The following is a 240383-nucleotide window of genomic DNA, read 5'->3' as shown; positions in this document are numbered from 1 at the left end:
ACAGCGTGTGGGAGGCTGCTCAACGCGTTGATTGGGGCAGCAGAACTGTAAGCCTCGCCGCGGCCAGGATGCCGATTTTAGGGCCTCAGCCAGTTACGAAGTAGATTGGGAGGTGGCGGCGCAGAAGGAAGGAGCGAGGCAACGATGCAGCGCGGTGCGGGAGGAAGAGAAGAAGGTGCAGAAGGAACAGAGAAAGATCGAAGAAGCATGGGTGCACGTGCAGGGTGGGTGTGGGCCAGGGCCTCCTTCTCTGTTTGGACGTGGGAAGTGGGTCGACCCACAGGGGAACAAAATACCGAGAGCCAGAAAAAAATGGCAAGAGCCGCAGAGAAAGGCGTCACAAAAGAAACGAAGAGCAAGTGCAAGAAAAATGGTAACACAACAAAAGACGGGGGGTTGGAGGCATTGGTCGTTTTCCAAGCTCCCAGCTTCAGACCCCTTTTCGAAACACAGGAAATCTTTCGACCAGTTACTTTCTTGTCATTCTGTCTGTGGACCCGCCCTTTCCGTCCATCGCCCCGTCGATTTTGAATGTCTGTTCCTTACCGCTTTTGTCGATAGTCTTGGTACGCGATTGGAGCGTTTTTCGACTTTTACGTCGGATATCAAGTTGGCGTCGAGCCGGGCCAAATACAGGACAGGTGAGCCATTATCCTATTTGCTTGTGATACAGGCGTCGAGCACAATACCTTCACATGAGACGGGTTGGTTTTCTGTCCCTAGTAACTTCAACGAGGCAGGGCAGGACGCCGACAACGACAACAGCAGAAGAGCGGCCGTTGAGAAAGATACTCGGAACGTTGTATTACAAGGACACATTGGACACATTGGCCCGGTTTGTGTTTACAGAAACCCTTGGGTTGGGGACCCAGCGATCGACACCCAGACGGAGACACAGTCGTAGTCGCGAGTTTGTCAAAACGCCGCCGTCGCGAGTTAGACGTCTGGGTCTCTTGACAGTTGGCGGAGCTCTCTGGCGCAAGTTTTTACCCGTTCTGGCGCACAGTTTGCTGCTCTGGCGCTGCTCGGGCGCAAGGGGGCAACCGCTGGAGAGACATCAAAAACGATGTACCGGTGAAGTTTGAAGACTCGAACGGGCGTCATCCCTGTCCTGTCTTTTTTTGGGACTCTCTGTCGCCTTTGCCCAAGACCCTTCCCGTCCGCTACGGTCCACTGTAGACCAATGCCGTTTTGTGGCGCCTTACACAAAATGAGGTGGATGATAAAGTTATCAAGGTCTCAGCCTCCCTGGATCAGCCTCGAAAGTTCAAGTCTCCTGAGACCTCTTTTGAGTCTCCCTGAACATCACCCAAGTCCGCCTAAACGTTTGTTAAGATCCTCCCAAGAGAATGTACTTTCAGGCTCGCAACCTCACCGTTCTCCTCAGCCCTCCCTGGATTGGCCCAGCCACGGCAAGTGGCACCAACCGTCTCCTTGCCACCTTGTCTCACCTACGCAGTAGTTCCAGCGGTCCCAATGGCCACTCTTTGGATTTCAGTACACTAAGTTGCTTTTTATTCTCAGACATTCCGGCAAGAGGCGGCACACAAATTGACATATGAACATAAAAAAGCCACTCTCAAAAATCTGGAGAAGTCCCCTGAGACACGATCCGATGCGCCATAAACGATGGTCGATAAACGAGAAAACAAGGAGAGCCAGAACGGGCAATTGACAGGCAGAATGTTGACGTTGCTAGCTGAGACAGAGACAACGAAAGGGTGAGGAGAGACAAGAGCGAGCAAAAACTCAAAAATGAGAGATATTCATTGGCACATCTTCTACGCGGGATCGACCCGGCAGTTTGCAGTGCATTGTCCACCTCCCGTCCACCTACCCGGTCCTCACACTTATGGGGTTGTCGTCTGAGTCTGTTTGTGTCTCTTGCGAAATGTTTCCAGTTTTCCAACACAAAATGTGCAAGCACAACGACAGAAGGAGGCAACACACCACCCACCCAACCACCCACCCACACACACACACACACACACATACACACAAATATGCAATGTACTACTTCTGTACATATATGTTAATGCACATACGTACGAATGTATTGCTCCGTACGTCCGTGCTCACTCATGCTCGTGCACCTATGCCTGTGGCCGTGCCCCTTTCTCGAGAATCCTCCGAGTTGGTGTGCATCGCTGACTAGACAAACATGACGAAGACAAGCACAAAAACAAGAGTCGGAATCGTTGTGATTGTCAAAAGAGCCTTTGGAGTACATCCTACGAGAGACCGAGGTGCGTCTCGAAAATAACCATTCCAAAACTAGAAATCGCCATCGTCGTCGACACTGTCTTCTTCCCCGCCTTTCACCTGCCATGCAATGCAAACAAAAGGTCAAGGGGGGGAAATAGACGGCGGCAACGGGATGGCCCTCTTCTTCGTCACTTCCCCATGATTTCTTCAAAGGCATGGGCCCAAAGTGTTGGGATTTCGGTCAAGGAGCGGGGGTTGACATGTTGAGTTTGAGTCGTCGGTTCATGGAGTCTTGCATGTGCTTTTCCAATAAAACGTGCTCCGCAGCTTGTGAGCCATCTGTCCCGAATCTACGGTCTCGGTCGCTGCCGCCGGTCTCTTTTTGAGCTTCGTCGGCAACTCTTTTGCTCTGTGTACACACGTTTTGCTTGTGACAGTGCATTTCGCTGGCACCAGTCCCCTCTTCTCCGCATCAAGGTCTCCTCTTTTCCCCAGACTTTTCATACTCTTGTCAACGAAAAGCTGGATTCGTTAATTTGGTTTTGAGATTCAGCTCCTGCGGCTAAGCCAAAGTCCTTGTTTTTTTTATCTTTCCTAGGCAAGTGTGCGTGCGTGGGTGGGTGTTTTTTGATAAAAAAACATTCTTGACGTCGTTTTGTCTTCCCTAGAATTAAGACTGATCGCTAAAGGGGGGTGTATGCTGTACACTGGGGAAGAACAATATGACAAGCCTGGACGATACATTGCCTGTTCATCAGTTCATATTTTTCACCTCTGGTCTTCAAAATGCAGGTGTTCTTCGTTCATGCTGGATAAAAACCGCATACCACCTTTACTTTTGTACCATCAAGCCTTGGGTATCCACAAATGGCGACAAAGTGAAAGGGCTGCATGGTGTTGCACCGCGGTTCCCAAAGTCCAGGCTCGCAGAATAGTCGTTGCCCTGCAAAAGCACGGGCAATAAGATTGATGGTGAATGAGCAAAGTTGAAGGGGAGCCCAAGACGGAATAGGGAGAGAAAAAAACGCGCCGATTCGCGCCCACCCACAAGACATGCGCCTAGTGAACAAGTGCTCTTGGGCTCGATATCGCATAAAAGTGGCTGACGATCTTGCGATACGTCGTACATATAGACACACACGGTGTATTATTGCTAGCACCCCTCGCCCTGGCAAACTTTGACGACCGTTGACAAAAAACGAACCGCGCTTTGTCTTTTTTCTTCTATTTGCCCCCTCGTGGTTGAACATCCCATCGCGTCCTGCGTCGCTCTATTTCATACAAGGTTGACCCCTGGTTGCCGGTTCATGGCAGTGGCCTGGGTCCTTCTTGGCAACGTCGTCTTTCTCCAGCGATGGTACAAAGTACAAGTTGGTGGCTTACCTTTTAAATTGGCTGATACAGTGTGACGCAACACTTTTTGTTAACAATGAGGTCTTAGGAACACCCCTGGAGAGAGAGGGGTTCTGCTGTGCAATGGACTAATGACAAGCAATGGCGTCCAGGCCTACTTTCCATTGGCTTCTCTTTTGGCTCCTCGGACCCCTGATTAAACAACGTGACTGGTAGTTCTGACAGCCGCTTCCCTGGGCGTCGGGGGGTGGACGGGGCTGTGGACGACGAGCCGTTACAAGGAGGGCGGCAGCACCCTCGCATGCCAGCCACTGAGATGACGTTACCAGGGTATCGTCTGGTGAAGATATGACGGGAGGCTGATGGGATAAAGAAAAATGGAAAGAAGAAAAGAAAAAAGGCTTGATGGTCATGGCTCCTATGCGACGGAATCTGTGCTGTCTTCGTTTTATTGATGAACGGTGCATGGGTGAGAACCAATTCTAGCGCATTATTGGCTGGTCACAGCCGCTGTCCAAGGGCACGGCACTGTGATGGAACCGACTCGACCTCTCGTGTCCTCGTCGTGCTGACCCCCTGTTCCCAATGATGCCGGATGGTGTGTACGACTTACCTGTGAGAATTTAGCGCAAGGTACGACGTTTGATTCTTGCGTGTCCCGTATACTGAGTATTTGCTGTTTCTTACCGCTATCTTGGTTGGTTTTGTGCACGCAACATCTTGCTGCGGCGCTCCGCATTTGCTCACTGGTTTTATGGAGATTGATGGCGACCAGTTATCAGTCAGCCAACCTCCGAATGCTTCATCAGCAGAGTGCAGGCCAGGGATGAGCGATAAGAGACGAACACAGCAAGAGAGACGGCCTCTTCCGCGGAATATACAAAGAAGGGGGCGGGGAGACATCGCTTTACGCAGGCTGACAAGCATCGCCCGGTGATCGAGTGCGACATGGGAGAAAAGATGACTTGGCAACCTGCCTAACGACATATTGCCATGATTGTTTTGCCCAAGCAAGCAAAATCATTTCCCGAATCGTGCCAATCTGATGCCAATTTGGTGTCAATTACAAAATGCTGGCGACGTCTAGTTCCAGGGCAACAAAAAACACGGACGTTCGCAATTTGTTCGGTAGCAATGCAACGTCAGGTTATGAGGTATTTCGTACGCCAACGAGTCTAGTACGACATATCTCGTACATGAGTAGCATTTCACGTTGTGACGACGTCAACCAAATACGGCCTGGTTTCACCTTGCTGGGGCCCCCCATCCACTCCTGCCCAAGAGATGGAAGCGGACGGCAAGCAGACGCAGCAGACGGCAGACAGCGAGATGAAGAAACCGCGGTGAAAAGGATCAAAGGACCAATGGTGATCGGCAATGCACTGTCAAGGAGGCAAGAGGGGAAACAGGCAGAGGGAATGGCAACGATACAACAGCCAAGTTGACCTCGCCAAAACAACATAGTCTGTACTTCGTATTACCTGACAAGGGACCACCGGCACTGGACAAATGGCATCGACTGCACGCGGGCGGCAGTTGGAAATGGGAGATTGGAGCTGCATGCTCGTGCCCAGAAATGGTGCAGCTGTTCATTTCGCTTGCGATTGGGCTCGACGCAAGCGGCCGTTCTAGAAAGACTAATGGAAGGCGTCGACAGGCGGGGCCCTTGGCGAATGTTCCGTCTACGACATACATTGTACGAAATAGTTGTCACGATATTGTGATGGTGGCGCAGGGCTCTTTTTGTTCGTTATTTCAATCTATTTTCAGGGGCCGCGCCCTTTTTCCCGGGAAGTAAGTTGCATCTACTTCTGTATGTAGGATACGGTACGGAATACGCCAGCAACTACTCCGTCTACGAAACAACGTTCACAAAGAAAAAGAGAAAAGGGTGACCGGCCAGGACACGTCCAGCATCCAAACCTCTTGAGGAGGGATTTTATTGCCGCACTGACAGTTTGGGCAGTGCTGGAACGATCGTCATGACCACCATACTTCCTCCCCGCCTCTCTGCCTCTGTTTCTTTTTTGGTTCTCATCGACGTTGCACTCTGCCGTCGTTTTGGCCTCTCGCTACGACGGTGTACATTGTTTATTTGCCCCTCAACCTCTGTGTCTCTGGTTTTGGGCCGGTTACGCTTCCGCGGAGAGTTGGTAATTGAAATAATACAGGAAAACTCTGCAATCTGCAATCTGCAATCTGCCCAAAAAAGAGCACGGACAATTGGCAGGCTCTGTGCGCGCGCCGAGAGACTGAACGGTGTCGTGAAAGAAATATAAAAATAAATCATGTCCCCTTATGGCGAGAAAACACCAGGAAAAAGGAGGCAGCAAACATGAGAAGCAGAAACAGCAGCGTGAAACAGTGGATAGGGCGATACACTAATCGAAACGCACCAAATGGTTCACTAAATGCTCTCGACCGGTGCAGAACGACGTGAGGAAGGTGCGATTGCGAGGACAAGATATAGCGAGCGCCACAGAAGTTTCAGGAAGGTCGTCAGAAAGATAACACCCCAAACGGGCAGGTCCCACGTTTGGCCGGGGAAGACGGGCGAGACAAGGCAAGAACGAGAGGCTCCGGCAAAAAAAAGAAAAGAGCAGCGTGAGCCCACTGTGCCCACTAATATGACGGCGCTCGCAACGTATCTTACTTTTTATTCATAGTGTGCGTTGATAGCGTGTTTCAGACTCCGGCCCGCTCTGTGAACTTGCCCTAACATGGGCAAGAACCGTTTTCCACGTTTTCTCGATGACAGTGTCAAAACAAGCAACCACTTGTCACGAGGTTTGTCGGTGAACAGCGAGCTTTCCTTATGTCGACTGCACGGCCCTCTTTGCCAATCCTCGCTAACAATGAGTTTTGCTCGGCGGTCATGAGAAACGTGGGTTCGATCAGGAAAGCAACGACTCGAAATTCCAAAGGGAAGGGATTCTTGTGGACTGCGGAAAGAATGATACTTCCCACAAACACCCCTCGAGAGTGTCCAGAGTTTTGGAGCCTCCCTCCGTGCACAAGATGTTTTGAAACGCACATAGATGCTGGAGGACAAAACGGGACAAAGAAGACGAAAAACGAAAACGGTAGCAGCAGACCAACATCGAGAATCACTCATCTGGGGCGCCAACGTTGAAAAAAAAAAAAAAAAAAAAAAAGCAAACAAGGGATGTTCAGAAAACGACGACGAAACCAGTCACTTGCAGAAATGCGCTTGAAAAAGAGACAAGCAGAAGACGTGCGCGGCAGGGCCAACCGAACAGGATGCGTTGAACCCAAGATACGGGAAAAGGGAACTAGTCGGGCCAAAGAGCAAAGAACCAAACTTGCAATGGGGCGATGCGACGACGTGAGGCTGGAAGCTTGCATCGGTCGTATCGGTCGCTTTGCAAAATGTCCTCGATTTCTTCCGAGAGGGGGGACAAAACCCTGTCACTGCCATGCGCACAATGGATGAACCCCCATTGCCAATTTTTTGGCTTGCCAAGACGGTCTCGCTCTGGCCGATACAGAGTACGAATTACGACGTACACAGATTCTTCTTGTTTGCTGCCTCTCGACTGTGACTGTTCAGAATGAGGACAAAACTCCCGTCCAGCCACCAGTCCACAGCGGAACCGTGACAGGGAAGCGGGCGAAATGACAAGGCCAAGACAATGTAAGAACGCAAAATCGCAAAAGATTGCAAGACAGGGGACAAGATTCCCAAGACTCCAAGACTCCAAAATCTGCAGGGGGCTTGTCGTAGGGCTCCATTGTCTTGCAGAGCAAGCTAACGCTGTTGAGCTTCCATCTCCGAACCATAAAGTGAACCCCAGCGGGCCCAGTATGCAAAAAGCCTCTCGGCTGGGAGAAACCCTGGCTCCGCTTGACCTCCCCTGCCTCCACGACTCTGTCAGTCTGTTTCCTCCAGACTGCAAGAATAAATTATCGGTGGGAACAAGTCCATGGTGTGCACTCTAAAATGGTGTCCCATTTACCATTTATGCCTTCCAGATTGCTGCTCACTGTTCATCAGCGCTGCCCAGGCCCTGTGGTCTCCCCAAATCAAGCTATGCTACACCATCCTACGCCATCGCGAACGAGATGGAGCCTCTCCTCGTTGCCTTTTTGTTTTTGGGAGTTGCATGCGACCGGGGAATTGCCCTCTCTCTCCCTCTCCCCCCCTCTATCCCTCACTCCTTGAGAGACACCCCCGAACCACCGAGCCACCCTAGAATATGAGGAATCGGACCGTCGAGTACTAGAGGCAGGGGCAAAACGGGGAAGGCAGCAGGGAGCAGGGGGTGCGAAGGCAACATCGGCGGGCGGGCTGGCGGGCTGGCGGGCTGGGCTTTAGTACCATGTAATGCCAATGGCCCCTGATACGGCAAGTGCAGCGAGAGATCCCCGTCTCACCCGCAAGCGATACCTTGACAACATAACAGTAGTGCGCTCGCAATGGAGGCCGACGGCTGGCGTGTCCAGGACATGGAGCGATGGGGAAGTCATCTACTCGCAGAGCAAGTATCGTAGCGTAATCGGGTCGGTACCTTCTGGGGCTGGGTTCCTTGTCTCGTCACAAGGAGGACCCCAACACGAAAGATGTGATCTTCTCTGTATGTCGTTGAAATGACAATCTTATGCAAAATCGCGGTGTCGTGCTGCTTGCGTCATCAAGAAAATCCATGGACAAGCGGGAGGTTATCTCGCAGTTTATAGTTCGTACTATTGATTGCCCTGTTGGCTGTCAACTGTCCTCGCGGACCCACGATGTCCAAGATCTTGCAAGACGAGATAGCGCACATCACGCGTGCTTAACAGAGGTTACCACCTCCGCACCGTATGTCGCACATCGTGCATTAAAAATCGTGTATCGTACATTCAACGGGCATTGTATTCCGTGCACACCACTGGAGCCTTCGGCGTGTCCCCGGTCGACTGTGCCACGCTTCTGCAGCGGGGATGCACGGAATATGTTCAAGAAAGAGGGAGGCGTACGACAGTGTACGATAACCATTGGTCTGGTGTGCTATCAATATGCAACGTCCGCCGCACACAAAGTGGATGGAAGTACCCATCTACACAAAACACATCGAGTATGAAAAAGCCAATGTTTCTCGAAACCAGACTTCCTGGCATCGAGTTTCGACGATATGGCATCGCCATACGAGATGCACGTATCATACCTGTTCCCAGGTTTGTGGAATAGTCGGACGAAACGGCCGGCGTCTCTTTGTTTCGCCGTCGCTCGCTTCAAACGTGTGTCAGGATCGCGTGTTTCCGGGTTTGCCCTACACGTTCGGATCTTACTGGATACGTGCGGAGCACAAGAGTAGTCGTCAGTCAGTAAAGGTGATACAAAGGAGAATCAAAAGGAGACAAAACATGTCGACTCAAGGCCGATTTCACTCGGTACCGATTATTCGGGACAGCAAAGGCATAAGTGGGAAAGAGAAAAAATAGCTAGAGAAAGACCGAAACGACAATGGGAAGGCAGGAAGACTCCGAGAAATGCGCCGGTGACCACACCGCTGCTGTGCCTGGTGTTCGCTGTCGATCAAACTTGGCGGCGCGGCAGCAAACAGCATGAAAGCCTGGCAAAGGACCTTTCCCAGCCACGTTCATTGCATATAGGTACGCAGAAATGCTCCCGTCGTCCCGGTACGACGTGTCGGCGTGGCAGAAGAAATCGAGACGATGTATCGTGTGCACCCGACTCTACTACCAATAGTAGCCCCGTTAAGACGTGTCAATACCTCGCAACCGAACAGCGGGACGACCAATGTTACCACTGGCAGCCATTGCGTGTCGTGCCGCTGTCAAACTTTACTTCGGTTCAAAGTCGACAAACCCAACGCCAGTCGGGGTCCAGCATCCGACGTCCATGTCCATCGTCCAACGTCCAGCGTCCAAAGAATCGACCAAGCACAAATTTTGGAGTTCAAGCATATCTCGTCGGCCGTGACGATCGGCATCCATCGCGGCGCACAATATGTCTGGATACTGAATAGGGGCCTTGCGACGGGCGAGGACAGTCACCAACGAGTGTGGATAAACTCAACATGGACCTCACTCGAAACTGTCACTGACTGACTGATGACCCTATACTCCGTACAAATTCAGCAAATTGAATTGCCGACTTGTAGCTTGTCTCTTCGGCCCCAAATATCTCCTCTTTCAGTCGCTCTTCGCTCTCAACATCCCCACAGAATCATCTCGCTAGTCCAGTTTTCTGCCTTCTTTCCTTGCTGCCTCCCTAGCATGGACCCAGCAGGGCGAGAACGGCCTCTGGGTCCTCTGGACCGTCTGGGCACTCCGGGGGTTCCTCCATCTGTTGTCACTGACAGAAAGAGTCTCCGTAGCGAAACGACGATCGTCTGTCTTCCGTAAACAGGAACAAGTAAATCCGGGGACAGGTTCATACAAAATACTCCGTAAATGCCTTGTGCAAGCCAGACGCCAACAAAACGGCGACATTCTCGTGCATCGTGGCCTTGGCATAAACGGCATCCAAGACCCGAACATTCTTGTGATGGAGTCCCTTCTGTGGCCAGAACAAAAGAAGAAAAACACGCCCACATGATTGTACATGTCTGACTCTGTCTTTTCTGTTTGTGCCATGTGTCCCTTGTTTTTCTTTCCTTCATCCTTTTCCACTGCCTTACCCCATATCAACCATCAACGGACACCTGCACTCCAGCGTTCCGCCTGCACTAGCAGGAAGCACAACATATTTGTACTGCATACACTACCACCGCCGACTCTCGTGCGGCCTTGCTTTCATGGCAAACGGCGCTGGAGACCTTCAGGGCACATGTTAAATCCATCAGCCACTTTTCTGCGAACAGTCTCGTACTTCCCTCTTTGAGAAAAGCGTCGAAAAAGGCATCATAAAAAGCCCAATACGGATAGGAGCGTAGCGACAAAGTGCGGAGACAGGACATACGGGACATCCGCCTCCGTCTGGGGAAAAGGATTGTGATGCGCGGCCTCAAAATTCTCACTTGGTCTTTGACATGTGGAAAGTCCTCCAGAAGAGGGAGCGATTGCCAGAAGGCAGGCTTGACAAGACAGGCTTATTTTTCCGCGAGCCCCATTGCGACAATTGTCTTGAGCAGTGTCATCTTGTCCGCTCATCTGGCTGATATTCTCCGTTGGTTTGCCCGAGTCCCTTCCAGTCATGTCGAGAGTCCTTGCTTGAATTCTTGTCTCTTCCGTCATTGTTTCCATGGAAAGACACGTTCTGCCGGGCCCAATTTAGGGCCGGCAGAAGGGAAACCCGGTGAAGAGCGGGAGACGAGAGACGGCGCGCCGTTTTGTACATCGTAGGAATCGACGCAGGCACGGTGGGCTTCCTGGGCAGGAGGGCGACTAGACAACATGTCGAAAGAGACTGGCGGACCTGTCTGCCGTGAGATACTCCGCAACTTGGGGCCGGCAAGTGAGATACATCGAACTATCCTGTCAGTAGTAGCATGTCGTACTGTCGCATTCTGCCGCACGTCGCAATTCCCAGTTTGATTGACAGCGGGCGACGACATTGATTCCAAAATGCATGCTAAAAAAGCTAGACAGGCATCAGGGGAGGTCGGAGGCTGGGAAAGACAAGAGAAGGCCGTGAGAAGACGAAAAAGAGGTCCATCGGAAAGAGGAAATAGTCAGATAGTGCCAACGGCACAGGAGAAAAGGGGAGCAGGGAATATCTGCAATGCCACGCCGCGCCAACGCCATGCGACATGGAGAACGTCCGCAAGAAGCAAGAGAGGCGAGGAGGGAAACGGGAAAGTGATGGGCAATGTCCCAAAAAGGGGGAAAGCAGGCAGAGAGGCTCTTTCCCCTTGAAGATCGACATCAGGCCCCGCTCTCGGTTCTTGACGTTGAACGACAGACTCCGTAGCGTGTTTTTATCTTACATCGTACGTCGTAGCTTCCCTACACAGTAACTTGGCCCACAGAGTTCTTTCCTGCCTCTTTGCCTTTCTTGCCAGTCAGCCTTTTTTACACAATATTACAAACTCCGTTGCTGTCCACTTTCTGTTCGCCGCTTCTCTTTGCCCCTGTGCATCGAGTGGAGCCCGACCTTCGGTTCCCTGAACAAGACAAGAGGCACAGCGGCTGGCGAATATTTCTCCAGCAGGTGTAGTGGACGGTTGTGGGCGGAGATAGACAGGGAGACGACGCAGCTTCCTTCTGTGGCCGAGTCTTGTTGCTTTTGCTGCCATTTGGTGGCCGTTGGGTTTGCAGAGGAAGGAACGACCAGAGCATCGTACGATCGACAATCTGGCAAGACAAGAAGGGAGGAACGAACGACAGCAGACAGAGACAACGATTGCCAAGTGGTGACCACCGGTTTGGGCAGCGATAAAGACATCGTTCGATCGAAAACAAAGGCAGGAGTGAAGGTAAGAGCGACTTGGCCACATTGGCAGAGAAGGCAATTGCCAAGTGGTGGTAGCCAGTCGACAATGCACTTAGCAGTGCCTGGCAAGTGCTATTGTCCCAAGATCACGACTATCGTGCTGTCTCGTTGCCGTCATTCTTGGTCCCATCAGCCGTCTGGCAAAAGGGAGGACCGATGCACTCGAGTTGGACTGGCAGGCTGCTCTGGCCGTCCAAGCGGACGAGACGAACAGGGAATGAGCTGCCATTGCAAGTGCGCCCCGAGACTTCGTCCAAGTCCACATGAGGAACATGATGGACGACCCGAGTTGTCTATCCATGGGACGGGCTCGGACGCCTTATGTTGTTCGTGGCCGGCCACAGTCGCGTGGCAACTGCTACGGAGGAGGAAGTCGGCCATCGGTGAGTATATCAGACCAGTGCCTGGCAACTGTGTATGAGTGAGTGATCAGCGGCTGCTCGATCGTGATTGAACCCTTGAGGTAAGAACACGAACATGAAGATACCAGCGGGGGATGATGCGGCGACCACCGCTCAAAGGGACGTCCTCTCGCCTCCTTGGTATGCAGTCGTCGTTCTTCCTGTTGCAGTCTCTGCAAGTCGGAAAACAACGCAATGAACAACGATCGGTGACTGTTGTCCAAGGAGGGCGTCGAGAGCCCAAAACACGGCGGCAGTCCGCCACTCCTCGGGGAGGCACGCGGTCAATTACGCCGTTGGCCTGGCAGATGTAGAAACCTTGGACATCTACACGAGCCTGAGAACCAGTTCTGCTTGATGGTATTGCAATTCTGAGCGCTCAAGTGAATCGTCTCAAAACCCGGGTCTCGTTTGGCCCACGCAGTGTACCCCGTTCTTCTGAATCGAGCTCGTCTTTCTTTGCTTCTTCCGTCCCCTTGTATTTGTGTATCTTCTCACTTCTGGATCATGAAAAATTATTACCCGTCGTTTATATTTGCGTTGCCGCAAAGTCCACCCTCTCTTTTCCTTCTGCGATACAAGGTATATCCTGCGAAACAAGCATGAAACGGTCGAGACGGTAAAGTAGGAGAGGAATACCAAGGAAAGCCAACATGAAAAAGAGGAGAATGCCGGTGGCGAGAGAGGTAACGCATGCGTGACGAGAAAGACAAGCGAGACACAAAACGAGAACGTGACGAGAAAGGAACGATAACAACGCCGTGAAGAGGAGACTCAGGTAATGTTTTCGCATGCGGCCATACGAAAACAAATAATGCAAATGCAAATGCATATGCATGCAGCCATGCAATGCAGAGGCAGGGAGTCGACAAACAAGGAGGGCACGAAGTGCAGGAGACACGGTGCATCCAACCAACCACGGCCCTTGCCGACAATGCCCGGGCAGCTTTGAGCAGTCGCGGGAAGTGGGTTCGTGAAGGCAAGGAACCAACAACGAAACGGAAGGAAACAACAGAACGAGGAGTCGGTGGATGGCATTTCTATCAAGCCACCGAGTTTCCATGGTTGTTGCTGCCCGGTGCTTGTGTCTACTCACAAGAAGCAGGCGCCGTATTTCGCTGTTCTGTTGGGTCGCTTACGGCTCTGTGCATCGGATTCGCTCTCTATCTCTCGTCATGAGTAGCGGTGTAGGCTCGTTCGTTTGCATACAATGGCATCGTGACGATGCCGGCAGTCCAGAATACAAGGAGTGGGGGATACAGAGGCAAGGGGGATAAAAGAAGAGGAAAGGAAATGGAGAGAGTTGCTGCCAAAGGAACACAGTCGAGTGTAAGAGGCAAAAGATGTGCAATGCATGCATGTGCACGGTTTGTGGCACTGAATCACATCATCAAATCATCGGGGAAGCGGTCCGTGCACTGCATTTTTAAAAAGACAAAAACGTATTTCGTGGCATTTGTACGGATTTTTTATTTACGAAAAAATCGGAGGAAGGAAAAAAAAAAAAAAAAAAAAAAAGGAAGTAGCCACAGATATTTGTAAACCACTTATTTTCGCTGACTGAAATAAGTGTTGTGCTGTAAGACGTGCCATGAATGGCCGTGATGTTGATACCTCTGTTTCATCCTCGCCTGCCAAGAGGAGAACAACGCACATAGTCCCGGTGCAACATCGACACCGCCACTATCCTCCAAGCCCACAATCGACATGCCCCTCTGCAAATGGGGAACAGACGCCGTGTGCCGGCCCAGCGCCACGGATGTGACCAAGCCGGGTTGCCGATGCCACTTGTGCCGTCCAATCAACTGCTGCCAGCTCCAGTCTCGAGTAGCAAAGCACAATGTAGCTTTTATTACGCTTTTTGGCTTCGATCCCAGTAGCTTGCAAATCGAAGCACAGCCCAGACTCAGAAGAACACTAACAGGCGCAAATAGAATCAGAGTAAAAGGATAATGTTCTTATAGTGTTTATTAAAGGTGATTTCAAGCAAATCCGCAGTCGGGACTGCATCATGCTGCGCAAGAGTACTATACTGTGTGGTATTGTGGCCATCTCGTCAGTTTTTGCTAGGAATAGTCATTACACCCGCCAGGATCAATTTTTACGGCCTCGTCATTGCGGTCACTCCTTTTGTTTCGTTGTCCTCCCGTGTAAGCATGTTCATGTGTGGCCATCAGCTGACCACTGGCTTGCCCCGTTTTGGTAGCCCTGCATTCATTGTGACACGAGAAAAATTAGTTGGGGTACTTTCGCAGCGGGAAGAACGACTCCGGCATTGGCTCAATGTGCCAGACACGCGGATGGTCCTCGTCAAAGCTAGCATCCCATTCACTCTGAAGCTCCGCGGGGAGCGCCCAGCCATGCTTTGAGCTGCGGAGGCGCATGCGGACGAGATGCCGCTTCTCCAGTACCCCAGCTCCATTCGTAAAGCTTTCGCGGCGGTGCAAGACTGCAAGGTTGTTGATGAAGTGCATATCACCAGGCTGGGTACGGATCTCCAGCTGAGCAGCCTTTGCGATGGCTTCAATAGCTTCAAGGGCCTCGATTTGCCGAGCCGTGACACTTGGGAAGCGTGACGGGCGGGGATGGATGCTGTTTCCAAGGAGTGGCGTCCGCCCGAAATTCATAATGACCCTTGGGCCTTGTTTGAAAATAATGGGCCTGCATTGGAAGTGGGGGCTGAGAACATAGCACGTATGTGTTAGTCGCCAAAGGCAAGGAAACGGGAATATAGGAAAGGGAAGAAAGGGAAGAAAGAAAAGAATAGAAGGGAGGGGTGTGCTCACAATACGAAAGGCCAGTCGGCCCGTGCGAGAAGGCGAAGCAAATCAGGACGCCCAGCAGCGAGGGCATTGTAGACTGTATGCGCCGACGAAATGATACAGCGTCCGCCAGATGAGGCCGTATTGCGTGTCAACCAGCTAACAACGTCGCCGGTCTCTTCCGTATGGAAGGTCTATGGGAGAATAAATTACAGGTTAACACATTGACTTACAGACGATCAGTGTGTTCTCGCTCGCCCATCATTTGCCAAGATACGTACAATTGACTTGTTGGAATGTCGATGGTGTTCCGTGCTCGTCTTCGACGACTTGTCCGCAATGATGTGGACTGATGGTGTTAGTCAATGGGCAGAAGAACTGGTGCATGAGAAGAGAGATACTTACCTAGCATGTTGCCTCTGTTGTCCTGATGGGCACGCTGATCGGCGATGTAGGTTTGAACACCGAGGTAGGCAAGAGTCAAATCCTCGACCGAAAAGTCGGCCGGGTTGACACCACGTACAAGACAGAAGCCGCGGCCTTCGTACACCTCCAAGCTGAGTTCGTCCAGCTTGGCACCCAGCTGAGGAAGCGGGAAAGTGTTGCGAGAAACATTCTCGCCGTCAAGTCCGAGATCTATATCGTAGTAAGGGTTAGGCGATGCATCATGCAGCAGAGCGCTTTCGAATGACTGGGTACGAATGAGTTGATGATTTACCCTTAAAGTAGGAGATGGCCTGGCATATCTCAGCCAGATCGGCCTTGCTGAGCTGGTAGATGTAGGTCTCCGGGACCTTGAAATCGCTGCCGAACCAGGCGAGTTTGGTATCGAGCTTCGCAGGGAAGCCTTTGGGCATAGAGGGGCTGTCGGTCTTCTGAGTGGCAGGGCTAGCTCCCGCAAGATTAGGCACGGCAAGTACATGTGTGGCTCCAACGACAGGACCGGTGCTCAGGGCAGACATGGTAGCGTGTGGATGCGAGTCTGTCGACGGGGTATGGTTAGGATACCAATTTGCCACAGACAAGAACAAAGGAAGAGTTCGTGGGATTTGGGGGGAAAAAGAGATTCAAGAAACGAACTGGACTGAATAAAAGACGACTTGTTGGCTTGAACGACATAAAAAACAAAGGAGGTACAAAAGACGGCAACGATAAGCTATCTTGGTATCGACGGATTAGTTGCCGGTGTGTGGGAAGCAGGCAAGACCAGAAGAGGTATGGAAGGAAGTTTTACGAGCAGAAGAAGGCGTGAGGAGGGATCACTTGGAGGATGTGACTGTGTGGTTCGAGACAAAGTGAATTCGTGTCATGAAGAGAAGGGCGTGCGAGCCTGAATGGAAGCAAGACAAGTTGATCGTTTGTGCTTTGAGATGGGGTGCGGATTGCTACGTCAAGTCAGAAAATTGGACAATGACGTGAATCTTAGGCAAAGAGTGATGGGAACGAAAAACTGAAGGGAGAAAAGGGAGAAACGGGCCTCATATACTCCTTTTGAATTCTCTCGCTCTTTCCCTTCGAGCTGAGGATCCTTCCTCGATTGTTTTGTGCTTTGTTCTTGCCATTTATCACTCCTGCCCTATTTCCCAACTCTCGTCACCCCCTATTTTAAAGGCAGCTCGTGTAACAGAGGCAGTCGCGGATAGCAGGGAAGGAGCAAGCGACAAAATATCAAAATACAAACCACCCAATTTTCCTTTCTCGCCAAAGTGGTGGGAACAGCGCCGGGAAAGAGCAACCAACACATAAAAAGCAAGGATTGAAAATGGTACCACCACAATCAAAGTACGGATCGGATGATGAATGAGTGATGGGCGTTGTGTAAACGAGACACAGCAGCCGGGACAACAGGATAAAACACTGCATTGTTGGCGGGTAGCAGTGACAGTGTAAATGAGAGAATAGGAGGGCGTGAGACAGCAGAAGAAGACAGCAATGGAAGCAAGTGAGAAGGAGAAAAGAAAATGAGAAAAAGGGGAATAAAAAAAAACGAAGATTAAAAAAGGAGAGTCAAACGGACGAAACAAGCGACATCAATGGAAGCAAGGTATAATAAGAGAAAAGAAGATACATACGAATCAGTGCCAGCATATGTACATATTTGTCAAGCACATGCGCACGTTACGGTATGTGTGTACACAAAATATGCATCTATGGCAAGTACACGAAATTGCAGTCAAGTACCGGTACGAGCGCTTCAAAATTACACTCATGCAACGGTATGCACACAAGAGACGTCAGTAGGACACCGTCGGCCGTACGCCTCACGTTGGAGAAGGCAGATCCGAGGGCGTCTGCCCGAGAGAGTTGCAGGCCACTCAATAAGACGGCCGTGGGGCGAATATGTACGTGTGTCTGGAAGCGTATTTTTGGGAACGAAAACGTCGGCTAGTGGTTCGCCGAGAGACAACGGATGTGAAGGGCATCGATATGTGGATGTGGGTGGGTGTCGACTTGATAGTGTTGGAACTCGTGCACGGAACGAGGTGTCTGTAAGGAGGTGCAGGCAAGAACAGACATGCTTCTTCGTCTGTGGAACTTGGTGCTGTGACCGGGAACGTGATGGTCGAGTGCGTACTGTCGTGGCTGAAGCACGGTCAGAGCGGACGAACCTTTGCTTCTCCGCTTCGTTTTTCTTTTCTTTTGTGGAACCGCGAGTCCGAGTAGAGCTGGGTCGAAATGGTGTGGTGAGTGCTATCACAGCAGATGAGAACTCGGGAAGGGGAGGGCTTGGCGGCAATAGCCAGCGTTTCTGCGCTAGATGGGAAGGACCTCCAAGACGACGGCCTTTGGGGCACGCAATAGACGGTGGCCTGAAACGGGAGCTTGATGAATGTCGATGACTGGGGCCGCCGATGCCGGTAGGAGATATGATTACCCGTTGTTTATTGTTGTAAAGACGAAGGAAATCACCGGGCTTCGAACAAAAGCCACTTCCTTTGTTGCTGGGCTTTGACAAAGAGCGTAGATGCTGCGCGACGATGTACAACGTGTACCTTAGATGCAACGAAACATCGCTTGTTCAAAACAATACTGGCTTGCTGACCCGCAACCATTAAACAACTGTTCGTAGGAAGAAAAAACAGAATCGTGACGATGAGTGGCAAATAGCAGGAACAAGGAGGAGTAGGGTCGGATAGCAGCAGATGGCTGCACCTAAGAGCCCGACAAAATTATAGGAAAAGAGTCGTAGGGTGGGGACAAAAAGGAAAGAAAAGGATGGGAACGAAGGCTCGGTGTCATCCGTCCTTGTCTGTGCGATAGACTGCAGCTCTATGTGTTGGGACACGGACGTGTTGATTGACATATGGTGCAGGGTAGGAAACAAGAAGGCGGAGCTTTCGGTGGCGGCTGCATGAGCAACAAAATAATAAAGATAAAAATAAAGCGTCTGTCACCATGGTACGCCACCCAGCTGTTTGCCAGTCTTTGGACGGTAGCCGTTTTTCTTCACCGTGTAGGCGCCACAACAGAAGCAAGTGAGGGTAATCGGTGAGCGGGTGTGCAGCTGCGAATCCGCGGTGGAGGGGGAAGGGCGAATTGGCCAGTTGAGAAGGACAAAACGAATGTAAGAGAGTGACAGACGGCCAAACACGGGAAGGGAAATTGAGTTTTGGCTGCAGAAGCTGCAAGGCGCTGCAGGAACTTGACGCACTGCTGTCACCACAGGCACAAGAGGCCGTTGTTGTGCGTTGGTGAGGCGCCGTAGAGTAAAAGTATATAGACTTCCCGCTTTTGTGCTGAGCACCCTGCATGTATGTTTGGGGTTGTGTGGTAAGCGAGCTGTGCTTCGCTTTGTGAATATCTGCAAGAGACGTCGTCTTTGTTCTTGGTGCCGTGTTTGGTGCCGCTGACGCTCCTATCGCGTCGGGGCGGAAAGCGGAAAGACTTTGTGGGAAGAGGTACCAAGAGGGGGGAAACACGGGACAGAAAGATGGTCAAATATGACCGATCTCTCCCCCGAAGGTAGTGGAAGCTGTCGGGTCTGCCTGCATGCAGTGTTCTTGGATACTCTGTATTGTCTCTGACGAAACCTGGAGATGAGAAAAGAAGAAGCAGGCCCGATTTTGCAGACAAGAAAATTAACCGCTGAAAATAAAACAAGACCAGGAATGCCACAATACTTAATATTCTGGCCAAAATGACTTCGTTGGTGATGTTCGCTGGTGGTGATGTTTGTTCAGACGAGCTAGTCCCAGACAGGATGCTAACCTGTCTGACAATAGGAGTTTGGCGAGTCTGCTTTGAGTGAAGAGGGTATCATTCGAGGACTAATAGTCTAGAAAAGAGGAGGGGGGGGAATCTCCATGTGTCAGGGAATTCAAACCTGGACTCAAGTAAACGGAGACGGTGCCGGAAGACGTCTTGGCGGCATGGCAGGTAAGACAAGGAATGGTGTACGACAAAAGGATGGTCAAGCAGGGTCGCGCGAGAAACAATAGGCAACATGCTCTGTGCTGGGTGGAGGCTGAGGTCTGGAGCAGAAGAAAAGAAACTTAAAAGAGGAAAAAGATGTGCAGCTGAAAAACAGTTGGGGATAAGAGTTCAAGTTCAAAGTCAAAGGGCAAGGTACAAAGACCGGGCCAGTGAGAAAAGAAAGCTTGGGCATATCAAAAAGAAATAATAGCAAATCTTAGAAACGGCCGGGCAAGCCCCGTCCAGCCGTGTAACGCACCTGGGATCCTTTGACATTTTGGAAGCGTAGAGCGATGCCAAGGCACGAGACGAGTACTGCGGGTAACAGGGGCTTGCTCGACCCGAAGAGCGGGCTCGTCGAGGCGCCACTTGAGACGGCGACATCTTGTCCTGTCGTCCTGTCGTCCTGTCCTTTTCAAGCATTGTTAGCCCGGGACCTGAAATAGTGCCGGTGCATCGTCTTCCCCTCTCCTGTTTCCCCTCTCGTGTTGTCTGTCTTTCCGAATGCCAAGCACCTCCTCTCCTGCTCTCACCCACAAAAAATGGTAGTGGACCGAGCCGCATCACGTCCGTGCCACCTCAGGTTTGACTTTCTTGGGCATGCCAGCATGGAGATGATTTGCGTTGCGTACAATGAAGTCTAAAAGAAAGCTGATGGATTGCCGGGTGATGATGAACAGGGGGTTCGAGATGGGTGAGGGGAATTGGCGCGGAGCAAGCCGGCAGTGGAGTACTGGTTTGACCGACATCTGTCCCGGGCCAGACCATTCTGTAGCCAAGAGCCCATGCACCGGACGTTGTTCGACTCCAAATACGTCGTATATCGTCCTGTCTTTGTCTTTGTTTCAAGTGTGTTGAGAACAGAGCCCACAGCGATGGAACCGACCTTTGCAGCCGCCTTGTGTGCGCCACGAGGACTTGGCCGGGGCTGGAGTGCAAGTTGACCCCGAGTGGGCGGGGGGAGGGGGGGGGGGGCAGCTCACATGCATGCCCGCCTTTGGTATGGAGCAAGAGTACGACGTACGATGTATTTCGTACGACGTACTCGACGGCTGGCAGAAGATTTCCCCCATTGCCGAGCAGCGCCGACAATCCTTTCTTTCTCTAGGCACAGGTTGTCTAGCTCTTGTCTAGCCCGCTGTGACGAAGCAAACAAACAAGACACAAGGGTGACTCTCCAGCGGAAGAAAAACGTAAACTATTGAGCGATCCTGGGCATTTGGTGCTGCTCATGCATGCAGCGACAGGGCAGGTCTCCCCCACTTTTTCTTTTCCAGGCCCTCGCATTGTTTTCGGAGGATTGAGGGTTGTCGTGTGTGGCTGCGTGAACAGTTTTCTATCCACAGCGCCGCGCCGTGGAGGTGAGTGTTCTCTTTGAGCAGCGTGCATATCGTACGTGCATATGCAGGCGAACGCTCATGACCGTGAACGACGTCTTATTCGCCGTACCTCGTAAGTACCTGGACATTCCCTTGTCTGTCTCGTCGGCCTGGCCATGTGAGTGTGAGACCATGTACAGGGAGCGGTGGCTGGCGTGGGCTTAGTGCCTGCTCCGTACCGAGAAAACTCGCGTGCCAGGCTAAAGCCTAGCTGACAAGCTTGTCGACCAGCCTGAATAGGTTAAGCAAGGCGTGGCTAGCGAAACCGAAGCGTGGGAGTGGCCGTGCTGAGAGACGGCCGATGTCGAAAAAGGGATGGGGCGTGAGGCGCCGCGACTCGGGGGATATTTTAGGTGGAAACATGACAACAAGAAATGAATGATGTAAAAAGAGGCGACAAGTCGAACGTGCCGATGATCGATGTGCGACCCGAACGTTATTGTCTGGACTTTGGAGTTCCGAGAAAACAAAAATCACCGGAGCGGGAGGTGGGAGGTTGTGGTGGTGTGGTGTTGCAAGGAGTGACATAAAGGCGGGTCGCACCTTCTTTCCTTGCAAATAAACTCCGCGTTCTAAAATGGGAATCAGCGAAGACACGAGACTCCACACAACGTCCGCATTGTAGTAAACACCTGGTAAGGAATACGCCTTACGCATGTTTCCTATGTTGCCTGGAGCGTTTCGTTCTGGACAGAGCAATTGCAGCAAAAGAAAGGTAAAAGAGAAGAAGGAGCGATGTACCTGTGGAAGGGACAGTCATGGAATGTGGACCGGGAGAGCAAGGTAAGCAAGACACTCACCTGAGTGTCTAATTCAAGGTCTAGAGAGAAGACGATGGAAGACTGGCACAATAGGATTCCATGAAAAAAGAAAGAACGGTGTGCAAAAATAAAGGAAGGAGCGAATGAACAAGGGTTGCGAGAAGGAACACACAGAAACACACAGAAACACACAATGTCCTTGGCTCTGGGAAGGCGCTATCCCACGCTGCGACAGCTGAATTTGGGGGGGAGTGGCCAAGAGTGGCCATGTCGGTGAGCGTGTCCCTTTGAGCATACCGACAGTGTCCATGAAGTCTCATAAAGGAAATTGTAACGCGGTGTACAGAGCCGCCGTGTCGCATGCCGTGTGTGTCACACCACTCAAACGCCTGGCATATCATCTGCAAGTACAACAGTCTGGGGCGAAGTATTTAAGTACCTTGCAACGTGCACTTACTCCGTACTCAGTTTTGTATCTTGGCTATTTGTTCTCAAAGCGAAGCATTGGTCTCGTTCTTGCGTCGAACGGAAGACGCCCTTTTCGGGATGTACGCGTACTCCATATCTGTACACAGCTTGGGTTATCATCAGTAGCAGGCAATATTTGTGTACATCCATATTTCCTCCTGTACGTCGTACTCGGTAAACACAACGACACCCTTGTCATGAACCCCTGGTCAAACGGTGTTTTCAATAACAGCGATAATGCGACGTATCTTACGAATGATACATTCGATGCCTTGGGGTTATACCGCCATGCTACAGTGTGCACCCTCGCCGGAGACTGTCCACGAACGACCTAGCCTGAATCATCGTTCTGATTATTGACAAGGACTTGGACAAGAATCACAAATATCTGACATAAATATCAGCGTCCTCGTGCATGCGACGTACAATGGGCGTTAATATGGTGATCGTCGACGTAGCTTTGCTCTTATACGTTGTACGACTTAATAAACTGCGAAGCTGTATTGCACACATATGGGCTTTCCAGTCTCGTATTCGTAAACGTTAACTCATTTCATGAACTCCCGGGTCCCTAGACTAATGGTAGTCCACCACAATGTCATTAATCTCGAACTGAGCTTTGGTAAGGATCTGAAAGTAGACATTTGTGGGGGCAACTCGAGAAGAGAAACGGGGATACATCAGGTCTCTTCTTCAAGGAGACGGATTTGTGTAAATCAACGGATTCGATATACGTACAAGAAGATGTTCATCGTCTTCCCTTCAACATGCTGCAGCCAGTAAGGCGCATGTTGCCAAGTGAGCAGAGCAAGTTGCTTGCTACAGAGAGACCTGAACGGCCTGTCCTTAGTTCCACTTGTCAGTGTAACGCTGCTAACCCGCGGAGCCGGTTTGACGTGGCCTGGCCCTCTTCAGTAGGATCCACACAATAGAGACTCCCTGAATAATCTCTCCCATAGGGCAGCGATGTTATTCGGCTGTTAGCCTGGATATGCCTGAACCCTCTTCCTCCACGCAGTGATACTAGCCCCTCCTGCTGCCAGCCCTGACCTTTAAAATTGTATGTTGTAATACGCCCGTAGGGAGAGAGGCAAAATAGACCTGGGCATGCACCATACATCTCTTTCTGGAAGCATGCATACATGTGTTGTACCAGTCTGTTACAACGAGCTAAATAGTCTCATTTGAACCTGTGACTCTTCTTTCTTCTCATAGAGCGTGCCTCGTAATTTGGTGGGGAAGAGGGGATAAGATGCTGACGAATTCCCCGAGAAAGAAATCGAGACCGAACGAAGTGTAGTAGGCGGGAAAGCGGACTCAGCGTGTTTTCGGGCCGGCCGTCTCCCTCCCTATATGACCATTGTCCTGGGCTGCCAGTTGACTTCGTAGAGTTGGCTGATAAAGTAGAATTCGTTTTCGTAGTCGTTTGTATCCAGGACCGCCTGCCACTTCGCTTCTGTCATACCTGTTAGCATTGCTTCTCCAAGAAGTACCGTGACATAGTTGCAGCATAGATTAGTAATATCACCCACTCTGCTCGATGGCATACATCCGGGTATGCCGTACTATCCCCATGGCACTTTGGTCGAGGTTGGCAAGATTGCGTATGTCTTGTTCACGAGCAGTCTCGGTGAACGGAAAGGCACCTTTGTTGCAATAGTGGAAGTATGCAAGAAGCGTGATGGCTCCTATATCGATTAGTTCTCTTTCGTTATGAAGAAAGTAATTGAGATGGTGATGCTGATAGTCCTTACCCGTGTAGTACTGCTTAACCTTGTCCTCGCGTGCGAAGCGCCTCTGTTTCGATTCGGTCCGTAGTTAGTTCCCTGTACTATGCCCCTTGTCTGCTCCTATCAGTTGCGTGGTGGGAACAAACCTTCAGCCCGTGCTTCCTCGCATAGCTCGCATCGTGCTTAATAACAAGGGAAGCGTTGTGCAACAGCATGAACGTAACCAGGTATGTTGTAAACCAAGTATTGATCTTGTTGTTGTGGAACATATCTTGAAGAGCACCGAGGACGTCGTGTCTCAAGCTGTGTTGAATTTCGTGGATAAGAACGGAGTCGAGCTGCGCTCCCATGACGGGCGGAATCGGGATCTTTCCATGAGACGGACTCGTCTCGTCGAGTATGTTCATTGGCATACCAAGAGTTTCTTCGCCGACAATCTCGAAGGAACGTGTTGTTAAGCGCACTGTCATCCACAACTCCAGCGTCTTGGCGAGAAGCTTGTTCTCGTCTTCCGACAAGTGATTCTTTGCATGAGTCAGCTTGACCGCGATCCAGTAGGTCGGCCAAAGCACCGAGTCCTTATGGTCCGCTAGGACTTTGCTGCAACATGCAACCAAGCCTCTCTTGATGTAGGAGCTGTACTGCGGTGCAATAGCCTCGGGTTCGATGACAGCATATGGTGGAATCTGTACCGACCGCGTCTCCCCTGTGGGTGTCACCCAGGAACGCTCGAGACTGTCGCCGTCTTGCGGAACAAATTTGCGAACCCGAAGTTCGACAAACTCATTCGTGTAGCCTTCTGAGATGCGAAGAATCCTCACCTCGGACGAGGCCCAGTGGCCAACATCATCAAGAACCGTATTCTCTTTCCAGCGAAGTGTCCACTCGTGGCCTTTTACCTGTGTCGTTTTGGCAAGGATCACATCAGTGACCTTCAATCGTAGACAAGGCAACCGCCACGTACGGCCCAGCGAGTTCTTGCAGCCAAGACACACTCCCTTTGGATTACCCTCTTCAGCATTGCACTTCACGAAATTGTTAGTTTGCAAACTCTGATGGGGAAAACAAAAATTAGAAAAAGGCTAATACTTACCCTAATACGCTGCATACGGCACCGTATGCAACATCCATCCTTCCTCGTCTGTGCAGTTTTCTGGCGGTCAGTCTGGTCCTTGAATGGCCCGCGTCTAGCAGCTGGTGGTCTTGGATGTCGTTGGATCGGGATATCAAAGGTAGATTCAGTCACACAGGGTGTCGTTGCAACATGGCTGCTGTCACGGCGGTGACTGTGGTGCTTAATGACAGTATTCAGCATGGGAGCTGTGTAGTGCGGAGCCGCATTAATCGGATACGGCACAACTGCAACTGATTGCGGCATACCAATTGTTGTCGAGGTCGAAGGAAGGGGTACTGCCAGAGGTGCTTGTTGTGCAGGGGCGATGTTGGACACATCAAACGGTACTGCTGCAGGTACCAAAATAGGCGATGGCATCGTATACTGTGTCTCCGCTGTGACTGTGAGTGGTCTCGGAGAGAAGCGATTGCCAGCAGGCACTTCCCCAAGAAAGTCTTGAATCTGAGCCGCTGGAGCTGGGGCCATTGAAACAGAGAGTGTAGTCGGCGGGATGGAACTCAATTGTGCCACGTCGCTGGCTTCCGGTTTTGAGTAGCTATTTGGCGGTATTTGTTCGTTCGGGTAATACATGGTCTCAAAATGAGTATTCGGCTGTGTCTTCGCAAGCCGTGGGTCTTCCACAGGACCTGCTGAGGTCGTGAGTGTTGGCTGCATGGCCGGGTAGCTTTGCATGAATTGTGACGATTGCGTGTTGTCGTCCGACAGCCAATTTGCAGGCTGTGAATGGAAACCCTCGTTGAAAGCTAAGTTGGCTTGGGCCAGTTCGGTTGCCCTGCTGACTCCTGCATACAATCCGTTTTCAACGTATTGTCTGGATTCAGGGAGGACTGATGGTGTAGTTGAGACCGTGGTCATAACGGCGTCGTATTCTAGGCAATTATTTTAGAAACACACGCATATAATAATAGCAAGTGCTGCAAAGATGACAAAACTGAAAAACGCACCTATAGGAGTTTCCTGACTTGCTGATGGCTGGCACGACGAGAGACTAACTAGGCAATCCGCGACGCCGGACGCTGTTGATCCAAGAAAGGAACCTCCATCTGTCAAGGGGAGAGAAAAGAATGGCCGCCGTTCTGACTCAGCTTGTCCCTGGGCTATCAGGTTCTGACAAAGAGGAGCTTTCTCCAGGCCACGGCCAGGATGAGAAAATCGGTATTTGGGAGACATATTTAGAAAAGATATGTCAGCGCTGTGGCGTGCCCGTTTCTGATGAGATCGTGAAGTGTAGGTGGTCTCTATTAGTGTTTGAGGGGATGTGCCAAGAATGCGCCCTGCCCGCTCGAGAATGTATGAGTTGTACTGTATAGGGCTAAAGCATAGCAGCTCTTGCGGAGGGACCCCAATAATAGAGGCCGCCTGGTTGATGATGAGCCGTTGTTGTTCCGTCAACAGTGTAACTGAGGCAGGATATGTAAGTTCCGAGTGGCTTAAAGAGCTGTAAGAATCGTCGCTAAAAGAGTGAGGCCGTCGCCTCTTGAGGGTCGATATGCCGTCCTGTGATTGTCAATATTGGCTGGCTTTCGTTGAGATCGATCGGTGAGCTCGAGGGTGGAGAGGGTAGTAGAAGTATATGGAGTGAAGGTTGCACCCAGAAAGGAAGAGCTAGTGAAAGGACGGTGTGTGCTTAAAGAAGGATGGGTGGGTAGTATGCAAAATATGTTTTGAAGAGGGGGGAAGGAGGTATAATATATTGGGAGGATGTGCGTAGCAGGTTGGGAATGAGAGGCTACGCCTGAATATGGTGTTGTTGAGCTTTGATGAGGGTGTCTTAAAAGGTAAGATCGGTCGAGTGCCAGTGTGATGGGAACAGTGATGACTTATATCTTATAGGGAGGTGTATCTATAAAGGACTTGAACAGGAGACAGATGCAGAAAGAGTGTGAGCATGATTCACTTACCATAGTGGCATTGGACTCCGGAAGGGTGTGCAGGAATTGGGTGTCGATTGATATACTTCGTGGAATGACAAGCGGTGGAGAACCTCAGCACGAGAGCTAAGTTCAACCTCAACGAGAAGCAGAGAAAATAGAAAGAGCCAAGACGAGGCAGAGAGCAAACAAAAGGGTGTAGGAGAATGCACAACCAGTGTTGCCTGGCGTGTAGCACAGCAGGACGGCAATACAAGGGGAGGGGGTATCAATGAACGCAATGACGTGGAGAATGAGCTGGAAACCAGAGCGGTTTTGGCAAACCCGACCCGGAGTTCTTCAGACTGGACCCAACGGTCATCAAGACCTACGGGGAGATCGTAACGTAAGGAGGAGGGTTGTAAGCCGACGAGAACGGAATATTGATAGAGACGTTGAAATACAAGGGACAAATGAATATGTTGCAAAACGGATGTGAGATGAACTAAGAGGGAGACAAAGTCAAGAAAACAAGAGGACAGAAACGAAGAAAGCAAAGGCGCAAAGCGATCAACTCAGACCTGTCCGCCGTGGCTGCAACGTCGACTTTGGGCCTCGTGATACCCTTGTCGAGGGCAGACTAGAGCTCGAGCCGTCTCACGTTCCGCCCCGGTCGGAATGCCCAACTGGACGTTGCTGGAAATGAGGGCAGCCCCTTGGATGAGTGCAGAGAAGGAAGAGGTGTGTGTAAGTCAAATGGGGGAGTAAGTGGGGGACAATGGATGGGTGGAATCTGTATGCAATATCAAAAGGGGGCTTGTTCTGAGGCAGGAGAGGGTGGCAATCCCACAAGTCTGAGGTCCCGGGGACTAGAGCCCGGGTCACTGGATAAATTTGGATGACGGTCAAGAAACCTGGTGCAGAGACTGCGGCCGGGAGGCCGGGGAAAAAAGGAAAAGAAAATTGGCACAATGCGGTCTTGATTATGTGAAAAGTCGAACCTAGTCGATACGTATCTCGAGTAGATTCGCACGGCTGTTACAGAGCCGCTTGAACGTAAATGAAGCGGTATCAATGCCTTCCAAGGCGATGGATGGCGTCTCTGGCGCCAAGATCTCTGTAGTTGTTGAATGAGCGTTATTCGTTCCGGTCTCGTGCCGCCGAAGTCGCGAGTAAGGAAGGCAAGGAGCGGCAGCAGGGTCGTTGGCCGGCTTGCTTCCACGACGCAACGTCGTTGTGCTTCGCGACCCACTGCACAGCTCCCGGTGAGAGAGACCTCGACTGCACGGCCAGACCGGTAGGCGTGTCGCTGTACTGGTCACGAGATGCGCGCAACAATTCGTGGAGGCGATAGCGCGCGAGACACCCAGTCATCGGCGGAGGCCGAAGAGCAGCGGCGAAGGCACTGCGCTGTCGACGATACACGCTGGCGGACCCAGAGGCGGACCACTGCGTATATTTTGCTGCGCACCTGGGATCGAAAGGCGAAAAGCGGCAATCAGAATGCGAAAACAACCGACCAACATAAACGGCAAAAAATCATCGAGGCTGCTTGCTGAGCGGTCCGGCGACAAGAGGTTGATGGCTGTTCTTTGCTTCTGACCGATGAGAGAGTCCCAGCAAAAAAGGGGTGTGTGGGAGCAGTGGACGGGGGTGTGGTAGGTGTGGCAGCGGCAGCGGCAGCAAGGCGAGCAGAATGAATGCGAACAATAGCTGCACGGAGTACAGATCTCGGTGAAGAAAGGTGCAGACGGCGAAGATCGTGTATGTACAAAAGGGGAGGTGAGAGAGTGAGTGCGAGGATGTCCGTCGCGTTGGATGTGGCGGTGGTCCCTCTTTTGCCGTCAACAAAGCTCACCGGTTCGGGCGGGGGTGGAGGAGAGAAAGGCCGCTCGCTGAGGAAGGCGCAATGGTGGTGACTATTAAGATGGGGATGCAAGAGCAAATGTACCAAGAGGCAGGGCGAGAAGGAGCGACGGGGGGAAGGGGGTGTATGATTATTTGATCAGGTGGGACGAGTGCGAAAAGATTGGCGAAAATTGAAAGAGAAGAAAATGGAAGGGGGAAGGCACTGACGAGAAGAGAAAATATCCAAGAGTTCACGAGTGCGAAATACATCAGCGGAGAAGGGAAGGAACGAGGGGCAATTGTAGGAATGAAAATGAATCGACAAGAGGGCCACAGAAAGTGCGAACAGACACAACCATGAGGACCGCGCAAATAGGAAACTGCGACTCACAAGATTTCTGATAAGGGGGGGGGGGGGGGGGGGGATAGAACCGGCAAGAGAGGTCGAGAAGCCCAAACTATAAGAGCTAGAAGCAAGATTCGTTCAATCGCGACACGACTGCAACCCTGCGCTCACCGCACAACAAGCAAAGAGAAGAGAAGAACAACCAGCGACAAGTCTGTCGTCTGTCACATTTTCCGCACATGCATCGACTGGCGGTGCGTCCGGCAAGTCATCGACACGCCAAGCAAAGAAACAGTTGCGCCAGATAAACCCCCTGACACAACTCCTTTGCATCAACAGCAAACACAAGTTAGCTGCGTTGCAGAATGGCACGAAGCAACGCAGGGCTTCCCGCCATATGCCCAATTGGCGATAGCGCGCGATAGGGTACCAAGTCGTGAGGAACAACGGGCGGGCTGTATGCACCACAAATTGCGCATGCTCAGTAGAGCCGCCAATAGGAGCAATCATAGGGACTGTCGAACAACCCCCTTCTATCCAGACAATAACAGTACGTATCTTATGTTGTTTCTTACAAGGGCATTATGTCACTATCTGAGCAGGGGACTCTGGGAATGGGGAGGAGCCGAGACGAGGGGAGCCGACAAAGCACAGCGGTGAGGCACATGAAAGGGAGGACAAGGAGCACGCCAAAAACCGAGACTCAATCAAGGACGACAGCATCGACCGGGAAGTGGAGGACCAATGCCAAGGTTGCACGCACTGCAGACGTCGGAAACCAGGGAACACAGACGAGACAGAGTAGGAAGTGCAAGCAAAGCGACCACGAGCGGTCAGTTCTCGGGTTTTGTTCTTGGTTAGGAACGACAACAGGTGGCAGGCTAACAAGAAGAGGGCAGGTCAAATTGGCTGTGCCGACCACAGGAAGCGACCATGCTCAGGTCCCTTGGTTGCTTGGCCTTGTCCTCGCTTGCCGCCCTTTGTGTCTGACAAGATATTGCCTCCACCAAGAAGCGAGCTGAGTATATTCGGCGGTCCAGCAAACTCGAGCCAGGCCTCGCCCGCTTCCACATCTCCTGCAAGAGATCGTGAGCAATACAAATGCAGATATTCCCGGCCAAAAAAGGCTTCTCATTTCGAGCTGGCACAAAACGGGAATCAAAAAGAAGCTGCATGGAATTCGGCAAAGTTTCCGTGGCACACACTAGCAACACCTACCCCGTACTCGATGTGACACTAGTCAAGACAGCCCGTCCGGTTTCGTTGCTAGTTGATGTTCCATGTACTAGCTAACGGCTGCTAGGACAGGCTCATTGGTTTTAGCTAACACCACGCACGTCGGGCTGAGACAGAAGCTGTGCTCGTGCCTGTGTTCGTGCGAGCAAAATGTCGGACATATTTTCCAGTATTCGCGACGGTCTCGACGAGAAATGTTGTGCATCAACCTCGAAAGTCCTGATCTTCCCACGGCACTCGACAAACCCGCCGACCAGCCCCAGCGCTGTGACAGGGGTCGGCTGGGACAAACCAGGAACTCGGTCGTCAAGTCAATGGGCTTCGTGAGGACACCAGTTCGGCACACCAAAAAAAAAAAAAAAAAAAAAGAAAAGAAAAAGAAAAGAAAAGCTTGCGTGTCCAATATTGCGAACTGGGCCTTGCATCGGCACTTCTTGGCAACTGAAAATGGCCATCCATGATGTGAATCGTGTATACCAAGGAGGAAATGACTGCTGCGAAAGGATGGTGTGCGGATCGACCTCGACGCCCATGTGCAAAACGAAGCAGCCAACACTGCGTCGCGAGGGATCCATTTGGAAGTAGTCTCCACTGCCTCTGTTCCATCCCGCGCGGAATGTGGAGATATCTCCGTGTGGACAATACAGAGAAGACGAGACTAGGAACGGAGAGATACACGAAATGGGATTAAAGGGTGGAGCACTCCACGAGGGAACCCGAGTTTGTTAGCAGGAAGGGCCCAAAAGAGGTGGTCACAGAAACCAGAAAATGCGGCCGTCCGACGAAACGAGTTGCCTAAAGAGATGAAAGACAGAAATGGATTGGTGATGATAAGAAAGGGCGGGCTCGGTTCCAAGGGCGAGGTGCCGACCGCGCCATTTGCTTCGAAAAAGCTTCCATCTGGCGTCGATGCATTGCTCATCTTTCGCCAACGCTCACCACATACCTATTGTGGTGTCCCCGCGTCTCCCTGCCTGAGTCTTTTGGAGTCTGTCAAAAAAGCAAAAGCGATCAAAGCGCCATCCTCTCCGCAAGGGTGGTGGGGACAGCCAGGGGAGGCTGACATCAAAGCACAAACACCCCACGCGTAATGAATTGGATTCTTTTTGTCCCACAACACTTGGACACACTTTCCAGCTCAACCCACCCGCCACAACGTACGAGACAATACGCACTCCCACATCGAGCCGTCCAGCCCAGAGCCCAGGGGTAGAAGCAGGCAGGCTAGCAAGACTCTGCTCTGCAATTCGACATGTCTTCGATATTGTAATTGGCTTCGACCCAACTGTCAAAGTCAGGTGGTACCGACTGGTGCGTTTACATTAGTCGTCTCTTTAGCTTTTACGCAACCTCGACGTACAACGCGTCGCAAGAGCAGGTTTGCTTTGAATTAGCCCACAACCATCAGAAGGGACTGCCAACATTCTGGACGCCTTGACTTGGTTTGACAGGCTTGGCCCAATTTACAAGGATCTTCGCCGGCCTAGTGATCCTTTGGAGACCTTTTGATCTTTGTTGTCCCGTGTCTCTAACCAAAATCGGCCTAATGCGACCGTTGTGGGTGATCAACATCTGCTTTGCTATGGGCGACCAAATGCAACAGATGTACATAACTTCACCAGACATGCTTTGCGCTCGGACACCAAGTCAAACACGAACCAAGGTTCACGTTGCGTGACCAGGTCTCTTTTCAGGGCCTACATTGGCAGGTGAGCAAAATTCGAGTTGCAGTGAGAAATTACTCTGAACGCCAAGCACGGTACGATTGGCCCTCCTGTACAATACGAACAGGTCTACGTAGCTCTTGATCTCGGGGTGCGGAGAAGAGAAAGATAGTCGGTGATCACAACACACTGCACAAACACGAGCCACTGGAGGAGCCCTCTGGTACCTCGTAAGCATTTCTGGCCGTACCTGTTAGCTAAATCCGGTACTATGGTCTCGCCACAAGAAGCGATATCCCAGCAAATATCAACATCAAGGGGCAGGAGCACGGCACAAATGCGGCCGACCCTCAAGTCCTACTTTTGCTAGCCCGGACACGTGTGTCGGAGTACATCAAGGGACTCTTGACGGGCTATCTAAAGACCGGTCCAGGGTCTGAAGGCTTAAGCTGGCAAGACTACGGTGCATTTCCCAGCAAGATAGCAGGAACCAAGAAGTACCTTGTCACGGTCGGATTAACTGGTGAGACTTTAATGGCAAACCGAAGCGCTCGCATGCAAAGCTTTCACCACAAAAGGGGTGGAGACCATTCATGCAACGGATGGCGAATATCGAATGAGTGGCCAATGTGACATTCTCCATCGACAAAAGCCTAGCACGTGGGCTTCTCAGGCCACGGATAAAATCGACAAAAGATCGGCAAGATAAGAATGACAAAAGAAAGCACAAATATGACCAATTTGGCCGATCGCGAGATCAGCCTTCACCAAATGAGGGCTTAGCTGTCCTCGGCCCCTCATTACGAAGATGGTCAACGGGACGAGGCGTGGTCATATTTGATCAAAACAAAGCTGTAACATAATGCAAGCAGTATTCGAGCATGGGGCCAACCCTGCGGCTCGTTGGCGATAATGCCAAGATCTAGGCTCTCACGAGCACACCCAGACACAGAAGAAAGGAACCAAAACAAAAACGATATGTGTTGGGAGGCTGAGTAAAGGGAAGGCGAACATCAAAGACAAGACCGTTATCGAAAGCGGCCACCAAGCTCCTCTTCATCTCGCCTTTGCCCGCATCATCATGCAGCATCCCATTTCTCTCCCCACACGATACATATTGGGTCCAGAACAAAAGTTACCCGGCTCACCCGCACGCATCAACAACAGCCACTTCGAGTTGTGTGCCAGCAGGCTCAAGCCTTTGTTGGTACCTAACTGATCAGTCTTCCCGGTTGTTTGATTTTCTGGTTCATGAATTACACTGCATACGCAACGTATGTCAGACACATGTGCAGCACACACGGCTACCCGGGCATTCATCAGGCACTGGATATGCACAAAAACACACCATTCACAATCCAACGCCGTTTTTGGGCCCCTCTCGACTCTTATGCCTACGAATGTACTCTTAAACCACCCAATGGAGTACGACTCCTCACCGCGATAATGCAGCTAAGGCACTCCGACTTCGTTTTCTCCCGTTCCTGACGGCCAAGGCAGTGTGAGAAACAGCCAAATCCATACACGACGAGAAAAATGAACAACCAGGTTGTGCTGTCCCTCCGAACTCGTCCTCGTCCACCCCTCAGTGCCACCAGACGCATTTCCACGCGGAGGAGAGTATCTGTGCTGTGCCTAGGATGGCCAAACACTTGTCCGGCTTATCCACGGACCAAAACGCCTCTCACACTGCCCGTCATGATCATTTGGCTGGATACCGTGGGGCCTGACCGTTTCTACCTCCACCTCGGGCCCTGTCATCGGCACAGCAAGTAATATGAGATGCAGAGTGATCTACCAAAACCCAAAAATCGCGTGCCATCATATTGACGTATTGCGCTCGGAAAGTTGCAATGGGATGAATCTGTCTGGTCCTGTCGTCCATTTTCTTGGAGGACATTTCCAGTTTCTGGACAAATTGAATACAGAGTGCGAAATAAAGGCCTAAAAGGAACGTCGTAGAGACCGCCCACGTCGGTAAGTGTTAGGAGTCCCAGGAACAACCCCTTCGCTGCTTGGTGAGGCTGAATGCAATGTGACTGTCAACCGCTACATAGACTTTCTTAACAACTATGTGCCCCCCATTTGTCATTGGTCAACTTTCGTCCTCGGCAAAGATCTCGTACTTTTGCCCAAGGAGAGGGGGTCCTCTGGTTTTACGCCCGGTTGACTTTGCGTTGTTTTTTTATTTTCACACGAGGTTGACAATAAGACAGGGTCGTAACAAAACCAACCCAACATCAAAGGTTGCAAACTCGTATTGCTAATACGAATTCAACCTTAACAACTCCAAATATTGTTTTCTCTAGGTTTTCGAATATGCTGCTCACTGTATCTTCCATATTCCATGATCCGTGCGATTGCTTTCATTAACGAGTTTCAAGGCATGTTTGACTACGACACGTATGAGCCTCTTATCCCCATGTCAAAGGTTTTATATTGCAACAGTTTATGTAAAGAAAAAGGAGGGCTCTCCTTTTTGCGATTTTTGTTGATTTATTAATTTTCCCCGATTTATTGCTGTTCATGCAGTTTATGTTTCTTTACTTTCCTATTTTGGCACAGATTGGGGGTTTATTTCCCCAAGGTGTTATCAAAAGAACACAACTTTGTGGGAGGTCCTGACTTGAGATATTATAACAATGCATCTCGTACTAAGCAAAGGGGAAAAGGGGGGAGGGGGCCAAGCAACGTCGGTGAGGTCTCACATGTGCAGTAGATTTCTGCATATTCCAGATGCAATGCTCCATCGATGCTACTCCTAGTATTAATACTCTTGATATTTGATTTAATTGTATTATGTTGGGCTCTTTTCTCTTTTTTCTTTTCTCTCTCCCTGTCTCCCACACAGTTTTGACGATATTGCGTCCCTCGTCCAAATTCCCACAAGATTTCTTTTTCCAAGCCTTTGTGTGACAATCATATCTACAATGACTTGCATTTCGCCCGGCTCCGCAACCGTCTTCTCTCCCACCGCGCGTCGCCACATGTCAGAAATAATAAAACTCGGGGAGTGAGAATCAAAGAGGAGAACACAGAAACTGTGAAATGATGAAAGCCCGACGTTTTTGTTGTGTTTGCTCGTCGCGTGGGCCGTTCTGTTGTACGACAACACCTCGTTGTCCTGGGCCGCAGCCTTTGGTGAATTATCCCTCCGTCTCTCTGTTCGTTTGGCTCCCAAGGCTTCCCATTCCATTTATTTAATTGAAAGTAGGTCTGAGTTGGTAAGGGGAGGATCCGAATGTAAGGAAGAAAAGCAAAACGACACAATAAGGAGGGTGGCCACCATTACGTTTTTGCACCCTTGAGCTCGCCAAAACCCTACCCTCCTGTCCGGGGACGACAAAACGTGCATCCGACCGGTCAAGGAATTGAAAATAGGACAGGCAAGACGAACGAAACGGGCACACACGCGCACACACACATACATACACATACATACACACACACACACACCTAATAGGATCCATGTACCGAAAGAGAGTGGACTGGGAAGTAAAAAGGAGAGAAAAAAGAAAGAAAAAGAAAAAAGCTCCATGCTAATGATAAAGACCAAAGTGAGTCTGGACCGACCTCACAGCTAAGTTGGCTCCCCCCTCTGCATCTACGCTCACCATGCACCTTTTTTTTCACGACGCATATTCTGACTTTGTACAAACAGTGCACAGTTTACATGATGCGTGTGGCACACAAGCTGAACATTTGTTCTTCGTACATGCTGCTTTCGAAACAGCAGACACCACGTCTCCCGCCAGGCACGTCTAACCAGGTTGACCGGCTCCTGGTCATGAATGACTACCTGCCGTGGGCAGCACCTACAGAATATGCCCGGAGGCCGACGAACAAGACAGCGAGTGCTCAAAGAATGGAACAATGGACACTGCACAGTGCATGCGCGTCGACGTATTGGAAGGGATTGAGGCTCAGTGTCTTTTCGATATGGAAGAATGGCCGGTCTCGCTCCCCTCTCAGCCGTCCTCTGCAGATGTGTATGTCTATTCCATCAGCATAGACGCTTTGTGGCTGCTCGTTGTCTAATTCCCAGCATCAAGTCTCACCGGTCAAGTGGCGTGAGGACGGTCGTTTTTATTCTTTTGGGGACAGCGAGTTGCATGTATTCCAGGGTCCGAGAGAAAAGATGGTGTTCTGTTCCTTGTAGAAACGGGTCCATGACATTATCTTTCAAGACGCGAGGTCACTACTATGGATCGTCAAAGTGCAGTCTTGTTTCTTGCGTCTCCGTTTGCATTTATTCTTTTTTTTTTTTTTTTTTTTTTTTTTTTCTTTTTCATCTTTGTTTTTGTGTTTTGATTTGGTGCTCACAATACGTGTATTTCTCCTCCCATGGCCTGCAGCAGTGCATCTCACTGCAGGAAATTGCACATTGTCATGGATGGGCCTGCATACCGGTGGCCGTTTCTGCTTTCCTGCAGCCGACGTCAAACGATGCCGGGCATATTTGGGCGCTGGGTATTGGATATTGTATGTGGCAAACAAAGCAGCAACGCCCTCCCCCCCCCCCTCCCTCCCCGCCCCCCCATGTCGTGTTCCCACTGCTCCTCCCCCACCGTATGCATCACCTCCATACCGCTGTGCCAATTTGCATATGCCTGCATCGGTGTTGGTGTGCGATGCATATGTAATGCCTGTACTATCACTACGCCTCTTTGTTTCTCGGCACCGAAAATCCAAAACCCAACGATAGCATGTGCCGAGACACGGAGCGAGGACGGGCCCGGCAATGGACGATGACACAATGGGAGGACTGCGGCCAGGATGCAGCCCGTATGGTCCACCGACCCGTTTTTGGGTGTCACTCGGCGTGGTTGTCAATTGGCAAGTACCAAGTACAAAAGGGAAAAGTTTCTTTCTCTCTTGTGTTTGCTTTTGCTTCCTGTTTTGCTTCTTTGGCATCCTTGCTCCCTTTGCAGTGTTGCGCCTCTGCCCTTCCACTCTCACCCGCCCTCGTATTCTGTCCATTCATTCGCCTTGTCTACCCCGTTGTCTTCTTCCTCGATGCCGGCGTGACGGGCCTGCCCCCTAAATACGCGTCAAAGTGGAACAATGTACTGCCATATTTATATACACGTCTGCTGTTCCGCATTCCTATATATTTTTGCATCGCTCAGTTTGCTTTTTTGCCTCATTAAATTGTACCCCGAGTCGTTAGATACGCCCGAATCAAGGCAGCGTCTAGCAATTCAACGTCAACATCGAGCTTCCGTGAAAACACTCGGTGTATCTTGTCACATGTGATGAGAGCTCGGTTAGCTGTGCGGATGTCCAGGCCATACGTCCTGCTGTGACCCATTCGGTCTAGAACGCTTCATCTCGTCCCAAAATATGGTTACACAGAAAGTCCACCTGCCTTCCGTGTGCAGAAAAACAATATAGATTTTTATTGTCTGCTCATGGCCGTGGGGAGAAAATGATGTCCCGTGACGTGTTGCCGGAGCTTGTCTCGAAACGTTATCCCGATGCCAGCCAGAGCAGTGCCACCATTCCTCCTTGCGGTACGGTACTTTTCCTGTTAATCTTCGACTTTCGATTGGTAGCCGCTGGTCTTGCTTGCTGCCGGTCGCCGTGATGTTTTCCCAGGTGGAAGAAGAAAGCCGGAGACGGGAAGCGTACGTGGAAAAGTGAGGAGGATCTCACGATCGTCGTCGACCAATCAGATGTCGACATTGGCCCGTAAAAAGAGGAACACCCTCCGGCCAGCTGCTGCGGACGTAAAACAAGGCAACATACAATCACGAACAACCGAAGACTCGGATGCGGTGGTCCCAATGTGATCACGACATTGGCGTCCTTTTTGTTCGGTGGGCTTTACTACCTTTGTCAGAGATGAAATGCGATCCGGGCAGCCCCTGACTTCTGCCTTCCTTCCGACTCCCCGTCTTGTGCCCGCTCTTTCCTGTTTCGGCGGCAATCGCGAAACCGCACACGACTCGTTTGCTCGTTATCTATTGACCAAAACGCACACTGGTTGTTCCTTCCTTCGGCTGTTCTTTGTCCTCTTTCCCTCCGTCCCGGGAAACAATGGGCCCACTTGAACGAGATTGAGCAACAGTTAGCGACCCCAGAGGGAAAACACAACGGAAGCTGCGAAGGTGAATTTGAGTTCCGACTTCCCCAGTGCTCTTTCCAAGTGAGCCCAGTCCACTCTGCCTTCACTCTTGGCCAGGCAGGGCCGTCGAGGAGGGAAGGAGTCACAAGCGCAGGTAGGAAGGGCAGGCTGCCAGCTGACGGTGGCTATCGCAGTATCCACTGCGCTCCTTCCACGGCGTCTGTCAAGCACATTTGGATCGATTCTTGAAACTGACGGAAATCTCAAAGCTCCCAACATCGGAGAACACCAAGTTATCTCTCTTGACTAGGCATCGGCCCCAGAGGCGCCGCACGAGGCGCTGTTCTTTCCTGACCCAGCATGGAATTCAGTTTCGGTGCCATCCATGATGTCGTCCATGCGACCGCCGCCTTCTGCGAAGAGACTGCCGGCGACAGCGACCTCAGCAGTCACTATGGCGACTATGGCCAGGGCTCCGAAACACCCTCATCTGGCGAAGAAGACGCCATCGAGCTCGTTGTAGACGCCGCCGACTGGCGCTATTCACAGCTCAACCCCCGGAACCGCATCGACAGCCTCGCGCCGCTCGCCAGGCCCCTGTGGCGCATCGACGGCAGCGCCGGTTTTGGTACGCAGTTCTACGCCTACCCGCTCTTCCTCGAGCCCGGCGGACCGCCGCCCATGCACCTCGATGTGTTTATTAAGGAGCAGGCGGCTTACCCGCCCCTGTTGCGCGAGCTGCTGGACATGGGCCCGTCCTACCATACAAAGGACGCGCCTCGCGTGCGCCGCCTCGGCATTGCCCAGTACATCTTGCGCGTCCTTCAGTGGCACACAGTGCACCCCAAGGGCGCCCTGCAGCCCCAGACGGTGGAGAGTCTGTACAAGAACGGGCCCTTTGGCTCAATGTTTCTCATTGAGAACCTGTGCTGCCACATCCACAAGGTCCGCATCAACATGTCGCTCAACTACGCCCTAGAAGGCGACCTGATGTCCTACAGGGCGCTCAAAAACATGTGGGGCTTGTCAGATGGCGGCGACGATGGTGGTGGTGTCGTTGGTACTGGCAAAAACAAGGACAGGAGGAAGACGTGGGAGACCGAGACCGAAATTAAGACAGAGACAAAACGGCCGTTGCCACCGGAGATCAGCATCCTCAATGTGCGCCTGGTGCGTCAGCTGCACGACAGCATCAGCCTCGTCGAGGTCTCCTCCTGGCCTGTAGCATCGGATAATACAGACGAGGGCGACGGCGAGTGCGGTCGTGTCACGCCAGGGGGCAAAACCAAGCACCACGGCAAGGGCGGCGAGGGCAACAAGGGCATCAACGCCAAGCGAGCCAGCCGGGACAAGGACGCGTTTGAAGATGTGGTTGAGGGTAGGTCTTTCGAGCTCGAGCTTGTCATTCTCAAGTCGCTCACCAGTGGTGTCAAATACATGTACCAGGAGCTGCGTGCGCTGCTCCGGGACATTCCGCCGCACGACGGTGTCCTCACGCGCCCGCTGCACGTCATCTCCAAAGAATGCCTCTTTGGCAAAAAAAGGGGCGTTATTGGCTTCACCATGCCCTACTACGAAGCTGGCTCGCTGCGCGACGCCCTGCCTCTACTGCGCATCCACGGCCAGCTCACCTACGCCGACCAACTGCGCTGGGCCTGCCAGATTACCGAGGCCATGTGCCACGTCTGGTACCAGGGCCACGGCTTCTACTACCCAGACCTGCGCCTTGATAATGTCGTCCTCACGGCCCAAGCACCCGCCGGTAACGCCGGCCTCGTTGACTTTGAACAGCGCGGCGTGTGGTGCAGCTTCTCGGCGCCCGAGGTCGATTACATTGAGAGCATACGAGTAATCGCCTTTGACAACGACGACGGTACTGTCTACGGCATCCCAGAGGAGGTTGGCTTCCAGTTTCAGCAGAGGCTGATTTCCTGCTACGAAGCGGCGGCGGCGGCGAAGGTCGCAGACGCGGCCGGGAGTTGGAAGATACCCGTCCATCCACCACCGCTCAGCAAAATCGGCCGGCATCCGCTGATCCGCCTCGGGCAGGACACCAGATACAGTAATCCAGAATATGGTTACAATGTAGTCTACAACTGCCTGACGAAGTCCGAGCAAGAAGCCTCCATGGTCTACATGCTCGGCCGCCTGCTGTGGTGCATCTTTGAAGGCATGAGCGCGCCCCATCGTGGTGCCGTGTGGATGTCGTACCCGCGGGAGCCGGAGCTCGAGTTCCCAGCATTCCGGTTGACGCCGCCTGATGTCAAGTCCATGATCCTCAAGTGCTTCGGTGACGTCGGAGCCAAGGAACAGAGCAAATTTATGCGCCAGAATAGCAAGATTTACTTAAAACGTACTCGCGGAACAACCACCGCCACTAAAAGCAACGGTGAGCCTTCCTATGAGCTCGTCGGCGACGGCCTCAAGTTGAAGGCGCGTGACTATTGGCAAATCAAGCTGGCCGAAGGCGAAGAGTGGGTCAAGGAACGGAATGCAAGACTTGCCGGTGTGAAGGGAGATGGTAACAAGGACGACGACGACAACAACAACAACAACAACAACAACAGAGCGCATGTCATCGGCGAGGACGAACATGCTGAGCGAAACTCAGACGGATCAACAGTCGAAAAATCGGCTCATGGCCGGCCCACCCTTCGGCAGGTCCTGCAGTGGCTGCAGAAGCTGCAGAGGGAGATGGATGGCCTCTAAATGACTGTGAATGTGCTAAATGATTTATGATCGCCTGGCAGAAGAGGAGGTCAACGGGCCGTTAGCCTGAAATGATCATTAGATACGATGTCGATGAAAACTAACAACAATGTGACCATGATAGGAATATGGTTGGCCGTGTGAAAAGTTGTAACCTCTACGGAGCACATGATATTCAAACTTTGAAGGTACCATGCGGGATATACGGCCGGAGAATGTCAAGCCACGAAGCATGTGACCTCATATTAAAGAGCGAATATCGGAGGTTGTTTGCATTTCGTTTTATTTGCTGAAGCGTGAAAACTCAGACGCCTCACAGGATCGTAGAAAAAAAAAGAAAAAAAAAAACGGGTAGATCATCCGACCCGGGAAACAGGTCTGTCACATAAGTACCGGAGTAGGCGAGATGAAAGAAAAGACAGGGGTCGATGTGGTCGATATGGTAAAGACAGCAGGATTCCCCCTCACTTGATACACGGCGGAGCCGAGAAAGCAAAACTGGAGAGTAGTTTAAAGGAATCACGGGAAAAGACAAAAAAAAAAAAAAGAAATGGCGCAAAGCATCTTTGAAGAGGAGGGGTGTGTGCATTGGAAAGGACCCAAGAGCGAGATCGCACGACGATAACTGGGGACGATGCAGCTATTAGTGACTGAAAACGCGGAGTACGGAGTATTCGATCGAGGAGCGAGAGAAAAAAGAAAGGGGTGAAAGTGCTGATTGTCCGTATCTTTACGAGTCGTGCTTGGATGAGGTGTTGTTGAGAGGAAGAGATAAGGCTGGATGGCCTGCAAGTGCCTAGAAGGAAAAGGTCGGTGGGCCGTGGGCCGTGGGACTCGGGAGAGCGCCCAGCGACTGGCTCGGCCGGTGCCCCGACGTGGGCCGCCCGCATCCTAGCAATTTGCTGCAGAGATAAGATGCCGCCCTTGCTGTCAGTTCCTCCCGCAGGTAGCCTAAAGCCGAAGTTCGAAAGGAGACGACATGTCCATGCCGTCTACGTCGTACTCGGCACTATGTAGCGTAAATCGCATAGACAAGAGGCTACGACTTTCAGTAGTGGGTGAACCGATCAGAAAACTGCGCTTGGGAACCGGGGCCGAAGGCTGTATCCAATTCGGAGCTATGCTGACAGTAAAGCTTGGGCCCTCTGATTTGTCGAGATAAGGCAAGTGTTGCGTGTTTGTTGACTGGACAAATTGTAACTGGGGCTGACAGTGGAGGATTTGGGCGTTGCATCTCGTATATACGTTGGTGATTGCCACTGTCGTATCACTTTGTGTGGCCCTGTTGTATGCTGCATGCTGCATGCTGCGTGCTGCAATGGAGCGTTTCTTTCTTATTTTGTAGTGGTATTTTCGGTTGTCCGTGGCGCTGCCAAGGCTGATGGTCGTGAGGGCGGATCTGGACCACAACAAGAATCAAATACAGCGCATCAGTCACGGAGGGCACTAGATGAGCTGTGTCAGATTGATAGCCGGGCTCCGTGGTCCAGACTATCATGAGAGGTTCCTACCTGCACAGTGGGCAATCTTATGATTATCCTGACTACTCGTAGGCAGGGACAGAGGTACCTTGGGTTGCTCGAACTGAAATGGGATGCATGCGTAAAGTTATGTGCAGAACGGTCCGAAAGGCCACTGATAATGGGGTGGTGACAAGATTGACGCAGCTGGCTTGGCTATGACTCTGAGCAACTAGATACGGATAGTAATAAGGAGTTAGGGAGAAGACGATCCGAGGCGGGATCTTAGTAAAGAAATGTATATTCTGAAAGACAAAAAGGAAAATCCAAGTATATATGCTAGCGAGTGGGTATTTGACCATTCGACAAAATGCCATCCAATAAAAAAAAATAAAAAAATTCGTAGGTCCCAAAAGCAGATATGTTCCCCAAAAAGATTTAAGAAGAAAAGACAATGAAAAAAGTCGACAAGGCTGCGCGATGGTTGATAAGACAAGACAAGAAGAAACGCTGCAGTATGCAACAAAAATAGACAATCGACAGGACCGGCTTTTATCTGATGATGGTACGGTACCATCCTGTTCATATTGGATTTAACCTGAAAGCCAAATGAGGACGGGTGGCGAATAAGAGAAAAAGCAGATGAATGTGAGATAGGAAAATAACAAGGCAGGACAATCTACTGCGTCGGCGAGGGTGGCGAGGGTGGTAGAACCACCTTCTCGGACTGCACAGCATCCTCTTGGTCGGCGATGGCATGCAGTTGTTGATGGATGCCTTGGCCGTTGCTGCCGCTAAGGCTCTTTTCCTTGCCGTTGCTGCTCTGGCTGTTGAGGTAGTTACGCTCCTCCTGGTCAGCAGTCGAGGCACCAGCCAACGATGGCGGGCGGGTGCCGTTCATGAGCATCTGATGACCCTCGATGCCGTGCTGCGGGATGATGCGGATGCCGTCCTCCTTGGGATCCTTCTCAGCGGGGGTCCAAGCAAGGTAGTCGCGACGGACTTCGACATAGTCGTACGCAAACTCGCCGTGCTGGTCGTCGTCCATACCGAGCAGCTCGGCCTCTTCGCTGGCGCGCAGGTGCAAGCCAGGCACGAGGTCGATCGCCTTGGCGAGCAGGGCGGAAACGGTGAAAGCGTACAAGGTGGCAGCGAGGAGATAGGCGATCTGGACGTAGAGCTGGCGCCAGTTGTGGTTAATGAAGCCGCCGGTCACACCGTTGTTGACACCGTCGAGGCCGATGATGTAGTCGGCAGCGAAGAACGCGTTGAACGTAAGGCCGACCATGCCGCCGACAGCGTGCTCCGCGAACACATCCAGGGAATCATCGATACGGAGAACAAACTTCACTGTTGGGTGTTAGAGGAAAGTGTCCTGAAAGATTGGAAAGGGCCCAATATATATATGAACATACCCTTGGTGGCAAAGTTACAAGCGATGCCCGTGACAATACCCAGGATGATGCTGGCCCAGGGCGTGATGAAACCCGAGGCAGGCGTGGCGGAAACGAGGCCCGAAATGGTGCCGGAACACCAGCCGACCAGCGACCATTTACGGGCCAGACGGAAATCAAGCAGACACCAGGTCATGGCTGCAAACATGGCCGTGAGGCACGAGTTCCAGCAGGCCATGGTGGCACGCAAGTTGGCGCCAAAGGCAGAGCCGCCGTTGAAACCCAGCCAGCCGAACCAGAGCAGGATGGTGCCGAGCGTGATCAGAGAAATGTTGTGCGGGCGGAAGTTGAGCATCATCTTCTCGTTGCGGCGGCCGAGCACCCACGAATAGGCTAGAGCAGACACACCAGAGCAGATCTCGACGGGGCCGCCGCCAGCATAGTCGAGGACGCCGTACTTGAAAGCCCAGCCGTTGACATTCCAGACCCAGCAGGCGATGGGGCAGTAGACGATGGTGGCCCAGAAGAACGTGAACACCATGGCGGGGATGACACGGCCGCGCTCGGCCGTGGCGCCAACGACGAGGGCCGCAGTGACTGCACAAAATTGCATCTGATAGAAGGAGTACAGCAGCTCGGGGATGAGAGGCGAGCCGGGCGAAGGGACAGCGAGGGTGTTGAGAAGACCGAAATGGTGCAAGTCGCCGATGAAACCGTTTGTTGCTGTACTGCTGAAGGCGAGCGAATAGCCCCAGAAGTACCACTGGAAGACGATAACACTAAACGACATCATACAGACCCAGATCAGAGAGAGAGCCGACTTTCGTCGTGCGAGGCCGGAGTAGAGGAAGGCGATACCGGGTACCATGATGAGGACCATACAAGAGGCGACGATAATGAATGCCTGGTCACCAGATTGATACCACTGGTTGAGGTTTTCGTTGACTTTGAGGCTGTTAGTTACCTCGAGGACAAGGAAAAAATGCTATCGTCACCCGATGCAGACGGTTTACACGTACCGGAATCACCGCCGGTGCCGGAATCTGTGCCATTGAAGACGGCCGGCGCGCCGGTCCAGGAATATGACATAGCGGATGAGGTTTGTAGGGGAGGATGAGAGTGTGAGAGGCTGCGGTTCTAGTATCGGTTGAGTGTTCGTATGTGAGGGCAAAAGAGGCGTAAAAACGCCCTTTTTGGTTGCCTGTGTGTAACAATCGTCACTGCTGGTTGGTACGACGGGTTATGGTTGGCGGATCTATTAACGGTCGAGATACAAGAAAGAACCAGTCTAGATGGCGATGATGACTGGGCGAGTAGTGAAGAATGAGGCGAGAGAAGGGAAAAAACGAGAAAGGAGCGTAGGTTGTCGAAGTGTGTCCACGTCGTAAGGAATGCAAAAGATGAAATGGACGCGAGCAGGCGGATGAAGACGCGGAGATCAGAAGTTGAGGGATGGAGATGGAGGTGGAGGTCGAGAAGAGAAGTCTGGAGAACAAGAAACAAAGAACAAGAAAAGGTTCCGGAACACAGCATCTATATGTACAAAGTACGAAATATGGGAAGCAATACAGGATGGGGCTGGACCCATTTGAGGATCGTCTCTAGAAAGGAAGCCAGCCAAAGACTATGGGTGATAAGAGGGAAGGCACGACTAGGGATGGGAAGGAACGAAGGGGGGGGGTGAAGGACGTATTACACATGTTTCTTAGAAAACAAAATAGCAAATAGCCACCGGCCACAAGCTTGGATCTTGCCAGTCCTCGACCGGGGTGGGAGGAAGGGGGGGAACATTGAACCTTGCACACTACGGAATTGCCCTTTCCTCCAAAACGGCTGAGAGAAAATACTAGGAAACAAAAAGAGCAAGAGCGAAGCGACCGACAACGGGAAGGCGCGTGGGCGACAGACATCTTGCGACAACCTACGGAATTCTCCACACGAGTTTTGTAGGCGTAAGGAGCGCGGTGCGCCCGAAGAGGGAACAAGGGAAGGGGATTCAACGGGGGACAGGCTGTGGACTGTCCGGGGGCTATCTGAGGACGAACCCGAAATAGTGTGTGTAATTGTTTGCCGTCAGAGGCAGGAATGGGTCTGAAACCGAAAAAGGTAAAAACGAAATCCAGTGGTTGTTTAAACTAATGAGAGAGGCACGAAAAAGAAACGTATGAAAGAGGTACAGTACTTTTGTCGGCCGCGTAAAGGCCATACAATACACCGTACCGGTCTTACTCCTACCTCGCTCGGCCGTGCCTTACTTATATGGAGCTGGCAGCATAGAAAGAGACTTGTAAAAGAGAGATAAAGTGCAGCAAAGCGAAAGACTTTTCGCCCCCGTTCCACTCCGACGGCCAGGCCTAGCGTGGAAATCACGAGCGCACCCAAACAAGCCTACTGAGTACGCAACGACCGGCGCTCCTTCTCTAAAAGACGGGTCTTGTGCGCAGTGGTTAAAGTGACATGGAGGTGTGCTCTTTCCCTCTTAGTCTTTCTCTAAGTTGATCCTTTTACATGTCCTGCTATGAAACTACGAGTGCACGTATGAAAACAAGGGTGGGCACATCGCCATGCGACGCCATGATATGTGAAATTCAAATGTGAGCATCATATGAGAAATAGATGCGCAGCGTGGGAGGGAGTGCATGCAAGACCCAGGCCACCCGTATACCACGCAAGCCAGACGGCTGGACAGGACACACGCATACAAAGAAGGGGCTGTGTCTAGGTCACGGCAGCAATATGGAACAGAAGACGGGGAGGAAGGCGCGACAGGCCAGACCAAAAGAAAAGAAAGAGCTACTGTCCGCGCCTGCTCCGTAGCTCGGCTGCGACGAAATCGAGGGCATGTCTTTTGGTTTCTGTCAGGATGCGAGGGCAGGTACGAAACGGATGAAGCCGTATTCGGAAAGAACGTAGTGACAAGCAGAGCAAGTCCGAATGCGGCCTCAACCTTTGAAATGTGTCCATTTCTTCCCATAATACACATTTGAAATCGACTCTGTTTTCTAAGTGCTTTTGACGGTGCAATGCTCGTCGCAAGCTGGTAGGACTTGAAAGGTGCACGTCAGAGTCATCTTTTTTCTCTGCTCGTTTTCTTCCGTCGACTTTCCTTTCACTCTGCTGATACATCTTTGTATCCACGCCCCTAGTTTCCACTGTAAATTTTAGTGCCACGCCCTTTTTTGATACTTACGCATTTAATGATGAAAAGAGTCTAGAATCCCTGTCTCTGGAAACCGGCCAAAAAAGGTAAGGGCGAACAAGAAAAGCGTAAGGAAAATAGCATAAATAACGAGAAGTAACGATGTTATTTCGACACAACGAGCGTCAACTTGAAACGACGTGAGAGGCTTTCTTCGTGAGAAGCCGCCCACATCGGACATCTCGACAGTTGACAATTAGCAATTGCCAATTGTGAACGTCCACCGGCGCGAACAATCAGCGAGGCACAAACCTACAACCCACGGCCATCTGCAAGGACGGGATGGCGATGGGACCTGAACAGTCGCACTGTCCCCATTACTGTGCACCCCCTACTCCGTACACATCTCTTAGATGCGGGATGCATGTCGTTTGCAGCATGGCTTTCCACATCAGATGTGTTGTTGTTCGGCACCCCCATCTTTCTTTGGCTGGCAAATTCTCCAGGTCCCGGTTCGGCAGCGGGAGACATTATAATTTGTGGTTTCCATGTGCCCATCGAGTGATCATATCAAAGACTCAGTATATACTCTTCGTTTTGTACGAATCAGAAGCGTTGTTTGTGATGCTTTTGTCAGGCCCGCTCGTAACTCTTCATGCTGTCGTTTAGTCGTATGGTGTACTTGACCTTTTCCCCACGCGGCAACCAAAGTCTTTCTTACCCGGGAATCCAAGATGGACAAGAGGCAGGCCGGCGACTTACGGAGTAAACCTGTGAGCATTACTTACAACAGAACGATATTGATGCGGTGGACATGACGGTTTGGCGTGGAAATGCCGCAGTGTGATTCTCCAAAGTTTTACCCTCGTCGCCTCGTCGACTCATCTGCCCCATCCAGCCCTATGATTCTCCTCTTTTTGGCTTTTGGGGTCAAATCTTGAGGTTTTTGGCGCGAGGCATGACCTGTCTCCTCATGTCAAGGGTGGCACACATGATTGTTCTTGCATCTTGTAAGCCTGCCATCCCTTGAGGTGAAAAATCTGCATGGGCATGCTCCAATGCAATACCTGAGCTTTCTCCGCTTTCTCTGCGCCCTGTGCTCCGTTTGAAAAGCCAGTCTTTAATTTGTCGTGTTGTACTGGATGCAACAAACTTTGAAAAGAACAGAGAATACGACGTAACTCACACATACTCCGTAAATCTACCGAGTAATAAATCCACGAGCAAAGCACAAGAGCATTTGCCAACTCTGATAGACACTTCCCACGCCCCAGGTGCCCGACCGCGCCTAGCGACTCCCCCTTGCCTTCTCAGTCTTGCGAGCCAGTTAGGTCAATGGGAAGGCTATGTCGTTTATGTTCAGTAATAGGGAAAAGACCTCACAGGCGGCCGATTGCGGAAAGAGCGGGTAGGGAACAATCCGGCAGTGACAGATGGTGTGGTCCCTAAGCTCATTTGTGCCAGTAAAGGAGGATTTGCCATTTTTTCCTTCAAAGCTGCATAGTAAAGAGAGAAGGCTACGAGAAAGCTTGTAAAAAATTCGTCTGACAACAAATATACTGGGCAATACCTAAACCTCACGCACAATTTCCATTATTGACGCGCAATATGTGCGTCTCTTCTTGACACAGATCCTCTCATCTTTCTTTCCTCTTTTGTTGCATTTGTATCCCATGTCCATTGCTTGTGATCGTGCGGAGATTGCACGTGACTGTTTGTAGGCTCCAACTCTCCACTTTCCCCTTCCCCCTGCACGATGTCGCCTGTGCTCTTGCCTTGTCTGTTTGTTCTTCTTTCTTGTCATTGTCTGTCGGCGGTTCCTTTCCTCGCGTGCCTTTTCGTCAGTTTCGTCGCCCAGTGCCGTGGTGCGGTCTTGTCCCGTCTTTTTTCTGGGCCTCTTCGTGTGCAAACACTTGAAAGCGTGCCTGCCTCGCCAATTGCCCTGTCAAAGCGGGCCAGGTGGGACCCGACATCTAGGGCCCCAAGCCTAATTAGGGATTCTGTTACTTAATGGTTATGTACAGCAGCAGCAAACCGTTAGCAACGCACCTGCCTCACAACCAGTCCTGGCCACGCGATAAAACGAGCCCAGGGCCCATCACTGTCCATTTCTTACTGTCCACCACCAAAATGCCCAGCCTTTAGGGAAAAGACAAGAGTGAGCCAGGGACCTGGATACGAAGAGCCATTGGCCAATGAAATCACACTCTTTAGAGGGTCGTCCACTGTGCTGAGAGCCTTTCGCACCTGCCCGGCGCCAGCCTCGAAGACCTTGACCCTCTCTGGTCCTTGCCTTCTGGGCCTTGTCCGCTTTGGGATTTCTCTTTCACGTTCTTTTTTCTAAAACAAGCTTCGATGCGTCCGCCTTAGTTCCAGCCTGGCCTTCTCTCTCACGTCTCTCAGCCAACTAACGACACCCCCCATAGATAGATCAACCAACCAATGGCCACCTACAGATCTGGCCGCGACTCTGGTCTTTATCGCGCCAATGGTAAGGCTGCTTTACACATTGTCATTGCACATCCTCAGGCCCGTTTTTTCTTTGGTAGCTTTGTCGTCTGGTCTGTGTCCAGTCTTTTACTGTTGGCAATTCGCAATACTCTTATCAGTTGCCCCCCGGTTTGACGGGATTGATGGGCATCATTTAAAGTCGCTCCCAGCACAGCCTTGGCCGCCTATGGATTACGAGAACCGAGGGACACGAAAAGTACCGGAACAATCCCCCCAGGGTCATGACAGAGGGGATAGGGTAAAGACGTCACCGCATTTCTCTACCGCCTGCCCTATCATCTCCAGTGGCGACCACCCGACGGCCTCTGGCTTCCCTCTCTTTACACATTTCAGTTCGTGATTTCACTGTGGATGTCAAAGCTGCAGCGTCTCTTTCGTCTCTGTGCGCCCTGTCGCTCCCGGGTCGCCGCCTAATAATCCCTATAACCGATCCCATCTCGGCAGTAGTTGATTTAGGGGCACCTCCGGGCAAAGTGTCTGTTTACATTTGCGCTGTAGCAAATTTCAAGGAAGAGTCCATTTTGACCGAGGAACGAAGCAACATGGAACTGTCACAGGGTTAAGGTGACGAATAGAAGAGATCACGGAGCGACAAAAAAATTAAATTAAAATTAGAAATAAAAGAAAGTAGGAAGACGAAAAGAATTCCGGCAAAATGCAGGGTCCTCGTTCAGGCCCTCGACTCATCTTGCAGCGATGGAACAACTGGAGCTCTTCGTTCAATTTTGTTCCTGCGAATTTCTTTTTCAAGTTGAATTAGCAGCCTTCTCCCATCTTCTGTTACCGCTTTATTTCTTTGGGATAGTGTGCAGTCCGGCGATTCTCTCTCGATACGATTCAATTCTCAAAAACGAGGCAAACGACTTGTAGTGCACTGCACTAATAATAGAAAGAAGTGGGGTCACGTGCTGTTCCCCGTGGCGGCTCTTGTGTAAGAAATTTGATGCCTTTCTCTTCTTATTTTGTTCTCTCTCTGTCTCTCTTCTTATTCTTTTTATATTATTGCCTGTGCATGAGCCTCCACGGGTCTTATCAAGAGGAGGGGGCATGTCAAAAAGAGAAAAGAAAATATTGCACAAAGGCATCTCTAAAATAGGGTATGATTTCTGCAAATTAACGAGACTTCGTCTTGATGTCTTTGATTTTATTGCCATCAGAACAACGAGTGAAGAGCTCGGGTAATATTTCAAGGCATATTTTTATGAACTAAAAATTATCCTCAGTTCCGTCGTGTGTTCTTTTTACCTTTGCAATGACTGCAATGACGTTATCTACTTGGCACTCGGGAGCCAAAAAATCCGATCTGGAAACAGATTCCTACAGAACGTGCCACAGCTAAAGAACAGTCAGGGATACTTCCCACGTCCAGAAGCAAAGGGACGGCATTGCCTGCGAAGACTGTGTGAATACCGACTCAAAATAGGTGAATAGAATACAGTATTGCCTCGTCTCACACAGCATGGCCGGGCGAATGACTAACAGGAATATATTATCTCGACTGTGAGAGCGCTGAAGCGTTAAGCTTTACCGAGTCATGCTGTGGGAGTCCGTTTGTCTGTCGTAAAGGAGACGAAGGACGTCGAATCATGGCCAAAAATATCAAAATGTAACCCCGACGGGTTTCTGTGGACGATGTGAAGGAAGGAAAAGAACAAAATAATGGGGCGCGATGAAGAATCTGTGTGAACTGAACTTCCGGTGATCCTAACTGAGCATTCTATTTCGATTCCACGATATACAGGAGCACCGTCACAACAGTCCTCTTACGAGAAACTCGTACGTACACTTTTGGTTTTGACTATTTATCTTTACAGCTTTATAAGGCCCTGGATGGTCTCCCCTGACTACATGCCACAAGGAAAGTAGGCCACTTTTTGCAACGATCACACGCAGTGGCCTTCCCTCTCTTGTGAGATTCTTTTCTTTTTTGTCTTTTTTGATATACTAGGCCTTTTCGTCAAGTCCGTTCCACAATGGACATGAGATACTTGAACTGCTGCCTGCCTATGGTGGAACATCCATGATAGTGTGACCTTGTACCGAGAGGACCCTCATTGTTTTTGCTTTTTTTTTATCCAAAAAATCTTCACCACTGTCATGCGATCCCTGAATTCCATCGTCTCTTATCTATCGTATCCTTCTGCCCTCTCAGGGATGGGTTTGCTAAGATATCTATCTAAAAAGGGTTACGGAAAGACATGATGGGTCACCGGAGCGTCCGTGTTTTGAGTGAGGTTGATGCTGATCGCTGCCTTCCTTGGGCTATCTTATTGGGTTAATCATTTTCGTCGCCAACTCCGCGTCAAATTGTAATCAGAAGGGTGCTATCATCGTTGAGACTTCGACCCGCCTTTTAAGGGGTGAAGGTGAGAATTTAAGTGGGATACGATTTTATTTCTTTTTTCAGATCATCAACGCAGAGCCGTCACGAAGTGTCAAGCACCGGCGGTGTGTCTTCTACCAATGCCTTATCTCTTGGACTCACAGAATGATCTCATTCGATCATAAAACGTGTAAGCAATATGGCAATCGACAAGAAATATTGCTAAAATAAATCAAACCGAGATAAATACATCAGCTGATGGCTGCTGGCCAATGTGTAAACGGTAAACGAGACAAATAAGTCCATGACACAGGTTGGTCTTAAAATACAGAAACATCGATAGAGAAAGAAATGAAGAAGGAGGAAATAGCCCAATAACAAAGAAACGCAGTGTCATCATCATAGTAGCCAACCGCCGAGGCGGAGCTCCTCTGCAAACTCATATCATACAACTCTCCCTGATTCCATCCCACGACAATCTATCGTCGTATCGCCTGAACCGCTAGCGGTTATTGACAACCTTACAACGACCATCTCGCACGTCTCATTTCTCACTTCTTCCGCTTCCCATTCACGAGCCGGTCCGTCAACAGACCGGCCATTGCCGCTTCAACCACATGCCGCCGCCCATGCTTGCCGCTGGGATTGTTGCTCTCGACGGCAGTGTCAGCGACAGCCGCACCAATGGCTGCCGTGGCCACGCGGCCGCCCTTGGCTCCCGAGGCCCACTTGCCCGGTGTGTTGCGCAGCCGGAAGGCCTCGACGGCGCCGGCGGTGAGGGCGGATGTGACGACGTGTTTGAGTTCGCGGCCGACGGAAGGGCTACGGCGGGAGGAGGAGGAGGAGGAGGAGGGAGGAGGAGAGGGGGATGAAGCGGAGAATGAGCGGTGGGAGCGATGGGAGCTCTTGCTCCGCCGTGCCGGCTGGGAGCGGTAGCGATCAACGGTTGTAAAGTCGCGACGGTCGTGGCCGTAGTCGTTGCCGTAGTCGTCGCAGGCGTCGTAGCCATGGTGGTAGCCGTCGTGGTAGCCGTCGTCAAAACGGTCGTCATAACGGTCATCATAGCGGCCGCCGTAGCGACCATCATAACGATCATCGTAGCGACGTGCAGAGCGGCCACGGCGCTCTGCAGAGTAGTGTGACATGTTGTCGGTGGATGAGGGTTTATGCAGCTTGGTCGCTTTTCGGTGTATTTTGTTCTTGAAATTTGTAAGATGCAGTTCTTCTTTCTTGGTTCCCACCGCGCGGCTCATTCTTATGAGTCGGAAGGGGAGGAGGGAGTTGTAGGGTTCTTATCCCCCCTTCCTGCTCGAGTCGGTGGCGAGCACTTCCCAAAGGTCGGCAGGCTGCCAGCCAGGCAGCCTCACAGCGAGTTAGGAACTGTTTAGGACACTTCGGACACGTCTCCGACACCTCCGATTTGCAAAGCCTTCTCGGATGCGTCCCTTGTGACCCCGATTATATCGCCAAGAAGACATCAGAATGCGAGCAATACTCAACCTTGCAAGGCTCTACCCTGCAGCGACCATGTTGTGCAGAACCTTGATTTGTGTCTGGCTTGTCCAATTATGCCTAACAGAGACGTCGTTTGTGGGGATTTTCTTGTTTGTCACACACATTCAGAGCGCCGATCGCTGCACGGCTGTGACGTCGTGGTTCTCACCGGTGGCCAATTCTGGCCGAAAAACAGGTTCCACCAGCGCCGTTACTGCAACCCTGAAGGCAGCAGGAGGCGGAGGACAGAAACAACAACAACAACAATCGGACAGCCACGCAAGTCTTGTCTGGTAATTAATTTATGTCAACAAAATAGAGGGAGAGTACGTCGCAGAAGGAAATCAAATAGAGGGATTTGCAATGAAGGTAAATTGCTTACAAGGTCAAAGATCACGGGAAGAACAACCGACGCCTGCTTCAGTGCCAAGACCCTAGTCACTTACACGTAAAAAGGATCCACAAAGCTAATCAGTCACCAGACGAACAATATATGAGCAAACAAACGAGCAAACAAATGAACCAGCGAGGCTCGTTACCGACGGGCGAGGTTGGCAACGATTATTTCTCTCCGTGTTGCTGCTTGTGGCATCTTTAGTTCCGATTTTAGAACCATTTTATATTGAATTTTGCGGTCAAAAAATGATAAACAATTTACATATTTCCGTACTATTTAGCGAGTACAATGTCAGAGTATGTCTGTTTCTTTGGCACGGGTCTCGTCATTGCTATGACAGCTACCGTCTGCATTGCAGCAGCTGTGATGTTGTTGACGTATCGTAGATGTGAGATAACGTGAAAAGGCTCATTGCCCACGACTCACTGACATCGAGTTGCTTCAAAAGAAGACGGCGATCCAAAGGAGCATTAGGTTCCAGACCAACCAACGCAAAGCATCCTCAAGGACAGGCGCTAGTCAGGGCTAGTGCTTGGCAACCCACCGTCCACGCCACGAGCAAAGATGCGGAGACGGGAAGAGACGAAAGTTTGCGTGGGTCCCAGTTCCGGCCGAGATGCATCGCACGGCGCAGCAGCCAGTGCGCACAGTCACACTCAACCCCAACGGTGACGGCTTGCATACGATACTACTACTATTACGCAGTATGGCAAAGGGGAAGAAGAAGCAGGGGAGCGAAGGGCATCCTGCTGCTAAGAACGCGCCGACACACACGAACGTGGAAGGGCCTGCCATGGGACCCGCCGACTCAAAGGACAATCCGGGCCCGGAGGCGGAGGCCCAAGCGCCCAAGAGCGAGCTCCAGGACAAGGCGACCGACAAGATGACGACCTCGCCGCCGTCGTCGCCCTCGCGCTTTTCGCTGCGCATGTCGGCCATATGGTGGCGTTCGCTGCAGCATGTTGGCATGGCATTGCATTGTATGGCACCCCCCCGGCCGCCTTCACCCAACTTCACGCGGACCGTCACGTCGACGCTGTCCAGGCAGCACAAAGGCGGCACCTTCGCTCTGCAATTTTACACCCCAAAAGCATACGGTCAACGTGCAGAAAATGGCCAGAGCGCAGGGCCGTTTCCGACCGTTGTCAACTTTCACGGCGGCGGATTCGTGCTGGGCGGCGGAACCGACGACGCGCGTTTTGCGCGCCACGTGACGCAGACCGCCGGTGCCATCTTCGTGTCGGTAGAGTACCGCCTGGCGCCTGAGCACGCGTTCCCCACGGCGGTGGAGGATGGGGCGGATGCGTTGTTGTACCTGATCCTGAACGCGGCGTCCCTGCGAATCGACCTACAGCGGCTGGCCACGTCGGGCTTCTCGGCCGGGGGCAACATTTGCTTGACGTCGCTGCTCCGTCTGGGTGCGTACAAAGAGGAGGCGGTCGACGCAGCATCATCATCCCTGCTGCCGGCACACAATTTCGTGGCAACGGCCACGTGGTATCCGACGGTCGACTACAAGCTGAGCCGCGCCGAGCGCCGTGCCACCTGCACGCGGCCGGACCAGGCGCTGCCGTCGAATCTGACGGATCTCTTTGACGCATCCTACCTCTACCCACCAGACCTCGACCTCTCGGACCCGCACCTCTCGCCGTCCCAAGCGTCCGACGAGCGCCTGGCGCGCGACCTGCCACCCTGCATCCTGTTCTACACGTGCGAGTGGGACATGCTCTTCCGCGAAGGCGAGCATCTGGCCAGGCGCCTCGGCCGCGAGCCGATCGGCAAGGACGTGTACTACAAGATGATTCCAGCCGTGCCGCACGGCTGGGACAAGAGCCCGAATCCCCTGACGCCGGCAGAGGGGTCCGAAGAGTTGTACCTGGATTGTTGCGAGAGGCTCAAGGCCGTCTTTGCGGAGAATGCAACCCTGGCGCAATAGTCATTTGATACTAGTCATTGCATAAACTTGACGTTTTTTTTTGTGTATATGGAAGTGGCATTTCGGTTTGGTATTTAAATTAAAGGCAAGTGCAAATACCACTACCCCGTCCGTCTCGTAGAAGAAGAACATAATTCCCTGGGGCCAATAACACCAGGGCGATCCAAAAGTAGTAAAAAAGATGTCCAGCGCAGGAAGAAAAGAAAAAAAAAAAAAAAAAAAAAAAAAAACAACAACAACAACAAAACAACAAAAGAACGCTGTAGCTAAATGTATATCAATGAACGGAAATCAAGAAAAGCCGATATTGGGCATTCAGTGTGGTAGGTCACCCGAGTCCTCGTCCACCAACGGCACGCGTTTATCATGGCAGCTCCTGCCGTGGATACTCACCTTGCACCTCGTACACCGGCGACGGGTGCATCACCCCGCTCTTCATCGATAGCGGCGTGGATGAGGCATAGTACGAACCGTCATGCATTGGGCCTGGCGACATGCCCGGCGACATGCCCGGCACCATGCCTGGCGCCATGTCCGGCGCCATGCCCGTATTCCCAGACACGTTGGGCGGCGGTGCGTACTGCGCAATGGCTGCCTTCTGCTTCCGCTGCTTCAGGAGCAGGAAGATGAACGCGCCCAGCAACGCCAGGCCGACCACGGAGGCACCGACGGCAATACCGGCGATCGCGCCAGACGACAGACCATTGGAGCTCTTGGCGCTTGATTTGTCTGATGCGCTGGATGCGCCCGAGGACGGGCCGGTGCTGTCGGCGGTGTTGGTAGGGGACGAGGTGCCCTTGGAGCTGGAGCTGGAGCTGGGCAGATCGCTGGCCTTGTGTACGAGCTGGAACATGGGCGCGTACAGCGTAACGGTGTTGAAGTTGAAGAGGTCCACCTCCGTCGCGGTCACGGTGCTGGCAGGCGCAGTGGCAGAGCCGGAGCCGGACACGGTGCTGACTTGTGTCGTGGTCACTGTGGCGACGTTGCCCAGCGTGTAGTAGCTGAATGCATTGCTGGTGCCGCCAGAGCACTGCACAGCCGGAAAGGAGCCGGTTGTCGCGATGCTGTAGCAGGTCTGGGCAGCTCCGTTGCCGCCGTAAGTACAAGCGTAGTCTCTGCAGAGCGTGTGTTAGCTATTTGTCGTAGTCGGAGACAGTGAGAGAGACAGCTGGCCACAAAACGAGGAAGAGCGAAGGAGATTACGTACGGAGGACAACAGCCAATACCCGTCTCGCCGGCCGAGACGGGGAATTGAAACTGGAAGCCGCCAATCGTCGTGCCCGTGGCCGAGCACGCCGTGTTGTAGCCAACGGGACAGCTCAGGCCCGGGGAGTAGATGCCCCAGCCCAAGAGGGCAGCGTCGGTGGTGATGGTGTTGGCTTTTGTTCGTGGTGGCCAGCAGTTTGCATTGTCCTGGACGCCGGCCGCATTATTGGGGTTGTTGCTGCATGTTTGCGCCTGCCAGGCGACGAGGCAGTACGAGCACTGGATGACGTTGTTTGTGCAGCTGGCTGGATAGGTAAACGGCGTGGTCAGAGGACCGAGGTTCGTTCGTGCCGTCGCCATCGCGAGAGACGATCAGCTTGTTTTCGTGTCGGCGGAGGCGGTCGAAAGAGAGGCGAGATGATGGACGACGGGGTTGTAGGTGACAACCCGTTGGAAGGACTCAGGACCTTTGGGAGATTCCGGTGGAGCGATGGAAGACGGCGAGAATTCAACGAAGAGACAAATAAAAAATCGACAAATGTCGACAAAGAAGTGATCAGCAAAACGAAACGACTTGTATTGTCGATAGGGAACACAACACAATGCCACGCGTCGACTCGAAATATGGTCCGGGGTATCGATGAAGAGGAGAGAGAGAAAATGGAATAGAATAAGGAGATGTGACGACGGGAGGGAGAGAAGAGGCACGGGACAGGAGGTCAGACACGAGGAGTACGAAGGACTTCTCACCACAGAACGACCAGTGGTGCGACACTCCGTACTTTGCAGAGGGTACTTGTAAATCGGGAACAATGCGGAGAAAAAGAAACCAAAAAGGAGAGAAAAAAAAAAAACAAGCACAAGAAGAACAACAAGCACAACACTGAGGCCACGGGGAAAGGAAAGGAAGAGCAGAATGACCAGATTAAACCCGTTTGCAAGGGCTTGCACAGGCTGGCTTGGTAACAAAGAATTTCATTTCCACCGGAGTATGTCGCACTCCGCAGTCCGCGGAGGCTCCTATGTCTCGTGTTTGTAACCCTCGAAATCCTTCAACCCACAGACCAAGTCCATCGCGTCGCCATGGCGTGGCTCTGTTGCCGATGTGGCGTCCAACAGAGTCGTAGATGATTGGTCTCGGCCCTGCTGGAGCTTGGCCCCTTTCTTCCCCCCGGGAGACCAAATGCAACCACAATTTGAAAAAACAGGATACGAAGCAGAACGACGCCGAAACACACGCAAGAGCCACACGCAGTGCACCATTAGGAGATGAAAATGCTAGTGGAAGATTACCATCAGAACTCTTTCGAAAATACAGTGGGCCAGCGATTGAGCTGAAATATGCTAGCCATTGGTGCTGCTGCTCAGTACGGAGTTTTGAAAGCTTTCCTTTGCCCCGGTTTGAACGACTTGACAGTCCCAATTTTGGTTGAAGCTGAGGCTGTGTGCCGCTGGAGCCCTTGGGAAAAGGAGGCGCAGGGGTGGTTTTCTTGATGAACCGCTGCTATCAATCTCTCGCGAGCTTTTGTTGACACCCCAACATCCTTGAGGCTGAGCGGCACGGTTTGCAAAGGGACTAACCGTTACAAGCGTCTTCTTTAGCCGCCGAGGAGGCTTGTGCCAAAGTGCCTTGGGCCAATAAGATGGGGCATCGGTCCATCCTTGCGGCCTTGTGGACCCATACCAATCTGCATCGTGTATCCGCTGCCTGCCCCCAAATTGTCGGTGCATGCTCCTGAACATTAATAAAAGAAGAAAATAAGCCTCCTTTGACGATAGCCGAGTAACATGGGTGCGCCTATGGTCACAAACTGAACAGACCACATGCTTGGGACCGGATAGTTTGAATTGTTCTTCCCAGCTGGCCTGGGCTGCGGCCTGCCAAGTCAGGAGTCGTCTTGCTCTCCGGCGGCAAACTGCTTCGGCTGACCATTTGAGCGACAGTTTTCTGAAAAGGACGACGTAGCCGCGTCTGTCGTCTGTCGTCTATCGTCTGCCGCCAGTCATCTCTTCTGGGCCTTCCAAAAACCGTCCCTGTCACCGAGCAAGCGGTTCGCTTGTACGTGGTATCGCCACATCGAACCAACACTCCAGGCACGTCTGGCCGCAGGTATGGTCTGGCCCGATCGGGTCCTGCAAGGTGATCCTTGGGAAGTCGAAAAGAGTGCTCGGTGTCCAATGGCCCAGGTCCGCCATTCTCATAACTCCCAATTCTGTCCACCTCCTTTCTTCCCTTTTTTCTTCTCCTTCCATTTTCGACCTTTTGCCTCGTCCTTTGTTCCTCCGTTTTTCTCGTCTCCTCAGAAGTCGAGCGTCGTGCGTCGTGGCTCGCTTCCTTTTGCTGTTTTTTGTCTAGTAGACTCGTCCGGCTCGTCTCGCAGCCGCCGCTCGCTCTGGCTCTCTCCAGTCATATCAGCAAGCTAAGCGCGACAGAGATGAGTACCACCAGGACCCAGTTTAAGAAAATACCAGGGCGACTGGCTGATGCTATCGTACCTCGCTCTTTTGCAGTGCCTGTTCCGTTGGAGGATGCTGCCAGGCAAGAAACGTGCGTGTTGGCCGAGAAAACGCCACCGCCAGGCGAGAATTGGATCCACGTCAGGAGAACAGGCCAGACGTGGCCCAGAGCCGATTCCAACGCGTCCGTGTCGCCAGTCGACGTCGGCGGGCTGCCCCAGGCGTAGAATCGGCCGTCGGCCAGGGTCTTTTCGTCGAGGACTGCGACACGATTTGGTTAGTAGGGGTTTGCTAGTCGAGGCAAAGCGCTATCGATGTCCGATGTTCGAATGAAACACTGCTCACCGACGACGGTTCCATTGCCACCGTTGCGCATAAAGTACGGTGCACAACGCTCGGGAATGGTCATGTTGAAGCAGTCGCCCGCCGCGTTCATGCCGTGCGCCAATGCGGCCTCGTTCACTGCCGCGGCACATTCGTCCGTCAACCAGGCGCCGCAATTCCCGTTGTTCTGGCCGTCTCCGTCGCCACCCTCGACGACGGCAGACATGTTGACGTACGGGAAGACTGTGGCGCACAGTTTCCATGCCGTCGCGTTGAGGTACTCGACACCGGCTGGCGCCTGGAGCCACAGCGTCGTCGCGTCGATCACCTGTGCCCTGTCGACGCCCGGATCTTCGGCGTCTCTCAGAGGCACATTGTCCGCGACGGCCACGCCCAGCTGCCAGCCATCCACGGCCGATCCGTTACCACTCGGACCAAAGCCCTCGGGTGCCGACAGATTGTATCCGGGCACCCACACGGCCGACTGGCGAACCGTGCGCATGATGGAGGTGTTGAAGAGGCCCGGAGGGATGCCATACGGCGCAGCTAGCGTCAGATCGCCCGCAACCGCCGACTGCGCGTGCGCCCAGTCGACAAAAGACGCTGACAACGTTAGGAGCCCGAGAGGAGCTGTTCGTAGAAACGTCGAGAGAGACATCGTGAATGTACTTGTGTAGGGTGGTTGTCGCGAGAATTGCAAAGGATGCCAGGCACGAGCCGGGTTTGTAAAGCTTGTTTCCTACCGACAGCAACGACAACTTGGTATATGTACGTCGATGTCAAGGCGCGCAAACAGATAGCTCTTGTGCGTGACATCACAACACACTCGTTTTGGCTGGCACGCGTCACACGATGAGGCCTTCGTATCCCATGATGACGTGGACTGACAGGTAAGGAAGGAGCGTTCGAGACAGGCTGCTCGCGCTCTTGTCCAAGACATCGCGGTTGCCACAACGGTCCAACTGCCACTGTTCTCGTACACTGTGTAGCCCCAACTGATGAGGCCAAATCGGGAAAGAACAACTCGCGCAGCTTCCACAAGAACGCCCACGAAAAGCTACAACTCGAACAAGCAAGTACTCCTGCTCCTGCCGGTCTGCAATTGCCGAAGAGCACCTGGCTTATTGGGCCAAACCAGCATTTTTAGCAAACAAAACAGACTCACCGTGATGAGGAAGGTCCGACCAGCTGCTATTGCCAACATCGGCTACCATCACGAGCATAGCTCGCGCTCACACACGTAGTCATATATGACCGCAAATCACTGTTCTGTGACAAGCAGAATGCTCACTGCATACTGCCGCGATAAAATTCCCCAACTATTCACGTTCTATCACTTGGAGGCGAGATGGGAGCCAATGACAGAGTACGGCGTCGTGACTTGCATTTTGCCACGCCGGACCCACATACATAACATGGGAAAGCGCAATCGGCAATCGGACACAAAACGTACCTAAAAGGCCCGTCATTGCACCGGCTCCGATTGTCAACAACGCCTGAATAAGTGCACGGTGGCCCTTTCCCAATTGCCGGACAAATCCAAGTGAAGTTTCATCGCACTTTCCTATTGTAAATTCGACGCTGACGCCAGCATAAGTACGACGCAATTAACTGTGATAGCAACCGGACAGTCAACGGTGGTCGTCAATGGCAGAAAGAGCCAACAACACCTAAATATCACACCACCTATAAGTTGAGAGAGAACAAAGGGAAACGTCCCATGACCCAATCACTGCTATCTCTCTGGTTTTCTCCTGATATAAAAAGGGAGGACGCACCAACAACAATCAAATCGTACCGTCCTCTGGACAGTCGTCTTTCGATATCTCGATCTGTAACGACAGCAACCTCTCCACGATGACTGCCGAAGGCTCGATTCTCGTTACGGGGACCAATGGTACCCTGGGTGCCAAGATCGTTGCTACGATCGTCGGCAACACCGCCAACGCCGCCAAGTATCACGGCCTCTATACTGTGCGCAACGTCGACGGTGCCTCAAACCTCAAGTCTGTGCTCGCCAAGTCGCCCAAGGTGCACAAGCATGACGTCCTGGCTCTCGACCTTGACCGGCTGCAGTCGGTGCGCGATGTGGCCAACGACATCAAGACGCGCGTGGCCACTGGCAAACTGCCTCCCATCCGCGCGCTGATCTGGAACGCGGGCTTCCAGGAGCAGTCCACCCAGACGTTCACAGAGGACGGCTTCGACACTACGTTCCAAGCCAACTATCTGTCACACTGGCTGTTGACCGTGCTGCTTCTCGGCAGTATGGACAAGGACCACGGCCGCGTCGTCGTCGTGGGCAGCTGGTCTCACGAGTATGACGTACCCTACGCCTGGTATCTTTGTCCTGCCATGGTTCCATGTACTGACTTGCTGACTGGCTGGCTGCATTTTAGTACTGCCGACAAAAACAATGAGTTCGGCGGCCAGACCTACTATTCCGACGAAAAGTGGAAGACATTGTTCACGGACACAAAGTCGCTTGCGTATGGCACTTTCAGTCCGCCCGACGGCGACCCAACTGGCGATGCAGGTATACGGCGCTACGGTGCCGCCAAATTGTGCGAGGTGATGATGATGTACGTGCCATGCTCAAGTCCGACAGCCACAGATGCCCTGGTAACAAATGAAAAAAAGAGACACTGACAGAACGCAGTCGTGAAATGCAGGAACGATTCGACAAGGACCCGGTCCTGTCCAACCTGTCCATACTTGGTGTCGACCCAGGTGGAATGCCCACGACTCTCCTCCGTCGTGGCAACTTTTGGTTCGCCCAGCCGCTCGCTGCCAAATTTATCACGACCCCATTGAGTTACGCCTGGTCCATGATAGAGTCGAACTCGGTGATGCGCCCTGCCTCCAAGTCTGCGCGGGATGTCTTGCGGGCTGCCCTTGAGTCGACCCCGCCTCCGATGAGCGAACACCCCAAGGGCCTGTACTTCAACGGCAATGCACCGATTCTGCAGGGCGCCGAGGCCCGTGATCCGGCCAAAACGGGCGCCCTGTGGCGTGACAGTGTCAAATTTACTGGCATTGACGAGCACGACATGGTTCTCAAGGCATGGAACTAAACATCCAGAGATTGCTTTGTTGTTCCCGGTGGCTATGTGCGTGAGCGCAACAGATGGAGAGATGCCATCGTTTGTTCATTGGTTTCATTTTGATACTGCTTTCTCCGTTTTATTTTGGTATCTCGTTTCAAACTGTAATATGGACCGCTGTTCACTTTTGGACAAAGGAAATTCGAAGAATGTCTATTTTCAGACGCGTACAACGCCTCGACCGTCTTATTCTGCGTCCTCGTCTGGTAACTGCACAGGAGCCGGTTCCTTCTTCAGCGGCTTCTCGCCAAGGACAAGCGAGGCAATGAAGGCAAACGACGAGAAAGCAAGGGAGACAACTGGTGGTGCCGGTTAGTTTATTGTCTGGCCTAGGCTTGGAACAAAATTTGTTCGAGAAACACTTACTATGACTCCACCACAGACTATCGACGTACGCGTCAATGACGGCCCCCTTCACTGCGCCGGTCAGAGTTGCAATGTACTCGATGTTCGAAATGGAGCTCTTGTAGATCTCTGCCCGCACTGCGGGATCCAGGTTCAGCTCGAGGAGCTTTCTAGACAGCGCCGGCTTCAAGGTGACACCCATGATGCTGCTGGCACATGCAAGGCCCAGGATCATGGCGCAGGTGCTTGACAGGTACAATATCGAAATGGCCGGTGCCATGTGGCCCGGCTCGACGACGGCCTGGAGGGAGATGAAGACGGCGCTCTGGATAATGCCGGCACCAAAACCGCTGCAGACGTGTCAGTTTGTTATTGCTTGCCTGGAAAAATAAAATCAACTCTGGCGCCCGGTCGAACGTACCTTGGAATGATGTACAGCGACTCGAGCCAGTTTGTGTGACCGTTCCAGCGGAACAGCAGTGACGTATACGACAGGCTGGCCGACAGGGCCGCCAGCCGAATCATGTTGCGGTACCGGCCGGTCTTCTTGATATACAGGCCCGAGACGATACCTCCAATGGCGTTCCCGGCCACGGCCGGGAACAGATGGGCACCGGCCTCGGTGTTGGACACTTGCGCCGACGCCTTGAAGTACAGCGGCACGGTGAACATGAGGCCGAGCTGGGCCGAGAGCTGGGCCATTTGGATGAAGATGGACAGGTTGGCATCGCGGATGTGGAAGATGCCGAGCGGGACAACGGGGTCGACGGCGCGCTGTTCGGTGCGGATAAAGAAGACAAACAGGACGACGGACGCGGCGAACAGCGAGGGGACGATGGGCGAGGTCCAGGCGACCTTGGAGCCGCCAATCTCCATGGGCAAGAGGAAGGCCAGAAGCGTGAGGGCCAGCAGCAAGGAGCCCAAGAAGTCGACACGCTTGAGCCTGTCCCGGTTGGAGACACTGTTGTCGGTGGCGACGTGCTTGCCGCCCTTCAAGTTGCGGGAGTTTGACGGCAGGTAGATTTGGCAGAGGACGGTGGCGATCAGCATGAACGGCACCTGGCCAATAAAGGACCTGGAAAAAAGACAAAGTTAAGTACAGTTGCACACGATACGACGATGGCGAGAGTACCAAAAAGTACAGAGGCTCAGCTTACCATCTCCAGCCGATGACGTCCGCGAGCCAGCCACCGACGGGGCCACCTAGACTGCGGCCGGTCGTCGCAGCGACGTTGATGTATGCTCTCCAAGTGGCAACTTCACGGATGGGAAGAAGGTCTGTTTGCATGTTAGATTTGACGCGACCGAGAGCATCCGGGGAGGGGATGGGGGGAGAACGCTTTGTTTAATTTCTTCTTCGCTAATACGTACCAGAGATCAAAATAGAAACGAGAGCCGTCATGCCGGCACCGCCGATACCCGAGATGACACGGCCCAGGATGACCTGGAACATGGACTGGCCGATACCACTGGTTGCAGAGTTAGAGACACCATACACGGGCTTGACTCTTTCCGGGCCACAACTTACACCAAGCCACTATTCGACCACGTTAGCCTTCTGTCTATGTTCACAGCAATGGACATTTTGATCCAGAAGAGGGGCTGCTTTGCTTACCAGCCAAGGCCGAAGATGATATACGAGGCCAAAATCAGGTTCTTGCGGCCATAAATGTCGCTCAGCTTGCCGTACATGGTCTGTGTCGCGGCCGATGCCAGGATAAATCCGCCAAACAGCCAACTCGAGCTTTCGAGGTCGTTGAACTCGGAGGCGATGACGGGGTGCGTGGCCAGCATCAGCGAGCCGTCGGCGTTGGACACGACGACGCCGATCATGAGGACGAGCACGACGCGCAGAATTGTGGCCGCGCTGGACGCGGTGCCTTTGGGCGGGCCCGTGTTCTGGACAGACGAGGCCTCGGCCTCAATGTCCCGCAGCAGAGACGAGTCGGTCGACATGGACTCGGTGAAGCTGGGCGCGCGGTAGCTGCCGGCGTGGGTGGGACTGTGGCCCTCATCGCTCTCGCCGCCGCTGCCGGACTCGACGACGCGCACGACGGCGCCGCCCTTTTTGGCGACGGAGGATGAGTTGGCGAGCTGTGGAAAATTGAGAAGCGGCGACCGCTCGTCGGGCTCGACCAGCCCTGTCTGGATGGGCCGCGGCATGGTGTGTTGCCGTGCTGCTATGGTTGTCGCCAAATGTGTGGTTCAAACCAAGCGATGCCGTCTTTCGTTGGTGTTTGCTAACAGCACCGGTATAAGGATGATGGACAAAGGGTGAATGAACACGGTCGAAACAGGTAAGTGAAGGTGAGGCGAGCAGCAACAGAGCCACAACAGATACTAACGAACAGAAGAAAGATATAGCAAACACGAGATAAAGACGGAGGGTTCGAGATATGGGAACAGAGCGAATCCGAACCATGAAGCAAATCCAAGAAGCAAATCCCAACAGATAACGCAGTGCGACGAAAAATGAACCGAGCAGGGATTGGCCGGAATGGGAACTTCGGAGACTGCGCTTATCCAAGTTCCGACAACGGCAATAAAAAGGCTCTGGCGATGATCGAACGTCGACAAGGCGAGAAGAATGGGAGAGAATCTATCCCGTCCGCTCCTCGCACGAGTCAACATTCCTTTGCCATACGCGGATTCCCAGGATGCACTCCTACGCGAGCACACAATCGCACATGCACACCATGTTCCAGGAACAACGAAGCTACAGGTCGCGGCCGCATATGCGCTTAGCGGGCGAGTGGAGACCGACTAACATGACATGACCGATGATATTAAACTACGAAGCCAGACAAGGCGCGAGAGCGGGCGGGAATAACACAGCAGCGTAGACGGCAACCAACGCGGACCTGCCGACCACAACCGGGAGCAAACATACAAGGGGAACAAGAAGAAAAAACTGCAGTGATCTCATGCCGAGTCATTGCTCGTCGATGACGGTGAGACATGAAGCTGGCGGATGGGACCAAGCTGCCGGCGAGCTATGCGAGGAACAGTCCCTGGAGTTGCTCGTTTCTTTGATGGACGGCGTCTTCCCTTTCAAGTCAAGCCGTGTCCTGTTTTGTGTTTGGTCGAACCTCTCATGTTCGTCGTCTGTCCTAACATTTCCCTTAGGACCTTTTGGCTTTTCTTCGACGCAGTACGACATACGACGGACGACATACACAGCAGCGTGCCAAACATCATTGTTGGTTCCACAGCACAAGACGAAAACGTTCACAACCCGCAGAATGGCGACATTGACCCCAAATACCAGGGCTGCAGAAAAAGAGGCTTTTTAGCGGGCTGGCGCTCCTCTTGCAAGACTCTTTCGTTGGAGAACGAACACGACTAACACCGCGCGGCTGCCCCCACTCAACTGTGGGTCGCTGCTGGCCGCACATTAGTGAAGCTTCCGTGATGGACGGAGCGCAGCACGCCATCGGAACAGCCAGCGCTCGTTACCATTCTCTGCACTGATGGCAGGGCGTCGGTGGAGGTGTGGCATGTGTCATGCAGGGCCATGACCAGCGACAGCGATGAGACGCGATGACATGACCAAAAAACCAAAACGACGGCATGTCGGCGACCGGGCATTGAAAGTCACCGCAGACTGGCAGGGTCCGGACAAGCTCCAAGACGACAGAGCTTTGGCTTGGCCCTCGCTTCGATTTCACAGTGCTGCGGTCGAAGCTGCCATTGAGTGACGACAGCAGGCTGGCCAGCTACGATGACGGCGGTGTCTCGACTGTGGAGGCCGGTATAAGACGTTTGGACGCACCAGTTGCGAGGCCGCACTTTTTTGTATTTATTTTGTCTCGTCTTTTGTATCTCGTTCTTTTCTTTATGTTTCTTGTCTTGTCTCTTTTGTTGATTTAGGTCATTCACAAGCTACCTCTGCACTGACCATCACCAGCTTTCCCGCTTCACCCACACTCCATCATGCAGCTCACGCTCGCTGCCTTCCTGGCTGCGGCCACATCGGTGGCGGCCTCGGGCGCTGCTGGGGATGGCCGTGCCGGCCGCCTCATCCAGGACGACGCCGCGCATGGCCAGGCCCGGCTTGGCCGCCTGGGCCCGGACGTGCTCGAGGAGGTTGCCGAGCACCACCACAAGCACGGCAGCGGCACGCGGCCCAACTTTGTGTTCATCATCACCGACGACCAGGACCTGCACATGAACTCGCTCGACTACCTGCCGTACGTCAAGAAGCACCTGCGCGACCAGGGCACGACCTTCCGGCGCCACTTCTGCACGACGGCCGTGTGCTGCCCCTCGCGCGTGTCGCTCTGGACGGGCAAGCAGGCCCACAACACCAACGTCACGGACGTCAACCCGCCGCACGGCGGCTACCCCAAGTTCCTGAGCCAGGGCCTCAACGACAACTACCTGCCCGTGTGGCTGCAGGCCGCCGGCTACGACACGTACTACACGGGCAAGCTGTTCAACGCGCACACCGTCGAGAACTACAACTCGCCCAAGGCCAACGGCTGGACGCAGAACGACTTTTTGCTCGACCCCTTCACCTACCAGTACCTCAACGCCAGCTACCAGCGCAACGACGAGCCGCCGCGCAGCTACGAGGGGCAGTACACCGTGGACGTGCTGGCCGACAAGGCCTACGGCTTTCTCGAGGCCGCCGCGGCGAACCGCAAGGCGGACGGCACGCCGTTCTTCCTGGGCATCGCGCCGGTGGCGCCGCACAGCAACGTCGAGATTGGCACGGCCCTGGGCGACATTGACGACATCCTCGACGCCAAGTTCTCGGCGCCCGTGTCGGCCAAGCGCCACGAGCACCTGTTTGCGGATCTCACGGTGCCGCGCACGCCGCACTTCAACCCCGAGGCGGCCTCGGGCGTCAGCTGGGTGAGCCGCCTGGACCGCCAGACGCAGGCAAACGTCGACGCCAACGACCACTTCTACCGACAGCGCCTGCGCGCGCTGCAGTCGGTCGACGAGCTCGTGGACGGCGTGTTTGCGCGCCTCGACCGCCTAGGCCTGGCCGACAACACGTACGTGTTTTACACCACGGACAACGGCTTCCACATTGGCCAGCACCGGCTGCAGCCCGGCAAGGAGTGCGGCTTCGAGGAGGACATCAACATCCCGCTGATTGTGCGCGGGCCCGGCATCCCCGGCGGCCGCGTGTCGCAGGCCGTGACCACGCACGTCGACCTGGCGCCGACGCTGCTCAAGCTGGCCCGCGCGCCCGCGCGCGTCGACTTTGACGGCGAGCCCATCCCGCTGACGGCGCACGAGCTCGACGTGGCCGCCGTCGACAACGGCGCGGGCCGCCACGAGCACGTGACGGTCGAGTTCTGGGGGTTCGCCGCGGCCGAGGGCGACTTTGGCTTCAACGGCGGGTCGCGCATCGTCACCAACAACACCTACAAGGCCGTGCGCATCATCGGCCGCGCCTACAACCTCTACTACTCCGTCTACTGCTCCAACGAGCACGAGCTCTACAACCTCGACACCGACCCCTACCAGCTGCACAACCTGCTCGGCCACGTCGCCGGCCACAGCGGCGGCCATGCGCCGCCCACGCACCTGCTCGACGTGCCCCTCGCCAAGGTCGTCGCCCGCCTCGACAGCCTGCTGCTTGTGCTCAAGTCGTGCAAGGGCCGCGCCTGCGTGCGCCCCTGGGCCGAGCTGCACCCGGACGGCGACGTGCGCAACCTGCGCGAGGCGCTGGCGCCCGAGTTTGACGCCTTTTACGAGGTCGAGCAGAAGCGCGTGTCGTACGCGAGCTGCGAGGCCGGCTACTTTGTCGATGCCGAGGGCCCGCAGTTTGAGACGGACGGCATCGCCTACCGCCACGGCGCCAAGTGGCACGAGTGGGTGTAGGTGCAACTCGGTCGGGAGAATTGGACAATCCCCCTCCCTCTACAGGGGTGGGCAAATTACCGTTGCACCTTGACTGCCGTGCTTGGCGGACGGCAGGGGAAATGAAAGAAGAAAATAAGGAAAAATATGCATTGCAGCCAGGGGAAAAAAGAGCCGGAGACGTTGAAGCGATGCAAAGGGCCTAGATCTCGGTCCACCCTTGCTGCCCACATGCTTTACTTTTAACCTGTACAAAAGAATTCAACTACAAACTGCTAATTGTCTTGCCAAAGACACGTCGTAGCATGCCAGACAGAATAGCCAGAAAGCCCCGTCCTGCTGGCCAAGGTGCTGGGCAAAGGTGGAAGACGATGGAAAGAGGAGACGGCTAATTGGGCGCAAGTGTAAGTGAGAATAGAGCGGCCAAGTCCCCCTGTCTGCTTTGATAAAAGGACGTCAATGTGCTTTATGTGGTCACGATGGATGAGAGCAAAACAGACTTCGTTTGGTCTTCTTTTTTCTTTTTTTTTACTTTCTCCGTCCACTTCGTCGACAAACATGGCACCCACGGTACAGTTGCTTGCCTCTCTTCTGCTGGCACTGCCCTTGGCGGCGGCTGTCCCCGCATCGCCGCCAACGTCACCGCCATCGCCATCGCCATCGTCGTCATCATCTACGCCCAATGGGGTCGTCAGCATTCCCCTCCGCAGAGTCGTCGGTCCTCGACCCGACGCCGTCGTTGGCGCTCGCCGTGCGGCCATGATGGCCCGGCCTTGGACGACGGCGGAAAAGGCTGCACAGAAGCACGAGGCCGCGCCCTCGCCGCCGCGCCAGGCCCTCGTCGACCGCAACGAGTACTACCTGGCCGACCTGGCCATCGGCACGCCGCCCCAGCCCGTCTCTCTGCTCGTCGACACCGGCGGCTGGGTCACGTGGGTCAATCCGGACTGCGCGCGCGCCGTCCGCGAGGCCGAGTGCAGCGCCCTGCCGGCCTACAACCTGTCTCTGTCGAGCCCGCCGCCGACCGCCGTGCACGACCTCGACCAGATTGTCTACTACGGCGACGTGAGCATGGGCGCCGCGCTCGAGGGCTACGCGGACGTCTTTACCTGGGGCAATGCGACGCACGTCCGGCAGCCCTTTGGCGTCGCCAACGAGACGGTCGGCGTGACCACGGGCATCCTGGCGCTGGCGCCCGACGCGTCCGCGGGCTTCAACTCGGCCGTCAGCAACTTTAGCGTCGTGGCGACGCTGGCGCAGGAGGGCGTGATTGCGTCGCGCGTCTTCAGCCTGGCCTTTGGGCGCGGGCTCGTGGCCGTCGCGCAGCACGTCGGGCACTTGGTGTTTGGCGGCGTCGACCGCAACCAGTTTCGGGGTACCCTGGTCCGCACGCCCATTCTGCCGCGGGACGACAGCGTCGACGGGTGGCGGTACTGGCTGGCCGTGACGGAGGTGCGGCACAACAAGCCGGGTGGACGCAACGCGACGGCCAAGTGGACTGCGCCGGCCGCACAGCGCACGACGACAGCGACGACAACAACCACCACCACGACCGTCATACCGTCTGGCAATGCCTCGTACATGGTTGACAGCGGCACGACGGGCATCTACGTGCCGCGCGCCGCCTACGACGCCATCATGCTCGACGCCAACCTGACGCGCAATCCGCTGCGCTTCGAAGGCTTCCCAGACGTCGACTGCAAGATGGCCGACCTGCCCGGATCGTTGTCGTTTACCTTTGCGCCGGTGGCCAGCTCCAACAAGTCCGCCGCCGCCAACGACGCCAACGCCGCCAACGCCGCCAACGCCGCCAACGCCTCCACCCCGGTCGCACCGGTGACCATCGACGTGCCCTACTCGGTGCTCATCCACCCGGAGCGCAACCTCATCACCAACGACACGAGCATGTGCTTCTTTGGCCTCAGCTCCGGCGGCCCCGCTGACGACGACGGCGACATCTTCCCGATCCTCGGCGTCGAGTTCTTCAAGGCCGCCTATGCCGTCTTCGACTGGGACAACCAAGAAGTCTCGCTCGCCCAGGGCGCCAGCTGTGGCAGCGAGCCGGACTTGGTGCCGGTCAGCAAAGGGCCCAACGCCGTGCCGAGCGTCACAGGAAACTGCAAGTAGGGGAGGGGGGACAGGGAGCACAAAATTGTATTCAGAAAATGGCGCGACGGTAGGAGTGTTTTTTCAGGTTGACATAGGAAACTCTGATATCCTAGGAAGAAAAAAAAAAAGAGAAGGAAAAAGAAAGTGAATGCCATGCAAGTGCCTCCTTTCCGATAGTCATCTTGCACATCATTCAAGACTCAAAAACAAGTCTCGTAGCTTGGGGAAGATGGGCGTCCCCAGACCGGAGACAGGGTCCCAGCCGGCTGTCGCGACAAACCCGGTCGTGCCACAGCCCGGGTTGCTGCCCTCCACAACGTCCGTAAACACCTCCGGGTGCTTGTACAGCACTGGCTGCACGTGGCCCACGGCCGTCTTGTTGGCCCGCAGCCGCGCCTCGTTGACCTGCGTCAGCACCGCTGCCCAGACCGGCGCCGCCACCGACGTGCCGCCCCCTTTGGCCAGGCCGCCCCGGTAGACCATGTAAAAGTTGCTGCCCAGGGCCGACACGTCCGGGTACGCCCGCCCGCTCTTGTTGAAGTTGGTGCCGCTGTTCTCCTGGACGGTGTCGCCGCTGTAGCCGCCAAAGCCCAGCTTGGCCCGGCCCAGGTACGTCGCCACGGCCGACTGCTGCCAGTCCGGTGTTGGGTAGACGTTGGAGAACCCGCCGCCTGTATAAAAGTCCGTGGGCCCAACCTCGACAAAGGTGCCTTTCGACGCGGCGGTGGCGGCGGCGGCCTGCAGCTTGGTCGCGCCCACAGACAGTGCATACGGACAGCTGGCCAGTGAGACCGGCGAGAAGATGTCGTGCTGGGAGCCCAGGCAGCCCTTGTGCGCGTCGCCGCCGTTCGCCGCATGGCCGCCCACGCCATTGTCGCCCGCCGCCACGACCACCGTGACGCCCTGCAGGCCCAGCTTCATCAGCTCGAGGCACTGCCGTCGCAGGTAGTTGGCCGGCAGGCTGTTCTCGGCGTTTTCGTACGAAATGCTAATCACATTGGTGGGCTTGAACGTGCCGCACATGAGCTGGCCCTGGTAGGCTTGGCCGCCACCGTTGTTGTTGTTGGGATTCGGGTAGACCGGGTCGACGCAGGCCGCATCCTGGCAGTTGCCTGTCTGGCCATATGCACTGAATGTGCAGTAGCTGCCATCAATGGCATCAAAGAAGGCTGTGACCGGGCGTGAATACATGGTCATATCAGCATGACGCCACTGCTAGAACAATACTGGAACAGACGAGGGGCTTCGAACTCACTGTTGAATATGCCCTTCACCCTGCCCGAGCCGCTGGTCATGGCATTCTCGTAGTATTCGTCGTCCACCTGGAAGAGCACCGTCTTTTGCGGCCACACCAGCGGCATGGCCACCTCAAAGTCCATGTTCGCCTCGGCACCGGCCGTGTCCTGCGTCGTGGCCGGCCCTGTTGCGCCATCAATGGCCCGCAGTTCGGGCTTCGTGCCGTCGGGAATCTCGGGCGCCGTGTACGAGAAGAAAATATCCAAGTCGTCTTGCGAGTAGTGCTGGCCGGCCGTCTCGAAAATGCCGAGCTGGTTGCCCGACACAGGCGTCACCTTCGACAACGAAGAGGGCAACGGAAGGCCGTACTGCGCTCGGATGCACTCAAACGTGGCAAACTCGTCGCAGCCGCCTGTGACCCAAGGCGCTGCCGCTGTCGTTGCTTTCGTGGCTGCCGTGGCTGCCGCCTGCTCTGTCCTGCGCTGCAGCCGGGCTCCGTCTGTATCTTTCTCTCGTCGACGCAGACCCAAGGCCTTGACACCGTCGCTGAACCCGTACGACGCCAGTTTGGTGCCGGGCGTGATGTAGTCAATGTGTTGCTGCAGCGCCGCCGGGACATGATATCTGTAGATCAGCAAAAGCGGACTCCTTGTTCCAACGAGACAAGTGAATTGACCTACTCCGGACACGCCGTCACGTTGACGCCACTTTGTAAGTGCTCGTAGCTGTAAAACTTGGCCCGCAGCAGCTGCTCGGCCTCGTCGACGTGCGCGTCAAACTGCAGCCACTGCCGGTTGGCGGACAGAGACACGCGGTCGGCAGCGACTCCGCCCGACTCCACCACCCATCTCTTGACAGCTTCGACGGCCTCGTCGGCGGGGGCAAACAGATCCGCCACAGCGTTCGCCGTCAGGTGCTGGCCGTAGAGGGGCGAGGCCGGATCGGCGCGGTCCATGAGCATACTGTGTGCGTTTTGGACGGCGGCGTCGGACTGTACGAAGCCGATGCGCATGGGCAGGAGATGTTCCGTGGAGGAGATGGCCAGGCGATCGCGGCGCTTCCATCCTTGGATGTGCCGAGGCTCATGCCACTCATGGCGAACGAGGTCGTGGCGAGGTCGAAGTCGTGTTGCCGCTGCGTCTGCTAATGTAGACAACAAGGCGGAACATAGAGCGACAGATGTGGCTGATAGGATCTGCATCGTGTCGAATTCAGCGGCGTTGCGCGAGACAGTATTGCAAAAAGGTTGCTGTAAGAATCATCAATGCCTCTCGAGGAAACAGTCGACGAGCAGGCTCAAGTACTCCCCCCCTTTTCCGTCATCATTCTACATCGTAGACGCAGAATATCCGGCATACGGCCAACAGAGGGCAAGCGAAAGAAACAGAACAGAAGAATGGAGGAGAGAGGAGCACCGACATCTTCTTCGCGGTTAAATAAATCGTCCATTTGCACGCTTAACTCTGCCGCCGTTGGTGCAGCAAGCAATATGTCCAAATTGCATAGTGTACTTTGCATGGCGAAAGTCAAGGATAAATGGAAAGAAACAATCAAATCAAAAATACATAACCAACAGACATGGAGCAAAGATCCGAACCCAAGGTCGGCTTGTATGTAAGAGTCAAGAAGAACTAAAACATTATATAATAAGAAGGAGGTTTAACTGATGTACCCAAAAAAGACGAAAAAAAGAAAAACTGATAAATGAAAGTGGCGTTGATGAAATCGTTGAAAATAAAAGCAACATTTCTCCGAGGTATAAAAATGCAATAAATCGCAGAGTGTATAAACAAAACAGACGCTACTCCCACAGCCGTCGGGTACCTTTTTTGTTTTTATTTTCGTGATTTATTGTCCGTCACCGCTTCTCGCCTCTTTTGGTGTTTTCGACCGTTGTCGACGCATACAGCCCACAATCTACGACGGCTATGCAAGCTCGTGCATCTCGCCGTGGTGGTTGGCGTTAAAGTCTTGCGCACCACCGACAGCATTGCCGCCGGCCTCGTGGATCGTCGCCGGCACCTGCGCTTGGCCACCGGGAGCGAGGCCACCAACGGCCGTGTTGCCCGTGGTCTGTGGGCTAATGGCGCCCGTGTATGGACTGCTGCCGGCAGCGCTGACGCTGCTCATGCGGTAGTCCTGCACAGAGGAGCCAACAGCCAGGGGGGAGGTCGAGTCGGTCCGGTCGGGAGAGGGCGCAACAGCGGCAGCAGCGTAGTATGGCTGCTGTGGCACGAACGGCTGGCCCTGGCCCTGGAAGTAGGGAGGCTGGCCCGGTTGCGGGCTGCCTTGGCCGGCGTACGCGTACTCGGCGCCCTTGGTTGGGTCGGCGGCATAGTACTGGTTAGGAGGCGGGGTGTTGACCTGAGACATGCCAGGCGAGCCGGCGACGGCAGCACCAGCCAGGGGAGCACCATCGGGACCAACACCAGGGGCAGGAGCACCCGCGGCGGCGGCACCAGGGCCGGCGGGGCCACTCTGCAAGCCGTTGTTCTTGCGCTGGGTGCGGAGGACGAAGAAGATAGCCGCCGCAATCAAGGCCAGACCGGCAACGCCACCGACAACACCACCAGCAATGGCACCGGTGTTGGTGCTCTTCTTAGGGGCGGGACTGGGCGACGGCGACGAGGAGGCGCCGCCAGAGCTCCCACCGCCGCTGGTTGTTGGGTGGGAAGCCGAGTTGGAGGACTTGCTGCTGCTGGTAGGGTGAGCACCAAACGTCTCGGTGTCGCCAGCTGTGCTGTCGAGGGTGGTGCTGGCACCAAGCAGCGAAGCAGAGAACGAGCGGCCGTCGGTCTCGCCTGCGTAAGTAGTGAGAATGGGCTGCATGGTGGAGACGGCCGCATCGTTACAGAAGTAGCCGTAGACCTTGAGCGAGGCGCCGCCGTTGATGCTGACCGAGTTACAAAACGGCGCATCGGAGCTGGTACACTTGAGTGTGAAGGTGTCGGACTGGCAGCTGGAGCCGCAGGCACTCGAGGAGAAAAACGCGGAGCTGTCGACGCAGCCCAGGTGGAAACCGCCGCAATCGCCATCGTCACAGCAGCCAATATAACCGCTCTTGCTGAGTGTGATGATAGCACACTGGGCACTCACGTCGTTACAAGTGTAGGCGTCATCTGGCCAAAGGCAGTTAGCATCATGTACGTGAAAGGACCCGAATTGAGTCGTGCAGGCGACAGGTTGCATGCGGAGAAGATGTTGCACATACCTTTCTTGCCGGAGAGGAAACCACAAGTGTTGTCGGGGGCGTAGTAAACCGTTGTCTCAGAGGACGCGCGACGGAACAGGTTGTTGCGGCGCAGCTCGGGCGGAGATGTCGGCTTAGGGGACATGGCATCGCCTGGGATGTCTGGCAGGAAGGTGGCAGGGGCGGCCTCGTACTGAATGGCCTCGACCGCCGCGCCGAACAGCACGGCGGCAGCGAGGAGTGCCGAGACCATGGTTGGTGAAGAACACAAGCTGACGTGATGCTGAGGCTCGTTTCGTCTGGGTTTATAGAGTGAGAGGGAGAGGAAAGGAAGGACAAAAAAAGAAAAAGACAATGAAAAAAGGCGAGTGAAGGGCAAGGGAAACGTAAAAGAAAGTCAACCACTGGCTCGAAGAAAACAAACGACGGTACCCGACAAGAGAGCAGCACAACGAGAGACGACAACTCGTGATGCAAAAAGGAAGAGAGACACAGGCCAAGAAGAAACCTAAGACCTAAATGAAGGAAAGAAAGAGACTGCCAGGTCGAGAGGGACGTCGGAGACAAAAAGGAGATTTGGTTTGATTGAAGTCTGCCCGTCCATGTAATTACCTCGCAGCGCAGCCCCAGGTTAGTGTGCACCAGACCACAACTCCAACGCGCGACCGAGGGTCCCAGTCCGCGATTTCTGGGTCTTCAGTCTTTGTGCAGCCTCAAAACCGGGGCAATGATACGGCCAGTTAAGACGTCGTTCATTGGGGACGAGGGGACCCAGCCAAGCCTCAAAAGCAGACTGCAGCATTTAGCTTCCGTGGTATCTGGTGTGGGTTCCTCTTGATCTCTTTTTCAGCCTCTTTTCTTTCCCAATCCTTTGTCCTCTTTTCACTTCTTCGAACAGGCCATGGTGAAGAATCTGGACCGTAGGTCACAGACTTTTGCGATCCAGCATCGCTTTGTAGCGAAGTTCCTCCTTTTTAGTCACCGTTTCGACGGACTGTGACTTGTCTTGATGAGCATCTCCTCGTCCGCCTCGGTAGTGTCCCTTCGCAGAATATAGGGTGGGGTCCCTTTGGGCGAACCGCACTGAATGAGCCAATGGGCTGGGCCGCTGGCCGAGCTGAGCTGCAATACTCCGTAATCCTTGCTTGGGGGTTCTGGGGTCTCAAGGACCATGACAAGCCCGTCGCTGGGGCTGCCGTACGACGATGGAGCAAAGAACGGAAAGACACTGTGGAAATCAGCCTGCCGCGAATGGCGCGCCGTAGGACCGGTCGGAAAGAATGGCATACGCCCTGTGTGAGCGTCAGGGAAGTGCCTCCAGAAGACCCAGAAGACCCAGAAGACCCTTCATTTTGTACAAATGTCTGTCTTTGTTTCTTTCTTTCGTTTTCTTCTTCTTCTTTTTTTAGCATCTCGCCCTACCTCTTGTGACTTTGTTTTGTTTTGTCGTCATTTCGTCTTTGCCTCCAGGCCGCTAGTACTCGGAAGATACAAGAGCCTGCCGCACCTCGCTTGATCTAACTTTGACTCCGCAGTCCAGTCCGACCAACGGCTTCACCATAGGGCAGGCACTAGTTTGTGGCGACGTTGGCGCTTGTCTTGACGGTTCAACTGTCTCGATCAGCTTGAGATATGTAGGGACCCGAGGCAGTGGGCATCAGCAAACAGGGCACAGGTTCTGGTCCAGCAAGGCAGAGAGAGTGAGCACTTGGCGGAGAAGCGTAGTCGATCCTGGAGGAAAGTTAGAACACATCGACGCAACAGGAGGGGTCTTCGTGAGCCACCGTCCGGCTAGGAAACTATTTAAGACAATTTTGGCATGCAAAATAGTCCAAAAGAGAGCACTGGAGAGGCTGTGACGATGTCATACCCGTTACCTTGAGGCTGCCTTCAGTGCATTGTTTTCTGTCCAAGAGGCAGATTCGCCTCGCGCGAGGAATGGGCAGAAAACGTGCGTTATGTGTGGTTGGTATTCGACTGGCATGCGGGATCCCTTTCGGCTGGGCGCGTAGCCGTTTTGCAGACGGCGTAAGATACTAAAATGTCTTTGTTGGTTGATTTTGAACCGGAAATGGCCCAAACGAAGTACGAAGGGCAAAGTTTGTTTCGCGCAGCTTTCCTATTTGGCCCACAGTTTTGGTTCCAAGGCTACCGGTGTCTTCCCTCGTCTGCTGTAGGATGGGCAAGAGCTCGCGGGTTGCGACTTCCCATTGTTGACAATCTGCATCGCACCCCTTACCCAGTTGCTCTTTCCCCAGCACCACGGTTCCTTGTTAGTACTTGCATTCCTTACACTCGCACTTTCCCAAAGACGCCCGGCAAGGTGTTTCTTTCCTCTATCGGCCTGAACGGCGCGCCGACTGTGCCATGCTCTTTACACTAATGTTTGAAGAAAACGGGAAATGAGTTGTCGTTCGTGTCTCGCCCCTTGTGATTTCCCCCGTGGCCACTAGATGCGCCAGTGCTAGTTTCCAATAGCCAATTCCTCTCTCGCGCCAGTCAAAGGCCAGCAGGTGGAGCCTTTGATGCCTGTCAAGCGGGTCCTGGCAAGTGCGCTTTCACTCTTTGAGTAAACGGGGTGGGCCTCCCGGTAGGCTTGGCAAGGCTTTTTATTTCGAGCTAGTATTTTTTTGCTGTTTCCTATTGACTTCACGTTTTAGCTCTCACGCTCATTGTCTTTGTTCACACCATCGTTCTTTCCCTTGCCGCGTGCCTTTCAAACTGGAGCTCCTTCTGTATTCTACCAATCCAACGCTGCAGTTTCCTATTTTCAGCCTCACCATCTCATTTTCGTAATAATTAGTCGTATTTCGTACCGTTGCCGTCCCCTCCCTCGTCTCTCTCTTCAATGTTCGAAAGGATCGGCCTCCCATTCGAAAACACTGCCCCAATACATTTGTATTGGTCCTATCGGCTGCATTGGCGGGTTTCTGTTTTCAACTTCTACTGAGCTTTCTTGAACAACTTTCCGATTTAAATGTAGCCGTCGTTGGAACGATGGCAAGAGAGAAAGCAACAGAGAAAGAGAAATCTGACTTCCAGGACTTTTTGTTTTCTTTTGTTTCGCCCGATACTTTGTCTTTTCGTCCGTCGCGTGTCTATGCTCACGCCTCAGTCTACTTCGAGAAAGAACGGCATCAGCGCGTTTGCGGCTCTTGAACCAACCGCGCACCCCCTGTAACAAAACACACGCCATCAATCCTTCGTGATAGGGTCCTTTGCCCGATGCCCCTGTCACAACAAGCTCAAAACACAAGAAACGGATGTCGATTTTGGCACCGTTCAGTGAGAAACTCTAAATGTGCAGAACCTGTAACAACCGAATCACCACACTCGAGTATCGCTGAAGACTCTGGTGAACCTGCAGCACAATTTTAAGCACATGGAAACACGCTTAATCAAATTAAGGTGAGTGATGACGCCACCCGATCGGACGTTTTATCCGTACCTTTCGTGTTAACCAGGAAGGTCCAGAAGACGACCTGTACCAAGCGGCCGTTGAGATAAATCTACGGCGTATGTTTTGATCTTGTTAGCTCCGACTTCTTTCCTGGCTGCTTTTCCTCCGGCGATGAAGCTCTGCTAAACAATTTCATTGTCTTCTTCACACGAATTGTTTCAGTGGAAGATTATATTGTCCAAGACTAACAAAAAGAGGCCTTATTACGGAGGTTTGCATGCATATATGTATATATATATATACAATTTATATACGTGCAAACTATACTGCAACAAGCTTGGACATGTTTGTGTGTCTCATGAGCGGGGCCACATGTTGAGACACAAAGATGAACAAAAACTCGTGAGATTACTCGGGCATGATATAACGGACCGCCTTGCGACCTAGAAGGATTTGGATTTCTCCACCGTTCCAGCCATGCACCCCAACTACTAGATTCGAGCCTGAAGCTTGCGTCTCCTGCCAAGGCCTCGGTAGGCAGCTCAGGAGACGGAGCAGTGCTTATGAATTGCTACATGGCACGATGATGGTATCGGCCCGGAGCCTGGCCCCGATTGTCGGTTCCAGCCTTGTGATGAATTTTTACTTTGTGTCCCTGAGAGAAAGGGCACAATGACGTCGTTGTATCAAACCTTGGTCCATGATATCACCGGTTGCATGGGGAGCGTGTTCTCAAAGAAAATGGTTCAGGAACACCGTAGTGTCCACTTTGTCCATTGTTATATTGCGTAAAGTATCAGTCATAAACTAAGGGGGTAATGAAAGCAGCGAGTGAAAAGAAGGAGAAAAAAATGACAAAACTTTGAGCAAAACCAAAACCGAATCCGTCCGTCTGGCCCATGCGGTCATGTCGTCAGGGGGTTTCTCGCGTGTCCTCTGGCGATGCTAGTAAAAAGAGAAAAGGACAAAAATAATCCCACTGTAAAGAGGAAAACCAACATACCCTTCAGTTTGCCATCCCTGATGATCCATGCCGTGCCGTGTTTGAACCCTCCTGTGTGAATGTTGTATCTCTTTTGTGTCCCTGACACCCAAAACAATAGCCGCCTGTTTCTCGAAAACGCCGGGTGTGAACAGAAAGAGTAAAAAAGAAAAGGGGGAATAGTTTGTTGAAAAACACCGAAAAAAAAGGTCCGCAACGCCTATCGTGAAAAGAGACTGAGAGTCTCAATGCGTAATCCATGTTGGAGGTTGCTGGTGGCCGATCAAAAAACGGCAAGTGACGAGGACGACAGCGAGCGCCGTGTCTGCCGCCGCTTTGCGCGCGGAGACAGCGTCGGTGACGTGATGGCCACGGCTGCTGTGGCTGCTGGGGAGGGAGCAACAATGGCACCGCTGCCGTTGTGGACGTTGATATCATCGCTTCCATTGGCAGCATGGTTGCCGTTATCGTCGAGCGAGGCTGTCAGCATGTCCGTCAGAGAGACCTTATCTGTCGTCCGCTTCCGCTTCAAGCTGCGCATTTTCTCCTGCTTTTGCTGCTGCTCGGCCACGGCCTGGGCCTCCTTGTACCGTGCAGTCGCTTTGTCGGCTTCGGTGGTGGTATCGGCATCGCCATTGCCATTGCCATTGGCAGTGGTATGGCCATTCGTGTTGGTATCCCCGTTGGTATCGCCGTCCTTGGCATCCTCCATGTCGTCCTCGTCGTGGCTAAACAGGTCCATGGCCTGTTGCACGTCACCAACCAGGTCACGGCCAAGAGCCTTGCCGAGTCGTTCCCGCAGGCCGAGAATCGGCCACACGGGGACCCGGGTGTATTCAATGTGCATGCCGGCCGGCTCCTCCGTGCTAGGGTGGGCCTTCTTCGGCTCGGCAAACCGCCTGAGGAATGCAGCCGTCACAACGGTGGTGTACACCATAAAGTCGCTGGTCTCGTCGTCATGCGTGATGATGCGCAGCTTGACGTCGTGAAACTCGCTGGGCCTGGAGATACGATCGGCGCGATTCTTGGCGTTCCACGAGAACATCTGAGACGCCATGCGGGACGGTGAGGGCTCATAGAAGTGCGCCTGTGCCATGGCAAGGAAGACGCCCAGGAGGTAGGCATCCCGGTCGGGCTCGCTCGGCACCAGCTGTTTTGACCGCAGCGCCTGCAGTCGCGTAACGGGCATGTTGCCGCGATCACCGTCTTCGGGGCCGTCCACAATGCGGAACAGGTTCCGGCGGATCATGGACAAGTGTGTCCGATTAACATAGGCGACGATGGGACCTTGGGACGCCCCCTGGCTGCTCTGTGTACTTGCGATGCAGCTAAAGTCATTTGACTCGCGTGCGCCATTGGGTGCATGGCCAAACGAAGAGACCGGCCGCGTGACGGCAGAGTCAAAGGACGAGTCGGCGGCGTCGGCGCTCTTCCACAGCACCGGGACGCGCACGGCGCTGCGGAACATGCGGTCGCCAAAGTGCATATCGAGCTCAGCCCCACTGTTGGGGCGGGAGAAGGCGGACTGGAACAGCGTAGACAGCACGCTCTTAATCGCGCGAGACTTGCTGAAGGGCCGCGTGTCCTCGGGGGACAGCAGCGAAGTAAGGTCGTAGCTGAGAGCCTCGGCGATCTCAGACGGGCGCTGACGCTGGCTGCTACTGCCGCTGCCCGGTGAGTCAGGGAGGTCGCTCATTGTCGACGACGGAGTCGGCGTGAGGGTGGGCTCTTCTGCAATAAACTCAGCGCGAAGCAAACGCGGGTGATGGTCGGTCCAGAGGATCGGGAGGACGAAGAGCGACGTCCCGCAATTCTCGCGTAGGATGTCGTAGAGCGAGCCCGGGTCTGGGCATGTCGGGACATTACGACGTTGGCGGCGTCGCCATTTTGGCGTAGGCTGCATATCGGGCTGGGAAGGAGGTGTCGACGCCAGCGGGACGAAGGCCGCTTCAGCGCCCACCTCGACGGGACTGTCCAGCATGGTCACAGATACTTAGAATGACGCTGGAGAGAAGACGAGTGTACAGAATCGTCTTGAGGCTGTGAGAGCGGTGGCAGGGATTTGTTAGCCATGGACCAGAAAAGGAAATTCAACAAGAAAAAATGCTAACGGCGTTGCGCTGCACCACCGGTCACGCGACATGGGCAGTAAAATAAAAAATCAAAGACGTACCTAGACGTTTCGATTGAGATGTGTGAAGAGAGTATCTGGAGCACGAAAACGGCAACCAGAGTTAGGGGTGTAGTCCCTTTTTGGTCCCTTTTGGGTGCCTGCTCGAATTGTCGCGACGCGCACACGCCCAATGCGGCCAAAGCGCGAACAAATGGACGGGTGGTGATCACTCAGCTAAAGTGTTGGGGAGGGGTCTAAGCGCCAAAAGAAAACGTCGACAGGTGAGACAACGAGACAAAGAAAAGCAGAACTTTTGAGGCTCCGGAAGCAGTATGTTCGTGGTAAATATTGAGATGAAAAAAAAAAGTGAAGGAGCCGAAAATGAGATTTCGCCTTGTCGCCTTTTCGTCAGGCGGCAGCGCGGATGAAACGAAGAATGTGGCAGCAACGACCAACGCGGTCTGGTGGCGGGAGGGAAAGAGCGAAGGGCGCGCGCTTCGCGGTTGGCTGCAGCAAGGGATCGCTTTCAGGGAGGGGGACGGTGGGTGGGCACGCACTACTTTATCCTGACAAAGAGGCAAGAGGAGGGTGAGGGGGGGAGAATGGTTGAGCGAAAATTCCACGTAAGCACGTGACTATACCAAGGCGTGAACCACTGAATAAGCCATGTTTAGCCGTTTCGATGAGTCATCTAGTCCTTCCCAGCCACTGAATTAGTCCCACTTCATCCAGGCAGCCACGAAAGGCGGAGAGATTTGTGCCTGACTTATGTGGCACATAATTACATAAGCCGACGAAGTTCCAAAGTAACGCCCACAGCGGGCGGCGGGATGGGATGGTGGGGCTAAGGGCCGAAGTGTGCTGTTCGGAGCCTGGCAGGCGTCGTCACAGCAGGTCCAAGCCACCTTTTGCGCGAAGCTTGGTATCGCCCCCCCTCTTCAACGTCGGCTGCTCACTCACACGACCATCCCGTTTGCCCAAGCCGAGTTGCAGCGGGCTTTTTTTCTCGGCTTCTCGTTTGTCGTCTGTGACTGTTTATTGCAGCAATTTCAGTCGCAATGCCGGTAAGCAGCGGGCTTCCCACCTTGGCGGGGGCGCGGCGACGCTCTCCAAGCCGCTCTTCATGATCGCGATGCGATGCACGTTGATGCACAAGGCAAACTTGGCGACTAACACACGGCAGGCCTACAACTCCATCTTCAACAACGACCCGTCGGTCGCGCAGGGCCGGCTCGTGGGCAACTTTCCCCTGCTGCCCCTGCGCACCAAGGCCCGCGGCCCCGCGTACACGCTCCCCTTCCCGAACCCGCCGCTGCCGGCCAACGAGTCGCCGGACCCGGACAGCGAGAGCTACGACATCCTGGACGAGGTGATTGCCCTGTTTCGGGCCAACACGTTCTTCCGCAACTTTGAGATCCAGGGCCCCGCAGACCGACTGCTGGTGTACGGCATCTGGTTCGTCAGCGACTGCCTCTCCAAGATCAAGCCGACGGCCAGTGTGCGCGATGCGACCAAGGACGTGACCAACCTGGCGCTGGACACCAACTTTGCGATCCCGGGCGACCCGGGATTCCCGCTGAACCAGATGTACGAGCCACCACGAGACCGGCAGGACTCGGAGCTGCTGCGGCAGTACATGGCGCAGGTGCGGCAGGAGCTGGCGCAGCGGCTGCTGGCGCGGGTGTACGAGGAGGGCGGTGACGGCAAGCCGAGCAAGTGGTGGCTGAGCTTTACAAAGCGGAAGTTTATGGGCAAGGGTCTGTAAGGGAGGCAAGCGTGGCAGGGACGCAAGGATACGATGGAGCTGGGTTCGGCGGGATGTTGCGTGGTACATAACTTGTGGACAATGAGCAGGGCAGCTCAAACACGTCAGCCTGAAGAACAGAAAAAATATATTCAAAATTGCATTATGACACAGCTATGCCAGTGCGGCCCGCCTTTGATTTACTGTTTGTTTCTAAGCATGCAGCCAACCCCATTCGTATCGAGACAGATTCAAAAAAGCATACGCGAACGTAAGCAGCCCCTTTCCAATCGCATCGACCTTCCCGTCACTCCCTCTCGCCCGTCTTGCGCTTCTTGAACTTGCCGCGTGCCGTCACGCGGCCCTCGGCCGGTTTTGCCTTCCAGCCCGTAAAGATGTAGCCCTCGGCGCCACCGCGTGCCGTCATGACGGGGTGCGTCCGGCCCGGCAGCACCTGCCACTTGCGCACGCGGCTCGTCTGCACCGTCACGCCCAGCAGGAGCATCGGGTTGAGCGGGAAGTCGTCATCGCCAGGCCATGTCTCGAGCTCCTCGACGGTCTTGCCCTGGATGGAGATGGGCGGGTCAGGGCCCGACCAGGCGGTGCGCCGCAGGACACTGAAACAGTCGGCCAGCGCCGTCAGCGGCTCCAGGCTGGGCGAGTAGACGGCCACGGGGGCGCCGCTGGCCAGGAGCGGCAGAGCGTGGCGTAGCGTCGAGATGAGGTCCATGGACGTGGCCACGACGAGACCAGAAAAGCCGCCGACCCGCGTCGTGTCGACAATGTGGCGGGTACGGGCCCACCGCCGGCGCTTGCGGTGGTAGTTGCCACGCCGCGCGGGCTTCCAGGACGCAACGACGTCGGCGGGCTGGATGGGTGGCGCCTGGGCGTAGACGGTGTCGCTCTCGGGCTCGAGCAGCTGCAGCCAGGACAAGCACAGCAAGTGGTCGTTGAGCGGGTGCGGCGGGTGATGGGGGTCGGCATAGTCGTAGCCAAAGTACTTGAGGTAGGTGAGGTTGGCCTGGTTGTTGGAGTGCAGCAGGGTGATGGTGTTGGCGAGGGAGAAGGAGACATGGAAGTCGTCACGGGCACGTTTTGCGGGCCGTTTTGGCCGGCGCTCGAGTTGGTCGTGTTGCGCTGCATCCTCTTCCGCGCTGCCCGCGTCGTCCCCTGCCGTCGCATCCGCGTCCTCCGGCACACCATCCTTATCGTCGCTTGTTGTTCCTAATACTGTATTTGCATCTGTGGTTTCCTTTTTCGTCTCCTTCTGCTCGTGCTCCACATCATCGTCCTCCTCGGGGTTCGTCAGAATCCCCATCCGTTCTGCAAGCGCCGCGATGAGCAGCCCTCCAGTATCGTCCACAGCCAGCCAGCGGCCGCCGCCCAAAAAGGAGCCAATGTCTTCCGGAAGCAAGTTGGGCGGCTGGTCTAATAACGATTCGTCTTCGTCTGCCGCTGCTGCGGCAGCAACCCCTTCGGCCTTGGCATCGGTCACTAGCGGTTGCGCATCGACCATAACTGTCTCTTCTTCGTCGCCCGTTTTAGAAGCGGCCGTCTCCGCCGTCTCTGCAGGGGCCATCGCCGGCGGTGCCTGCAGATACCGCGACGGTCCGCCGTAGTGCACATTCGCCCAACAGCCCAGCAGCGCCACCATCTCGTCGCGCAAGTCCATAATCTTGTTGCCCACATCCTTGTCGTCCAGCAGCCAGTTGCCCAGCGTGTACACATCGAGCGGAAGCACCGTGAACCGTCGAATGTACTTTTTCGTCTTGAGCAGCTTGTACTTGGCAAGCGAAAAGGCCGTCTTCTGGTCGAGGGCCGCGTGCGACAGCAGCAGCTTGGCAATGAGGTCGCGGCCGGCCCCCGTACCCTCCCGCTTCAGGGCCTCGATCTCGTCCGTGGTCAGCGTCTGGCGCGCGTCGGCGTCGATCGTCGCGCGGTTGGAGCGCGCAATCACGGCCTGGCTCTCCATGTCAACGAGGGTGTACTCGACGCTCGACGTACCGGCGTCGTCGCCCAGCCCCGTAAAATCGCCATCGCCGCCTCCGTCCACGCCGTTCTCCACCTCGCCATCGGCGTCCGCCTCATCACCCGTCCCGCCGCGTGCCGCATCCATGGCCGATGCAGCAGCCTGTGCCTCATCAGCAAAGACGTCGGCATACAGCTCGTCTGTCGGGATCACGCGCAGGCGGCTAAACGGTTCGTCGTCGCGCTTGTCGAGGAGCTCGTAGGTCAGGTGGTAGGGACGGTGGATGATGAGATTGCTTGGGAACGAGCCATATTTTCCGAGTGAAATTGTACTGTGAACATCTGAGTCAGAATCGGACTGCCGAAAGGACAGGAAAATTCCAGAAAAAACTCACGTATTGGGTGCAATACGAAGAAAGCGCACATTCTCAGACGGCAGCTTGAGCCCGATCCAGGCGTTGGGCTGGATCACAGACGCCATGGCAGAGGGCAGACGAGTCAGTAAAGGTCTGTCTTTCGTCCGTTTGAGTGCCAATCTGCTTCCGTTTACTGGGGGCTGAAGTCGCAGAACAAGAAGGGCGCAAGTGGCACATTGACTCTCCTGGGCTATGTTAACTTTTTTTTTCTGTAGTGCCAAAACCTTAGCTGCGAAAGGCTCCGATAAGGCCTTATCGGTCAAACACATTGGTAGAGGAGCTATTACGTCGTAATTAAGTTTCAGTCATAGTAGAAACAGCAAGTTCTTTTACCTGTGTATGTTGACATGCATTTTTTATTTCATTTTACAACGTATTTTAGTTAAATGTACACATTACTTTTTGATTTCCTTCGTTAATTTAACTAAATAAAATTACGTTCCTTAAAACGAAAATCTCGAGAGCCTCCGCGGCGTCGAGAGAAGAATGTAAGATGTAGGAAACGATACAACAAATAAAGCAGATGAAGCAGACAAGCAAATACAAGGCAAATAATCGATACAGCGGACAAGGCAGGCAAAATAAAGTAGCAAAAACAAACAATACCTTTCCGTGCCACGCAATGGAGAACGAAACACAAAGCAAAAACGGAAACATACAAAACAAAAAGAGAGTGCCACTATCCATGCTCTCTTTTCAGACAGCAAGACGGGATAATGCAATACCTCGTTGTCTCTCTCTCTCCTCTGTCTCGTCCAAAGTTAGGCCGGTGTAGCAGCCCAACGCCCCTTTCTGGACCCGTTTGGGAACTACTGTCCTGCCGCAGCTTTCCCACCTTTCACATATAGACATACATCCTCGGCAGCGGGATTCCAGGTCGATCGTCGAGGATCATGGGCCGGACGCTTGGAGGAACTCTTGCAACGCTGAAAGTCGACGATGCCCGCGGTACAAGTATACCAGCTGATGGCCCCGGAGTGGATTCAACAAGGGTCTCCGACGGGCCGCGAATCGTCGCTCTGGACGACCTTCCATCCTCAATTGCTTTTGCCTAAAACGCAATTCGCGGCTTGGTGACGTCGACCAGGCGGTTGATGATGCCAATCATACGCGTAATGTTCTTGTAGTTGGACTCGTCGTGCGACACCCGGGCGATGCGAATCTGCGTCTGCTCGAGACGGGCGCGGATATGCATGAGCACGTTCGGCGTAATCTCGCGCGTTTGGTCATCCTGGAAAATGTTAGAAACTCATGTGTAAAGCTAAACAAGATATATGAAAGGTCGCAGCGCAAAAAACTCACCAGCTGGTTGACGACCTGGTGCAGATTAAGAAGCACCATCTCCACCCACGCCAGCTTCTGCACCACCAAATGATCATCGAGGTCCTGGGTAACTGTAGTACCAACAGAAAGGAGAACAAGCGGCTGCAGGTTGCTGATGATCTCCGGCGAGTGGTTCACGAGAACACGGCGGAATAGCTGCTCTTCCTTCCCATTGCTCTGCAGCCAGCGCATCATAGCGTCATCGTGCTTGCCGCCCTGGATCAGGCTCTCAATGTGGCCAGCAATCTGTTCAACTTCCTCGCGCTCCAGATCCTCCTGTGCCTGGGGTGCGTACAGAACATGTTGCTGCTGTTGCTGCTGTTGCTGTTGCTGCTGCTGCTGCTGCTGCTCCCTGAGCTGCTGCTGTTGCTGGATCTGCTGCTGTTGGAGCTGCAGCTGCTGTTGGTGAAGCTGATGCTGGAGCTGCTGGCTGGAACTGGAGTGCTGCGACGGAGACAGGCCAACACCGGGAAGTTGTTCAGTCACCCGGTTAGTGATGTTGCGGAACGGCTGCTGCTGCTGCTGCTGCTGCACACCGCCCTCATAGCCGCCATGCTGGTGGCCGTGCTGAGGAGCATGCTGATGCGGCTGCTGCGGAGCGTGCGGCTGCTGCTGAACCCGGAGTTGCTGTTGGTGAGGTTGAGGCACGTGATGTTGATGTTGATGCTGCTGGAGGGGTGAGCGCTGCTGTGGCTGCTGGGACGAGTATGACGCCGCCGAACCGGTCTGAGGGATTGACTGCGGCGCTGGGGCCGGAGGTGACGTGACATGACCTTGCAACTTAGCAATCTGGCTCTGGTATTCCGACTGTGCCGTAGCCATGGTCGCCACCGTCTCGGTCAGGTGTGTCACGAGCGACAGGAGAGAGTCAATCTTTCTGCTTTGCGTAGCATGCAACCGCTCCAACTCGCTAATTTGAGCAGCAGCCTTCTGCTGCAGGGCCACAGACTCCGACGCGTTTTGCACAATGTCGCGTGCAACAGCCGTCGTGATGGTCTTGGCCGCCTGGGCTGAAATAGAGGAGATGGTCGGCAACAGGTCGCTCTCCACAACCTTGGAGAACTGGTCGTCAACATGATTGGCAATGGCGTGGACAACCTTCTCGCTGATGGCTTTCGACACCTCCTGGCTCCGCAAACTATTGGTCACCTGGGCGGGCAGAATACGCTGCAGCTCCTTCTGCAGAACAGATGACACCTGGGTATTGATTCGCGTGCCAAGACTGTCCGAGACCGACCGAGCCACATCATCACGCAGGACAGGAACGACAGACTTGTCAAACTCCTCGCGGACAATCTTGCTTAGCACCTGCTCGGTGTTACTGTTTAGAACATTGGACACCATATCGAGCAATTTGCGCTGCTTGTTCTCAAAGTCCGCATCACGAAGGCGGAACTGCTGGTCAATGCTCTTGCGCATATCGTCAAACGCAACGTGGACGGAGCTTGAGACTCGTTCGCAGATGCGGGCCTCCATTGTGTTAATTCGGGTGTCGATAGCATCCTGGCTGACGTTGAGGGTGGACTTGGGCAGTGCATCGCCCGAGGCAGAAACCGGGGGCTTGTTGTTTCCGTTCGGCGTGTTCTGGACCTCGCGATTGGCCTGACCACCGGCAGAAATCGCAGCTGCACCAGCGGCAACAGCAGCAGCAGGCGACGCGCCATTGTTGGCGGCGGCAGCAGCCTTCTTCTTCCGGCTTTTCTTCTCTGCCTTATCAGTAGAAGGTGTAGAAGATGGCTGCGGGTGGCCAACGGTGTCTTCGTCTTTCGGCTCCGCCCGTAGCTTCGAGTTGAGTGACGAGCCCATAGGCTTGCGGGTTGGGGTGTCTTGGACCGGGCTGTCGCGGTCCTGGAAGAGTTCCTTGGCCGCGGAGCGGGAAGCAAGGATGCGGGGTCCCTGCTGCTGGCCAGCAAGCGTGCTGCCATCGGCGATATGAAGCTCGGCGGCTGGCGCTGCAAGCTGCTGAGGCGTTTTCAGCTTACCAATTTTAACTTTCCCAGACTCAACCGCATCGACAGGTTGGAGGACCTTGTTGTCCTTTGTCCAGCCCAGCTCAGCTTGGTGGATAAAGATGCAGCTGACGCCCTTTGAGTGCATCGCATAGAGCTCAAACAATGTCGGATTGTTCGGGTCGGCACTGGCGGCGGGGTTTTCTAGGATATCTAAGCTGCGCAGGGCGCCGCGGTTCGACAACGAGTACTCGCGCAGGCCACTGATCACGGCGGTAGACTCAGGCTGCGGGATGGAGGAGTCTTGAGTCGTCAAGCGCTCAATGTACTCGACCTGGGTCATGTTTTTCACCGCGTACTTTGGCGCCGAGAGGTGTAAGAAATAGATTGAGTTGCGGGTTGGGTGGCCGACGACAATCATTCCTGTCGGTGGGTGGTACATGACGCTACAGACGGCGTCCGACTCTTTGCTGTGCGGCAGATTGAACTCCTGCACAGGCTTGCCGAGGGCCAAGTCCCAGAGCTGAAGCGTATGATTCTGCTTCATACCCACAATCATGTAACGCAGGGCACACCGCTTCTGGTACGGCCGCAACTTATCCAGCAGCAGCACAGATGTAGGCCAGGCCTTCTCGCCCTCGGGTGTTGTGGTCAGAGTCAGGAGAGGCTCCTTCACCTCCAAGGAGGTGTGGGCGGGCATGGGGTTGGCGGAGCCGTCAGAGCGTGCCGCAGTGAGGTCGCGGACGTCCCAGAACTTGACGCGGCCCGACTTGTCGAGGGACACGACGACGGTGTCGTCCTGGCTGAAGGTAAAATCCTTGCCGGCCTTACCAGTGCTAATCTTCAGAGAGCACTGCTTGGACAACTTCTCCGTATCGACAACGCGGTCGTGGCCAGGCAGCAGCAGGTTGTTGCGCATGACAAAGCCAGGCCAAACAATGTTGATGGACTTGCCGCGGCCAACGGCAAAGTATTCTGGGTGGGCAGATGAAGTGCGTGCACGAGTCTTAAGCACACCACCGGGTGCGTCGCCTTCATGCGACAGGATGGGCGGCAAGGCAAAGCCGCATAGCTCAGGGGTGGTGTAGTCCAGGTGATCCTTATCGCCGTCACGAATTTGCACCCAGTACACGGTCCCGCTGACACCTGTACCGATAACGGAGTCCTTGGGGGCGACAACACCCTCTTCGTTGTTAAAGGACATGGCGACATTGAAGATACGGTCCTTGGTGTCGGTAAACAGCTTGACATCTCTGCCATCTGTCTGCCGAATGACACGTAGACCGCCGGCCTTGGACATGCCGTAGGCCATGTAGTTCTCAGAAGCTGTCACGAGATTCCGGTCGATCTGGTCAAAGTCCTTCTTCAGACGGGCAATATCTAGGATGGACTCGTCACGGAAAATCGGGCGGTTGTCCTTATCATCATCCTGGACATCGATGGAGATGAATGGACGCATGGGAAAGTTATACACCCGGACGGGAACCTGCAGCTCTTCCACGACAATGATTTCCTCGCCTTCAGCGTCAGCACTTTCCCAGCTGTCGGCGACAGTTCCGTGGGCAGCCTCATCGACAATGTCCCGAACAGCGTTCGCCAGGTCACGGGGCAAATTGTCGTCGAGAGCATTGCCTTTGCCACCCTCACGGTTGAGCTCTTCCTGAATAGCCCGGCCAGCGGCCTTGGCAGCAGCGTGAAACTCTTCCTCCGTCTTGGCATGCTCCATATCGTCGAGATCCATGGCAATCTCTTCGCGGACGACAGCCTCCTGGGTAGACTCGATGTCATCCTTAGTGTCGTCGCTCGACTGGTTGGCAGAGTCGTGGGTGGTCTCTGCGTAGGGATCGTTGTCATCTTTGAAGTCGCTCTCAGCACCTTCGGCGTCGGGGTCCTGCTCGTACTTGGCGTCGCTATCGCCAGCACCTTCCTCCTCCGGCTCATTGGCCGCTTCCTCAACAACCGTGGCTGCAGCAGCCGAGGGGTGAATGGCCAGGTGCGACGTCGGGCCATCGTGCTTACTTTTGGAAACACTGGGGCTACCGGCGGGACTGGGCTCGGCACTCGAGGGTTTGCTCGTCTTGCCCGCGTTAGACGCAGGTTTCCTAAGGATCTGCACCGGCTTGGGAGCGGACGTGGTGGACTGTGCTGGCGAGTGGACGCTACCAGGGCCGGCGGTCGTGGACGACTTCGGTGTGGCGCCGACAGGAGGTGAAGTCACCAGGCCGTCAAAGGGGTCGTGGTGGTGGAACATGGACGACTTGGGCACGGGCGAGTATCCATCGCCGGCCTCAGAGCCCTTGACTTGGTAGTCGAACACATTCGTGGACGGCGGTATAGCCAGCGTCGCGGGCGAGCCCGTCGAAGACGGTGCCACATCATCAAACACCTCGTAGTCCTTCTTCTGCTGCTGCGCTGAGTTGGGCGTCAGCCGAACGTTATTCGGCGACTCAGCCGAAATCGCCTCGTCGTTTTGGCTGGGTTTCGGGCGGTTGAGCAGATTGAGCAGGTACTGCTGCGTCTCACTTGACTGAGACGTCGATGTCCACGGCGTGGACTGCTGCTGCGTCTGCTGCGGTGCGTTGTCTGCGGCGGCGGCAGGCTCTGGCTTAGACGACTCGTCCTTCAGCGTGCCCTGCATTAGAGCTGCGAGAAGGCCAGTTGGGTCAGATGGCGCCGGTGCCGGTGCATGGATCGTGCCCGACGACAGTGCCACAGTGGGAGTGTGTTGCTGCTTCTGTTGGGCCGCCTCGGACTCGCTGTCATGATGCTGAGGAATGCTGGCCGTCTGAGAGAGACCGCTGCTCAGCGGCGGGTTCGAATGACCGCTGAATTTGAGCAGATTCAGCAGATGCGAACTTGTCGCCCGATCGTTATTGGTGGGACGGCCGGAGCCGATTGAGCCAAGAAGCGACGGAGGGAACTGGGCATTCGGGAAACTGCCACCAACGGGGGGCGTCGGAGCAGAGGGAAGGTTCGAGGAAAGCGAAGGCTGGAAGTGGCCAGGCACCTGGGGCAGGCCACTGTTCCCAAAAGCTTGACCGTTGCCGTTCGGCGGCGAATCAGAATGCTGCTGCTGCTGAGGGTAGTACTGTTCGGCGGCCGGGCGGTGCTGGATCGTCGAGGTGAAATGGGAGAGGAGGTCGTTAGAGTGGCCAGGAGCCGAGTCCTGGTCGGACTTGCGGCGTAGCTGGGCAAGTAGTGACTCAATACCAGGGCCGGGGGCCTGGCTGTCCTCACCGCCCTCGTTCGACATGGCGATGACGGACGTGTGCCCGCAGGGGTTGGAAAAAAGGAGAGGTTGGATAGGGGATTACAGCGAGAGCTGCCACCGGAAAAGTCTAGACAGAGCAGGTCGGTGTGTCGCGCAGTGGGCCGGTATCTGATGTCGACTTGAGAGCAAAACGAAACAGACGTACAACAGATGAAATTGAACGTGACCTGAGAAGCAGTGCAATAAAGTAGAGAAGGAAGACTGCCGCGAAAGCAATGCGAACAAATCAAGCAAGCTCGAAAATGAAAAGGCGGAAATGATAACGAAAGAAAAAAAAAGGCGACGACTTCAGTCAAACGAAGCAGGCCGCGAAAACACCGAACAAGCCTCTAGCAATGTAACGCGGCCCGGTAATAAAACCCGGGCAACGATGCGTGACAGCTGTGACGAGGCGTGCGTATGGCGAGATGCGAGATGCGAGCTGTGTGCGAGGTGTGCAGAAAGAGAACAAGAGGTTGATGGCAAAGACGCAAAAATGCTTGTCGGGGGTATGTGTCTTTGTTTTTGGCGCTTGTTGTCTTAGGTTTCTGGGGTGAGAAGGAGCTGTTAAATTTTTCTGGGTTAGGCTCGGGGGCAGGAACGACTGAACGACAGCGCGTTGGGACCTTCTTGTCCCGTGCCAAGTGCCTTCCAAATCGAGACCAGAGCTTCGTTGTTGGGCACTTATCGCCTATCAGTGTGCTGGCAAGGAGACGATCTGGCATACAGTATTGCGACACTATGCGAACTGTGCCTCATGCTCATATGCTATTTTCGGCGTGTAAGGACAATAAAACGACGTGGTTTTTTATTCGTTAATGTGATTTTAGAAAGAAAGCCCATTTCGAGGATGAAGTCCTTCTTTACGTCCGAGCATGCTTTGCTCTTTCCGTTTGTGAGCTGTTTTGGGACGAACTTTTTGGCTGGCAGCTGCAGCTTTGACCTTGTGAATGTGCACTGTGCTTAGCGGCATTTCTGATTATGTAACTGACGAGCTAGCTAGCCTAACAGACCCCAATAGTTCCTGTCCACGCCACTGTTCGGTCGTCGTTCCTCTTGCTCGCAAGACATCATCACGGCCGCCAGCTTTCTAAAGTCCTGTACTTACCACGACCCCACCCCCCCCCCCCCCCCCGTCCATCACGGCACAAGGTACTGCAGTAGTCTGCTTGCTGAATGCCTTTGCACAGATCCTTCCAACGAACAGTGGTCTGCTATCCCGTGTCCGCACAAAGAAGGCTTCCAAACAGATCTGTTTGCTGCCACGACATCACGCCGAACGAACGATCTCATTCCCTCCGATTCCCGGTTTTGCCTTTGTTGCAACGAACTACTGCGTGGACCGACTATCGGCCGACAAACGGCTGGCACCCTCTTTAACCTTCCCCCCTTTGTTGCGGCGCTCGGAGTGCCACGCGCTCTTCCACTACATTGCCATCATGTTCTGTTTACGGAGGTAAGCCAATCTCTGGTGTTTGAAGCTGGCATTTTGCCGTTACGTTGAGTTTTCGTTGCTGACCAGACCGTACGTAGCTGGCTCCCGCTCCTCTTTATCCCGACCAATGCCTCACCGACCTTCATCTTCCTCTTCTTCGTCTGCACATACTTTTTGAACCGGCCATGCGTTTACTGCTCCTTTTTGCTCCTCATCCTCTTCCTGACCAGCTGTAACTGGTCCGACCGGTGCTTCTTCGATTTTGGCAGCAATTGGTTTGAGCCACGGACAACCATCGGTGCCGTGGGTGCCAGTGGAGGTTGCACCAACTGCCAGAACCACACTGGACATGTGGCAGCAGCGGCCACGTCCGCCACCAACGGCACGATGTCAGTTATGGACGACCTTCACGAGACAGTTTCCATGGCGGTGGAGCTGGCGAATTCGACGGTGTCGACAGTAGCTGGATCGGCGGTCGAGCAGTTGGTGCAGACCAAGGCGGAGTGGACGGGCATCGGTATGGAGTGGCTGAGGAGTCTGCTGGGCCGGCGAGAGTGGCATATCGACTGCCTTGACGTGTGTATCCGATTATAATCACACAGTTATGGCGGGCATACACGAGAATTACGCGTGACATGTTGCGAACGCGGTCTTTTGGGCATGACCTTATTTTCTCTCCTTTAGTTGGCGTTATGGTCGGATGGTTTTAACCGGCAGTTGATCTTGGATTTTTTTTTTTTTTTGATTTTGCATTATTGGTAGCACGCCTTGTGCTTTGTTTCTTTTTTCTCTGTACGTCTTTATGCGGTGGCCATACGAATGGCGTCTTATTCCGGCGGCCAATTTGGACGAACCTACGAAACGAAAACCGTTGGCGATTTGGTCATTTGTATGTAAAGTCTCCATGATTGTACGCAATGATCTGTTGCACAGTCCAAGAAATGTTGATCGTCTCTCTTTCTCGGCATCATAACTTGGAAATATTGCCGTCCTTGGCCTCCTGGATTTCCTTTTCAGCTTCCCACTGCTCATCCCATTTCACGCGATGGGCCAGCTGGTGTGCTGGCGTCGCCATGGCCACCATGACATGTTGCGTACACCGTCTTGCCGTCCTCACTTGTCATGCGGCCCTTGATCATGGCCATTGTGCGGCCAATGTGGTAGACCTGGGCGTGGACGAGGACTGTCGTGTTCAGCGGGAATGGTTTAAGGTAGCTGATGTTGATGGTACGAGACACATCGCCGAGGAAGTCCTAGAAGCCAGGTTTAGCAAGAGGCCCAAGGGCAGTGGTCGTCATCATATCGAGGATAACGCCGTAACCGCCGCCGTGCATGACTGTACTGGCTGTCAATGTACAGGGAGCAGGTACGACGGCGGGCTGAGCGACGTGTCAACGACTTTGCCGATGCGCATGACTTGGCGCTCAAAGCCCTGGTAGTCTACATGGTTCACGATCAGGTTCCATCTGGCGGCATCGGTTAGGACTAGTTTATAAGTTTTGCCGTTTCCTTGGTTGAAAGACAACACCTATCAAAAATACCCTGGGCGGCGACGATGGCCTTGTCGCGCGCAGCCGCGATTTCGTATTTGCGGCTGCCAGCCATTGCTTGTTGATTCCGTTTATTTCTTGCCGCTATCGTCCTTTGCAGCCGCTGCTCTATTGTGAACATGCAATGAAATGAGAGATATCGCTGTCGCAAACGTAAACGACTGGCTGAATCGGCGCGTTGAGGTCTGCTATCGAGGCTCATGTGTCAAGAACGGCTCGCAACCTCGACCTCTTTTGATTTCAGCCGTGTCGAAACGAGCCGGTTGCCTTGACTTGTCAATATGTCGAGACTGCACGACAAACTCCATTCAGGCACTTGTCCATTGTCTTCCCCCATACAAACAATGCACCCCGGAAAGGCGCGTCTCGCTCTTCTGTAGTGCAGGTTCCTTGCATGTTTCCCTGATGAAACCTCGACACTTGATAGCAGATGACAGCCTACTACGTGTACCCCGAACGCAAGCGCACCATCGGAGAGCAGCGACGGCCAAAACGATGAACTAATGCTGTGGAAATATGAAAGCAGATCAAAATATGGTTGGTGCTCGGCTCTACGGTCGCACATCGCCCGGCGAGGCTGCCGGTAGATTTGCGTTCGCTCGGAGGCCCGGAGGTGGACGGCAAAAGTGGGCGCAGATAATACTGGGTCGGGATAGTGTCGGGTGTTGGCTGCGGCAAGGCCTCCAAAGCCGTGAGCGATTGTCTTAATATATCACGAGACAAACTCAGCCTCGCATTCCACGGGGCTCTCGAGTCGGCCAGCGGCAAGTACAAAGTAAAGCGGGAGGTGGCAACCAGACGTATTTTCCCGTTTACGGAGGGCGAAGCTGAGCTGAGCACACTGTTGCGCGCTCTATGTCTCTTGTATGGGCCAGTTTGCCGCTTTAGGCCTGTGGCACGTGGCCATGACGTCGTCGGCTATGTGTTGACTGTAATCTGATGTAAGACAAGTATGTCGTACCTTTTTAGCACACTAAAAACGCCACCGCCACGAAACTAAAATTCGTTTTCAACGTGCCGAACAGACTCTGGGAAGTGCGATGGTAGGCTTAGGTACTTTTTTATACGTGTATTTATTCCTTCAGAGCCTTTATACGAAGGACGGAGGTCTCCGTTGTGCATAAGAGGAAAAATTAGACCAAAAAGATAAGAGTCCAAAATAGTATTTAACAGAAGAAAAATCGTCGCTAAGCCTGAATATTTTTGTGGTAACAATTCTCGTTTACATTGCGGGATGCAATACGATACGTAGAATCACCTTTGTTCAGAGAGTAAGGTATATCTCAGGTAGCTGGCACTTTTGCAGCTCGGGGGAGGTGCGAACTGTCTACGGAGCGCGAGACGATGAGATGCATTGCCTATATTGCTTCGCACCATTCCAACAAACCGAAAAGCTGGGCCTTGTTTGCGCATCCAAAAAGGACACGGGGGAAAGGGGGTAGCTTTCGGACGAATACTGTGTGGATGGTACAATGCCTCCTTTATCTTCCTGGCAAAATTCGCGGAATACGGAAGTACTCCAATGAAGTACGAATGTGCCATTCACCGTGGCTCCCTGTTGTCTTTGGACGAACGTGCCAAGGCCGTCTGGACTGGTCGAAAAGGGTCGTAGATGGTCAAAACCGACGAAAAGAAGGACGGCGGGGCGGTCTTGGGACGACAATCTCGTAACCGTGTCGAAAACTTGCATCCTCGGACAAACCAAATAGTGCTTGTTGGTTGCGCGAAGGGAAGAGTTCGTGACGAGTGACTTGGGGGAGACGTTTGTCATAAATGGCAACTATGGAATGTGACGCGTATGAACTACAATCCAGGAGTATCGTCCTTTTTAACTACGATTCCATGGTTACTGTGTCAAATAAACTCACATTGAAAATACTTCTAGACTGACAGTGTTATGACTGGGTATGCTTAGACTATTATTTCATGAACACAATCATTTTATGAGGACGCACGACGTAGTTTTAAAACTAAAATAAAATGTATACGGTGTATTTCGTACTTGGTTGTCCATTTTTACCAGTTCTTCCAAATACTGACACTGCTTGCTACTGACTTTGTGTACAACCGAACTTCGTGACAAGAATGTATAAAAACTCGTCTGGCGTACATATTGTGTGTGTTTCCATCACTTTTGTCTCGATTTGGTTCTGTACGCAGGGCAAACTCTGGTCGAAGTTGACAGGATTGGCTAGTTTCTTTCTTGGACAGCAAAGATAGAAAGAGGGGAGGAGGGGGGGTGGGGGGCGCACATTTCCTGTGCCGCTAGGGCGTTCTGTCAGGGTCCAGAACTTCCCAAAATGGCCTGAGTTGGCCAAGTTTTGGTACGGGTTTCCAACATTTTCTGGGGGTTTGGACCTTCCACCTGTCTGCCAGAGTTGAGAGGGCGGTGAATAGGCAAACGGGCGGTCCAAGGTTGCGCGACAGCTTTAGCCGCAGCGGTTATGATGACTCTGCCCACTAACTGGTAGTGCGCTCCACACCGACTCTGTAGCCGTCCTCGCCGTCTTTGTCGCCCAAGCGAGGGCTAGCGCAGTCCCCTATTCGAAAGCCGCTTTACCCGTTGGCGACGCCGGTGATTTTTTTTTGGGCTCTTCTGCACTGAAAACGGGGAGTGTGCAGTCCCGACCCCCACACTCGTTCTCACAACTTCGCGCTCCAATGCTCTGGCTTTTAATGGTGTCGACCTCCCTTTTTACCAAGACTCTCTTGAATTGTGGTGTGAGTTGTGTGACAAGTCATATGGGTAGTTGCGAACTACGAAAGAAACCCCCCGCCGAGTGCAGTCGCCCAGCTCTAACTCAGTCTGCCTGGGACGCAGCTAGCAAGACCCCGAGGCAGAGCAGGGAGGCTGGGATGAGATGCATCGCCATTCATGCAGGTAGATTACCAGTTGGGCTGGGGTGCCGGGTGGGCAACTCGTTAGGGCATGGGGTCCTTAAAAACTCCGGGGAGGAAGGGACCCTGATCTCCAGACCACCCGGTTGTGCTGCTCCCTGGGACTTGCAGTGTCCCCTCTACCACGGCAGGGGCAAGTCAACCAAATGCGGCAATTAAACCCCATGGCCAAACGCACCCCATCCGAAAATAAAAGGGTAACTGGCTGTGGCTTGCACAGACTTTGAATCTTACGCCGGACAAATCAAAGCACCCAGATGTTCCTCTTGGCCTCGCACAGTTTTCTCGCACAGCACAAAAAGACTCAAAAGATCCCTCAGCGTAGTGGCACCTAGGTACCTATGACGTGGTTTTGGCGCTATGCAGGCATGAAATGGCCAGGTATCGGCGATGTTTTACTCCTCCGGTGCATCTAGAACCTCCGGATCGTCGTCTGTCTGGCCACCCTGTATTTTCTGTCGGTCCGCAGTCGAGCTCTGCCACTCTGTCCTATTTTGGGAACATACGGAGTATGGTGTATGCTGGCAGGCATTTCGCTCTCCTGTTGTCCTGTTGCTCTTTGAGTTTCACTCAGTCGGATGCTGGTCCTGGTCGGTCCTGTCGCGTTTCAATTGCAATTGGTTTCGTGGCGTTTGATTCGAAAGCAATGTTCCGCAAAAGCCTGTATCATAGGGACCTAGTCACTAAACTACAGTGCATTTTGGGGACTGGTCCAGCCACCTGTAACACCATTGCATTCTCGTCTCCGGGAAGTTGTAGGACGCTTGTCTTTCACTCACTTCGCGAAGTTGATTTCCTCTTCGGCGCAGACAAATAATACATTTCGCATCCGAAGTCATATATTTTTTGCTGCAACCAAAGGCCTCACCCGAATGCCGCCCGTGTGCTTTTGTAAACTGGCCACTGGAAAGGTCTGCTCTGTCAGCAGGCTGGTAGTGCCTCGCTGCTTCGTTGGCTCACAGGGTCTCGTGGGGGCGGCTTGCTCGTCACTCGCCTCAGACGTCGCCCGCTAACCTGGCCCGGCCGTTTGCCAAAATGCTGACAGCGGTATGACGACATGAACGCCCATTTCCCCTTTTTAACTGTCCTTTCGCCGTCCACTAGCCGGCGCCAGCATCCCGCCTCCCCGCCCGCTGTCCTTCCTGTCTGTTGTGTTCTTCCATTGCCGCCATCTGGGCCATTGCGTGCTTCTGGATTGCAAGCCCTACCTCTTCTGGGTGCTTCTGTGACACCCCCAAATGGCTTTCGTAAACAGAAGATAGGGGGCGCTGCACGCCACAGAAGAGACCGCCTCTGCCGCCCGTTTCCTTGAAATACATCGCACCTGCTGTTTTCGTCCTTTCTTCCTTTCCCTAGGCGGACTGAATGTCACGAAATCCCACCGTATCTCTCTCCCTTTGCCGTAATTTCCCTTTCTGCTCTCCTCTCATTTCGAAATAGGGAAGGACAACGTGCAACCTGTCGGATTCACGAGTCCACTTCGTTGCTCAACAGGGAAAGAGCTCAAGGAACATTCTCTTGTGCCTCCTCCAAACCTGGGCAGCCTCGACCCGCGAGCAGTGGATCCTTGGCCGTCAAAAGTATCAGGATTGCACTTCTACCCGCTTGGTTTCGCTTGGTCGCTCCTTCTTTTTCAAGGCGTGCTGGGCGGTTCTCTGGCGCTTTCCAATACGACGAGTATTTTACCCACACTACCAACTCCAACTTTCTCAAATCCACCACCAAAGCCAAAGGCGTCGTGCCGATCACACTTCCCATCGCCACTTTCCTCGAACGGCCCTACTTTTATTCTTCTCGACAGTCTTCGCTCTTTCTCTCTGCTGCCGTCATTGCGCCTTTGTTTCTCCTTCCGATCTCGAGCCGTCTTCTTTCCCTGTTTCCATGTTTCGCTTCTCTGCTCTGTATTAACTCTTATTTCTTAATTTCCCCCATTCCATTCCTTCGTCCACCTCCCTCACTACACGACGACCGACTCGTCAAATTCGGCTTCGAGTTTGGTTTGATCATTGTTGACTGGCCACGCCTTTGCTTCCGACGACCGCCGTCCATTCCTGCTGGTCACACCGAACAGCCTGTCACATTCTCCTCGGATCTCTCCCTCGAGCTTCCCCATCCATTATATACGGCTGGTCCCCTCGATTTCACGTCACATCTGTCACCTCTGAGCCGCGCCGGTCTCGGTCTCTCGAGTTTGCTCCGCACACATCGCGGCACCGACTTCCCTCACGCTTAGACGTCCTCTTTCGTCCTCAGGTTCATTGTCCGCGAGTGAGATGTGGTGATGTCGTCTTAAGACGTACAGATATTCCCCTCTCTCACTTTCCCCTTCTTCTCGTTGGGCCCGCCGGACGACGTGATTCCCGACAACAAAACTTGCCATTGACCCTGACCGACACACAATCGCAGCCACCATGAAGACAGCACGTTCTACGCCGGCTCCGGCGCTTTCACCGCACCACCAGTACCGACCCAACAAGTCCAGCACACCCCTCACATCGCCACGTATGCTGGCATACTCCGTCGGCCAGCCATACCCACCCAACCTGCCGCCGGCAGCCACGAACTTCGCCGCACAAGATGTAAACAGCTTGTCAAGCCCCAGCTACTTCGGCCTTGTCGTCGAGTCAACCAACGACCCGCGGGACTCGGCCGTCGTGCCTCGCGAGAACTGGAGCTCTCCTTCGTCCTCTGTCAAGTCGTATTCCACGGCGATACCGAAGCAGATGATGCCTCTGGACGCCAACCCCACCTATGAAGCGTTCCGCCGTGGCGCCGACGCCAACCACCTTGTGCGGTCCTTTTCCCTCGGCACACAATTCGGCCTTATTAAGACGCCACCCGCTACCGCAGCCGCAAATGTTGATGCCAACCCCAGCACGACGGCATCGACCTCCGCGCCCCGGCCGCAATTGACACGGCGGTCCACCCAAGACAGTGGCCCGACCTCCCATCCGGTGACCATCCCGCCTCCCGGTGCTTCAAGTGCCATGCCCCTGTTCCGCCCAACCTTCCAACAAAGAAGCAGCCATGAAGCGTCTAAGCGAGTGGGCGCACAGATGGAAGTGGATGGCGACGCAGACAGCATGCACGACTCCGCGTATATGTCTTCGGATTCAAAGAGAAATTCTGAGGCATCGATTGACCCGCGTCCCATTTTCAATGCGCCCCGGTTTGAGTCGCCAGTCCAGCTTGAGGCCGCTCCAGAACTGAAACCGCCTGCAGATGCTCACCGACAACCACCACCTCACTTCCCTCTGACCATGGGCCGGCTCAGTATGTCTGCGGCGCGGAAGGGTAGCATGGGCGTCGGTCCTACGCCATTGCGTGCAGAGACCGCTCCTCCGGCTGGGGATGCGGCACACGGCATGATGGACGTGCAGCAGCTCAAAGAAATCCTCGAGCTCGACGCAGTTTCGAGCCCCACCGGTGACTCTAACAAGCGGCTGCTTCTGCTCGACGTCCGCGTAGCAACCTACTACGCTGCCTCTCGCATCCACGGCGCGCTCAACATGTGCATCCCGACAACGCTGCTTAAGCGTGCTACCTTCACCTTGCAAAAGATGCAGCTCACCTTTGCCAAAGACGAGGACCAGGCTAGCTTCGCCGCGTGGCGCGATGCAGCCTACCTTGTCGTCTACGACAACAATTCGGCCGAGAAGCGCGATGCCGTGGCAGCCATGAACATGCTTCGCAAGTTCACTAATGAGGGCTTCAAGGGCCAGGCATTCGTCCTCCGCGGCGGCTTCGCTGCGTTTGAAGAGGCCTACCCCAACTTGGTCGACCGCGACACCCCGGCATCTCCTCCGTCTGGGCGGTCTGCACTTTCGCTGGATTCCTCTGGTCCCCGGAAGCTGTCGATTGCACCTATCCTGGGCGGTGTCATGCTCCCCGGTGTCACGTCGAACACGAACCCTTTTTTCTCCAATATCCGCCAGAATATGGACCTTGCCGATGGTGTTGGCCGTATCGAGCTGACGCTGCCTCCGGGAACGGCAATTCAAGCCCTCCCCGCCTGGCTACGCACCGCCGCTGACCCGGCAGACCACGGCCAGCGCGTTTCTCAGAAATTCCTAGACATTGAGGTGGCTGAGCAGGCGCGCATGAAGGACGCCTACGGTGTCATTCAGCAGTCTATGAACGGCGCCAACCCCTGCGCTCCACAAGTCCAGATCTCCGGTGTCGAAAAGGGTGTCAAGAATCGGTACAAGGACATCCTGCCATTTGACCACTCACGTGTTCGCCTGCGAGGACGGGCAGCCGGCGACTGCGACTACGTCAATGCTAGCCACCTGCGTGCCAGCCGGTCCAATAAGCGTTACATTGCAACCCAAGCACCGCTGCCGGCCACCTTTTCGGATTTTTGGTCTATGGTCTGGGACGAGGACGTCCGCGTTATCGTCATGCTCACGGCCGAAACGGAAGGTGGCCAGGTCAAGTGCCACCCATACTGGAAGAACAACGAGTACGGCCAGCTCACGCTCCGTCTGTTGAGCGAAAAGAAGGTGTCTCTCGAAGTTGACAAGCACCGTCTGAACGCGCCCGCCTCGAACAGCGATGTACCCTCGGCCGAAACCGGGAGACGTCGTGCGCAGACTTTGATTTCTGCAGAGAGCAACGACGGCGGTGCCGGATCGTCTGGGTCATTCTTTGGCCAGGCCAACGCCGCGAGCAGCAATGAGGCACCTTTCGTACACGTCCGCAAGTTTGCGCTCAGCCACCGCGGCCACGCGTTCTCGCCCATGCGTGAGGTGACTCAGCTTCACTACCCGTCGTGGCCCGACTTTGGCACACCGGCGAAGCCCAGCCACCTTCTGGCTCTCGTCGAACTGGCCAATGCCAACCAGCACGCGGTTTCATCGCCTGTGGACACCCCGCAGAGTATGCCGAAGTCGACGTCCATGTCTGCCGTTCAGGCAGCAGCTGGTGGTGGTCGTGTATCGGGCATTAACAAAATCGACAGCCTGCTGTCGCCGTGGCACGACGGACCAGAAACCAACCCGGCGCCACGGCCCATGCTGGTGCACTGCTCCGCTGGCTGTGGACGCACCGGCGCCTTTTGCACCGTCGACTCCGTGATAGACATGCTCAAGCGCCAGCACCAGCGTTCTATTCGGCGGGCTACTGCTGCGTCCGGTATGTTTTCGCAGCAGCACCACCCTGGCCGTCGCGAAAGCAACATTGAGCCCAACGAGGTCATTGGTGACGACATCGTCATGAGCGATGACGAGGGTGATTACCACGACTTCGGCTCGCTCAACACGCCAGTTCGCGACGCTGACAAGGGCTTCGACCCAGTGTGGCTCGACAGCGACCAGGTTGACCTTGTGGCTGGTACTGTCGAGGACTTCCGCTCGCAGCGTCTCAGCATGGTCCAGAGCCTGCGCCAGTATGTGCTATGCTACGAGACCATTGCGGAGTGGGTGACCAAGACGCAGGAGCGTCACGGTGCCGGTATTCGCGGCCTTGGCCGTGCTCGTAGCGAGAGCCTGCGCATGGCTCTGAGTTAAGCGCCAGACCTCTGCTCTGTACGCACACTACCTGTTACCGCTCTACCTTACTTTCGGCCAGCTTCTTCGAACACATGTTTTTTTATTATGGCTTTTCCTTACTGTTTTTCATTGGTCAGTTTAGCCCGGAATCTGAGACCCGTCGCGGTCGTCACAACAGCGGCATAGCAACGTCGGGCGTTTTTATTTGGTTTTTGCTACTCTTTATTGCTTTCCGTGTCAGGTTTTGGGGCACAAAAGGACGTCTTTTGGTCGTACACATGTTCTCTGCGCCTTTTTTATGGCGTATTGGAGTAGCCGGCGTGCATAGGAATAACGAGTTTACCTCTTTTCTAATCTCAAGAGGATATGGGGATATAGAAAACTCTGGGTTGTGTTAGCCTTTCTAGTTTTTACTATGAATTTTTACGTTTTATGACACGATTTTGCTCTCAAATACACCAACAGATAAAAGAGGGAAGATGTGCCGTGGGAGTATTGAACGTATGCCTCAATAGCTGTCTATGCTTTGATCGATGCGACTTCAACATTGATAATAGCAGAATCTGGGATGTTGGTGTTCCGTATTTGACCTAAGGAAGAAAAACCTATCACATTGAAATCCGCATCTTACCAGACAAAACCCCGTATGCATTGCCCCTTTTAAAGATGGACACCCGTAGCAGTTCAAGGTCTCTCTTCAGCTCCCTCTGGCGCTCCTCCACGGCAACCTTATGCCTCGCTCATCTTGCTGTCAGCCGGGCCAGCGTCAGAGGCCGCTGCCGCGCTCTTGCTGGCACTCTCCTCGTCCTTCGTCTCGGCCGCCGTGTCCTCCTCCTCCGCCGGCAGCAGGCCACGCAGGGCCAGGTCGTAGATGACACCCTCGACCTTCTTGACGGCGTACTTGACGCCGTCGACCTTTTTGCGCAAAAAGTCATTCTTGAGGTTCAGCAGCTGGAAGCCGGCGTGCAGGTCCTTGACAAAACGGCTGATGCGCACGGCCAGCTCGCCGTCGCCGAGCGTCACGGCGTTCATGGCCAGGCGGCCGAGCTCGTCGGTCAGCGCGGTCAGCGCGGACAAGTACTCCTCCAGGGCAATGTGGAACGCGTCGTGGTCGATCTCGACGGGGACGCCAAAGACCGCGCCGACCTCCTCGAGCGTCAGCAGGCGGCCGACGGCCGGCTTGGTGCTCTCGTTGTCGAGCGCGGCCACGCCGCCGAGCCACGCCGCCAGCAGCACGGTGAAGATGGCATCCTGCAGGTGGCGCGTCCAGCGCTGGTTGAACTTGTAGTAGGGGTGGGCGGAGGCCACGTCGCCGAGGGCGCGCACCGTGGCGACCTCGTCGGCGACGGCGGCGTCGACGGCCGGCAGCAGAGCGGCCGGATAGCGGGCGCGCGGTGTGGAGTGAACGCGCGACAGGACGCCCTGTGCATAGGCGACGTTGCGCTCGAGGTCCTCGATGAGGGCGTCCAGCTGGGCGCGGACGGCGAGGTCCTGCTCGGCCTTGGCCTTGAGGGACTCAAAAACACGCGGGTTGATCATTGTAGCAATGGAGGCGGGGGTCGGAGCAGGCTGGCCGCAGCGATACAAGTCGATTGGCTAGTTTTTCTCGTTCTTCTCTATACTCAATTTTAGTGATGCGGAGATTTTCATGCAAAGCTCTTTTTTGGAGCTCACTTTACGCAGTACGACTAGCAGGTGCAAACGCGTAGACATTCAAACCACGATCAAAACGCAGGCCTACTACAAAATCATGAATCGAGAAACGGCTGTCGATAGGTGCTTTGTCTCCCTTACATCCCAGGCAAGCCTGAGATTGCAATGAAAAAAATGAGCACACACAAAATGTAGAAAATTGTTCGCGTCGCTTGGAGGCAGTGTAATACCAAGGACACAGTGGCAGTCGACCATGGGCAAGCCCAGAGGGTCGTCCGCCGCGAGACAAAAATTAGATTAATCACGATTTTACTCCGTAGAGTAATTTCAGAGATTAAACTGAAAAGAACAGATACTACACTTGATCTAAGCCAAAAGGCAAAGAGAGCTAAGGAAGAAAGGAGGAAAAGAAAATTCTAAGAAGGAAAGGAGGCGGGAGCTATATTTATAGGTGTTTGGGAAGGCAGCAGCCGGTGGAGCCTGCCGCAAAATTTTTGGGTGGCCCGTGCGAGCATGCAAAGGACTTTGCAGCAGCTTTTGTGGCCGCCCGTCACCGCCTTTCTGCGTCTACTGTGGGTCACTGCTTTTTCTGCCGCTCCTGCCTTGGTGGTCGACGCGGCAGCGGGGTACATGGAGTGGAACGGGGCGTCACTTTGTGGCTTCGTACTCCACATACGACTCACCTATTAGCATCGTCACCGGCTCTCCGAGGTCGTCGCAACTGGCCTCCCAGACGATTATCGCGAGGTGTTATCCCGCCAGACTTTAAATACACCGAGACTCTGTCTGCTTTTTCGTCCCATTACGTCACTTTCGCATATGTGCAAGTCGACCATTGGACACAATGCACGACAACCGTGAGTCGCTCCAGCATACAACTCCATGATCTCGGTCCGTTATCGTCCTAACTCTCTCTCTCTCTCTCTCCTCCCAGGATCTCATCCTCTCCTCGAGCAGGTCCCACTGACTGTTTCTCCCTTCGTCCACCTCCCTCGCGCCACCACCCTCCCTTACCGCTACAAGGCCATGCCTTCCGCTCTACCGCCATCCATCATCGAGGCCGGCGGGCCCGGCGGATCGGGTGCACCGGCCAAGGTCCCCTACGTCACCTCCCCGGCAGCCAACCTGTCTGCCCACCCCGACGACATTCTGGCCAAATGCCGCGCCCTCCATGAGCACGTCGCCCGGCTGCAAGCAGACGCCGACGCCGAACTGCAGCAGTTCGAGCAGCGGATCCAGGAACGCGACCTGGCGGAGAAGCGGCGCGTGGCGCCCGGCTGGCTGGACTCGGAGGACCGTCTGCTGGTACCCGAGAAGAAGGAGTCCGTCACCGGATCGTCAGGAGACCGAGGGAGCGACAGCGGCGGCGACGGTTCTGCGGAACAGCCGAGCGAGATGGCGGCAGCGGTGCCGGAGCAGACAACCTTTGCTGCGGCAGGCAGCGGCGGTGTTACGGGCGAAGCATTAGATCAAGCCTTTGGGAGCATGCAGCTACGAAGCGGGTGATGCGCTGTGCATGCACACAAATGTGACCTTTCTTGTCTCGGCCTTTTACGACACTACGTAGATGGCCTTATCGTTGAGCTCTTTTTGAAAGGGGGGCAAGGGATCTGCTCATTACACCCCGATGGAAGCGTGCGAGCATGAGTTTGGAGTTCCTGGAGTTTTTAGGAGTATGCTTTTGTTATTGATGGGCCAGCATACATACATGTTAATTGAATTTTGATATTGATTCATATGTTTGAATGAATCCTGTTGGACTCGACGATATATATGCCGTGATAACTATATGAAACCAAATAATAAATAGCATTGCAAATCATAAATGCGCCAGTAATTGAAAATCGTAAAAAAAAACTTTAAAAAACGCTAGGTGGAAAACAAATGCTCTCATCCCTTCTATTCCTTCATTCTTCTTTGCCAACTTACTCTCTCTCTTTTCTAGTCACCCGCACAACCCATCTATGGCAGGGTCCGCATCACGGCCTCAAAGGCCACGAGCGCCATGGCATTTGCAGGGAATGCCCGCAGGAAGCACGGCACAAAGCCCCGGAAGAAGCCCTTGTAGCCGCTCTCCCGGTAGACGGCCGTGGCCGCATCACGCCAGTGTGGCAAGCGCGGCGTGCCGTCATTGAGCTTGCCGCCCAGCGGGTCCGTCATGATGCGCTGCTTGACAACGTCGCTCGGGTAGGCGACGATCCAAAACACCTGCGCGGAGAGGCCACCGGCCCAAAAGTTGACGAGCGCGGGCGGCAGCGCCGTGTGCTTGTTGAGCAGGCGCGTGAAGACGTCGTAGCTGCCCCACCAGAAGAAGAAAAAGGAGCGGAAGATCATGGTCGAGAAGAGGCCGTGGTAGATGCCGCGGACGCCGTGGCTGCGGTAGATCTTGCCGGCGCAGTCGAGGGGGCCGTGGTAGAGCCGGTCGGCCTTGCTGGCGGCGTATTGCACCTGCAGCCGCGCCTTCAGGTGCTCAAAGGGCGCCGCCACGAAGCTGACGGTAAACCCGGCAAAGATGCCCGCAATGCCGTGGCCATACGACGGCAGCGCAGGTCCGCCGGCGGCGGTCGATGCGCCGGCGGCGGTGGCCGCGGCGTCGACACCAAAGACGTGCTTGCCGAGCAGCTTCTTGTACATTGTCAGACTGCCGAGCATGACACTGTCCATAAACATCCAGCCGACGAGCGGCGGCGTGGCACCCTTGTAGAGGGCGCGGATGCCCTCGTTGCGAACGGTCTGGACGAGACAGGACATGGGGCCGGCAAAGCGCTCGGCGGACGTTGTCTGCATGCGGACTTTGATGGTGTCAAACGGGTGGCCCACGGACAGCTTTGCCACGCCGGAGAAGACGCCGGCGACGAAGCCCTTGTAGTGCGCCGACGAGGATTCTGCGACGGGTGGCGGCTTGGCTGCTGGTACGGCAACGGCAATCGTGCCGTCCATCGGTTTTTGTGTGGCCATGTTGTATATGTGTGTCTCTGTGTGTCGGCGTGTGGTGGGAGAGGAAGAAATGATAGGCGTCTCCGTGTGGTCGTGCTTTATGCCAGCTGCCGTTTCCGTGTAAAGCCGCTAGGAGGAAGGCGCGATGGATTGTCGAGGAGTTTGTCGAGAAAGAGGAAACAACGACATAGAAGGGAGAGGCGGATGGAGTCAAAACGAAGGTGGAAGGAGAGCGGACTCAAAGATTTGTCTGCCAGAGAGAAGCCTACCCCAGATAGAGAGAGAAACGAAACACAGTGGAACAGAGGAGATTACGGCGTTGAGGCACGGAGCAGAGTTGGTCTCTCCCCGGGTACCGCCTGCCGCCGCGAATTGATTTGCGCCTGCTAGATGGGGTAATGGGATGCAAGAATGGAGTAAAGGCACGGCGGACAGCTGTCTCCAACAGGAAGAAAAAGAATAAGAAAAAGAAAAAGAGAAACGGCTGCCACAGCCTTTTACCCCACGGGCGGTTTCGGAGCTTAGCAGTTGGAAATGCGGTGGAAGTCACCGTTTGGCGTAGGCGGCCGGGGTTCGACTAGAGTCCCCGGCGCAGTCTCCCAGTGAGGGAAAGAAGGGACCTGGCAGAAAAGCGGGGCACCACATATTGAGGTCGCGCTTTGCAACTGGTGCTGTTGTGAACGTTTTGGCAAGGCATATTATGTATTCTCCGTACGAATTACGGCACCACAATACTCTCCCTTTCGCAATCTCATCTTCGCCATGTTTATTTTCGCGTTTGGCCGACTTAGACATATATTGACCTATATCGTGCTGCTCGCAGCGCATTGTTGTAAATATGTTCCAAAATTAGAATCCATGCGTCCTTCTGACATGTCCACCCACCCATATGCAACGTACCCACTACGTAGGCATTCGAATCATCCCATCACCACCCCGGCCCTGTCGCCAAGCCTCGTCTACCACTCGTCCTCGATCCCGGCCGCCGCCTCCGCCGCCTTGCGCGCCCGGTGCGCCTCCGCCCACCAGCCGTGCGACTCCACGTTCCGGGGGTCCTGTGTGAGGCCGGCCTTGAGCGGCTGTCCCGGCGCGCTGCGGTCCAGCTCGTCCCACGGGTTGGGCGTCAGGATGTAGTGGATGTTCTTGACGGCGTCGTCCTGCCAGATGGCGTCGTGCACGCCGGGCCAGCGCAGCGTCTTGAGGGCGTTGTACGTGTAGGGCAGCGACACCCAGCGGCCGCGGAAGAGCGTCGACAGCAGGCTCTGGTCGGCAAAGTCGAGGTCGGCGGCGTTTTCGTCCATGAACGACACGATCCGCTCAAACAAGACCTTGTTGGGCACGACGACCTGCAGGCCACCGTTGATGAGCTCGACGCCGAACGGCTGGTTGGGCAGCGCCGGGTCCGGGTCGGCGCCCTCGGTCTGGGCCTTGGCCGGGTCGGCGTGCTGCAAGGTGAAGGCGCAGTTGGCCGGCACCCAGTCGCGGGGGTAGTGCGTCTTGCCCAGCGGGTTGCAGACACAGGCGTGGCCAGCAGCAAAGATGCGGCGGCTGGTGGCGGGCGCAGGGTCCTGGGCGGCGAGTTCCGGCTCGTCGAGCGGCAGGTCCATGAGCTCGTCCATGTTGCGGCGGACCAGCATGTCGCTGTCGAGCTGCACGACGCGGGTGTACTGCGTCAGGCCAAAGGGCGTGAGCTTGCTCCAGCAGTCGTAGAAGCGGGGATCGGCACTGTAGTCACGGTGCGACTTGGTGGGCAGCAGGTAGGCGATGCGCTGGTGGGGAATGCCGCGAGCAGCGAGCGCCTTCTTGCCCTCTTCCGGGAAGGAGTCTGTATAAAGTGCGACGAGTGGGTAGGCCGACTTGACGTTCTTGAGGGAGGCGTCGAGGGTCAAGAGGCCCGGGAGGTAGTCGAGGTTGGTGATCAAGGTCGTCCAGACTGGCCAAGTGTCAGTGCTGTGAGTCCTCTCCTGTCTTTTCTGTGTCTCTCCGTCTCTATCGCACCAACTTACCCTTGTCTGAATCGACTGCCCGCTTGCCGTCCGACATCTTGGAGCTGCTGATCGACGTACGAAGGGATGTTCGGGGCAAAAGGAGGGAAAGAAAACCAGACGCGGGCAGGCACTGTGATTCTGGGCAAAGCTGCGCAACGTGTCCTACCAAAGCTTCAACAACGTCGTTTGTGACGGACGTGGGTTTGCTGTCTGCCGAATGACGCCATACTAGCGCCAAAAGTCGGTTCATGCAGAGTTGTATCTTACACTGGCAGGCATGTTGTAGTGGGGGTAATAGTGGCAGGAACAGCTGGCACGGGTCTTATCGACCTGCGGCGGCCGGCGCTACCTGGAAGCCGCCGCAGACAGCGCCGACTTGTGGTACGAAGTATTCATACTGATGACTTTCTGTAGGCAAAGACGACACGACGCATAATTATAATTAGCACCTAGTTTCCGAGAGACAGGATTCACTTTTCTGATTTCTCAGCGTCTCGGAAGAGGTGGGAGCGACACGGGGTATACAGTGAATTAATCTAAAAGAGCGCCCACGTGGGTGGACGTATGAAATTAAGGCAAAACAAAAAACAATAAGAGACTTCGCAATGGAAAAGAAACTGAGCACACATGATTAAATCAAACATCAGAATGAAATCGACCAAACCTAAAAGAAAAACGCCTCTGAATTCCCGATGCTGTCCCAGTAACTCCAAGCAGATGAGGTATTGTGAATTTTTGACAAACTGGCTGCACACTGGCAAATAGCATGAAAGATGGAAAGACAGAACGAGTCGTCGCGGACTGGAATCAAAACCTGTCGTATCATCGTAAGGAGCGGAGGGGGGGGTTCTAAAAAAAAAAGACAAAGTAAGAGTAGAGCAACGGCAGGGTTGCATTGCATCGTGGGCTTCGTGACGGCCGCAAATTGCCATCTAGCTTCGGCGGCCAGGGCCAGACTTGTATTTCTGCACATTGTGTTAGCAACTGTACACTCACATATCCCAACATGGGCTGTGCCACGCTCTGCTCTGACTTACGTCTTCGACCCGCCGCAGGTTCTGCGGATCCAGGCTGTTGGTGGCGCCCATCAGCGTCTGCCCGATGGCCTTGGAGGCACCGATGGCCGGCCGGAAAATGATGGTCGGCGCGTGCTTGATGACCACCTTGGCCGCGCCCGTCGCACTCGTCGTCTCGCGCACCTCGGCCGGCACCGCAATGATGGCGTCGCGCGCCACGTAGAGGTCGCGCGCCAGGCTGGTGTACGCATGGCGCAGGCCCTGCACCACGCCCGTCGGCGGGTCGGCGTACAGGCTAATCTGCTTGCGCTCGTCGTCCGAATCGTCGTCGTCGTCGAGGCCCCCGCCTGAGGGGAACCCGCCGTTCTGGGCCGTGCTGTGCGGCGCATCCGGGTTGTTCTTGTTGAGGATGCCTTCGGCGCCCTGCAGCACATACTGCGTGCCCGTCGCGACCTTGGCGCCCAGCTTGACGAGTTCGGTGCCCGTGGACTTGGCAAAGGCCGCGGCGCCCTTGGAAATGGACCGCACGATGCGCCCGTTGTGCCGGTACTCTTGGATGGGAATCTCAATCAGGTCCTTGAAGCCGCTGCCGACGGTCACGAGAGACCGCACCGGTGCAAGGCCCGCGAGAACGCCGGGCAGCTGGTGTTGCTTGATGTCTGGCATCCAGATGTCGTTGAGTGTCTTGCCCAGCCGGTCGAAGCCCGACACGCCGTAGATAATGGTGTGCCGCATCGTCATGCGCGACCCGTCGAGAATCAAGAAATTCATAAACTCCGTCGTGTGACCCGAGCGCAGACCCGCGTAGTCGACCCGTTTGGGCTTAAAGTCCAGCTGCACGGGGATGTCGCGAATCTCGGCTCGCTGGATGAAGGGAACATCGCTGGTCGACGCATGCGTCGGCGGTGCCGTGTCGTCCTTGAACTCGAAGAAGCGCGTAATGAAGTCGAGCGCGTCCTGGTCGACATGCAGCCGCAGTGGAAGCAGCGTCACCCTGAGCACAAACTCTGTAGCCGCCAGCTCCGGCACCGGCTTGACAACGAGAACCTCGAGATGCACCATGTCGCCGTCGATCGGTCGCTCGCCGGCATCGCGGTCGTAGGTTGCAAACTTCTTCCACGTCGATGTGGGCACGTGGTCAAAGATATCTAGGTCGCGGATACGAACATCGGTCGACGACTGCGTCTCGCCCGAGTTCGGTGGGTAGACAACGAGGTCGGCTGCGACACCGCCTAGCTCAAACGTGATCTTGTGGCGCCGGCTGCGATGCAGCTTCAATTTCTTAGACCGACCGCCACGAGAAGCATGCGGTGGACCAACCCCAGTCCCGCCGCCGCCGCCGCCGCCGCCGCCGCCACCACCAGGGCGCGTCGACGTGGCCGTAATGGTCGTCGCCGCAACCGACTCTGTGTCGCCCATCGCATCTCCATAGATGTTCTGGTTGATCGCCTGCGTCAGTTCCCGCGGGTCGTGCGAGGCCGGGATGCCAATGTAGATGGAGTTGAACAGGAAATCACCAATGACGGCCTCTTCTTCTTCATCCTCCGAGTAGGGGTTGTACTGGTCTTGGCCGGACCGCCGGCGGTGCCGTGTGCGCCGCTCATAGGCTTTGGCCTCGACTTCTTCGACGGTCTTGGTGATGATATCGCGCGTGTGCTGCCAATCGTAGCCATCAAAGAGATTCCAGATGACATGGACGTCCCGGACGCGGACACAGAGCGGGGGCGGCTTCGTGCCCGCACTTGCCCCGTCCCTGCCGCCGATGACCTTGCTCCTATTGTCGTAGCTGTTTAGAGCCGAGTTCCACCGATTGGCATGCGACGACTCCTCGGCAGCCATGTCTGACGACGTGCCGAAGAAGTTTTCTTCGGCATCGAGGTCGCTCGTCGACGACGCAAGGAAAAGCGGACTGCCACTGGGTTTGGTATTTTCCTTTCTCTTGCCCTTGTCTTGTCCAGACGGGATGCCACTGCGGCTGGGTGTGAGACTGCCGCGCTGCTGAGCCTGTTCTGAGAACACAGAGGATGCATTGAACAGCTGCTCGGCTACCGTACCCGCCATGCCATGATCGGCATCCAGGTCCAGGTCGCCATCGAAGAGGAGATCGTCGTCGGCTGTGACCGAGGGCAGCGAAGCTACAGACTCTTCAATAGCAGTGCGATTGCCATGGCCGGGCAGGAGGTCGTGGCTGCCGTCCGAGGCGGCACCAAACAGGTTGCCTTCGCTCCCAGCGCCCATGGTAGTACTTGCCTCGTCCTCCTCCCCTTCCACAATAAAGTCGTCGTCAAAGTTGTAGTTGCCCTCGGCCCGGCCGAACGCGTCAATCGAGATCGACGCCAAAAGATCCTTGACCGGCATGACCTCCGTCTTGAACTTGATCTCCTTGCTGGGTGGCGTTGGGGGTTTGAGGGCGTTGGCAAGCGTTATGAGCGTCTGGGTCGAGTCGGCACATGTCTCGAGGACGAGTAGGTCGTCGCGAACCTCGATATCGATTGTCTTTTGGCCGTCGCCGTCAGGGGCCGATACGTGCACGGAGACCTTGGCTGCTGAGATCTGGCAAATGTCGACGTATCCGCGGGCGCAGAGGCGTGACACCATGTCCTTGGAGAGGGATGGTGGCGAGAGAAAGCTTGTACCGCCAGAGGAGCGGCGTGCGGTATGGCTCGGCGCAAATGACACCTCCTTCGCAGACACAAGGGTCGACACGTCGTCGACAAGCAACAAAGACATCTTATTGACGTGAACGACCGTGTCGACTTCCTCGTCGGCTTTGGGAATGGACACTTCGAGACGAGCATCGCCAAGCACAATATTCAGCTTCGATGGCAGCTTCAACGGATTGAGACCGATAATGCAGTCCCGGAATGACAGGTCAAGCGTCGTCGGCTTGGATGCCGCGCTTTTAGCACTTGCCTCGGACAGACTCGTCTTGCCCGTACCTGTGGAAGCCTCGCCGCCAATGGCCGAGTGTGCCTGTTCACCAAGATTCGCAACAGATGCGGCCAGGCTCGCTTCAAAGTCTTGCGGGGTGGCATCCTCGGCCAAGCCAAGGATGTCCATCACAGTAGGTACTCGGTACTCGAAGTTCAAACCCCACATCTTGACCTTGATAACGGGCTCCATGTCGTCGCCGATGATGCGCAGCATCAACGCCGGGCATTGCCCACTTGTTTGCGCTGGCGAAGCGCTCGTGGACACTGCAGCAGACGTGGTTGCAGTTGCCGTAGGAGTGGATGGCGTGGTAGCAGGGACCACCGACGAGCCGATGAGCTCCTCCGTGTGGTTTCGGTGCACAGACAGCGAGCCGGCTGCGACGGATATCAGGGATGGGATAGAGATGTGCGCCATGTCAAGATCCCCTATGGAGGCCTGGAGCAGGCCAAGGCGACCACCAATGTCGGCGGAGACATCCAGCCGGCGAATTAGACCGAGCGTGAGGAGGCCTGGCCTATCATCCTCGGGCAGGTACTTGGCGACGGTGGACAGACGCGCAATCTCCTCGCCAAGTGAGGGAAGACACGATAGCTGCGCAATGTTGTGCACATGCACATCCAGGGCGTCCATATTGAGGCGGAGGAGAGGACCGCTGCGGCGTTGCCGAAGAAGCGTGTCAACCATAATCACATCCTCACGCTCGTCGAACTTGACACGCGAGGGCGTGATCAGCTCCAGCAGTCTCTCGAGATCCTTGTCTTTGGGCACATTCAGAAATTCGAGGCGGGTGTTGGAAACTTCGGCCGTCACGGGCGGTTCACCACGAGAGTTACGCAGGTAGGGCCCGGCCAACTTGATACGGCTCACGCCGATTCCGATTCCTTCCTCGCGGCTGACAAGCTTCACGGCGCTTGTATCCAGGCCGGCACGGCAGTCTCTACCAATAAGGTCGAGCCGGATACCGCCGATACGCATGTCCACTTTGTTCTCTGCCGTGGCCGATTTGTCGTCGGGTTTGATCGGGGCATCGAAGCGGACGCCGCGAGGCTTTTGGGTTGGTGCTTCCGTCTTGGAAGAGGTCACAAGTTTGGTAGCACCAGCTCCGCCTTGGGACGCCGCAGACGTGATGGACGAGCCCATGCTAAGGAAGCTGCTCAGGCCACCAAACCAACTAAACGTCTCATCAAGGCGCTGCAGGTCGACCGACACAAGGAGAGGCAGAGTGTTGATCTCGCACCGGAAGGCCTCGGCAGATTGGCTGATCTTGACCGAAACATCGTCGCCGGCTGGTGGGAAAACGTCGCGTACGGATGCCCGCATCTGGATGTGCCTGTCAAACGACACAATGTCCGCATCGGCATAACCGAAACGGAACCGCTTCAAGTCAATGCTGGTCTTGGTGACCGGGTCGGGAATGCCTGCGCGAGACGCCTCTCGGCCGGTCGAGTTCTTTGCTGCTGCTGGAGGCGGCGGCGTAAGACCGATGACAAGATCTTCTAGGACGGTTTGAAGAAGGACGTCGCCCTTGTGGTTGAAAGTTGGCGCCCGAGGCGAGTCAAAGAAGCGCTCGGCAGTGTCAGCTATACCGGCCAGCTTGTCAAGGAAGAGAAGTGAGATCTTCTCAGCGTGGACTTTGACGTCTGGCATGATGGAAGCAGTGTCGTCTCCATGGCCCTGTGTGACAACAGAGCCGCGTCTCCGTTGTTGCTTCTGTAGTTTCGCCTTTTGCTGCTGTTCCAGCCCTGTCCTAAGTGATTGTAGCAGCTCAGAGACGACCATGGCGAGTAGGAAGCCAATGGAAGCATCAAACCGGACTTCCAAGGGAGCGAGCGTCACCTCAAGGGACGAGTCACCCTCCGCTGGCCTCGCATGGGCCGTCTGTGGCCAGACCTGGCTCTCGTCGAGTCGAGTGCTGAACGAGGTGCTGCCCACTTTTGACGCTGCGCCTGCAGACGAGTAGACAGAAAAGGAACCCGGCATATGAGGAGCAACGGATGGCCCTAGACTTTCATGGTGGTGATGGCGTGGGGTGTGAACGGTTTGATGTGCGATATCGATTGGCTTGTGGTTGGATGGAACGTAGATGGAGATGTACTGAAGTGCTAGGATCTCCTTGACAAGGCGGGCCGGACCACGTGGGGTAGCAGCTTCATCTGGCTGTGATCTTGACTCTTCGCCTTCCTGGTCGTCTTGAACCTCTGGGATTTCCTGGCTCTTTTCGCTCTTCGATGCGTGTTCGCTGTCCGAGCCCTGCGGGCCATCAAAGTTTCCTCCAAACGCAGGCGACGCTCGGCCAGAAGAGTGCACGCTGGAGCGAAGCATTGGTTCGGCGGCATGCTCGTTAGCAGTATCATCTGGCGCTGCAGAAAGAGAACCGCGCGAGCTCGTCGAACGTCCAGAGCTGGATCTGGGCTTGTGAAACATGCCCGACCCGGCCAGGCCGAATGATGTGGCCGATTTGGCAAGCGGCGGAGACGCAGGAGGCGACGGCTCTCGTTCCGCTTCGTGTGCAACAAGACGCAGGGACAATTGCGTCGACTGGTCGGGATTGAATCCGTCGTTGCTACTAAATTGAGGATCAAATTCACCAGTGGGCACCGGTGAATCTGGCCGGGACGAGCCAGAACTGATCGAGCGTCGCTCGTTATAGTCGTCGTTGTAATGGTCATCGGCCTCTTCATCGGCGTCATTGTCCTCGTTGTCCCAGCCACCTGGCATGGCGCTGCGAAGACGCGACGAGTCGGCGTGTGAGAAAGCACTCATGTACATACTTTCGGCTTCGTCATGGCTGAACACGTGTGATGCCGCTAGGTCGTCGGCTGGCCTGGTCGAGCTGACGCTGTTGGTATCGCCGGATCCCAAATGCTGCGACCCGCTCAACGTAGGGGTGGCAGCACTAATCATGCCCAGTCCAGAGGTACCGAAGCCAGAGGCGCCGAAACTGCCACGGCCTTCTGAGCGCGGAGGAGACGCGCTGGTATGCCGGAGCGACGGCTCAGACTGGGCTTCCTGGCCCCATGCGCTCCATTGTAGACTGCCCTGTCCATCATTCCCATGAACAATGGTGGATTGCACGGCATGAGGCGGTGCCTGTTGCGGTGGTACTATTCCGGACAAGGATGCTGGTAGGCCAGCCGTGTCACCGTACACGGAGGCTCTGGGTGTAGACGAGGAGGAAGCCAGAGCAGCAGCCAGAGCGGCTTCGTCGTCTTCGATGTCCGGAGGTGCGTCTTCGTTGGTGCCGGAATCGTTTTCATCACTGGAACTACCCATTTCGTATGGGATATTAAAAGCGTCCTCGCTGTCTTGAAGGCCGTATCGGCTTTGCATCATCGCGGACGAAGCCACCGAAGACGCCGCCATAGACGCCGCACCTTCGTTGTAGTCATCGTCCGGGCCGTCCAGGCCATGTAGACTGCCATGCGCAGGGTTGGCGTGTCCATGTTGATGGGAGTAGGCGTGGGCCGACCCGTCGGTCGACGAGCGAGACGGTGGACCGCGTGAAGGCGTCCCGGGTGATCGTGAGGAGAGAGACGACGGCATCGATGGCGAGCGGGCGAGAGTTGAGAAGATGTTGGCCTCCGATATGAGGAAGGCGCGGACGTTCTCGAGGGAAATATGGCGCTTGCCCTCCTTGGGCACAATGGGAGGCCGTCCTGTGTCATTGCTGGTCGTGGTGTCCTTGTTCGCATCTTCTTTCGCCGAGTCGGCTGGCGGTGTTATTGATGTCGTGACACCCTCGACGTTGATGCGCGACAGGGCCAGCTGGAACACGACCGGCTCAACAGCGCCTGGGGCGGCAGCCCCGACCGGGCTCGAGGTTGCGGCGGACGCATCGACCGGCAAGTCCACCTCGAGCTGGAAAGTCACGCCCTCAATGTTGACTTGTATGCGATCCACAATGCCCTGGAGGAAGCCGGCCAAGAACGTGGGCAGTGTCAGCGCTTGACCTGTGCCGAGTGTCTGGGAGGACGATGAGGTGGACTCGTCATCATCGAAATCGTCGTCGTCTTCGTCGGCGGCCGCGAGTGCCTCTTCAAGGGCCTTCTTTTCGTTGACGGGCTGGTGCTCGAGGAAGGACTGGGCCAGGTCGGCCGCAGTGGGGACCACGCCGTCATCGTCAGCTGCCGACTTGTTGCCACTGCCTCGTCGGGCCGCACTGCCTTCTGCGTCGTCGCTGTCCTTGGCTATCCGGAGACGGACGTCGACACCAGTGACTTGAATCTGGATCGGGCTGGAGTAGATATCAACAGGAAGGGTGACACGGAGGAGTGCAACTTTGGCTTTTCGAATGTGGAAGGTTGGTGGGAGTTGGAGGAGCTCTTGGAGGATCTGAAAAGACGTCAGTACATACGCCTACCCGCCTGCATTGCCTGCCGCATCTCTGCGTGGTTCGGCTTGGCATGACCTACCTTTAGTTTCAAGCCAACATCCCGAAACTCGAGAACGGTATTCCGGCCCCAGGCCAGGTCGAGGTTATCCAGGTCGAGAGCATCGGCGTCGAGGACGTCGAAGCGGGAGAGCGCGTACCGCAGCAGCCGCTTGGGCATGCTGGAGTTGCGGAAGGAGTCGAGAAGCGACATGGTGAGGCCGGTCTGTGTGTCTGGGAAGATCGGTGGTCGTCTCGATACGGAGAGGCGGGCAACAAAGTGTCACCGCTCACCGAGAGCGTGGCTGCGGAGGAAAAGCCGCCGGCGTCAAAGTGAAAGACTGCACGCGGACAGTGGCGGAGATCATGGTATTGTATCGCGTCGACGCTGGGAGGGCAGCAAATGCAAGCCGGGAACTTCTGGAATGACTGTGACGGCGAAGGGCAATAGCCAGTATTAGGTGGCCGGTACGAGCCGGGGTATCGCTGGAGTTGGGATGAAAGGGGAAGACTGAGGCAGACGTCGATCGTCTACATTCGGCTCCGTTTATTATTGTCGGTGTTGCAAGGTGGGGAGCATGCAAGAAAAGGCGAGAAGGCGAAAAGAGAAAAGCAAGCTAAAGCAAAGAGCTGCATACAAAATGAAGCGAAAGGTGGAATAGAACGAGAGAAGTAAACAGACGGCAAAAAATAGAGTGCCCAAAAGTTGGTTCAACGAAAGAAGGTGGAAGAGGAAGAGGACGACGAGGCCGAAGAAAGCGCAGGTGGAGTAGTGCGGTGTCGATGGCAACTAGGTGGTGGTTAATGGCGTACACGGCAGTAGCCCTTTAGCTCCTTCCTCGCCTTGTCATCTGAGCCTAACATGGCCCGTGTCCGACTATCACTGATAGAGATACGGCCACGGTTGGGAGGCCACGATCACTAATGTGGGCGTGCAAGACCGTTAGTAAAGTATCTTGTCGTATTTTACACATGGGGAGGTACCTCCGCATGAAGTGTGTACAGTAAGTTGAAGAAAGGGCGTGGGCAAGCATTGGACAGAGGGCACAAGTAAGAGAGTAGGCGGTAAAAAGTGGGCCTGGCCGCCTGATGAGTCGACCCCACAACCAACAGGCAGCTAATACTTCGCAATAGCTGTTTGCACGCCGCTAAGACTGCTAAACACTGCTTGTTACAGTGGACACTTGCTGCAAATGCCCCACCCCTTCTCAAGACGGTCACGCTGTTCCCCTCTAGTTGATAACAGATAAGGGACACAGCAGCCACTGTGACGACTTATAAGCCGAGAACAGCCCTGTCAACTGACTGGTCGACGCTTGTCACGCGATGTCGGTTACCCCAATCTAGACAAGATCCCTAATCCAAGGTGCAGAAACAACAAACAACACTCTGACCCTGTACCGTGTTTACTTTGTTCAGCAATGCATGGTCAATGCGTGTTGATCAAGTCGTTTAATTCGTTTGTCGTTTCGTGCTGCAACACGTAAATCATCGCTATGTTAACCCATCGCCTCAAAATGCAATGCAATGCACGCCGCCGCTTTTTTGCTACCCTATCATCAACGGAGCGCAACTGGTTCTTGGACAGAAGACAGAGGAATATGTGTCTCGTCGGCCACCGCGGCACCCATTGCCGCGGCACCTTCCTGCTCCAGTCCGTACGCCTCCGCAATGCGTCGCCCCACTGATTCGCCGCTCCAATAGGCACCCGTTGCCGTACCTAGAGCGACAAACGGCGACGTGTGCTCGCCGGCAAGCCAAACGCCGCGGCCCGGCAGACCCTCACGCATCACACGAATGTCTTCGTCGCCGCGGACGAGGCCGACCTGGAAGTTGCTATAGCTGCCGTTACCGGCAAGGTCGTCGTGCAGCCAGTTGGTAGCGATGATGCCGGTTGGCTGGCAGGCTGGCGACGCCGGGTCGTAGTGCGGCATGGTGCCAAAGTAGGGGCGAAAGTAGTTGAGCAAAAATGCCGTCTGCTTTGTGTTGGGGCGGCGCATCTCGCTGGGCTCATTAGCCGCGGTCGACTTGCTGCCATCCTCGTCCCGCAGAGAGGCCAGCGTGTCCATAATGTGCACAGACTGCTCACCGTACGTGTAGAACAGCAACGTCGGATGGGCGGCAGATTTGGGCAGTGCGGCCATGTCAAATGCCTCGAGCGACCAGTGCTCCGGGTTGGATGGCTGTGCATAGACGCCCGGTGCCAACCACTGGCAGAAGCCGCGCACCGAGCGGCCCGTGGCGGGGTCGGGGCGCTGCCAAAAGGCCTCGGGGAACGATATGTATACCTTTTCGAGAGAGCCATAGCCGATGCTGGCAATGGCCTCGCTGACTCGGGAAGGAATTGGAGGCTCAAATGCGGAAGCTGCGTTCTTCTTTAACCACCCGAGAGGCATCGTGCACACGACCTCGTCAAAAGAATACGTTTCGCCCGCCGTAGTGACAACGGTGACGCTGGAGCTTGGGAGCGTATCTGGTACGTGGTTTGGGGTATCCTGGGTGCTCACGATGCGCGATACAGTCTTCCCGTAGTGGATAGTGGCGCCTTCAACGACTGGCTCGATCAGCCGGTCAAAGACTCTCTTGTACGTGCCAGCGCAGAAGAGATTTTCTAGACGGTTAGTATGCATTGAAGCCGCCACGAAACCCAACAAACTGGGGAGTACCTACCTCCTTCGATACACTCCTCCAGCCAGTAGTATTTGAGACTTTGCCGGCCGACGGGGCTGCCGACAAAGGCACCCCAAAAGTCGGCCATTTGCAGCACGAGCTTCCGCTTGCGTGAAATCGCCTCCCTCTCGGCTTCTGTGGCGTCCGCGCCTGCGGGTGTGACATGAGCATCGAGCCGTTGAACGAAAAAGTCATACAGGCTCTCGCCTGGATCGATGGTGCTGCAGTTGGTATTGGAATGCACAAACGCCTCTTCGACAATCGTCCACATGATGGTCGACAGTGCCTCGCCCTCATCCAGCGGCAGAATGGTACCCTCGACATCAAAGACGGCGCCCCCAAGATCGTTCCCCTCCTCGTCCACGTCGTGACTGCTAGTAACGGTCTCGGTGGCGCGGACCAGGTCCAGGATCGGGTTGTCCTTGGTACCGTGGATCCAGTTGGGACCCATATCGACAAGTGGACCCTCCGTTTCTTCGTTGTCGTCGTTGGAAGACAGACTGGGTTGCAGCCTGGCCTGGTGTAGCCGGCCACCCAGCCGGTGGCGGCCCTCAAGCATAGTCACGCGGAAACCATGCTGCAGAAGAATGTCAGCACAGCGGAGACCAGCGATGCCAGCACCGACAATGCCGATATGAGGCAATCTCTGACTTGGAGATGGCGTCTGGTGGGTGGGTTGTAATGGTTAGTTGATATGCCGCCATCAAATCTCTTAAGACTGAGGCGAGAGACTTACACGCTCGGATGGTGGCCGGTCAGTGGCTCTGGAGCTGATCCGTCGGATAGACTTGAGATCTAGATCGAGGCGAGAGCAGTCTCTCCGGGCTGCACTGGAGCTAAAGACACTGTAAACGTCCATCTTCATGTTGGGCAAAGCAAGGGATTGAATGTGCCAAACGGAAAGAAGCTGGTGGGCGATAATGCCGGCTGCAGTGATAGGAAGAGAAACGAGGCTAACGCGGCCTAGATAATGCAGGCTTTGACACCGACCAAAGAGGTAGGAAGACCGTGTGGAGCTCAGGGCATACGACAGAAATCGAAAAGGAAGATGAAGAAGATATTGGCCGGTTATGTGCGGTGTGTGAAAAGGGGTTCTAAAACAGAGTCGTATACATGCAAGATGGTAGCGGTATGATCTGGTGGCAAGAAGAGAGGGAACTACGGGAGGAGGGGTGGAGGGGAGAGGTGGACTGCAAGGGAAGGAACGTGTCAGGCGGCAACGTCAATTTGGGAAACAGCAACTGACTCAACTGCCAAATAAAGCTGGTGAAACTAAAGGACGGAAGAGCTCTGTCATCCGTTTCTTTCACGATCTGACTTAGGAAAGTCCTATCCCGATTTGACGGTCAAGGGAAGGAACGAGTGGAACGACGGCCTGCTTGATATGGGTGAAACACAAGGTGATGTACAACAATGATGTAACGCGATTGGACAGACGAGGCGGAAACGACGAGGGGTGATACATCGATACGGCAGAGAAGTAAGACTGCTATGTAGAGAGAAGGACAAAAAGACGTACCCGGCCATTCTGGACCACACCAGGGGAAAGTTCTTCGGAGACGCACGCCAATAAACGGTCGATAACCGAAGCGGCAGCGACGATAACGAGAACATGCACCAAACGAGCGGGCCAGACGTGCAATGGGCGGCAAAGGAGAGGGGAATGTCGAAAAGCGGCGGCGAGTAGGAAGAAAGGGCCGGGTGGTGTGTTGCAGCCCGTTTATCGTTCCTGTAGTGGTGGCTTGTCCGGTCTGCGGGCCAAGAGTCAATATCGAGTATAATTGCGTGTCGTAAAAGTGGGTGTTGATACGAATCTAGATCGGCAGGAGTTCTGTGGTCGAGTCGTGTAATATCAACTGGAGAAAGGAACATGTGAACCTGAGCGAGCGATGAGATTGGACAGCTAGCTGCCATTTATTTTATCCATTTTGCATGGCCCTTTTGCGGCTCTTAGTCCAGTCGTGCGAATGGTCAACGCTGATTGGGAAGGCTGACGTTGGAGTAAAGTACCTTTGAATGGAAACAAAGTAACTTCAGTCAACACATGCACTTTGATCTGCGAAAACGGAGCTTTTTGATTATGGCCAGTCGCTGACGGAGAGAGTTTGACAATGAAATCGAACCAGGACAAATCGTTGAAACAAGGCCAAGGTAGCAAAACGAAGGAGGATATATATAGTCAAATTCATCAGTAGCAATATCTTACGCCATACTCTACACTATTCGGCCCCAAACGTCAGTCGCATTCCTTGTTTGTAAATTCAGGTTGATGTCGTTGTGTCCAATGCACCATACCGTTCCAAAATGTCACAGTATTGAATTACAGCCTTTGTAAGTCGTGGCAGAAATAACTTATATAATCTCAGAACGACGTCGACCACAGGCCAGAGCTTATACTAAAATATAAATGGCATAGACAGCAACTCTGGAGGAGGTCTTAACGTTGAGGCGTAAGCAAAAAATTATTATGAATCATGTAAAGAAACACATTCTTTGCCCTTGCTTTTTGGCAGGATTGCTGGTAAAAAGAATGTGAACAGATAAAGTAGGAAATAAAAGACGACAGTGATAAACGATAGGCAAGGAATAAAGAACAAATTCAAACGTAGAATGACATGGGAAGAATTAAAAATGCTTCTCAGCCCAGGCCAAGGTCGCAAGTTGGCGATGTGTCCAGTCGCATTGCCTTGCACAAGCAGGCACTTCTCAAATACGAATGCGGTAGGCAATCGCCGTGGAGTCAGATGTTCAATTCCTGGGATTGGTTGCTCCAAAACCATCGTCTACAGCAAATAATATAAGCATGTAAACAACATGTCGAGAAAAACGTTTATATGGTGATCCTGCCGTTTGGTGTTGGCAGCTGCCTAGTTTGCAATGTAAGCAAGCCCAAAATTGGAAGGAGATGGTGGTCAGGGCAAGTTTGAAGAGCGCTGTAAAATGGCGCCTGCCTTGGCAAAACTGCCCTAAATATATCGATGCTGACGGGATGCTAGTGACCTTCATTCTTCTTGCTTACCCCTGATATTTACCCCATCAGCACCTTCCTGTCGCAAGTGTTACCCACAATTCCCCCCGCCAGCCACCGTAGCCGCCACTCCTGCGCTTTAGTACGTCAACCCTCCTGCCATGCATTCGTATCATTCGTATGACCTCCTCACAAATCCGTGAAGACTCAATTGTCAACCGGAACATGACAAACATCCATACACATACACGACACACTAACCGCCACGGCCGACGCCCACGACCACTCTTCTAGCATAAGACTGTACCCAATGGTTCGCATCGGCAGGGCCACTGCTTGCACTGCGTTGTGCATGGGCCGCAGTCGACGCGGGTGAATTGGAAGACTTTTGGAATTGAAGCTTCATCCGAACAAATCTCCCACAGCTCTGGACCTTTGATCGAGAGTCTCTGTCAACCACCTACGCCCTATTCAACCAAGACGCTTCTCTCTAACGACGACAATGTCTCGGGCGTACAACAGTGGCCGGCCTGGCGCCGGAGCCGCTGTGCCAAACAAGAGCATACTCGGCGCGCTCAAGGCCACCGAGATCATCGAATCCAAGGCCACTCTACCTGCTGGTAAGCTTCCCGACGTCCGTATACAATGGCGACAAGGTATTACAGGGCTGACGTGCACTGTTTGCCCCAGAAATCCTGGCGACTATCCTCGATTACCTCCCAATCCCCGACCAAATCTCTTTCGCCCGCACCTGCCGCCGAATGCGCGAAATGGTCTACGACGACACGCGATGGGTATCCCGCCTGCAGAGCATGGGCGCATGGAACGAGGCGGAAGCACGGCGGCGCTTTGACGAGGCAATGCAGAAGCGAAGGCGTGACACGGCTGCCGCGGCGACTGCGGCAGGTGCTCCTACCGGCATAGGAGGAAACGGACTGGTTGGCGGTGGAAGCAGCAGCGTCGGTGTGGTGCCCGGTGCTCACCGCGTGTCCGCGGCTCCCGGTGGACGGTCAAGGCAGGCCAGTGGAAGCACGACACTGTTCGATGCCTCGCTCGAAGAGGAGCGGCGGCGACAGCTTCACTTGCAGCAGCAACAACGAGAACAGCAGCAGCAGCAGCAGCAGCAGCAGCAGCTCGCACAGGCCCACGATGGATTCGAGACACTGACGGTTGGGGGCAACGGAGCCCAAGCACGACCGCCACCGGCAGAAAAGAGCCCGCTCCAAGATACAGAGGCGCTGCTCGACGTGTTTAAGAATGTGCAGAGCGTGCGAGGCCATGCGCGCCAGGAATTCGGCAGGATCTATGGCGCCCTGGGGCCGTTTTACTGGGATCTACAGCGGTCGCGGACACACGCCGACCCGGCCATCTTCAAGGTCTTTCGCGACCCAGAGCGCCAGGCGCGGATGCTCGCCAATTTGCGCACATTTGCCCAGAGCGACTGGGCGCAGGGCTGGCGCCAGCGTGAAGAGAAGCTCACCTCGATGACGAGTATCTTTGAGAGCGCCGTGCTGCGCGAGTTCGAACAGGGGTATGAATTCTGGGACGTTGACGGCCGCATGCGCAAGTACGCCCACGTACTCGACCTGCTGGGCGGCAGCGCCGCCGGTGTCGACCTCTTCATCCAGAAGCACCCGCTCTTTGACGACCACGAGCTAACAGCCATGAACGCCATGGACTGCATCAACCTTGCACCCCGTGCGACAACCGCGCCCGAAAACGTCATCACGCTCGACCCGTCGCGCGGTTTCTTCGAGCTGCTGACGCGCAAAGTCAACGACCAGAGCAGCGTCATCGGCCGCATCTTTCCGCGACCCGGCCGCGTGTTCTGGGCACTCGTGGACAAGGTCCGCGAAGACATCATCATGGAGTATATCACGCCACTGCTCGACGAGACGCACGAGCGTAACCTGCCGGCCTACTTAACGGCCGTGTCGGGTCTCTTTGAGCAGGCCCTGCAGTTTCTCAAGGCGCTGGAGCCGCCCAAATCGCCTGACGCTGACCAGCCAAATAAAGCAGCTGGACCAGCCAAGACGCATACCAAGAACACCCCGAGCGCCGCATCTGATGAGTTTCAGCGACCGGGGAAGCTGAAGCGGAGAAGCACAAAGACGCTGCCGGCAGCGCCCGTCTCCGGAACGGCGGACGAGGAAGAAGACGAAGACGACGAGGATGCGTGGCGACCTAAGGCCCGGCTTCGGAAAGTGCGCGAGCTTGCCTTCCGGACATTTGAGCCGCACCTCGACCTGTATCTGCAGGAAGAGCTCGATTACTTTACGAAACACACCGAGACCGAGGTACGCGTGTGGGACAAGAAGCTGTCAGAACAGGACGCCAATGTGGAATCGTTTTACATGGCCAACTTCAACCGGCAAGAGGACAAGAAGGATTTCCTGAGCTCGTTCAAAAAGGTCGTCATGATGCCCGTGACCGTCCTGCCCAGCTTGCCTGGTCAGCTCAACCCTTTTGCGAGTGGCACCAGCAGCGGCGCCAAAGCCTCAGGCGCGAGCGACTCCAACCTCTCCCTCCCGCCGCAATCACAAGCACTCTCAACGACAGCTTCTGGCCGGGTGACACCGAACCCGCTCAGCCAGCTGCCCGAAAAGGCACCCGACGACGAGCTGGCGGCCAAAGCAGCCCTCATGACGTCGCGGTTGGAGGGTATCAAGTCGCTCTTCAGTCTTGAGATGGCGCTCAACCTTGTGCACGCGGCCAAGACGAGTCTCGGCCGTGCGGCCGTCTTTGTCCAGCTGGGCGGTCAGGCCGCCGGAGAGGCGCGCGAACAGTGCGAGACCATCTTTGTGGTGTTGTTGCGCATCTTGGGCAACGGCCACGTCAAGCAAGGTTTTGATCGCGCCGTCGAGCACCTGTCGCAGTACAACCCTCGCACTGTCGTCGTCCGGCCGACATCAACTGTCTCGACCACTGGCGAAGGCAGCAACGGCGGCGCCTCCGAAAAGGATCCCGCCGCCCATGCCAGCAATGCCGGCCCTGGCGACGGGGGAGTCGCACCACTCATGACGTTCATCGAGCTTGTCAACGTGGGCGACCTGATCTCCCAAATGATCGACGTGTTCTACGAGCAGCAGCTGGCCGGGCCCAAGATTGCCGACCGCAACGACTTTCTCGACCCGGCAGGCCTGGCTAAGAAGCGGTTCGAGCAGATGATTGACGAGAGCGTGGCGGCGGGACTCAACAAGGGCATCGATGTCCTCATGGACGAGGTCGAGTACATTTGCGCCACCACGCAGAAGCCAACCGACTACTATCCGGAAGCCGTCGAGGCCGTTGCCGAGAGCGGCCTATTTTCCTTGAACGGCACGCTTGCCAGTGTTACGGGTGTTGTTGGCGGCGGTGGTGATGGCACATCAACGCCCAGGTCCGGCGGCGGGTCGGCCATCGCCCCGGGCGCCCCCGGCAGCGGTGGCGCCCCTGCAGCCAGTGCCTTGGATCCCTTTGCTGCCGCCGACATTGGCCCTACGAAAACGGCGCTGCGCGTCGTCGACCTCGTGCGCGGCCACACCAACATGCTCAAGGGCAGCACGGAAAAGACGATGCTCGACGTGTTCAACGGCGAGGTCGGCCTGCGCCTGTTCACGGCCGTCTGCAAGCACCTCAAGCGGCAGCGCATCAGCATGGCCGGTGCGGTGCATGTGATTGCCGACATGACGCTCTACTTTGACTATGTGCGGACGCTGCGCAACCCGGACCTGCTGGCGTACTTCCGGGCGCTGCGCGAGCTGAGCCAGCTGTACCTGATCGACGCGCGGCACCACGCCAAGGAGATGGCGGTGATCATTGCAGACGGCGACCGGTTCGGCGGCGTGTTCCGGGCCGAGGAGGTGTACGAGTTTGCCGAGCGGCGGGCCGACTGGTACCAAGTCAAGCGAAACGTGGAGCGGGCCATGTACGGTCTGGAGTGTTCTGTAATGTAGGGCAGGGCCCAGTCCCTCGCCTCCATACAGAGATCTTTCATAGCCATTTTCTTCTTTTTCTTTTTCTTTTTACCTTTTTTTTTGGATTTACCAGCGCTACAAATCAATACCAGAGTTCTTCCCAATGGTTGTTATAAGCAATGATGCCAGAGTTGTGGTTCTGTTTGTATATGTGAGCTCACAGACGTGTGCCGTGAGATGAGATGGAATGCAATTGCGAAAGTACACGGAACGCCTCACAGTCCTTGTCCTTTTATGTTTTTGCCTAACCCGTAACGCCATAAATTCCCAAAATCAACCCAGACAAACCAGTCTTCCCCTACTTCCGTCCGAAATCCAGCCGGCGGGCAACCTTGGCACCGCGGTCTTGTTCGTCGCCCGTGTTGGCCCCGCTGCCACCGCCCACGGCGCCGGGCCGCCGTTTGAGGTCAGCGGCCATCCGGGTGGCCTCCCGCTCGCGCTCCTTCTCCTTCTCGGCGGCCGCCACATTGCGCCGCGGCAGATCCTGGACGGGGGTCGGGCGCGGGTCGGCGTGCCACCACGGGTGAGCCAGCATAGCGCGCGCCGTGATGCGGCGCCGCGGGTCGAGCACAAGCGTCTTCATCAGCAAGTCGACGCCCTCGGAGCCCACGGTGCCAAAGGGCCCCAGGAAGGTGTCGCGCGTGGCCACGGGGTACACGCGGTCGGTGGGGACGGTGTATGAGTCGAGGCGGGTCACGCCGGGCCAGTTGTCCTCGTTGGGCGTGCCGAGGGCGCGGCAGATGAGGCCGATCTGCTCGACCTCGGTGTTGCCCGGCAGGTACGGGTTGCGGATGACGAGCTCGGCAAAGACGAGGCCGACGGACCACACATCCACGGTGCCAGTGTAGTGGCGCGCACCGAACAGCAGCTCCGGCGGGCGATACCAGCGGGTAATGACGTTGGCGGTCATGGGCCGGTAGGGGTCGGCACACGACCGGGCGAGACCGAAATCGGCAAGCTTGAGGGCGCCGTCGGCGGCGACCAGCAAGTTGTTGGGCTTGATGTCGCGATGCAGCACGGCGCGGTCATGGCAGAAGGCGACGGCACGGCAGAGCATGCCCATCCAGGCCTTGATGTCGGCGGCGCCGTAGCGGACGGCGGCAGTGTCGCGGATCAGCATTTCGAGGTCGCCGCGGGGGAGATGTTCGAGGACGAGACACAGGTTCTGGTCGCGGGTGCTGTAGACGCTGTGCATGCGGATGATGTTGGTGTGGTGCAGTTCCTGCAAAAACTTGATCTCGCGGACGGCGTCGGGCGCGATGCCGTCGCTGTACTCCTTTTGGACCTTGATCTTCTTGATGGCGACGAGCTGCGTCGGGTCGGCACGCAAACGGCCCTCGTAGACGACGGCGTAGGTGCCTTCGCCGAGCTCCTTGCCTCGAATGTACTTGTTCTTTTCCTCCTCGTTCAGGCGCTCGGCGACATCCATTGTGATCGGATGTCGGGGCGGCTGTGGCTTTGCCCCCGCCGGCGCCGTGGCTCCGCCTCGTGGTGTGCCGCCATTCGAATGTGTCGGTGGCCGCGAGGGCAGGGTGGATGCCGGTCGAGACGATGCCGCAGACGAGGCTGCCAACACGTCCGTCGGGACGGCCAGCAGCGGCGATGCACTCATGGCGACAGTGGCGCGCAGGAACAGGCCGACAAGAGAGAGAGGCGAAAGGGGAATACAAGAGGGACAAAAAGACAAAAGAAGAGTGCGAGTGGTGTGTGCGGAGCGCGTACAAGACGCCGGGTGACGTGACTGGCGTGACGCGGAACGAGGCTTCAACAATCGTGCAGGCTGTCACCAAATCAAAAAGACTAGGGATGGAGCTTGAGCCAAGCTGTCCAGGGCCGCCTCTCAGTGGCTGAGGCGCTGGCGTGGCCGGATGTGGCTTGGGCGTGGTCTCGGGCTTTAGCGGAGTGCTGGCGGTCCGACAGTGCGCTGGCTCCACAATAAAATTACTCAGACCGCTGTCTTGCGCAAGCGTTAGGGCCTTTTGGGCGGCAACACAGCTGGGACGTAGGGGGGGAATAGCGCACAAACTGCAATCGGCTGGGCGTCAACAGCGACGCGCAAGGGACAACCAGACAGACCATCGCAATCGTGACGTCATACCAACGCGTAGCTGCCTCCAGCGACAACAGGACGAAAGCAAAAGAGGAAAGAGATGCCCACAATGCAGGAAAATCCTTGGCACGCAGAGGTTCTAGACTTGAGATTACCCTGCAATCCTTTGAAAGAAGCACAGTGCTCGCGCAGAAAAGAGAAAGGCCCCCCGTGAAAAGCTAATTCTCTTATTGTCTTGGTTGGCACATCGACGCTGCTCTTTCTGTTTGTTGTGTTTGTGGTTCACGAGCGACGCTGTTGGCGGCCTTTTCATCCATTTCCCTCCTCTTATCTTGTCACCCCCATTTTAAGGTATCATTGGATATTCACGGAGCGTCTCGCAGCAGCTTTCCACAGACAACTGCCGTTTGGTTCAGGGCCGCTCGCGCACAGAATCGGATTGTTGGGTCGTTGGCCATCGCTGTGAAAAGCCACCAACAGACAAAAAAGGGGTACAAAGACGCAGCCACATCCAACGACATCGACGATACGTCGTACACACCCACCGTCTGCAGGGGCTCGGGACGGCACATCCTGTCCGGCATACATCCTGTCCGGCACACACGGCACGCACTTCCTGGAACGAACTACTCTAATCTCTTGGCCTCGTCGCCCCTTGGCATCTCGTTCCTGACCACCACATCAATACGCCACAATGGTTTCTTGTTTTTCCTATTGGGTAAGGAGTCTCCCGAGCGACATGACTTCCGTACTTTGAATTCCTGTAAGACTTACTTCTACCCACCTCAGCTACTGCCCGTCTTGTCCGGCTCCGTCTGGCTGGGCATGCTGATGGGCATGCTCATCGGCTGGGCCGTCGACACCCACCGCGAGCACTACGTCTCGATGGACGACAACCAGACCGTTGCCTACATCAGCGATATCGGCGCCTCGCCCAAGTTCAAGCCCATGTTCATCGCCCTCTGCGTCGTCACCACCGTCACGCTGGACCTGTCGTTCCTCGCCGACCGCTGGTTGCGCCATGCCGGCCGCCTCACGCCCAACGGCAGCACCGGTCAAAAGGTGCTCGGCGTTCTGACCATTGTCTTTGCCCTGCTCGGCACCGCGGGCCTCATCCTGCTGTCCGTCTTTGACGTCGCCCACCACAAGCGCTTGCACGACGGCTTTCTCCTGCTGTTTTTGGGCGGCTATGTGCTGTCGGCCATCTGCATCTGCTGGGAGTACCAGCGCCTGGGCATCCACAACCGTCACCTGCGCATCCTCAGCATCTCCTTCTGGGTCAAGCTCAGCTTTGTCCTCGTCGAGATCGTGCTCGCCATCATCTTTGTCTCCCTGACCTTCACCCACCACACCACCGGCGGTGCCATTGTCGAGTGGATTATTGCCTTTATCTTTGCGCTCTACGTCTTCTCCTTTTGCATCGACCTGTACCCGGCCGTCCGCACACGCCACCTCAAGGGCCGCTACCGCGAAAAGCACGGCCCCAACGGCAGCGGCAGCGACGGCCCCAATAGCAGCGCCACCGCAGGCGGCACGGCCATGGCCCAGGACGGCGACAACTACTACAACCCAGGCAACAGCCACACAGCGGGGCCGAGCGAGATGGAAGCGGCCAACGGCAGCTACCGTGGCTATACTGCGAATGCGAATGCGAATGCAGCACCCCCAACGGCCCCGGGCTCCACTGGCTACTACGACAACACCTACGGCGAGAGTGCGGCGCGCGCGACGCGGTCACCACGTACCAACAACCTAGCTGGCAACACTTTTGTCGAAGACGAAGTCAACGGCGGCAGCCAGCCGCTGAACCAGCCACGACAAGCATACCAGCCAAGTCGGAGTTACCAGTAGCAGCGGGACACGGCTCTTTTGGACGAGAAATGACACGTGCTGGTTGTATAAAGTGATGCGATGGTGGTAATGAGATCTGCGGAGTATATAATTATCCTTTTGCATGGTTTGGTTTGGATTTCTTGCGTCTTTGGTGTTCTGGTTTATCGATGGATATAGTTGTTTTTTATTTTATTTTGAGTACGTATTTTTAGAAACATTTTTTTGTAATATCTTTGGCGTATATCGATACAGTTTTGGTAACTATTTCGGGTACAGTAATACAAGTAGAGCAAACAAAACTTGACATAAGATATGTTTGGGGGGGTGTCCAAAATTAGAATATGGTGAATCAAACCAGAAATGAAATCAATCGGAAAAAGAAAAAGAAAAAAAAACAGCTTGTGCCACCTGTCCGTTGTAAATTGGGAATCATGAACGTAAAAGGAATGAAAACCCTGGGATATCCTGTTGCTTCCGTCCAGAAAACGCCAGTAAGGTCTGAAACCGAAACCCAAGAAATGAGAAAGATGTGTGGAAGAAAAAATGAAATCAACTAAGAGAGGATAAGAAAATGGAACGAAATATTTCAGTTTAACAGAAACGATGAACATGGCAGAACCCAAAACCAACACGAACATGTAACATTGTAAAGATCAAAAGCGAAAAAAAGAGAGGCACGAAAGATCGTATTTCAAATGAAGAAAACGCGGGAAGCAGAGTAACTTGAAACAAATTCAGCCCTCGCCCTTTGTGTTCAACCTACGAGTACTCCTCGAGGTTTTCAAGGAAGCGCGAATCACGAACAGGGCTTGCGCTCTTCTCGGCCGGGTTGGTGACGGCCCTGGGCGGCGTGAACGCGGCTACGTTTACGCCCGAGTCGCTGGCTGGGGGCGGGACGGACACAAATGTGTTACCCTTGTCGTTCGCTCCACCGACATTGTCAGTGGCCGCGGCAGCCCCGGAAGTTCCGGCGGTCTCGGATGTTTTCGGCTTGCCAGCAGCAGGCGAAGCGCCGCTGTAGTTGGCAAAAATGTTGTGCCCGATGAGGCCGAAACCACTACCGGCCACACCGGGAACACCTGCATCGTTGCTGTAGTGGCTGCTGGCATAGCTGGTCCGATTTCCGGGAAGCGTGTAATCCGCGCTGGGAGTGTTGAGTGCGCCCGTGTTGCTCGAACGATTGGTGGATGCGGCGGCACCGGCAGCACCGGCAGTACCAATAGCACCGGCAGCACCGGCAGCACCAACCACACCGGCGGTGCCAGCAAGGCCGGACGAACCAGAGGTACCAGTGGTGCCGGTAGTCTTTGCGCCCTCAGCAGGACCCATGGTCATGGGTGTCAGAGGACCCAGTTTCCCAAAGCCGCTGCCATACTGACCCTTGGACGCGGCATCAGTGCCGGATTGGGCCGGAGCCAGCGCAGCGGCGTCCTTCTCGTACGAGTCCTTGGGTGCCGTGATACCCGTGAGCTCCTTCGAGTCAGGGAGACCCGACTTGCTCGGGGCACCCTGCTCCTTGAGATCCGCGGCACGGTCACCAGGTTGAGTCGCGCTCGGGCCCTCGCTGCCTGTGGGAGTGTAGTACGCCTGGTTCACACGGTTGGGGCTGTTGCCCGGCTGCTCACCAAGGGTCTCCTTCCCCTGGCCAGAGGCCGGAGCGTCACCTTTAGACGAAGCAAGACCAGCAGCCGTCGCACCACCTGCGGCGACAAGGGTGCCGCCAGCAATGAGAGGAATGGTCAGGGAGCCGCTTCCGACGCGGTCCTTATTATCCGAAGATGTCAGTGTGTGGCCCCCAATAAACGTCCGCTCAGCGTCGGGCCGCTGCGAATCGGATCCGACGGCAGATGAACCCAGGTCTTTGGAGGGTGCAGGGCCTGCTGAGCCTGCCGTCGACGCCGTCGAGACACCAGTGCCCGTGGCCGCAGCCTTACCCGAGGTGGATGCGGCAGGGTCATTGCTTGCGGAAGCCGACGACTTGGACGGATCGCGCGAGAAGCGCGACTTCAGCCAAGACTTGACCTTGCTGTTGGAGTTGGGTGACGATGCTGACTCGTCGGACAAAGGTGACACGGGCGACTTTGGTGTCGAAGCCTTGTCTGACGCCGACGAAATAGGTGCACCGACACCGGTACCAACACGTGCGCCGGGTGCAGTGCTAGAAGTAGTAGGGGCAGCAGGGGCAGCAGACGCAGGGCCGGAGCTGACACCGTTGGTGGTGCCAGGGGCGACAGACTTGGACTGGGATCCAACACCAGCACCGACAGCACCGGCAGCGCCAACCGCACCGGCAGTGCCAGCGACGGCGCTACCGGAAATCTTGGACGGGACGTTGCCGCTGCTCTCTGGGTTCGTACGCTCGACGTTGCTGTCCTTGGGCGTCTTGACGAACAGCCTGGAAAGTCTCCGGCTGGTGTTACTGCCGCTCTTTTCCAGGGGAGCGCCGCTGCGATCCGCCGTCTCATGGGTCGCCGGCGTCGTCATTGCGCCTGCACTGGGCGCCGCACCTGACGACGCATCACGAGCAGCGGGAGCCTTGGTGACGGGCTGCGTCACAGGAGCTGTGGCAAGCGAAGATGAGTTGGTGATATCAGCGGCAGCCGTAGTCGTAGGAACAGACGGTTTTGTCGCACGAGAACCCACACCCACAGCCGCACCCGTGGCAGCGGCACCGGCGCCGATACCGGTACCGGTTCCGGCACTTCTGGGGACCGGGCTAGTCGGACTGCTCAGGGACGAAACATCGTTGGAGTGGAAGTCACTGGCAGCACTGGACGTGTCCGGAGCCGTCATCACATCTTCCCCCGTGCCATGGCGGGCGGTTTCAGCAGCATCGTCCTCGGCACTGTGCTTACCCTTGCCGTTGACGACGTTGCTTGCCTTGTCAGTACGGTTGCCGGCATTGTCGCCGGTGGTGCTCGCGGCAGCAGCACCCGTACCAAGACCAAAGCCAATGGGAATGCCAAGGATTTTGCTATGTCTCTTGGCAGTTTTCTCTTCAGCCTTGCGGGCCTTTTCGTCCTCTGCATTTTGTTAGTGGATGCAATTGGAGGTCGGTAGAAACCGAATAAAAGCAATGGGATGAGCTCACTCTTCAACTGGCGGTACATGGCCTTCATATCCTTGCCGCGAGCGTCGATTATGGCTGCTTCGGCCTTGCGCTCTTCGTCTTTCTCGCGCAGCTTGGCCTGGCGGTCATGCTCTGCTTGGGCCTTCTCGTGCATGTCATCGATGACGGGTTGCACGCGGCGAGTGGCAAGCCTGTCCACGTCGGTGCGGTTTATGAACTTGCCACCGCCAACATCGACCTGGTCCGAACGCGGGTAGTTGCTGATATATGCGTCCGCGCGTTCCTGCGCCATGGAGTTGATCTTGGGCTCAATCTTCGACATGACCGACGGAGGCAATCTGCCCGAGTTGGCATAGACCTGCTCGTCAATGTCCTGCAGCTGTGACTTGACATTGCGTTGCGCGGCCAAGAGAACGTTCTGGCGGTCGCGGCGTCTCTTGTCCTCCACGTCGGAGATGCGGCTTGACAAGAGAGACATCTGGTTGCGGATCTCCTGCGGACGCAGGTGGTCGGAATTGATGTCACCGTCACTAGACGAGCGGCGACGCCGGAGACGGCCACGCATGGTCAGACGGCGCGACGTCTCGCCACCAGCCGAGGCACCAAGGCTCGGGTCCATGTAGTGGTCGCGGTACTCGCGGTCCTTGCCGTGCAGCTCGTGGAGTTTCTCGAGGCGCTCCTGGGCGAGCTTGTATGCCTGCTCCTGCACGTTGGGAACAGAGGAGCCGCCGGCACCGGCGCCCGAAACCCCGCCCTCGACGCCGGGGCTGTACATTTTCTTGGCCAGGGCGACGGCCGAGGCGTGGAGGCCGTCGGTGTGCTTCTGGTCCTCCGTTTCAGGGCCAACAGGGGGGTGCGAAGTGTACATCTGGCGGCCCAGGTTTGTGTAGGGCACGGAACCACCGTCGCCTACATAGCTGGCGCGGTTGCTAGCCGAACCGCGCGACCTGGCCGAAGCGCTGTGGGCGATGGTTGCGGCACTAAGAGCATTGGCGGCCGAAACCTTGGGGTCTGGAGGGCTGCTGACCAGAGAGTACGATGCAGTGTTGTCGGGGAAGTGCGACGACATGCTCTTCTGTTGGCGCAACGTTAGTGGGCTAGACTGAGCCCGGCTGCGCGTCCGCATTGACGTAGAGTGGGCCGAGTTGTCCCCAGCAGCGGTCGAGGCCGCACCAGAAAGAGACGTGGCGGCAGCGCTAGAGGCAAGGCCGGGCGTGGACTTGGCGTCCGTGTGGGACGCCTGCTTCATGGCGCCCTTGGCCGCACGCAGAGACGGCTGGTAACCGAGAGCGGCAATTTCGGGAATCGGTTTCTCGGGAGGGGCGGAAGCTCGCTTGGCAGAGAGAATCTGGCTTTTGCGGAAGGCCTGATTGGCCGCGGAGTTGCCCCAGCCTTCGGACGATTTTCCGGACGGCTTGGTCGCCATGTTGGTGTTGGTGTTGGTGTTGACGTTGCTCGCGGTGGCCGTGCTATCTTCTTGTAGCGTGGGAGACGGAAGCTCCGTAGAATCGGCGTTTGTTGGCTGAAATTGCGAGGCGTTCCGCGACCGACTTTCAGGTGCCGACGGCGACTTTGCGCCGGCGGGTTTCGCGGAGACCAGAGCAGCACTGGCCGCGGCAGCCGCCTGGGTGGCCGCTTTCAGGGATGCCGAGTGAACGGACCCGCTGTTGCTGAAAATGGCCGGCGGGCTCTTGACCTTGGAAGCAGTCAGGGCGGCGGTGCTGGTGCTGTCCAGCTTGACGCCGACCGAGGGAAACGAGGGCAGGCTGCGTGGATCCGCATAGACCAAGCGGCCAGACAGGTCTTTTAATATGCGGAGAAAAGCGTGTTAGTCGGCCGTCAAAGCGGAACGGAAAAGAAGACATGTCAAGTGTGGGTGGCAACTTGTGGGATGTGCTGTGATATCCGGCAGGGGTGTTTGATATATCCCGAATGCCTGGGATATGACAGCAACGAGAGCCCGCAGATTGGAGAGGCAAGAACGAGACAGCTTAGGGGGGAAATGCGTGCAAGAGGGTGAGGGAGGCAGGGAAGCCTTGGTAGTGCTGAACACTCTCCTGCAGAGCGCGGGAGAACAGATCAAGGCCCCGTCTGGCCCAGGTGCAGTGCCAGTTTTCTGATTGCCCGTCCCACGGTTTGCAGATCGCCACTTGGCGATGCAGCGGAAATCGGAGGGGCTGAGTGTTCCCTGGCATGAGGATAAAGCTGGGGATTGAGGATTTGAGGTACGACGCAGGGGGGAAGGAAAGCTCGAAAGTAGACGTGGTGATGTTCAACATTGCATCTTTTGTTGTCGATGCGCTGAGCATGCCTGCACGTGCATGACTGTTCCTGCTCGGTGCGACTCACCTGGCTGGTTCTTGGCCTGCTGCTGCCTCGAGGAATACGAATGCCCGCTGTCGCGAGGCGCCGGCTGGCGTTGTGTCGCCGTGGACCCGTTCAGCGACATGCCTTGATTGGCAGGCTCAGATGCCTACAGTGCAAATATCTCGGTAGGTAGGAGAGGGCGTTTGATGATGCCTGCGTGTCGAAGTCGACTTTTGTTGACTGTGTTGTCGAGATGCTCTGCTCGGACGAAGAGAAGGAGATGGATTGTGATTGAAGTCGGTGAAGATGCCAACAGGATCCGATATGCCTGTCTCCGGTTTTTGTAGCAGGGAAGAAAGAAAAACCAAAGAAAATAAAAGACTTAAAAGATGAGATGGAGAGAATGGACGGTGAGAAAGTGGGCACGGCCATGTACAAAAAGGCAAAAAATGGCCAATTGAGCGGCAATGTCAGCAAAATGAGAATAAAAGGGCGCGAACAGACGAATAAAGATGCAAACGACGTCACGGCACGTAGGGTAAGGTCGATCATTCAAAGGAAGCCCCGGGTTACCAGGACGAGCATGTGTGAAATAGAAAAAGAGTCAGCGTGGGAAAAAGATGGGAATAAGGAGAGCAGCGAGCGTTGCGTTTGTCGTGCGTGGGAGCCTAGTCAGTGCCACTGCCCCAGAGCTGTGCGGGCAGGAGCAGCTTGCAACAGGTCTGGACAGATGAAGCTGGGGAGGGAAGGAGCTGCGAGCTGTCGGGGGCTCTCTGGGGCAGGAACGTCTGCTGAGCTCCAGAGGGGCAAACAAACGACGTCATCAACTAGCAACAGCACCTGTTGGAGCTGGAGAACAGAGGCCTGGGCGTGTGTAAGTACCCCGTGCTAGCCGTTACTAGCGTCGTAGTCGCGACGGCGTGCCCTCCACACCAAGTTTCGTCGCATGAGATCGTACGTGTTCTGCCCTAGTCGACACTACACCCTTTCACGGCCAGACGGCCTTTGACGTCGTGGGGCTAGTCCGATCGTCCATGATCGCACTTTCCCGAGTCTGGCCGACCTGGCCTGGAAGGTGCTGCAGGAACGGTCTGGGTGTAGCTTCCTCTTCCAGTATCCAGCCAGCCAGCTAAATATCTTCAAAAAATAGACTGTTGGTAATCCTCAAATCGCACGCTGCCTCCTGGATATCCCGACCGCACGGAGCAACTTCCCATCTTCCACCACTGGTGTGCTGTGTGTCGGTCAGCTGTTTGTTGTCCGACGGCAACGTCAGCGGCTGTGCCTTTCGTTTGCGCCAGCTGTTCCTGTGAGGGCTACAAAGTACGACTTACCTGCCTCCATACAAAACGAAGCAGATATGCGGAGACAAAGACACCGCGATAGACGTAATAAAAAACAGACACAGACAATGGGAGCGATGTACTATCGCAAGTCAACCAAACGCATTCTGCTGCGATCTTTGTGTGCATAGTCGTAGAGCTGACTAACGCACGTTTGCCGTTCGTGGTTCTTCAGGTTTTGTCCCTTCAACAAATAAAACAACCAGATATGATCCTTTCTCTGGTGGCCCACGGGCTGTGAGGCTGTGTTCAGAGATCTAGACCCAGAACCACAAAAGGACCAAAGCATGTCCTGGCCCGTCTTTTCGTGGGTAGTTATTTGTCTGCTGTTGCTGCCCCATCGATTACTGTGCAATTGTGGTGGAGATAATCGACCTGAATGAGAAAGCCGACCCAAAAACCTTGGTCAAAAGACGCTAGTCCCGTTTCGGAGAATGGAGGAGAATTGGGTCAGATCCACGACCAAGAAGAGCGCACACCAAAGATCGGTAGAGCGAAGACGGACGCACAAAAGCAATGTTTCTTTGGACCCACGTCAAGGAAAAGTAGAAAGATTAGATGAACATGGAGAGACGAAAGTACGGAGCAAGGCGATGGCACGCCCCTGCGCCAAATAAAAGTCCTCCAAATCTGCATCGGACAGGGAAGAAAGAAGCTCGTGAAAATATGAGAGATGAAAACGGGAATCTATGCAAGTGCATCGTGTTTTGCAAAAGTACATCGTACACTACGGGAGACGCAGCAATGTGGACCAAAAGGCGCAGCCGTGGCTTGGTATGGCGCGGACGTGGCCACGAGCGTATTGAGACATTGGATGAAAGTGAAAATAATGCAGACGAGACATATGCAGCCGCAATTACAGCTCAGTGAGCCCTTGTACGACCCGGCTGAGACGCTGTCTTAAATTGGCACCGACAAACCCCACTCGTATTCACGTCGTCGATTCAGGGCTCGATGCATGTGTTTCTCGGCAGTCTCCTTATGTCTCATATCATAAAGTGGTATCATTATCATGTCTATCGTTGAGGAGTGAGGCCTATGCCGCTCACTTCCGCCGGAATCGACCTTGTAGCCAGCATCGGTACATTTTCAATTTCATGGCCCGGTTGACAATTAGTCGCCGGTCTATGCCCATGTTCTCGAGTGTGAACAGTGCGTCCTCCTCCGAGTAGAGGGCCGCCGTGTCCGCCGTGTCCGCTGCGTCCCCGTCTCCCGCCGCCGGCATCTCACCCTCGGTTGCCTCCGCAGTCGCCTCAGGTTCGGCCACGCCCGTCCAGATCTTGACCAGTTCGTCCTTGTCGAAAAAGTACACGCGCGTGCCATCGCCGCGAATATAAAAGTTCTCCTCCAGGTACCGGCCCTTGCGGAACCGCACTTGGGCCAGGTCGCCGCGGCCGTAGTCGCGGAAGCAGACTATGCCACCGGGCTTGACAAGACGCGCTACATTGTCCACGGCCTGCTTCCACTGGGTGGGCGACAGCGCCGAGAAGATAAACACGAGAATGGCAACGTCGACCGATGCAGGCCCCAGTCCGGGCGGTGCAGCCTCGTCGCCCGTGCCGGCCACATCCCAGACGTCGGCCTGTATGTGTTTTGTGTCGTATGCCTCGTCCTTGCGCATGACGTCGACGGCCGTCTTGCTAAAGTCGCAGGCGTGGATGCGCAGGTGCGGGTTGCGGTTGCGAGAGAGGATGGGAAACGCCGTGTTGCCCGCACCCGCACCAATCTCCAGGATGGTCTTGGGTCCCGCGTCGGGCTCACACACCTCGTTTAGGATGGGAAACTCTTGCTGGAGCCATTTCCGGTCCTTGAAAAAGTTGGCCGTGTTGTTCTTGTAGAACAGATTCCACCACTTGGCCGGGTCGCCATTGAAGCGGGCTTGTGTTTGATTGTCAGCTGCGGGTTCCAAAAAGGCAAAACGAACAGGGTGCAGTGAAGAAGCAATCAAAACAAAAAAAGTACTTGTTCAAGAATAGGATCAGATGGGAGCGAAAGACAAAAATGGTGTTTGTTTGTCATCAGGAATCAGATGAACTATGCTTTAATTTTATACAAATCATCACTTCAATCTTGAACAAGGATGGGAGGCCGCGGGCATTCATAAACCGAAGAGGAAGGGATAGCCAAAACCTACATTTGTCAAAGTCAGACACGGGCGAGCTCCGTTGCAGCTCGTACTGTTTCTCCGAATACTCCTTGAATGCATCGTCGGTCTCGACATGGTCCCAGGCATTGTACTCGAACACGTCGTCCTCCTGCGTCAGGAAGCGCTGTCCGAACATGAACGGGTCCGTCCGCTTCTGGTTGTTGCTCGGGTCGTGGGACCGGTGGGCAGGCACTTCGGCCGCCAGCGTCTCAGCCGGCGGCGAAGCATCGCCGGTCGCGAGGGAGGCCGCCGCAACGGGGGCAGCATCCTCGGCGGCGATAGGCAGGCCAGCAACTTGTTCCGCCATTTTCAGGCTTTGCGGTGCAGACAAGAAGTGAATGAAAAGGAAAGGGAAGGGGAAAAAAGGAACGGCACAAACGATGCCCTTCGTCAGTCGAGGACTATCGAATCGAATCGCAAGGGACCTTGAACCGACACACGCGCATGGTGGGCGAAGCGGGAAGAGAAAAAATAAGCCACGCTTTGAGGTCCAAAGAAAAATTTTAGAGGGAGGAAAACGGACCGCAAAAACAGGCACGAAAAAATTTAGCTTTATACGGTGCCTGGAAACAGAGCCATGTGGCTAGTGCGGTTTGTGGCGGGATCCACTTTTCCAGTACCCAACTGGCAGCGGCTGTCACAGGCTTGTTGTGCAGCGTATTAGCTGCCAGGAAACAGACGACACCACTAACGCTCACAAGGTCAGGGGAAAAGCAGCTTTCCCGCAAGAAAGTCAGTCGTGAAGGGGCAGGAGAGTGTTTTTATTCACTTGTTGATTTTATTAAATTTGACCCCAACTATCTCCACGGCCCCGGTGACATATCTCTCGCCAATGGCCGGCACGAGCATCATGGCCTCCAGAACCCTCCGCCGCCTCGCGCCAAGACAATGCCGGTGTATGTCACAAAACATGGCCCAGACAGCCTCAGCTTCTCCAGTCCCAGCATCGAGATCCTTCTACTCCAATGCAGAAACTCCTAAAAGAACCTCGCAAGCTGCCCCGTTACGAGCCAGGCCACGGACAGACCGCGCAGAACGCCGTTCCCTCTTCAACCTGGCCGCCGCCCTCGGCCAAGCAGCATCTAGCTCGGGTGGTCCACAGCAGTCCATCACGACCGTGCGGATACTTCCGTACGCAGCCGGTGACCTGTTCCGCATTATCGCCAACGTGGACGCGTATGCCAAGTTTCTGCCGCACTGTACCCGCAGCCATGTCACCCAGTGGAGGAACACGCCGTCTCTACGCGATGGATCGTCGTCCTCCTCCTGGCCCGCTCGTGCCGATCTCACCGTTGGCTGGGGTCCGCTCTCGCAGACGTATTCGTCCCGTGTCTACTGTGTCCCCAGCCACGGTGTCGTCGAGGCCGTATCGGGCCGGGCTGGTGCGCCGACACTGACCGCCGCGGAGCGCGAAGAGATTGGACTCGATACGACCGAGGACGAGGATGGCAGGCGGTTGGGTGCCCAAACGGCCACAGATGACGACACATTCGAGAGCCTGGTGACGCGGTGGACTGTGGTGCCGTTGAAGGCGGCCAGTCGTGACGGGGCAGCAGCAGGACCAGCAGCAGGACCAGAAGCAGGACCAGCAGCACAACCGCCAAAAACAAAGGTGGAGCTGCATATCCGATTCCAGTTCCGCAACCCGCTGTACCAAATGGCGGCTGCCCAAGTCGGCAATGAGATGGCGACCAAAATGATTGAAGCGTTCGAAATGCGGGCTGCTGAGCTGTTGGGCCGGAGGCTATGAGGCGCGGTCGGTATCATGGTTGATGGATGGGTTTCGGAGATGTTGAGGGTTTATTAAGGCCTTTCACTGACTCTCCTTCGAGTACAAACTTGTGTCGTGCATGACATTTACGAAGACAGCAGGTTCATATAGAATGCACCATAGACTAAATAGAAGTATTGTTTGTCGTTCAAGTGCACTGTGACTGTCTTTTTTTTATCAATAATTTGTCTAATGGTAGATACTATTGTATTATTTTTTGGTTAAAAATCAAAACAAATACTCGCTCAGACCAATATGCAAAAAAGGAGAGAAATTTAACAAGTATAAGTGACGAGAAAACAACAACAAAATCACAAGCGAACCAAAAGCATAAGAAATCAAGAATACAATAAAACCACAAGCATCCGTCTCATACCAATAAACAACGCCGTCTGTACACGGACGGCGGCTTTCTGAGAGCCAAATTTGACAAAACCGTTGCAGATTCTTTTGGTGAAGATGCATCTGAGTACCAAAGCAGCTCCCGACCTTCATCCGCCACGGTACAGCCTCGACCCCCAAGTTCCAAAATACTCCAGACGACTAATGTATGCAGGATCATGAAAAAGTCGAAACGATCAACCCAAAACGTAACAAAACTACCAAACAGAAAACAGCAAACAGCAAACACAAAACCAAAAGCACACGCATTCTACAACAAAGCAACAAGGGGAATCAAAACGGCCAGGATGAAAACAGAGCAAGGTGGCCACAAAAGGCGTTGGAAAATAGAAGAAAGTACTCGACCGGGGACATCCAAGAACAGAAGCCAAAATGCAGTAAGATAGACAACAAGGAAAGAGTCGCCGCCATGATTCGTGGGTACGGTTATTAGTCAGTCGTCGACCGGAGTGAGTAGCAAGTAAACTTGTTGGCTCAGACGTTCATGAGTCGTAGGATCATCGTGTTGTTGTTCTTATCTTCGTTGATCATTTCCGCCTGGGAGGCATGTGTGTTACTATGAGCAGGTCTCACAAGTAATGACTGGAGGATGGTGAAGAGAAAAACTTACTTCCTGCCCGCCTTGGGTGGCTTGCCGCCCATGAACTGGAGGAAACTCGTGCCCGCATGCTTTCCATTGCTGCTCTTTTTCTTTTCGTGCCGGATAGGATCGCCATCGACTACATTCGGTACACCCATGCGCACGGCGCCTGGACCAGGTCGCATCATGCCGGGCATCATGCCGGCCCACGGCCGCGGCGCACCGGTGCCTGGTTGCGGTATACCCGGCCGCCCGGGCACGGGCATACCGCGCCCGTGGGGCATACCATGCATAGGGTGGTGGCCGCGGACACCGCCCACGGGGATGGCCCCGCCCGGGAAGTGGCCTGGCATGTGCGCGCCGTTCATGTGTATGCCGTTCCGCAGTGGCGGTGTCTTGTCCATCGGCCACATGTGCATAGTTACCGACCAATCGGGTTCGACAACCTTCTCCCATATAGAAGGCAAGATAATCTCTCCGTTGGGCCCGATTAGGTCGTAGTGTCCCTCCAACACATGTGGGCCGATGGCTTCGACTTGAACAAAGGCCTGCTTGATAAGGTCTTCCATCCCGGCCCATGTCTGGCAGAGGTTGAAGGGGAACTGGAACTTGCGCCCAACAGCGTCCTTAAACTTGATTGGCAGTTTCTCTGCCTTTTTCTTTTCCTCTTCCAGCTTGACTTTGGCCTCCTCAGAGAGTTTGGCGACCAGCGCTTTGTGTTCCTTCTTCTTTTCTTCCTCTGCTTCCTTGGCCTCCTCGGCCTTCTTTCTCTCTTCCTCTAGCTTCGTCCGCGCTTCGATCTCTGCCTTGAGCTTGGCTTCCTCCTCGAGCTTTTTGCGCCATTCTATCTCCTCCTTCACCTTCTTTTCGGCGGCTTCTTTCGCCTCGATCTCCGCCTTGAAGTCGGCGGCCGCCTTTGCTCTGGCTGCAGCCTCGGCCGCCTCCATCTTGGCTTTCAGAGCAGCTTCGGCGGCGGCAGCAATCTCGGCGTCTCTCTTGACCCGTTCTTCCTCGTCGCGGCGTTCCTTTTCAAATTTGGCACGGGCCTCCGCCTCGATGCGAGCGATGGCCTGTTCTTGTTGTGCTTTCTTCTCCGCGTCGGCTTTTCGTTCGGCCTCCATGCGCTCACGAGCATCCCGCTCGGCGTCGGCCTTGGCCTTGTCAAGCTCCTTTTTCTGCTCGTCCGCCTCTTTGCGGGCGCGCTCCATGCGGCGCTCAAACTCCAGTTCGGCCGCCTGCCGCATCTGATCCTGTAGTTGCTTCTGCTTGATCTCCTCTTCCTTAGCCTTCTTCTCCAATTGGAGAATTTCAAGCTGTTGCTTCATCCGTTCCACTTCTGGATCAGGCTTCTTTTCTGCGGGTGCTGGGGTGTGTGACTGGCCTGGCGCCTCGGTGGGTGGCGGAGGAGGCGCGTTGTACATATACGGGGGCATCGGCACGCCGTATTGTCCGGCGCCAAAGAAGTTGTTTTGGTAGGGGACCATGTCATAGCCTGCCGGGCGCTCGTTGTAATAAGCTGGGCCACTTGTGAAGGGGTTCTGGTAATTGCCGTACTGGACCACTTGTCCACGGCTGCCGCCATAGGGAGGCGTGAATCCGCCGACGTGACTCTGCGCGTGGTGCGCATAGTACCCATTGGTGCCCTGCTGGGGGTAGCCACGAGTCCTATACGTGGCGTACTCTTCGGACGGTTCCGTGCTCATGGCTGGTTGTGGCGGTGCCTGGACTGTCCGGTATGGGATGCTTTGTTGTTGACGCTGGGTACGCGAGTGTTTGCGCGAGGCGGTCCGGACAGGTGCTCTGCGCTGGTGATCGTGGTGGTGTTGGTATTCGCCGCTGGCCGAGGCTGAGTCGGAAGGTTCGAGATCGCCGTAGTCCTCGCCCCAACTTTGCGAGGGAGAGTCGTATGAGCCCTGGGAGCTATCGTCGTCGGTGATGGAGTCTGATTCGCGCGATGAACCGGTAGAATGGTGGTCGACGGAGTTGCTTGTGCGTATATGTCTGTTTATGTTGTATGATTATCAGCACCGTCTGATCAACAGGTGACAAACAAGGCCCTTTGCCTTGAATGCTCTAATTCCATTTTGTCATTGTTTTTACGTTTTCATTCACAGCATATTGAACTTACGACATTGGGACGAGGAATCGTGGAAAAAGCCTGTCACTTGCGACGAACTACAATGGGACGGCCCGTAGCAATTGTGCGCATAAACTGACAAACGTTGGGACTTCTGCGGTTTGTTCGAGAATCGTCCGGTGTGCGAACAGTCGATGTTCTGCGCTTTGTGGAGGCGTGCTTTCGAGAGACGAGTTGAGCGACCTGGCAAGAAAATGAGCGATGGTCGGTTTCCTAAGAGAGTCGAAAACAAACGGAATTGGCGGAGGGGCGTGATCCAAGAAAAGAGGGGGGGGGGACTTGGTGTTTGTTTTGTCGCGTTTTTCAATCTAGTCTCAATAGGGGCCAGGGGACGGCACGTCGGATTGGTAGCGTGTTCAGTTTTTGTGGACAGCCGGACGAATCTTTGTGCTAACGGGCGATAGTGTCTGGATTAGCGGATGCGCCCGAGTATTTGTTGTTTTGGTTTCTGTGTTGGTAGGGATGTGACAGGGGCGAAAGGCGTGAGAGAATGTGTTCTCTGGTGATCAGACAAAAACGGGCTGTTGGATGGTGAGCGCTGCAAAAAAGGAGGCGCCAAAACATCACCTCTGTGAATGGGGCAAGGGTTGGTATTTAAAGCGATGAATGGAGATTGCAGAGGAAAAGGCCAGGCCCCGGCCCAGGCGAGCAATACTCTGTCGTGCTGCAGTGCTGCGGCTTGCTGTGGGTATTTCAGAAACCCTGCCAACCCAGCCAACATGCAGAGGCAGAGTCCGCTTTCTTTGATCCGCTCCGCACTGGCGATTGGGCCTTAAAGTTGATGGGGCTGAAGTGCACCTTTTCGCAGTTGCGGTGACAAGTTGACTCGTAATAACTGGTAAGGCAGGGGGAAAATGGAGAGTGGAGACGAGGGCAGACAAAACAAACAGTAAAAAGATGAAGAGAAAGATGGGATTGGGCGCGACAGGGATCGTAAAAGGGCAAGAGGGAACGAGAGGGAATAGGTGCTGCCCAGCCAAATGGCAAAGCCAAGGTGGTCCAGTCCCGAGCGGATTTTGTTTTGCGGTGAGAGGGCAGGGAATGAAAATGGTGGGCAAGGCTGGCAGAACTTGCTAGAACTGGGAGGTCCTGAGGAATGCCGGGTAATAAAACTACGCACTCGTACTGGCCGAGACAGCTGCGGCAACAGAGAATCTCTCGCTGCAAAAGGTTGTGCGGTTGCCAATCGGACTGGGACATACGGGTGCGGTATCGTCGCCGTCGTCGCCGTCGGTATGAAAGCGAAATCGATGCCACAGGACAGCGGCAGACGGACTGGACCTGCAAAGAAAGTCGCCTTTTCTCTCCCCCTCCTCGTCGTCGAGTTGTGTAGTGGTTGGGGACTTGTGGCGGAACGGCGGACTTGCAGCGAAATCAACCTCTTCCTGTGACAAACTGACAGTCACAAAGAGAGGCAGAAGGAAACCAGGAAAGGACGGGAGAAGGCTAGAAGGGGGAATGCGGGCGCGGAGGAGATATTATACAGGGACTGAAGGAGCGTATGACGGAGAGAGAGGGTGAGAGCGACGACTAGGAGAGCAAGGGGGAGGTGCTGCCTTGGGAAGAGAAATTTCTGAGGATTTCTGTGTTTTTCGATGTGCCGTTTCGCGGTGGGAACGGCGGTGGGAACGGCGGTGGGAGCCCTGATGGTCTAGAAATGGTGGCCACGGGCACTTCGCCATGTCCCCCTTCTTTCGGACGAATTCGATGGTGTGGGAATCTTGAGTGTCCGAGTGACCAAACAGACACAGTTGTCGACTTGCCTGGTGCAACTCGGGCTGTTGTTACAGGGCCTCCTGCACGCTAAAGCTGTCAGCTCAAGGCCGGCAAGGGAGGGGGGCAACCATGTGCATCGGAGACGCAAGGGCTCTTCTCCTATTCCTATTTGATTTTCGTTCTCGTCCATTTTCCCATTTGCACGGGACGGTAGGTAGACCGACTAGTGCAATATCAGCTGCTGTACGCTGTACAGGCGAAAAATACAAGAGGCAGAAGGCGGGTGGGCAATGGGGGAACGGAAAGGTGACCAGACATAGGGTTTATGCACAAATGGAGGCGGCAAATGAGGTAGATGCGGGCACCCATCGTGCATCTGCGCCTGCGTGCGTCGTGGGACAAGCTGAGGCACCACGATGGAGCACACAAGAGGCCATTCCCTCTAATGGTCCTCCTCTTCCTCTTTGTGGTACTGACGGGGTGCCGTCTCTGGCCAGACTGCCATGCCAACCTGCCAGAAAGACTGGCAGGCAGCGTGTCCGTGTCTATGATGTGTGACATGTCCATCACAGGCGGAATTTGGCGGTGGGTGGAGTGCAAGGCAACAAGGCCAAAGCGGTCTGGGCTGGACTAGACTCGATTTTGCAGTATTTTGACCACTGCTTCCGATGTCTAGACAGTTTGTGATCAACACCTTGCAGGGAAGCAGGGAAAGAGAGGGGCGGAGGGCATTGGTGGGGGGAGTTTCTGTCTTTGGACAAGGTTCCGTTTTGCGCTTCGGCCCAATCTCTCGTCTTCCGCTGTGGAAAGACGACCAGGCCAAAGATAGCCAGGAGGGGCATTCTGGCCTTCCAGAAAGGGAAACGGAATGAAAACTATCCACAGAGCCACAGAAGAAGACTGGAGGGGCGGGGGCAGCAGGACGCCGCCAAGTAATACGACGCTGGAGGGGAACAAGATATGGCACGATATCGCAGGGCAGATCTTGTGGCCAGGCCACGAGAGGCCATGGTCATACCATCGATGCCACTGTTCTGGCAATGACATGCAGAGAACGGCAGAGGAAAAAGTAGAGTGACTCCAACGTTCCCACGATGCTGCGCCGTTTCGGCTTGCCGTTGGCCTGGTGTTTTGTTCGTCTGCCCGGCAGAATGATTGTGCCGTTTGTCGCTTTGCTGCTGTTGCAGCCCTGAAACGCCCCCGGTCGAATGTGGGGCTACGGTAGTCGACGCGATGAGCGTGGTCTTGTCAGGCTTGTAGTATTTGGGGAGACGACCGGCGGAGACATTAGGCTGGACCGTGGTGATATGCGAGTTGGCGTTGGCGATGGAGGCACTGGCGATGTGCAAAAGGTGGACGATGGCGTGTAAGGCCTGGGTGGCAAAAAACAAAAGACACATTGGTTTGGGTTGCGCCTTCTTGTTTCTATCTTGCATTCATCGGATCGTACTTTCCCATAAACATGTCACGTACACACGCCAGCAGGAGCGAGGGGCGTTTGCAGCCAACACAGCTTCCCGTTTCGGCTATCCTGCGTCAACAAGAAAACTACACTGGAGAGGGACGGAGCAGCCAGGCGAGAATAGGCAAGAGCAGTTGGACTTGATGGCAGCCCGGTGTCCGACAAGCCCTCAACAACCCACCATACGTGCAAGCATTTCAAGGTGGCGGACAGACCAAGATACAAGCGTGGCTTGCGTTTCTTTGCATTTGTTCGCGCTTATGATTGGGCACCGAGTGGTTGGCTAGGCATCGCCCGTCCTGGCCGTTGGGTAGGGAGGCGGAATGCCGCAGCATGCAGAAGACACGGGGCAATTCTCGCGCAAAAAAAAAAAATCAAAACAAAGCAAATAGAGACAGAGCACATGACCTGTTGCCGACTTGCACCATGGGCCGGAAAGAGCGAGTTGGTGATCGTTCATGGCGTCGTGATCAGCACGTTACTTCAGGATGGTCTTCTCTTGCCCGCTTTGTACGCCAGCAGCAAATAATAGTGAGACTCTCCAACCGCCTGCAATGGCAAAAGTTCCTTACACGTAAAACTCAAAAGTCAATATCAACAAACGCGACCACCAACTCCAGCAATACTGTTTACCTGGCTCAAATGCAAAAGTATGCACAGGGGGTTGCAGTGCATATAATCAAAAAACTGCACAAACGGGACGGTATTGGATAAACAAAGCACATAAACAGACGCAGCTGCACACTTGGCCAAGGAAAAGTATATAGCGGTCTGATAGGTTTATGATTTTTGTCTGTGTAATGGCCGACAACAAGAGCCATGATTTGCCGCATCGTTTTCATCCCCCAGCGCATTATTTCGTGCCACCATGAAGGTTGGCGAGATCGAGAAGCGTGCAATGGGCATGTCTATGTCTGATATACCCTTCATATCGATGATAGCACAGGGACGAAGTGAGTCAACTTACCGGAAAACAAACCAAAATAAGAGGCAAGTTGTCAGTTATCGTCAAAGCGTCTCTTTGTACTCCCTATGTGTTCCAATAAAGAACCAAGAAGAAACACAGAAGAACACACAAAGCTTCAACAAAAGGCGCCAAGGTGTCCGTGGCACCCCACCTTCTGTGGCACCTCGTAAGCCTAAAAGAACTAAAAGACCTATAAAGCCAAATGTAAACCATGACACGAGACACGAAAGAGCCTCTTGACAAGCTGGGTGCCAGTAGATGAAGCGGGGCGACATTGGTGTAGCAGGTGGGGGACAAGCGTGGCATCGCATGTGGACTCTCATGCAGCTCTACGCAGGCAGGCCTTACTGTTGGCAAATCAGCATTTCGTGTCATGTCTGCTGATAGACACAATTGCCACAGCTGCCTCGGTGCTTCCTCTGTCTGTGTGCTGTTTTGATGGACGGGAAAGTGGTGGCGGAGGTTTGGCAGTGGTTGTCGTGTGATGCCAGGTCGATGATGTGGTGAGGTTGCACCTAGAGCAGGCAGCCGGGCTGACCCATGGGCCGGAAGTGGGCACTAATTGGCAGCCGGATTGGAACAGTGGAACGGCCTCCAACTCGCTGTCGTCTTAAAGTCACCAACCCATGACCGGCCCGTGCCGTTGTCGTGAGCCGGCCATATGAGCGGCCGGGGTCGTCCTGCTGAAGCTGCCAGAACGGATAGCTCTAAAAAGAACTAGCCAACCCACGGGTATCGATAACGTCAAGCAGCTTGCTATATCGCGTCTCTGACGCGATACAAATTCTCTGTGAGACCCTCTCTGGAACCAGATACCCTTCGTTCAAGAAGTTGGACGGGAGACACATGGTACTGGAACCGGGACCAGGACTAACACGACGGCTGGAGAGGAGACGATAGACGGCCACTTTTGGGGGGTCGACAGCCGTGCCAGAAATAAAACAGCACCGGTGGAAGGCCGTCGTCGCAGACAATCGTCATTTGTCGATGTTCACGGTGGCTTGGCATGAGATAAAGACAACTAGCGAGGCAATCGCGAGGAGATTACCGTGGCCGTCATGTAAAGGGAATGATCGCCCGAGGTTTGTTGAGTTTCAGTTAAACAGAATTGTAGTGCCATAGCTCGTTGGCCATTTACCGGCGCTCAATGTGTCTTCGCCAACTGCCGTTTTGTGACATCGGATAGGATAAAAGGGTTGGTGATAGTGAGGGAAGGCGCTGAGAAGAAGTTCTAAGCCGAAAACTAAAGTGGCCTAGTCTATTTACAGCACAGCCTCGCGAGGAGGACGTTGGCTACCTGGGGAAAGAACGACCGCTAGGGCATTTTACATGGTTCGCACCTGGCCCACTGTATATACTGGTAGTCGAGACTCCGGATTTTTGTCTTCGTCGAGATATTTTGGGCCGAATATGCAATACTGATGTCCGACTTTTACACTCTCCTCACATCAAAGCCAGTCCATTCTCGCAATAGGCTGCCGCTTTGAGATGTCTATCTGCGGCCACAGCACGACTACAGCAGGCCACGAACCCTGAAACATTGGTAACAACGGTCTCTCCTGGCACGCGAAGCACAAGATCGCTCTTTTCCTGATGATGCCCCGTGTTCTGACAAGGTTGCGGATTTTTGGCTCCTTTTGTTTTCGCTCCATTGCGATGAACGATGCCCAGGCTGCCGCCGCTGTGCATTATATGGCTGGTAGTTCCCTGGCTACGGACGTCCGCTTGATATCCGATTCCCCGATGGACCGTACGCAGCCGTCTTGACAAAGTCTACAGTAGTTAAGGAATCACCCTCATCTACCGAGCCGGTGGTACGTTTTCTGTGGTGCGTCCGCTGTCGCCGCCGCAGACGTTGACGATTGAAGTACCCCCACCCCGACAATTCGACGAGCACGCTGGCTATCCGTGCCAATGCTCTCGTGATGACCACCCCGACCTCCAACACACAAAGGGATATGCGGGACAATGGGACCGAAGCTCCTGCGTCTCTCCTCCGTCAGCCTCGCCCGGCATGGGATGGTGCGTCCCTGAGCCACTTCCTCGGCGAGTGCCGCGTCTCTCCGCTGTCCGGCATCATCATTGGCCACATGGACTTCTTGTCAGATCTTTTGTTCGAGACATCCTCTGACTCTGGTTTACGGCCTGCGACCCTCGCGACGGCCTGCCTTTGCTATTCTCGCCGTCGGACGGACCCAGAACTATATGCTCATGCCATGGACCATTATGTCTCGGCCCTTTCGGCGGTGAGAACGACGTTGAAGAATGGCCCGGAAACACGGGGAGACGACATCTTGGCTGCCATCATGCTTCTGCACATGTTTGAGCTGCGTCTGAGATTGACTCGGTCGCTTTGTCACCTTGTCGGCCGAGCGTAAAGGAACAAGTCGAGCCTCCAACGTCCTCGCTGGACAGAATCAGGACTACGTATGGCATCCGACTCGCAGAAACCTTCTTAGAATTGGCTGCGTACCAGTTTTTCTGAGGAAGGTGAGGGAACGTGCATCTTTCGGCGCTTAGCTAGCGCTTACCGCATCTGCGGCGGTAGTAGTGGAGGAGCACCGCAGTGCGACGTAATAATGCCCGCTCATTCTCTTTTCTCTTTCGCAGAAAATGACGGCGATCATTACTTGTAATGCGCATTTCTGATGCGCATTTCGCTTTTCGGCAACCAAGACCGGTGCACAGATTGGGCCGGGATGGCCGTAAGCGAGATTGATGTCCCTGCCGATGCGTCGGCAGGCCCTGTCCCATCAGCGACATACGACCGGTTCACCATCGCGCCCGAGGACGTCGTGGTCCACAAGTGGTCCTGCGACGCGAGCACACCCACGAGCGCTGTGGTCGTTCTGCAGCACGGTTTCGGCGAATATGCCGAGCGCTACCTCTCATCACACTACAAACTGATCCCGAAGCTGCAGGCGGAAGGTTTTGAGGTGTGGGCGCTCGACTTTTATGGCCACGGACGATCCCCGGGCGACCGCGGAATGGTCAATGTGGTGATGGCAGTCAGGCACCACCTCGAGGTTCGAAAGCGCGCCGCCGAGCGAGGGCTGCCCGTCTTTCTGTTTGGCCACTCGCTCGGCGGCCTCGTCACGGCGGGCAGTGTCACCTCGTCGCCCGACGACATCGCTGGTGTCGTTTTGTCCAGCCCGGTCCTGCCAGCTGCCATGTCCGGACTGGGCCAGGCTGCGCTCCAGGTGGTCGCCAGCATCGTGCCGAAAACCAAGGTCCCGCTTCCCGGGCCGCCACTGGACGAGCTGTGCCACGACCAGGAGCAGGTCCGGATCCTGGTGGAAGACCCTATGAAGTACAAAAGCGGTATTTCGTTCTCTGTCGCGTCGACCGCGGTGAAAGTCGTCAACCTCGTGTGGGCGGCGGTGGACAAATGGACGGCTCCGACGCTGGCGATCCACGGCACTGCCGACTCTCGCGCTGAGCATCGGCAGTGCCAGAGTTTCGTGGACAAGATTGCATCTCAAGACAAGGAGCTGTTTTCTATCGAAGGCGGTTACCACGAACTGCTCAACGCTCTTGAGCCCGAAGAGACCTTTCGACATGTGGTCGAATGGCTCCATAGCCGCATTTCTACATAACCATCTAACAAGAGTTGTTACAATTTCCAGTAGATTTTCCGTGGAGAGGTTGTTTATGTGCCGTTGGTATTATGAGTACTCTAACGAGCACGGCACAAAGTTGGTCTGTTGCAATATGGCATTGGCGTCCCTGGCTGTTCAAAAGACGGTCAAATCTGCCCCGAGTGCCAAGAGCTGACCGGCCACTGACACGCTCGCAAGCTAAGCACGGATTTAGGAAAGTCGGCGACGTCCTGCCAGCAAAACAGGAGCCGCAGAATACTAAAAACTCCGTAGTGGGACATTAGGCAGCACCATTCGAATTCCGGTCCTTCTTATATAAAGCCTCGATTGTGTTTGAATAGCACACAGAGACCAAAGAAAACGACGTTAGATCAATGGCTATGTGCACGCACACCCCTTTATTGTCGACGAACCCAGACCAGCGTACTTTCGACTCCCTTTGTAAGCGGCCCTTGGCTCGATTCGCCTCATTAGCAGTAGCCCATGGAGCCTAGCCAATCTGAAGAAGTAGCCCATCGTGCTACAAGGTCGACCGTCTTTACCAGGCTGTTGTTTATTGGCGCCGTCGTTTCCCTACTACCCAAGATCCTGGCTTTGTTCATCCTGCGCAAACTTTTGGGGCCTCGCTCAGACGTTCCGGGGGATCTGCAACGATCGATTGTTCGCGGGTGTGTGCTACATCGTCTCCCTTTTATTACTGATTTGCTCAAACTATTAGCCTTGTCGTTACTAACCCTTGCTGCTAGAGCCACTACCCTGCCGTTGCGCCTTTTGCATGGCCGCCGCCCACCGTTTGATGTCGAGTCTGTGCTGGCGGCGCCCCGTTTCAGGAACTACGACCGCCAGCTCTGCACCAAGGTCTCGACTGGGCTGGGATCGGCCTACTGGGTTTGCAAGGGACGCCCGCGCGGCTCGTCACAGCCGCCGCGGAAGCAGCATCCAGACCCGCGCGAGAGCGACCTCGTGCTCTTCTACCTGCATGGCGGCGCCTATGTGTATGGCGAACCTTTGGGCTCGACGCTGCTTCTGCTGAGGGCCGCCGAGATCGCGGCCGCGCGCGGCGTCAATGTCAGCATCTTCACCGTCGGCTACACGCTGGCGCCAACAGGCACGTTTCCCCTGCAGCAGCGACAAGCGGTGGCGGCGTACCGGTATCTGCTAGATGTCGAGCGCGTCTCGCCCGACCAGATTGTCGTGAGCGGCGAATCGGCGGGCGCGCACCTGGCCCTGACGTGCCTGATGGGCATTGCCCAGGCAAAGCTTCCGACACCGGCGGCCTCGCTCCTGCTCTTCCCTTGGATCAGCCTGACGAACTCGTCGCCGTCCTTTGAGCGGAACAAGTACAAGGACGTGCTCACCAAGTCACTGCTGGACCGCTGTGCCGCAGAGGTGCTTGGTAAAGACGCAGGAGCAGGAGCAGGAGCAGGAACGGGCTCCAACATCTACGAGGGCGTCAACTGGGACCAGTTGGAGCTTGTGGACCTGACGCGCCAGCCAACCAAGGACAAAGGCGCGACGCCCCTGGCTTGGAACCAGATTCTTCCGTCCTTCACGTGGATCAATGTAGGCGAACACGACATGTTCTTCGATGACATCCAGACGTTTATTCGCCAGGCGGAAGCGGACGGAGCACGCGTTCAGCTGGATATGACGCAGAAGAAGCCGCACGGTTGGCACTCCGGCGACAGATCCAAGGCGAACGAATTCGTGCAAATGGACCCAGACGAGGCAGTGCCGGAAGGGATGCTTCCCGGCTGTGACAATGTTGGCCAGGCCCTCCTTCGGGTCTGGGACGAGGCCGTGAGTAAAAGCAGCCGGGCCAGGCTGTGACCGTATCGCCCCTCAAAACACGAGATGTCGTCTCAGGTGGACCGTTCTGCTTATCTATCCTCCAGTTGACGGTGCCGAGTACCAATAGTACTGGGGATATGCGGAACCTCAAGAGGCAATCTACACGTCGCTTACTTGCGGGTGAGTGAGATGCTTAAATCAACGGAGTTCTCCGTAGAAGCTATATATGCAGTCGTATCAAATACGTCAGATCCAGGCACGAGCCACGTTTGTTTTGTGTTTTAGTTGACGATAGCTATCGACTCTTGACCTGGTCCTCCACGTCGACTAGTATCACCAAGAGAGAAGTGCGTATCACACGCGGCGAAAAGCAGCGAAATGCAACGAAAACCGACAGAAAGACACCGCAAAGTAGGCCCATTCATTACCAAGTAATAGACGGAATGGAAATCACAAAAGTATGGTCCAGTGGCTGGCGATCCAGCGGCAGGCGACAAAGTGGCCAAAAAGCTAACAAAAAGGACCGCGGCTCAGTCGAGACGGTCGAGCCCAATGACAACACAATGCATGGTAAACAACCGCATGTGATGCACCACAGCGCGCCGAAGCAAATCCTGGAGACATCATACTGGTTCTCGATTGCTTGCTTCACATGAAGGTTGAACCTTCCCCGCAAAATGGCTGGCGCTCTTTCCCCGCTACGGTCCTTTGAGATTCATTCTCCCCGCGAGCGCCTAGGAAGGTGCAAGCACAATAAATAGAGCGGTGGAAAGGAGGCGGTTCACGACACTTTGGGAAAGAGCCCCGTCGTGGGAGGGGACTAGTGTTTCCGGGTGGTGCTTTCCCCGCGTTTCGATCTCGAGGATTTTACGGACCTTTGAGCTATTGTTGACTTTTGCCCATCTCGACCATCGAACAAAACATCGCACAGGAGAGCCAGCTGGTAAAATGCGGGGAGTGCAGCTAGGCCGTACTTCCGAGGCCTTTCCTGTGCCAAGAGGAGGGAGGTCTAGCTGTTCTTTGAGGACCGATTCTGGGCATGGTCGATGCCAAAGGGGCGGACGACATTCTGGGTGGCGGTTTCCCTCTTTGATTATATCCAGATTAGGAAAGTACACGACTATCCCTGCCCGCCGCTCCCTGTCACGATTCCATTGTCCTGAGTCCATTGCTCTGCACCACTCGTGTGACTACCAGTGTGCCTCTAATCGTACTTGTTACGCTTTTGGCCATTGTTGGTTCCCATAGCCGACAATATGGCACAGAATAGGGTCTTCCTTGCGCTACGGGATGTTTGTGCCGTTCCAAGGGCTGGCCCCGTCCAACTCAGGTCCAACGGGCCTGCGACGGTCCCCGATCCAGATGCAGGTCTCAGCTGAGTACAAATAAACCCATATCCGTCGCTTTGAGACACTTCGCGTGGTCGAGCCAATGGATTCTGTGCTCGGTTAGCCAAAACGGTGTCTGGATCTGGCTCTCTGACTCTTGTTTGCTGAAGAAATCCATCGACCATCGAACAACGAGCAACGAACATCGACCCGTATCACAGCGAGTTTCACCCAATTCAAATTCATCATCGGCATCCTTCACTCACACGTCACAATGAGCGACCACTCGAACAAGGACGCCGTGGCGGTCTTGGAGGAAATTGACAATGTTGCAACGCAGACAAGCAATGTCGAAGAGAAGGGTGTGGTTGAAGATACGGAAGCCAGCCACCGGCCGAGGGTATGTTTCGTTTCTTTATTGTGTGAATTCGTGAATTCTTGCATCATTGTCAACGCGAGCTGACCTTGCCGTCACTAGCTGTCTGACATCCGGTTCATCCTCCTGCTGGTTGGATTCGGCATGGCCTTTATCGGCTCGCAGGTCCAACCGCTGGTCTTCTCGTCAATTGTCCCAGAGATTGCTGCCAGCCTCAACTCGCACGACTTGCTTATCTGGTTCTTCTGCACGCCCTATGTCGCCATCGGTGTCATTGCGCCCTTCATCGGGCCGCTGGCCGACCTCTTGGGCCGCAAGCCCATCGCCCTGGCCGGCGTGCTGTCGTCCATGGTCGGCATGATCGTGGCCGCCGCCACACCGACCGCCGCCGGCTACCTTGCCGGCATGGTCCTCACAGGCATTGGCATCGCCGCAGAGGAACTCATGGCCATCACGGCCATTGTCGAGATTGTGCCCACCCGCTACCGCGGCTACTACGTCGCCATCATGGTCGCCTGCTTCCTGCCGTTTGCTCCCGGCTCGCTGTACGGTGTGCTCCTTGCCCAGTACAGCTGGCGCTACTGTGCCTGCTTCGTCGCCCTCTGGAACTTTGTCACGGCCATTCTCATCTTCTGCTTCTACAATCCGCCGCCCCGCACCAACGCCGCCGGCATGACCACGGCCGACAAGATCAAGCACATTGACTTTGTGGGCGGCCTCCTCATGACCGCCGGCCTCGTCATGTTTTTGGTGGGCTTCAACTGGGGCGGCCAGCAGTACCCGTGGCACGCGGCCCGTGTCATCGCCTTCCTGACCATTGGCAGCGCCCTGATTGTCATCTTCTGCCTGTACGAGGCCTATGGGGCGCCCTACCCCATGTTCCCCCGCCGTCTCATGCGCCACACCCGCACATTCATCGCCCTCATGGTCGTCATTACGATGGCCGGCATCAACTACATCCCGGTGCTCTTCTTCTGGGTCCTGCAGGCCGTCGCCGTCTACGACTCGGATCGGATCGAGCTTGGCATCCGCACGCTTCCGTTTGGTTTCTGTATTCTGGGCGGCGCACTCATCTCGGCCGTCATTGTGTCACGGTTCAAGTCCCACCTGCGTCTCATCATGTCGACGTTCTGCATCGTCCAAGTCGTCGCCATTGGCTCCATGGCCGCCGCGGACCCGTACAACATCAACACCATTTGGGCGCCCTTGGTCCTGGGCCTGTTGGGTGTGGGCGGTGTGCTCATCCCCAACCAAATCATCATCACCGTTATCTGCCCGGACGATCTCATTGCCACGGCCACCAGCCTGACCGTCTGCTTGCGCGCCGTCGGCCAGGTCGTTGGCTTGAGCACCTTCTACACGCAGTTTGTGTCCGTCCTCACGGCTAGGACGCTGAAGCTCGTCATCCCTGTTGCCATCAACGCGGGCATCTTTGACATTCCGACGCTCCAGAACATGATGCCCACGCTGGTGTCGATGCCATACAAGTTATGGGCCCCTACCATCAGTGCGCTGGACACGCCAGACAAGATTGACACGCTGCACCACGCGGTCGTGGATGCCTTTGGAGGCGCCTTCCCACGTGTTTATTTCATCTCTATTGCCTTTGGTGTGACGGCGGTGATTGCCAGCTTCTTTATTGAGAGCCTGGGCAAGTTAATGGACGAGCACATTGCTGTGCCCTACTTTTAAGACGGCAGTGTTTGGAAAGAGATCTATCACTTTATGAACTCTCATACTGGATGCATTTTATGCAAAATCGCTATAAATGTTAATTTCTCGTTTGTGCCGTTTTGCTTATTACGAAGATTTATTTTGACAAATTCACATTGTATCATTCAAATATCACACCGCCCCCTTTGCCAACATGAAAGTCTGTCGGTACGTGACAAGACGTATGCGGCTCTAGAACGTTCGTCGTGGCGTACGTTCATGCTTATGTGTGTGTTGCACGATATGCCGTAGTATTTGGGCAGCAAAACAACCCAACCGCGGCCCAATGTCAACACCAATGGCCGGTGCCCAAATCCTCCGTCGTCTTCTGTCCATTCCATCGCCCTATAGGGCTCCGTATGAACGTTTTCGCCACCGCGGCAAAACCCCCTCCCGATTTAACCTTATCATGCACGTCCAAGCCGGCATGCACACTCGTTGGGCACGTATGCAAGCAGAGGCGGCCGAACAGATGCTGGAAATCGATGCCAAAGGACGTCGTCGAGTGTATTTAACGAGGGTGTGAATGAAAAAAGAGAGGCCCCACCAGTCCCGGGCTCGATGATCGCATGCACAGCTAAAAAGGTACGAGAAAAAAAGACACGAAACAAGAAAACAAGCACACCACAGAGGTACGACTATCGTACAACCGCTGCCGCCTCACCCGCCAGCAGTTCCCGTGCTGCTGCGATCTCGGCCGCGTCGTATCCACTCCAGCGCGCCTCCTTGGCCGTGTACCGCCGCACAATCTCCGAGAGCTTCTCTGTGGCCAGCTGCCCCAGACGCTCGACGGTCGCCGTGTCCGGCAGCGCAAAGTCTTCTGCGCCGTCACGGCTGCCGCTGTGGGCGCTGTCGTTCTTCTGCCTAGGCCACTTGCCCGCGTTCTTGAGCACAAACGACGTCACCAGCTTGAGGCCGTAGAAGCCCCGCAGGTAGTCGTCGCACAGCTCGACGCTCCGGCAGAACCGCTTGAGCGACTCGGCCGCGTACTTTTGTGTGGCCGCATCGCTGCCGCCGGCGGCCGTCGACGCCGCCATGTACTCAATCTCGCCGAGCCGCGCGTGTATGTTCCACGCATTCGGCGACAGCAGGAGCACCTCCTCGAGCGCATAGACGGACTGGGCGTAGAGCCCCTGCTCGAGGTAGACGTCGGCGAGCTCGGCCCAGGCCTCGGCGTCCGTGGGCGAAAAGTCGAGCAGCGCAGTCAGGCCGGCCACAGCCTCGGCGGTCTTTCCGGTCGACCGCAGCAAAGCGACCCGCCGTTTATGAATGGGCTTCTTTTGGTCAGCGCCGCCACACGTTTTTGCCTGGCCTTTTGGATGGCTCTCCCCCTCAGACGCTGTCATCGACTCACCACGTTCGTATTGTCCTTGGCCAGAATGTCGTCGTAGCCTTTGAGCACCGCCCGCAAGCTCGCATCGTCATTTGCCTCGGCCTCCTGGACCAGTCCCTGCAGGGCCATGACCCGGTCGTTGTCGTCGCCGAACCGCTGCACAAGCCGCCGGACGCACTCCCGTGCCGACTCGAGATCGCCCGTCCGTAGGCACGAGATGAGCAGGTTCTCGTACGACAGCCAGACCTCGGGGCTCTCAATGGGCGACACAAGCGACTCCAGAGCCGATGCACCGACTCTGCTGGGCAGGCTCTTCAGCACGGCCGGCGCGCGCTGCGACAGCGACAGCGCCTCGGCCGGCGTGAGGTGGCTCGGCGGGTGCAAGAGGGACGCCATTCGTATGGCGTTTCGGAGAAAAGACGGTAGGCTGGTCGAAGTCGATTGATCGAGGTTTGGTCCCGTCACAACTGGGATGGGAGGCTGGGGTAATGTCGATTGTATTCGTGAAGACGAGGTGAGCTTTCGATGAAGCTTTTCGCCAGCCAAGCACTGCTCCTTCCAGTAACAGTAGCCCAATAACAGCGCTGATTAGCATATCTTACGTATCGCGATAATAGGGGGTTTGCGCCTGCCTCACAGCGCTGTCACCGCCCGCTTAGCGGCAGTATTTTGGTCCGTGCGTAAAGGACAGTGCGCAGATGGTACGCTACGTACAATTAGTGGGCCATACCTTCCTGCATGTGCACACCGCACTGTCCGTCCGTCGTCAACAAGAATAAACGTGGGGTGCATCCCACCACCATTACGGCAGCAGCACCAGCGCAGCTCTAGACGGCCCTCTATTCGGTTGATGACGAGCTCTTGGTTTCCGCCCACCACGATCTCGACACAGACAATCCGCGACCCAGTCAACACGCGACCACACACGAGCGTCCTTCTTCCCGCACCGGGCTCACCCAGCGCCTTGTAGCTCGCCCCAGTCCTGCCCGCTCCAAGATGCATGCTGTCGCCGTGCCGCATCGACTGCCGTTCTCCTTTTCCTAGATCACGATCCCATTCCACGTTCCTGGCGCTGCCACGACGGCCGACGACCTAAAACGCTACGCCCAGTGCACACGGGACTACCGGCTACCGGAGGAGACGAGGACGTTGCATATACGTAGTCGGTTGTTGGGGGGTGGGAGCGCCTACCGCCAGGCAGAGGCAAGATGTGAGTTCAGTCAAAGTATGGACCTTTTTTTGTCTTTGTTTCTTGTTTCTGACATACCAGGTTTGAAAAATCACTGCTCGACCTCATCCGCGGCCTGCGGCACCACAAGGGCAATGAAAAGGCATACATACAAAACTGCCTCAAGGAATGCCGTGCCGAAGTGCGCAGCCAGGACATGGACGTCAAGGCCACGGCCCTGCTCAAGCTCGTCTACCTCGAGATGGTCGGCCACGACATGTCCTGGGCCTCGTTCCACGTGCTCGAGGTCATGTCGTCCCAGAAGCTGCAGCAGAAGCGCATCGGCTACCTGGCCGCCGTGCAGAGCTTCCGGTCCGACACCGAGGTGCTGATGCTGGCCACCAACTTGCTCAAGAAGGACTTGAGCGCCACGTCGCCCATTGCCATCCAGCTGCCGATTGCCACGCTGCCACACATCATCACGCCCTCGCTGGCACTGTCCGTGCTGCCGGATCTGTTGCCACGCCTCACGCACTCGCACCGCGTCATCCGCAAAAAGACCATCGTCACGCTCTATCGTATGGCCCTCGTCTATCCCGAGACGCTGCGTGCCGCCTGGCCCAAGATCAAGGAGCGTCTCATGGACCCGGCAGAAGACCCCAGCGTCACGACCGCCATCGTCAATGTGATTTGCGAGCTAGGATGGCGCCGGCCGCACGACTTCTTGCCGCTGGCCCCGCGTCTGTTTGAGCTGCTCGTCGGCACCAACAACAACTGGATGGCCATCAAGCTCATCAAGCTGTTTGCAACGCTGACGCCGCTCGAGCCGCGTCTCGTCCGCAAGCTGCTGCCGCCGCTGACCGACTTCATCCGCACGACACCCGCCATGTCGCTCCTCTACGAGTGCATCAACGGCATCATCCAGGGCGGCATCCTCGGCAGCGATGACGACTCGTCGGGCCGTGAAGAGATTGCGTCGCTGTGCGTGACGAAACTGCGGGGCATGATGATGATTGAAAACGATACAAACTGTGAGTATCTCACGCATAAATGGAGAATCAACAGTTGCACAGGTACAGCGACTAACCAAACAGTAAAATACGTTGCGCTCCTCGCTTTTAACAAAATCGTGGCGACGCATCCGTACTTGGTGGCACAACAAGAAGACGTCATTCTCGAGTGCATCGACAGCCCGGACATCAGCATCCGCATCAAGGCTCTCGATCTCGTCCAGGACATGGTCAGTAGCGACAATTTGGTCTCGATTGTCGGCCGTCTCATGCGCCAGCTGAAGCAGGCATCCTCGGCCGAGCCGGTCAAGCAGATTGAGGTGCGCCAGATGGAGTTCCGCGCCGAATCGGACGACGAGTTGGAAGGCGCGCGTCCGCCTGCCAAGAACAAGAACCAGGAGACACCCCTGCCCGAAGACTACAAGATCGACGTCATCCACCGCATCCTCGCCATGTGCTCGCAGAACAACTACAGCAATCTCACCGACTTTGACTGGTACATTGATATCCTGACGCAACTGTTACGGACGGCACCATCGCCAAGAGCAGCAGACGGCGACAGCGACAGCGACGGTGGCGCCCTTGGCACATTGTCCGGGTCAGCGGCCGCCGCCAACGTCTCCGAGAAGATTGGCAGCGAGCTGCGAAATGTCGCTGTCAAGGTGCACGCACTCCGTCCTGCTGCTGTTCGGGCGGCCGACGAGGTCATTGTCCAGCTGAGCTCTGAGGCAGCTTCGGCAGCTGCCGTGGGCGCGCAGGTGATGTCGACTGCGCTGAAGCCGCTCGCTTGGATGACTGGCGAGTATGCTTTGTACCTGCTGTCCGCCGACGACACGCTCACGTGTCTACTGCAGCTGCTGCCGCGCATCCGCTTCGCAGACGTACTCGCCACGTGCCTGCAGGCTGTTGTCAAGCTGTTCGCGTTTGTCGTCAGCGACGGCCAGGCCCACAACCTCGACCTCGGCTGGACACCGGAGCGGAAGTCCAACATCGCGCTGCTGCTGGCGCGGCTCGTGCACGCCATGGAGCCTCTGGCCCAGCACCCGCAGTTGGAGGTGCAGGAGCGCGCTGTGGAGTTTTCGGAGCTGCTCAAACTGGCTGCCGAGGCGGTCACCGCACAGCCTGTTTCGACCGATGAGGTGCAGCAGGACGCGCCGCTCCTGCTCACGGAGGCGATTCCGTCTCTGTTCCGCGGCTGGGAACTCAACTCGGTGTCGGCGGCCGCACAGTACAATGTACCAATGCCGTCCGGTCTGGATCTGGACGAGCCCATTCACCCGAACCTAAACAAACTTTTGGCCGAAGCCGATTATCTGGCGGCTTTGCCTGGTGCGGCGGCCGTGTCCGCCGAAGAGAGCGAATTCGACTCGTACTACAACAACAAGCCAGCTGCTACGCACGTGTCGTCGGCCGAGCCGGCCATCAACCGGTTACAGGATGTGTCCGAACCGGCTGCCTCATCGTCGTTGTTGTACCAGCAGCGGCCCGATGAAGAAGCCTACTTGGATGCCGACATTCTGGCACGGCGGCGTGCCGAGCGACAAGAGCGCAACCGCGATGATCCCTTTTACATCCCGTCCACCGATGCTTCCCGCCTCCCAACACGAGACACTTCGACACCGATCCATGACATTCTCAAGAACGACAACGGTGAGGATCTGGATATCGACTCGATCCCTGTGATGCAGCTCGACCTCCAGAATCTCGGAACCAGCGGCGGTGGCGGTCAGACAGCAGCCGCATCGCTGTCGGCCGCACAACAATTGCAAAAGCAGCAACAGCAACAGCGGCAACAACAACAACTGCACCAGCCGCAAAAGTCACTCAGCTCCCGCCCTCGGATCGTCATTGCCGCCGACGAGACGCTGAGCGGCACAAGTGGACGGTCTACGCCGCGCAACTACGAGTCGGAGACCGGGTCCAACGACAGCGGTGCCAAGCCACAGCGGGCCAAGAAGAGCGCCAAGCAGCACTCGCTTCTGCACGTCGACTCGAGCCACATTGGGATGTTGAGCCTCGAGGACAATGGCACCAGTGGCACCAGTGGCGGCCCGGGGCACAGCAGCTCCCGCTCCTGGGCAGGTGCGGGCGGCAGCGCCAGCGTCTACGACCTGGAGCGTCAGAAGCGGGCGGATGCTGAGATGGCCCAGGCGCTCAAGGAAGTTGAGAAGCGGCGCCTGGAGATGCAGCGGGCTAACGAGCGCGTGCAGATGGCGCACGGCGTGTCGCTCGAGGGTGCGGAAGTCGTGGCCAAGAAGCCCAAGAAGAAGAAGTCGACAAAGATGACCGAAGGCGATGCGAACGGCAACGACAACAGCAACGGCGCCGACCATGGAGCGGAAGGCGGGGCCGTGGTGGTGAAGCCCAAGAAGAAAAAGAAGGCCACCACAGCCGTCGACGGTGCTGGTGATGGCGGTGAAGCTGGCGCACCTGTTGCAGTCAAGCCCAAAAAGAAGAAGGTGAAGAAGGTGATTGACCTACAAGAGGCCGAACCGGCATCATAGGCCATCAGTGAAGGGGATCAAACGACTAGATAGGATATGTGAACGGGCGGCAGGCACACAAATTTTATAATGATATTTCGTACCATTTTTCGCAAAACGTTTTGTTTCTATGCATGTCTATAACCCAAGGATTCCCCCCGTAACTCCATGCATTACCGCGTCTTTCAAACAACACATTATTGTTCTTTTGCATTCGTCACTGACCGTTTCCTTACGCGTCCACCGCCATGGTATCACCGGCCGGTGTGGGTGGGACCTCCTCTAAACGGCCCCACTGAGGCTTGTTCAAAGGGGCCTCCACAACGCCATCCGTCTTGACCTGGTAGCCCCGGAGCCGAGGCCGTGTCGCCCGTCCGACCGGCATGTCCGTCTCATACAGCGTCTGAAACTGCCGTGCCCGGCGCTGGAAGCCTGCGACGCCTTCGTCGGCCAGGGTCGCACGGATGCCCGCAAACAGCTCGCGCATAACGTGGTGGTTGTGCACCTGCAGCAGCGTCCAGGCAAGCATCTCGCGGGCGTCCAGCAGGTGGTGGATGTACGCGCGGTGGTGCGCCGTGCAGGCGCCACAGGGGCAGCCGGGCCGCAGGGGCCGCGTGTCGGCCTTGAACACAGGGTCCGTTAGGTCCATGGCCAGGGGCAGCCGGGCGGCGCTGCTTTCGCCGCTCGCCACATTTTGCTGTTCGCCGGATCCGACGTCGGTGGCCGCCCAGGAAAAGGTGTAGGAGAGTCCTTGCTCGGAAGCGTCCGTGACGGCCGGCAACAGCATGATGTCAATGCCCAGTCCGACCTGGCGCAGGATGTGGTGCGGCGTCACAGCCGGGTGCAGAGACAGGCGCGGCAGGGGCACCAGGGTGTCGGCGTAGTCGGCGTGCAGGTCGGGCAGAAGATCGACATCATAAACAGCCAGGCCAGCGACGGTGGGTCTTGCTTTACCGGCACCACCGTTGCCAACAGCCTCGTCCGCCTCCCCTGCTCTTGCCAACTCGGCCAGCCGGTTGAGGTACTGCCACTGCGTAGCGTACGGAACGGGCAGCGTCGGTGCAAACAGCGCGATCCCAGTCGCGTCGGCCACCCCGTCCCGTTCCACCTGGTCGATCCAGTCCTCGGTGCGCTCGGCCATGCGGTAGCCACGCTTCGCCGCCGGGTGCGGCACGGACACATAATCCGAGACGGATGATTTTGCGGGCGTGTTGTTTGCCATGTGAGTAATGGTGCCGCCGCCGTATGTCAGGTCCGCCATGGGCACGGCAATGTCGGGGCGCAGGTTGTCAATGGCGGCATGGTACGCGTTAAGGGTCAGCTTCTGGAAGCCGGTCGAGGTGACAATGGAGATGTGGCTGGGGCCGTTGCCGAGATGGGAGGCAGCAGCTGGATGTCGACGGGGTGCGAGGACAGATATGGACGAGGAAGGGAGGGCTGTAAATGTGTGCAGTCGGGGCGTAGAGGAGGAGGAGGAGGAGGAGGAGGAAGATGATGACGAGGGAGAAGATGGCGAGGCTGAGGTGGACGGGGTCGAGTAGATGGGAGGCGCGCGGCCGGGATGCAGGGGAATATTCTCGACGACTGGCGATTAGCATGGAACGACGGGCACAAAATATATAGTTGGACCCTGCACGAGGTACTCACAGTCTTCCAGCGCAAAATATGCGCCGTTGACGAGGCCGGTGCGGACGGCGTTGTCTGGTGTCACGTGCGGCACGGCACCGCGCGATGTGACAGGGAAGAAGTTCGGTGTTGGGACCGGCGTGCGGCCGGGGAGCACTAGAGTGCCGAGCCGTGGGACGGCCGAGCGGCCAAACGCTTCGTCAGCTGCCACAGCACTCCCGCTGCCGTTACCAACAGACGATGCCGCCGTCTTGATGATACGGAATATTGGCGGCGGCATACCGTCGGGCGGCGACGGAGGGGAAGAGAGGGAGGTGGGGTCGAGCGGGCCGGCAGGATCAGACGACATGACTCCGCCCAGGTGGTGAGGAAGAAAAGAACGACGTGTGGATGAGGTTTTGCCGTTCTCGTGACGATATACTGCGTACACGAAAATACCAAGCACGAGGCTTTTCGCAGGGAACTGCACTTAAACTTTTTAGGTGGGTTGTTTGCATGTGGGCAGCGCCTTCCTTGTAGCGGAGCTGGCCAATCACTAGGGGAAGGAGCCACCTGCCGCCAAAGCTGTCAAAATGACTAATCTTTTAATAACGAACTTCCCGGCGTCGGCCCTTGGGCTACATTTCCGGTCGTAATTCTGCCGTGAACATGGCCATTGACTTGGTAATAATAAGATATTGTGTTTCTATACTTGGAAAAAAACTGGAGTTGTCAATTTGGAGAAAGACCTCCCCGACGACTCTCACCACGAGAAACACTGCTGGAGTAGCGAGATCATGGGATTCGACCCCGGTTAAAAACACGCATCAACGCTGTACTTTGTATGTACATCGTAACCTGGTCAAGTTGGATTGTGGTCCGGCGGCCACGAATATGGCCGGAGGCAACCAAGAAGTTCGGCCGACGTTCAATGAAATACGCCATAGTGCAGGGCTGAAAGATATACCATATGCGTGGGCAGTGCCATGGTCCTTCCACTCGAGGAGCAAGGAGACCAGAAATGTCTCACCAAATCACGTATGAGATCCTTCTCGCTGAAACTGCTAAAGGATTCAAAGATACCGTCAAGACAACGGTGGCACGCGCTCGGGGTATTGCACATAGGCCGGGCCGACCGGCCAGTCTCATTTGCGATGTCGGTGCCCATTCGTTTGTGACAGAGTTGCGCGAGGTAGGCCGGTCAAATGACAGCGTGGGATAGCAGTGAGATAGAGACGGTGCGTGCCCCAGTTTTATTTGAGCGATGGAAGACCCAATAGGGCAACTGTGCGTGTAGCAATATCGTCAGACGCAAGTTCAAATTACACAGGCAGACCCAAAAACAATCGAGATGCGGTGGTGAGACGAATATGCGCACGATGTATGTCGTAGCGCGCTGAAAATTCAAGCGGATGGAAATGGATAACGGGGTTCAAGGGACCCCCCTTGTACGCAAGATGCACTCAAGAACAGGCGTCTCTTCACGCCCTTGGGCGGATGCCACGCGATGTATGTCCCTTCATTTCATCACTTCACTCTACAGCATACGACGCATGTCGTATCTGCAGCTGGCTTTGTTTTCCTTGTCCATGTCCACTTTCATTCGTCCCCTCGTATTCAGGGCTGCAAGCCCCGGACAGCAATGCATGCTCGCCTGCTCCTGTGCAGCTTCAAACATTGCATCGTGACCTAAAAGGCGCAAGCTGAGCTACATGGCGTAGAGCGGTGAAGAAGAAGAGGGGCAATGTCGGAGCATTGGAGCATTGGAGCATTGGGGGGCATTGGGGGCATTGGCGCCCGTCAAGTATCCCTGCAGTCCACGTTGTGCAAGGCAGAGGTGCGTCGTCGTTGGGCGATATGGACGGCGAATCGCAAAGAAGACTGTCGTGGTGGCATTGAGTCAGTCGTCTGCTATCCCGGTTTGAGGGTCGCCCCTCCGTTGCGTTTCTGTATTTCCGATCCCTCCTTCCACTGCTTTGACGGCTATTGGAAGTGGAGGAAACAAGGACCAAAGTGGACGAGCAAGCGACAGCATCGCACGGCCGGTAATTGGAAACTGGCGCGGGTTTTGAAATTGTGCCCGGATTTCTTTTTGGTTTTTGGCGGCGGGGCGCCGGTTAATAGCCGTGCTGTGCTTCGGTTACCGCATGCGGCTGGCAGGCGCTGGTGACGGCGTATGAAGTGCATGCATTCTTTTGACAGGCCGACGATGCCACTAAAGCCCTGTGCAGTTGTATGAAGTGCATGCATTCTTTTGACAGGCCGACGATGCCACTAAAGCCCTGTGCAGTTGTATTACTCGGCCCCCTAAGGCTCCTCTAATGTACACCCACCTCCCCCCCCCCCGCGGAAGGCTGCCGAGTCGCCATCTTTCCCCCTCGTGACCTTTTTTACATTAGCTTCGCACAACCTGCTTTTGGGAGGATCAGTAAGGGGGCCTGCGAGACATTGCACATCTGGAGAAGAAAGGAAGGGAGAAAGGAATTCCACATTAAGTGAGTGCCAGAGTGCGTCAAATGCTTCACCGCACATTTGCTATTCCATGCAATTCGGAACAGGGTTTTCGTTGGGGAAACGTACATGAACGAGCGAGCACATACGAAGTAGTGGGGGCCCATGTTCTTTTCATGCTTTCTTTTTTGTCGTTTTGTTTCTGGCTGTGTGAGTTTCTGTTTGGTAACACATTTCGTGCTTTTAGTTCCATTCCGGGGGAGCTGCAAATCAGCCCAAATGTGCAAAAAATAGACCACCTGATCATTTTCTCCCATTTTCTCCCGTTTTCTCCGGTCTTCCATTTTGTATGAGCTTTTCTGCCTGTGCCTTCCCCGGTCTTGCAACTTACGATTCCTACGCGTCCTCCTTTACCATTAATTCCCTCTCCTTTGCTGGCCACGCTTCCCTTGCCAGAGGACCAAATAGCATGGAGAAAAGCCAGAAAGCAAAAGGGAGGGAGGGAAACAAGAAACTCGTGTGACCCCCACGCCAATTCGCCGCCCACGCCGACGAAAGTTTTCTTGGGAAGTTAGTCCTGCCTAGCGTGAAAGTTAGCTTGCCTCGCCCTGCCTCTTCCCCATATGGCTCAGGTCGCTTCTTCCACCACGCATCACGATGCACTGCAGGCGAGTGCCATGCAGGCTATGTATTACTTACCTACAACGTACAGACATGGACTCGCCCTCCAGACTGTTGCTTCAGGCCTCTTCCTGGCACCTCCGATTCTCTTGTTCGCAAGCCATCTCGGTGTACAGAGAATCGGGCGTCGTCCACCTTGTTCCTCCCTGCTTGGGAAACAGCGCCAAGGCACTCCAAGCCAATTTCAATAGTTTCGTTTCTGAGATACGACTGTCCAAGCACGTCGCCTCGTCTTACGAGCAGAGATTGCACAAAATAGACCTTTTGGAGTGTTGTGACGAGTCAGTCCTCTTGTTACGCAGATTTTCAGGAACCGGTCCCGTGTGGCGAGGCAACAACAATAAGATTGTATCAAAGCACAACGCGTTACACTCTCCGGCGTACGACCTTAGACTCAGGGCCGCGACCACTTGGGAGGTTCTCCGGATGATGCCCGCGGCACACCACATGTGAGCGGCCGCATTTTGTGTGGAAATGCTTGACGAGCGGCGCGCAGTACCGTCGTGCCACGAATACTGTATTTCTACCTTTCTGCCCTTTGGCCTTTACTTTGCGGTTGGTTATGCCCATCATCCAAGTCTTGTCTTTGCATCCCCTCGTCCCTTTGTTCGAAATCCAGCGCACGGCTGGTGTTGACAAAAAAGGTACATGCGTGCATGCATGCGGAGCAACATACAGAGTGCAGCTTGTCCTGTCGCGAGTGGGATGCGCCCGTCCCTCTTTCCTCTGCACTGCACAACTGCATACAAGTGGGGCTGAAATCGGTCGGCAAGTGTGGGGAAGGGCCACCCTCCCAGAACAACGAAGCATGCAGGCATGCAAGAAGAAACATGGAGAGGCAAGAGTGCGAGAGATGAAAATTTGAGGCAAGAGCAGCAACAGACCCAAGAAAGCGACCTGCATGGCGTGCCCCCCAGACCGGCCCAAGGAAGGATCCACAGCTTGATAATTTCCACCAAACAGAAGCCTCGCTTTGTGCCTTCTCTCCAGTCTTTTTTTGCCGTTGTTTGTTTCGCTGTGACGCAGTCTCTGCGCATCATTCCTTGGTCATGGGCCATGTTCCCAGCCGGAAGGGCATGTCGGTCGTCCTTTCGCGGCTTGTCTTCGTGGCCTTCTTTGTTGCTCACCCCCCGCCTCCTCCCACACACTTTTGCAATCTCCCCAGCTCCCGTTGCCGTTGCCTTCAATACCGGCCGAAGATCGTCTTTTCCCGCCTCAACGGCGTCTCCGTTGCAGTGCTAATAGCAAGTACACGCCCACGGCAGTTCGTGAGAGATACTTTTGTGAGCTGTGCTGCCCTGGTTCCAGCACTGCCGCCCTGTCCATCCCTCGGCCGATCCCTGGAGTATCTGGACTGCCACCACACCCACCCTGCAGGTGCATCAAAGACAAAGGTCATCCTGTGTCACATTTGCCAGCCGTGACGGGGTGACGAGCGTGACGAACGTAGCGGGGAAAGAGAACCAAGACGAAGCGTGCCCTGGAGACAGACGAGACCGCCTTTTTGCCTTGACCGAGTAAGAATCCAAGACATGCAGCCCGGCAAGGAGGGGCGTGTAGACCGGTGACAGACCAGGATTTGATGCTTGTCTTAATGTTCCATTCGAATGTGCAGCTGTGCATGTTGAACTGGTCCAGCCAGGCACAAGCCTCTGTGTGAAAATACTTACGTTCCACGGCATTCACTGCTCCCCCCATGCCCCTTCTTTTATTCGTGAGGAATCTATTCGAGCACTTCAGCCGCCGTAGGCTGCTGTCTTTGTCCAGTGCAGTTTTAGTGACCTGGGAGGCCCCGGTCAAAAACGATTGTCATGCTCTGTACACAGTAAGTAGCGAGGTAGGTTTTCTGCTCGTCTTTATTTGGTCAGTTGACGAACTAAGGATTATTATTTTGGTGGTTATTTTTCTGGCGTGTAATTTACTGGGGTGGCCGACAGGTTGGCTTGACGCTGGAGTTGCCGACAGCGCCACCGGACACGGCAAGGAGGCAACTTTTGCGTAAGAAACCTATGGCCCCCTTTCCCGAACAATACAAAGTGACTTGTGTATTTTTCTGCCTTGTCCTGTCGTAGTTCTCTTTCTTTATTTCTCTGACTTCTTTGAATAAGCTGCTCGTTCTTTCCTCTTTTGTCGTCACCCTCACTTCCTTGCCTTCCTTCCTTCCTTGCAACCATCACTGTACACCCCCCCCCCTCCTCCTTCCTTCTTTCTGTCTTTCCTATTTCGACTCCGTGCCCGTATAATAAGAACGACTCTCCTCTCCTCCATTTCGCTTCCTCGTCATCGCCTTGTTCACCCTCGCTTTTTTTCCACAGACACTCTTCTTTTCCCACTACCCATTCACTCGCCTCCACGCGGTTTCACTGCAACCCGTCGTTTACACGAGTGGCTCTTCTGTCTGTTGTCCACCTATAAATATGCCTACGACCCTACCATAGCATAACCGAGCGAGTCGACCAGCAGTTGCCGCATAGGTTGGACGAAAAGAGCAGCGTGAAAACAAGCAAACCCCATTAAAAAAAGCCTTTACGAATTTACGCAGCATTGGGACGGGAAAACGGGTTACACAAAACGGGCATTGAATAGAAATACCGGGAGCAACACCGCAAAAAATAAGACACGAGACGAACAGACGAACAGACGAACACTACATAACACCTCAAGCCATCCGACACTATGCTCTCCTCCTACAACTCTCCCGTGGCCGTTGGCCCGACCTCTCCCAAGCTGGCGGCCTCTAGCGCAGCAGCCACCGTTGCCACGACCTCCGTCATGGCCAACGGCGTCAACGACGTCGCGGCCTCCCATGGCACCAACGGGTCCTCGGCGCATAGCCGCGGCAGCAGAGTCCACCACATCTGGCTGGTTACTGGCCCTGCTGGATGTGGCAAGAGCACCGTCGCCGAGCACCTTGCCAACAGCCTCAACCTGCACTACGTCGAGGGCGACGAGTTCCACCCAAAGGCCAACATTGACAAAATGAGCAACGGCATCCCGCTGACCGATGCCGACCGCTGGGACTGGCTGACGGCCCTGCGCGAGGAGTCCATGCGCCGGATCTCCGACGGCGACGGCCGCAACGAAGTCGTCCTGACCTGCTCCGCCCTCAAGCGCAAGTACCGCGACGTCATCCGCGTCGCGCCGTACTTCAACACGGGCGTCAGCCTGCACTTTATCTACCTGTCTGCCGACCCGCAGGTTTTGCTCTCGCGCGTGGCCGGTCGCAAGGGCCATTATATGGGTGCCAACATGGTGCAGAGCCAGCTGGATATTCTGGAGCCGCCGCAAGCCGACGAGACAGATGTCATTTGCTTCGACGTTGACCGGCCGCTAGATGAGGTCAAGGCCGACGTGTTGCAGAGGGTCCAGAGCATCATCAACGAGGACAAGGCTTGATTACATGGAGTGCTTCTCCTCTTACGCATTGTTTATGTTTTTTTTGCTTGGGCTGTTTGAACTGTTTTATTTTTTTACTATTCGCTGAAAGCGAGATATCCACTTGCTCTTCCGTGTCGATGGTTTCTTTTTTGTTATTTCTTTTGTCTATCCATTGTCAAATGCGCCTGGGCGAATTTTATTTCCGCCATCATAATCTTTTCGTGCTGCGTTTGAAGCATACATCTTTCTGGGAGGACAGGGAAAACAAGGCAAACAGATATGGCGTTTTCTTTGATTTTCAAATTTTATATTCTACCCATTTCACGAGGTCCAAGCATACATAGTCTTTGGTGTGTTACGATTATTCTACACGTTCAAGGTAATGCAAGACCTTTCATAATGCCAATACGGTTTTAAGTTCAAAATATGTCTCGAACCACATGACCATCCGTCTCAATGTGTTCTCAAAGGTTATCGTAAACACGCTCAAATTTAATCTATTGAATGCGTTGTAGATACATATGCAGTGCTTCTTGCCAAATTTTAGCTCTATGAAGGCGCGCAGCCTCATCTCGAATATTAGCATCAATGCTGTCGCCGCTATGCCTCGTCGCCGTCAGTCCAGGTTATTGCTTCCCTCTTTAGTCCATCCTATCTGAGCTGCACAATCATCGAATCTGGCCGTTCCACCATCTCCCGAACCACCTCGGCCGCTCTTGCCATCGTCGCGCCGTCCACTACCCGGTGGTCTGCTGAGAAGCTAAAGTGGCACACGTGCCGCTTGATGACCCGCTGGCTCGAGCTGTCGTCCGCATCATCCGCAAAGGCCGGCACCGTCCGGACCCGGCCAATGCCCATAATGGCCACCTCACGCTCCACAATCACAGGGCTCAGGTACGTGCCGCCCACGTTGCCAATGTTGGACACAGTGATGGTGCCACCTTTCAGGTCTGCGGGCGCCAGCTTGCCGATCTTGGCCAGACCCTGAAGCCGTGACAGCTCACTCGCAATGGACAGTACGCTGCGAGCGTTGACGTTGCGGATGACGGGCACAATGAGGCCGTTGGGCGTGTCCATGGCCACGCCAATGTTGTGCTGGCTGCGGTAGACCAGATTGGGCTTGCTGGTATTGTCGGCGGGGACCTCGACGCGGGCATTCAAGACGGGGAACTGGTGCAGGGCCATGGACATGGCCTTGATAATGAAGGGCATGTATGACAGCTTGGTCACGGCGGGCGCCTCGGCGCCCGTTGACGCAGCCACCTTGGCGGCGCGGGCGAGGGACGCATTGACGCGCTGGCGGAGACTGTAGAGCTGCGTAAAGTCGATTTCGTCGGCGTACAAAAAGTGAGGGATAGTCAGCGACTGGGTCATGGCCTTGAACATTTGCAGCTGCGTGCCGCCAATGGGCACTGTGGACTCCTGCTGAGGGGCGTCCTCGGCATTGATTGTCGCCGCGCCATACGACGGGCCAGACGGCTGTATCGCAGCCGGGGGTGGCGCGTCACCCTGAGCAGCGCCGCCGCTCTTCTGCTCAGCCACGTACCGGTGCAAGTCCTCCTTCGTCACCCGGCCGTCCTTTCCCGTTCCGGCCACCTGCGAAATGTCGACGTTCAGCTCCTTCGAGAGGTGGCGGACCGCCGGCGTAGCTAGCGAAGTGCCCGAGAACTTTTGCTTCACCGGGGCAGGGGCCTTTTGGGTCTCCTGCGACGTCTCTGCTACTGGCGTCTCGGCCGCCTCTGCGGCTGCATCAGGTGCAGCTGCAGCTGGGGCAGGTGTCTCTTCAGCGGCACTGGTCCCCACCTCGTCGGGGATATCAATGTCCACAAATGCCTTGCCCACCTTGGCCATCTCGCCCGCCTCGTAGTGCAGCTTCTTAACCACACCGGCAAAGCGGCTGGTGATCTCGACGGACGCCTTGTCGCTCTGCACCTCGCATAGTGGCGAAAACTCCTCGACACGCGCGCCGGGCTGAACAAACCACTGGATAATCTCGCATTCGACAATGCCTACATAGGACAAAAGCATCAAGTGTTAGCCGTGCCACGCAATCCTGCACGTCCAATTCGACTCTTCCAGGTCCCTTACCTTCACCAATGTCGGCAAGGACAACCGGCTTCACAACCTGCATGCGAGTTGACGCGTGGAAATGCCGGGACGAGATCAGCGGCCGAGACGCGGTTGACGGTGCCGCAGTTGGTCTCCGCAGCTGCGTGGCTGCCGCTGCCGGTGTTGTCGACAAGTGTCTGCTGCTGCTCCCACTCTCTACCATCACCAGTCGCGTCGATGCAGGGCGCAGGGCGCCTCGGCAGCCACGTGGGAGAAACATGGCTTTTGAGTGTATGTATGTGGAGAGGTGGTGGGATCCGGCGAAAGCGAGGTTAGGTCGGCACGGCCTCGATCAGAAATCAAGAACAAACACCAGTGATTGCGACAATACAGAAAGGAAGAGAGTGAGGAAAAGAAGGAAGACAAAAGGTCAAAGCTGGTGATTTCCAATTGCCCACCCAAATCTCACTATGAGTTTCTCTTTTCTTGTCTAGCCCGAGTGGTTTCCCTTTTTCCTAGCTGCTGTCTCCTTCCTCGACGGGCAATGAATTCAGTAGACCGAGCTATTTGGCTGCAATTCGTGTGGCTGGCGACGGCTTATGTTGTTTTGGCAGGCACGCTCCGTCTCGCAAATGACGTTGTGCCCTGCCGAGAAATGCCCAAGGCATGGGCGCCGTGGATAGCCGCTCTCCCGCTGTGGTATGGATATGGTGCTCGGCTTAGTTTCAGCACCTCGCCAGGGGGCCACTTGCCAAAGTCCGGGGAGGGGAACCGCAATACTCCACTAGCTCCTGCCATTTTTCGTTCCTGTGGCCTGTCTTCCAGAAGACTAAACAGGTGCCCCGGAACGTGCCACAGCAGAAAGGCGGTGTCGCTAGACTGCCTCAAAGCGGCCCGCCAGGCCCTGCAGGCCATTAAACCAGAGCGGCAAAATTCTTGCAGATGCCGACAGGCGAGCTATGGGGTCATTTTGGCGAGGGAAAAAAAATAGATGCAGGTCCGGGTCCTAACCTCATCCCTCGGCCAAGCTCCGACCTCCCGACACGGTATACCCATTGGATTGGACTTAAACCCGATCCCATATCTCAAATGGCTACCCATCGGATAGGTGTCGCGACCCTTTCGCGCAGGAAAGGGATTGGCGCACTGTGGACTCTCCCAACGCCATTCCCATCGGCCTCGACGCCGGCCGTGACAGCATCGTGTGTCTTATGCCAATGGCGCACATTCAGCACAACCGGGCGTACCCGGCGCGATACGAAGCCGACGATTGCTTCCAAAGCCAAGGCGGGCACCAGCACACCTTCCGCACAGCCGGAAGCGCTGGCAGAGGCTGGAGGTGAAGCTAAAGACGCCCCTCCGCCAAAGGTCAATGCTTTGCCAAACGCGCCACGCTCTTATGGCAAGCGAACCGACGAGTTCACGCCGACGCCTCTCCCACGGCCAATCGGCATGCCGGCACCACCGATGGCGGGTGAGAACAGCGGTATCGATGCGCGGACGCTGCAGCAGAAGCGCGACGATTTTGTCAACTACGAGAAGCACCTCGAGCGCCGCAAGGAGCTGTAAGCCCAATGTAGTTGCTGCTGGTCCCATATCCTGACAATCTGCTAACACCCACGTTTTCTCTGTGTAGCAAGACCAAAATCGTAAAGCCGTACTTCCGAGACTGGACCAACCTCCAGTTCCAAGAGGGCAAGACCTTTATTGCGCCTCCACGCCTGTTCCGGAGCGACGTGTCCCTCTACTTTCCAAACCTCGTGGGCCAGCCCCTGCTGTCAGCCGACAAGGCCAGGTCCAAGAACACAGAAGTCAGCACCACGCCGATTTTTGAACAGAACGCCGCCACGGTCGTGGCTTTTTCAGCAGTATGTGGGCCGAGAACCAAGTGCGCACGTTCATCTCGCCCGAGGAGAATCCGGAGCTGGCCGAGGTGCTGGCGGCCAACAGCGGGCCCGGCAAGGCACAGCTGGTGCAAATCAACTACGAAGACAATGCAATGCGCGCCTGGCTGGTGCGCCTGTTCCGCGGCTCGCTGCGCAAACGCGTCAACGAGCGTGATCGTGAGCGGTACCTGCTGGTGAGACAGGGTGTCACGGATGACATCCGTGAGAACATTGGCCTGCTCAATAGTAAGGTCGGCTACATCTACCTTTTGGATCAGCAATGTCGTATCCGCTGGGCCGGCAGCGGTTCGAGCCAGCCGGAGGAGCGCCAAAGTCTCGCCAAGGGTGTCCAGCGTCTGCTGTCCGAGGCCAAGAAATAAGGCGGCAATAGTCACAAGGTCTCTGTGTGTCGGACTCTGCAAAAAAACGAACTCTTCTCATATTTAAACACGGCCCCGTGACGATACCCAGCATCTGTACCATAGAAACAAGCGACACCATAGTGTACATAAAATAGGAAAAGCCGCAGCAAAACTGTACATAAAGAGGCAAACGGCAAACGTTGAGATCAAGGTCCCTAGGTTTTCATGGGAAATCAAAACTATGTATGGTATGTGCCTAACGATGGAGTGTTCCATGTAAACGCCGTGCATAAAGTAGAAAGGGAAAGAGGAAGCAAAGGAAGCAAAAGAAAACAGTCGCGACCGCATGCTATTGTGTGAGAGTGTGAGAGAAAATGAGAAAGGGGGAATCGTTGGCAAGACAAAGAATAAAGGTTACATGAACCAGAAGAAAACAATAAAGCACAGCGCAATAAATGAACCCATGATAATGCCGTCCCGCCGCTTCTTGGACGAGATACGCCCAATAAGGGTGTTGATGCCCGGCACCTGGCTCGCCGCCAGCGTGATCCGTCGGTTGATGTTGGTCAGCGTCTCACGCTGGAGACCAAAGTTCTCGTTGACGGCGTACGCCTGGCTCAGAACGCTGTCCACCATATTGTGGCTGTTGTCGATACGGCTGCGCTCGCCCAGCATGTACTCAGCCTCGGCGGCCTCACCCGTCAGCCCACCACCCTCGGCCCCGTCAGCACCTGCGCGGTGCGAGTTGATGTCGTTGCGGACATGCGCCATTAGGTTAACGCGGTCGCGTGCATGGTTGAGCTGGACCTTGAGGCGACTCAGGTCCCGGCGGTGCTCTTCGTACTTTTCGCGCAGCAGCACCAGGTTGTTTTGCTTGACGGCCGAGGCTGTGAGGTTCGGATCGGAGTCGAGAATGCGGGTGAGTTGGCGGATAAGATTTTCTCGCTTGCTCAGAATCTCTTCGAGCTTCTTCTCCGTCTGTTTCTCTTCGTCCGAGGGCTTTAGTGGTATCGACGAGGTTGCCGAAAACTGTGAGTAGGTGTGAAGATGGCTTTCAGTCTATCGGTGCGAAGGAAAGGAACTTGTCAGCTCACTCTTGCAAACTATCGGCTTCCCAAGTCACGAGAGGATACATACTTGGCTCTCCAGCGTGCGCACTTGCTGCCGCAGCTGTGTCCAGCCCGAGTTTCCGCCAGCGGAAGCCATGGCTGTCAATTATCGGATATGATCTGAGGAGGAGTAAATGGATACAAAAACAGGAGAGCTGCTAGTTCATTCCAACCGTGGTTCTTGTGATGCTCTCCGTAAGTGCTCGGCTTCGTCGGTTGCACACGTGGGTCCGGTGTCTAGGAGTTTTGTTCTTCGCAGCTTCTTCAATTTATTTTCAATGATTTCAAAGCGTGCGTATTATCGTCTCAATTAGGTGGTCGTACATGCGCTTGATTCGTGGTGATGCAAGATGGTTGTATGTCCGAGAGGCAACAGGATTCCAGAACCAGTCATAGATGGAGAGGAGGGCAATGAGGTCACGGTCTTCTGTTACGGAGTCTAGCCAAGACCGAGCTGGCAAGTTTACGGAGTAGTCGCATTCGTCGTCTCTTGTGGCGCTATTGTGGCTGAGACAAGCTTTCTTATGGCACGTGACAATTGCTGACCTAAGACAATTCTACCCGCTACCCAAAAACTGCCATAGGGTTCGTCGGCCCTAGAATATTTTTGCCGCTAGTCAGCCAAACTGAGTGGACGAGTGGACACTACCAAAGCAGAGGGGGGCTTGCTAGTGCCCCCATGAAAAAAGTTTCTATGCCCTTTAATTTTTCTCGCACGCTTTTCCCGTCTTTGACATCTCGTGTGCACGACGACCAACTCTCTTCTCGACAATCATCACCACAACACACGTCGACAACCCCCCCACGACGACAAATCCTCAACAAAATGGTATGTCATTAGAGATAATGTATTGTCTTGCAGTCGGTGCAAAGAAGGAAATGAAACTGGGATGGAATGGGAAGGAAAACGAACAACGATTATCGGTTGAACGTCTCGAATCGAAACACGGTCCAACAGTCGCTCTACTCGCCCGCCCGACGATTTCGTCCACAACGGCCCCCGTGTTGTCTCGCCATTTACCTCCAGATACCTCCAGATATCTCAAAGGCATGCAGCGTTGCTCGCCGAATTTCTGATACGACAAGCTGCATGACTTCATGAGTGAATGGGATACTCTTTTCGAACCGGCTGGACGACAATGGAGGTGGAGACTTGCATCATATATCACCAGCAGCGCACGAATCGGTTGTGGAACAATATATTTCGAAAGCGTCGGCAAACTTTACTAAAACGGCGGGCGTCGTAATCCACAATCGACTGAGCGCAACGTTGCGGAATAGATGCCGCATGACATAAGACCAGACTACCTCAACCGTCAACAAGGCGACCGACCGACACCGACATTTTCGTTAAAAGAGGAGGATTGCCTATCTGGGGACGTCACATTCACATTTAAAGGAATGCCGTTGCTAACATATACAATAGTCTTCCTCCAAGGTTAAGGCCGGTGCCCTGTGGCCCAAGAGCAAGGATGAGCTCGTCAAGCAGCTCGCTGAGCTGAAGACGGAGCTGAGCCAGCTCCGTATCCAGAAGATCACCTCGTCGGGTTCCAAGCTGAACCGGATGTAAGTTTGAGCATGCCCATTTTCAAATTTCCACTTTCCACTGGCATTTGCACGGCGCCGACGCGTTGTTGCCTACTTACCGTATCGTGTCTAACTCTTGCCTCCCAGTGGTGACGTCCGCAAGTCGATTGCCTGCGTCCTGACCATCATCAACGCCAAGCAGCGCGCCCAGCTCCGCCTCTTCTACAAGAACAAGAAGTACCTGCCTCTGGACCTGAGACCGAAGCAGACCCGCGCCATCCGCCGGCGGTTGTCCGCCGAGGATGCCGCCCGCACCCTGACCAAGACCAAGAAGCGCCAGTCTCACTTCCCCCAGCGGACCTTTGCCGTCAAGGCATAAGCGTCTTGTTTTTGCGGTGGAGACTTTTTCGTCATGATTTGAGGCCGACGATGGGACGGTAGTTTTTCAAGGATCGAGGATTTTGACACAATACAAAAACAAAACCTCTTTGTCATCTTGAAAACTGTGTGCTGTTTTTCTTTGTTTCTGCTTTTATATCATGGGAGACTCGGGGAACAACAAAAAATAACAATAGGGGTGTTTGGTTTTATTACAGCGCTCTTTTGCTCTCTCGCAAAACAAACTATAAAAACTCACACGACAACCAAACAACAAAACAACATCCGGGGAAATAGGTGGTATTTCGAGGGGGGTTCTTTTTCTTGGAACGGGCCACGAGCTTTGCATTCTACCATTTTCATGGATACGAAAATCCATACCAAATAAAAAAAGAGTAAAAATTATAAACTGCCGCCTTTGTGTCGTGACAACAATGGCTTCTATGAGTCTCTCATTTTGTGAAGAACGCTGTATATCGACCCCGGCTCCAACATTGAACACTCTCTGCCCTCACTAAAGGTCGAGAAGTCGCACAGACAAAACATTCTCAGCTACACCACTCACTAGCAGGTCTTGTAATGAAACTGTTATTATAAAAATAACAATAGACTAGAAGACCGAAAAGTTTCTATGGTCTGATGACTATATTTTGTCATTCAAGACGAGTTACGGTTCTCCTTATGAACTTCCGTGTTCTTTCTTCTACGCCTTTATGAAGGCACAATTTTCTATGCTATGCCACTTGCTCTAAACCGTCCAACCCTCAACGCCGTTCCAAACTGAGAAAAATACAGGCAAAATCAAACTCCAAATCAAAATCATACATGAACATGAACATGGAACAACGTAACAGGAACTTCCACAAACACATAAAACGACTGGAAAGGGACGTTCACTCCAGCCTGGTCCATCAAGGCTCAAGCTGCGACGGTTTTAGCGACGAGCGAGCTGTTGGCTACAGGTTTGGCGATAGAAGACGACGTGCTCTTGCTATGCTGGCCGCTGTGTCGGCGCAGCTGGTCTTTTCGGTGAAACGTCCGATTGCAGCCAGGAAACTTGCACTCGTACTGGCCGTCGCCAGTATGGATGCGCTTGTGTTTGGAGAGATTGGACGACTCGCTGAACTCCTTGTTGCAGTAGGGGCACTTGAGTGGTCGCACCTTTGTGTGTGTGCGAATGTGCATAGCTAGGACGCGGTCAGCAAGGGAGCTTATGGTTCAACAATGTAAAAAATGTAAAATAAAAAGGTGGAGGGGGAAAGCGTACTCAGTGCACTGTGTTGCCGGAAAGTCTTGCCACAGATGTCACACGATAGCGGCTTGCTGTCCTCATGGATCAGCTTGTGTTGAAGCAAGGCCTGGTTGGCGGAGAAGGACTGGTGGCAAATGTCACATGTAAAGGGTTTGTCTGAGATTGTTAGTGTGTGTTGTACAGGAAGGGGGGATTTAAGAAAATGAGAGAAAAAAAACATACTGCCCGTGTGAACCTGCATATGGCGGTCTATCTTGCTCTTCTGAGCAAAGCCACCCTTCTCCTCACTGTCCCGGCGTGTGCAGCCTTGCCATCCGCATGAGTATGTGCCCCCCACATCTCTCTTCAGCAAGTGTGTATGGGCTGCGAGGACGTGCTTGTGAAGCTCACAGGCAGAATCAAAGGACTGGCCACATGGCTGGCCACCTAGAGTGTCACACCAGGCGCACTCAAACATCTGAGGGCCGGTATCAACAGCCCCGCCAGCAGTCTTTTGTTGACTGTTTTCAGTCTTGAGGCCAGGGGTAGCCGGTAGTGGCAGCTGAGTCATCTGCTTGGTGATCTGGGGAGAGGTCATCGCGGGATCTTGTAGATGCTTCTGTATGGCTGCATCGTTCAGCGAGTCAAAGCCAAAAGTTCTGAGAGGAAGAGAAGAGTCTGGCAATGTCAAGCCGCCAACAACGTCCTGGCCGGATTGTGGCAAAGAAGGTGTTCTTGCCAGATCTTGAGAGACTAAGGAAGCAGAAGGCGATGCAGAAGAGGCCATGTCTGGAGTCTGATCCATCTGCAAGTTCTGTTGCATGGCAGGGAATTGAAGGAGGTTTAGGCTCTTGCGGTGCTCGTTCCATAAATGCTGAAGCATAGCCTCGCCACTTGGGAATTTGGCACCACATTCCACGGCATCGACGTGGTTGTGCGAGTGAACATGGCTGAGTCCTTGGCCATGGCCATGGTTGGCGTTCTCATTCATGATCTGGTTCAAGTCAAGGTTATCAAAGAGACCGCCTTGACTGTCGGTAAAGTGACGCATGTGGCACTCCTGGTAAAAGCTGGGGTCTTCGACAGGACAAACAGAAGCTGTGCATTCAGATGGGTTGAGGGGGTTGTGTGAGTCGCGTAAGTGCTGGTAGTTTATCAAGAACTGCGGGCTAATGCATGTTATGTCTTGACCAAGGCCGAACTGCAGACAAGAAGGCTCAGACACGGATGTTCCAGAGTGTTGATGGCCATGGTGGCTATCTACTACTGGCATTTGTTGTTGTTGTTGTTGTTGCTGCTGCTGCTGCTGCTGTTGTTGTTCTTGTTGTTGGCCGATTTGCCCCTGCTGCTGCTGCTCTATAAAGGATGTGAGTGCAGCCGCAGCATCGGCATCTTCTGGTGACAGAGCAGCAATGACTGAAACAGTGTCGGATTGTCCTTGGCAGTCCTCGTCCTCGCAGCAACCCGAGGGGTTGATAGCACAGGCCGTGTCGCGGCAAATGTTGTCAGCGTCGCAGTCACTGCCGCAGGTCGAGCCTTCATCATCGTCGGCACCGTCGTCAGCGGCACCAGAGTGCATAGAGTGCTGAGTAGGTGGTGAAGATAGCACAGATAGTTGCTCGGCAAAGTCGTTGGCATATGTGGGTGAATTCAAGTCAGGGGCCGTGGGACCAACTGAGGAAGGAATGAAGAAAGAGCCGCCCGTAGTAAAGTCCATTAGGTTGAGCGCACTACCCTGGGTGCCGCCTACAGTCGTAGGAATGCCCTGCATGCCGCGCTGGTTTTGTCCGCTGTGGCCACTGGACACGACACTTGGATCAAAGTGACGAGTATGGAAGAGCATGTGCGCTGCTGAGGCCGAGTTGCCTCCGTGGTAGAGGCCGTGATGATTGCTACTGTTGCTGCTGTAGTGGCCACCCGTAGGGCACTTGGGAGGATGTGCGCAGAGGTCATCGTGTGACGTGCGGAGGGCGGTGCCCAGGCCGGCCTGTTGGTCATGGCTGACGCACTGGGGGCTTTGTACGCCGAAGAGCTTCCAGTCATCCATGTCGACGTCAGCAATCTGCGAATTACCATCAAGCGAGAGAGCGTCGCCAAAGGACTCGAGGTAGGAAAAGTCTAGCGACCCCTGATGGAGGCGGGAGTTGCTGCTGTCCATTGCGAATGTTTTGTGTGGGTGCATATGATTTGAGAAAGGATGAAGGCCGGGGGATAAGTGGCAACGCGAGAAGTGAGAAGTGAGAAGTGAGAAGAGGAAATATGAAAGGGGAGAAGAGGAAAAGTTTCCACAAGAACCCTTCAAGCAGGACACTGAACAGGAGGTGCAGGATCAGACGACGTAGAGCCGGGACCGAACACATGTGTTGGCAGGAATATGAAGCCGGCGATGTCAACACAGGGCATCAGCAAGGCGCCTCTGGTTCATCGACACAGTCTCTGATCAGGAACGGTGCACGGTGCGCGTAGCAAGATGCAGGCCATTCCTCTCCAAAGGGAGGTGGTAGAATGGTAAGTGTAACGTGTAGCAGGGTGTCGTTGTACGGCCCGTCCGTAGGGGTAACAGACGAAGGTCGAAGAGGGTGAGGTGGATGACGAGAATACACGTCGAGGAGATGAGGGGAGGCGAGGAGCCGACCGAGATACGGAGGGAGAGAAGATGGTAGAGGGGAAGAAAGGAAGGGGAGAGAGAAACAGGCAAGAGATGCACAAAGAGTCTGGACAGGTCCTCCGTGCCTGGTTGTGATATGGCAAGGCAAGGCCGGGGCTTGAGACGGGCAGGAGCGATGGCACTGTGAGGTTTTCTTTGGTATTACAACATACATTGGCCCTAGATGTACCTATTCAGTGGCATTTGGCTGTGTTTTAGTCCTCGACATACAAGCATGATCCAACGGCTTTTAGCGCATAGTGGAAAGCGCCACTACAGTAATACGGCTTGATACACAGCGCCTTCCCTTTTAAAAAAATTCTTCAGGGCCTCCTTCGCAGAGCAAATGGTAGAGAAAGGCCACAGGGTCAGGTTTAACCTCCCCCCACCTACTCTCACGGACCCACTCTAGCAGAAATTCATGGTTCTTATTGGTCAGAAATCGCTCGGAACTACACAAGGCTCCAGAAAGCACCAAGAAAACCCACCCGCGGGACGAGCGTTTGAGAACCCGGATGGTCCTCTGGACGTTTTTTGTGTCGTGCTCGTACGAGATGCGGAAGCGCAAACAATTGTGTTTGTAAGAACAGAGCCAAAGAAGTACAGCCAAAGCGCCGAATGATGTGCAACCCCCCATCTCCATAGAGCAAGAGACGCAGAAAAAATACCAAAGAAGCAAAAAGGAAAAAGCAAAAATGCTATTGCGATCACCTGCTGAGCAAAAGGGCAAAGTGCCCTTCACCCAGCAAAAGCAAGAAACCCGGAAGTGGAAGAGTAGTTTCCCTCTTTTGTCTTCAATTGGCCCTGTGGCGTTGCTTTGCTGGGCTTTCCTACTCCCCAGCTTGCGAATTGTGCATTGGAGGACCCGTCAAATGGCCTCTCTTGCAAGCACATAATATTTTGCTTACTGCTCGAATCAATGAAGGCCAGACTGACCGACGGCCTGCCAACTTCGTAGAGCGCCTTTCACCACATATCGTCAGATTTGATTCTACACATTACCGTCCGTGACTGCGCAGCTTGGGTTTTCGTTTTTGCTCCTCGTTCGTTACTTTTGGTTATTACGAGCTCTTCCCGAAGCCTGTTGCCAGAGGAGAACCCGTACTCGTAGATTTTTTTTTTTTAAACACTTCTTTTTGAAAACTACAATATCAACCTTCGGCGACGCATCTCTTCACCTTGCATGCTTTTATCGTGCGGTGATATTTGGTACAAGGTACGCCGGTGGGCCCTGAGTGACTCAAACAACAAAAACTTGATACATCCCGTCCATCAAGAGTCCCCGCGGAGCATGCGAGTGATTGCTTCTATTCTTGCCTTTTCCATTCCTTGCCCTCGAATATCAACTTATTATTGATAAGGCTCCGCGAAGCAAAGACAAGGCTAACCGAATCGGCCGTCGATGCACACTTGGCAGACCGTATCACTTGTAGGCGAGTCTACGACCAATCGCCCTATCGTCGCGAGCAAAGAAACGGCAAACGCTGTTCAATAGCAGAGGTGGTGGAAACGGCGCTTATTGTTTGTCAACACTTATTATTTATCTTTACGGACAGTGGTACTGCCAATACTTGTCGTAAATCATCATGCGCGATGTGTTTTACCTTACCAGGCGAATAGTGTCATCACACGCCGTTCATATAAAGGCGGTGAAGCGTCTCCTTGCCTTGTCAGCAATTTAGCACGGCAGAATTGGTCTTCAACTGTCGCCGCGTCATTAGGAAGGAGCAAACAGCGCCACAAGTGCCAATATCCCAGGCAGCTCCAAAAGAGGGGTCTTTCTCCACGCGAGCTTCTCCAGAAGGGAAAGGACGATTCCAACACAGCCTGGCTCAACTTGGCAATTGCGACTTATCGCCATTTTCTGCATCGAATTGCCTCACCAGTCTTTTCTTCCCCGTTTCCTCTTCTAGCTTGTAGCAATGTAAGAGCGTTGTCGCCCGCCTGTCGTCCGTCCCCGACGTTATTATCCCACCTCTGAAATAGTCGATTGCCTGGAACTCGATTCAGCACATCGCCCTCCCTAGCCGGCCATCGCAACCTCCCCGTCTCCCACGTTCCACCACAGCTGTCCGTCTTTCCGCCACTTGGGAAAGGAGCGGATCTTTCGCAGACGACGTCCTCCTGGCTAGCACAGTCGCCTCTCAACGGCCTTGCCTGGATTTCACCTTCCAATCGCGGTCCAAAGTTCTTCCGACTGATACGCAATGGGTAACTTGTGTGGCAAAGTCGACAAGGACGACGGTGCCTTTGACCGGCCGGGCCGCACACTCGGCGGAGCTGGCACGGGGTCGGGCAATGCACGGCCAGTCGCAGCGGGCGGCGGAGCTCCGGCCAAGACTGCGCCAGTCCCGCCGCGCGTGGGAGGCCCGGCACGCACGCTCGGTGGCGCCAGTGGCGGGCCGGGATCGTCTGCGGCCGCCGATGCACGAGAGCGAGCCGCCGCCGCAGCGGAGGTAAGTAAACGCACCTTGTTTTCTGTGATTGCGTAGACCGAATCCTGGAAAGTGAAGACTGACTCTGCAGGCCCGGAATGCACCAAGGGCGACGACCGGCAAGCTGGGCGCACAGCTCGAGGCCCAGCGGCGCGAGAACCGCAGCGAGACATTAAAAAAGGCCAGCGAGGCCGAGGTGCGCCGGCGCGAGATGGACGCCCAGACGTCGGCGGCGCAGTACGACTGATTCTGGACACAACAACGGAGTACTTGCGTCGTACGTGAGAAGAGTTTGGGTGCGAGCTATGGCAAGTATGCGCACAGATGACATGTGGGTGCTGGGTGGCTGTGGCCGGAGAGCGATGGCGAACAGTTGTTTGCATTTTATTCTGGTTAGTCTTTTGCGTCTTCACCTTCTCTTCACGATTGCGAGCGTTTGCATTCTTGTAGCTTGGCACAAGCCAGCAGGCGGTTCCATTTCCATTTCCACATATACTTTCTTTTTCATATTCATTTCCATTTCCATGCTCTGAAGATCTATCATACACAGCCTTCACAGCTCATTTTCTTTTATCTAGTATTTTTTTTTTGGTCCCATCAAAGATGGCGCCTCCAAACGCAAGCATATATGAAACCCCAAAGTACATTAAACATGATCAAAATATGCACCACCTCCTGCTTTTGCTACATGACTGTTTGTTTGCCTCTCACGTAATCGTGTACCGTCCACTGGCCGGCGCCCGGCTCTCTGCATCCGCTGCAGCTACCGTACCCTCGCGCAGCAAACGTGTCAGTTCAGTGAGCGCATTGCCCACAGCCAGCTCCGTATCACCCTCAATGAGCAGGTACAGCTTGGCCTCGCCACCCGGGGGCACCTTGGCACCGGCCGCGTAGAAGGTGCCTTTGGTCGTAATCGACGTGCCGGTCGAGTCGAGAATCTTGGCCACATTTGTCCGGTTCGTGACGGCCCATCGAGCCTTTTGCGGGAAATCGTTGATCTCGAGCGTGGCATGAAAGGCGCCTGCATCAGGGCCCTTGTTGTCGATGGCCTGGCCAGAGCGCAGCTGGCCGGCTCGGGCCAGCCGGGCATTGATGTCGTTGATGGCCGACGCCGCCTTCTCGAGTGCTGCGCCGCCACCAACGCCTGGCTTCGAAGGCAGGGCCACACCCGGTGCGGCATTCCCGGCCGCGGCCGCCGACGCCGCCGCACTGCTATCGCCACCCTCGTTGGCCGTGTCGCGCGACACAATGGCCGACGCTGCGGACTGTGCCAGGTTGCTCGCGGCCTGCTTCTTCTTATCGTCCTCCTCGGCGGCCTCCTTGTCGGGCTCCTCGTCGTCGCCTTCCGCCTTGTGTGTCTTGCGCTCGCGCTGCCGGGCGGCTTGCCGGTCCTTGTCCAGCTTCTCGAGGCCCTTGCCGCCGAAGCCCGACTGGTCCTTGGCCTTGCCTGCCTTGACCTTCTCGCGCCACGCCTTGCGCATCTCGGCCAGACGCTCGGGCACGGGCTGCCCACTCTGCTCCAGCGCCTTGGCGATGCCCGGTGCACAGTTCTCCTGGTCCTCCGTGATGAACGTGACGGCAGTGCCTGTGTTGCCAGCACGACCCGTACGGCCGGCACGGTGCACGTAGTCTTCCAAATGGTTCGGCGCATCGTAGTTGACCACCAGCTTGAGCTGCTTCACGTCCAAGCCGCGCGCCGCGACCGATGTCGCCACCAGGACAGGGCACACGCCGTTCTTGAAGTCGGTAATCGTCGAGTCGCGGTCGTTCTGGTCCTTGCCACCGTGCAGCGACATGCAGCCATAGCCCTTCAGCAGCAGCTCGCGCAGCAGTTCGTCCGCCTTTTCTTGCCGCTCCACGAAGATGAGCGACCGCACGTCCTCGTCGTTCATGTAGAGCTCGCCGAGGAGCTCCAGCAGCCGGAAGAACTTTTCCTTCTCCTCCCGCACCTCGACGATCTGCGTGATCTCGGGCGCCACCACGCTGCGGCCGCCGACAATGATCTCGACGGGGTTGTTGAGCACTTTCTTAACGAGCGCGTCGATAATGCGCGGCATCGTGGCCGAGAACAACACCGTCTGCTTGTCGGGCCGGATGTTGGCAAAGATCTTCATCACCTGCGGCTCAAAGCCCATGTCAAACATCCGGTCGGCCTCGTCCAGGACAATGTACGTCGTCCGCTTCAGGCTCACGACGCGGCCCTGGTTGGCCGCAAGCAGGTCAATCATGCGGCCTGTCGTGGCCACAATGATCTCCGCGCCACGCTTCAGCTCCGCAATCTGGTCCTTGATGGGTGGGCCGCCGTAGGCGCAGACGGCGCGGAGCCCAAGCGCTTTGGCAAACGGCTTACAGTCCCTGTGTATCTGCACCGCCAGCTCACGCGTGGGCGTCAGGATGAGGCCGATCGGGCCCTCGTTGTCCTTGACAGGATCCTGGTCCATGATGTGGCGGAACATGGGCACCAGGAACGCCATGGTCTTGCCAGAACCCGTCTTGGCCACGCCAATCACGTCGCGGCCCGACATGATGACGGGCAGCGCCTGCATCTGGATCGGTGTTGGCTTCTCGTACCCGAGCTTCTCCACGACCCCCAGCATCGTCTGCGTCAGTCCGCAGTGCGACCATTTCTGCACCGGCTTTGGGACGTCCTTGCCGGAGACTTTGATGCCGTCCAGGTCCAGCCGCAGCTCGGCGACCTCGGCCTCCGTAAGCTGGCTGAGATCTGACGGCTCGACCCAGAAGTTCTTGCGAACCGGCGTGATGTCCAGTTTGCTGTAGTCGATCGTGGGGATCTCCTTCTTCTTGCGCTTGGCCGCCATGGCCAAAATGGATTTCGCATCCAGGCTGTCCTGGGCCTTGGTAAAGTAGTCTTCGTCATCACTAAAGTACGCCTCAGGCTCGGCTGCGGGCTTCTTTGTTTTCAATGGCTTTTTCGTGGCCGGTGCCTGGTCGAGGTTCGCCATGAACGCATCGAGCGGGTCGACGTCGTCGTCCACGTCCATTTCGGTCGGGGTTTGGGGCGCGGCATCTTGTGTGCGTGTAAACCCGTTCACTTTAGCGGGTGCAGGTTTCGCCTCAACAGCTGGTTTCGCCTCATCAACCTCCATGGCTTCTGGCTCGGACTTGACGACCGGGGCAGGTTCTGACGCCGTCGTAGACTGCGGTGCATCGGCCGTTGGTTCTGACGAAGAAGTGGCATTTGTTTCTTCCTCGCCGGCGCCATCAACAACAGCGCCATCGGGTGCATCCGTCTCGATCGCCATCTTTTCTTGTAAGATGCGTTCGTCGCGGCGCTCGCGGGCAGCACGAGCAGCCGCAGCAAACTCCTCTTCGGTGCCATCGAATCTACCATCGTCCTCGTCATCCTCGTCTTCGTCTTCGTTGTAGGGGGCATCGTCAGCGTCTTCTAGAGAGGCATCGGGGAGCTTAGCTAGCTTTCGCTTGGAGGTCTCCTCGTCGTCGAGGTCGAGCTTGCGCTTTCCGGCAGCAGCGTCGGCGGCGCCCTTGCCAAATCCGAAACCGCTAAACGGCTTGGCTGCAGATACGTTGGATGCTAAACGTGGAGACCAACTTGTTAGCAGAGATGCCCTTCGTTCCAAGTCAGACCAGAACGAGCTAGGTTGCAACTCACCCTTTGCAAACGCCTTCTTGGCCGTGGGCGGTGCCGGCGCTTTGCTCTCCGCCGTAGCAGGCTTCCCTAGAGTGACAGATCCAAGCAGCCCAGGCGAGTGGTGTCGAGCAGCAGATTTCTTAGCGATGGCCTTTGGGTCGAACTTGCCGGCATATGCGGCGTCAGCAGGCGCTGCTGCTGTAGCCAGGGTGTCTGTTGCAACTTGTGCTGCGAATGCGGGCGAGGCAGCCGCCGTGGCCGACGGGGATGCAGATGCTGCCGCGGCCTGTTTCTGCTCGAGCTTCTTCTTCCAAGCCTCGAGCTTTGCCAGACGATCGGCCTTCTTTTCGGCCTCGGACTTCTCGCGAGTTGCAGCGGCTGCGGCACTTGTTTCCGCAGGAGTTTTTGAGGTTGCGGAGGCGGGCGTTCCCCGTGGCGGCAGTGGCGATGTTGCTCCTCTGCTATGGCTACGAGGGGCTTCGGCTGTGCCTTCCCGTCGGCTGCCGCCACGGTAGCTGCGGTCGCTTCGGCCACCATCACGGCTGTGGTCCCGACGTCGGCCTGCCGGCGAACGAGATCGTGACCGCGAGGATCGGCGTCGGTAGTCGGAGCCTCGGTCGTTCCGCCAGTCGTCTCGGTCTCGACGGTAGCCTCCTCTGTCGCGCGAGCGGTCCCGGTTTCGGTTTCGGTTGCGGTCTCTGTCGCGATCGCGTGCTTGGTCTCGATCGCGGTAGGTGTGCTGCAGATGCGTTCCGTTAGAAATGCTTCTTCCCTCGCCGTAAGGGTGGATGCGTCCTCTCACATTTACCGGGCTACGCGACCGGCGCCGGCTGTCGCGTGGTGCGCCGTCTCGCCGGTCGCGATCGCGGTCGCGATCGCGCCTGTCGTCATCTTTGCGAGAACGCTTTGCATCGTGTTGACCTGCAGGAGATGGTGAGCGTGAGGTCCTGGGCCGAGCCATGGTTTCTTCTGAAGCGAGATCCTGCGTCTTCGGCTTTGTGTGCTTCGGCGGACCTCGTCTTTCTGTTTCTTTCTTTTCTCTTTTCTCTTGAATTGGCTCAACACGTCAACATTAGGTGGCTAGGTGGTGGCTACTTTTTTTATCTCCCAAGACGACAGATGGGACTTGAGCAGTCAATCTGCTTGAAAATGAAATGGCAGACGAAGAAAGGAGGTGAACAAAGCAGAGAAAAAACTTAAAACATCGTCCACTGGAGCCTTGCCTTCGATGGATTTAGGCAACGCGACTCGATGATGAAAAATTGGAGATTGTGGAGCGTGGCTCATTCACGTGACCCCAGTTGCTTCTTAGTCACGTGCATCTTCTCGACCAGCTTATGCGGGACCTAGAATGTAGTGGATTGGTGCAACAGCTTAGTCCAATAGCAACGGACGAAAGCGGAAGGCCCACTTGTGTATAGTATACATATGTTGTATGCAGTTATGACTCCAGTTAATAAGTATCCTCTACCACTGCCTTGTCGTCATTTCCCGAGACGCAAGGAGCTCTGTAAAACAAGGGGGCTGGGAAGCACCTGCCCACATGAGACTCAGCGCGCCCAGACCACACCCAGACCGCAATCGCACGCGATCATACGGTCTGTGTATTTTCCGTCCAAGGGAGCCGCGAATTTTCTGTGCGACAGCAATATCACGATTCGTTGTGCATCGAAAAAACTACGTCGCAACGCCGCAACTGCCCGCGCTTATCAACATACCGGCGACACGGTGACCAACAGACAATCAAAACAAACGAATCCCCGCGCAATTGTCCGCGTCTCAACAACCACAACCGTCGACGCACAACAAACATCGCCCTCCCTGCCCAAAAATGCTTTCCGCCAACGTCCTCCGCGTCGGCGCCGCGGCCGCTGGCCGTAGTTTCACAATGAAGGCAGCCGGTGTCAGCACCGGCGCGCCGCTCGCCTCCAGAGAGGCCGCCCTGAACGCGTTCCGTGCCCAGTCGACACGCGGCTTCATGGCCGCGACGGCCGTTGCGGCAGCGGCGACGACCAAGGCCTCGCCGAAGAAGGCGACGACCGCCAAGAAGACAGCGACCAAGGCGGCGCCCAAGAAGACGGCGGCGGCCTCGGCGGCAGCGGCGGAGAAGAAGAAGAAGGCGGCGGCAGCGGCCAAGAAGAAGGCGGCGGCCGCCAAGAAGAAGGCAGCGCTGACGCCCGAGGAAAAGGCCAAGGCACAAAAGCGGGAGCTCAAGAAGGTGGCGTTGCTGCACGAGCCGCGCAAGCTGCCGGAGCACCCGTGGATTCTCTTTATCACGGAGAGCACCAAAGGCACCAAGGCAGAGGACGGCGGCAAGGCCAATCTCGCCAAGATCATGCCGGGGCTGAGCCAGGCGTTCAAGGCGCTGTCGCCGCTGGAGCTGCAGCGGCTGCGGGACACGTCGGAGAGGAACCGGGCATCGAACGCGGAGGCGTACAAAGAGTGGGTGGAGGGCCACACGGTGTCGCAGATTGCCGACGCGAACCGGGCACGGCTGCACCTGAATCGGCTGGGCAAGACCTCCAAGCACCGCAGCATCACGGACGCACGCCAGCCGCGGCGGCCGACGTCGTCGTTCTCCCTCTTCACCAAGGAGCGGTGGGGGTCGGGCGATTTCACCGGCCGGCCGCTGGCTGATGCCGCGCGTGCTCTGTCCACCGAGTGGAAGAACCTCCCGTCGTCGGAACGCCAGGTATGTCGACGCCTTCTACCAATTTCTTTGTTTTCTTTCGAATCTAGGCTAACGAGACCCAGCGCTACGATGACATTGCCAAGGCCGAGGCCGACCGGTACGGCAAGGAGGTCAAGTCGACCTTTGGCCGGACCGTGAGCAAGTCTCCGTCGCCGTCTGCGTAAAATTGACGTGGCCCGAACGATGTTCCGTTTTTTTAGAGTCGTCTGAGAAGAGCCGTTCTCATCCTTAGTTGCACCAAGTCCCTGATACTGATATTCCCTTATCGTATTTTATCCATTTCTTTTGTCATTGCCTTTATGTTTTCTTTTGCTTGAATTATGTGCGGCCGTCGTCTCTTTCGCGGCGTTTTCAGCTATGCTTGCTTGCTTGCTTGCTTGCTGCCATGCTTTCTGAGTTTTTATGTACCCTACTCTGAGTGGCCGGGGAAGGACGGGAACAGGAACGGGAACAGTGACAGGAACAAGGAACCGGAACCGGAATGAGGACAGAAAAGGATCACGTTTATGTTTACTGACGGGCGGAACGTTAGTCTTGAGCAGTTAACTGTATTGTATGATTAGGGCCAACGGTACTTCGCTGTGCTTCGTGTATCTTCAACGATTTCAAGTTTGCTTGTTTTTATCTGTATTGGCCCAGCTAGGGAAAGCATGGTATCTCGTCTCTCGGTGTGTCTCATAATACATCCTCCCTCCGTTCATACGTGTCCCATAAGTAAATAAGTGTCCCTGCAGTCGTGACAAGTAAACGCCGTAATTGTACCAAGCTTGCCCAGTTATCCCGATAAAAAATGCACCTTCATCAATATCCAATTATATCCGTGTCATATCTCATCCAATCCATCCCATATTCAGTATGCATTCGTAAGGACATCCACGCTGCCACTCGTCTGCTTCCTCTTGCGCGGCGGCACCGTTATCGTCGGCGTACCCGATGCATCCAGCCAAACGGCGCCCGTCGCCAAGATGTGTCGCTGGCTGGCCAGGTATAGGATCAGGTAGGTGTGGCCGGCTGTAGCGGCAAAGCACGACAACCGCAACCAGGTGTGCGGGGCCGGGTCCCGCGAGCACCACACACTCCAACCAGCATCCCCAGCACCAATGTACGTTTTCAGAAACGACCAGGCCTGCTGGCGCAGGGTGGCAGGCCAGCTCGCGGTGCTAAGACGCCAGTAGCCTCTCTCAAAAGGACGCACAGCACGGCTGTCTGGCGAGGGTGATGGCCGGTAACGTCGCTCGAGGTCGAGATCGCGGGCGAGCTTCGCCATCTTGTCAGTGACCAACGCAGTGGGGTCGAGATGCTCGCAGGAGACGGGCGGATCCGGTGAGATGATGCGAACTGTTTGGTCCAGATACAGTCCAGGCGCGCTGGCCGTCGGTGACGATGAGGGAAACGGCTGTGAAAGGTCACGGAGAGCACCATTCGGTGCGTTCATCAATGCGCCGGTTTTGCCCGGACTCGCAACAGAAGATCCCGCTTCAGAGACCAGATCACCCCGCACTTTCTTCGGTGATGGTTGCCCAATATCGCTTGCTCGTCTCGCATGCAAGTTCTGCTTTTTGTGGTCGAGGCCGCTAGTCCCTATACTTTCATGATCAGACTCTCTCTGACGTTTCGTCCTGATGGGCTCCGAATCTGCCCTCAGTAAGCCCGGAACACCCGAAACAACAGACGAAGACAAACGTGCCGACAGCCCTAGTTGTTCGCAGGAAGACGGCGCAACCCGAAGGACCACTTTGCCTGACTCTTCGGGCAGCGAAGAGGGCACATCGACGCCAAGGCCAACAGGCTGGCCAGCTCCCAGGTCTGGTGAAGAGCCAGGAGCGGAAGACGGAATCGAGTCCCACTCGTGCAGTGGTGGACTGCTCTTGAGAAATGTGTCATTGTCCTCGTTCCGTGGCGAGTGCTGTGAGTTTGCAGACCGTTGCCCAAGTGCGTGCCTCTGCGGACGTCGGTGTGGCGGCAACCAGTCCTGTGAATCCCCGAGCACCCTGTCCGTCAGATGTGCCACATCCATGTGCATGGTGCTGAGGTCAGGGCTGGCAGCCTCGTGGATTCGGATATCGCTTTCGGCGTCGGTGTGCTTGTCCGTGACACGGCTACTCAGCAGATCCTGTGTCTCCTCTATGCGGGTCTCCTCAATGCGAGACACGCCAAAGACGCGCTCTGACAGAGGGGTGTTGTTCTTGTCGTCGCGGTCCGTCATGCGTCTCCGTCGCGTCCGGCGCTCGTCGCCAGACTGCGAGTCTGGGATGTAGTCGTTGGGCGACACATAGTGCAGGTGTCGTTTGTGGACCTCTGGGCGAGGGGGCGGCGGCACTGGCAAGGGCACTGGCACAACACCCGGTGACGTGACATTGTCCCATACGCTCTCAAAGGACAAGCTCACGGACCGCAATGACTGGCTGTCCGCAATTTGCCCGTCGATGGCGGTGCTGCTCACGGGTTGCCGATATTCTTCAAAACTAACAACATGCGCGGGGTCACCCGAGCTGCCGACGCAGCTGGCCTTGTCGACACTACCGACACTATCCTTCACAAATGACACCGTCCCGACATTGACTCGTGCTGCCGGCTCATAGTCGGCATATGCCTGTGCCAGGGTGCGATATCGAACATCGTCGGATGCGCTGCTGGCTGCAGCAATGTGCACCAGGATCTCGGTCGGTGGCCGTGTCATGAAGACATGTCAGGAGATTGGTGTGTGCCAGGGCGGCGAGAGATGAGCATATGAGAGGAGTAAAAAGACAGGGAGAGAGAACATCAAGAAAATGCTAAAGGTCGCTGAGAAGTCGAAACCATTCCATTTTTCGACCGTGAAGCGGTTGACGGGACGATCATCTGAGTGCATTCGTACTGTTTTAGGCAACTACAGGCGCCTATTGTGCGTTGCGCCTGCCAGCGTGGTGTGAGAGGTAATTACGGAGTGCTGTAAAATAAAAAAGCGGGGCCAGCAGCCAAGTAGGTGCTGCAGGGAGTTAATGCCGTAGCCAGGCCATCTCACCGCCCTACGGCACACGGTGTTCGGTGCAGCAGCGGGCCGCGGTGCCTGCAGATTTCTTGGGGGAGATGAATTCTGCCGCAAGCTGCTAGTGCCGTGTAAAAGGGGCACGAAGAAAGCTGGCCGCATCGCACAGAACATCACGACGACGACGACGACGACGACGACGACGACGACTGAAGACGACGACAATTGCCCACGACCTCCTCGCGCATTCGACCATTGACTCTACCATTGACTCTTCGAACCACGTCGTCCCTCTTACACGTCACAAGCACTCACAATGTCGACTCCTTCGCTGGGCAAGGTGATGGTGATTGGCGGCTGCGGCTTCCTGGGCCATCACGTCGTCAACCTGCTGGTGCGCGACTACCTGCCCGAGAAGGCGGCGACGGGCGTGTGCGTGGTGGACCTGTTCTGCAGCCGCAACCGGCAGCCGGACTCTGCTGGCGTCACATACTACGAGGCCGACATCACCGACGCGGAGCGCATGACGGCCATTTTCCGCGAATACAAGCCGGACGTCGTCGTGCACACGGCCAGCCCGCAGGCGCAGGCGTCGACCAAGGTGGCGGATGCGCTGTTCTACAAGGTCAACGTCGAGGGCACGCGCACGGTCATCGAGGCGTGCCAGGCGGCGGGCGTGCGCTGCCTCGTGTACACGAGCTCGGCCAGCATCATCTCGGACAACAAGACCGACCTGATCAACGCCGACGAGCGCTGGCCGGTGATCCGCGGCAAGGACCAGACCGAGTACTACTCGGAGACCAAGGCGGCGGCCGAGGAGCTTGTGCTGGCCGCCAACGACCGGGCATCGCCCAATGGCCTGCTGACGAGCTCGATCCGCCCGTCGGGCATCAACGGCGAGGGCGACATGATGACCACGTTCAACATGGTCACCGTGTTCCGGCAGGGCCGCCACAACATCCAGATCGGCGACAACATGAACCTGTTTGACTTTACGTACGTCGAGAACGTGGCGCACGCGCACCTGCTGGCGGCGCTGGCCCTGCGGGCGACGTCCCTGGCCAAGACGGCGCCGCTCGACCACGAGCGTGTGGACGGCGAGGCCTTTTTCATTACCAACGGCAGCCCGATTTACTTTTGGGACTTTGCGCGGACGGTGTGGAAGCACGCGGGCAACACGGAGGGCCTCGACAAGGTGGTGGTGCTGCCCCGCGCGGTCGGGCTCGCGCTGGGGCTGCTGAGCGAGATTGTATTTGGGATTCTGCGCAAGCCGGCCATGTTCAACCGGCAGCGGATTGTGTACGCCTGCATGACGCGGTACTACGACATTAGCAAGGCGAAGCGGCTGCTGGGCTACGAGCCGATTGTGTCTGTGGAGGAGGGCATCAAGCGCGGCGTCGAGTGGTTCAAGGAGCAGGAGCGGTTGAAGGCCGGCCAGGCGTAAGTGGGAGGGCAGAGACAGGGACGACGGCAGCAATGGAGGGGGAAAGGAGGAAGAGGCGAAGTTGGGCCTCTGTTAGTTTTTGCACTTATTCAAGACTGCAGTTATTCCGTTTTGCTGCAGCCTTTTTCGTATCTGGCATTCATAGCCTTTAATATATTTGTCGGTGCCAAGCTTGCTTGACGGCTTATTTTGCTCGCTACAACAGCACGGCACTCGTAGGATGAAGTCGCACGGAGGCGTGGGTTTCTTGAGAGTCACTCAAAGGCCGCCAAGTGGCGAGGCTGACCAATAGCGCCAGAGCCGCTTCGCCAGCGTCAAGGCTGCGATGCCCCACTATATTTGTCATTGGCTGCTTCTAAAGCAAAACCAACGACGACAAGGCGACAGCCCGCCGTGCTTCCTGTTACAGACAGCCTTCCTGTCTCTTTTCTCTTACACGGACATGCGGTCATCATGAGTTTACGAGCGATCCTCAGCGGGTCGCGCGTCAAGAAACGCTCTGCGCCGGTCGCTGCAAACAAGACGGGCAGCACGAAGAAGAAGGCCGCCTTGGCGTCAACATCAACAAAGGCATCGTCGCCATTGCCAAACAACGTGCGCCAGGCCAAGCCGGGGAGCGGACGTGGCAGTATATCAAAGAGTGCCACTCCCGTCGATGAGAATAAGGACGAGGGCGGTATCGGTAGCGAAGACGACGACGACGACGATGACTTCTTCTCTGACGACGACGAGCAGCTCGACGACAACGGCCTCGTTGCCTCCCTCGCCGACGACCTGTCCCTGCGCGACGTCGTCCAGGCCCTGCGCTATGCCCGCGGCAATATGTTTGAGCCGGTGCCGCAGGGTGCCAGGGCGTCCGCAGCAGGCCATGCCGACAGCGACAACAACAATGGCAGCACGCCAGGCGGCGCACGAACCACGACGGGATTTGTTGGCAACAGCACGCGCACAGCCGAGCTGCTCAACATGCGCCGCCGGATGCCCGCCTTGGCCACGACGGCGCACGTGGCGGCGCTGCTTCCCAATGCAACGGCCACGGAGCGCGAGACCGTGGCGCTGATCCGCGCGGGGGTGCTGCGCAAGGTGGTGCAGCCGCAGTGGCGGCGCGGGTTCAGCGGCAAGCCGAATTTCGGGGGCCGAGGCGGTGATGCGAACGCCCTCAGTGCGGACCCGAAGCGTGGCAGCCGCGCCCTCGTCATTGGCGGCGAGTCGCTCGGCGAAGTGCTCGTCGAGACGGCGGAGCTGCAAGCACGCGTGCGCCAGGGGCCGTCCTCGACCGGCCTCAGCGACGACACAAAAGAGGCGTTCGTGGCATGGCTGGGGGATGCCAATCCGTCGTTTCCTCCGACGCCAGCCGACCCCGCCGCAAAGCGCTTCACAATCAACGGCCACCCCGCGCCGCAGCTGGCTGTGCACATGGTCGACGAGCTCGTGCGCGCTGGCTTTCTCGTAGGTCACGGCGCGTCTGCCGGCCTCGTCGGAAGCATAAGCGTGACGGGGCACCGTAGTGCAGCCGTCGGTGGCGGTAGCAACGGCAGCGGCAGCCTCCACAGCGGCGGGGGTAGCCGTCGTGGCGAACGTGGCAGCCAGAGCGACACGGGGGACGTCTATGCCCGTCCCGAGGACCGCACGACGCTCTTGAGTCTCGAAACGGTCGCTCGCGCCGCCTCTGGCTCGTTTGACGCCGTTGGCGGTGTTGGCGCCGTGTATACGGCTGGAGGAGGCGGTGCACGGGGACGGTATCGAGCCGCTGCTGCTGGCGGCGGTCCTGCAGCAACGCCCACCGAAGACCTTCTTCTCAGCATCCCCGGCCACGGCTCATTCGTCAAGCTCGTGTCTGGCGCCCTGTCCTACCTCGTTGGCATTATCGCACGCTCGTCACATCGCGAGACACTTGAGACGTCGCTGCGTGAGCGGTGGGACGCCGGAGGCAGCATCGCCAAACGAAGGGAAATGGGCGGAGGCTTCAAACGTGTGCCGCTCACCCGGACGAAAAAGTGGAAGGACTTTTACGGCCTCAGTTTCGATTGGGTGCTGGCTGAGGCTGTGGGCGCCGGCCTGGTGGAGCTGTTCGACACGGGCAGTGTTGGCCGTGGTGTCCGGCTGTTGTCGTGAGGCGTTGGGTACTAGTTGTCTGTCACGTATAATTGCATTCACGTATGAGAGTTGTGAGTAATGCAGTCTACGGCTTTGATTTTACTGGCTTGTAAGATAGGGTTCGATACATATACCGTCGGAGTAGGGGGAATTATACCTTTGTGTTTATTCTTCTTTTACGGATATATACGTAATATATATTTATTTATTTTTACTTCTTTTTACTTATTTTTACTTATTTTAACTCGGCGATATTTTGTCATCTCTCAAGAAAATGTCGAAAATTATTGAAGACCACCACCTACGACATTTGTTACTTGTAACAATGTAACATTTTATTCGTATTTCTTGGGCGTACTTTGTTATCACATTCTTTTAGCAACTAAAACGAAGACAAAAGGGAGGTAATGAAACAGACAACAATGCAATATCGTGACTTTTCACAGTTGAAACCACCAAAATCAAACGCAACCATCTCAAATACTTTTATGTGACCAATTGTCTTATTTCATCACCCTGAACAAAGGTGAGGTTTCAATGGTCCCTGTTTTGAAAACTGCAACAACAACAAATAAAGGAGCCCAGAATGCCCATCATGAAACATTGGACGACAGAGAAAGCCTCTTGTCACCTCCCCGAGCCCCTCATCCCAAGCACTGCATCGCGACCCCGGCTTTGGGGCAGCAGCGGCAAGGATCATGATGTAACCAATACCGGGAACCAGACATGGGCAAGTAAGCTCCGCTAAATATGCGAAAACAAGTAAACAGTTCAAAAAACAACTGAAAACAGGCACAATACACTCGCCCTGTGTCCTTTCTGTCTTCCCCGTCTCAAACTCCAGTGCTAATGAAGAGGATCACGGAAAGGCTATCCGAGTTTGATCAACTTAAAACACAATGCACATCTTTCGATACCTCGGCCACGTCACTTTATAACTGTTGTTTCTTTGCCACAAATCAGTTCCAGATAATGCCCTGCATCGGGACTTGGGGTATGATGGCGATCTCTTCAGGACTCCAGGTCTTATTGTTTTCGAAATACATGCATCCTGTTTGAAACCTACACCTCATGATTCCAGATGTTTTGTTCCTTCACATCTTCAACAAGCACTCACCCTGTTCCTTTGTCACGGCACTCTAGTCTCCCAGTCTCATCCAACCCCCCCGCAAACATCCGCCGCCCCCGTCCGTCATCCATCATACAAACGGCCCGTGTGAAAAATGGCCCTAACTGCCCGCCATTGCTTGGGTTGTTACCAGTCGACCCTGGGACCTTGCCATCTGCGTCGCCCGAAACATTGCGCAAGCCTGCTTGTCGGGGCCAAGGCACAGATGATGCTTATCGGTCCCCCTTCGCCTCGCCCGGACTTTTTTTGCCCTCTTCATCACCCTCTTTATATGTGGCCATCCTTGTATCGCAAAAAATCCAAAATATTGAGCAGGTGCTGCAACTCAAACACAAGGACAACGTTGTCAACCGGCTATACATTTCCCTCAAAAAGCGCACACGGTCGGGACGGGTTTGTCTGATACAGGGCGTCTTATTCCTTTCGCGTAATTATTTGTACATCTGCACGAGATAGGGGTCTGAGACAGAAACTCTGTTGTGCCGATGGTCGAGACACGGCCGCCGTTGCTCGCGGAGACCGACAGACAAACTCGCCAATGGCAGCAGTAGGTTGCTTAATGTACTGACTCTTTGCGCCTCTTTGCAAATATGCTCGATGAAGGGCAACAGAAGGGCAACAGCAAACCGGGACGAACACCTTTGTACAGACTCCCGATGTCTGGAATACCGAGCCCGGTCCTTTGAATCCTGTACGCCGTGGCCCCTCTGTATGTCTCACCTTGGAAAGGTAAGGGAGAGACATGGTCTGCGGAGGCATCCACCGTCCTTTGAACCAAGAACACCGGCGTGACCGGAAAGACTCTGCCCGTATCCCCCAAACGACACCAAGATCTTCATCGTGCAGAGAGCTTCTGCAGACTGCCAAGTCCTCCCTTGCATCACCTGCGCACTTGCGCGACTGTGGGGTATTGGCTCATGATAAAAGAACGACATCAGTCATTCCGACCTGCAAGGCGGGAGGTGCTCGTTATATTGGCGGCAACGGCAAGTATTGACCGTCGCTGCATATTGTCGATGTATTATTACGCTGTTGTCAACTGCGAGCATCTCATGCACCTGGACGCTGCCGCCCTCCGCATTGACAAGTCTGGACCTGAACGGCAACATATTGCAAAATGTCGAGCTCGCCCGGTCTAACCTGGCCCTGCATCAGTTAATAAGAGGAAAGGGGGTAAGGTTCGAAAGGCACTATTGAAAACGAACAACGAACACCGAGAAGGCTGGTTGTAACCCTGGGCAGAGCAGAGCCAAAAGAAGGTCGTATGTGTGACAGGGGGTCAATGCGGCGGCTTTGTTAATGTTTGACATTAGCCAACTGCACGAAAGAGGAGATGTAGCGGATGTGATATAAGATGAGATGAAAGGGCGAAAAGATGTAAGAGAAGCCAGCGATGAGAGGTGCCGACTAAATCATGCTTTGTAGTCCGTAGAGATAGATGGTGCGCAGCCAGAAGTTGTGCTTCCGACTGCCCACGGTCCACGGTCCACGCGACGACATGAGAACATCACGGCTCTGACAAGCTGATTCATTGTCAGTCTTTTGTTTCCACCTGCCTGTCGACTCAATGTCTCTTGTCTGGTTGTCTCGTCTCCTGTGTTCCCCTCTCAAACGCGCTCTCATTTATCGGACGCAACATTTTGCCAACCAACCACGTGCGAGGCGTCATGTTACCGAAGACCCAGGACCAGGGTTTGCTTTCCTATGATTGCAAGTACAGGTTTCCACCTCATTGTTGCTTTGTCCCCTTTTCTTCCTGCAGCCTGTTGTACAAGCGGTGCGGTTAAAACTTTCGTGGTCGAATCTGGGGGCTTCTGATAGGAAGAGTGATACGTCGTACACAATGTGAGATACTGTTGTATCTCACACACCCCTTGGTCGCATACAGTCTTCAGCCAACAAGATACTACCGCCGCGCAAAATCGTAGGAACAGTTGCGTTCAGCTTCGTAAATCGGGGTATGCACGAGAGATGCGTGTATTGCCTCAGCAGGTGTACAGAGTACTTCCACTTGTCATTCCACCTCCTGTAACTGGAATGGATGCCCAGCACTGTCGGGGCGTTTTTATGTATCTTTCCAATATTACACGCCATGAAAGCAATATTGGACGAAACACATGAAAAGAAGACATAGAAACGAGGAGAGACGGAAGTCGAATGAAAGAAAACATGGGGGAATGGAAAATAGTCCGCTGAAAAGTCACCCGCTCACATTTCGGATGGCATTCCCGGATCCTCCCTTTCCACTTTATGCATTCTTTATGGCACGTTCCCGAATTGGATGATGCGTGCACACCAAGGAAGAGGTGTGTTTGGACCAAACTTTAATGTTTTGTAAATGGAAACCCCTCGAGGAGCTTAGTTGGAAATACCGTAATATCACCAATGTGGAGGATGTTGCGGAGTGAGATGAAGTGGCCGGAACGGCTGCATGGTTGCACGGATCGGATTCAAATAGATGAAAACGGAGACAAACCGGTTGCCGTGTCGAGATAAGCGCTCGCCGCTGAGGTGGTATGAGCGAAGGTGTGTTGCGCTAAAAGAAGGGACGAGCAAACAGCATGGCTGGAAGCTGGAAAGGCAGATCAACAACGAACAGACTCCAGGGACCAGCAAAAGAAGGACCTTTTGGCTGGGACAGATGCGAGTGGGTATGCGGTCGTGCGTTCAGTATGTAAAAAGTACAAGATCTATTCATAGCCTTGTGCCCAAACTATTCGCATCTGGAACCAAACATGCTCGTACTCCGTACTTGCAACGGTCATCGCACAATATCAACGCACTTGGTTGTCTTGCCTGGTCGTCAAATAGACGGCTGTACTCGTACAAGCCGATCCTCAAAACGCTCTCCGCGTGGAGGAACATCGCGCTCCCGAAGGCAGGCTTTGCACAGGGCAGCTGGCATCCCGTGATAAAATAGCGTGGTTCCGTCTCGTACTCGCCCAGGATGGAGTTCTGAGAGACAGTCTTGCCAAATGCTCCACATTAGGACCAGGACCAAGTAGCCTTTCAGGAATCAGTATTATGGCCATAGGCTAAGAAAGTTGCCGTCAGGGCTTTGCGACCGCCGTCTTCGCTTGAAGCGTGCATCACAGGTAACGCATCGTACGATGTAAATACTTCATACATCGTAGATGGCGACCGTTTAAGAGATACATTGTAAGCAGAAAACAGAATCAAAGAGACACAGGTCAACAAGACCTTTCGGGCTGCCAAAAGGGTGGGTCGAAGTGCATTTCTTGGGCGGCAGCTCTCCTATTTACCCCTGGTTGATATGTGCACGGACCCGAGCCTCGAGATGGAGGGTGGATACCCCGATGGACGAACGGACGGCAGACACGACAGGGTGACAGACGAAAAAGGGCAGACGCGAATGATTGCAAACGGACACGGAAATTGCGGTGCTGGGTCTTTCGTGGAGAACCATAGCCCTGTGATTTCTGGTCGTACGTGTAGACCCCGTTCTCAATCCTCGTTCGCCCTTTGCCGACGTTTGGCCCCTCGTACGTCTTTTTGCTCATTTAACATCCACACCCAAAAATGCGAGTTTTCTTTTGTCACCGGGGACACCATCGGGTGATACCTAGTGGAGTGTGCAACGGTTGACAGTTGAGGTGACGCACACCCTTGAGTCCATGTTCTCATCTTCACCTTCCAGCAAGTTTGCACTTGGACTTGGCGGGCCAACGGTGGTGAGGTTGCCTTTCGAGTATTGCCTGAGCGCGGCTCAGGCCACTCCTAGAAAAGGAAAAGGTGGGCTTCGCATACAAGCTGAGACCATCAGGTGGCCAGAGAGATTGGATGGGTCGCAGAAGTGGACTTCCCGACTGATCATGATGCTTTATCTCGAACGAAACGACAAGCAAGTGAAGGCACTCACGCTTTGAAATCTTGTACACTGTTTCACCATTTGCACGGATCGCGAATCCAATGGCACAGGTCTGCTGTATCTGAATTGCAAATACCGTCATCGGACCATTGCTTACTCGCCGTGGCTTCGTGGACGTCGTTTGTGCATTCCAGTGCGCTCCTTATGCATGCAGGTTCTGGAGCCTGCAGCACAATTGTGCAGGTACACCGATCGGCTCGGTGCGGAAGGGTGTGAGAGCACGCCGTATCTTATGTCGCAGTGTTCGTCGAGGGTGGAAGAAAAAAGGTCGAAATGCAGGGGGCGAAAGCAACGCCAGTAATATATTGATGTGTGGGCCACCCGCGCCAGTTCTTGCCGGCAGCAGTTGGCGTGTGCTCCTGCATGCATTGCTACGGAGTAGTGCAAAAAAGTGCAGGCAAGGGACATTTAATATTGGCTCTGATTTAACCTCTTTGGAAACGTGTGTCTTTAGCCTTGGGCCGCGCTTGCTCTCTACATCGTGAGATATGTCGTACTGCATCGTGACTTCCATGTCGCATATCAGTTGGCGTCTGGTTCCTTCGCTGTTTCCTTGGGCTTGCAAAACGGAGCTCTGGTAATTCCAAACAAGCACGCCGCTAGCTTGCAGAGTCGCGCTTGCCGCCACTGCCGAGACGTTCCGATTTCTGCTGCGGAAGGTGCGAAGAAGAAGAAACACGTTACCGACCCGCAAGTAACAGAAGCGTCCCTACGATGTACGTTAGCACAGCCCTTGGAGCCCACCACAGCGGCCGCGAGCCACGAGCATCCCTGAAGCTCAAGCCAAGTTGGTCGGGCATGAACAACGCTGGGAGATAAACACACAAGGACAATTTTGACGACCGACTGGCCCCTTTTGTCCCCTGTCGACCCCCATGCTCAAACCTGCCGAGAGGCCCTTGTTCGTAGTAATTAGCTGAAAAAAGGGCAATAGGCGTGCCAGGGACGGCACTCCAGAACGAGGGGGGAGTGGGGCCAATGGGTGATCGACCAAATTGGCTGCCACTATGGATGTGATTGACACAGAAGGAACGACGGTGCATTTGAAAAAAAGCAAAAGAACCGACGAGAGGACGAGAAACTGCTGGATGAAATGGCCGCAGAAAGCGAGCAAGATCAGGAGCAAGAGGTATACTGAGGGGGTTTCAGGATTGACGATGAAGTAAGAGAGAGAATGACTGGACAGGAGCGCATCAGGAACGAAACACACCGTGAGTAAGATATCTTATGTTTTCCACTCGATAGGCCTCTCCCGGTCGCTGTTTCCTCTTTGTGCCTCCCTGTTGGGCAGGACAAGAAGCCAAAGTGGAGCATGTTATGGCCTTTTTTTTTTTTTTTTTTTTTTTTCGTGCTCGCAAAAGCAAATTGCGGGCAACCTCGCAAAGTCAATACTAAAATAAAGGAAATACAACATATTGTGTAGAGAAATAATGCTCTCCGTTTTGGGATCGTACGTCTAAGATGCGTCGTAGCTGTGGTCACAGAAAGCTTCGAAACCAGTGAGCATATCCCATACAGAAAAGTGGCGTGGATATCTTTCTTAGTGCCTAGCGTGCCGAGCGTGCCTTCCAAGTCGACTGTTCCTAGCCCACGCCGTCGCGGGCAGCGCCTTCCCGTCAAATGCCCACATGCTCCTATTTTTTGGGATAGTTTTGTTATTTTCCGTCGTGCCTGCCCACTCAGCGCATCTTTTAGAAAGTCCACATGGTGCCGTTCTCCGTGCAACAGCCAACCGACCAACTGGCAGGGACACTCGAGCACGCACAGAGAAAAGGGGAACATACTAGCCTAACTTGTAGGTGGCCAGGCTGACCTTGTTTGCTCTTTCCTTTCTCGACACTCCAGTCTTTTTTTTGGGTATCACCCGTTTTGGGCCTTTTCCTCGGTTTCCCTCTGCGTTCTATTTCTTTTCTTTCGCATCGCCTCTTTTGTCCTTTCTCACCACTTTGCCATCCGAACATCCATCGCGATCTGGCTCGCCATCTCATCTGTGCGTTTCAACCAGCCCGCGTTCAAAGCGCGGCTCGGCCTGGCAGATACTAATATTACGACTGCCTACGACTACACGACATACAAACCGCCAGCAGATACTCCACGACTGCGTCGACGTTACGAATTCCTACCACAAGGTACGACATACATGCTTCCCGTCTCCAAATCAATCCCAGAACTTCCCCGTCAGTCACCCGACACCCTCGTTCGCTCGCCCGCCCCTCTGCAATGAACAAGAAGAAGACCGCGTCCTGTTCCACACTTAGTCGTCCTCCCACGCACTGCCGTTTTGTCGCGTATCTGTCCTCGTGTTTCCATTGTTTCGTGTCACTCTCGAGACCCAGGCACCAGATACAGCTTCTACTTTTCCTTTTACGTTTTTCTTTTCACCTCTCTTTACGACGTGTGCTCCGTACGTCGTACTCCTGCCCTGTCTTGACGACTTGTCGTCATTTTGCTTTTCCGACTGCTGCTCTTGTCTCTCCCTTTTCCTGCCACCCCCCGATCGCATGCTGCATTATTGCCCCCTCCCAGCACAATCGGCGGTAGGACTGCATTCCTGCCTTTGCTCGCTCTTCCCTCGGCGCTCGTGTCTCCCTTTCTACTAGATCTGCCAATGACCTGGCTCGCTGTGTGAAACAGGCCCGAGATCAGCCCAGTCGGTACCCTCTTATGTCTAACATTTTGTGCAGTACCCATCTCCTAGACTGTCTCTCCCAACTACGCACTGCCAAACTTCGACCTCTTGCACATGTCTTTGGACCTCGCGTGGCTCCCTAATTGTCTGTTCGACAGCCATCGCTAGACTTTCTCAGCTGGCGTCTCCCAAACAGAGTCGTGGATAAGCGAACCCCTGGGCCAAAAGGACGTGATAGAGCAGGCCCGACTGCTAAACTGCACGATATTCGATCCCTTGCGTTCGCCCTGGAGCCGCGCACGTCCGATTAATAACTCTCGATACCCGTCAATCCGCCCGATTTTCTGTCAGTTTTGTGCAGTTTTCCCGGATCGACAACCGCGATTTCTTTTTGGGGACCTGGCTTCCGGCACCAAAGGACGAATTTCAGCTTTGGCTTGCCCATGTTCGTCGCTGGTTGCTGCGCCCTCGACATAGTTGCGCTGAAACCGGAGTGCTCAAGTGCTTGCATTAAGCCATTGTGCTGTTATGCATGCGCAGCGAAACCTTAATTGTAGCTCGGTATGACCTGTACTCCCGCTTGTTTCTCGCATGTTTGCAAACCCCACGAAAGATTTGCAGAGCATCCCTACTTTTTAGGGGGAAGGCTGGAAATCTCGTCTACCCCTATCATGCTCATGGACTGGTTTGAGTCTGCCTGAACTTCGAACTAATCTTTGCTCCTTTTCTATTCACAGAAGACACCATCTCCTCCACCCTATCCATCCTTGCCAGCGTAAACCCAACAACACTTCGCATAACGACGTTGCAAAGGCTACTAAACAAACGGACGGTCCCGGTTCACAAATCGCACTAGAAATCCTAGTCTGCATTCTCGACCTTACTTTCCAGTTTTGTTTCCCTCAAGTGGTCTTTTTCTGCCTGGCCTGTTTTACGACGACTTGAATGCTTGCCATATCTCGACGATTCTGCCGACGACACCACCGAAGAACTTACGAATTCATGGACAGCAATTTCTGACTTCATAGAGATTCGATAGACGACACCTGCTCGGCATCACGAAACCGTCTCCGAGGCACTGCTCAATCTTTCTCGTGCTGCACCCGTTGTACGTTGCTACACAACGCCCAAACGAGACATCATGGCTTCAGGCCTTCCGAAAACGACACGGCCATCGAACGCCCCGCCAGCGACAGCGCTCCCAGCTCTTCCGATGGCGAAGACACGAAAGAGTGTGGGATCCCTTCCTACGCCAACAGTCGACAAGTCCACCCCAAGCACACCCCGGAGTGGTCTCCGGGCACCATCTGTTTCTGGCGTTTCCAACGCTGCGCCACAAAGTGTGACCCCCGGCCTTCTTCAGCCCCGCGCTGTCTCCGGTATCAACGGCGCCGGCAAGACTCTCAGAAAGAGCGTCAGCATTAACTCCTTCCCGCAACCACCAAGATCCGACAACCGGGGGACAAGTTTACCCCCAAGTCCGTTGTCGAATGGGGCCCCCTCTAGTCGGAAGCTGAAGACGCCAACGACTCCCAACTACACATTTGGCAGCTCTACGCCAAGTTTATTGAACGGCACGGGCGAGGGTAAGTCCGTGGCTCGGCCCGGCCAGCGTAGCTCAGATGGACTCATCAGCGTTGCATCTCCGGCACAAAGCCGTAGTTCTTCCGCTCAGGACTCCTACTCTACCTCGGCGACACAATATGACGACGTCGGCGACCTTGGGCCAAAGTCTGGGTTGGGTATCTCGACTGAGGGTGGATCTGCTAAGCGCATGTCCAAGACGGATGGCAAGGGCAATGTCATAGTCAGTGTTCGTGTCCGCCCAGATGCGGGCGGCCAAGAGCACAAAACTGATGGAGAGTGGATGGTCGATGGTCGCAAATCTCTGGTCGCATACCGGGGAAAGGAGGGTGGCGATTATTTTTATGGTGAGTGTCTTCTGTCGACATTGCTTTTTCCCAAATGGACCTATAGAACAAATTTGTTGACGATATTTCTTAGACAATGTGTTCTCAACACACGACAACAACTCTAAGGTTTACGATCACATTGCCAAGCGACTTGTTCGACGGGTCATGGAGGGTTACCACGGCACAGTATTCGCATATGGCATGACAGGCACGGGCAAGACCTTCTCTATGCAAGGTACAGCGTCTTCTCCGGGTGTTATTCCTCTCGCCATCACCGACATCTTCTCTTACATTCGGGAAACACCTTCCCGTGAATTCTTGCTGCGTGTCAGCTACCTCGAAATCTACAACGAGCGCATCCACGACTTGTTGAGCATGCCGACAAATGGTGGCGTCGGAGGAAACGTGCCGCAAGAAGAGATCAAATTGCGTGAAGATAGCAAGCGTGGCGTTTATGCCAGTCCTCTGAAAGAGGAGATTGTCCAAAGCCCTACCCAGCTGCTTCGCGTGATTGCCCGTGGTGACCAGGCCCGTCGCACAGCCAGCACGCAATTCAACTCGCGGAGTTCTCGCAGTCACGCGGTTGTGCAGATCGTTGTCGAGAGCAGAGAGCGCATTCCTGGAAATGCGACCGGCGGCGACAACAAGCGTGGCGGTCTCCTTCCGGGCGGTGTGCGCGTGTCTACCCTGAGCTTGATCGATTTGGCAGGTTCCGAGAAGGCGGCCGAGACGAAGGAGCGCCGTACGGAGGGTTCCCACATCAACAAAAGTTTGCTTACGCTGGGAACGGTTATCGCCAAGCTGTCAGACAGCAAGGACAAGGACCCAAAGCAAGCAGACAAGGACGGCAAGCATTTGCCATACCGAGACAGCAAGCTCACACGCTTGTTACAAGGCGCTCTGTCTGGCGGCTCGCTCGTCAGTATTCTGTGCACGATTCAAATCGGATCCGTCGGCAGCGTCGCAACAGCCAACAGCCACACAACCGAGACGATCAACACGCTGAAATTCGCATCACGCGCCAAGAACAACATTGTCAGTCACGCCAAACGCGCCGAGGAGGCCCTGGGCGCCGGCGGCGATGGCGGTGCACGTGTGCTGCTTGAGCGGTATCGTATGGAGATTCTTGAACTACGCGGAGCGCTCGAGACGCAGGCCAAGAAGAAGTCAGAGGAAAACGAAGAGGAGGATCGTGTCCGCGATGCGGAAGAGGAACTAGCACGGGAGCGCGAGGCAGAGCACCGTCACGAAGAGCAGATGCTGGAGATGCAGCTTGCACGCACAGCACTGAAGGAGCGGATTGACCATCTGAACCGACTGATTCTTAGCTCCAAGTCGATCGGTGTTAACACGGGCGGCTCCTACAGCTCACTGGGAATGCATCCGCGGTCATCCATGGCGTCTGTCCGCTCTGTGGCAACCACGAACGGCGGTACGTCCATCAGCGGCAGCCGGTCTCTGTTGGAGAGAACAGCCTCGACAGCATCCTCGTCTTCCACCGTCGGTCGCGGTGCTGGTCGGCAAAGGCTCTCGGGCAGCGGTACAGCTGAAGGCTCGCCGGCCGAGGACGACGACAGCGCGGGCGAGTTTGGTGATGGCATTGCATCTATGCAATCTCAGAACGTGGCATTGCAGGCCGACTTGGCGGACAAGAACCGGTACATTGCCACGCTCGAGAAGCGCTTGCTGCAAGCGCGACGAGCGAGTTCGTCAAGAACATCGGTCGGCCTGGGATCAACCAAGGGTATTATGGTTGGCGAAGACCATAGTGTGTCTGCGGTGATTCGTGACAAGGATGCCGAGATTGCCGAGCTTCGCGCGAAATTGGAGGACAAGGACCGCATGCTTGCGGCACTTCGGACCGCGGCACGATCGCGCGACAATGCTGACCGTGTCGACTCTCGATCTAGCTTCCGGACCTCGCAAATGCTGGAACCCCCGAGCAGCCCACCCGCCATGGCCCTCCCGCCAACACCCGCCATGTCCACTGGTGTCAAGTCCCCCGTCCTGGGCAGCGGGAAGCGGCACAGCAGCTCTGGCTTCCCTCGTGCGCGCACAAAGAGCGTGGACGAGATGAGCCGAATGCTCGATGAGATGATCCAGGATCGCGTCGAGAGCGGCCAGCTTGTCCGTGGCACACGTGGCAGCGTCCGCGTCGCGCCCAACGAACACAAGCCGGATGCTGTTCTGGCTGAGCCTACCGTCGACCTCGAGCCGTTACGGCGGAGCCCGTCTCTGATCAACGAGCCGGCACCAGTGGCGATGGAGGCATGAATTCGGTGTGAGAGAGACGTGAATGCACAGAGGCGGTGGGGATCCACGAGCGCATCGGGGGCGCTTGTGACGACAAACTGTACGACTTGATTTTGATTTTCTCGTTTTCTAGGGCGTGTCTGGACGGCATTTGCTTTTCTTTTTTTCGCCTGTTATATTTGATATGTCCTTTCTTGTTCTTTTGTCCTATACCCGACATTCTCTGTATTATTAGCATTTTGAGGCTTGTCTCTTTTTCCCTCTCTCCTATTACTCTCTTTTGTCTGGAAGCATGTATATTTGGCAGCTTTTGTTGCTATAATTGATCGGACCGGGAAAACAACAAACGATGCGAGGTGGCATGTGGTGTGTGGTGTTCAATGACGATTTGGTTGTGTATAGTTCATATGGAGACGGCATGAAGAAAAGAAGAGAGTGTGGACTAAAGTAACGACAGGAAAGCGACAAAGACCAAAAGGACTTGTTATAATTTACATGCACATACTATATACGCACACGGCACAAGACATTCACATCCGAGAGATCTTGCAAAGCACAAAGTATGACAGCGCATGATCGTATGTAAAATGGTGCCATTCAATTGTATGACTACGCGCGAGTCCGATGTGGCCGAGATATGTACGGGTAGTCGCATCAATATCGCTCATTCCGAAGACTCCGTCAATGGCAGACGCCAATCATGATATATGGTATGCCTCCCACCTGTGATGAGAAACATTTTTAAACGACGTCGGGACGAACTGAAACTCGCGGCAACCTCTGAGTATTCTATGAGGCACTCATTCTTGCACTGTCTCTGGTCAAGATAAATCATTGCGGCACCGACCGAGGGCCCAAAATCATGTCAACATTTTGCCATCTACCAATCGTTGATTGCGACTGAGCACCTGCTCGTTTGTGTTTGTTTGCAGCCCCTATTCGGTGTGCCTCCCGGTGCCACTGCGGCGACGCAAGCAATATACATACGACGCACCCCGTGCTCCTGCGCCGTAATACAGCCGTTTGTGCGGGTGTGTGAACCTCATGAGCCATATATACAGCCAGGGCGGCTAGTTGCTTGCTTCCCTACTACCGGACGATAGGCAAGCCGTCGACCAGACGAGATATTGACAGGAGGCACAAAATTAGGGGGGGCAACTCGACGCGAAGATGCGAAGAGCGGCAAAAAAGAGATTACAAAAAACTTAAACAAAAAGAAGACAAATATCGTAGGGTTTCGTGTTTACCTTCTCGTCCGTATGTCTCACTGAGACCATTATTTCTTTTACCTTTCCCTTTTCGTCTGTTGATATCGTATTTTTCCAACTCCATTGCCCCTCTGGTAGTTCAATATTCTTTCTTTTTATTTGTCTTTCCTCCGTGTGAGACTTTACGTCGTTTGGTGCCATGCGCCTCCGGCGCTGTAATATTGGTGTGCTCTTGCCATATTTGGTGTAAGTCGTTTTCACTCTCTGCCTCGCAAATTTTAGCGCCTCCTTGCATTGCACCCTTTCTTTTCTCTTCTAACGGTCTGACTGCGACCATCGTTGCGCTTTTGTTTCTCCGTCCTCCGATAATCAACAGACATACTGGCCCAGAGCGAACGCTTGCAGCAGTGGTGAGAGACGGGTGAGTCCAACAGTTTGTTTGGCTCTGGGGCACGAGCAGCGATGAGCAGAAACTTCGATTTCAACTTGGAGCTTGGGTGTCGACGCCACAGGGACTAGGGATTTCCATGTGATATCTAATTTGCTCGTTTGCACACTGGAAAGTTAACTGGAAAGTTATTTTACACCGCATATTGTGTTGTCGATACGCTGTTTTGTGTTTGCGCTCAAGGTTTTGAGGCTTTCTACTCCGTACCTTTCTAGAGATGCCATCGACTCCTTCCTAAATAAGCTGTCCTCCTATTGTGCTGCACGCATTTTCACCGCACGAACCAGTTGAAGAAGGATCGCCGCAAGGGCAATTGCCTTGTTCCCTTGCCTTTGCCCCTCAAATCGTGGGCCTTCTTGCCAGTTTGCTCCCATCGCTCCTTACTCTTCGGTTGTTTCGTTTGGTTTGTTCGTTCGTTCCTTCTTTATTTCTGCTTTTCGTCTCGCTTCCTGTGGTTTTCGCTCCTTCTCAGTCGGTCAAATAGCGGCTGGCGGTGTCCAATGGAAACTGTTTTCAGTCTGTGTACCACTTCAATCTGTGACGCCTCTCCTTTTCAACCCGCGATGTACTTCGTACAAACAGAAAATAAAAAGCAAGTTTGTGGCCAGCAATTCGTCAGACACAGCCAGCTACGTCACAGAGTGCCTTCGGCCACTCACAAGACGCGAACAAGACCACCGTCAGTCACCCTTGCCACATATTCGTTACGACGTCTTACTTCCATACTCTCCGTCCTCTCCGCGCCCCCCCGGACTCCGTACGACATTTGACGACGAATGTGTGCTGCCACTCTTTTGTCCATCGCTCATTTCTCATCGTTGTCGAGCGGTATGCCAACTTTCTCCCACTCCCTTATTTCGTTACGCACCTGCAGTGGTGGGACCTGACTAGGGGCAAAAGCAGCTAAAGCCAGTGTAGGAAAAGATCAACACCGAGAAAACAAGCACAGAGACGCCGTTGGCCTGTCTCTTGCCTTGGTCTTGCCCATCCTTTTTAATGTGTTTCAGAATGTCCCGAAGCCGCGCTAGCGCCACTGCGACGCCCATCCCAACATTTTGTCTTCCCCACTGGAACCAACTTAAACAAGAACACAACGCAACGATGTTGCGAAGGGACAGGATCAGAAATACAGGACGACATATGTGTCCCACCTGCTTGCTTCGGTGATGCTAGGCACAACTGCGGCTGGTAAGATTACAGAGGAGACTTGAAAGAAACCTGACGCCTAGCGACGGCTGTGCGGAACAAAGCATCGTACAAGAGACTGGCGATAAAATATCACTCGCCTACCTCGCAGCTCTCTCGAACACTTCGCCGATGATTTGCAAAACGCAGAAACAGCCGGGTGTGGAACGAGAAGTTTCTGCTAGACAGTCCCGGGTAACAAACCTTTTGCCACACAGGACGGAACGCAGGCAGGCACCGCAGGATCCCGGGCAGCCAGGGACAGCATGATGCTCAACCAGTTAGAAGGCAAAGCTGGAGATCGTCACAACAGAAAATCAGGGCAGCGGGCAGATTTCGAGAACATCACAGCCACACCGGGAAACAATAAAGCGCCAGGGACGGGTGGTCTGTCCGGGGCGCCCTTGTTGGCAATTTCTTTTTTTTGGCCTCTTTTTTTGCCCTGTGCGTCTACGCCAGGTAGGTTGTGGAACGTGACGCCCCAGAGCGCAAGCCTTCAAATCGTGTATTCGATTTCCGTTTCGTCCACGCCTGCAACTGCCCACTGGTCCCGCACCTTCGTTTCGTCTTGCTTTTTTCTCAAGACGGCGGTGTCTTGCATCCTCGCAACACGGACATACTACGTATCTTGCGTTGACAAGCCTGCGGCCAATCTCGGCCACCAGTCAGCTCACTCGGTTCCATATCCCTCAGCCTGCACCGGTGCTTGTTACTTCCTCGTTTACTTGCAGCTTGCGTATATTTCATCTTGCGTCGTGTCCCCTTCCACTCCCCCTCGCGCCTCTCGTAACCAAAAATTCAATTTCGGTTTCTGCCGCGGCCAACTTGCAACTGCTCGATTGTCTCTAGTTTCGACTTTCTCCACATGGGTTTGATTCGAATCGTCTGAGTCGACCCCCACCCCCGTTACAGCTTCAAAGTTGGTTTCTCGTCTTCAAAGAGGCACATATTATTTTGTCCGCCTGCATGAACAGTCGGTTCAAGCGCTCACCTCCTGTGTGTGCAATATCATTTACCACACTGAGTGTATCCTGGCCAGCACCGACCGAAGAACAATCGCCTGCGAAGCACGAAAATACGAAACGGCAATAAGAAATAAATAAAAGAGGCAAGAGAGAGTGAACAAAAACAAGGCATCGTGGCCGAGATCTAACTTCAAACAACAGGGAACGGGGTTAGAGAAAAAAATCACTATAAAAGAAAGAGTGAGTACGATGTACATCAGACAGAGACTTTTTCTTGGGCATGTCAATCTCCATGGTTGCTCTCTGTGTTTTCTTTCCTTCCTCTTGCAACCTCCCTTTTATTAATTAAGCGGACGGCCTGCAGGTCCAAGCTCCTTAAGAACGTCCGCCACAATCCCCGGTTTGGGAAACAAAGAAGACGGAGAAAAGAAAGGGAAGGCAAAAATCAAGGCAACAAGGTTGCTCGCCTCCACTGCATACCCCTGACCCTGACAGACCCTTGCTTTTGCACGCCACTTCGTCACGATCTTCGCGGTCTTGTGGAGCACGATATCCACGCCAACCCTCTTTCTGCTCGTTTGCCCGTCGAGCCCGTGTACGTGTGGGCGTGTGCGCCTGTTTCGCGTGCGTTGGCCTCAGCTTCGATCGAGCGTCATACGTCGTGCTCGTTTTTTTCAGGGTCCATCTTGCCCAAATAGACTTTCAGTATTACGGCCTTTTCGGTACCATCGTGGGGTTAGGTTGTGGCATCGAACCGCTATGCGTCAACCTTTTCCCTTGCTTCTTGAACCTACTCCGTACTCTTTGTGTCGAATCGGGAACGGAGCTTTCCTGAGGCTAAAGAGACAGGTCTCGCTTCCCAAAACAAAAGAAGACAAGCGCACAAGACCCAGCTTTGATAATCCTCCTTGCTTTCATTTTCTTATATTCACCGGTTTTCTGACACTTTCGTGCTCTCACTCGTCGACCGAGTGGCCGTGTCTCGCCTTTTTCCCATATTTTATTATCTCTCGCCACTTACCGTTGGCTTTTCTTTTTTCAATCTTATTTTTCTTCTCAGACCGTATTACCCTCACTTTCTCACACTTTCCCTCCGCCGCAGGACCGGCGCACACGACAGCTGTCAAAGGGTAGGCAGCACAGCATCAAGGGAATTCCTTCTGGGTCAGCACCCTTTGAACCTTTTGCACTTCACTTTCCTGTTTGTCTCGCCTCGCGTGGAGCATGTGACGTTGTTCTCCGTTCCAGCGGGCCGCCAATCTTGACGCTTAACCAGGGTTGGGACGAGGATCTGCGAATATCCTTCCCTCTCCCTCTCTCTCTCTCTCTCTCCTACCTTCTTTGCCTTCTGGCAGACGCCCCTCAATTTTCTTTGGCATCGTGCCTCCCTTTTCCGGTCGTCCTTTTCTCTTCCCCGAAGATCGTATACTCGTCCAACCTGTCAGATTGTGATGAGCGGGGAGACCATCCCGCTGTCACCAACCGTTTGCTACCCGCCTAGCATTCCCGCCTTCTCTTGTCAACTGCAGACTACGGAACCGTGCTCTGAACACCAAATAACCCTCTTTGCTTTTTCACTTTGACTTTTGGACTCGTTCTTTTCCTTCCTCTTCTCCTACAATTTCCTTGTACATGTACTCGATATCATTCTTAAGCCACCATCAGCCCTCTTTCTCTTGGCTCAAGCTTAGTCTCGAAGCCGTTTGTTTGCTATTCTTCATCGATACCCTTCTACGTTGCTAGCCTTGATTCTTTTCCATTGCTCCTTCAACTACGACATGCTGACTATTAATGCTTTCTTTGGCTTCAACTCTCTTGAATCGCTATCATACGCTTCGAGTTCATACTTTCCAGAGACAGCCGTCTCTTTTATCTCGCTGTCCCGAGGCAGGCTGGTCCAACTTCAACATTCGGCGTCAATATTTCTTTCATATTCCTAATATCCTCTCATTTTTTATGGCTTCTTCACTGCACACTCTATAATTTCATACTCGTCACACCTCCAGCACTCTCATGGAAGCAAACCTCAGAACTTTTGCTATGCCGCCAACCCTTGACCTATCTCACACATCCCACAAGATGATTGTGGCACCACCGCGCATCAACCTGAGGCGTGCCGCTTCATATACACATGAAAAGGGACCGCTGTCGTCAACATCCTCGCGCTTCGGTTTCGACCATCTTGTCTTCGCCTCACCACCGCCATCCCCCGGTCTGCCCCAATTAATACCACCGAAACGGAGGTCATCCAGCACACCTCGGCCAAGCCGTGTGCTTCGAGCTGTCATTTACTTTGCTGGACTGGTATCCGTCTTCTATCTTCTCTTTATCGCATTATGGGGCAGCTCAAGGACATCCCGGTCCGTAAGAGACGGCCTCTACTTCTGGCCGAACGATCCGGATCCCAACGACCCGACGAAAAATACATACGAGATGGTGGCGAAGAGCAGCCTACCCACCCACTCGACGCCCGTTATTGTCAGCGACAAGCACGGCAACCCGAAATGGACCGTATCCATCCCACCCAACTCGAACTTTCCCCTCACGGTGAACGAATACTCGAGTATTTGCGCAAAGTGTGTCGAGGTGGCGAACCAGGTCGACGCTCTGCGTGGCAGCAGTGTCGGTCTCGGCAACATCATCGGTCTCGGCAGCCTGGGCGGCATCAACAAGCGAAAACGGAAGACTAGCGCCGAGCGCCTGCGCTCGTTTGACAGCAACTTTGTTGACGTCCATGAGGCCGAGGTCGCGGGCTATCTCACAGGCAGCGTGTCCATCGGGACCCTTTTTAACCAACAAGCCAACGCCGACGACGGCGATATTGTCGGCGAGTCGAGCAACACGTTCGCAGGCAAACCCGTGTGCGGCCGCAGTTTAACGTTCGTGTTGGCTTCGTCCGAGGCAGGTCTCGGCCGCACCATGATGCTGTTGTGGATGGCTTATGCCCAGGCGCAGAGCGAGGGTCGTGGATTCTTCATCGACGACACCCACTGGGCCTATGGCCGCTACGCGCATATCTTTGCGCCCCCACCATCGCCGGCCTGCCGCCCGCCGCTGCGCCACGAGATGCTGCCGTGCCCACGCCAAGCCCGCCACCTGATCATGACGGCCGACACCGCCGACCAGTTCTTCTTTGCCGACAAGAGCGACGCGGCAGCCGGTATTGCCCCGGACCGCACCAAACACTTGTTTGACCTCGCCCGCAAGGGCTACGAGGCTCTCTTTCGCCTCAACAAGGACGATGCTAATCATGTCACCCAGCGCGTGGAGAAGCTCAAGGCCCTAACGGCCCTGGAAAAGCGCGGTGACGGCAACGGTGACGATTCTGCCGGGAGTAGCAGTGGTCATAACGGCAAGAACGAGCATGGCACAATTGTGGGCCTGCACGTCCGCCGCGGCGACCTCCGGCCGGTTGAGTTCCAGTATCGAGACTCGTACGTGCCCCTCAATCTATACGCGGATCGTGCGATGAATGTTATTGCCGACGCCAGCAAACAAAACAAGAAGAGCCATAAAAGCCCAGCGACTATTGGTGCCGGCGGTAGCATCGGCCCCTCGTCGCTCATGGTGCTGGCGTCTGACGACCCCCTGGTCTATGACTCGGACGAGTTTGCGGGTGCTGCACGTGCCCAGGATCGTATTCGCCTCGCCAGAAAGCCCGCCGCGGCGCCCCAAGACCCGCAGCCCGGTGCCTTCCGCAAGTTTGTTGACGAGACGTTTGGCTGGGAGGGCGGCTTCTTTGCTGCCATGTTCTGGAACCTGGGCGGCGCCGGTGTGTCATCGGCCCCGCCCTCTGCCTCGTCCGCTTGGACGGCGGCGCCTGCCGAGACGCTGCGCATCCGTAGTCTGGTCGGCCGTGCCTATATGATGGACTTGGCCGTGCTGGCCGAGGCGAGCGACTCCATCGTTTGTGCTGTCAGCGCGACGGGATGCCGCCTCTTGGCGGTGATGATGGGCTGGGAGACCGCTGTGGACAAGGGACGCTGGATCAACATTGACGGCGAATACGGCTGGTGGGCTGTCGACGTTTGATATTGATGGCATATGGTTGCACCGCGCTACGTCTCCTCTATAGTTCCTCCTTTTTCTCAATCTCACTCACTCACTACTATGTTACCCCTTTTCAGCCCCTACATTCGCTTTTCTTATGTCACGTTCTTATACCTTCACTAGCATTGCATATCCGGTCATGGCTTCTTTTCATATCTTTCTTTGGGTCGACATTGCGCATTTCATCAGTTGTACATTCTGGAGCAACGATGTACCCAGGCAGTTGGGGACTTTTCAAATGCCTAGTTCCTTGAAATAATATCTTATACCTTCTTTACATGCAACCTACGTCTCAAAGTCCTGAGAAATTGTTGTCACGACGGGTCCTTATTCACGCAGTAGTGACATTGTTTCATGTCGGCAGCGTGCGTAGGTAGGAGGCCACGGGGGAACAAATTTGGTCTGTCAAGTTGGGCTCAACATTTCTCTTATTCGTTTAACTTGTGGCATTTCTTGCCATCAACCAACAGCAGCTCTCTTATTCGTCTAGCTTTACCGTGATCAACAGTTATTTTCAGCACGTGAAACGGCACAAGAATACGAACAAGAGACCGAAGGATGGTGGTAGGATAGGCAGCTCGGGACCTTCAACGTTCAAGTTGTGGCAGAACAGAACAATGCTGTTGAGATCACGTGCTGTAGAAATTGCGCGGTTTGGCAGCGAATGCGATGCTGGGGGTCGTTGACATACAGCGTGTCGCGTGTAAGCAGACCAAGAAGTTACTCGTTTTGGCAAGTATTGGAGTAACGTAAGAACTCTTGGCTGACGAAAGCGAGGGAAGGGGCGAGCCGCGCCGGGCAGCATCACCCACCAGCCTCTCTGCCAGCTCCCTACGAATTAGACGTTTTACTGATGAGATCGACTACTAACCGTTCGGGTGTGTGTATTTCTTTCCTACGTGGCCACGCCCGGGAAACGACAATCGGACAATGGCCAGCTTGAACTCATCTGATTTTGGCTGGTATGAGAATCTCCTTTGAGAGCTCAGAGGCAAAACAAATTGACGAATGGCAAGGCCAGCACGATCTTCCGGGGCTGCTCTTCCTTCTGTATTTTCTTTGTCTAGCATAGAATGAGTTGATTGCAAGTTTTTTGCATTCATTGTTGCTCTCGCTGCTGAACGGCGGTTGGCCCAATAGACTCGTTTATTTATTGCTGGTGGGTAATGTGTCGAAGACGGCGGGTGCCATGCCAGGAAAATAGGGGGAAATGGACCAGTCGTGAAAGCCTCCTCGTCACAAGGAAGCGGAGCGAAAAAAAAAAACAAAAAAAAACATCTGATTTCACAGCGAGACTGCGGGCCAGGCCTACAGTGTCGTGGAACCGTTGTTATGGCACCATATTCAGGGCTGCCCGCTTTAACTATTAAAAAAAAGGGAGAAAAAAAGAGGCGCCGCCACGGCGCGAAATTGGAAACGGAGAGGTTGTACCTTTTGCGTGCGTTCGGCGCAGAGTGGTACCTGGATAGGTTGCGGATACGAATACGATACACGCCTCTGATTGGCTGGACTATGGTCAATTCAACATTTCGCTGGAAGGAGCGTGGATGGTTTGCCTGGCGTGCCCATACGCGCATTACGAGTACGACTCGAGAAGGAATGATTTATTTTAATTCATTTTTTTTTTTCAACGGATTTTTTTATTAGACCGCCTTTCGCTGCAAGGACGCTTGGCACGATATTGTGACAATCGAACGGCATATTAGAAACGCGATCCAGCCGCACTTATTTTCTCTCCTCACCCTCGCTCCCCCTTTCGAATTCGACCAATTCGCATCATCCAATTCTCAACGGGTCGCGAACACCCACGACAAAGTCAGGGCCTCAGCTTCCCTCTTTTTTTGTTCTGTCGCTTCCTCCCTCTTTTCTTCTCCAGCTCGCCGCGTATCTCGCTTCGAGCGGCGCCCCTTTTTTCGACAGTCTTACCTCTCGCCCCCCTTCCTCGCAAACAAAGACATACACAATGGGTGCGATCCAGGAACTGGCTGGTCCTCTGGTCCAGAAGTATGCGCAGCTGGGCACTGGCTCGCAGATTGTTGTTGGCTTTGCTGCCGTGCTCGTCGTGGCCGTCGTCCTCAACGTGCTGAACCAGACGCTCTTCAAGAACGCCAACGAGCCGCCCGTCGTCTTCCACTGGTTTCCTGGCATCGGCAGCACGATCACGTACGGCTTGGACCCGCCGCGCTTCTTCCTGGAGAACCGCAAGAAGTACGGTGACGTTTTCACGTTTGTGCTGCTCGGCCGCAAAACCACCGTCTGTCTGGGCACTGCCGGCAACGACTTTGTGCTGAACGGCAAGATCCGCGATGTCAACGCCGAGGAGATCTACAGTGTCCTGACCACACCCGTCTTCGGCAAGGATGTCGTGTACGACTGCCCCAACTCCAAGCTGATGGAACAAAAGAAGGTATGCATCTGTCACAGCTCAAGACAAGCGCGCTGCCATCACCTCCTCCCTCGCTAACGAATTTTCTTTGCCCACAGTTTATGAAGGTCGCCCTCACCACCGAGGCCTTCCGCCAATACGTCCACATCATCTCCGACGAGGTGACCAGCTACTTCAAGCGCACGGCAGAATTCAAGGGCGATTCCGGCGAGGTGAACATGCCGCCCAAGATGGCCGAGATCACCATTTTCACTGCCTCTCACGCTCTGCAGGGCAAGGCCATCCGTGAGCAGCTTGATGAGTCCCTGGCCGCTCTGTATCACGACCTCGACTTGGGCTTCAACCCCATCAACTTTACCTTCCACTGGGCCCCGCTCCCCTGGAACAACCGTCGCGACCGCGCACAGCGCATCGTTGCCAAGCTCTACATGGACACCATCAAGCGTCGCCGCGCCAACCCCGAGAACGACGCCCAGGACTTGATGTACCACCTGATGAACGCGACCTACAAGAACGGCGTCAAGGTTCCTGACCACGAGATTGCCCACATGATGATCGCTCTCCTCATGGCTGGCCAGCACTCGTCCTCGTCGACCTCCGCCTGGATCATGCTGCTGCTCGCCTCGCGCCCCGACATTATGGAGGACCTGTACCAGGAGCAGATCAACGTTCTCGGCGCCGACCTGCCACCCCTGCAGTACGAAGATCTTGCCAAGTTGCCGCTGCACGGTGCCGTCGTCAAGGAGACCCTGCGCCTGCATGCCCCCATTCACTCCATCATGCGCAAGGTCAAGCAGCCCTTGCACGTCCCCGGCACCAAGTACGTCGTCCCCACCAGCCACATCCTCATGTCCGCGCCCGGCGTGTCCGCCAGCGATCCCGCCTACTTCCCTAACCCCGACCTGTGGGACCCCCACCGGTGGGACGCCGACTCACCCAACGCCCCGGCCATGTTGCGCGCGGAGGAGGACGAGGAGAAGATCGACTACGGCTACGGCCTCGTCAGCAAGGGCACCGGGTCGCCCTACCTGCCCTTTGGCGCTGGCCGTCACCGGTGCATTGGCGAGCAGTTTGCCAACGTGCAACTGCAGACCATTATCGTCGAGGTTGTGCGCTTGTTCAAGTTCCGCAATGTGGATGGCAGCAACAAGGTCATTGGCACCGACTTCGCCTCGCTGTTTTCGCGGCCCTTGGAGCCTGCCATGATCCACTGGGAGCGCCGCGAGAAGGCATAAGCTATAAGCTGCTGGAAGAGCGGCGTGTCTTGCGCGGTTGTTTGAAGGGGGCAGTGGTTTCCTGTCGAGTGGCTAAAAAAAAAAAGGGAAGGAGCGGTACGGAGGTCGAATGCCTGCTCCTTTGCCTGCCATGTTAATTAAACGACCTCTTTTCGTTTCTATGTTGTGTATCCCCCATAGGCTTACTGAATTTTAATGCAAGATCTTCATGAAAGCCATAGCCAATGCGTAGTGACGGTGGGGATGGGTTGCACTTACGTGAAAGGCTTCTTTGAAGTACGGCATCGTCTTGTTTTCACATACTCTAGTTGCCACGTGGAAAGTGCACAATGAAGCAAATCTAACTAAATCGTTCTTTCCATTTTCCGCATATTGCGAGAAAAAATAAATAAATTAAAAATAAACCGCTTGCAAAAGGAAAGCGCGACGCAAAGGTGGTTTTAGTGATCTTGCAATTCGCCTGCAAACCTCAACCAGATGTGCTAGTCCGCAAAGTAGCTCACAATACTACTAGTGGCATGGAATCAAATAGAGCTCGTGAGCTTCTATTCCGTGCATGAACAAAAAGTGAGATTGGACCCCGGATTGCTATGCGGCTCACTCTCACAGGTTTTCGCCAGATCCGCTCCAAGGCTTGGTCTCCCCAGATGACAGACCACCCGGAAGGGGAAAGCGCAATGGACACGCAGCCCAAGCGGTGATACCCCCGTGTTGAGCCTTCCAAATCTGGTCTGCTGCTCACGTTTCACAGACTTACCTGCCGCTCGTTCTTTCCCTTCACGTTTCTCGTTGTCCCAGCTAATGGGCAACGTGAGTCGGAGAACAACAAACCGTCTCTTTCTTCTCGTTTCTCTTCTGACTCCATTTTCTTCTTTTGTTTCTACCCTCCTGTCTCCTTATTGCATCGGATACTACTTTCAATTCTACCTCTTCCACGGCACATCAATCACACCGCTAGAACGGACAAACAGATATGCGGAGTCAGACGTCGTAAACATTTGATTCCACTCTCAAACGACCCTGGTACCATCGCCCTGTGCTAAACCCGGCCAAAGCAGCACCCCTGTTCTGGCGAGCTTGAAACAAAGGGAGTGCGCGCCCGAAACCATACACACCTACCTTTGCAGCACAGACAGTAGCTGGCTGCCCCAAGAACAGTCAGCTTTTAGCTCCGAGGACTTACATATAGAGCTTGGCATCTTAGGTTCGCAGAACCAAAACATTCTCCAAGCTTTTCTCCGCTCCTCAACTAACAACGACGCAATCTGATACAGCATTGAACGAAAACCAACAATGGTCAGACCACCCAGTGATCCCCCTCTCGGGCCACTTTTGCGCCTCGAGGGAATCGACTTTGATCGTCTGCCCTCCCACGAATGCAGCATAGACACGATCAAGCCGCTCATAACAAACTTACTCAAAGAGTCTCTTGATTTCATTGGCACCGTGGACGTCTACGACCAGCAACGCGACACGAAGCCGAACCCGTCCGGATGGTATCCAAAGGGCAGTGCCAAGTTCAATGGCGCTAAAGTTACTGGTGGCCCCGACACGGTTGCGGTAGAGCTACTCGAACGTGACATACTACAATCCGAGCTGGATGCCGTGGTGAACCAGCCGTACGGAGGTGGCAACGTGTGCCGAAAGTCGACAAAGGCCGTCTCAGAGACCTGGGCCTGCCGCCGCTCATTCCACAACAACCTCACCCAAGACGGTACAGCAGACTGGCTGGAGTTTCTAAAACACATGAAAGACGAGCATGTTAAGACCGAAGACGATATGACCGACACCGTTGTCGGGACAAACACGGCATATATTTGGAACGGCATACATAGGGCCATGTCGATAGACCTGAACGCGTTGGGCATGAGGCCGATCAGAGGCCCATCTGTCTGGACTGACTTCACACTGCAGATTGTCGAGATGAAGCACGACCTGGGTAACAAATTGTTCGACTACCGAGTTTTTCCTGTCTTGCAGATGTCCTGCCTCAGCGCACAGAGTGCGCCCCACGACGAATTTCTCGTAATCAGCGTGCCCATCAACGGCTGGGGTGCCGCCCCTGCTCCCCGTGACGGCCGAAAGCTTGCGAACGGACCTAGGACCACGATTGGCTCGTATGTGAGCGTCGAACGCTTCCGCTTGGGGCCAAAAACGCAACGGGAGGCACCACTCCAGAAAGTGAGCACATTTGGCAAAGTGAAGTCCTCTCTCAGAATCAAGAAGTTGAAGCCCAGGTCCTCGGTCGCTCAGATAGCGGAAGCTGCTCCAGTGCAACAGGCGGAACAAGCTTCCCAGGAAGACGGTTCTGCGGCGGGAGCTTTGCAAGCCGCCGACCAGGCCGGGATTGCCCGAGATGCAGTCAACCCAGAAGACGTGCCTGACAATTATCTTGATAACTTGCAGATCGAATGGGTCATGGCTACTGCATCGCATGCACGTGGCAACCTCCCGCTCTTTATTCAAAAGCCGTTCATTCCCAAGAAGATCGCAATAGATGTGCCTCTTTTCCTGAAGGTTATGGTGAATAAACGGGAACCCCGGTCCCCGCCGACACCGCCGGTCGGTAGCCAAGTCGCCAACGACGAGCAAGCTGCTGGCCAGGAAACGGCCAACCAGGAGGCAGGCAACCAGGCAACGGCCAACCCCGCAGCGGTTATTGAGGCGAGCAGCAATGCTCATTGAAGTAGAGATACTGAGGCCAGCATAGGAAGCGCACTTGCACACTAATACTGACCATATGTAAAGCGAATCGTCGCCTTTGGGGTCTACATGTTTCCAGTTGTTTATTGATATCCGCGGTGGCATGTTCTCTTCTTGATATTCATGTTCATCACTCATTGTCGTCGCAAGTCGTTCTGGCGCCAAACAATCAGTACACCTAAAACCCGCGAATGGCATAGTTTTAATTCTTTTTTTTGTTCTATTGAGTTTAACCCAACCTTTACATAAAGGAATACCCAAGTCTTCTATCTTATGTGTCGACCGACATCCACTTTCCGCATCCACCTCCCATCGATTTGTCCGTATATATGTCGAGCATAGTATGCATTTAAGTGTGCATAATACCCGCCTGTGTAAACTGTGGTTTGAACGAGGTAGGGTGAAAATATGAAACAAGAAAGCCGGGGGAACACCGACTGTGGAAACTCGACCGTGTAAAAAAGTACATGCAATTTTGTGTTACAACGAACGGGTCTCGGCCAAAAACAGAAAGAAAAAAGTTCAGACAAGATGCAAAAAGGAACACAAGACCACCTCACATCGTCACACTCGTACCACAACTTCGCTTAATACACACGCTTGAACGGCGGCACGGGCTTGCACTCGTTCTCATCCAGGGTGGTGCTGATGACCTTGCGGTACTTGAGGTCGACGGGGCCGTGGGGCTCGCGCTGGAAGGTCAGGGTGTGCTTCATCCAGTTGGCATCATCGCGTTCGGGATAGTCCTCGCGGGCGTGGGCACCACGCGACTCCTTGCGGTTGGCGGCAGCGGTGGCGGTTTGGGTGCTGGAGCAGACAATACGTTAGTCATAATCAAAAGCCAGTAAAATAGTATGGTGGGAGGGGGGGGCGGTGTGAATGCGGGACATACGCGCAAGTGAGCAGATTCCGGAGCTCAAGGGTCTCGACCAGGTCCGAGTTCCAGATCATGCTGCGGTCCTTGATGCCGACCTCGCTGAAGGTGTTGTCGACCTTGTTGATGTTGCGGACACCTTCATCCAGGGACTCCTGGGTACGGAACACGCTGACATCCGTCTGCATGGTCTTCTGCATTGCCAGGCGAATCTCGGCCGTCGTGCGCGGGCCGTCCGCGTTACGGATCTTGTCGAGGTACTCGATGGAGTCGGCGGCGGCATCGGCGCGCAGGGGCTTGAGCTTGGCACCGGGGCTCGACGTGTCGCGGATCTGGTGGGAGACGGCACGGCCGAAGACGACGAGATCCAGCAGGGAGTTGGCACCCAGACGGTTGGCACCGTGGACAGACACGCAAGCGGCCTCACCGCAGGCGTACAGGCCGGGCACAACCTTGTCGTTGCCGTTGTTGTCGACGGTCAAGACCTCACCAGTGTACTTGGTGGGGATACCACCCATGTTGTAGTGGACGGTGGGCAGGACAGGGATGGGCTGCTTGCGGACGTCCACACCTGAGAAAATGCTCGCCGTCTCCGAGATACCAGGCAGACGCTCGGCAAGGACCTCGGCGGGCAGATGGCTCAGCTGCAGGTAGATGTGGTCCTTGTCAGGGCCAACACCACGGCCCTCGCGGATCTCGAGGGTCATGGAACGGGAGACGACGTCGCGCGAGGCCAGATCCTTGGCAGTGGGAGCATAACGCTCCATAAAGCGCTCGCCCTCGCTGTTCAGCAGGTAACCACCCTCACCACGAGCACCCTCGGTGATCAGGCAGCCAGCACCGTAGATACCGGTGGGGTGGAACTGGACGAATTCGAGATCCTGGTTGGGCAGGCCGGCACGGGCCACCATGGCCATGCCGTCACCCGTGCAGGTGTGGGCAGACGTGCATGAGAAGTAGGCGCGACCGTAACCACCAGTGGCGAGGACGGTGTGGTTGGCAAGGAAGCGGTGCAGGGTGCCGTCCTCCTGGTTGTAGGCGAGGACACCGCGGCACTCACCGTCCTCCATGATCAGGTCGATGACGAAGTACTCGATGAAGTAGTTGGTGTTGTGGCGCAGAGACTGGCCGTACAGAGTGTGCAGCAGGGCATGGCCGGTACGATCGGCAGCGGCGCAGCAACGGTAGGCCTGGCCACCCTTGCCGTACTCGCGGGACTGGCCACCGAAAGCACGCTGGTAGCTGTGGAATTGTTAGCTATACTTGCTCCCTGTCTCGCGGACTCTTCGCCTAAAAGTACTTACATCTTGCCCTCGTCGGTACGCGAGAAGGGGCAGCCGTAGTTCTCAAGCTCGATAATGGAAGCCGGGGCCTCGCGCGTCATGTAGTGGATAGCGTCCTGGTCACCGAGCCAGTCGGAGCCCTTGACGGTGTCGTACATGTGCCAGCGCCAGTCGTCCTTGTGCATGTTGCCGAGCGCGGCGTTGATGCCACCCTGAGCGGCAACAGTGTGGGAGCGCGTGGGAAACAGCTTCGATATGCAGGCAGTGTTGAAGCCCGCCTCGGCCAGACCGAAAGCGGCACGCAGACCGGAGCCACCGGCACCGACAACAAGGGCATCGTACTCGTGGTCCTAATGCAGAAGACGGCGTATTAGCAAGATGCCGGAAGGCAAAAGCCGCGAGGCTGACAATACACGAGACAGGGCGAGCAATTGAATGGATACAAGAAAGCAGGGAGACGTACAATGACTGGGTACTTGCTGCTCACGAACGAGGAAGCCTCCTTGGCGCGAAGCGGGCCGTTTGCGAAGACGCGAGCTATAGAGAAGGGCATGCGTTAGCTTGTGCGCCTCGTTACCGCCGTCGTCGGCGTTGTGTATCGTGATGCCCCGGGCTTAGAGGATTCTAGAGGGAGCAACTTACCGGCACGCGGCGTAGAAGAGAAGGTTCTTGTAGACTGGAACTGTTTGCAGAAAATAAAAACGTTAGTAATCTGCGGACTCTATCGCTCGAGACGCTTCCTGTCGCTGTGCTCCGGCCTCGTCGATTCGGGACCTCGGCGATTCGATTTGTCGCAAGCACAGCGCATCTTTGGAAGAGAGGAGTGGAGGGGTGAATACGCACAGCTGGCCGGGCAATTGTTGCCAGCCGCTTCCAAGCCCCTGTGGACGCCATATCGTCTGTGTGTCGCGCTCAATGATGTGGATTGTATGTCGCGTATTGCGAACTTGTCGTCGGCGAGAACGAGGGTTCCCTTGTCGTCGAAAAACAACAGCCGAGCTTCGTCTCGTGAGAGTAAACGAGGTTCGGATTGTGGCTGTCTTGGTGTTACCCAAAACGTCGAATGACAACAGAAGAAAGAGAAAAAAAGACAAACAAAATCCTACGAGAGGCCGACCTTTGGACGAAAGAGGGGAGATTCGACGTGGTATCGGAGGTGAAGCTGGTTTAGAAATCGGGTAGGGGAAAATAGAGACGTGCCAATTGAGGTTCAAGGACATGCCCCGGAAAGTCGCCCATGACGAAAAATGGCAACCGCACAATTCCGAAGCGGCCTTGGGGTTTGGGGTTCTGGTGCGGCCAGCACTCTTTCCCCCCCAAGTGAGGCGCTACTCCCGTGTCTCCCTACTCAGTCCAGCACCTGCCCTTCAGCGTGCTTTGTGCCAACCCACCCCAGTGAGTGGCCCCTTCCTTCCCCGCGCTGGCCAATCTCATGGCTGGCATTTCTCATTACTCCACCCAACTCCAAGTGCTTTGTCGTTCAAATGGGCTCGTCCAGTCGACCCTTCCACCAAATTCGCATAACCCCACAGTCCCGCTCTCTGTCCGACAACCTCGCTACCTTTTTTTGCCCATTCTTTCCCAAGCAGAGCATGTCCTTAGCCGAGCACCTGCCGAGAGCATGGTCCGTGCGTCAGCACCATGTGCTCGCCCAAGACGTTTCCTTCCATCTGAAGTTCTGATGGCTTGTGTATAGTAAGATACATCGTGCGTCGTTCGTCCCTTCCTCTTGTAGAACGTGAATCTATTTAATTGGAGGCAATTGGTGCAACCTGTGAGTTTTCCAAGCGCGCCTTCTGTCTCGCATGCCCTCCTGCCGATATGGGCGACTTCACAACAGCTAGGTCGTGGAAGAGGTACCTTGGCGCAAAAGCTGTGATCCTCGACAAAAAGCATGTGACAGGCGATACAGGCAACGACATCTGCCGTCCAACATTCGCGCCGAGCGTTGGACAACAGCAGCTGACAGGAACTGGAATCGCTAGTAGCCCAATTCGACTGTTTGGCAGAAAGCGAATACGATTTAAGAATTGAACCATTTATCTACAACATGCGGGTGTCTTAAAATGTCAAGAAAAATATCCCAACAATTGCTGTTCCAAACGCCAACCATGAGATATACCCATCACTAACAATGCACCAGAGTATTGTAATGCAAAGATATCCATACCACAACAAAAGTATCCTCCTCGGTTCCGCCTCCGTCTACTCTGCCAACACATTGCGAAGCATGGCCAAAAAGTTATCGTTGAGCTTGTAGATCTCACTCACGACCGGCTTCGTCGGTTCGCCCGCGCTCCGCCGGAGGCGGTCTTGCCGTTTCGTTCTGCGGCGCCGTTCGGCCTCAATCGGATCGAGGTCGTCCTCATCTTCTAGCGCCGCCTCGTCCTCGGAATCATCAAACTCGTCGTAGGACATCTCCTGGAGGTCGGCCGCGTTCAGACCAAAGTCGCCGGCGCTGAAACTGACGGGACCAGACAGGCCATCCTCGCCCAGACCGTCGCTGCCGCCGCCCTCGGCGGCCATTTTCTGCCGCGTCTTGTCCTGATGCCACTTCTTACGCGCTTCCTGCCACGCAATGAGACTGTTTACCTCCGCAATGGCCTTGTCTTTGTCAATTTGCCCCATGCTGACAGAGCCTTCAAAGAGCGCGTTGACGTCCAGGGTGCCGTTCTTGGGGCCCTTGCGCAAGAACTCCAGGATGCCCTCGATCCAGCCCATCAGCTGCGTAAACAGGCCGTTGTCGTGTGTGTGCACCTCGTGAACAAACTTGTAAAAGTTGTGTTCGTGCCGCTGGCACAGGTCGATAAACGCCTGCACAGTCTGGTTAGGATCGGCAGAGGCATCCTGCTCCCTGCACTTCTCAACAACCTGCATCATATCGTCCATGAAGACGGAAAAATCGGTGACACTGCTGTATACATTGGCCGACTTGTAGACGCGAACAAGGGGTTCGTAAAAGATGGTGAACAGGTCGCGGAACAGCGAGAGGGTGACGGGCTCTTCAATGAGATTCAACATCATTGCCTTGTCACGCTGGCGCGTGTAGAGCTTCATGAGCTGCTTGAGGTAGGAGAAGAGCTCGGCACCTTGCTTCAGTTCCTCGTCAACATTCTCGACAGCCGAATTGAACGCCACGTACGCGTTGTAGAGGCGTCCAATTTGCTCGGGCATGAGTGGTGGTTCGATCAGCTCGGAGCGCAGAATACCGACCAAAATATCGACGTCGTCGTTGGTCGCTTCGTCCCGGATGATATCCTTGATTGCCTGGTCGGCATCCGAGTAGGCCTTAAGCTTGCTGACAAACACCGGGTCATCGATCTTGACAGCCAAAGAGTCGATAGATTTTTGGAAGTTGCGGATGCCATCGTTCAATGTCAGGGAGAAGATGCGTTGCATAAGAGACCGCGTGCCGAAGGGCTGTGCCAGAAAGATGTCGAGGACACCAGACATGACAGCAGCAGGATTCGCTACCCGGATGACGTTCTTGATAATTGTGTACGGAATCAGAGAATGGATGCGTTTCGCTTGAGAAAAGAGCTCGGGTGAGTTATCTTCGGCGAGAAAAAGATGGTAAATCGTAGCGGCAACTTCGATCCGGAGCCACTCGGCAAACTTTTGGTACTGGATGCTCAGGTCTCCGATGGTCTTCTTCTCCTTGATCTCTTTGAACAGCATAGTCAAGCCATTGCGCTCAACGATGTCTTGACGGAACCTGCAAAACGAGTTATTAGCACGGGAACATCACATGGGCGACCAAAAGTCAGGAGTGCATTTGCATACTGTTCCATGTACACGTCGAGATCAGCAGCTCGCTTGCGAGCAATCTCGTAGAATTTTTTCTGCTCCTCCACGCGCTTCTTGTCGACCTCGACTCTGCGCACAATGTCGTCGACGTCTTCGTCTCGTGGGGTGATCGGATCCCGGGTCAGGAAATCCTGAATGGCCTTTGTCCGGGCAATCTGAGGGTTATGAAGCAGTGTACGAAGGAAAGCACGCAGCGAGATGCGCTGGTTCTCCCGCCATAAAACCACGCTCTGTAATATCGTATTAGTTATAAATGTTTGAGAACCGTTGGCACTATCAGGGCGAAATGAACTTACCTCTGGTGCCTTCGATTCCTGGCCAGCAGCAACTGTAGGGCTAGGAGGTGTAGTGTTGTCGAGAGACTGGCGTGGCGATACTCTCCCAGATCCATTTCTACGGTGCTCTATAAGTTGGTTAGCACCGAACCCTTGGAGACGACCGAGGAAGTGCAACATACCTCGAACTGTGAGATTTTTTAGTGACTCTCCAACACCGCCAGGGCCGAGCCCTGTTGGGCTGGTCATTGTCGAGGCCGAGGAGATGGAGTCAACATCCGAGTCATTGGAGCCTCTGAGACCGCCAATAATGTTAGAAGCTGTTGAGCTTGTCTTGTTCTTCCGCGGAAGGGGCGGCAGGACCCGCCCCGGCAGTTCTGCACGGAGAGCCTTGTAAAGGCGTCCAAAATCGCCATAGCGACGGCCAACAAAGTGCTCAAGCTCGCCCTTTCTTTGGACCCGAAGGATGAATTCCTGTAGCGCTGTCAGCATCAAAGGTTAGGAATAGCCGTAGGGCGAGCCAGGAACATACGGCATGCTTGTGATAGCGAATGTTGCGCTTGACCGATATTACGCGAACACCTGCCACGTTGACATCCCAGCCGTTGACAAAGTTGCCCTGGGGAATGGATCCCAAGACACCAGTATCGATCGCATCACGGTCCACAATTTCGAGTTCGGAGAATCGAATCCGCTCTTCAAAGCCAGACGAGGTGCGAACGCCGGAGACCATCATGAGCTCCACAAGCTTCTGTGCCTTCGTAGCTAGCTTTCGGCGCTTGGTTTCTTCGAGGCGGTCTTCGGACGAGGAGATGTTTTTCGTAGCAAAAGACTCGAGGAACTTGAAGTCTCATTGTTAGTACAAAGTCACCTTGGAGCGATATCAGCTACGTCTGGTTATTGCTGTACACACCACTTGCAGCTTGTCCTGCCAGAATTCCTTCTCCTTCGCCTTGTCGAGGAATGGGAACTCGCGGACATGGTGAACGAAGATGTAGCGAAGGATGGGGAGGCTAGAGTCGAGCGGGGAGACCTCGCCCACGTCGGACCGGAAGGGGGCGCCGAATCGTCGGAGAGCAGTCGGCGAGTTGAGTTCGAAGATTTCCCATTTTGCCTGTTCGCCCAGGAGCTCTCGTTTCAAGTCTGACCGAGTTAGCTTGCTGCGCCAAATGAACAAAAGAAGGAGTAAATACACGCAAAGTGCCCAGGACAAAAAGGGTCAATACGGACAGTGTTCCTGCTTTCCCGTCAGAGTCTGTCCTGGTGGTGGCAGCGAAGTCATGGAGGAAGCGGAAGTTGAAGCAGCCCCAACGCCAGAAGATTTGGTGACGTCGACGGCGCTTTGGGCGGAGGCGGGGGCTACTGCAACGCCGCCACCAGCGCCGCTGACGGCGGTTGGTCTGTTGGCCATGATGCTTCTTTTTTTTGGCGTGTATAATTGTTGTCTGAAAATTTTCCGCGTCTGCAACCTTCAATCGGTCGAAGAGAAAGGATCGGTCTGTCGCGGAAGGCTCGGGAGAGGTGAGCAGCAAGAAGACTGAGGGGTTGGGATGAAGAGCTGCTGTAATCCCGTAGCTGTTCAAATTACTCCGCTGCGCCCCTGTACACGGTGCCTTTTCGAAATAGGAAGCGAAAGAACCGCAGTTGGGTAAAGTGCGCAAAAATCGTGTGTGGGTGGATGCCGAGTGTCCAACCAGCAGTCGACCAGAGGAAACGCAGACAGAGAATGTGGTTCAGGAGAGAGAGAAGAAGAAAAAAGAAAAACGATCACAGATACCACAATGGTCTGAGAGAAGAGTGCCGGAAGGTTGATGCTTGGCTGGACCAGCCAAGGTCGACGTGGGCGCTAATTTGAGTGGACAGCGGTTGGCAAGGGCCTGGTGGTTGGAGAGAGATCGTTTTGCCGAGAAGGAAGATGGATGAAGTGAAAAGGTAAAGCCCAAAAACAAAAAGAAAAGAAATTCCAAGATAATAAACCAAAAGATTTTTCCTATCTGCTCAACAAGGGAAAGAACAAAGCGCAGCAACGATTAGAAACACGCTTCAGGTAGGAGCGGTCGACCGGAGGTGTTGTGGGCGGCAAGCACGATGGCGAAGAAGCGATGACGCTCATGCCGTGCCGGGATGCAGCTTAGTCTATTTTCTTTTGTTAAAGAAGGAAACAGCGCTAAAAATACAAAAATGCGACTGCCTGATTTAGGCGCTCTGCTGGTGTCTAAAAGCAATTGCGTTGTCGTAGATCTTGGCGTTTGCTTAGTATGGGTCGCAACTGCTATTTTCAATGGGTTCAGGCGGACTTCGGAATATGCCTCTTTCTACGCGTCTTACGTGGGATTTCTATCGGTGAAAGCTGTTTCTAACTCTTAGCTACCATGTTCATCGAACATCCCAATCTCCTGCCACCCTGTGTACCATGTTTTCTGGCCATTCGACTGGCACACAAGTCCCGATCAGACATCGCCGGAGTTAGCAGGGATCAGTGACGCAGATGATCCAGCGGCATAAACTGATCGAAAGGTTCAGAAGAGGATCACTGCCAACGGCGCAAGTGACGCGGAGAAACCAAAAAGTCATACGGCGAATAAATGTAAGAAAAGAATAACAAGCAGTATAAAAATATAGCAAAAATAACAAGAGATTGTAGATTTGGAGGGAGCTACCAAGCAAAAAGTACGGAGTCAGTGCCTGGGTGACGCGGTGATGTGGTTGCGCATATTATCACTTTCCAGGGCAGGACCTGAAAATTGTGGGGCATGACGTTTGTTCCCTTTTTTTGCCTCTCGCCCGGCACGGAGTACTATGCCACAACATCCACCCCAGACCAGCCTCGTTTGACGCCTTCTCCTCTAAGTCGTTACGCTTCTTCGACGTCCATTATCCACTCGTGTGGCGTTTGCGGGATGCCCATTTCGGGCAGCAGGCGAAAACACATAAAAGCGAATCCGACAAAACATAAAGCGTGAGACGATACGGAGGCCTTGCTTACGCTCCTCAAAATGTGCCGCAGATTAAGTGCTAAGTAGAGTGGCTGAGTGGCTCCTTGTGGATGTTTCCTGTGGCTTTGTTTTTGTGGTCTCTCCGGGATGCTTTCCCAACCTCTGCTCGTATTGCCCTTATCCTCGTCTCGTCTTTTTTGTTTGGGCTGGTCTTGTCTGTCGTCTTGGCCGTGGTCCACACCTGCAACCTTCATTACGCGGCCGGCCTTTTTCGTGACTGTATACTTGTGGCTGGGCCTTTTGTCATTCGGCAGCTGTGCAACATCCTCGTATACAAATTGCTATGCGTACGTGGACAAGGTTGTTGAAAAGACAACGCGAGCACAAGGCTTAAGAACGCTTCATGTTGGTACTGTGCCTCAAGCATGTCCGAGTCTATTCCGAGATAGTCCCTGGGCGCTTCTTGAGGGTAATCCACTGTAGAGCTCATCACGATACTGAGCAAGCCAGTGGACAACCATCTCCCACGTCCGCGTACTCCGTACTACACGCTGCCTAAGTTGGACGAGACGCACTGCAATCGGGCGAAAGCATTGTCACCGAAACTCCGGGCTTACCTTGCCTCCCAAACAATGCACTCCGTAGGTATCTGTTCATTCGCGGATTCTATGCGAATATTATATTAGAAAAGTAAGATAGACGTACATGTGTATGTTGGTATATTTCGTAAAAATGAGAAAGGTAAGGCAAGACCGCTATGCTTTGAGACGTGCTAGGATGCAGTAGAATCGACGAGAGGAACACAATGATGAATACATAAGTAGTGCGGCTTGCACAGCCTCTGAAAAGGCAAAGAGAACAACAACAGGAAAGTCATAGCTCGTCAAACAGTCGCTGGAGTGGATCATCATCCGCATCACTGGCGATAGGGCCGTCTCTGTTGCCATTGTTGCGGCCGCCTGTGGTGCCGTTGGGAAACGTCAAGTGAAACGTGCTAGTCGACGCCGTCATGGACGCTAGTTCGGGGAAGCCCGGTGGGAAATTGGGCTTGCCATGGGCATCTGATGCCTCCGATTGAGCCCCCACGTCGACACCCTCCTGGGCCGCTGGCTCTCCGGAATGCCCCAGCATAATCGCCAGCAGCACAACCAACACCAGCATCACGCTCAACACAATCACCCACAGCGCCTTGAGCCGCGTCCGCGTCCGCTCCTGCCACGCTCGGTCCGCTCGCTCCCACCGCTGTACACGATCACGGACCGTCTCCACGCGCTCGGCCAGGTCCTGGATCGCCTGCCGGCCACGGTGCACGCGCTCCGACAACCGCTCGAGCCGGTGCTGCTGGTCGGCCGGCGTCAGCACGGGCGCGCCATCTTTGCCCACGCTGCCTGTTCTGTCGCCCTCGAGCTGCTGCACCTGCTGGTCGATCTCGTGCGTGATGGACTCGGTCTCGGCCGTGAAGCGGTGGTTGGTGGCGCGCGCGGCTGCCGCTAGCGACCGCAGGGCCAGGACCGTGTCCTGCAGCTCACAGAGGCGAGACAGCACGGATCCATAGGCGGCATCGAGGCGTTGACTCGTGGTCGTGGACATACCGTCGAGGTCGGTAACGGCAGAATGCAGCACACGCGCGGCGCTGCGGCTCTGCTCACGCTGCATGCGCTCCAGAGCGGCGGCCGCAGCACGAACGGCCGCCGGGTCGATGGGCAGGCCCGTTGCGGACCGGCTGGCACCCGAAACGGCAGGCCCTTGTTTTTCCTGTTGCAGCAGCATGTCATCTTGAGACCGGTCCGCTGCCTCTGTGTCGGCACCGGGCTGGCCGTGGTTTAATGTGCTAGGCATGCCGGGTGTCTGGGTCGTTGGCGATGCAGCTGCCACGGCCGTGGCTGCAGCAGCAAGCGCCGCGATCGTTGTAGAGTGACTGCTCATGTAGCCAGCGGTGCTGCTAGTGCTGAGGTTGTGGATGTGTCGGTGGTGATGATGCCGCTGGTGACGGGCGCTGTCGTGCACCTCTGCTTGTTGTGGCTGCATGTTGCGGCTCTCGTCGTAGGGATGGTTGTTGTATTGGTCTTTGCCGGTCTGCACACTAGGCCGACGGCTGGAAGTAGGGCTGGCCGTCGTGGACGAGGCACCGGTCCGACTTGACGTATTGGAGCTGGATACGTTGGGGTCGTGCGGTGCCAGAGAGAAGTTTCCCGTCAAAACAGCAGCCGATGCGAGGGTGCTACCAAGGCCGCTTGTTGTGCGTGACTTACTAAGAGGCGCGAGGCGGGGACTGTGGGACGGCGTGGCCGGTGTGTTGTTCGGTGACGGGCTAACGCCGTTCGCCGGAGATCCGGTAGAGGCAACACCCGTCCGTGTAGAAGACGGACCACGACCGTCTTGGTAGGAGTCGTCGTCGCGAACGCCGGTGTTTCGTCGACCCTGCGTTTGACTTGGGATCTGGCCCTGGCTCGAACTCGGGTTATGTCTGGACGGCAGACCGTAGTTCTGGATTTGGCTTTGGCTTTGGTTTTGGCTCTGGATTTGACTCTGGATTTGGCTTTGGCTTTGTCGGCGTAGACGCAAGGGCGACGACAGCTCTGATAATGACCGTGTAAAGTGATGTCGCGGTCGCTGGGGTGAAGGTGTCGCTGTTGCTGGTGTCGTCACTGGTGTTGTTGTTCCCGAAACGTTTGCTCCTTGCGCTGTCAGCTGATCGCCACCGGCTCGGCCTGTATTGTTGCTGCTGATGGTATTGGCAACGGCCGAGGCGCTGCGCACCTGGTTATTCGACATAGTTGCAGGGCCCAAGCAAAGGGGGGTGGATAAAACGGGAAATGGGCAAATGGTGTGTCGCAAAGTACCGTGTAGCGGCTGACCAAAAACCGAAATATGCAGCGGCCCAGACCTTTGCGTGGGCGAGCAAGCTGCAGGCTGTTCCCGGTGCCCAGTTTCGCTACTTTTGCCAGGGAAGATGGTGTGCTGCAACATCAGGCGCTGCATGTGTAGAAAGCAAGTTGGCGCGGTTTCGACGACAGGAGGCTGCGTCACATGGAAATCAAAATGGCTGAGTCATTTATTATGTAATGCGCTTGATTTGACAACCTCAACTATGACCAGATACAAAAGGCTTTTTAATAATTATTGCAGGTGAGGTATCATTTAAGAAACTTCCATTGTTAGTTTATATGCGCTTGTTTGTGTGAGCTGGGATGTAGTGTGCAGCGAAGATAGAAACGCAGTCAGCGGTTTGCAGAGTCCTGAGGATGTGTTGAAGCTGAACTATTTTATTACATTCAAATGAATTGTTTCCTTCCTACAGCAATAAAAAATCAATAAGAAAACACCGAAAAAAAAAGTAGAACCCGAAAACAACTGAGAACTCGAAATAAAATCCAAAATATGATTTTGACGGTGCCCTGAAAATTATGAACCAGAAAACCTTAATGTCTAACCACAGGGCAGCATGATCTTTCTGCCCAAAACCATTCGCCCTTGACCATACGAAGATCGTACAGTAACTCAACGCTTCGGTGAATTGTATCAAACCGTGCAGTTAAAAGGAGTTAAAAAGTATATTTACACGTTCTTTCCCTCGATGTTCGATAGCTTGCCCACGTGTTGAGGTGAGTCTCCGCCGTGCAAGTGCGTTTAAGGATACAGATGAGATGACAGCAAAATGTGAACCCTCGCGCTCTAATTTTGGGGCGACTTTTGAGTTGTCTCGTGAGCTTTTCTCACTCCGGCTGCTATCCGCTGCCTGAAACCTTTAAGGTCGGCAAGGCCAACCGAGGTTGACTATAGAGCGATGATCGGCGTGACGTAGACGATATTGATGGAAATAAAATATGTGCCACAGTCAATGTCGAAGGCGAGAGCTTTAACAAGATGGCGGTGACATGGCCAACACGAAATCTGTCACCTGGGGCTTTCCAATGTCCACGAAGCAGCCAGTCATTCCTTACATATTTGGTCTGGGTCAACACACTATTGAACTGCAACTGGCTAGGCCCCATATTGCTACATATAGTTGAGTATTGAACTTGTATATGCAATAAGAAGCCACATCAAGACATCAATTGTCTATACATGGCTAGCAAAGAGTAAAATATTGGTGTGCTAAATAGAACATCTCGATAGGACGTTTAAAATGGCTGAAGTAGGTAGATATGTGGCCAAGCAGCAACCGCTAGTTTCGAATGCAGGGGGGGTTGTATCTAGTGATTGGCAACAGAGCATCCGATAAGGATTTCCAACGAATCGATCTTCTTGGCTCAAATCCGAGTGACCAGTTGTATCAGCTAGTCGTCCAGCGGCCGTGTTGAGACTACTCCATCGATGCTTGCTCGACACGCCCACCGCCACGGTACCGGACCGATGATATAAAACTTTTCAAGAAACGAAAACGACATGTCGGTGAAAGAATACTTTTGTATATTGCAAGAAAGTGATGTGCCCAAGAAAATATATGCACCCGCCCAAAACGCCCAACGCTTCCTGCAGACCAGAGTGAATCCCGGGAAGAGCAACCAATGAAGGTCTAAGCCTCACGAGAGAGAAAATAAATGCACAAGAATGTTTTAGCCCAAGAAAGAACGAATTATAGCAAACAAACAGACACATGTTGGCCGCCCAGCTCACGTGTGCAACAGCTTGTTCCGCTTTTCCTTGCGCTTTAGCCGCTCGACACGCTTCTTGTGCATCTTCTCGGCCAGCTTCTCGTACCGCTCCTTCTCCTCCTTGGCGGCCTTCTTGTCGCGGATGGCCTTGATGCGTGCCTGGCGGGCAGCCTCCTTCTCGTCCTTGAGCTCCTTCTCCTTGGCCTTCATGGTGGCGCGCGCGATGCGTTCCTTGTTGCGCTTTTCGTAGGAGGTGAGGCCGGAGCCCGGGCGGAACGCCTTTTTGGGCTCATGCCATTGCTTGCCTAGGACTGTTAGAAACGAGCGCTCATACGTGAAGGTTCGGAGGGGAGGGACCTACCATTTTTGCGCATGCCGAGGTGCTTCGTAGGTGCAGTCGCGGCGACCGGTTGGGCAACCGGGGCGGCTGCTGGAGTTCCGCTAGACATGGCTGTGCGCGCGTGTGGTCATGAGTAAGATACTGTATTTGTAGGATGGTGAGCTCGGCAGTATGACGGGTCGTGAGTGTCCGGTCTGGCCGTGGTGTCAGGATGGCCTGGTCGAGTTTCGGTGATTGGTGAATGGTAGTCACTTGTGGTGGAGGTCTGTTTTCTGCAGTTCGACTTTTTTTTGGGCTGTCGCCTTATCGCTTGTCTTCGTCGTATATTGCCCGCTGTTTTTTTAACGAGGGTGGTTTCTGCCAGCACCCACCGCCTTAACGTTTCTTATCGACCTGCCGCCGCTCACCGCCAAAATCACGAAATAGCGCACGTGCGCTATCGTTCCAGCGCCGCGTACAGCCAATTTCAGGGCGATCCAGGCCCCATTCTCGAATGGTGTCCTAAACAGGTGTTGCCTGCTCATATTTGCTGGGGACGGGCATTTAAGCCAGCAAGAGATTAGGCCTAATATCCGGTGCGGGGACAAACCAGGGGATTTAGTGACAGGGGTCACTATGACGCTAGCGGGAAGAAGGGACGAAATGCTCAAAGGGAAGGATCACACTGCTACGCTCCGAGATGACGCCTCAACACAACGACGTAATTTCTCCGTATCAACCTCAACGTCTTTGGACTCTTTTGCGAGTGTGTGAGCAGTGCGTGCACAGGAGGAGCCTTTGCCCATCCATGTCTTGCATTTCCTTGCGACGATCTTGATCGAAAAAGCTCAAGGGAAAACACACACTGACCACATGTAACTCTATCGTTGATTCTATTTCGAGCGCACTCATCCTCGCGGTCGTTTATTTTATTGTCCTTTATTTTATTTATTTTTTAGAAAAAAAAAATCATAAACACGACCTTGTG

At 54.8% G+C, this 240383-nt stretch overlaps 59 protein-coding genes across 59 annotated transcripts; 25 read left to right on the top strand and 34 right to left on the bottom strand.

Moving 5' to 3' along the window:
* Window positions 1-14591: 14591 nt before the first annotated feature.
* SPBR_08425 (uncharacterized protein) lies at window positions 14592-16081 on the bottom strand (the record flags this gene model as incomplete). Its single annotated transcript, XM_040766663.1, has 5 exons — window positions 14592-15018; window positions 15144-15313; window positions 15401-15468; window positions 15525-15755; window positions 15838-16081. The coding sequence occupies 5 exons, from the start codon at window positions 16079-16081 to the stop codon at window positions 14592-14594; spliced, it is 1140 nt and encodes a 379-aa protein (XP_040614677.1).
* Window positions 16082-23489: 7408 nt separating this feature from the next.
* SPBR_08426 (uncharacterized protein) lies at window positions 23490-24978 on the bottom strand (the record flags this gene model as incomplete). The annotated part of the gene is made up of 4 exons (XM_040766664.1): window positions 23490-23605; window positions 23895-23937; window positions 24017-24769; window positions 24964-24978. The coding sequence occupies 4 exons, from the start codon at window positions 24976-24978 to the stop codon at window positions 23490-23492; spliced, it is 927 nt and encodes a 308-aa protein (XP_040614676.1).
* Window positions 24979-38376: 13398 nt separating this feature from the next.
* SPBR_08198 (uncharacterized protein) lies at window positions 38377-40725 on the top strand (the record flags this gene model as incomplete). The annotated part of the gene is made up of 1 exon (XM_040766436.1): window positions 38377-40725. The coding sequence occupies one exon, from the start codon at window positions 38377-38379 to the stop codon at window positions 40723-40725; it is 2349 nt and encodes a 782-aa protein (XP_040614675.1).
* Window positions 40726-42864: 2139 nt separating this feature from the next.
* SPBR_08319 (ammonium transporter MEP1) lies at window positions 42865-44668 on the bottom strand (the record flags this gene model as incomplete). Its single annotated transcript, XM_040766557.1, has 3 exons — window positions 42865-43535; window positions 43601-44524; window positions 44599-44668. 3 exons carry the CDS (start codon window positions 44666-44668, stop codon window positions 42865-42867), a joined length of 1665 nt encoding a protein of 554 aa, XP_040614674.1.
* A 7435-nt stretch (window positions 44669-52103) lies between these two features.
* On the bottom strand, window positions 52104-52697 carry SPBR_08713 (uncharacterized protein; the record flags this gene model as incomplete). The annotated part of the gene is made up of 1 exon (XM_040766951.1): window positions 52104-52697. One exon carries the CDS (start codon window positions 52695-52697, stop codon window positions 52104-52106), a length of 594 nt encoding a protein of 197 aa, XP_040614673.1.
* Window positions 52698-53968: 1271 nt separating this feature from the next.
* Window positions 53969-54382, bottom strand: SPBR_08750 (uncharacterized protein; the record flags this gene model as incomplete). The annotated part of the gene is made up of 2 exons (XM_040766988.1): window positions 53969-54137; window positions 54216-54382. The coding sequence occupies 2 exons, from the start codon at window positions 54380-54382 to the stop codon at window positions 53969-53971; spliced, it is 336 nt and encodes a 111-aa protein (XP_040614672.1).
* Window positions 54383-54446: 64 nt separating this feature from the next.
* Window positions 54447-56945, bottom strand: SPBR_08175 (uncharacterized protein; the record flags this gene model as incomplete). Its single annotated transcript, XM_040766413.1, has 4 exons — window positions 54447-54779; window positions 54918-55264; window positions 55773-56494; window positions 56587-56945. The coding sequence occupies 4 exons, from the start codon at window positions 56943-56945 to the stop codon at window positions 54447-54449; spliced, it is 1761 nt and encodes a 586-aa protein (XP_040614671.1).
* A 1940-nt stretch (window positions 56946-58885) lies between these two features.
* On the bottom strand, window positions 58886-60024 carry SPBR_08538 (uncharacterized protein; the record flags this gene model as incomplete). The annotated part of the gene is made up of 3 exons (XM_040766776.1): window positions 58886-58986; window positions 59082-59303; window positions 59388-60024. The coding sequence occupies 3 exons, from the start codon at window positions 60022-60024 to the stop codon at window positions 58886-58888; spliced, it is 960 nt and encodes a 319-aa protein (XP_040614670.1).
* A 1199-nt stretch (window positions 60025-61223) lies between these two features.
* Window positions 61224-62440, top strand: SPBR_08513 (uncharacterized protein; the record flags this gene model as incomplete). The annotated part of the gene is made up of 2 exons (XM_040766751.1): window positions 61224-61948; window positions 62026-62440. 2 exons carry the CDS (start codon window positions 61224-61226, stop codon window positions 62438-62440), a joined length of 1140 nt encoding a protein of 379 aa, XP_040614669.1.
* A 216-nt stretch (window positions 62441-62656) lies between these two features.
* Window positions 62657-64978, bottom strand: SPBR_08202 (efflux pump antibiotic resistance protein; the record flags this gene model as incomplete). The annotated part of the gene is made up of 6 exons (XM_040766440.1): window positions 62657-62769; window positions 62837-63165; window positions 63237-63890; window positions 63973-64093; window positions 64187-64284; window positions 64431-64978. The coding sequence occupies 6 exons, from the start codon at window positions 64976-64978 to the stop codon at window positions 62657-62659; spliced, it is 1863 nt and encodes a 620-aa protein (XP_040614668.1).
* A 1770-nt stretch (window positions 64979-66748) lies between these two features.
* On the top strand, window positions 66749-68653 carry SPBR_08289 (arylsulfatase; the record flags this gene model as incomplete). The annotated part of the gene is made up of 1 exon (XM_040766527.1): window positions 66749-68653. One exon carries the CDS (start codon window positions 66749-66751, stop codon window positions 68651-68653), a length of 1905 nt encoding a protein of 634 aa, XP_040614667.1.
* Window positions 68654-69190: 537 nt separating this feature from the next.
* SPBR_08402 (uncharacterized protein) lies at window positions 69191-70759 on the top strand (the record flags this gene model as incomplete). Its single annotated transcript, XM_040766640.1, has 1 exon — window positions 69191-70759. One exon carries the CDS (start codon window positions 69191-69193, stop codon window positions 70757-70759), a length of 1569 nt encoding a protein of 522 aa, XP_040614666.1.
* Window positions 70760-70930: 171 nt separating this feature from the next.
* Window positions 70931-73178, bottom strand: SPBR_08887 (alkaline serine protease; the record flags this gene model as incomplete). Its single annotated transcript, XM_040767013.1, has 3 exons — window positions 70931-71910; window positions 71997-72601; window positions 72658-73178. 3 exons carry the CDS (start codon window positions 73176-73178, stop codon window positions 70931-70933), a joined length of 2106 nt encoding a protein of 701 aa, XP_040614665.1.
* Window positions 73179-73903: 725 nt separating this feature from the next.
* SPBR_08417 (uncharacterized protein) lies at window positions 73904-75420 on the bottom strand (the record flags this gene model as incomplete). The annotated part of the gene is made up of 2 exons (XM_040766655.1): window positions 73904-75096; window positions 75189-75420. The coding sequence occupies 2 exons, from the start codon at window positions 75418-75420 to the stop codon at window positions 73904-73906; spliced, it is 1425 nt and encodes a 474-aa protein (XP_040614664.1).
* A 4412-nt stretch (window positions 75421-79832) lies between these two features.
* Window positions 79833-81530, bottom strand: SPBR_08350 (uncharacterized protein; the record flags this gene model as incomplete). The annotated part of the gene is made up of 1 exon (XM_040766588.1): window positions 79833-81530. One exon carries the CDS (start codon window positions 81528-81530, stop codon window positions 79833-79835), a length of 1698 nt encoding a protein of 565 aa, XP_040614663.1.
* Window positions 81531-83713: 2183 nt separating this feature from the next.
* On the bottom strand, window positions 83714-85855 carry SPBR_08236 (tRNA (adenine-N(1)-)-methyltransferase non-catalytic subunit; the record flags this gene model as incomplete). Its single annotated transcript, XM_040766474.1, has 2 exons — window positions 83714-85706; window positions 85770-85855. 2 exons carry the CDS (start codon window positions 85853-85855, stop codon window positions 83714-83716), a joined length of 2079 nt encoding a protein of 692 aa, XP_040614662.1.
* Window positions 85856-86841: 986 nt separating this feature from the next.
* Window positions 86842-92315, bottom strand: SPBR_08064 (uncharacterized protein; the record flags this gene model as incomplete). The annotated part of the gene is made up of 2 exons (XM_040766302.1): window positions 86842-87021; window positions 87093-92315. 2 exons carry the CDS (start codon window positions 92313-92315, stop codon window positions 86842-86844), a joined length of 5403 nt encoding a protein of 1800 aa, XP_040614661.1.
* A 1436-nt stretch (window positions 92316-93751) lies between these two features.
* On the top strand, window positions 93752-94341 carry SPBR_08718 (uncharacterized protein; the record flags this gene model as incomplete). Its single annotated transcript, XM_040766956.1, has 2 exons — window positions 93752-93768; window positions 93978-94341. 2 exons carry the CDS (start codon window positions 93752-93754, stop codon window positions 94339-94341), a joined length of 381 nt encoding a protein of 126 aa, XP_040614660.1.
* Window positions 94342-94775: 434 nt separating this feature from the next.
* SPBR_08721 (uncharacterized protein) lies at window positions 94776-95352 on the bottom strand (the record flags this gene model as incomplete). The annotated part of the gene is made up of 3 exons (XM_040766959.1): window positions 94776-95000; window positions 95105-95213; window positions 95276-95352. The coding sequence occupies 3 exons, from the start codon at window positions 95350-95352 to the stop codon at window positions 94776-94778; spliced, it is 411 nt and encodes a 136-aa protein (XP_040614659.1).
* A 5254-nt stretch (window positions 95353-100606) lies between these two features.
* Window positions 100607-103702, top strand: SPBR_08120 (protein-tyrosine phosphatase; the record flags this gene model as incomplete). The annotated part of the gene is made up of 1 exon (XM_040766358.1): window positions 100607-103702. The coding sequence occupies one exon, from the start codon at window positions 100607-100609 to the stop codon at window positions 103700-103702; it is 3096 nt and encodes a 1031-aa protein (XP_040614658.1).
* A 711-nt stretch (window positions 103703-104413) lies between these two features.
* On the bottom strand, window positions 104414-105223 carry SPBR_08649 (uncharacterized protein; the record flags this gene model as incomplete). The annotated part of the gene is made up of 1 exon (XM_040766887.1): window positions 104414-105223. One exon carries the CDS (start codon window positions 105221-105223, stop codon window positions 104414-104416), a length of 810 nt encoding a protein of 269 aa, XP_040614657.1.
* Window positions 105224-106181: 958 nt separating this feature from the next.
* Window positions 106182-106843, top strand: SPBR_08688 (uncharacterized protein; the record flags this gene model as incomplete). Its single annotated transcript, XM_040766926.1, has 2 exons — window positions 106182-106194; window positions 106272-106843. The coding sequence occupies 2 exons, from the start codon at window positions 106182-106184 to the stop codon at window positions 106841-106843; spliced, it is 585 nt and encodes a 194-aa protein (XP_040614656.1).
* Window positions 106844-107299: 456 nt separating this feature from the next.
* SPBR_08583 (solute carrier family 25 (mitochondrial carnitine/acylcarnitine transporter), member 20/29) lies at window positions 107300-108295 on the bottom strand (the record flags this gene model as incomplete). Its single annotated transcript, XM_040766821.1, has 1 exon — window positions 107300-108295. The coding sequence occupies one exon, from the start codon at window positions 108293-108295 to the stop codon at window positions 107300-107302; it is 996 nt and encodes a 331-aa protein (XP_040614655.1).
* Window positions 108296-109233: 938 nt separating this feature from the next.
* SPBR_08557 (glycosyl transferase family protein) lies at window positions 109234-110317 on the bottom strand (the record flags this gene model as incomplete). The annotated part of the gene is made up of 2 exons (XM_040766795.1): window positions 109234-110207; window positions 110281-110317. 2 exons carry the CDS (start codon window positions 110315-110317, stop codon window positions 109234-109236), a joined length of 1011 nt encoding a protein of 336 aa, XP_040614654.1.
* An 877-nt stretch (window positions 110318-111194) lies between these two features.
* On the bottom strand, window positions 111195-118795 carry SPBR_08057 (autophagy regulatory protein; the record flags this gene model as incomplete). The annotated part of the gene is made up of 3 exons (XM_040766295.1): window positions 111195-111227; window positions 111300-118544; window positions 118625-118795. The coding sequence occupies 3 exons, from the start codon at window positions 118793-118795 to the stop codon at window positions 111195-111197; spliced, it is 7449 nt and encodes a 2482-aa protein (XP_040614653.1).
* Window positions 118796-120140: 1345 nt separating this feature from the next.
* On the bottom strand, window positions 120141-122116 carry SPBR_08270 (uncharacterized protein; the record flags this gene model as incomplete). The annotated part of the gene is made up of 3 exons (XM_040766508.1): window positions 120141-121192; window positions 121252-121915; window positions 121988-122116. The coding sequence occupies 3 exons, from the start codon at window positions 122114-122116 to the stop codon at window positions 120141-120143; spliced, it is 1845 nt and encodes a 614-aa protein (XP_040614652.1).
* A 2605-nt stretch (window positions 122117-124721) lies between these two features.
* SPBR_08885 (recyclin-1) lies at window positions 124722-128154 on the top strand (the record flags this gene model as incomplete). The annotated part of the gene is made up of 2 exons (XM_040767011.1): window positions 124722-124839; window positions 124910-128154. The coding sequence occupies 2 exons, from the start codon at window positions 124722-124724 to the stop codon at window positions 128152-128154; spliced, it is 3363 nt and encodes a 1120-aa protein (XP_040614651.1).
* Window positions 128155-128473: 319 nt separating this feature from the next.
* Window positions 128474-129787, bottom strand: SPBR_08484 (cyclin-dependent kinase 7; the record flags this gene model as incomplete). Its single annotated transcript, XM_040766722.1, has 1 exon — window positions 128474-129787. One exon carries the CDS (start codon window positions 129785-129787, stop codon window positions 128474-128476), a length of 1314 nt encoding a protein of 437 aa, XP_040614650.1.
* A 1132-nt stretch (window positions 129788-130919) lies between these two features.
* Window positions 130920-132076, top strand: SPBR_08535 (uncharacterized protein; the record flags this gene model as incomplete). Its single annotated transcript, XM_040766773.1, has 2 exons — window positions 130920-130943; window positions 131015-132076. 2 exons carry the CDS (start codon window positions 130920-130922, stop codon window positions 132074-132076), a joined length of 1086 nt encoding a protein of 361 aa, XP_040614649.1.
* A 741-nt stretch (window positions 132077-132817) lies between these two features.
* On the bottom strand, window positions 132818-137577 carry SPBR_08072 (uncharacterized protein; the record flags this gene model as incomplete). Its single annotated transcript, XM_040766310.1, has 3 exons — window positions 132818-135081; window positions 135150-136931; window positions 137478-137577. The coding sequence occupies 3 exons, from the start codon at window positions 137575-137577 to the stop codon at window positions 132818-132820; spliced, it is 4146 nt and encodes a 1381-aa protein (XP_040614648.1).
* Window positions 137578-139823: 2246 nt separating this feature from the next.
* Window positions 139824-141231, bottom strand: SPBR_08445 (uncharacterized protein; the record flags this gene model as incomplete). The annotated part of the gene is made up of 2 exons (XM_040766683.1): window positions 139824-140674; window positions 140913-141231. The coding sequence occupies 2 exons, from the start codon at window positions 141229-141231 to the stop codon at window positions 139824-139826; spliced, it is 1170 nt and encodes a 389-aa protein (XP_040614647.1).
* Window positions 141232-141812: 581 nt separating this feature from the next.
* On the top strand, window positions 141813-142674 carry SPBR_08625 (uncharacterized protein; the record flags this gene model as incomplete). The annotated part of the gene is made up of 2 exons (XM_040766863.1): window positions 141813-141820; window positions 141939-142674. 2 exons carry the CDS (start codon window positions 141813-141815, stop codon window positions 142672-142674), a joined length of 744 nt encoding a protein of 247 aa, XP_040614646.1.
* Window positions 142675-143571: 897 nt separating this feature from the next.
* Window positions 143572-145810, bottom strand: SPBR_08219 (KAP-like kinetoplast-associated protein; the record flags this gene model as incomplete). Its single annotated transcript, XM_040766457.1, has 3 exons — window positions 143572-143653; window positions 143708-145678; window positions 145806-145810. The coding sequence occupies 3 exons, from the start codon at window positions 145808-145810 to the stop codon at window positions 143572-143574; spliced, it is 2058 nt and encodes a 685-aa protein (XP_040614645.1).
* Window positions 145811-152658: 6848 nt separating this feature from the next.
* On the top strand, window positions 152659-153555 carry SPBR_08616 (uncharacterized protein; the record flags this gene model as incomplete). Its single annotated transcript, XM_040766854.1, has 1 exon — window positions 152659-153555. The coding sequence occupies one exon, from the start codon at window positions 152659-152661 to the stop codon at window positions 153553-153555; it is 897 nt and encodes a 298-aa protein (XP_040614644.1).
* Window positions 153556-154041: 486 nt separating this feature from the next.
* SPBR_08472 (uncharacterized protein) lies at window positions 154042-155388 on the top strand (the record flags this gene model as incomplete). Its single annotated transcript, XM_040766710.1, has 2 exons — window positions 154042-154226; window positions 154305-155388. The coding sequence occupies 2 exons, from the start codon at window positions 154042-154044 to the stop codon at window positions 155386-155388; spliced, it is 1269 nt and encodes a 422-aa protein (XP_040614643.1).
* Window positions 155389-156951: 1563 nt separating this feature from the next.
* On the top strand, window positions 156952-158745 carry SPBR_08321 (uncharacterized protein; the record flags this gene model as incomplete). Its single annotated transcript, XM_040766559.1, has 2 exons — window positions 156952-157077; window positions 157156-158745. The coding sequence occupies 2 exons, from the start codon at window positions 156952-156954 to the stop codon at window positions 158743-158745; spliced, it is 1716 nt and encodes a 571-aa protein (XP_040614642.1).
* Window positions 158746-159404: 659 nt separating this feature from the next.
* On the bottom strand, window positions 159405-160495 carry SPBR_08554 (tetratricopeptide repeat domain containing protein; the record flags this gene model as incomplete). Its single annotated transcript, XM_040766792.1, has 2 exons — window positions 159405-160073; window positions 160121-160495. The coding sequence occupies 2 exons, from the start codon at window positions 160493-160495 to the stop codon at window positions 159405-159407; spliced, it is 1044 nt and encodes a 347-aa protein (XP_040614641.1).
* Window positions 160496-160571: 76 nt separating this feature from the next.
* SPBR_08080 (AP-3 complex subunit delta-1) lies at window positions 160572-164781 on the top strand (the record flags this gene model as incomplete). The annotated part of the gene is made up of 3 exons (XM_040766318.1): window positions 160572-160613; window positions 161144-161247; window positions 161370-164781. The coding sequence occupies 3 exons, from the start codon at window positions 160572-160574 to the stop codon at window positions 164779-164781; spliced, it is 3558 nt and encodes a 1185-aa protein (XP_040614640.1).
* A 211-nt stretch (window positions 164782-164992) lies between these two features.
* SPBR_08335 (tRNA-guanine transglycosylase family protein) lies at window positions 164993-166735 on the bottom strand (the record flags this gene model as incomplete). Its single annotated transcript, XM_040766573.1, has 2 exons — window positions 164993-166149; window positions 166408-166735. The coding sequence occupies 2 exons, from the start codon at window positions 166733-166735 to the stop codon at window positions 164993-164995; spliced, it is 1485 nt and encodes a 494-aa protein (XP_040614639.1).
* Window positions 166736-172173: 5438 nt separating this feature from the next.
* Window positions 172174-172893, top strand: SPBR_08675 (gluconokinase; the record flags this gene model as incomplete). The annotated part of the gene is made up of 1 exon (XM_040766913.1): window positions 172174-172893. The coding sequence occupies one exon, from the start codon at window positions 172174-172176 to the stop codon at window positions 172891-172893; it is 720 nt and encodes a 239-aa protein (XP_040614638.1).
* Window positions 172894-173526: 633 nt separating this feature from the next.
* SPBR_08358 (2-oxoisovalerate dehydrogenase E2 component (dihydrolipoyl transacylase)) lies at window positions 173527-175204 on the bottom strand (the record flags this gene model as incomplete). The annotated part of the gene is made up of 2 exons (XM_040766596.1): window positions 173527-174884; window positions 174964-175204. The coding sequence occupies 2 exons, from the start codon at window positions 175202-175204 to the stop codon at window positions 173527-173529; spliced, it is 1599 nt and encodes a 532-aa protein (XP_040614637.1).
* An 809-nt stretch (window positions 175205-176013) lies between these two features.
* SPBR_08529 (F1F0 ATP synthase assembly protein Atp10) lies at window positions 176014-177190 on the top strand (the record flags this gene model as incomplete). The annotated part of the gene is made up of 3 exons (XM_040766767.1): window positions 176014-176489; window positions 176561-176735; window positions 176807-177190. The coding sequence occupies 3 exons, from the start codon at window positions 176014-176016 to the stop codon at window positions 177188-177190; spliced, it is 1035 nt and encodes a 344-aa protein (XP_040614636.1).
* Window positions 177191-177586: 396 nt separating this feature from the next.
* Window positions 177587-178378, bottom strand: SPBR_08655 (golgi family SNAP receptor complex member 1; the record flags this gene model as incomplete). The annotated part of the gene is made up of 2 exons (XM_040766893.1): window positions 177587-178201; window positions 178310-178378. 2 exons carry the CDS (start codon window positions 178376-178378, stop codon window positions 177587-177589), a joined length of 684 nt encoding a protein of 227 aa, XP_040614635.1.
* Window positions 178379-179562: 1184 nt separating this feature from the next.
* SPBR_08701 (large subunit ribosomal protein L35e) lies at window positions 179563-180187 on the top strand (the record flags this gene model as incomplete). Its single annotated transcript, XM_040766939.1, has 3 exons — window positions 179563-179661; window positions 179720-179847; window positions 179956-180187. The coding sequence occupies 3 exons, from the start codon at window positions 179563-179565 to the stop codon at window positions 180185-180187; spliced, it is 459 nt and encodes a 152-aa protein (XP_040614634.1).
* A 917-nt stretch (window positions 180188-181104) lies between these two features.
* SPBR_08179 (uncharacterized protein) lies at window positions 181105-183575 on the bottom strand (the record flags this gene model as incomplete). Its single annotated transcript, XM_040766417.1, has 3 exons — window positions 181105-181373; window positions 181454-181594; window positions 181661-183575. The coding sequence occupies 3 exons, from the start codon at window positions 183573-183575 to the stop codon at window positions 181105-181107; spliced, it is 2325 nt and encodes a 774-aa protein (XP_040614633.1).
* Window positions 183576-186271: 2696 nt separating this feature from the next.
* SPBR_08739 (uncharacterized protein) lies at window positions 186272-186746 on the top strand (the record flags this gene model as incomplete). The annotated part of the gene is made up of 2 exons (XM_040766977.1): window positions 186272-186520; window positions 186591-186746. 2 exons carry the CDS (start codon window positions 186272-186274, stop codon window positions 186744-186746), a joined length of 405 nt encoding a protein of 134 aa, XP_040614632.1.
* Window positions 186747-187206: 460 nt separating this feature from the next.
* SPBR_08092 (ATP-dependent RNA helicase DDX46/PRP5) lies at window positions 187207-191021 on the bottom strand (the record flags this gene model as incomplete). Its single annotated transcript, XM_040766330.1, has 4 exons — window positions 187207-190034; window positions 190131-190470; window positions 190581-190848; window positions 190918-191021. 4 exons carry the CDS (start codon window positions 191019-191021, stop codon window positions 187207-187209), a joined length of 3540 nt encoding a protein of 1179 aa, XP_040614631.1.
* A 919-nt stretch (window positions 191022-191940) lies between these two features.
* Window positions 191941-192965, top strand: SPBR_08573 (high mobility group, hmg1/hMg2 protein; the record flags this gene model as incomplete). Its single annotated transcript, XM_040766811.1, has 2 exons — window positions 191941-192801; window positions 192849-192965. The coding sequence occupies 2 exons, from the start codon at window positions 191941-191943 to the stop codon at window positions 192963-192965; spliced, it is 978 nt and encodes a 325-aa protein (XP_040614630.1).
* Window positions 192966-193651: 686 nt separating this feature from the next.
* On the bottom strand, window positions 193652-195481 carry SPBR_08312 (uncharacterized protein; the record flags this gene model as incomplete). The annotated part of the gene is made up of 1 exon (XM_040766550.1): window positions 193652-195481. The coding sequence occupies one exon, from the start codon at window positions 195479-195481 to the stop codon at window positions 193652-193654; it is 1830 nt and encodes a 609-aa protein (XP_040614629.1).
* Window positions 195482-196085: 604 nt separating this feature from the next.
* On the top strand, window positions 196086-197213 carry SPBR_08542 (sterol-4alpha-carboxylate 3-dehydrogenase (decarboxylating); the record flags this gene model as incomplete). Its single annotated transcript, XM_040766780.1, has 1 exon — window positions 196086-197213. One exon carries the CDS (start codon window positions 196086-196088, stop codon window positions 197211-197213), a length of 1128 nt encoding a protein of 375 aa, XP_040614628.1.
* Window positions 197214-197666: 453 nt separating this feature from the next.
* Window positions 197667-199328, top strand: SPBR_08366 (uncharacterized protein; the record flags this gene model as incomplete). Its single annotated transcript, XM_040766604.1, has 1 exon — window positions 197667-199328. The coding sequence occupies one exon, from the start codon at window positions 197667-197669 to the stop codon at window positions 199326-199328; it is 1662 nt and encodes a 553-aa protein (XP_040614627.1).
* An 8770-nt stretch (window positions 199329-208098) lies between these two features.
* On the top strand, window positions 208099-211144 carry SPBR_08122 (centromeric protein E; the record flags this gene model as incomplete). The annotated part of the gene is made up of 2 exons (XM_040766360.1): window positions 208099-208888; window positions 208962-211144. 2 exons carry the CDS (start codon window positions 208099-208101, stop codon window positions 211142-211144), a joined length of 2973 nt encoding a protein of 990 aa, XP_040614626.1.
* Window positions 211145-217362: 6218 nt separating this feature from the next.
* Window positions 217363-218961, top strand: SPBR_08389 (uncharacterized protein; the record flags this gene model as incomplete). Its single annotated transcript, XM_040766627.1, has 1 exon — window positions 217363-218961. One exon carries the CDS (start codon window positions 217363-217365, stop codon window positions 218959-218961), a length of 1599 nt encoding a protein of 532 aa, XP_040614625.1.
* A 1981-nt stretch (window positions 218962-220942) lies between these two features.
* Window positions 220943-222600, top strand: SPBR_08369 (cytochrome P450, family 51 (sterol 14-demethylase); the record flags this gene model as incomplete). The annotated part of the gene is made up of 2 exons (XM_040766607.1): window positions 220943-221386; window positions 221464-222600. 2 exons carry the CDS (start codon window positions 220943-220945, stop codon window positions 222598-222600), a joined length of 1581 nt encoding a protein of 526 aa, XP_040614624.1.
* A 1293-nt stretch (window positions 222601-223893) lies between these two features.
* SPBR_08453 (uncharacterized protein) lies at window positions 223894-225285 on the top strand (the record flags this gene model as incomplete). Its single annotated transcript, XM_040766691.1, has 1 exon — window positions 223894-225285. The coding sequence occupies one exon, from the start codon at window positions 223894-223896 to the stop codon at window positions 225283-225285; it is 1392 nt and encodes a 463-aa protein (XP_040614623.1).
* Window positions 225286-225890: 605 nt separating this feature from the next.
* Window positions 225891-228013, bottom strand: SPBR_08238 (succinate dehydrogenase (ubiquinone) flavoprotein subunit; the record flags this gene model as incomplete). The annotated part of the gene is made up of 4 exons (XM_040766476.1): window positions 225891-226110; window positions 226196-227419; window positions 227482-227810; window positions 227924-228013. 4 exons carry the CDS (start codon window positions 228011-228013, stop codon window positions 225891-225893), a joined length of 1863 nt encoding a protein of 620 aa, XP_040614622.1.
* Window positions 228014-229665: 1652 nt separating this feature from the next.
* On the bottom strand, window positions 229666-232953 carry SPBR_08111 (uncharacterized protein; the record flags this gene model as incomplete). Its single annotated transcript, XM_040766349.1, has 7 exons — window positions 229666-231175; window positions 231244-231422; window positions 231564-231595; window positions 231725-232016; window positions 232075-232383; window positions 232456-232685; window positions 232773-232953. The coding sequence occupies 7 exons, from the start codon at window positions 232951-232953 to the stop codon at window positions 229666-229668; spliced, it is 2733 nt and encodes a 910-aa protein (XP_040614621.1).
* A 2398-nt stretch (window positions 232954-235351) lies between these two features.
* On the bottom strand, window positions 235352-237253 carry SPBR_08292 (uncharacterized protein; the record flags this gene model as incomplete). The annotated part of the gene is made up of 1 exon (XM_040766530.1): window positions 235352-237253. The coding sequence occupies one exon, from the start codon at window positions 237251-237253 to the stop codon at window positions 235352-235354; it is 1902 nt and encodes a 633-aa protein (XP_040614620.1).
* A 1841-nt stretch (window positions 237254-239094) lies between these two features.
* SPBR_08746 (rRNA-processing protein CGR1) lies at window positions 239095-239525 on the bottom strand (the record flags this gene model as incomplete). Its single annotated transcript, XM_040766984.1, has 2 exons — window positions 239095-239387; window positions 239438-239525. 2 exons carry the CDS (start codon window positions 239523-239525, stop codon window positions 239095-239097), a joined length of 381 nt encoding a protein of 126 aa, XP_040614619.1.
* Window positions 239526-240383: the final 858 nt, after the last annotated feature.

Source organism: Sporothrix brasiliensis (assembly GCF_000820605.1).
Source record: "Sporothrix brasiliensis 5110 chromosome Unknown Cont22, whole genome shotgun sequence".
Taxonomy (NCBI): Eukaryota; Fungi; Ascomycota; class Sordariomycetes; order Ophiostomatales; family Ophiostomataceae; genus Sporothrix; species Sporothrix brasiliensis.
The sequence above is the reverse complement of the archived record's forward strand: the minus strand, read 5'-3'. Positions and strand labels throughout refer to the sequence as shown.